The 229,122-nt window shown below is 39.1% G+C and overlaps 2 protein-coding genes and 1 pseudogene across 2 annotated transcripts in view; all 3 read left to right on the forward strand.

Moving 5' to 3' along the window:
- LOC127623999 (rho guanine nucleotide exchange factor TIAM2) overlaps nucleotides 1–16,462 on the forward strand; it is a 137,704-nt gene extending 121,242 nt beyond the window's left edge. Inside the window, exons 17-26 of the mRNA XM_052098567.1 lie at nucleotides 491–559; nucleotides 1,201–1,326; nucleotides 1,447–1,555; nucleotides 1,739–1,918; nucleotides 2,905–3,023; nucleotides 4,237–4,345; nucleotides 4,439–4,494; nucleotides 12,037–12,127; nucleotides 12,328–12,415; nucleotides 13,260–16,462. Of these exons, the coding sequence (XP_051954527.1) occupies nucleotides 491–559; nucleotides 1,201–1,326; nucleotides 1,447–1,555; nucleotides 1,739–1,918; nucleotides 2,905–3,023; nucleotides 4,237–4,345; nucleotides 4,439–4,494; nucleotides 12,037–12,127; nucleotides 12,328–12,415; nucleotides 13,260–13,836 (1,524 nt within the window). The 3' untranslated portion in view covers nucleotides 13,837–16,462. The remainder of the gene's footprint in view (nucleotides 1–490; nucleotides 560–1,200; nucleotides 1,327–1,446; nucleotides 1,556–1,738; nucleotides 1,919–2,904; nucleotides 3,024–4,236; nucleotides 4,346–4,438; nucleotides 4,495–12,036; nucleotides 12,128–12,327; nucleotides 12,416–13,259) is intronic.
- An 18,476-nt stretch (nucleotides 16,463–34,938) lies between these two features.
- On the forward strand, nucleotides 34,939–38,545 carry LOC127624030 (claudin-20-like; annotated as a pseudogene).
- Nucleotides 38,546–76,173: 37,628 nt separating this feature from the next.
- On the forward strand, nucleotides 76,174–223,000 carry arid1b (AT rich interactive domain 1B (SWI1-like)). Its single transcript, XM_052098566.1, is given in 23 exon segments — nucleotides 76,174–77,232; nucleotides 86,772–86,945; nucleotides 108,963–109,103; nucleotides 132,619–132,717; nucleotides 172,725–172,836; nucleotides 172,839–172,967; nucleotides 179,921–180,010; nucleotides 183,224–183,394; nucleotides 197,273–197,615; nucleotides 198,436–198,576; nucleotides 203,486–203,613; nucleotides 204,572–204,678; nucleotides 205,969–206,109; nucleotides 206,397–206,606; nucleotides 208,810–209,023; nucleotides 214,137–214,275; nucleotides 214,678–214,829; nucleotides 216,986–217,118; nucleotides 217,214–217,333; nucleotides 217,427–217,505; nucleotides 218,078–218,837; nucleotides 218,979–219,109; nucleotides 219,671–223,000. Coding segments are annotated over 23 exon segments (6,504 nt in total). The 5' UTR covers nucleotides 76,174–76,200; the 3' UTR covers nucleotides 221,429–223,000.
- The last annotated feature ends 6,122 nt before the right edge of the window (nucleotides 223,001–229,122 follow it).

A 229,122-nucleotide genomic window follows, 5' to 3' on the forward strand; every position in this document is an offset into this window, starting at 1 on the left:
TTTTGTGCCAGGGCCAAAACCAGAGAAATTTGGGTTTTTGTGATAGTTTTTTTTTTGGCCAATGAAGCTTTTCGCAATTATTTAAAATGCATCTGATCACTCTGCACAATAATCTAGAAACAATGTGAATTAACACCACAACAACTGAAGCAGAAGAACTCCAGAAAACTACTTTTGGCCATTGCTGTACTTTTGTGTTCCAAGGAAGAAAGTCATACGAGTTTGGAATGACATGAGGGTGAGTAAATTATGGCAGAATAATATTTTGGGGTGAACTAGCCCTTTAGATACAAGAATTGTTATAAAAAAATAAATAAAGAAATTAGTATCAGAGTAAGTATAGAGAAACCTATGTTATTAATTGTTTTTTTATTTTCATTTTAAAAAAATCCCTTAAATGACCTCACATGTACCATCCTCTGTGTATCTCAGTTTTAAAATTGTCTTCACGGCACTGACACTGTAATATAACGTGTGTCTTGTTGTTTAGGATCTTGGTTCTCTGTTTGAGATCTACTTGAAGCCATTACAAAAAGAAACTTTCCTCAGTCAAGATGAGGTATGGTTTAAACTGGTTTTAAAATCATGTGTAATTTTTTGGTTTTAGATTTTAATTTTGAAGGATGTTTTCTTAAATATAATATATGTTATAGAACACTGCCAGTTAATTGTTTGGACACACTTTTACTGATTTTATGTTACTTTGTGCTTTCTAGACATATTTATATAATATAAATTCTGTCTATGTATGGCATTCTTTACAAGATGAACATTTTAGGACTCATCATGAATGAATGAGTTGGACCAGAAAGTAAAGCAAAAGGAGCCAGTAAATGTACAGCACACTTGGCAACTCCTTTAATACTTTTTAAAAAGCATCTCAGGATGCACCTGAGGAAGCAGGTTGAGAGAATGACCAGAGTGTGCAAAGCTGTAGTCTAGACAAAGAGTGAAAATTTAAAGAACCTAAATTAGATATTAGAGAGATTTGATTTGTTTAAAAATTTTTGGTTTTCAGATCATTCCCATACCATATGTATCATTTCATAGTTTTGATGAATATATTTTTAATCTAAGTGTGGAAAATAGTCATAATAAAGAGTAGGTTTGTCCCTAAACTAGTGTAAACAGAAGCATTGCAAAAAATGAGCTCTTTGTATGCACGTGTCTGTAATTGTAGTTCTCTTCCTGTTCCTGTAGATGGAGTCTCTGTTTGGCAGTTTGCCGGAGATGCTAGACTTCCAGAGGGTTTTCCTGCAAACTCTGGAGGAGAGGACAACCTCCTCACCTGACTACCATACACTGGAAACTTCTGAGAAACTCAAGGTGAGATATGGTGCTGAAATGAATCCAGAAGAGTGAGATTTATTTCATTTGCATTTGAGAAATTATTATCTTTTCAGTTTGAGACCCATTTTGAGTCTTTCATTTCAATATAATTTCCAGAAACTGCTCTTCTCCCTGGGCGGATCATTCTTGTACTATGCTGATCACTTTAAGCTTTACAGTGGCTTCTGTGCCAACCACATAAAAGTGCAGAAAGTTCTAGAACGAGGTAAATCATAACCATAATCAACCTCATGCGATGTAATGTGCTATACTTTTTTAAACAGCATTTTGCTAATTATTTTATAATTATTATTCATACAGCTCATAATAATGAAGAGACTACATGGAATAATGGACCCCTGATTGTGTAAATATATTGAATTATTTGATTTGTCTACTCTGGCGGCAGCTAAAACAGACCGGGCATTCAAAGAGTTCCTGGAGGCGAGGAACCCCAACAAACAGCACTCGTCCACGCTGGAGTCGTACCTCATTAAACCCGTGCAGAGAGTTCTGAAGTACCCACTGCTGCTGAGAGAGCTGGTGTCTCTCACTGATCCTGACAGTGAAGAGCACAACCACCTCAACGGTTTGATACCTTACTCTTGGATATTGGATATTAAAGGGATAGTTCCCTTAAATGAAAATTCTGTCATCATTTACTCACCATGTCATTCCAAACATGTATAACTTCCTTTCTCCCCTGGGACACAAAAGGAGATGTTCACTGTTTTTTGCAACATGCAACGATTGTAGATTGTGACCAGGGGCCATCAAGCTCCAAAAAGCCATAAAAGTACAGAAAGAGTTGTCCTTGTGACTAGTGTACTATTTTTCTGAAGCCATACCGTAGCTTTATCAGAAAAAAAGCTGTTTCTCCCCAATTTGGAATGCCCAATTCCCAATGCACTCCTAAGTCCTCGTGATGGTGTAGTGACTCACCTCAATCTGGGTAGTGGAGGACAAATCTCAGCTGCCTCCACGTCTGAGACCATCAATCCACGCATTTTATCACTTGGCATATTGAGTGCATTACCGTGGAGACATAGCACGTGTGGTGGCTTCACACTATTCTCGTGGCACAACTCACCACGCAGCCCACCGAGAGCGGACCACATTATTGCAATCACGAGGAGGTTACCCCATGTGACTCTACCCTCCCTAGCAACCGGACCAATTTGGTTACTTAGGAGACCTGGCTGGAGTCACTCGGCACACCCTGGATTCAAACTCGTGACTCCAGTGGTGGTAGTAAGTGTCTTTACCCGCTGAGCTACCCAGGCCCCCGAAATGTAGGTTGTTGTCCACCCATCGTAACTCATACTTTCACAATGTGCCATGAGGTGTTACATCTGATGGTGTTTTATGGTGGTTTATTTCCTCAACAACTTGTCACTATCTGCTTTCATTGTATGTAAAATAGCAGCGTCAGCGTTCTTCAAAACATCTCATTTTGTGTTCCAAATGTTGTCACCATTAACCCTTGTGTTTTTGTGACCGCTGATTAAATTATCCTTTGTTGAGTCAGATATTGACCTGATGTAAACTGTCTCTTTTGTGTTGTCTCTGGTACAGAGGCATTAAAGGCTATGGAGAAGGTGGCCAGTCACATTAATGAGATGCAGAAGATCTATGAGGACTTTGGCACAGTGTTCGACCAGCTAGTGGCAGAGCAGAGCGGCGCTGAGAAGGAGGTGCATAAAATTCTAGAAATGCTTAAAAGGAACATGTTCTACATTTTTGTGGCATTTAAATTGTTCATAAAATCTTAGTGAAATGTTCTTGCTCCTAAAATTATAATAATTTAAATTGGCAAATGCTAAAACTTTTACTTTTATATAAATCTGTGTTTTTATCCTAACCAGCCATCTGTGATGAGGGATAGGACATTTAGTCCTTTGCTTGGTTTTAAAAATATGGTATTATACCATATTTTTTTTCCATAAGGGAACTGATTTTCAACGATAACTTATAAACCTTTACAGACACTAAACTACTTTAAACTACTTGTATGTATTTGTATACATCTGAATATTTTGCATTAAAAGTAAAATACATTGTTTCTATACTTATAATCAACAACTTTTAATCAATAGTTTAATATTTTTCCATCATTTTTAAACCAATTAGGCCATTCGCTATGCTTCATTGGTTTATAGTTTATTACCTCAATAAAGATGTGAAGTACACAGAACTTTGTCTTTTTGTCAGATTTTTACATACTTTTTTGCTTCAAATCAAAGTTTGTAATATTTTGATTCACCTTGGAGCTGGTTGGTTCGTTTCACAGCTTAGAACTCTTATGAAGGATTTTAAGAAATCCCTATGGAAAAAAATTTATGGGAAAAATCATTTCCTTACCAAAATGGCTGATAAAGTGGGTGGCCACTTTTGCACTCTATTGCTGAGGGGTTGCGCAGGGTAGTTCCACCCACAATAAAATCTTGTTGGTTCAAAACCTGTTTTTAAATTCACTGTAAAAATATCTTGCTTTGGCTACATCACTCTACTCTCTCCTCCCCACCAATAGCTGGTGTGTGGTGGGCATTCTGGCGCACTATGGCTGCCGTCGCATCATCCCTATGCAATGTAAAGCGCTTTGAGTGCCTAGAAAAGCTTTATATAAATGTAAGGAATTATTATTATTATTATTAAAAATAAAAGGGGGAAAAATCCTGCTACACTTAGTTATTCTGTATATTAAATATCGTATACGTTCTAATTGGCCATCGTTTGTATAGTGTATGTAAAGGTTTTTGGTTTGAAAAAAAAAAAAAAGCAAGGGCAATCCTCGTTTCTATGATATGTCCCCTTGAAATAATGAAATAATGTGAATTTAATATCTCTGCAAGCATGGAATGATTAGGAAGTGAGTGGCAATAAATTAAAGCCTGTGTTCTCTGTCAGGTCAAAGAGATTTCCATGGGAGAGTTCATCATTCACAGCTCAGCACTCTGGCTAAATCCTCTGCCCTCATTAGGCCGCATGAGAAAAGCCCCTGAACTCACCCTCTTCCGTAAGTCAATCTGATTAAACTGTAGAAAAGATTGCCATGTATGCAAAGTGTTTCAAAATAGGCAGTGCTAGTAATGTTTTTCTGTTCCTCCAGTCTTCAAGAGAGCACTCATTTTGGTGTATCGGGAGTTCAAACTAAAGAAAAGGATGGTAAGTTGTCCAATGATATGGTCAGAAGTGCATCATCAAGTACATTCTAAAGCTGAGCGTTTGCGTACAGGACACGTAACGGAAATCTCGTCATCAGCAGAGTGCACAAGAATTGAACGCGCGCCGCTCGATTTTAAACGTGCGTCTTTTAACTGCGCATGCGCCTGGAATTATTTGCACGGATTAGTGGATACACAAGGTGGCAATACTAACATTTAAGCCATTATTGTCAAGAAGAAATGCTAGAAGATGTAATTGCCAGTAAATAACAGAACAACAGGTAAATAACAGAATAACAGGTAAAAACAACAACAGTCATAGCGCCAACCGCTATGTATGCATGCACCGTCAAATGGAGTATACTTTGACAGGCTCGTGTTTGACTGGATGAGCGCGTCAAAATTGAAGTATCCAAATTTGTTTCTGAACCTGGAAGTGTTCCACGATTCAACTGTTTTTCATTTCTGGTCGCATTGCCATATATTCTTAGCATGTAAAGTGATGTTTAAGGTATTACATTTGTAAAAAAAAAAACAAGTGGCGATAGTCCCAGATGACCGTTTTTTATTGACAGTGCCTCATCTGAGTGTGTAGATGTCATGAAGCGATGGTCCGAGCTTAGTAACGTTGATATAATTTACTATTTTGAGTTGTTATGACAGCCATCAACAGCACAAGTTGAGCCTGAAATTAATTTTTTACTCCAAAACAACCTTTGGTTGTCATTCTCCATCTGGATCGCTCGTTTTGGTTGTTTTTACATTGCGTCTCAAGACCAGAAAAAAAAAGCAGGCAATTAGAATCATCGTGGTGCCGCCCAGTGTTTGCTCAGGAAAACTGTGGATAATTTGGGCCAACTCTTGCTACTCTTACTGTGAATAGTGTGAATATTCTGTACAGTATGCACATTTTCTGTACGCACAGAATTACATTTGCCAAAATAAGCAGAACACAAGAGCACACTGAACAGAATATTGTATACACACACATACACACACACAAACAATGCCATACACTCAACTTGGCTCATGTGACATACTTTTTGAAAAACATTTTTATAGAATAATGCCGTCTAGGTTACGTATGTAACCTCCGTTCCCTGATGGAGGGAACGAGACGTTGTGTCAGAGAAGCGACACAAGGGGTCTCTCTTGAGCACCGATATTCACCTCTGAACTATGAAAAAAGGCCAATGAGAGTTGGCAACCAGTATTTGCATGTCCCGCCCCCGGACATACGGGTATTTAAGCGGCGCAAATACGGGAGTTCATTCAGGATTTTTCTGAGGAGCCGGAAATGGTCCGGCCACAACAGTGGCTCGGCTCAGCGACGTGGCAGGGGAGACACAACGTCTCGTTCCCTCCATCAGGGAACGGAGGTTACATACGTAACCTAGACGTTCCCCTTCTGTCGCTCTCTCCACGTTGTGTCAGAGAAGCGACACTAGGGGTCCACTTATAAAAGCGCCCCCTGATTGTGTATGGGGGCTGCTGATACAGGAGCGAGCAGCTATTCTTACGTGCAGGACGACCAACTGTATCAGGCTGCACGTACCCTTCCCCAATGCCCCATTTAAGCCATCAGGATTCCTTATCGTTACCCTGGAGTGGGGAACAAGGTGCTGGCCGCCAACCTGGGAACGGGCCAAGCCTGGCCGTGCCTCTTTTCTCTCTATGTTTCTCGCATAGAGCAACTTAGGCCGGGGCCCTTACACGCATTGAGGGAAGGGGGTCTTAGCCCTTATTCAGGGCGGAGAAGACCCTGCGGAGGCCACGCCTACCTGAGAGGGGAGGCAAGTTTAAGTGTCAAAACCATCAGAGGCCTGACTTAGGGCCTATGTGGAAAAGTCGGTGCGGTGGTGGATCCAGCCTATAGAGGGGGGAACATACAGCACGGCAACCGAGGCAGCCTTGACTGCCTAAGGGAAGTACGGGAGTCCACTCGCCAGAGGGGACAGAACCGTAGCGTTACACACAGGGGGAGTCCGAAGGAGGCCTTACCTGTGGAGCACCTATACCAGTGCAGGGTAGCTTGCGGTACCCGCAGTGGCTTGGGTCGGTGAGTTCCTCCGCTGAACTGCGACCCACGAGGGCTAGGGAGGAATCAACCAGTGTCCCAAACCTGAGATCTCCTGGGAATGAAGGCGCACTGTTTCCGCTGGTTGGGGGAAGGGCGCTAGATGCAAGTGGTTCACCCGGTCAGATCATGGGCATGCCACTGAGTTCTACGGGCTCGGTACCTGAGAGAACACGGGACGATACTGACTCAACTCGGAGATTGTAGAATCTCGCAAAAGTGTTCGGTGTTGCCCAGCCCGCTGCTCTACAAATGTCTGCTAGGGCAGTGCCCCTAGCCAGTGCCCATGAGGACGCAACACTCCTGGTGGAGTGGGCTCGGACCCGCAAAGGGGGGGGCACGGCCTGGGTGTGATAAGCCAGGGAAATGGCGTCGACAACCCAGTGGGCGAGTCTCTGCTTGGAGACAGCATTCCCTTTCTGCTGTCCCCCAAAGCAGACGAAGAGCTGCTCAGAGCGTCTAGTGCTCTGTGTGCGGTCCAGGTAGATACGTAAGGCACGTACTGGACACAGCAGTGAAAGGGCTGGATCTGCCTCCTCCCAGGGCAGCGCTTGCAGGTTCACTACCTGATCCCTGAAGGGTGTGGTAGGAACCTTGGGCACATAGCCCGGTCGCGGTCTTAGGATCACGAACGTGTCTGCCGGACCGAACTCCAGGCAAGCGTCGCTAACAGAGAACGCATGCAGGTCCCCGACCCTCTTGATGGAAGCGAGCGCGATCAGCAGGGCGGTCTTGAGAGAGAGGGCCCTGAGTCCAGCTGAGTCAAGCGGCTCGAAGGGGGGTCTCTGGAGTCCCGTAAGGATGACCGAGAGATCCCAGGAGCGGAACAGGTTAGGCCGGGAGGGAGCTATCCTCCGGGCACCTTTTAGGAACCTGACGATTAAGTCATGCTTACCAAGAGACTTTCCGTCTACCGTGTTGTGGTGGGCCGCGATAGAAGAAGAAACACGATCTTTGACCTAACTGAGCACTTCTGCGGGTCTTCGGCTCGGGAAGAACACCAGTCCGCGAACAGACGCCACTTTAGGGCGTAAAGATGCCTGGTAGAGGGGGCTCTGGCTTGATTGATTATATCTACGACGGCAGATGGTAGACCGGCTAGATCTTCTGCATCCCGTCCAGGGGCCAAACATGGAGGTTCCAGAGGTCTGGGTGCGGGTGCCAGAGCGTGCCCCCTCCCTGAGAAAGAAGGTCCTTCCTCAGGGGAATTCGCCAGGGAGGGGCTGTCGTGAGGAGTGTGAGGTCCGAAAACCAAGTCCAGGTAGGCCAGTAGGGGGCTACCAGAGTGACTTGCTCCTCGTCCTCCCTGACCTTGCATAGCACCTGTGCAAGAAGGCTCACTGGGGGAAATGCGTACTTGCGCAGCCCCGTGGGCCAGCTGTGTGCCAGCGCATCTGCCCAGAGGGGAGCCTCTGTCCGGGCATACCAGAGCGGGCAGTGGGAGGTTTCTTGGGAGGCAAACAGGTCTACCTGGGCCTTGCCGAACCGGTCCCAAATCAGCTGGACCGACTGGGGGTGGAGTCTCCACTCTCCGCCGGGCAAGCTTTGTCTTGACAGCGCGTCCGCCATCACATTGAGGTTACCGGGGATGTGAGTGGCGCGCAGTGACTCCAGTCGCTGCTGACTCCATAGGAGGAGACGACGGGCGAGCTGTGACATGTGGAGGGAGCGTACTCCACCTTGGCGGTTTATGTAGGCTACGACCGTGGTGCTGTCTGTCCTGACTAAGACGTGTTTGTGCCGAATTAATGGAAGAAACTTCTGCAGTGCCAGAAAAACAGCCAGCAGCTCTAGGCAGTTGATGTGCCAGCGCAGCGGGCCTCGGTTCCACCGGCCTGCGGCTGCGCGCCCGTTGCACATGGTGCCCCAACCCAATTTGGAGGTGTCGGTCGTGACCAGAACGCGTCGGGACACCTGCTGCAAGGGTACTCCAGCCCTTAGAAAGCAAAGGTCTGTCCAGGGTTTGAAGGTCTGGCGGCAGGCAGAGGCGGCGCCATGCTCACCTCGGGACTCGAGTCCGGAGCCAGTGCTGAAGTGGTCTCATATGCATCAACCCCAGCGGCGCGGCCACCGCGGAGGATGCCATATGCCCCAGGAGCTGTTGGAAACGTTTTAGCGGGACCACGGCGCCTGGCTTGAAGGAAGCGAGGCATTTCAGCACTGACTGAGCATGCTCGTTGGAGAGACGTGCTGTCATTGAGACTGAGTCTAACTCCAGACCGAGAAAAGAGATGCTCTGGACCGGGAGAGCGTGCTCTTTTCCCAGTTGACCTGAAGCCCCAAATGGCTGAGGTGCCTGAGCACCTGGTCTCTGTGTGCGCATAGTAACTCTCGAGAGTGAGCCAGTATGAGCCAGTCGTCGAGGTAATTGAGTATGCGTATGCTGGCTACTCAGAGCGGGGCAAGAGCTGCCTCTGCGACTTTCGTGAAGACGCGAGGGGACAGAGACAGGCCGAAGGGGAGGACTTTGTACTGATACTTTGTACGCGTCCTTCAGGTCTACCGCTGCGAACCAATCTAGATGCCGGATACCAGATAGAATTTGTTTCTGGGTGAGCATTTTGAACAGGAGTTTGGACAAGGTCCGATTGAAAACTCGCAGGTCCAAGATCGGTCGTAAGCTGCCGCCTTTCTTGGGTACAACAAAGTAAGGGCTGTAGAAACCCTTCTTCGTTTCGGTTGGAGGGACAGGCTCTATCGTGTCCTTTAATAGAAGGGAGGCGATTTCTTCGCGCAGGGAATGGGCATGTTGACCATGTACTGCGGAAAAATGTACGCCCACGAAGGGGGGGCGGAGACCTGGCAAACTGAATTGCATAACCGAGACGAATGGTCCGGTGCAGCCAGCGTGACGGGTTGGGCAGTGAAAGCCATGCCTCTAAACTCTGTGCTAGGGGCACCAAAGGGACGGGTTTTTTGGACGTACCCTGCGGGGCTTCGCAGCGGTGCGGAACAGGTAACGGCTCTGGTGCTGAGAATAAACTCAAAGCACTTACCTTGCTCCGCGCACCCGGCAGGGGGCGGGTTCGTGACTGAGGAGGAGGTCTGATGCTGGCGTCATCTGGACTCTTCTGAACCGGCCGGCCGGGGAACAGTGGTGGGGCTGAAGGCGGGGACACCGCGTCCATGGAGCGGGGACTGTTGAGGCCTGAAAGCAGTGTGCCGTGAGAACGGCATTTGCGGGCCATATGCCACAGAGACAAAGGAAATAGCTCTTTTATTGAGAATTTGGGTACCGCATCCCCCATTAAGGGGTGCGGCAAATGAAAAACAAAGGATTCTCCTCCCGGCCCTCCACCGGGGGACGGAGCGGTCTTACCACCTCCGGAGCTAACTTCTTGGACTCTGGGTGCATTTTCTCAGGACCGCCTGGGAGCCTTCCGGGTCCTCGAGGGGGTCCGTGAGACAGGGGGCGTGCGCTTCCCGCGGTTTGCTCGACGCTGGGGCTGAGAGCTGGGCCCAGGTTGAGGTGGAGCAGGAGCTTGTCTTCTGGCCGCGGGAGGACGCCCTCGGCGAGCAGACGGGGCATGGGCCGTGGCGGCAGGCTTGCGGCGAGGCATGATGTGAGAGATGGCCTCCGTCTGCTTCTTTACCGTGGAGAACTGCTGGGCAATGTCCTCGATGGTGTCGCTGAAGAGGCCGAACTGGGAGACAGGGGCGTTGAGGAAGCGAGTCTTGTCGACTTCACGCATCTCGACCATGTTCAACCACAGTTGACGTTCCTGGACCACTAGCGTGGCCATCGCCTGCCTGAGCACTTGCGCTGTGACCTTCGTCACTCTCAGGGCGAGGTCGGTCGCTGAGCGCAGTTCCTGCAGCGTGTCGGGATCAGGGCCACCCCCGTGCATGTTGCGAAGTGCCTTGGCTTGGTGGACCTGCAGGAGAGCCATGGCATGCAGGGCGGAAGCGGCGCGTCCGGTGGTGCTGTAGGCCTTCGCTGTCAGCGAGGAGGTTGCTCTACAGGTCCGGGAAGGGAGTACGGGCTGACCTCGCCAGGTGGTAGGGGTACCGGGCATAGATGGATCGCAACCGCCCTATCCACCTGGGGAATTGCCGCGTACCGTGGCGCGCTCGCCGCCGAGGGTGGCGAGGGCGGACGAGCCTGTGGCGGTGTGACGAGTGGAGAGGGGTGCTCTCCACGAAGACGCCAGCTCGTCATGCACTTCCGGAAAAACGGAACCGGGGCGAGGCTGTGAGCGGCGCGCAGACCCCAGGAACCAGTCATCCAGCCGTGATGGCTGTGGGGAGGATGGAGGGTTCCAATCCAAGCCCACACTGTTGGCTGCCCGGGAAAGCATGTCGGACATCTGTGCGTCAGCCTCAGCCTGGGCATGCAAGCCCGAAGGCGGCAGCCCAGGGGAGTCCTCTGCATCAGATGCCGCGCCCTCTGATGTCGCGGCGAGCTCATCGGCTTCCATCGCAAGAGGGTCGGCTGACTGGCTGTGAGGCGAGTCGCCGCCTCGAGCACGGACAGGAATCAACGAGCGTGCTGGGGCGCGGGTGGTCCGAGGGGGCATACCCGGCGGAGCTGCACCCGCAGCCATCCCCAAATCGCCTCCATCACCAGCCGCATCGTCCTCAATCCCGTGGGAAGAAGGAGCAATACGGGGGGCGGCTGGAGTGGCTTGCTCACGGTTGTAAGCAAGCTGCGACCGCAACGTTGTCATGGTCATGTTCTCGCAGTGAGAACATGAACCATCCACAAACGCAGTCTCGGTGTGAACGCTACCCAGACACACGAGACAGCGCCTGTGGCCGTCGGAAGCGGAGAGCACTCTACCGCATCCAGAAACAACACAGGGGCGGAAGGGCATCTTTATAAAGACGCGTCCTTAAAAGGACGTTCAACGCCGCTGTGTTTTGCTCTTTTAGAGGAAATTACTCTTTTAAATAAAATCACTCTTTTAGGGAAAAACTCGTGAGTTTTTAAATCTGCACTGTCGATGCGCTCAGGGGCAGGAATGCACAGCCGTGAAAACAGGAGGAAGCCGCTGTTGTCGCCGTGGAATCCAACAGTTATGCAGCAGAGGGATGACAGGAACTCGGTGTGTAGTATGCAGCAGTTGCAGACACGCACCATCGGCTCGAAGAAATTTTCTGAATGAACTCCGTATTTGCGCCGCTTAAATACCCGTATGTCCGGGGCGGACATGCAAATACTGGTTGCCAACTCTCATTGGCCTTTTTTCATAGTTCAGAGGTGAATATCGGCGCTCAAGAGAGACCCCTAGTGTCGCTTCTCTGACACAACGTGGAGAGCGACAGAAGGGAAACTATTGTTTCAGTTCATATTTTTGAAGGCAGTATATATAGAAAGTAGTCAGCTATTATTCAGTTCCATCTAGATTTTAATCACAAACATAGCCATAGAAAATATTCAGCAGATATTGTGTTTTTCTCTGTTTTGCTTGTGTTGATTGCTCATATAGGCATGTATATGTTTATTTATTTATTTTTTAACACTAGACTGCATCACGGCCCACGGATCTGGATCCTTTTAAATTCCGATGGCTCATTCCCGTATCATCCCTACAGGTCCGACCTGGAAATTCAACAGGTTGGTGTGTGAAAACCCCAGTGTAATATTTCAGTGTTAACAATGTGATTTCTCTGTTTAATCCATGTCAACCTAGTATTTAACAGAGGAGTTCTGTTTCTGGCAGACTGCAGATCTGAGAGAAATATGGTATTTATAAATTGCCACATTTTAAATCCTCTCCATAACTTGCCTAAACTCCCTCCTCTTGAATTTTTCAGGGTCAGAAAACCCTTGTGTTTGGGAACTTGTTCACACTAAGTCTGAAGTGGAGGGAAGACCAGAGATGCTTTTTCAGCTCTGCAGCAGGTAACAGATTAAATATGTAAATAAACTTGCATAAAATAGTGAACTGAAGGAAACCTATTTACCATGAGTTTTCTTACAGTTAGTATAATACTACATATTTATAAAAACAATATCTGCAGCTCTAAATTCTGATTGGATGAGCCATGTTTAAGCCACGTAAAGAAGCTAATATTTGCACAAATGAGGCGGTTTACTATGTTGCCTGACAACTGTAAACAGCCTACAGTTAGGATTATATGAACTGTATTAAATGGCTGGAGAATTGTATATTGAGATTATTATTAAATGTAATTGTATTGTCTACCACAAGAGGTGGTGTGTTACAGTGATTTTTACTATAGTTAACAAGTTGAATAAACTGTTAGATTTTTTTTTATTTTCAAAAATTATCATTATTCCCCTTCTAAAAGGATAAAGTCTGAAGTGTGGAAATATTTTAAGACATAGTGACCACTTGATTTTATATTTATTTATTTCATGTGTATTTTTTTAGTTATTGTGCGTGTGTGCGTGTTTAAGTAACTGTTCATTGCGTTTATTAAATGTTTATTAAACTTTTTTGTAATTTATTATTTAAAAATGCTAATTTAGTGTTTAATAAAGCAATTAAAGTTGTCATTAAGAAAAACAATAAAGTATGTATTTCTTTTAACCTGTACTGTAATGCAATACAGTACCATGATAATACCATATACTGTGGACTTCACTGTGGACAAAAGCTTCAGGAATTATAACAGTATGAAAATTAGATACTGTCACATGCCTACTTGTGGCTTATTGCTTTATTATACGTTTTTCAAATGGACTTGTTTCTCATTATGTGTTTGTGTCTTATTGTATGCAGTAATCTGGAGAACAAAGCCAATGCAGTGAGGGCCATCCGCTCTCTCCTGAGAGAGAATGCCAAGGGGACTGTTCCAGTTGACAGACCGTTCAAAGATTTAAGTTCTAACTTCACCTTTCCCAGAAGGAGCCACCCAGGAGCACTAAGAACAAACTCCTGGCAGAGGCTTCCCCCACAATCAAATGGGCCAAAAATGGGTTTATTAGACTCAGATGAGAGCAAACTGTTTGATGGAGATGCTCATTCTGAACCTGCGCTCCCGAGCCACTTGCTCAGACCCTTCAGAGAGGAAAACTCTACTCTAAGCAAGAGATCTATGTTGTGTTCCTTGACCAGCGCCTTGGAGGCCCAACTCCAGAGACTTAACCTTGTAGAAGAACCAAAAGGAAAGAGCATGAGAAGCACCAGCAGCCTTCAGGGCAGTCAGGTGACATTGCTGGATGACACTCCAGGTCTAGACCTCAACATCCTGCTGGCCAGGGACTACAGCATGCAGAGCCTGGGTTCGGTAGTTAACGAAGATTGTTTTTACGGCACAGTAATGGGTATCCAAAAAGCCACCATCCCCACCCTCTAGAGGAACTGGTGGTATAAAAATCAAAATGCACTAAAACATGACTATTGTGCCTAGGATTGGAAAGCTCTCACACTACCTGTTTTATCTCTGTGGCTCTGTCCAAAACCTAGCGAGCTGCCATGCTAGACAGCATTTTAACTTAGGCATACTCCTGATGCAATAGCTGTTCCAAAATGTAAGCAGCAGGATTATGAGCACCACCGAACAACTTTAGCAGCAAACATTGCATGTACTTTTACACCAGCAATATTTCTGCTGCAGAAAATGCTGCACTCTATACAGAAAATAAAATGCTTATCAGGAGTGAGCTATTGATAAGTTATGCAAACTTGATCATCATGAAATATTATTTACATAATGCTGGTGTAATTTAACGTAGTGTTGTAGAATTCTTTCATGTATTGACAGCCAACAAAATAAGCTCTGTTCATTTAGTGGAAGGGGGATGACGAAGAGCCTTTGAATGTTGTTTTGCACAAGAGAAAATGGTTTGATCACTCAGTTTGGCTCAATCACTCTTAATAATACAGCTTAATAATATAGTAAGAAATAAGGAGCCGGCTGTTAGCATTGGCTGTGTATGGGCATTGGTGTTAAGCCAATAGACCTGCTGTCTATATAATAGTATATAATAAGCAGTTTTATTTAGTTTGTGTAAGCCTATGATTTTAAATGATAAAACCGCATATCTGCTTAAGCTATGTAATAATTTCATTTATTTCTTATTTTTTTCCCTATGTGCTCTAATTAAAACAAAAACACACTAGACAACAAATATACTGTATGCTTTTTCTGTGCAATTTCTACTTTTTCGTGTCGACTCCTATTCATGATGTTCATCCGCAGCGCATTGTCACTTGAGCATGAGCAGCACAGCAAAAATAGACTCGCTGCCAAAACTCTCTGCAGCAACACCTCTGCTTCCAATGTGAATGCTTTGACCTGTTAACATGAGTGCCGGAAAAAAATAAGTGCTGCTTCTGCCTCACAACAAGCGTGCGGTTCACATCAAACGTGCTTTTGCCTCCATCTGCGCTTTTTTAAATAGTTTTTCTATATAAACATGTGCTAGACAGACATCTTCGTTCGTTGCGCCGCTTCTCTCTGTTTTTTCAGTATCTCGCTTGGAAGCGTCATGTTTTTATGAGGCAGTGTCAAGATAAAAGAACTTAAACTTTTAAAAATGCATCTAAAGTCACCTGCATTCTGTTCTATTCATTGACCTGCAGTACATATAGCTTTTTTAACATTCCTTTGCAGAGAAGGAAACCTCATAATTCATTGACAATATTCATCCAAAATGGCAGACCATAAATTTGATTAGATACTGAAAAGTATCAGTAAAATAGTTCAGTCCAATTTAAAATGATTATAATTTAGCCAGAATTTATCTTTTTTTTTTTTTTTTTGGTTACTTATTAGAGTATTGCATTGTTAGCTTAGCAGTATGCTAACAACAAACTGTTGGAATCAATTATTAGTCAGGCTTCTCTATTGTCTCATATTGAACTGGTTCTCAGAGTAGTGCTATTTGTGGAGTTGTTGCCTTTTGAAGAATGATCAAAATCAGTCTCTTAAGAGATGTCATTTCAGTTATAATGCTATGTTAGAGGCGGTTCAAACAAGACACATTTCCACAGCTGCCTATAAATATGCTCTGTTTAATTCTGTTGAACTCTATCTTGCTATTTTTAAATGCAAGAACTCGTCCAATGTGAACAGCCTTTTTGAAGATAGTTGCTTTTGCAGTCATTAGGAAGCAAGATAGCTCACTACTAGGGTTTGGAACAGAGCTGCTATATGGATAGAGAAAAACTTGATGATCCTGCCTTAAACTCAACCCAATCTGAAACTGTTTGTCTATCCAGAACATTCCATATGATCTGACACATGTACTCTCTGTACACGAGCAAAGACTGTTTTACTGTATGTGAATACTGTAGCTTTACATTTTGCTTATTTGACAAAGGCTTTTCTCAGCTCAGTATTGAAATGGTTTGATTTCCTTAAACTGAGCAAGTTTTTATAAACCTGAAGTCTGAAATGAATATTTTGCCTAAATTATACTTGTGTATCTCTTTTGTACTTTTATGTGCACATTTATATGTAAAGTGAATATTAGTTATTTTTTATTCAAAGGCATGTTTTACATTCCTTAAATTAAAAACTTGCATTTCTTTTTAGTTTAAGATATTGAAAATACAGTTATTGCTATTGCAGGTTCACCCAAAAATGAAAATTATCCCATAGCGTTTTTATGATGATAATTCCCTGTATAGTGGGAGTGAATGGTGCCTTCTTTTGGGCTTCAAAATCTAAGGTACCATTAACTCCCATTATAAAGCTTGGAAGTGCCAGAATATCTTTTAATATAACTCTGACTGTGTTTGGCTGAAAGATGAAAGACATATACATCTAGGATAGCTTTAGGGTAAGTAAATTATGGGATAATTTTCATTTTTGGGTTAACACTTTAAGATATACTGTAAATGGCTATATGCTCTGCTGCCAGTTTTGGCTGTTGTAATTTATTTGTAAAAAAAAAAAAAAAAATACTAAACATACATTGTGAAAATTACTTTGTTTTAATATTTAATAAAGTCTGTCTTCTATGATACTCCCTGTTAGCAATAAAATATTGAATATCTTGATATCTTTTTGCCTATGTTTTACATCTGATATCATGTCCACCTAACCAGACATGGCCCAACAAGTTTTTTGTCATTTCAAATAGTTTGTATGTTCACACTGGCACAGGAAATTCTACGCAATACAAATACAGCCAATCAGAACATTTCAGCTATGTGGAGCAGAATTTTGGAACAATTAGATTTTATTGTGGGAGGGGCTACCAATTGTGATGCCACACAAATAGATACAATTATTTATTTATTTTATCATGGAACAAATTAGATTTTCACATCTCTTTATCATGCTGTGTCTGGTAAAAACAAAATTTAAGAATATCACTGGAAAGAATTGAGCTTCAAATGTTGATTGAGTACATTGTCCACTGCCATAATTTAAGAGCTGTTTAGAGATACATTCTTCTGGCATATAAGACCCACAGAGTGCTGTGAATTATTAGGGTTCTTTCTCGTTGGCTAACTGAATGTCTCAGCAACCATGAACCTGTTGGAAAGAACCAGAAAGAAAGAAATAGAAAAAAAAAAATCATAATTACAACCCTTTTCTCTCTAGTTCGAGCTTGCTTTGTTCAGGGTGTATGTGGGGGATGTTAATTGTGTACGTGGGTTCTGAGAGCAGATTTCTTTGTCTCTTAGACTGAAGAGAGGGATGGGGGGTGTTCACTCTCCTGCAAAAAGTGAAATGTTTGTTGAGGTTTATTGTCAGAGCATTGCTATACGGTTGCTAGGGTCTGATGGATGGTTGCTATGACGATTAGCAACCTTGACGATATTCTGCCAACTAGATATGGTTTGAGTCCCTCCTTCAATTTAAGTCTAAAGTTTATTTTTTGTTGCCTGGGTGTCATGAGTGAGATTGCTCAGAAAAGTTATAGCACACCTCTCTTCAAAAAGCCCAAGCAAGCACCACTAATTATTGGTGTGGAAATGGCAAAGCAGCCCAAGCTCTCTGTTGCCACAGTAACACCTGTGTGAAGGACCATAAAGACATCCCACCTCCCAGCACATAAACTGTGAATGAGACTCCAGCCTTATAGCTCTCCTTATCAACAGAAGCAGGCAGAAGAAGGAAACAAATGCCTCTCTGGGGACAGATCTTTACAAGCATGAGTGCCATTGATGGAGGAGAGTGGGAAGTAAAGATAGCCATATCTCAGTGTGCACCCACTGGTTTCAAAAGCTGGGCTTCCCCTGCCGTCTCTCTGCTCTCAGCTGATCTGACAGTGTTGAAGTAATAAGAGACCAGACCAGGCATTGTTTAGACCCTCCTCCTTTCTCTCCAAACCTTCAGAGAGCCTGATGTTGGGTTCCTCTGCCTGGCTCCTACCTCACCATTCTCTGAATCAGCTGATTTGGACCTCAAATTCAGTTCTTTGGGCCATCAGCACTTGAAAAACACAGACAGGACAAGAATGGATCCAGAATTGGAGATACCTGAGGGATAGCGTTAGTCCAGATTTTGGCTTTGACACAGTCTTAACAAGGACTGAAACATTGGTGGGAACATGTCTAGCCGGGCATTGTGGGTTTGGACACTGTAGCTTGTGGAATTAGGGTGCCCCTGTTTCTCTACAGTACCTGGACGTCACACACTTTGTGTGGGTTTTTGCTGACCACACATGTGTGCAGTAGGTGTGTGTGCATATGGGCATTTGGTATGCACAATATCAGGATAGGTTCTGGGTTAAGCCATCAAGGATATACAACATACAGGTTAGTGGAGATGACCAGTCTTTCTAATTCTTTTTAAAGTGAACGATAAAGATTGCTGTATATAGAGAGTAATTACTGGAAGCTTTTATAGTACATTATGTACAGTATTTTAGCTGAAGAGGAATCGATTTTATATTGTTGTACATTAGTTTGTGGTCACTTAATATCACTATAACTATTGCTCAAACTTAAAATATAATATGTAATATAATTATATTTAAAATATAATACTAATTTCATTAATGTAAAAGTATATATTATTACATGTAAAATAAAAATTATTATAACAAATACACCTCTACAGCAACACGTTATAAAAAAAAACTCAAAACGCCAAAGTGTTGTGGTGGGAACTTTTGCATGTATCAAGAACAAGAAGATGCAAAAGAAATTAAAATGTAAAAATCTAGTTGACATTATGTTTTATTTTTATTATCACCATCTCAATCAAATACATTTTGAGATCACAGTTTGTTCACCCAAAAATGAAAATTCTGGGTAACATTTTAAAGTTCTGTTTTGTAAACATTAGTAAACACATTTGCTATCATGACCTAACAAGGAGCAATAATTATTTTCTGTATTTATTTATCTTTGTGTTAATTTATAAAAAAATGTAATGTCAAGTTCATTGTTAGTTCATGTTAGGTCATAATGCATTAATCAGGGTTAACTTAACAATAAATGCAGTAAGATATTGTTCATTGTTTGTTCATATTTACTAATGTAATTTAAACTAATGTTAATGAATGCAACCTTATTGTAAAGTGTCACCAAATTCTGTCATCATTTACTGTACTCACCCTCATGTTGTTCCGGACCCATCTGACTTTTTTACTTCCGTGGAACAGGAGATATTAGCCTCAGTGACCATTTACTTTCATTGTATGGAAATAAGATACAATCGAGTAAATGGTCAAGTCATATGGATTTGGAACGACGTGAGAGTGAGAAAATGAATTAACAGAATTTTTATTTTTCGGAGAACTGTCACTTTAATGGTCGGGAAAAACAATGTTGTTTCTCATGCAACAATGGAGTGAGGGCAGCATTTGACATTGAGAGTAAATGAGTTGTTTCTACTAAGATGTGTTTGTGGCTGTAGATAAACAGTGATGGTGCGGGGTAGTGCAAATGTATTTTCCGCCACAGGCTGTAACAAGCAGTGCTCATTGTTTAATGACTGATATACAGACTCTGTCTGTACTGCTGCTCTGTGGACTGCTATTATGTAGACCGTCTTTCATTACTGACCCCAATCACCTTACATTTCATGATGTTTCAAAAGATCTAAAAATCTAGCTTAGGTTTATCTGCAGTATAAAATAAGAATTAGACAATTATAGAGCTCAGTTATTATATTAAAGAGATAGTTTACCAAAAATCGAAAATTCAGTCATCATTTATTCATCCTCATAATGCTCCAAACCTAAATGATTTTTTTTCTTCCAAGAAACAGACAAAATACAATAACTCTTTTCCGTTCAAAAAAGCACTATAAAATGAGTCCATATGACTTATGCTACATTTCAAGTCTTCTGCAGCCAAATGATAGTATTGGGTGAGGAACTGACCAAAAGTTGTTATTCACTGATTATCTTCCCCTAAAGCACACAAATCTCAGTCACGCTAAAGCGCATTCAAACCAGACTTATCTCAGTCTGAATTCGGGACAGTAGATCGAAAGTTTCACAGCTGAAATCGGTCTATGCTTACCAAAATTCTAATCACTGCCCTCAGTGGTCGAAGCTAGAAAGTGTTCCTAAATATATTGGCCACGTAAGAGCTCTAGTTTCCGGGAGAACTTAACACAGAGTGGCACCAAAAGCCAGTAGTATTTTTAGTCAACAGAAATGCATATTTAATTAACTTTAACCCAAACCCCACTGGGGTTCGACAGAAACATGAGTGAGTGTGAAACCAGATCAAAGATGCAGGGGTATCCCCAGGAACAATCACACTCCGATTCGGACTGCAGCAAACGTGCAGAGTATGAAAACCACCTAAATATGCGAATGTGTTTAAGTAAACATGAAACATCTCGTTTCAGGGGTTGCTCGCACTATGCGCTATCAGTAGTGCCACAGGAATAAAAAATAAATAAACAAATTTGAATTGATACATAAATGTCTGATGTGGGATGCCGTTTGTCAGTAATTCAGCATTATGGGGTCAAATGGGTAGGAACATATTGTTCAAACATGGTATCTCAAGACGTGTCATGCCTGGTTGACATCAGTGACATAAAAATCGGCTGTCTTGTTACTGATTAAGACAAAAGACCTTGTTGTGAATGTTTTGAATAAAATCCAAGTTTGAACAATATTTGAATTAGTAAATGATGGAAGAATTTTCATATATGAGGAAACTATTCCTTTAAATGTCAACACTGCAGTATACAAAGTATGGAGTCGCATGGCGCCATGTGTGAACGATGAGCTCTGTGCTCTTTGCTAGTTTTTAATTATTTTTATATCATAACCGGTGAGATTCGATTCACCCTGCTACATAACTGTTCTATGAAGTCAACGTGTCAAAAAATTTAAAATCCTCGGGCTCATTAAAATGGAGACATTAAAAGACACTTACGTGCTCAAGATATACCTTATTAGCTGAGATTAGCTGAGGGAGACAGCCCCCAATCAATTTTGGCCAAATTTATGAGATCATCCAATAAAGATCTAGTGTTGCGATAGGTGAGTGTCATGTTTAGATGTGTTTTTGTTCATGTTATGATTTCTTGTCTTTTATTTTGAAATGTGTTAACTTCCTTGTCTAGTCATTTGATTATCCTGTTCCCGCCATGTTTCATGTGTTTTGTTCTCATTAGTTCCCTCGGGTTTCATTTTGCCACAAACTGTATTTTCGGTGATGGGGTGGTCAGCCACAATCAGAATAGGCACATAAAGAGTTGGGTCCTAACTAGCACCAGACAGGTTCTTTTAAGGGTTTGGAGGTTGTCAGGGATAATGAGGGTGGTCGCCTTTGAAGAATGGAATGATTAGATGGCTAGGAAAATCAAATTAGTTTATAGAGAAATGGGGATAAATTTATTTATTTATTTATTTATTTATTTATTTATTTATTTGGCAGTGGTGGCTCAGTGGTTAAGGCTCTGGGTTACTGATCAGAAGGTCAGGGGTTCAAGCCCCACCACCACCAAGACACCACTGTTGGGCCCTTGAGCAAGGCCCTTGAACCTATCTGCTCCAGGGGTGCCGTATCATGGCTGACCCTGCACTCTGACCCCAGCTTAGCTTAGCTTAGCTGGGATATGTGAAAAATAAATAATTTCACCATATATATATATATATATATATATATATATATATATCTCCATGTATATGCAGAAATGTATGTATAATGTGTGACAATTGATCAATTCAATTCATTCAATATATATGTATATATATGTGAGTGTGTGTTTGTTTGTTTATTTTTATTTATTTTATTTGTTCTTGTATATATATATTTTTAAAAAAAATGTAATACAAAAAACTGAAAAAATATAAAAACACTGCAGTATACGGTATAGAAAGTAGGGGCTCTGACAAATGTAAAACAATATTTCAACTGCATTTTTACATTTATTAAAAAAAAAAAAAGTACAAATAAAGTAAGCAACAAAAACATCAATGAACTCTCTATTTGTACAGTATATGTAACAGGGGCATGCCGTCCATTTAAGCAGGGTAAGCAGTGAAAAGAAAAATTACACTATGAAATATTTAAATACAATTGTAATATAAATTACTGTTTTCATTTAAATTCTTCATCTTTCATCTCAGTTGAGCAGCACATTTACTATGGCATCACCCCCAGGTATAAGCACTTTATGTTATGCTTTCTCTAACTTAGATTCAAAGCATTGTTTACCACCCTTTCATTCAACATTATATATAATGGCCAAGGTAAGCATGCTTACATAACGAGTAACCCAGTCAGAAGCTCCTTCCTTCAGTTATGCTATCTGATAGGCTAGATTTTTGTTTTGCATCAACACATTCAAGTTCACGTAACTAATGTGTTAGTAAGCACTAAAATGTATATAGTGTAAGCATCGACAACCTACACGGATTTGGCAAAGTTAATTTCAACTAAAAATTGAGAAAGAGAGTCTATCGAAATTTAAATAAGTGGGGACAGAGATATTCATATTCAAGGAGAGATGCATGGATTCTGTGCTCAAGTAAAGGCAAGTTAATATGTCTATTAAAAATCTTATTTTAATATTTAAATACCATAGTTATTGATACTAGGTCATAGATACTAGATAATTGTTTCTAGTTAGTCTGAGGCTATAGAGTGGTGATCTGGCAATTATATCCTTGTGTCTGTTTTATAGTTCTAACGTTAAGCCGCAGTGTCTGTTAAGAAAATATATTAAGGGATGACTGCAATGTTTACGTTACATTTGCCTTGTGCATTCAGGTTAAGATTGCTGTCTTTGGTGGTCAGATTAGTTCATTGCTGCTGTCCATTCCAGTGTTTCTGAACTGTGGGTAGAGTTGTAAATTGAAACTTGAAAGTTACTTGCAATATTTTCTTTTTGTTGTATGTCAAAACAAGCTCTTATTGCACTATGGTTCATTGTATGATTTAATGGAAATAAACATGCTCGGCTCAATATATGACAATCTTTTGTTTGTGTTATATGAGCAATATTACTGTACTGAATTTAAAACAATTTGGTCATGATGTTTGCTACTGTAACAAAATTGTTCCCATTGATTGGTGGGTTCTAAATCTAACAATTTACATCGGTACATTTCTGTGACATTACTCTAATCAGAATAATGTGTTTTGGGCACAGCGTTTAATAATGTGTTTTAAAATCTTTGATGTTTGCCCAGTCTCAAAGCCTGTGACACATGCCTCAACTTTAATAAAATATTATTTTATTTCTCCATAAACAATTCCCAACCACCACCACCATCAAACAGCTGTTTCTTTAATAAAGTCTTAAACTTTAGTAAGTGTTATCTTATATTATAGTTTAGAGATTATATAATCTCTAAATATTTCAATATATTGAGTAGCCTACAATTTGTCAATCCATAATGATGTCTAATTTGTCACTGAATCATTCTTTTAAATCAGCTATTTTGAATGCGGAAAAACATGGAAATGTATATGTCAAAAAGGGTGGGAACCCTGACTTTAGCTGTAATAAACCATCTGAAACCGAATGAGATCAAGGATCTAAGGCTTGAATAAAAATAAACTGCACAAATAATTTTAATTGCAGGTCTGCTTCTCTGCCAAACTCAGGTCAAATCAAATCTGTAGTAATACACAGGGATGGATTATGACTTGCAAAGGCCCTGGGGCCAATTATCTCCAAGGGCCCCCCTCCACCCAAAAGTTGTTCATGCCCAAAAAGGTTTTCGAGTGGGGGGTAGGTCACCAAACTAGATAGTGCAACCTTAAAGCCCAGGGCCCCCCGGGCAATCAAGCACCCTCTGGTAGTCAAGGGACCCTGGGCACTGGCCCCATTGGCCTGGTCAGTAATCTGTCCCTGGTAATGCATCATATCTAATTAACTAAGCAGTGATTGAAATAATGGAGAAATGAACTTTTACCTCTAATATTTTCCTTGAAAATATCTCTGTAAAGGGATTCAATGTTAAGGAGGAGGCGAGAACCGGCTTGGCAATATAAATAATATTTTTAATGATAAACTTAAAAAGACAAAACACACACATAACGGACATGTCCGTAAACTATCTCTCTCTCGTCACACCACCGTTTGCCATCGGCCTTTATCCCTCTCGGAGGCTTAATTAGCCTGATAAGGGAACGGGTGTGTATAATCACAACCCGGCCCCGCCCTCCGCCCTGCCACATTCCTCCCTCGTTCTCCCCGGCCTGGCGTACACCCCCTTTCCCTGGGGGAGGGCGTGCTTTAAGCCTGGTCTGCCGGCAGGTCATCCCTGTCTACCTGGACGATGGAAGGGACAAGGGGAGGAAACAGAAATAATTAAAATGGGGGTACTTCCTGTAACAGTGTTGTACCCCCCAAAAAAACACTGTAAAATTTAAAGAGAGGGAAAAGGCCAACGCAGAGCGGCAGTGAGAGAGGAGAGAGAGATGAAAAAAAAAATCGCCGGTTCTCCGATACACCGTCGCATGGTCCTCGATCACTCCTCCACCCTCTCAGGCGGATGACAGCCGCTCCTCCCCGGGCGGACCAGAGTCAGACTCACGACCCCCGGCGGTCAGAAGCCCCTCCGTGTTCTCGGCGACTCGTGGGGACACTCCTCCGCCCCTGGCAGCGGCCCTACCGCTCCAGGCGGTCGGGGAACACTTCCCTCCTCCCCTCGCGGACGGTGGTCTTCCTCCGACCCCTCCGCGTTTCTAGGGGATGGCAGGTCTCTCCTCCACCCCTGGCAGTGGCTCCATCGCTCCAGGCGGTCGGTTAGTCCAGTCCCCACTCGCCTCGCAGACGGCAGCCATTCACCGCGTCCGGGCGGTCGGTCTACTCCCTACACCGGTGGATGGCAGCGGCGCTCCTCTGGGTGGACGGCAGTGTCAAGGACTCCATGAAGGGCATCCCTCCTCCTTCCCGGGTTTCGGCACCAGGGTAAAGGGATTCAATGGGAAGGAGGAGGTGAGAACCGGCTTGGCAATATAAATAATATTTTTAATGATAAACTTAAAAAGACAAAACACACACATAATGGACATGTCTCTCTCTCGTTGCACCACCGTCTGCCATCGGCCTTTATCCCTCTCGGAGGCTTAATTAGCCTGATAAGGGGCCGAGTGTGTATAATCACAACCCGGCCCCGCCCTCCACCCTGCCCCGCCCTCTTTTTGTCATAATTGCCATGAGGGAGGAAAATAACTGGAATGCTCTGTCACTCACCGATCCAGTTTCAGATAAAAGCGTGTATATATGTGCGAATTCGCGAGACAGCAAGTGTGGAATTCCGCCGTCGCGGGGGTAAGTTGACTCTTCCACCAGCCATGTGTTTGACACCACTGATGTAGAGCGCAGCAGGAACAGTAGATGTGGCTGTTTATTAATTGTGCCACAATTAAAGATTTTATTTTGATCATACAAACATTTTCTGTGCACACACAATTATATTTTGAGTGCATTAAAATGTATATTGTATGTGCATGAATAAATTTTTGAGTAAACAAAAATCAATTTTGTGCTTTATTAACATTTCTTTGAGTGTAAATTTGCACAGATTTCTGAAATATATGCAACTCTGCACTCTGCGTTGGCTCATAGCTTTTACTGCTTGCTTGCTCAACAAGTTTGCAGTATTAAAATGTGCCATAATATCAGCCAATCAGAGATGAGGTGGTACATTTTGATTGGCTGGATAGATCACAGATCATACTGCTAATCAAAACAAGAGGAAGAGGAGAACGTAATAGTTTGTTTTCAAGAAAGGAAATGTGTAACAAACTATGACTACACGAAAGCAGTTCTTTTGTTGCTTAACTGTTTTTATTTAACCTTAATGAACTATATTTTTAGTCTTTACACTGCCAATAGGCTTACTAGCTAGATAACTATCTGTCAAGCTCTCTTAGTATATATATTAGTATTTGGTTCTCTTGGCTTGTAATTGGTTATCTAGGTAACCAAGTTACACATACATAGTTACTAACTTGGCCATGTTAGCTACCACTTTTATCTGAAGTTATATTCATATAATCTCTCCCATGTTTAAAACTACATTGTAAAACGTAATAGTGTAGTTTTAGGAAAACTTAATCTGTCTATCCCAAATAATATTCTGTTAACTTTTACAAAGGCTGCCACCCTTCCCATCTCCTCGGAATTGAGGGTGCTCCCACCGACTTCCAACCCCTTAAAACAATCTGCCTGCCTATCGTCGCACTAGTGGGGACCCAATCTTTTATGTTTTTGTCACCTATGTCGATGACCACCCCATCACCCAAAACACAGAGTCTGGGGCAAAACGAAATCCGAATGCCCTACACGTCACCCACAAAACTCTGTACTTTCAACCAAAATTCCTGAATCACAACGCACCACCAAAAAACATGGGCGATGTCCCCATTCTCCGATTGGCAATGCCAGCAGGTGGATGAGTCTTTAAGACCAAGCCTATACAGTCTATAGGGGGTCCAATAGAATCTATGTAGAATCTTGAATTGCTGCACCCTTGCATCTCTAGATACAGATTTGACATTTTTTAGAATTCCAGCCCACTCTAAAACCAAATAAAAATCTTTCTCCCATAATCTCTTGATAGAGATTAAAGCTCTGTCCCCAGACTCTGAACTAGTAGGGAGTAATACACTGATGCCTCATGACTTTTTCCAAAAGCAGTAATCACCACTCCGAGTATCTGCTGCTTTAGGAGGGTGTATGCTTCTCCCAAAAATAGTACAGAGCAGGTTGTGAAACTGTAAATACCTATAAAACTGAGATCTGGGAATCCCAAAATGTTGAGTCAAATTACCAAAGGACCTCAACACTCCACTCTCATGTAGGTCACCAAGTGTAGTAACCCCCCTCACAATCCACTCAGACCAGCAGAAGGGGGACTCATCAATACAAATTTTTGGGTTCAGCCATATTCTCGAGGCAGCATTCTAATAAATGTCTGAATTAAACACTCTGGACACTTTTGTTCATACCGAGAGCAGGTGCGAGATAACTGGGTGACTTAGCTTGTCCATTTAGTTTGATAGAAAGGCCTTGCATTGGCGACATGGGGCAAGAACTTCCTATTCAATAGAAGAAATGGGTGGGGCTCTTTCAGGTGGAAGCGATCAATGAGCTAAATGCCTGAGACCAAACACATAATAATAAAACAAAATCTTGGGTAGGCCTAGCCCACCTTTGTCAATCAGTCTATGTAATTTGTTAAAATGTAGTCTGGTACATTTACATTCCAAATGAAGGACTTCGCTATGCTATCAAATTGCTTGAAATAAGAGAGGAGGACATCTATAGGGAGTGACTGTAGCAGGTAGTTGAATTTTGGAATACATTTAATTTTAATAACATCAACCTTCCCAATCATCAATAAATGTAATGAAGCTCACCTGTTCACATCGCTCGAAACCCTTTTTATTAAAGGGTCAAAATTAACTAAATCAGACAAATTTGCTGAGAATAAAACACCCAAACACTTAATGCCATGTTTGGGCCACTGGAAGGTGCCCGGCTGGAAGGCCCTTTCTGGACAGTACGCTGTCAGAGACAAAGCTTGGAATTTAGACCAATTGACTTTGTATCCTGAGAAGTTGGAAAAGGAATAAATAATTATGTGGAGGCAAGGCATATATCTAGTAGGGTCAGAGACAAATAATAAAATATCATCTGTGTAAAGCAGAAGCTTATGTGCCACACCCCCAGCCATCACCCCTGGAAAATTATCCTCCATTCTTATCACGACTGCTAATGGTTCCAGGGCAAGAAAGAACAATAATGAGGAAAGAGGGCAACCCTGCCGAGTGCCCCTATTCAGAGTAAAATAATCTGAAATTAATACATTTGTTTGTACCGCTGCTACAGGGTGTCTATTAAGTAACTTAATCCAACCAATCTATATCTATATTATCTATACGTATAAGAAATGTAATAACTTTACTTAATCGGTAAGCAAAACTTTTTGACAATTTTTACATCTAGCTGGATCAGGGAAATTGGATGTTAACTTTTACACTCGCTTAGATCTTTGTCCTTTCTAAGAATCAGACTGATCCGTGCTTGTGTCATGATTGGGGGAAGCTTTCCATTCTTTAATTATTCTGTATAAACTTCTAACAAAAGTGTAGCCAATTCTGTATAATAAAATTTAAACAATTCAGCTGCAAAACCATCTGACCTTAATTACCTTCTCAAGCTCCTACAAGGTTATCTCAGAATCAAGAGAATTGTTTTGCTCAGTCGTCAATTTAAGGAGCTCAAATGGTTAAACACATTTTCTAATATCTTCATCAGTAGACGGAGATGTGGAACTATAAAGATCAAGATAAGATTCAAGGCATTATTAATATCAATGGCCGAGGTAGAAATGTAATCACCAGCAGATTTCACTGAGGGAATGGTAGAAAAAGACTCTCTCTGCTTTATATATCTAGCCCAAAGCTTTCCTGCTTTGTTCCCCGACTCAAAGTATGACTGTCTTGCCCTGAATAACCAAAACTCCAAAATAGTATTATATCTGTTTTTCAATCAGGTCATTTCTCTAAGGCCATCAGGTGACATTCGGCACTTCAGCTCTGCCTATGCACTTTTAATATTCCCTTCCAACTCCACGAGTTCTCGTACTTTGGATTTTTTGATGAATTAGTCATACTGTATGATCTGACCCCTAAGAACCGCCTAAATTGCCTCCCAAGCCACACCCACAGAATATACTGAGGACCAGTTGGTCTCCATATAAACATTGATTTCAGTCTTTAACATTTGTTGGAAATCAGGATTTTGCAAAAGGGATACATTAAAGTGCCAACTATATAAAAAAAAAATAATTATTCTAGAATCAATCTTATGGACTGATGAAAAAAATTATAGTCCCTACCAGATGGGTTCAAAAGTCCCCAAATATCTGTAAATCATCAATGTTGCTCTAGGGTGCTTGGACAGTTTTGATTCACTATGATCAAGGACTCCATCAAAACATTAAAGTCTCCTCCCAACATTATATCATGAGGGATGCCAGCGGCTTGCAACTTCCCTTCAAGATAAATAAAAAAGCCCTGATCATCAAAGTTTGGCTCGTAGATATTAGCCAAAACCAACCTTTGCCCCTGAATTTCTGCTAAAACAATCATTATTCTACCTAATTTATCTTTAATCTGTTTGAGAGATTTTAATTGTAGATGTTTACTTATCATTGTAATGACTCCCCTGCTCTTAATTGAGACAGCACTAAAGAAAATATGCTCACCCCATAGCTTCCCAAATGTTTCATCTTCCTGCGAGCAAAGATGTGTTTCTTGAAGAAACACTATATCACATTTCTTATGCTTAAGAAAAGAAATAACCTTCCTTCATTTTTTGGGATGCCCAACCCATTCACATTCCACATGGATAGAGACAATCCACTCATATTAACTTTTGACATATTGATATAATAGAAAATATAAATTGTGTGCCAAAATAAATTAAACAGACCACATTCCAGCATTAGTGCAACACTCAAACCAAACAAACAGAAAAAAGAAAAACGTGCGCATTAACCTTGTGCACGTTCAGGTCATAGTTTAGGGTAAGTTTGGGGTTTCACAGTATATTGAACACCAATTGTTTGAGACTGCAAAAAGTAAGAAAAAAATGTGAAAGAACTCCTTAGCATTGTGTGGCAGGGCGGAGGGCGGGGCCGGGTCGTGATTATACACACCCGGTCCCTTATCAGGCTAATCAAGCCTCTGAGAGGGATAAAGGCCAACTGCGGAGGATTGTGCGGGGAGAGAGAGAGATAGTTTACGGACATGTCCGACATGTGTGTTTGTGTCTTCTTTTTAAGTTTATTATTAAAATATTATTTATATTGAAAAGCTGGTTCTCGCCTCCTCACTTCCATTGAACTTCTTTACACATTGCATGATTCCAGGCTACTATATTTTGAAAAACTTACACTGCAGTAAGTTAAGCCTTACAATATTCCTGGTATGTCTATAATCAAAGGGGTAAATATCTTTTGTAATGATAACTGCAAAGAGCATATAAAGTGTGTACTGAACTTGGAGCATTGTGCCTGTTGGCTCTTCTGCAATATTTACACTGAGATGTTCATGTTCATGCTGTAGCTAGCACAACTGTCCAATCACAGAGCACTTATAAACAGCTCCTAATAGCTAATCCTGATGTAGGAGGCAGGACTTGTCGGAATATAGGTGTAAAAGCAAGCAAGCAGTCTAAAGTTCCAAGCGCACACAGAGCACATATGAGGAGAGAGAACGAGTGAGATCTTGCATACCCAAAAAAATGTATTCATCTTTGCAAGAACATGTAGTTTAATTGTGTGCTAAATAACTTTTTATGCTCTCAAAATATAATCTTGCATCCACATAACTATTTTGTGCACTCAATACATCATCTTGTACAAAATGTTTTTTTTGCACACAAAAAATAAACTCGCACGCTCAAAATATCATCTTGTGCGCACAGAACATTATTGTGCTCTCAAAATATCATTTTGCACGCTCAAAATAACATTTTGCGTATGCAGAATTTTGGCACATATATAACTCCATAGTTTGGCAGCTGCTATTAGTGGTGGATCGCAGTTTATTGTGATCTGGGAGAGCAAGCTTCAGCAAGCCCATAAACGGGACTGTACTCTTGAAACTAACCCCCAAAAAACCGCAACCCCCACTTCCTATATTTATAAGTGACTTCATAAAAAACAAGCCCATGGCAACACTGCCTGTGACTCAGTCTCAAGCCCCTCCTGATGAAAGAGAGTGAAACATTCTGTGCAAGTTTAGACACTTTAAACCGACACTCAAAATGTGCAACATTTCTAAACTGAAAACCATCTATTAACAACAATATTGCAGAAGTTCCCAAACTGGGGTGCCGCCAGGATTGGCTTCTCTGTGGTGTAATCTCTGCTCTGTTTAATATGTTAAAGTACTGGCAGAACCGAGTTCTAAATCAATTCCGTACACGCACGCTTTTTGACTGCAGCCGGCTGCTTCAAACGCACATGCGTACTGTATGTCTGCGCGTGCTCTATTGAGCGCTCGTGGTAAATGTAGCTGTGTGGAGATGGGTTGAGGAGGGTTTGGCTGCAGACATAAAGAATGCAAATACACTCAGAGACGTTCAGTTTCTGACTCACGCATGCGCACTGCAGACATGCAGACGCACTCAGACACATGTGGTCTCAGATTCACGCATGCGCACTGCAGACATGCACGCACAGGTTTAATGCATGCGCACTCCCTACAGACATTCATATGGTCTCAGATGAGGCTCACACATTTGATATCCACGACCGTGCAGGAATCATTGCCATTTACTGAAGAATAACTTAAAGTGTGCTTTTTAAGGAACGATATAATGTTTTCATAGTGTTAGCTAACAATGCTATCTTGATATCTTTGATGGTTAACTAGACTTAACACAAGAAATGAGTAAACAACTAACATAAACCGTCTTAAATTTATCATATCGTTTATGCAGTGAAACAATTGAGTGATTTACTGGCTTAATGTGTTTGGACTATTGATTTGAATAGTAGCAGGGAAGTTTATAGGTAGCTTACTCTTGTCAACTGCATGCGACATCTCTTTATTATTAACAAAGCAGAATGCATTTCATTCATTTAGCGACGTGGATGACGTAGACGTGGTGTTCAATAATTGCAGCAGTTTCTTGACAACCAAAGTATTTCACATAAACATTGAATGTTTCAAATAATCTAGGTCAACATACTTCACAATGGTTCTTGAAAACAAGAGACATGGAATACAACTCTGATAAGAATGATAAGAATCATTAAAAAGAGTAAAAGGCATGGAATATTGTACAAATCAGACAATGGTTTTCATGTATTCTGCTGTCTCTGCAATTCGTTCTTATACATACATTTACATTTATGCATTTGGCAGATGCTTTCATCCAAAGCAACTTACAGAGTCCTTATTACAGGGACAATCCCCCTGGAGCAACCTGGAGTTAAGTGCCTTGCTCAAGGACACAATTGTGGTGGCTGTGGGGATCGAACCAGAGACCTTCTGATTAATAGTTATGTGCTTTAGCCCACTACGCCACCACCACTCCTATATGCATGACACAAAAGAAGATTCAAATCATTGGGAAGGCCATGTAAAAAAAGGTAAGTCAATCCTTTTCAAAGGTAAGTTATTACCTTATTGCAATAGTGTGTGACACACTGGCACAGGCACATTTATTAAAAAATCTTCTTTAGAAAAGATGTAAATAGTACTGTGAAGTCAAATGCAACAGCTATTTAATCTTGATTGTCAACATCTAGGTTTTCACATGTAAATTGACTGTGTAGTAGTTACTCAGAAAAAGTATACTTACTATACTAACATTTCAGTCACCACAAAAAGAAGGTTTTGTTTGAGGGGTAGCAACATCAGGCCAAAGTAATAGTTGATTTGTTGTTCTGCTTTTAACATATATGATATTAACATTTGTGGTTAAATTTATACATTCATAATCATGATTTGCATTGTGTTAATCTTAGGTGTGTGTCAGGATGGACCTGAAGACTGCCAGTCAGTGGTGTGTGGAGCACTGTGAGGACCTTATTGATTCAGATAAAGTTGAAGTTGCTGCTGAGACCCTGGACTGGTTCTTCAGTGCCGAATTCTCAGAGGACAGGCATGATGCTGTTGAGCCATTCATCTTTGTGTTTACATTTATGCAGGACATGCATACATTTCTTTAGCATGTTGTACTGTAGATAAAGTGAATCTAATTATCTACTGCCGAACAGAGGTACAAAGCCACATAGCTGGCAATACTTTTATTAATTATAATACTAAATCACAAAGTAATTGTAATAATAGTTAAAACTGTGTATCATTCATATATATATATATATATATATATATATATATATATATATATATATATATATATATATATATATATATAATTTTTTTTTCCCCATTTTGTGGTAATTTATCATGTGTACTGTATGATATACAGATATTGTTCAACATAAGGACAGATCGAAAGTCTGACGGGTGTAATATCTCTTTAAGAAAGTATGTGCAAATGAAAATCATGCAATACTGACGAAATACACGCATATATTCATGTTTCTGCAATTGTACTTTTTCTTGTATATTTTCACAATCCATAATCCTCAGGCTTTAGAAAAGTTCTTATGTGTGCAATGATGTGTATTTAACTTTTACAAATTATTATAGGCTATATTTATTAAATTGAAACAAAGAGGAGCTGTGTATATTTCTGCACTGTAGACCACATGTACCACTTTATAATAACTTATTTTTAAATAATGTAATAGACCATTAAAACATTGTGTGAAAGAAGAGAAGAAGACTGGAAGTGTGATTACTGCTGAAATACCAGTCATTTTAAAGAGACTAGGAAGAATTTAACAAAAGACAGTTGATTGTTATTAATTTAGTAGATAATAATAACATAATAAATAATTATGAAAAGAAAAGAAACAAAACATGACACGTATGTATCACCACTATGAAACCGTTTGGACTATATAGTTGCTATTGTTAGTCATCGCAGTTGCACTGTAATTACAATCAACCATTTCAACTTCATGGTCTGTGTGATGTCTTATGTGCCAACAGCAGCTGCGGGGTAATCGGATGTTATTAGAGCCGAGATGAACATAATGACCGTCAACTATGATTTTTATAAAATCATGGCCATTAACTGACCCACCACATTACCGTTCTCATGAAAACTATTGGCAATTTTCGGCTCAATTTTAAGTTAGCGCTCATAGGAAACAATAATTTTTGCTGTCACCGAAGAGCGTTTTGTTTGTAAACAATAACTTCGTCTATTTTTGATTTGTCAGCGTATTTCCGGTTTCGACATCGCGAGTGCATATGACATCATAGCAAAGAGCGCATGCGTGAGCCTGTGTTTGTGTGTGTGTGTGTGTGTGTGTGTGTGTGTGTGTGTGTGTGTGTGTGTGTGTGTGTGTGTGTGTGTGTGTGTGTGTGAGCGTGTATTTATCACTTTGTGGGGACCAAATGTCCCCATAAGGATAGTAAAACCCGAAATTTTTGACCTTGTGGGGACAATTTGTCGGTCCCCATGAGGAAAACAGCTTATAAATCATACTAAATTATGTTTTTTGAAAATGTAAAAATGCAGAAAGTTTTCTGTGAAGGTTAGGTTTAGGGGTAGGGTTAGGTTTAGGGGACAGAATATAAAGTTTGTACAGTATAAAAACCATTATGTCTATGGAAAGTCCCCATAAAACATGGAAACCAAACATGTGTGTGTGTGTGTGTGTGTGTGTGTGTGTGTGTGTGTGTGTGTGTGTGTGTGTGTGAGACAGAGAGTGCTTTTGGAATGTGTGTTGCCAAACTTACTGGGCAGTGCGTGAACATTACAATGCGTTTCTTAAATGCCCTCTAAGATGCGATATAAACGTAAACACGACCGTTAATGTATTTTGTGCTGCAGACAGGACAAAAAATGTATATCTCAAAATATCTGATCTGTGCGAGGTGGAAATGCAGTCTAAAAGACCTGCTGCAGCTTTTATAAGCCTTTATAAGAGAAAATAAGAATATGTTTCTGTGAACCAATATCCTTTATGCAATTTCCATAAAACATTTATTCATGTTTTTTAAAAACAAGAATAAAATAAACATTCTGTTTTCACACCCTGCATGGCTGTATGACTGTGCAACCATAGATAATTGACAGCCAAATGTAAGTGCAATTGATTTCCAAATATATATTTAGTTTTTTATACAGACAAAAAATTATAAAATGAACTTAGAATCTTCTTCATCATCTATTTTTGATAAGTTCCTAAACACAGTCCATTTGCTCTGTGTTTTATTACTGAATGACCTTCATGTTAGGAGTCCAGTGTTATTTGGATATGGTGTAGCCCACTGTGGAATATCCAGTCATTCACACTAGGAATATGTGGGGGTTCTTTTAAAGGACACTTAAAAGCTTTGAGAAATGTGCTGTGTTGCCAAGTAAATGTTAATTCAGAGGAAAGTGGCAGTTTTACATTAGTTATGCTTATATCTTTCCCCCCAGTAATTCTCTTTTCTTTTTCTTTTCTTCAGTAGATTGCAGAAACCTTTAAGAATTGCTTGGTGTACCACATTACACATTGTGCACCATTGCAAGGGTAAGTAGAGCTTTTGTTTATTCAGACGACTGAAACATAATGCACTCCAACAATGCACTCGTCTTGATCTATTCAAAAGATTCTTCACCATTTGAAGGACAACAAATGATAGGAGTGATTTTTCGTTGCCTTTTTCATTTCTAAGCTGTCAAGTGGTTTGGACAGATAAGGAAAAAATCAATTAACTCTTAACAAAACAGCCATGCCTGCCCAGATAGCTGGCGAAATTCCTATTTGATAGAGGTTATGTGCCATTTTTATAAAATAGTCTTGTAACTGCATCACCCGTGCCAGAGGGCGACTCTGCAGTCAAAAAATAATTAGCCTTTCAACAACACTACAAAGTAATTTCCCCAAAACCAGAATGTGGTCATAATGCTGACTGGCTGGGGGTGTCCCAAAAAAGGATAGGGTGGAATAAAAAAAAAAAATCACATCTTTCCCTTCCAGTCATCATATCCTGTGCCTCATCTGTCAGACCGTCACGCTTGTTCGCTCAGTTCAATTCTCATTCCGTTTTTATCACAGCCTAGCGGAGCCAGTGCGGAGGAATTATCTGCTGTCAGGTCCTGCACCGGGCTGATAGGGAGACGCAGAGCGCACAGGGCCACCGCAAGGTGAGAGAGACGGCCACGGGAGGAAGGGAACGAAAAGTCCGGGACCGATGATGCCGTCCTCCACCATGCAGATGTTTGCATTCATTCTGGCATTACTGGGGGTCCTGAGTGCCACAGTGGCAACTCTGCTACCCAACTGGAAGGTGAGTGCAGACGTAGGCTCCAATATTATGACGGCAATCTCGCAGATGCAGGGACTGTGGATGGACTGCACCTGGTACAGCACCGGAGTCTTTAGCTGCTCGCTCAAGTACTCCGTCCTGGCGTTGCGCTGCTTACCTGCAGACGGCACGCACCACCATGGTGCTTTCCTGCATGATGGCGACAATGGGACTGTGTCTGGCTGCCCTAGGACTGAAATGCACTCGTTTGGGTGGCAGTTATCGCTCTAAGGGACACACGGCCATTTCCGCAGGGGCATGCTTCGTCATAGCTGGGGTCCTGTGCCTGGTGCCCGCATCCTGGTTCACTAAAGAGGTCATCACTACTTTTATGGACTCCAAAGTGCCCAAAAGCAGCAAGTATGAGCCAGGTGCCGCGGTGTACGTAGCATTTGTGTCTGCAGGATTCCTTTTAGCAGCAGGCATCATCTTCTGTTTATCATGCCCTGGAAAAAGAGGTGGTCCACTGGATTCGGGCTCATCCCACCCTGGTAAGCCAAAAAAGCAGCAGCTGCACCAGGAGCAGCCGAAACACAACCAAAAAAAACAGCAGCACCGAGAACAGCAGAGTCAGACTGAGCCACCAGAGCAAGAGCAAATGCACCAGGAACCGGTTCAAGCAGATGATCGTAAGCAAGATAAGCCTGTGCCGGAGAGGCTGAACCTGGAGCAGGACAAGCAGTACTGCTCTCCGTCCCGAACCCGAACCCGAAATCCAGACGTCAAGGCTGTCTATGTTCTGCACGACTATGTGTAAACAACTGCAATAGTGTTTCAGGGAATTCTTGCTGATCAGACTGCGTTTCTTTGTGAGTGGCAAAAAGAGGAGGAGAAAAGCGGTGGAGCAGCAGGAGAAATAATGACTTTGATGGCATTATCAACCCTTCTCATCTGTTCTTTCGCTTGCAGTGAGTGTAAACAGTCGAGGTATTTTCAAAGCCCCGCAGCAGAAAAACTGAGGATTGTGAATCCTCGGGTAAATGGTTTTAGTGCGACTACACACAAAAAAGGGGGGCGGAATGGCAACATATAATTAAAATGCAACATTTAAGGGGGATTCCTGTGTAGACTGGTGAAGGAAAAGTTTGAAGATAAGATGCTTTTGCTTACCAAAGCTTTGAAAAAAAAAATATATGTTTTATTTGTTGGCTTATAATCATTGCATTATCTTGTCAAAGTAACAAGCAAACTATCTCAAGAAAAACCTTTTGGTAGATGGAACCGTGATCCATGTGTGATTAGCAAATTGTCACAGATTTAATTCCAAAGCTTTTACATTTATCTTTAGGTAGTATGTGAATGCTTTTTTTTAGATAATCCTATTAATAATGCACCAAAATGAAACACTGATGGGATAATCAAGCTTGCTCTTGAAAATGCTTCTCACAACCAGCTGTCCATTAAATGGTGCGTGTTCTTCAGAAAAAGGTGGTGAGACTCTTCACAAAGAGATTTTAAAATGTCCTGTCCATATTTTTCAAAAAATGGGGATGGGGGAGAGGCACAGCAGTACAGATCATCTGAGGTAATGATGCTCTTTGCTTTTCCATTAGGTTTGCTATGGATGGGTGCACACTGCTCATTTATTGCAAGCAGCCACAGATACACCAACACACACACATAAGCTTTCCTTCCCTCCCTCATACTCTTGCTGGAAGGGTAATAGGTTCTTGCACCCAATCATATTGATGCTGTGCGTCCATGTGTCATGCCTGCAGGAAGTGCATTTGGTGCTGTTCTAGGGCAAACAGGACATAGTAACATGCTGTTCTGTCTCTTGTGGAAAAGTGGAACCAAGGTGAGGAATATCTTTGCAGGACTCCCCTGCTGGGTAACAATTGCACCTTTGGTCCACATCTCAATTCAGAAGAACCATTTTGCAGTATTTTCTGATTGCTGTGCTTTTTATGTCTACAGTCAAGCCATTGAATGTATTACTCTGAGTCTGTAGAAGACAGAAAACATACAATGAAATGTACAACATTTGACTCAAGCTAAAACAAGTGCTGTGCTGCTCTCTTTTTGACGTTGGTGCAGGACTGCCATTGTCTCCTGAGATGCCATTTGTGGGACATTTTCTGCCTTTCATTTTGCCTTACATGCAAGCACACATACTGCTCTTCGCCTTTGATATGCATCCACAGAAATGATGTTTCAACAGAAATGAGCATATAGACTGACAGAAAGAATGAAAGTAAACAACAAAACCAAGCATCTATTTGGTTTTCAGAAAAAAATCATAACGTCAGTTTCAATGAAATATACGTTTTCCTTTCGCTTTGTTGTGAATGTATGCTTGATGTGTACATTGAGGTTCAAAAGTCTTAGACCACTAGAGACTAGAATAAAATGGTAAAGTAGAAAATTAAATTGTCTAGGCACAACAAATTGCATTGTTTTATTTATTTATTTCGAATTCCTGTAGTTACGCTAGACTTCAGACACCTCAATGAAAAATGGAAACAGGATATGATGTCACATTTTAGGTCTTGAATTATAAATAACCATTAAAAATACAATCAAAATGCAAAAAGAAATAAATACAATCTATTCCACTTTCCTGCAGTACTGTAAACCATGTAGATTTAAAGTTTGAATAAGTCTAATTTAGCTAAAAGGTCAATCTGGGATGTTTGGATCTCTTATTGCTCAAATGTGTTTTGAAATTCAGGTCAACAAACATGAACTGGTAACACGTTGCAATAAGGTTCTATTTGTTAACATTAGTAAATCTATTCCATATCATGAAATTATTAACAATATTTCCACAGGGTTTTTTAATCTTGGTTAATGTTATTTTTATAAAAATACAATTGCTCTTTGTTTGTTGTTAGTTTAAAATGCATTCACTTGTGTTCACATATGCATTCACATATGCAACTTTACATTTTTATAAATGCATTATTAGGCTACAGTTTATGTTGAAATTAACATTAACCAAGATTAATAATAGGTGCTGTAAAATTGTTTCTTGTATGTTCATGTTAATAAATGTAATTGACAATTTTTAAGAAGTGAAAGACGTAAAGTGTAAAGTCTAGTGTGACCACACTTTTTGAATTCCCTATTTTGACCTGACAAAATAAGGGCTCTGTATAGTCTATTTAGAAACTGCTGACAGACTGACAATGTGTGGACAGTAATCATGAAAAACTATCAAATCCTATTAAAGCACAAGCCTGTACAGCAGAACATGTATTGTTGTTTGTCCATTAACCTTCTATTCTCTGATTTCTGCCCATAATTAGATAATGTTTGCATCAAGGACTTTTTGTCCGACTGGCTTTTCTGTCTCACACCCCTTTTGTTGTGTGTTCGTGATCTGACTGCAAACATCTTATAATGGGAGCGTGTGGTACAAGGTGTCTTGGTTGGCTGCGTGGGCCAGGAGTCAGGCCTGTCCAAATGCAAATCTGCATACTCCCTCTGTGAATGAATCCAAGCATCAAATAAGCTTCATTTACACAGCTGACTGCCCATCGCACAGCGCAGCTACATTTTCAATAAGCATTCATGATTGAGCCAGGCACACTTCACATCCCCCTCTTCAAGTCTTCATTGACCAGACTAAGGTTAAATCAGCCGTCATATTCATCTGCAACTTTACATTTGCTTTGTTTACACAGATGGAGACATTGTTTATTCTTAATCACGACACTGAAATTGATTCTACAATTCAAATGCCAAGATCAAGAGCTCATCAAAAGAACAGAAACTGGGCTGCATTGTATTGATGAGCTCTCGGTATCAACAACAGTGACACATTCATTTTTTCTAATATATGTCGTTTTTTCTAACGTTCTTTCTCTGGATCCACAAGTGTAACAAACTCCACAAATGGATTTATTTTCTTGAAGGATGACTTCACTATTCCTTTACAGTAATAATATTTTGTAATTGAACATTGAACCATTCACGGAACAAAGTAAAGATGAATTAATTTTGTTTTTAACATATGGAAATCACTTAATTAGTGACCTAATGATAAGCAACATAAGCAGTTGTGTACACCCAGAGAGTTCAGTGCCAAACCACTTAAGGCTCAGTTATTTCAAACAAACTACATATGAGAACGGCTCCTGTGAGGCTGAAACAAAGCGTTTTCCAGCTGTCTCACATAATGAGGTAAATGATCTAACACATTTAAAAGGGGTCACTTTGCAGGTGTTCCATTTTGAAGTGGCTCTTTTGGTGTATTTTTAGTGCTCACTGCTCAACTTGACATTTTGACAAATGGAGTTTGAGTTCCCTGCCGGCTATAACAGAACAGAACCAATTCCTGTGTGTATTGTGCCACCAAGTGACAGACTTTCTCTCTCTCTTTCCATATATTGCTGTATTGAAAAGTTTGTGGGTATGACCTATAAATGCTACATCTACAATATATTTAAGGTTATGTAACTTATGTAAATTAATACATATGATATCTTCATCAAGACAAATTGAGGAAGCAATATGAATTGTTCATTGACTGTGTGGACATTTTTTATTAGATGAATCCTGAGCAAATCATCCAGTCATCACAATGAAAGATGTGAGATGAGCAAAGACCTGATAATTATTCATTCAGCACTGAATGCACTGTTTTGCTTTAAGTACATTTTGTTACATTGGTAACACCAACTAAACTTATTTTATGATTTTCATTTTATGGTTAGATAAACTAAATAGCTCCTTAAAGGGATAATTCACACAAAAAGAAAATTCTCTCATGATTTACTCACCCTCATGCCATCCCAGATGTGTATGACATTCTTTCATCTGCTGAACACAAACTAGAAGATTATTTCAACTCTCCATACAATGCAAGTGAATGGGTGCCTGTAAAAGAAAACAAAAGGAAGATCTGCACTCTGGAAATGTCTTACAAAAGTATTGGTTCCTTATCATCTAAAAATGGCAGCAGAGGAATAAAAACAAACGGTTCGGCCCAAGGCCTTCTTCAGTGTGTCAATGGCAAATATTTGAAGCTCCAAAATCCACATAAGGGCAACATAAAAGTTGACTCTGGTGGTTAAATCCTTATCTTCTGAAGCGATATGATAGGTGTGGGTGAAAAACAAATAAATATTTAAGTCCTTTTTCCACTGGAGTCATATTCATTACATTCATGCCCCCTTTATGTGGATTTGGGGGCTACAAAATGTAATCACGCATTTTTTTTTTAATCCTTAAATTATTTTCATTGTGGTTTTTCATTTATATACTGTAAGTTTTCATTAGTGACATGAAACTGATTTTCCCTCAGAAAGTTCTAAATACATTTATGAAGTGTTAACAGAATAGCACTGACATAGTGGATCCTACATGAGTTACAAATGATCTTTAATTTATGATTATTCATTCATAGAGTTAATATCTTTATAGGTAAATATATTTACTGTTATTATCTCTGTGATGAACAATTACATTTATAACATAATAGGAGCCATTTTAGGTAATATTAACAGTATTAATTAGAGAATAGGATTATGATTTCAAGAGAAACTACCACAGAAAATGCATTGATGCTTTGAGGGCAAGTTAAAAGGGTTGTTCACCCAAAATATACAAATTCTCTTATCATTTACTCACTCATGCCATACCAGATGTTTGTCTCTCATTCTTCTGCTGAACACAAAGATTTGTAGAAGAATATCTCAGCTCTGTAGGTCCATAAAATTCAAGTGAATGGTGAGTAAAAATTTGAAGCTCAAAAAAGCTAATAAAGCCAGCATAAAAGTAATCCATAAGACTCCAGTGGTTAAATCCATGCAGTACCACTGCTCCCTATATGCATATTATGCAGTCTACTTAGGGCACCAACTCCCTAGGGAATCTTTATTTATGTACTGCAGAAGAAAAGAAAGGCATACACATCTGGAATGGCATGAGGGTGAGTAAATCAAAACATTTTTGGGTAAAATATTCCTTTAATCTAGTAATAATTATTGTTTTTCCCCCTCCAACATTTTCACTTGAATTAAAAGGTATGAGGAATGCAATATTCCAAAGCTGCCACAGCAGTTGTACTGTATGAACATAAAAATTAAGCAATAATACATGTAATGTTAATTTTGCTGCTAACACAAATTGAGTCTGTTGTATGAAGACACAATTCTTTGACATGGATTTTGTCCCAGTACTGGTAGTGTATCTTAATACACACTTTAGTACACGTGTGCACATACCCATCACCATTGAACTGTCATCTATTCAGTTTAATAGACAAAAGGTGTCTTACCTGGCTACTTTTCAGCATTGCATATCCCATGACTTTGAAATTGTGGAACAAATTGATCACTAAAGGCTAGCTGGATATAACTTGGGAAATGGTTCATGTTTTTAATATTACAATATAATAATAACAGATCTGACTTAAGAAACTAGGTGAAATACAAACAGATGTGTCCAAGGTTGTAGCAGACAGGGGGAACGTGGGGGATATGTCCCCCGCACTCTTTAAAAAAGGTGATTCGATCAACCACACTTTTCCAAGCTAAACCCATAGGAGTCCAAATGGTGGATTTGTATACAGTATTCTTTGTGTTTTGTTTACTTTGGGCTGACTGAGCAACCATCCAGCCAATCACAGGTGAGTTTCATGAACCGAAACAACCCTTACATAATAGGCTGTCATAGTCAACGCGGCTCCATTAATTTCTACAAAGTTGCTTTCAACAATGCTCGTTTATAGTATGTTTTTGGCATTGATGTTGATCTAAATTAATAATGTAGAGACAAGGAACACACAAACATAGTTATTAATGGGCATATTGTTTTTATTGGCAGCATTACGTGAAATGCACTTCAGAAAAAAAACAAAGGACAATTTATTTAAAGCACACATTGTAAGTGGAGTTTATTTCAGCGCCCAAGTCTTCGTTAAGTGATGCTTTTTATGTTTGTGAGGTAATAGTTTGATCAGTTATTTTTGCCAATTTAAGCAGATTACTAGATCTGTGAAATATGTAAAGCAATTTTTAATATCAGCTCCTGAGTTTTTAAAAACTATCTTACAAACTGTAAAATATAAGATCTGCTGTGTTCTTAGAACACATGCATCTTTTGTTAAAATCATGTTCAGCAGCTCACAAACTGTAGGGAAATTATAGATTTGCTTTGTTCGTATAATGCATAAAACCTCTAATAAAGTCTCTTTGTAGGTCTGTAGACATACACATTTTAAAGGATTACATTTTTCTTTTGATCGTAGATTGAGTGACTAACTCGTTTCACACAAAACCAGGTGTCATCGACAGAAATGAAGAGGAGACGAGCGCCGTCTCGTGTCTGAACCCACACACTGCAACTGCGAATCATCAGAACGAAGTGACGCTGACGACACACAAATCGTCAAAAAAAAAACATTAAAAATCTGACCATTTCCACAGAAAATTGTAGTGTGGTTATTTATTGTTTGAAGATGTATAATAAGGCTACTGTTTAAATGTTCATTATCTTATATATAATAATAATAATAATAATAATACCTTTTCTTTTACAAGATTGAATAAACACATAACATACAACAGCAACCACCATAACAACAAATTAAAAAAGACTAACACAAAATTAATAACATACATCAGCAATCACACATAAAACTAATATAACTAATATAAATAAATATTAAAAGACTACCTCAAACAAATTAGTCTTAAGTAACTTCTTAAAACAATCCAAGTTTGGGGCGTTTCTGATAGTAAAAGGAAGAGCATTCCATAGTTTAGAGCCTCTGAAAGAGAAAGATTAAAAAAAAATCTCCATAGATTTAGCAGGAGGGCTGCTGATGTGGAAATTAATTGGCAGAACGAAGAGAATGGGAGGGAGTGTAGGGCACAACAAGACTGCAAAGATACTCTAGTGCAATACCATGAACTGCTTTATACGTTAAAATGAGAGTTTTAAAATCAATACGAGCAGGAATGAGAAGCTAGTGCAACTGCGAGAGCACAGGAGTAATGTGTGAACATGTTGAGGTATGTGTAAGAACACGAACAGCAAGTTCTGAATATACTGAAGCCTATTTATGGTTTTTGCTGGTAGGCCAGAAAAAAGGGCATTGCATTAATCTAGCCTAGAGGTGATAAAGGCATGGATAAACCTTTCTGCATCAGCCAGAGAGAGGAAGGGCCTTACTCGGGCAATATTTCTGGTGATAAAAGGCTATTTTGGAAATATTTTTAATGTGCATCAAAGATGACGCCCAAGTTCCGCATTATAACAGGAAACGATATACGAAACATGCTATGAACTGTTGGCATATGGATTAGGCCTACATTAATTTCAATAAGTACATTTATGTTGATTAGAAAACTTAACTGGAACATTTATGTCTATTTGGCACACACTACCTGGGCAACCTATTCTGTTACAATGGCAGAAGGTTACTTTAAATGTATGAATTGAAAAGGCCACATTTCATATGCCATATTGCATATGACATATGCACACAACATACAGAATATGCGCAGAGAGGCTTTTAATAGAAAATCTAAATTGAAATAAAATATAAGCCACTAAAGAAACTCTGATATACCCTACAATGTTAGACTCTCTGCTACAATGTGAGCCTACACAGTATTTCTGAATATAATATATGAAGATAATTCTTCATATAACCTGTAATTTAAACCTTATGAACGATTTTGGGTCCATATTAAAACAAATGAAAGAAAATGCCATATAAAGTGAACATGGAATGAGAGACCCTTTCAAAGTTATCTGATTAGGCTAATAGATTAACAAATCTTCGTCAAAAATGTAGAGAATTTGATAGCCTACAGTATTTTATGCTAAACGAATAGTTCAACCAAAAATGAAAATAATTTACTCGCCATCATAGCATCCCAGATGTGTATGGCTTGTTCTTCTACTGAACACAAAGACTTTTAGAATATCTCAGCTCTGTTGGTCCATGCAATGCCAGTAGTTTAATCCATGTCTTCTGAAGTGATCAAATCAGTTCTGGCTGAAAACAGACCAAAGTATAACTCTTTTTTCACTGTACGTCTAGGCATGATCTTGATTTCAAGCTAATTTTTAACCCTACTTAGCGCTTGACACTTATGCGGAGTGCTAAGTGGCAGACACCGTGATATGCATATAGGTGAGTAAATGTAGTACCGTCGCTACCTATCCGCACATTACTTAAATGTTTTTATATTTTTTATGTTCCGTTTTTTTTTGTTTGTTAATTAAATGTTCCTCCACCCTCTCAGCATCTTTGAAAATGAATGAACATCATATCTATGGATATCAACATGAAACGATAAAAGTTGTATTTTAAGGTCATTAGCTTTGTTTAGATTTGTGTCTGTTCTAGCGACTATTCAAAGAGAATGAACCTTGTGTAAGAACTCTTTCTCATCTTGCACCTCCTCTATATGCAAGCTGTATCAATGTGAAAATGTTGATTATTTGGCTTATTTGCAATGTCTTTATTGACCTTTTATCCATTATCGATCTGTATCTCAACTTACATTACATATAGGATGAACTGATGCCAACTCCAAACGTAAGACATGGGAACTTTATATGCCACTGTCTGAACCTTGGATTTAGGATTGACCTCACCGAAATGACCTGCCGGTTCAACAGCGGTGCACCTCATTGATCTCTGCCTGCATCACTTTGGTCTAATGATGGACAACACTCTTGAAATGGAATACATAGTCCATCAATGGTAACACTTTAGAATAATTGTCCATCATTAATAGGTAATTATGCAGCAATTAATACAAGATTAATGAGTAGTAATTAGTAACTAATATTTACATATTTGGAAACATGATTAACCAATCATTAAGTAATTAATAAGTAATAAACTTATGACTGTTAGGTAATCACTAATGACTGATTTTGATTTTCCTTATTAAGAACTATCTACTAACTATGGCTAATTTAAAATAACTACTTATTAATTGCTAATAAAAACATTAACGTGTCTAAAATACGAAGGATTATGATTTTATTGTGGACATGATCATGAAATGCGCCCTCAGAGAAACATGCACCTCATGTGTGTTCTTTGTGGGAATTAATTTGTGAATGTAACAGCTCGCTAAATCAAACTGTTGCAGGAAGAGTATTATATTCAGCTTACAGATGTATGTGCCCAACATATGTTTTCCTTGGGATATCTCTGTTCATTTTTAAATTATTATCTTTGGCAGGTTTGATTATTGCTGGAGGTCTTTTTAAAATAAATCTGGTAACCTATAAGTAATGAGTCAAGTGTTACCAAATAAACATGAAGGAATTCCTATTTATTTTAAAAGCGAGGGTCATGGTAACGCATTATAAATTAATGAATACACACTTGAATATACACAAAAAAAAATTTTTTACAAAACATTTGTATTGTATTGAAAATTGTATTCATAGATACTGTAGGTTAATATTACAAGAAGTGTTAAATTTTATGTAAAATGCTATTCTTCAGATTAATTTAATGGTTCCAATGAAGAAAAAAAAAAAGAATGAGAGTCACGTCCATCAAGCTAATCCAATCAGGGTTCACCTTATTAAACGCTCGCGCTAAAACTGAAAAGCTGCATACACACTGCCAGCTACCAGCGACCTGCAGCGACAAAAGGTGCGTACACACTGCCAGTGACTTTGTCGCTGCAGGTTGCCCGTGGCTGGTGGTGAAGTCGCTAGTGGGTGTTCCCACTACTGGTTGCCTAGTAACGTTTATAAATGACATTCACGGATGTCATTCCATTGCTGTTGACAGCGAATCTCTTTTCTTGCCACTAAAAACAAAAATTTTGGAGGGAAAAGACTAAATATAAATGGAATCAGTACATAAAATGCTTTATATCAAAGATGAATGAGAAACAATGCGTGCTGTTTGCCATAGCGGCTGTTTATCTGCGGCGAAAATGCAAATGCCGGTCTGTCTGGGTCCACAAAATCCCCACGATCTCAGATACACCTTTCCACGAAGTATTTTTCTTAAAAATGTCCTTGTACGTGGGGGAAGAGACATATCATAGAGCACTGGAAAATTTCTAACAGCAAGAATTAGCCTTTCATCCATCTTTCCATTACTGCAGGAGCTGAGAGAGAGAGCGAGAAGGATCATGTGAGCTCTCCCGTCTTCTCTCCTATTGGCTGTCGCTTCCGTTAGTCGCTAGTCATTTGAATAAAGTTGAACTTGTCTCAACTTTGTCGCGTCGCTGGACACGCCCACATCTAGTCGCCAACGGTCGCGACAGCTCGTGTCGCCGGAAGTCGCTGTGCTCTCATTGAAAAGGAATGGGATGGAGTCGCTGTCGAGGGCGATGTCACTGGCAGTGTGTACGTGCGTACACACTGCCAGCGACTTTATCGCTGCAGGTCGCTAGTGGCTGGCGGTGAAGTCGCTAGTGGGTGTTCCCACTACTGGTTGCCTAGTAACTTTTATAAATGACATTCACGGATGCCACTCCATTGCTGCTGACAGCGAATCTCTTTTCTTGCCACTAAAAACAAACATTTTGGTGGGAAAAGACTAAATATAAATGGAATCAGTACATAAAATGCTTTATATCAAAGATGAATGAGAAACAAGGCGTGCTGTTTGCCATAGCGGGTGTTTATCTGCGGCGAAAATGCAAATGCCGGTCTGTCTGGGTCCATAAAATCCCGCGATCTCAGATACACCTTTCCACGCAGTATTTTTCTTAAAAATGTCCTTGTACGTGGGAAGAGACATATAAAGCACTGGAAAATTTCTAACAGCAAGAATTAGCCTTTCATCCACCTTTCCGTTACTGCAGGAGCTGAGAGAGAGAGAAAGGATCACGTGAGCTCTCCCGTCTTCTCTCCTATTGGCTGTTGCTTCCGTTAGTCACTCCAAAGTTGAACTTTTCTCAACTTTGTCGCGTCGCTGGACACGCCCACATCTAGCGCCAACGGTCGCGACAGCTCGTGTCGCCGGAAGTCGCTGTGCTCGCATTGAAAATGAATGGTATTGAGTCGCTGTCGTGCGCGATGTCGCTGGCAGTGTGTACGCACCTAAAGTCACTGGCAGTGTGTACGCAGCTAAAGAAGATCGAGTGCGCTTTTGCTACGCCCTCGTGCCGATCGATCCACCTGTACGTGGTAAACTTTAACATATGTTTACGTTCTGTTCTGTTCATACCGAACAAAGGCAAATGAGGAAACCTGTCAAATTAATTTGGTAAAAACTGTACTTATTTACAGAGTGGGCTGTCTAGGGCGGAAGTAAACTTGTGGAATCTGCCTCATGCTTGCAAGCGGTTTTCTCTCCGTTTTCTGTAGAAGTATTGTGGAGATCAACACACTGCTTCTTTAGAAACATAATTTTATTATTTTACTTTATGTTAAGAGATAAGACTTTTTAAACATGTAATAACCGTGAGCACCAGCAATTAAAAGCATTGTCCTGCTAAATGTTTTTAGCCTGTGCAATTATGTGCAAATAATGATTCATAATTCAATGTCAGAAAAAACTTTTGAATGTCTGTGAATGTTTGTTTGATTAAATGAATAAAATGTATTTAATTTTTTTTAGTATTCATTACTAATTGACAAGTAACATCTCAGTTACTATTAATGGTTTATAATGATTTTTTCACTTTAGAATAATGGTCCAGATAACCTTTAACTCCCAAGGAAGGAAACAGTAAGATCTCATTAATTAATCATGCGTTACCATGTCCCTCACTTTAGAATAATGGTCCAGATCATTAGTAATGCCTTCATACTTATGTGGTAACACTTGACTCATTACCTGTGGGTTACCAGAATTATTTAAAAAAGACCTTCAGCAATATCAAACATGCAGTATTTAATAATCTTTGAATGAACAGAAGAGATATCCAAAGGAATATACAGGTTGGGCATATACCTCCCTGTATTTGTGTAAGATAAGCTGATTATGATCATTGCCGTAACACCATAGACATTGAGGGGGACTGATATGGGATTTTTCCATGGTTAATTAGGCTTGTAGAGCGGAGGATGGCGGGAACCATGCACGACCAGTCCCCAATCAGCCTGATGGGGGCACACAAGTGATAAAGGCGGCCGGTGACGATGGTTCGTGAGAGAGAATGACATGCAGCTGCTCTGTGTTTATGTTTGTGTGTTTTTGGTTCAGTTTTTCATTAAACTATTATTTATATTGCCAAGCCGGTTCTCGCCTCCTCCTTTCCCTTAACCCGCTTTACATTGGTGCCGAAACCCTGGAAGGAGGAGGGATGCCCGTCCACCCAGGGGAGCACTGCTGCCATCCGCCAGGAGACGGAGTAGCCCGACCGCCCGGACGTGGGGAACTGCCGACATCCGCGAGGCGAGTGAAGACTGGACTCCCCGACTGCCTGGAGCGATGGAGCTGCTGCCAGGGGTGGAGGAGTGCCCTGCCATCCCCCAGAAACGCGGAGGGGTCAAGAGGACCGCCGTCTGCGAGGGGAGGAGGGAAGCGACTCCCCGACTGCCTGGAACGGTAGGGCCACTGGCAGGGGCGGAGGAGAGTCCTCACGGGTCGACGAGAACACACAGGGTCGTTCTGACCGCTGGGGGTCGGTCTGACACTGGCCTGCCCGGGGAGGAGCGGCTGCGGTCTGCCTGAGAGGGTGGAGGAGTGATCGGGGACCACGGGACGGCGCATCAGAGAACCGGTGAGTATTTTTTGTCCCTTTCTCTGTCTAGTGCTCCATGTTGCCCTTTATCCCTCACCTATTTTGTTTTGTTGTTGCTTTTACCCTCCTGTCTCCTCCCAGTTCGTACAAGGCGGGGATGACCTGCCGGCAGACGGGTAGGGGGGTGATGTATGTCATGCCGGGGGCTCCCCGGCCTGAGGCAATGCTGAGAGGAGTGTAGAGCGAAGGAGGGCTGGGCCTGGCTGGAACATCGCATGCCCGGTCCCCAATCAGCCTGATGGGGGCGTGCAAGGGATAAAGGCGAGAGAGAGAGAGAAAATGACATGCAGCTGCTCTGTGTTTATGTTTGTGTGTTTTTGGTTCAGTTTATTATAAAAATTATTATTTATATTGTCAAGCCGGTTCTCGCCTCCTCCTTCACCTTAAACCGCTTTACATGGCTGTTACATTATTAAATTTGGTCCCCATCAATCTGAATATGTGATTACATCCTTGACTATGATAATCTACCAGACACCGTAGTCTTGATTTAGCGACCTGTTACATTCATAAATTATTTCCAACAAAGAACCCATGCATGATCTTGTTCACAATAAAAAAACATAACCATTCACATTTTAGACACGTTAATGTTTTGCACTTTCAGTGGAAGACAGTTTGTGCTTTGATAAAGTTAAAAGCGCAGTTTTGCGGGTCTATGAGCTAGTGCCTGAAGCATATAGACAGCGGTTCAGGGGTCTCAGTAAAGCTGTTAGCCAGACATACGCAGACTTCGCTAGGGAAAAGTTAACTTTATTTGATCGCTGGTGTGCGGCTTGCAAAGCTGAAGACTTTTCTTCCTTACGTGAGTTGGTATTGTTGGAAGAGTTCAAGAACTGTGTGTCTGAGAGGATCGTTGTTTACTTGAACGAACAGAAAGTGGCTACCCTACAGCAAGCGGCGATGCTAGCTGATGAGTTTGCTTTAACACATAAGGGTGTCTTCAGTAAACCGATCTCTTCCTCTGTCTCTCCACCATATCTTAGTGCTAGCAAGAAGTCTAGTGACAGACAGGTACCTCGAGTTGGTTTAACTAACTCTATTTCAAGTGCTAAAACAGATAGACTATGTTTTTTCTGTCATAAACCTGGTCACCTCATAGCAGATTGTATAACTATGAAACAAAAGCAGCAGGGTTCAGTTACCAAGCAGCCGAAGGGAGTGGGATTAATACAAACTGTCACTTCTGAAAGTGAGCCTACCTCTTTGCAAGAGCCAGATGAATGTTTTAAACCGTTCATCCTTTCGGGTTCTGTATCACTCACAGGGCAGGTTGAAGATCGGCAGCAGGTCAACATACTACGTGACACTGGTGGTTCGCTGTCTTTTATCCTTTCTAGTGTCTTGCCTTTAGATGCTAAGTCAGCCTGTGAGGTCAGTATAGTTGTTCGAGGTATTGGTATGTGTTATGTCCCAGCCCCACTTCATCGTATCCACGTTCAATCTAAGCTTGTTTCTGGTTGGTTCCCTGTAGCTGTAAGATCATGTTTTCCTGTGGAGGGAGTACACTTCATCATGGGTAATGACATTGCGGGAGGTAAAGTATACCCTAATCCTGAAGTTGTGGATGTACCCATTTCTGATAGTGAGTCAGATGAGCTGGTTTCAAAACACTCAGAACTGTGCTCAGTCAGTGTGTTGACTACAGCTCAAGCTCGGAAAAAAGATCAGGAGGTAACTTTGTCTGATTCCTGATTCCCTTCTGTTTTTTCTGAGGATAGGATGTTTGCTGGTGCAGAGTCGACAGAGGTGTGTGAAACAGTGCCAGAGACTGTTGCCACTCCTGAAGTACCACTGCCGCTGACACGTGAAGGACTCATTGGTGCACAGGAAAATGACCCCTCACTGACAAAGTGCTTTGCAGCAGTTGTTGCTGACCCGAGCGAGTGTAGGAAAGGTCAGTGTTTTCTTGTGGAAAACGGAGTACTGATGCGAAAGTGGTCTTCGCATACAGGTGCAGTAACTGATGAGACTGGTGAGGTTTTCAACACAGTGTATCAGATAGTAGTTCCAGTTGGTTGGCGTAAGCTTGTGCTAGGATTAGCACATGAACACCCGTGGTCTGGTCATTTAGACATCACAAAAACCTATGACCGTGTCCTTAAACACTTCTTTTGGCCAGGAATGAAATCTCATGTAACTCGGTTCTGTAACACATGCAGTACATGTCAGATGGTAGGAAAACCCAATCAAGTTGTGCATCCAGCTCCACTGCGACCAATCCCTGCAGTAGGTGAGCCATTTGAACATGTTCTTGTGGACTGTGTGGGTCCATTACCAAGAACAAAAGCTGGTAACCATTTCTTAATGACTGTTATGTGCATGTCCACTCGTTTTCAAGAGACAATCCCTCTGAGGAAAATAACGGCATCAGCCATCACAAAATCATTGATTAAGTTTTTTACTACATTTGGTTTGCCCAAGATTGTTCAAACTGATCAGGGAACCAACTTTATGTCCAGAGCATTCAAACAGTCCCTGCAGTCCTTAGGAGTGTCACATTCTGTATCCAGTGCTTACCATCCAGAGTTACAGAGAGCGCTGGCACCAAACCCTGAAGTCGATGCTAAAAAAGTACTGTTATGACACAGGGAAAGATTGGGACGAAGGTGTGCCGTTTGTAATGTTTGCCATACGGGATGCCAAACAAGAGTCCCTGAAATTCAGTCCTTCTGAGCTTGTGTTTGGCCACAATGTCTGTGGGCCGTTGAAAGTGCTGAAGGAGCAGTTAATGGCTGGCTCCTCCTCTAAGTCTAATGTGTTAGATTTTGTTTCACAGTGTAGAGAATGTTTGCATCGCGCCACTTCCTTGGCTAAGGAAGCTCTCTCCTCTTCTCAGGCCCGCATGAAACAGCAGTACGACAGAAATGCTGTTGAGTGCAAGTTTCAGCCTGGTGACAAAGTGTTGGTATTACTGCCTGTGCTCGGTTCTTCTCTTTCTGCTCGCTTCTCAGGTCCATATGTAGTGGAGGGCAAAGTCTCAGAAACCTACTATGTCATCCACACCCCTGAGCGCAGGAGGAAAAAGCGTGTGTGTCACATTAACATGTTGAAGGCTTATCATTCCAGGGAGAATGATCAAGGGGAGCAGAAACGCAGCGTGGAAGCGGCTGTTCCCGACACCAATTCTGCGTCCATGGTTTATGGTGTGTTCATGGGTGCTGAAAGGGATGATGGTTTGACCGTGGTATCCGAGGGGCAACAGTGTGGTAGGCTATCTAATACAGGGTTCTTGGCTGAAGTGGGGGGCACAGCTTTCCTACCTTACTGACACTCAGCGGGGAGACATACTTACCTTGTTCAACTCATTTCCCATGTTTTTTAGTGATGTACCATCTCGTATAACTGTGATAACTATTATTCTATAATATGGTGAATGATGGTGATTTTGATTAACTAAACCTATGGTTTTGATCTTAAGTGAGGGGGTGTTACGACCCTAAGGGTCATGTGTTTGGTTGGGGTGTGTTTCTTTCTTCTCTCTCTCAGGTGGTGGCTCCTCCCCCTCCATGTCTCGGCTGCATGTGTGAGTGGCAACAGGTGTGCCTGATTAACACTCAGTACCTGGAGGATAAGAAGACTGTTTCATAGTTTGTTGAGTGTGTTGTTGTGAGGTGTGTGCTTGTCCTGTTCATTTCTCTTCCTTCCAGTTGTGACCACATTGCAGACCAACTTTATTCAACCTGTGGGTTGAACACCAACTTGCATCGTGTTGTGAGTTTAGAACAGTGTCTGTTTGTGTGTTACCAACTTGCATTGTGTTGTGAGTTTAGAACAGTGTTTGTTTGTGTGTTAACCTCAGTGGAGAGAGAACTGTTTAGTAGTCCAGTTAATGTTGAACCTTGTTTCTTCAGTTATTTAGTTTGTGTTTATTGTTTGCCTTATCTTGCTTGTTTGCTGTCTCATTGTGAGAGAGTAGTTTTGTATTGGTTTTCTTTTTTGTCCATATTATAATAAATACACGTTTCAACTGCACATGACTCTGACTTCCTGTTCTCTTTTGCCCTGGTTATTTTAAATTATTGTTGCTTCCCCTTCCCCTGGATTTACCGTTTTGGGGGAATGTAACAGTAATTAATTAGTAGTTATTTTAAATTAGCCATAGTTAGTAGGTAGTTCTCAATAAGGCAGATCAAATTCAGTAATTACTGTTTACTTAACAGTGAACTACCTTAGCCATCAGTTCACTATTACTTACCATCAGTTCACTATTACTTACTTCATGTTTCCATATTAGTTAATAGAAGTAACTTACGTGTTAATTTAGTACTAATTAATCCTGTATTAATTCCTGCATAATTACCAATTAATGACAGACCATTATTCTAAAGTCCAACAAAAGCTTTTTTTAAACATTGGTTCTTAACACTTAGTTGACTAATTTTAAACCATGACTTGCATTACACATAAATAACAAATATTGGCATTATATTCATGCTGGTTAGCCAGAGGGGAACTGGCCACCACAGTGAGCCTGGTTTCTCCCAAGGTTATTTTTTTCCATTAACCAACAGCTTATGGAATTTTGTATTCCTTGCCACAGTCGACTTCGGCTTGCTAACTGGTGTTCTAAATACAATTATTATTTAATAATTTATTTTTATACACAATTTAGAATTACACAGTCATTACTCTTGCGACTTTATAGATATTTTAGTTGAATTTTCTGTTACTGCATGATTTTCTGTAAAGCTGAAACACACAATGTGCGTTGGGAAAAGTTATATACAAATATTTGGATGATTTCCAAATGATGTTGATCTTTTCCAATGCAACGAAAATGGATGAAAATTCTTCCCTCTGCCACAGTTCTCAAGTCTCACTCGTATGAATGTAAGTCATACGAGTTTGGAATGGCCTGAGAGTGATTAAACGATGACACAATTTTAATTTTTTACAGAACTTCCTTACTAATATACTGCAAAAGTAGGGATTTCATTTTATTTGTTAATGTTTTGGCTCTAATGGGTGGTAAAACATATTGGTGGTGCATAGATGGTTGGTGCTGTCTTGTATGCTGTATTGGCCTAAATATTTATAGGACTTACTGTAACTGTAAAGGATTTTACTACTGTAATGTGTTATAGTGCTATTCATATTTTAATGAAAGAACAAAATTCCATTTACATGAAATATACTGCATACTGAGTACAGCATGTGTACTCTCGTGGCTGTCAGCAGAGGGCACTACTGTCTACAGTGGCGGTTCTGGCTTTCTTGGCCCCCCCTTCATTTCACATAAAGTCACATAAAGGCAGCATAAAAGTAGTTCATAAGACTGCAGTGGTTAAATCCATTTATGTAAATTTTTTTAATCTAAATCTCCACTTTTACATCTTAAAGCCACATGTGATGCCTGTTTAGTTTCACTTTCAGATCTGAAAGTGGAGATTTAGAGTATAAAGGGATTATCAATCTGTTTCTCACCCACACCTATCATATCACTTCTAAAGACATATATTTGACGACTGGAGTCTTATAGATTACTTGTATGCTACCTTTCTGGCCGACATTCACTTGCATTATATGGACCTACAGAGCTGAAATATTCTTCTAAAAATATTCTTCTAAAAAGAAAGAAAGCCATGTTTCCGGAATGGCATGAGGGTGAGTAAATAATGATAGAATTGTCATTTTTGGGGATAACTAGACAATGAATATAGAAATGAAGTAACTATATATACTGTATATATATATATATATATATATATATATATATATATATATATATATATATATATATATATATATATTGCATATTATATTAACATGTACATTATATATACCATTATATATACAGAATTTAAATTAAATTATAGAGTCAATCAATAAAGAAAATGGCAGAATACTTACAGATTGCTGCTTGTGCTAATACACATAATTCCTAATTTCAAATATAAACCTTCATTCCAAGTTTTCATTGATGCAAAATCATTAATTGATTAAATCATTAATTAAAAATCATGACTTTATCAAATCTGCCCAGCAATCATGTGGTTTATACTTACTTTCTCAAGACCACTGAGTCCATCCTGTTTCACGGTGTACCTTATACCTTTGATTATGGTTATCTTATGTTTGTTCAGAATGTAAGAATGCATTATGAACATCTATAATCCTAACCATTTAGAGCCTTTTAGGCTGAGTAGCCTTTCAGAAACAATTCAAGGCACCCTTCCCACATCACAATCTTACAAGCTCTGTGCAGGGGCGGGGTGGCACGATTTGGGGCACCTTTCACCCATAGCGAACCAGGGGCAGGATGGCACAATTCGGGGCACCTTTCTCCCATCGCGATCTTACAAGCTCTGTGCAGGGGCGATCAATCAGGTACCTTGTCATGCCGCCCCAGAGAGTGTTGCCACCTTAGGCGCCTGCCTATATCGCCTATGCCAGGATCCGCTACTGACTGGCTTAAACTGTGATTTTACAGACTCCCTCAAGTTTGATTTGGAACAAAGTGGTCAAGGAGTTATTTGTGTGCCACAATCCGCCATCATTTATGGTTTGAAGAGAAATTCATGAAACAGAAATCTCTCACAAGATCTCCGTAAGATATGCACCTCCATGAATTTAGAACAAGTTGTAACAACATTGTGCAACCAGGTGTTTTATCTGTCGGCAAGAAAACTGCCCTAATTTCTGACAACACAAGAAGTATTATGGTTCAGATGTCAGAGTCTGGTGTCTAGTGTGTTCCCCGCAGCCAATCCGCTGTTTGTGCTGGAGTTGGTGGAAGTGTTGGAGTCATCCTGTTGAGGGGTGCTCTGACAGACTGCATTTCGTCATTGACAGAAAGACTCTTAGGGGACTCTCCAGGAATTTTTTTTTGTAAAGAATGTCCACACAAGATAGCAGTGGGGAAATAATTGGAGCTAGGGATGTAAGGTATAAACATATTTGGGGAGAGGAATGGATTATGGACTGTTTGGTGCCCATTTTGAAATAAGGGCTAAAGTTTAATCTTAAGATCTTCTGCATCTTTTAGTTAATTTATAGAATATATAGTCTTAAATAATCAATTTAATAGAATGCATTAAGCCCAATTTAATACTACATGACTGTCTTTGGATTTGAAACAAAACATCAAACCAATTGATTTTTGTGGTTTAATTTTAAGTCAATTTCCATAAAGTTCACACAAGTGTCCTAGCAAAGGAACCAAAGGTATAGTCATCACATTACATATGGCGAAATGCATATTTTCCTTTGCTTTGAACAATATATCTATTATTAAAAAACAACAAAAAAACGTTTTATACATGTAAACATTTAGTAAAAGATGTGTCTCGCTTTAGGATATGTAAATATACACCATTTTGTTTGATATTTTGTTAACTACTGCAATTTTAACATGGTCAATAATGTTATTTCACAAAATTAAATTTGTTTCTGGTCTATTTCTTTCTGGTTTATATAAAATGTATTGTTCTTGTTCTTAAATATGTCCAATTCTAAAAAGAAAAAGGTAGAACAGTAGGAAGAATGGGGAAGACGCCTCATGGTAAAATGACCCCCCCACCCACCCACCCTCCTCCTTTAACTTTTTCTCTTGACCAAAGATGGAACTAAATCCCATTTCAACACCTTTAGTTATATTGAATATAAATCTGTATTTGTATTGATTTTTTTAGGCAATGTTTCATCAAACAAGAACAATTTCTCCAACGTTAATAGTTACATTTGCAATAATAACATTCTTGCTGGTTGCTGGTGTTGTTAAACAATACAGTTTTGTTGTGAATACATTGTTGCTTTAGAGCCATGCATAAGTTATTAATGAATCTTTATTAGATAATTTGGGTTCACTACAGTATGTGTTTCCATACTGACATGGTAACAAAAAACAAATTTCAACTGAAAGAGTTGTACCAGTTAGCTTGTCTTGCTCAAATTTGTCCCTTAAAAGGATTCAGGCAATCCACACATGAAGCTTAATCCCTGTTAGAAATATGACCCAGCCAGAGGAAAGACTGAGAGAATGTAAGCCATGACAAACCTTTATAAGTAACCATAAAACACAGATTTATATCCTCGTTTATTAAATAATGTACCAGCTTTTAGGGAGCATGAACCCATTAAGGCTTAGACAGACCAACTTAACCCCAAGACTCAACCTGCTACTCTGCTGGTTAAATGATTAATGGTGACTTAATTAAGTTCATCCAACATGATACCAATATAATATGATATTTCTTTTCTCAGCTAACATGTCTGGTAGTAAACGCAAATGTGTCTTTGTGGCAGGGTGGAGGGCGGGGCCGGGTCGTGATCCTGCGCGCCCGGTCCCGTATTAGGCTAATTATCTGTCCCTGAGGTTTAAAGGCCGACAGCAGAGGGCTGTGCGAGAGAGAGAGATCGTTAGCGGACATGTCCGCCATGTGTGTTTGTTTATGTGTACTGTTAAGTTTTTCATTAAAATATTATTTATGTTGAAAAGCCGGTTCTCGCCTCCTCCTTGCCCCATCCTTGAGCTGTTTTACAGTCTTTTAAATGTAAAGGTGTACTCAGTATATGTTTTATTTGTTAAAATGTTCACAGTGCATTAGTAACTGAAAACTGTTGCACTTGAATGATGCTTCATCCAGCCTATAGGTATCAGTGTAATTCCAAAACGTATAGGCCTTCATTGCAATTTGTGCTAATGAGAAAATTCTGTTTCCCAATCAATAGGACAATAGGAGCTAAATCTACACCACTGAGTATAGATTGTCATTATTGCATGCATATTGATTAATGTAGGATATTAGATACCAACAAAGACAACTGAAACTTAATGGACTGTTATTGAAAAAGTTTATTGTTATCATATTGATATTATTCAAAAACAAATTTCAATTAGCATTTTTTATTGACATAAACATATAATAAAGAAAAAACATAATATTTATAAATTTAGTCAACATTTAACCCCCACTATTACCCTGCCCCCTCCCCAATCACCAACCCCACCCGACCCACAACAAACACCCCTGTGGTCACAAATAGAATACACATACACAAAAAATACCCCCCCACCAAACCTCTCTCACCACAGCCCCTACCCGAGAGTCCCCCCAAAACACCAAATACCTACCCCACTTCCTATCAAACAATTCTTGAACCCCCATCACTCTGCTCGACATCTCCTCAAAAGCCCCCACCCTCCCCATCTCCGCAGACCACTCCGGAAATGAGGGAGCCCCATTTGACTTCCATCCCCTAACAATAATCTGTATGGCAATTATTATACTAGTCAGTACCCATTTTTTTATGTTTGTCCCCCAATAAAAGAGTCTGGGGTAAAATGAACCATAACTCTTGGATCTTAACACACCCCCAAAAAACATGGGTTGTGTCTCCATCTTCTGATTACCAATGCCATCAGGTGGGTGTGTCTTTAATCTAGAGGGGGTCCAATAGAATCTATGTAAAATCTTGAATTGCATAAGGCACACCCTTGCATCTCTAGACGCAGATTTGATGTTTTTTAGAATCCTAGCCCACACTCCCACATCCAATACCAAGTTCCATCCTCCAGACTCTGAATTAGCAGGGAGTAAAACACTGGTGTCTCATGACCTTTTCCAAAAGCAGTAATCACCTCTCCCAGAGAATCTGCCGCTTTAGGGGGGTGTATGCTACTCCCAAAAACAATACTGAGTAGGTGGTGCAGCTGTAAATTCCTATAGAATTGAGATCTGGAAATCCCAAAATGTTGAAACTAAATTTTCAAAAGATCTCAACACTCCACTCTCAAATAGGTCACCGTGTGTAGTAACCCCCCTCACAATCCAGTCTGACCAGCAGAAAGAACACTTATTAATACATCATTTAGGGTTCCGCCATATGCTTGAGGCTACATTTAAATAAATGTCCATACCAAGTGCCAATGTGAGATAACGTGGTGTAACCTCTCTGGTTAGTTTGATAGAAAGGCTTTGCAATGGCGAAATAGGGGTACGAACTTCCTGTTCAATACAAAACTAGGGAGGGGCTCTCTCAGGTGGAAGTGACCAATGAGCCAAGTACCTGAGACTGAATGCATAATAATAAAATAAAATCTTGGGTAGCCCTAGCCCACCTTTTTCAATCTGAAGTGGAATCTGGGACATTTACCATTCCAAATGACTTCACTATGCTATCAAATTGCTTGAAATAAGAGAGGGGGACATCTACAGGGAGAGATTGTAGCAGGTAGTTGAATTTTGGAATACAATTCATTTTAATAACATTAAACTTCCCAGTCATAGATAAATGTAATGAAGCCAATCTGTTCACATCGCTCGAAAATCTTTTTATTAAGGGGTAAATATTAACCCAACACATTTGCTGGGAATAAAATACCCAAATACTTAATGCCCTGTTTTGGCCATTGGAAGGTGCCCAGCTGGAAGCCCGTTACTGGGCAGTATGCTGTCAGAAACAAAGCTTCAGATTTAAACCAATTTACTTTGAATTCTGAGGAATTAATAATTCTGTGGAGGCAAGGCATAGATCTAGTAGGGTCGGAGACAAATAATTAAATATCATCTGAGTAAAGCAAAAGCTTATGCGCCACACCTCCTACCATCACCCCTAGAAAATCATCCTCCTTTCTTATCGCGGCTGCTAATGGTTCCAGGTCCAGACAGAACAATAAGGGGGAAAGAGGGAAACCCTGCCAGGTGCCCCTATCCACAGTAAAATAATCTGAGATTAATCAATGTGTTTGTACTGCCACTACCGGGTGTCTATAAAGTAACTTAATCCATCCAATAAAAGTATTCCCGAACATGTATATTTTCAAAATCTTAAAAGGTTAATCCCATTCTACCACATCAAATGTCTTTTCGGCATCAAGTGAGTCTGATCAATCGCCACTGACCACATGATATTAATGAAACGCCTATGAAATGTCATCAGAAGAGCTAAACCCCACCTGATCTATATGTATAAAGAGATGTCATAACTTAATCGGTTTGCCAGAATTTTTGTCAATATTTACATCCTTAGAATAAAAAAGTTGTTTTTTTTTCTCCCCAATTTGTAATGCGTAATTCCCAATGCGCTCTAAGTCCTCGTGGTAACGTAGTGACTCGCCTCAATCCAGGTGGTGGAGGATGAATCTCAGTTGCGTCCGTGTCTGAGACCGTCAATATGTGCATCTTATCATGTGGCTTGTTTAGCACTTTATCACGGAGATGAAGGCCCACGCTATTCTCCGCGGCATCCACGCACAACTCACCATGCGCAAGAGAGCAAGAACCACACATTATAGTGACCACGAGGACGTTACCCCATGTACAAGTGTGAAACACTACCCCCAATGACCAAAGCAGTAACTGCTGTTGGACATATGGAAACATGTGAGCAGGGCCGGTGCTGGGGTTGGCTTTGACCCCCCAAATGATCCCTATGTCCCCCAAGTGCAAGTGATGCACTTGGCATCGTGGCGCTAACTATAACCCTAATGTGAGTGAGCTCGAGAAACACTGGCATGAATGGAAGACACTCTTATTTGCCATCTCCATTTCTTCATGGTCCAGTGTTGTGGCCACGAGTGGTTGAATTCCATGAGTTGTACAGCATCATACACTATGAGATTTCCTATCTAGTCAGCTCTGAAAATAAAATATTGTTTATCCTTTTCTAAATGGAATAATTTTACTATCTGACCAATTTTAAGAATTTTTTTGTTCTCCAGAGCAACTGAAACATCTCCGTCTTATGTCAACGTGTCTTCTCCTTGTATGTGCTCAAACCGTTAAGCAAGACAAAGTAGATGTAAGTTTATGGAGAAAAATAACCTTGGAAGAAACCAGGCTCAGCTGGGGGAGCCAGTTCCCCTCTGCTATAAAGCATGAATAAAATGCCAATATTAGTTATCTATGTGTAATACAAGTTGTGGAGCGGAGGGGGGCGGGGCCGGGTCGGAATATCGCGCGCCCGGTCCCCAATCGAATGTAACACAGTTAAAGGATGGGCAAGGAGGAGGCGAGAACCGGCTTGTCAACATAAATGATAATTTAATGAAAACTGAACTCAAACCAAAAGACAACATAAACACACACATGACGGAGATGCCCGTAATTCTCTCTCTCTTGAACCATCGTCACCGGCCGCCTTTATCCCTCGCGCGCCTCATCAGGCCGATTGGGGACCGGGCGCGCGATATTCCGACCCGGCCCCGCCCCGTTTGTAAGTAGATGTTGGTGGGCAATGTTTAAAACTAAATGACTGTGTATACATTGTAACAGTAATGATTTAGTGTCTTTTAGTCTGGTAGGAAGGGGGGGTTCACCTGCACCCGAAAGGTATATTTTTTTAACCTAGTTTTTTGTAATCCTTAAGGTGTCTAGAAAAGGAATTTTGATGTTCCCCACGCAAATTATTGTCCCATATGTGATTTTTTGTATCATCTTTTGTGTCCGTGCTTGATTTTTGGCTGCGGAAAATGAAAATTTTAAATCTACATAGAATCTGAAATATACGTCCTACAGACACAATCTACCCAATTTTCTCTTCGTCTTTGCATGAGGAATTGATAGATATGAGGATTGTCATGATTAGATGATGTATAGTGCATACAAACTCAAATAAACACCAAAAGATTTTAAAAAATGGCGACATTGGATCACTGGAACTCCTCCCCTATGGACCCTATTGATATATGTTTTCTAACTTTTGTATTTTTACAGTCTTTAAGATGTCTAAGAAGCAAATGTTGATGATCCCCACCTGAAATATTGTCACATGTATGTCTTTTCTGGCTATATTGGTTGCCACCCTGGATATCCAAAAAACGCAAAAAAGAACATTTACATAGGCAGTCTGTTTTTCTCCTTTAGTTTTCGATTTGATAGATATCCTCCATTTTTCATAACTGGCTATATAAATTGTTGTTGAGCACATTACTGCTTGTTTCCAACGTCAATTGTTGCACATTAAAAATATAACGCAGATAAATAAATAATAAATTTTAAGATACAATGTGTTCAAAAATATACATTAGTTAAAAATCACATCGTGCAATTAGGATTCACTGGTAGTGTGAGGTTTATTTAACATACATTTTTAAACTAACTACACACATACATAGCCTACATGATGCACCAACACACAATTAGAAAGATCTTTCTTGGTGAAGAGCATGTAGCATTATGGAAGCCCACATTAACTGGCAGATATTGGTCTCTCCAGGTTTCTGTTAAGTTAAATGTTGCTATGGCTATTTCAGGTATTAAACTCTCAGCAGTGTTGAGGTTAACCCATTTCTGGGCACACTGAACAAATGATGCCCAACTTGTTTGAGAAAATAAGGTTATTAAGCTTTTTGCCTTAAAAGCAACATGTATACAGCACTTCATATTGTCGCCAACCCACTGTCAATCGCATCCCGCTTTGTTGTTATGCAGTGTATGTAAATAAATTAGGTGACAAAAGAGGTCTTCTGACGGTAAGTGCACAATGTATAGTATAGTTTGTGTAGACAAAAAGTATATAAAGCATATTTTAATAGCAGGATTTCGTTATCAAGAGAGCAACGTTACGGTATCAACTATGTTGGTTGTCAGGGAGATGTGACAGGTTGTCAAGGAGACGGGTGATTTGTTTACGTTTTCTGACTCTACGATTTAGTAGTCCAAATGTGCATGCTAGTCATCCTCAAAAAAGAGAAGGGAGATATCGATGGTGAGTCTGAAAAATATACTCCTCTACCAAGTTTGAAGCTGCCTTGAAGACATTAGGGAAAAAGAAAGTCAACACTGTTATACTATAATAGCTAATTGGCTAGTTGGTGATCATTGCTAATCATGCCCAAGTCAAAGTCTAAGTCAAAAAAACCCAAGGAAGAAAATGACAGTGAGTCTGAAGAGTTCAATCCTGCTACAAAGAAATCCAAGAGAGATGATGGTGTCAAATCAAAAGACCATGGTCCTGAAAATTGTATTTTACATGTACATGGCTTTGAGCATGCAGATTTAACACCACTTAGTAAGATTAAAGGGTCTGCTACTGACAAGCTGGCCCTGCTACATAGCATTCCTGATAGACGTCTCCAAGAAGCTCTTGATTCGCCGTTTCGCATGGATGATGTCTGTAATCTCATTCCAGAGAGTATTGTAGGTGCCAATTTAGAAACAACTGGCTATCATCGAGCCTGCTACCAAAAGTTTACAAAGAACCAGGGACACTTACAGGAAAGACCTACTGTGGCATCTCAGCAAGCTTCAACATCACTCTCACCGCGTAAATGTGGGTCCTCCTCAGCTAAGCAGCTGTTCCCCCCCAGAGTGTATCTTCTGTGGAAAGCTGGAAGTGAAAGTATTGGGAAAGACCGAACGATGTATCAAGTTCCCAGTATATAAGGCTTAGGACGGAGTATTGAAGGAGCCTACATGGAAACAGATTACGCCTCAAGCCTATGAACTTGGACTTCACCGTCTACATCGCATGGTGCAAGGTGAGGACCTTTTTTGCGGGAGAAGCAAATTACCATCAGTCATGTCGCAAGTCATTCAACCTGAAATATGCAAACCATATCACATCCCGAGGTAAAGCCCTTGCTACCAACCCTGTCAGTGAAACAGAGCAGACTACCATGGCTGCTGCACATCAGATGTCATTTAATGCTGTACTTGATGTCATTCAAGATCAAGTGATAAGACAGAACAAGATTGTGCGGCTTGCATCACTGCGTCTTGTCTACACCCAAGAGTTGGAGAGAAATGGCTTCCCCAATCCCGAGTACAGAAGTGAGAAACTGAAGAGAAAACTTGAGAAGCATGAGGGGATTGGCATTTCTATGGTCACAGCAGATTAGAAGGGTTGTATCACCCATAGCTTGATATTCAGTGCTAGCTTATCCATCTCAGATGCAGTGAGAAATGCATATGAGATGGGGAGCACTGGACAAGTATGAAGATGTGGCCCTTCTTCGTGGTACAATCAAGAAGACATACAGAAAGTCAAATTCTCTTCCTTGGCCTCCCACAGCTGATGATCTGGTCATGTCCTTGGATGACCTCCTCCCATCTAATCTCATGAGGTTCCTGACCCTCATGATTTCTGGTGATGCTGACTTGGAGAAGAGTGAGAAGACAAGACGCCTTGTGCTGTCTATAAGTCAGGTATGACAACTCTCCACTTCGGTATATTTTTTGTTTTTCAATATTGCATATGTTTTATTTTGTGTACACTATAGTTGCTTGAACACTTCAATGCTAATTGCTTTCTTTATTATTTCAGGACATCTGCCATGCTGTGACAAAGGGAGTGTGGAAGTTGCCTAAGCATATCCTCCTCTGTACCACTATACGTCACCTTTATTGCAGTAAACTACTGACTACTATTCTTAGTAGGCTAGGTCACTGTGAAACTTACGACTTTGGCTTGGAACTTGAGACCACTCTAACCAAGGCCCTCAATGAGGTTTCCATCTCTCTCGGTCCACAAATTATTACTGGTGAGGGAAACTATGTGTTTCATCTCGAGTGGGACAATCTGAACAAAATAACGACAAAAATTCATGGCTCAAATGTGGTGAACTGGACCGGTGGGATCATGATACAGGAGGTGAAACCTGGATTTGATGCCCCCAACTCTGGAAATTCCACGAATGCTCCCACTCTATGAGCGGAACAAGACACGCTCTCTTAAGGTAGACATACCTGAGATCCTAAACACCGTCCATATCTATAGCCGAGTTGGCCCCAAATTTCCTGAGGGAGCAGTTTTTACTCCGCCCACAGCAAACAACAAAGTCTTACTCAAACTGCATCCAAGAGTATCGTGTCTGGCTAATTGTCCGAGTGGTGGGAAGCAGTGGATCAAAGCAACTTGTTGCAGGGTTTGCTGGCTTTGTATCAGCCACTGGTTACAAGCCCCCTCGAAGATCTACCATCGACTACTTCACCCCAATCAACCAACCTTTTACAGAGTACTCAGTCATAAAGGAGCTGCTAAAACAGTCTGAGGAGGCCACCATGGAGGTGGGTCAGGAGTACGTCCTCAACACCTTTGACCTCGGTGGTTGCATGAAGGCCCTGCCTCTCATTTGGAAATTTCCAGATGAGTATGAAAAGCATGTGGTCACCCCAGGACCCTTCCACACTGGGATGAACTACATGGGCATGGTGACAGCCCACAAATGCAAGGGCTCAGGCTACGCTGAAATCCTCATCGAGGCAGAACTTGTCACTAGTGGCTGTCTCGAAGGTGTCCTGAAGGGGAAGGCATATGCAAAAGCTCTGTTCTGTCTCAAAACAGTCAGTGAAGCCATGGAACGACTTCTACTTCAGAGATTCATTGAAGAATGTGGAGATCACCAATCCCAAAGCCCTCTTTGACCTAGTCCAGACCTGTAGTCGTGATAACCTTGACCTTGCACTGAAGGATCCCTCCACTCTCGACATCCTCAAGAAGTATGAGGCATATGAAAATAAGGTGCGTGCCGGACACCTTGGCAAGACTGCTACATTCTGGATGAGTCTGATTGATCATGCCCGTCTGATCCTGATGTTGCAGTACTCTGTAAAGACAAAAAACTTGGCTGTATTCCACAAATGCAACGGAGACATGGCAGATCTATTCTTTGCGTATGATGGGCCAAACTACTCAAGGTAATTCATATTTCAGACAAAGTGACATGAGACATTCAGTACAGTATGATGAGTAATGTAGTACACAATGTCATTATGTATGTGTAGTGGTGATGAATTAATAATCAGTAATTTTCTACCCCTCTACAGGTACTTGGTGTGGCTGGAGGTATTCCTGACAAATATTGATAGGTCTCATCCCGGTGCAAAAGAGCTGTTGCAGAAAGGTGGCATTGCAGTGGCCCGGTCTCTGATCCCTGGCTCACTCTGTGCAGTGCACAAGGCAATGGAGGAGACATTTATGAGATTTGCAAAGTCAGATGGTAGGCTACTTGAATGTTGAGCTAATACTACAACTGATTCCATGATTAAAACAAAATGTTACTATTGTGGAAAAAGTATGTGTGTTACTAAAAATCTAATTACAATACTATCTTTTCAGGTGGGTTCATAGGTCTCTTCTCCATGTATGGTGCCTACCAGCGATGGTGTCCTACCACGTCAATTCGGGCTCAATACTTTGAGAAGATGCTGGAGATCTGTGACCTCATGGAAGACCCTGACAGCTTGAAGGCCGGAAAACATCAAGAACTGGAGAGAGCTGAAGTCAAGAAATCAGAGGAGGCAGTTCAGCGTACTATCTCTGCTATTCAAAACTTTACCAATCCTTTCTCCTTGGTTGACAAAGTGCACCTCTACAGCCTTGCATCTGGTGCCCCTGCTTCCCCGGAGGTGGAGTTTGATGTCCTACATGCGGAGGCAGCTGGTAAGGAGTCCAAAAAAGCTTTCATCCAAGATCGCTTTGTGAGTGGCTCTTCTGAGGAGCTGTTTTTTGAGCCAATCAAGAAGCTGAAGCTGAAGACTATGGATGCCTCAAACAAAACAGTCAAGCTCACTGGCTCCCAAGGAAAGATATGAGACCCCATACTCCTCATATAGAAAATGAATAATTGTTGTCATATTATATATATGTCAACTATATATATAGTTGACATACATTCAATACAGTATTGTTCACCTGTTCATCTTTGCAGGTATTGCAGTACCGTGAACAAAGTGACCTCGCCTTCATGCTGCTCATCAAGTCACAGAACCTGGATGAACCCCTCAACCTTGACGAGCTGATGCGGTACTCACTCTTCCCAGTTCCTCCCAGCCTAGGCACAGCTGATGGGTTCTTCAATAAGACCAACAAGGCTGCAATCCTTCACTACTTGATGGAAGATGTTTCTGAAGATGTGCCTTATCCGAAGGATGCTTTCTACATCCAGGATGGCAATGCACTCTTCCATGCCTTGATGAACCTCCCACCAACGTTCGAGGGAATTTGTCTCCAGTCCCTTGACCATATGGTGGCTAAGAAGCATTTTGTCTTCTCAACGGACTCCTACCATGATGATTCTGTCAAAGCTCAGGAGAGATTGCGTCGTGGCTGGTCCCAGCGGTACATCATAGGTGGTCCTGCAACAAGGAAGCCGAGTGACTTCAAACTCTTCCTGGCAAATGATGAGAACAAGACAAAACTCTGTAAACTGCTACTTGAGGTGTGGGGCAGCAAAGCATCTGCATCACGGTTGGAGAAATGTGGAACAGCAGTGGTAGTCGTTGAAGGCAAAGCATATCATTTGGAGTCATCTGGTGGCAATGTGAGTATTTTGACAGTCTTTCTCACTATTCTTCTTTATTAGTAACTTTTGGAAAATATTTAGCCAAGCCCAGTTATACACGAGAAACTGATAAAATGGTGTCTTACTATATACTATCACACCTTACTCAATAACTTGTTTCAGGTGACCACATGTGAGATACCTCAGCTGGAGTCAACCCAGGAAGAGACTGACACCCGGGTTGTTCTGTACCTGCTGTATGCCGCTCAACTGGGGCACAAGGTGGCTGTGGTAAGAACTCCAGACACAGACATTTTCTTCATCCTCCTACACCACGCCAAATCCGTCCCGCTGACCATCTACGTCGACATTGGGACCGGAAAGCACAGGCGGATCCTAAATGTCAGTGAACTGGCAGAATGTAAGGGGCCAGACTACTGCACAACAATACTCAGCCTATACGTCTTCACAAGAGAAGACGTTACAAGTACCTTTAGAGGCAAAGGGAAGGTTGGGCCTCTGAAAAAGCTGCAGAGTAATCCAAAGTACCATGCAGCCTTCAAGTGAGTATTTTTTAGTCAGATATTCTGTAGCATGTAATGGCAATTAATGCTGAACATAGGTATTGATACATTGTGACTTTGTAATACTATAATTATTTATGTCCTTGAAAAGAAAACTTGGTGACCAGCGGTCTGTGGAGCCAGATATAGTGGAGGACATCGAGGCATTTACATGTGTAATGTATGGCCAGGCCCGCGAAAAATCTGTGAACAACGTGCGCAGCATCATGCTGAAAAAAATGATTGGAGAGGATAATACGCTTACCACCAGATCCAAGGTGGATCTGTCCCGGCTTCCGCCCTGCAGAGACAACCTGGTCCCACACATCAACCGTGTCAACCACCGTCTGGCCATCTACAAGAGAGCAGCCACACCAATATTCTGGTGTCCCAAGCCCCATGATCCTGGCCAAGGCTGGGAAAAGACTGAAGAGGGTACCCTGGATCCAGTGTGGTCTTGTGGACCTATCCTCCCTACTTCACTCACTGACTTGCTGGAGGAAACAGTCGAGGAGATGGATGGAGATGGTGAAGAAGATGAGGAGCAAGAGATTGATTATGAAGACCTGCTATATGATGAATAGACATCATTGCCCTTGACCTTTTGACCTTTGATTAGAATCACTTTTTTCTATTTCCGTTTATTATAATGGGGATTTGTTATACCCTATATATACTGTACACATATTTGACTATATGAGTGGTTTTCTGTTTTGTTTCAATAAATATAATTCCAATATAACGGTTTGAATAGTAACTCCTTATTATGGGAGATGTTCATTTGGACCAACATGTGACAATATTTCAGCTGGGGATCATCAACATTTGCTTCTTAGACATCTTAAAGACTGTAAAAATACAAAAGTTAGAAAACATATATCAATAGGGTAAATAGGGGAGGAGTTCCAGTGATCCAATGTCGCCATTTTTTTACATTTTTTTGTTTTTATTTGAGTTTGTATGCACTATACATCATCTAATCATGACAATCCTCATATCTATCAGTTCCTCATGCAAAGACGAAGAGAAAATGGGGTAGATTGTGTCTGTAGGATATATTGTTCAGATTCTATGTAGATTTAAAATTTTCATTTTCCGCAGCCAAAAATCAAGCACGGACACAATAGATGATACAAAAAATCACATATGGGACAATAATTTGCGTGGGGAACATCAAAATTCCTTTTCTAGACACCTTAAGGATTACAAAAAACTAGGTTAAAAAAATATACCTTTTGGGTGCAGGTGGAACCCCCCCTTCCTACCCTACTATTTGAAGTCCATCACAATTGACTGCTGAAGTGCACGTAGATGACGTGTCCTTTCTATTTGGCTGATGAAGTCTTTTGTTGGTATTGATTTATTGTCTTTTTTTTGTCTTTGTCAGTGGTACAGTAGGTGGTATTAATAGGAGGGACAGTCTCGTTCTAGAAAGCATTGTATTGGGCAAAAATTTTGAAAATCTACAATTTAAATAGCTAATTTAATAGTAAGTAGTTACATTTAATAGTTAATTTTGTAAACCTTAAGAGGACACTAGCATAGACTGTATATGACCTCAAAACTAACATGCATGGACCCAATTATGATTTCATTGTTTTTTTTACCTAAATGCGGAATAGATATGTTTGTGAGCAGGTTTAAATGTACATATTGGTTTTGTTTATTATAAGAACTGGCAATGCTTAACAAATGAGGCAAGTTTAACTATTTACTCTATTTTAAACATTCAAAAACATTCCCTTGTAGCCTACTTTTCATTTGTATGAATTGACTCTCTTTCAGAAAGTACAAGATTTCAGTTTAGTATTTAAATGAATCAGTATCTTGAATAGTGGCTTTAATGTGGAACATTTGTTGCTAGGCAACCATTCATAGCACAAATTAAGAAAATCAAGTTATTATTTTAAAGCAGTTATTAATAATGATTCACATAGTTCAGTGTCCTCTGCAGCAAGTGAACAATGCATCAAAATTGTACCTCCATAATTTGGCTAAATTGCGTATATAAAACAAACGCTTGTTGCAACATGAATGGTTTTTATAGTCAAAGCATTTCTGTTTTTCAAACATAAATTGCATGCCTTATTTAGAAAGTAGTTTATGTGATCATATCCACCAATACAATTATGTACGATCACTGTAAAATGGGGTCTCCTTGTAAACAAGAAAATTAAGAAGAGCTAAAAGACTAGCCTAAATGCAGATGAAGACCCAGTGGAATATAACCACTGCAGTGTGATTATTAAAATGAGAATCTAATGATTTGCCTCTGCCAAGGTCAGACGAGGCTTAATTAGGAAAAAAGCAATCAGCGACACCGTGCCTTGTTCTAAATGCTGTCTGGACCTGTGCCAGTTTCAGCTGAAGACATGTCTATCTGAGCTTGTTATTATAGGACAGTAGCCATTTTGTGTTGTTGGTTGAAATGGACAGATCATGAGAAACAGATGAAAATGAAATTCAACAACATTGCAAACTCCCATAATACATAATGCACAATGTTACCATAATCATAATTACTGATAGACAATGAGAAATAATAGCTTGAACATGTTTTACTGTATCCAGTCAACTATGTGCAAGACCTTGAAAATAAAAGCCTTTCGGTGGTCTACCAGTTTGTATTCAAATATGTGAATACAAAAAAAGCTCTTTAGGGTACTGCAGGGAGCGTTTCTCTATAGGGAAAGGAGAGCTTGCAGTGTCAGAGCATCGCTGTGAAGCTGAGTCTGATTACGTTTTTTTTTGTTGGTCTGACCCAGTTTCTGTGCTAGAGCTGCCTAGGCTGTTGCCACTGCTGCTGGGGGAGGTCCGTTCACATACCACTCATGCTGAAGAGGCTGAACCATCTCCAGAGTAACTGTCCACCATGGAACATTCAAAGGTGTTATTTTAGGTATATACAGATGTTAAAGAGGTAATAGATGCAATTTGTTGATCGTGATACACAAATATTAATGTAACCGAATCAATTGCTGAATGAAATTGGCTGCTGGTGCCCTATGAATAAGACTTCGTAAAACCTCATTAACAACTGTTTTACACTGTATTGAGAAAGTATATTATACATTTTATTCTCTGACTTGTCTGGAGCATTTGCATATCTCTGTGATGTTTAGGGCTACAGAGAAATGGCTTGAGTCCAATTCTATGGTGCTTCAGAAAATCTGGCCTGGAATTCCCAATGATGAACTCTAGAGAGCATTGGTGATATCAGGGTGATATAATACCAGTGTATGAAACTAATTGCTCCAGTTCTAGATACTTGTTGGTCAACACAGTGTTCCAGCCATGTTCAAATAAACAATGGAACCCTTTTGGATTTACGGCACTGCATAAGACAGAAACACATCAACACACTGTGAAAAGGTTCCATATAGTAACAGCTATGACATGAAACCCAGCTGTTGTGTATATTACGCCACAGCCCCCATAGACTTATGTTGCATTCAAGTCCTCCTGGGAAGTTTGTACTTATTAGATTGTACAGAATGTCCCAAATATGTGCATTCAAGTGATTTTAGTTGTAAAGAATGTATCCATTTTACCATATTTATTTCTCTTTTTTTTCCACTTACTGACAAAGACAAGAAGATATTTAAAGCTCAAGTGCAACAAAATAATATGTGCCCCCACATATTATAATGGGAAATGTAGTTTTGTTGAACACAGCAATCACCTCATGAACCATCTAAAGAAGCTTTATTGTTATTCTCCATTACCAGTTCAAAAGATACATACAACTAAACTGCAGAGTCAAAAATCACAAGTGAATCCGATTTATTTATTTAGAACAATTCAAATTGTACAAACACACAACAATTGTAAAAAAACACTGCTTTAAATAAATACAGGTGAAACTCGAAAAATTAGAATATCGTGCAAAAGTTCATTAATTTCAGTAATTCAACTTAAAAGGTGAAACTAATATATTATATAGACTCATTACAAGCAAAGTAAGATATTTCAAGCCTTTATTTGATATAATTTTGATGATTATGGCTTACAGCTTATGAAAACCGCAAATTCAGAATCTCAGAAAATTAGAATATTACATGAAATCAATAAAAAAGGATTTTAAATACAGAAATGTCGGCCCTCTGAAAAGTATAATCATGCATATGTACTCAGTACTTGGTTTGGGCCCCTTTTGCATTAATTACTGCCTCAATGCGGCGTGGCATGGATGCTATCAGCCTGTGGCACTGCTGAGGTGTTATGGAAGACCAAGATGCTTCAATAGCGGCCTTCAGCTCTTCTGCATTGTTTGATCTCATGTCTCTCATCTTTCTCTTGGCAATGCCCCATAGATTCTCTATGGGGTTCAGGTCAGGCGAATTTGCTGGCCAATCAAGCACAGTAATACCATGGTCATTGAACAGGTTTTGGTACTTTTGGCAGTGTCAAGTGTCAGTGTCAGTGTACTTTTGGTGCCAAGTCCTGCTGGAAAATGAAGTCAGCATCTCCATAAAGCTTGTCTGCTGAAGGAAGCATGAAGTGCTCTAAAATGTCCGGTAGACGGCTGCATTGACTCTGGACTTAATAAAGCACAGTGGACCAACACCAGCCGATGACATGGCTCCCCAAACCAACACAGACTGTGGAAACTTCACACTGGACTTCAAGCATCTTGGATTGTGTGCCTCTCCATTCTTCCTCCAGACTCTGGGACCTTGGTTTCCAAATGAGATGCAAAATTTGCTCTCATCAGAAAAGAGGACTTTGGACCACTGAGCAACAGACCAGTTCTTTTTTTCTTTAGCCCAGGTAAGACGTTTGACATTTGAAGCCCATGTCCAGGACCCGTCTGTGTGTGGTGGCTCTTGATGCAGTAACTCCAGCCTCAGTCCACTCCTTGTGAAGCTCCCCACACATTTGAATGGCCTTTTCCTGACAATCCTCTCCAGGCTACGGTCATCTCTGCTGCTTGTGCACCTTTTTCTTCCACACTTTTCCCTTCCACTTAACTTTCTATTAATGTGCTTTGATACAGCACTTTGAGAACATCCAACTTCTTTTGCAATTACCTTTTGAGGCTTTCCCTCCTTGTGGAGGGTGTCAGTGATGGTTTTCTGCACAACTGTCAGGTCAGCAGTCTTCCCCATGATTGTGAATTCAACTGAACCAGACTGAGAGACCATTTAAAGGCTCAGGAACCCTTTGCAGGTGTTTAGCTGATTAGAGTGTGACACTTTGAGCCTACAATACTGAACTTTTCACAATATTCTAATTTTCTGAGATTCTGAATTTGGGGTTTTCATAAGCTGTAAGCCATAATCATCAAAATTATATCAAATAAAGGCTTGAAATATCTTACTTTGCTTGTAATGAGTCTATATAATATATTAGTTTCACCTTTTAAGTTGAATTACTGAAATTAATGAACTTTTGCACGATATTCTAATTTTTCGAGTTTCACCTGTACATGAGGGATATATGGGGAAAAAATATATGAAAGTGAAGCAGCACAAATTACATTATAGAAAAATATTGTACATGGTAAACAGTTGCATAGTTCATATTGCTTTCAGATTTTTACTTTAAGATATTGTTTATCCAAACATAACCATATGTTTTAGTTTTAATTTTAAAGTTGTTTTAAAGCCCATTTAACAATATGTACAGTATATAATAACAAGCCATAATAATAATTAAATCACATAGAAATACTAAATTATCATTACCATTTGAAATACACTTTACTATTACATCAGCTTCTTCAATTGTAACTCTCTCCAAAAGACTTGTATTTTAGGACACTCACAAAATAAATTATTAATAGTCTTATGGGCATTTTTTTCAAAAAACACAGTTATCTTCAATACCAACTTTAAAACGGTGAACAACAAGTGTCTTAACCAAGTTGGACAATTTATATGAAACCACCTTCACGTTATTCTTAATGCAAAATTTGTGAGGTGTCGTCCATATTTTGATCCAATCAAACTTGATCTTTTTTTAACAGAGAGTTCCAATTAACTGTATCTGTAAGAGCAATAAAATCCTGTTTGCAAAAGGAAATGTAAAAATAAAATGAATTAAAAAATATATCAGACGTCGAGTAAAGACTCTGACTACCAACCTTGGAGTCGCGAGTTTGAATCCAGGGTGTGCTGAGTGACTCCAGCCAGGTCTCCTAAGCAATGAAATTGGCCTGGTTGCTAGGTAGGGTAGAGTCAAATTGTGTAACCTCCTCGTGGTCACTACAATGTGGTTCTCGCTCTCGATGGGGAGTGTGGTGAGTTGTGCGTGGATGCTGCGGAGAATAGCGTGAAGCCTCCACACATGCTATGTCTCCACAGTGGCTCAAAAAGCCACATGATAAGGTGTGCGGATTGACGGTCTCGGACACAACTGAGATTCGTCCTCTGCCACCTGGATTGAGGCTTATGTACAATCACTACCTTTGGAGTCACTACCCCACCACAAGGACTTAGAGCACATTGGGAATTGGGCATTCCAAATTGGGGAGAAAATGTGAGAAAAAATAAAATAATGATAATTAAATTTTCAAACCAATTTTCATCAAATACTTATTTTATTTTTTACCCTTAAATATTTATTGCTCCAAATGGAACATATGGGGGGAGATATTAGGATTGTACATAAGTGTCATGAATCTGAATTATAACCTATTAAATTTGCTTCTACCAAGATTCTTTAATCGACATCCCTCAACTTGGAAAGACAGGGCTCAAAGAAAACCCAGAGTTTCCTAATTACGACTTTGTGGTGGTATTCATATATGTGCCCAACTCATAAATACGGTCATTCTGAGTTGAAAACACACCATAACGTACGGTTATTTTATATAGTTCAAGCCTGGAACTACATCTTCAGGTGGAAGGATGGGACTAAATTAATTTTGTTAATTTAATGAAATTGGCCAGGTTGCTAGGTAGGGTAGAGTCAAATGGTGTAACCTCCTCGGAGTAATGTTAACTTTTTTATTTTTTTTTTGCAAAGCAAGGAGGCACTCGTAACTGTGCTATATATAGTAAATAGTTACTTCACATGTAGTACATCATAATTAACAATGCAATGTAGCCCTTACTACATTATATCCAAAATCTAGCACAGCCTCTTGTACTTTATTGCCTGCTCTGACCCACCTCAGCCCCTAGTATCAAAGGCAATTCAGATGCTGCTTTGTTTCTGTGTAAATTAAATGCAGCATCAGAGCAGCCTTAACATTTTATGTTGAAATTGGCCTATAATTTCATATTTTTGTTCATTTCTTATTTCTATATATGTAATTCTACATTTAAAACTTAATCTCATAGTTTTATTTATACATTTCTGCTGTGTAAATGGATTAATGCCTGCTCTAAGCAGCATTAAATAGTCTCTGTAAATACACCTAAATGCCACTTTAGGTGCAGCTTCTCTGCCACATTTACATTGTAAAGATGGCTTAAGACTTTTGTTAAATGGCCAAGCGAGCACAGTTTAATCTATTGATTTAATTTATTAGTATTTTGTTTAATTTAAATAACATAAATTATACAAATATATATTTTACATATCAATCAAATAAATTTTAATAGTAGCCCATTTAAAATGGAATGTACAAATCCTCAAGCATCCAGACCTTATTTTCCAGCAGACTCAGCGCAGAGCAGTGAGTGCTGGAGGAGATGTTTGCTAATGCCATGCTGGAGCAGAGGGGCTCCAGCAAGGGTGTTTTTATGCATCTGAACACATTCACGCTTGCCTCTGTGGGAAAGAAAACGTTGCCTTTACCAATAAAACTATTTTAATTTATGTAAAAATATTGGAGTGTTTCTTTCGCACAAACATCGATATCCCCAGATACAGTATATACGCCTTTAGTCATCTCCCACTGACTTGTTTCAATGCCTTAATATTGTTTTCAAAACTTGCACTAACAGGACCATCCACTGACATGGTAGCGGTGGCAAATGCTCCATCCATTAAATGAAACGATGATGAGCGTTTCATTTAAAGCGTCTTCAGTATGTGCCTAAGGCGCAAACGCATACGTTGGAAATAAACCTACAGCCAGTTCCTCCTATTTAAGCTCGACTTGGAGCATGGAAACGAATCTGGTTGCGAATCATCAAGTGAAAAATGTTGGAAACGGAGATCCCCCTCCTTCGCCTTATCATAGCTCACCTCCTCAGCAACAGTCGCAACCATTCCATCAGCACCCACAGCACCACCACCAGCGAGCCGCCCACAATAACAACAACAACATCAACAACCCGACACTCGTGCGCGGATATTTGGGCAATCGACAGCATGGAGAAAAAGAAAACGCTTTGGAGAATCAGGTCGAGCTTCATGCGCGTTTGCTGAATAAAAGTGACGAGGACGATCGGTCGCGCAAAACCGGGGGGGATCGGATGGGCAGCAGGTACGAGCACTCCAACTTTGGACCAAGGAGCAGCAGGAGCAGCAGCAGCAGCAGCAACAACAACAACAACAGCAGCGGCGGCGGCAACGCGTCCCAAAGTGGGACCAACCCAGTTTCTGAGTTTAATCATTATTACGGGAATGGAAGAGGAGGGCCTTGCTTTGATCAACATGGCGGACAACAAAGCTCTGAGACGGCTTTAATGCATTCGGCACAGGGCAACATGGATCAAGTGCAAAACTCCCACGAAGGGTACCATAACACTCCATACAACCACTATCCCAACTTCCGGCCGGGGTACGGTGGTGCTGGATACGGTATGATGAGCCCATCACGACAGGGGAACATGATGGGCCCAGGTACCAACTCGCCTACTGCTGCTGCTAGTCATGGAAAGACTGCTATGGCCTCTTCTACCCCAGCCCCCGGAGCCAGTGTTGGTGGCTTTCAGAGGTTTCCAGGACAAAACCAACAGCACCCTTCTGGAGCTACACCTACCCTAAACCAGCTTCTGACATCTCCGAGTCCGATGATGCGCGGATACGGCAGCGGTTATCAAGATTACAGTAACCCACAGCAGCAGTCCAGTATGGGTATGGGCAAAGACATGAGCTCTCTATACAGCCCTGCTGCCGGCCACAGTTGGGGAGCACAACAAAGAAACCACCCTGTTATGAGCCCTGGGAATAACGGCAATAGCAGAGCCCAGGTGAATGTTCGACTATTGTCTTGTGTGTATGTATAAATTTTTTCAAGCAGATCTAGCTGTGGCCTGATGCTGGTCATATTAGCCTTCAGTGGAGTACTTTTTATATTTAGCAAAATCATTGTGATTATGAAATAGCACAAGCAGTTTGGATCTGCACAGTGTAATCTAATAATATTCAGACTTTGGGCTTGTGTATTGTTTGTGTGTGAATTGACAGTCAGCACAACATGTCAAGTTATGTCCAAGGTGACTGTGCTAACGGTGTTAGCATCAGTCAGCCTGCGCCGACACACTTCATCTTAGCCCAAAGCGATTCCTAAAAACGCCCGTTCAGATGTTTTGGGCTGGTTATATTCATCAAGAGTGTAATGTTGAAAAACAAACAGCCAGTGTCATGCTTTAGAATAAATAAGCGCTTATCTAAACATAGCTCGAAACGTTAAAATGATGGAACATTCTAGCATTGCGCTGCTGCTAAATAAAACGAACGAACGAGTTTTCTTCGTAAGATCAAGGGTCGCAGAATAAAGACATCGTGTCGTTGAGTTATTTTTTCAGATAAAATAGTTTTCGTTTTTGAACTGTGTGGAAAGAACTGTTTTGTCAAAAAAAGACAAGACAGTGCTTAGCGCATATGATTAGCATTGTTAGCGCAATTGCGCCCCGTCTGACTGAACATACTTCATTAATTTAACCTGCAGCAATGAATGTAGTCACAATTATTTACTGTAACCTGGCATTTCACAGATTAATTTAATTAATTTAATTTGATCTTTATTATCTTAGTTTTCTTAACATAAGCAATTGAGGGGCGGATTATGACAAGCAATTTTGTTTTGGCGCGGCCACCTTGTACAATAATCTTTTAAAGTTAAGGTCTACGTAATCGATTTTCATAGATTTAAGTCTCCTTTAATACCTGTTCAGTTATTTAAAGTCAGATTAATTCAAACACAGCACAGTTGTGGTAAAAAAAAAAAAACAGTTCTTAAAGTGACAGTACCATTTGAACGTTTGTTGAAACTTTCAGACAATGTTTTGTCAGACCAACATTATAATATGTCTTAACAAACGTTATGTATCTAATTTAATCAATGCTTTTGAGCCACACAGAGTAAAATATCAATATTTTCTTTTTCCCAACCACCTAATAACCAGGTAATTTTATTTGTTTTGTGATGTAGGGCAACCATGCAGTTATAGCAATGAATGGCAATTAATTAATGCTTTTGTTCAACAGCCGTTTTAGGGCTGTCAGTTGGGCAGATTAACTAAATTACATTTTTTACCTTAAATATTTTCAAAATTCCAATTTAATTTGAACTTCATTTCATTTAAAGTCAGACAATTTTCGTTTGTCCACTAGAGGATACATTGTATACATAAACCATACAGTACTGTATTATATTATTGCAAAGAACATTCATTGCTGTTAAAAAAGAGCATTTCATTTTCAACTAATGTGCATAACATAAATACAAAAAAAGTTTTAGTCAGCCCATATTTTTAAATGTTATGTAAAATGTGGGTTTTAAACTCTTCAATAGGCAGTTCACATGCTGTTACACTTGAGCTGATGCCACTGTATACAACCCCATAATCAATATTCAAAATAACAGCGAAATACCACATTTTTATTCAGTACAGTTGGATGTAGGGTAGCAATATTCCCAGATATCAGTGGTTTTTGAATGAACTCATTGGTGAAGCAGCTCAGAATATGAGCACAGGCCAGGGGTTGTTCAAACAGATGGAAAAGAATAGAATGGAATCAAACGTGAGGATCTCTAGACACACATTTCCAAGTTGAACATCTTTCCTGACAAATGTAAAAAACTCACAGCTTAATCTGAGAAATACTTATAAGAGAGCAAGACGCAACGGCCAAGTACCTCCTCCAAATGTAAGGGGCTGTTCACACAAAACACTTTTGCAACCATCAGCTTGTTTTTCTATGTACTGTAAATGTGTGCTAGACTAATGTCTTTGTTTCGCTTTGTTTTTGTTTATTCAGCATCTCATGGAGGAGCGCTGTTTTTAGATGTTGTGTCTAATTAAAAAGAACTTTAAAAAGCGTCTTGAGACACTTGCTTTCTGTTACACCGTATTTGTTGCATTGTGTCTAGATTTTTTTTAGCACAAGAATGTGATCGATCTGAAGTCATCGCCAGTGCTTGAAACACATTCATCATTCAAATGCACAGTTTTAGCATTTTAATTTGTTTCTTATTTTTTATGAATATTAGAAATATTTCAAATTTTATTTGACAGCCCTAAGTCCTTTTATACAAAGAATAAAGCATAACCATATAAAGCTTAACATATGAAATAATAGTTAGAAAATTATATTATTTAAACCTGTTTCACATTTAGTTGACTATATCACATTCCAGTGGGTCAGAAGTGTACATACAAGTTATCTGTGCCTTTAAGCTGCTTGGAAAATTCCAGAAAATGATGCCAAGCCTTTAAGCAATTAGCCAATTAGCTTCTGATAGGCTGATAGGAAAACAGGCGGCCAAAAGTTTGGAATAATGTACAGATTATGCTATTATGGAAAGAAATTGGTACTTTTATTCACTTCACCAAAGTGGCATTCAACTGATCACAATGTATAGTCAGGACATTAATAACTTGAAAAATGACTACTACAATTTAAATGTTTTTTTCAGAACTTCTTAAACTACTTGAACTTTACAGTCTAGCTGATCCCACAAATGCCCAATGGGGTTAAGATCCATAACACTCTTTTTCAATTATCTGTTGTCCAATGTCTGTGTTTCTTTGCCCACTCTAACATTTTCGTTTTGATTTTCTGTTTCAAAAGTGGCATTTTCTTTGCAATTCTTCCCATAATTCCTGTACCCCTGAGTCTTCTCTTTTCTGTTGTACATGACACTGGTGTTTAGTGGGTAGAATTCAATGAAGCTGTCAGCTGAAGACATGTGAGATAAACTCCTCGCGCTTGCGATTAGTGGTTCTCGCTCTCAATGGGGCGCATGGAAAGTTGTGCATGGATCACGGAGAGTAGCATGAGCATTTTTTATATAAAAAATTATAATTTCGTTATTTTACTAACCCAACTAATGACTCGTCGTCGCTTTATCAGTAAGTTGCACGACATGTGAAGCATTTTTTTTTTTTTAGCTTTCACTTAAGAAGAGTTGTGCACTTTTTATTTTAATATATCTCTTTACAGAGATAATTTCGTTATTTTACTCACTGATGAGCAAAAGGTCGAGGCAGAAATGACCATGTACCTGCAGGAAATGGCCATTGATGGGGAAGAGGACCCGCTGACTTGGTGGAAAACGAACGACAAAAGCTTTCCGTTCATGGCAAGATTAGCATGGAAATATCTGTGCATATGTGCTACCAGCACTCCATCAGCGCGGGTCTTCAGCACAGCGGGTAGTGTAGTTACTCCAATCCGCAGCTTATTAAAACCAGATAAAGTGAATATGTTGGTATTTCTGGCCAGAAACATCGAAATTTAAACATGGTCTATGGTGAAAGATATTAGACTTCTTTACGCATTTTTCGCCATCCGTTGCGGAGCTATTCGATTTTGCATATTATTTTTTAAACGTTCATTTGTGTAGTTCATATGACCACTTTACAATATTTCAATAACAATTTATTTTGTAGCCTGTGCTGAAGTTATTTGCGCTGCTAATTATAAGTAAAATGTTAATGCCGAGTTTCGGTCTGAGTGTTGTTCCCGTTTTCTTGTTCTTTATTTGTTGTTCTTCTGTGTTTTAATAAATGTGTGTTATTCATATTCACCTTGTTTCTTTCATTTGATTTGACATTATGGATTTATGGCCAAGGAAATTTTTCTTTAAAAGTATTAACTTTTAATAAAACAAAAGTTATTTGACGTTCGCTGGTCTGGGTTTATCTTAAACTGCCGCTTCAGTGTATACAAGAGCTATGTGACAATGAGCAAGATTTTCTGAGACACTACAACTACTAATAATTAATTAATAAAGGCTATTGTCTTGTAGCCTACAACATAAAATATTTTAATCTAAATGTACAGTGTAAGACATGTAAAAAAAAAGACAAGAAGCTAACAATGTCAAGATCAATATTTGTGTAGCCTGCCTGACACGGTATTTTCACAGACTAACACGTCACGTCTCTGGCATATACTACAGTATTTAAAATAGCATATATGCGTTAGTTATATTCTCAATTTAATTTACAGAGCAATCCCTGCAAAGTTTTTAGGTTAACTATAGAAGAGACTAGGATTAGAGAGTCACACTAGCAAGACTCGCAAAAGGGGGCGTGGCATCACGATGGTGGCTCTACATCGTGATGTTGGTCAGCCATCACGATGGACGATGATATCGTCCATCGGCACAACCCTATTGTATAAGCAACAGGCTTAGCCTTCCTACCATCTCCATTTCAGCATTCCATGTGATCAGATGCTTTTTGGCTGTTTGCCCCTTTCTGTATGGATGAGCAGTCCTGACCTTCTTACATGCAGATTAGCCATGTGCTCACTCTCATTGCCAGCTTTCATTGTGGCACACCAAGAACATTTGTGTTGTAATGCCCAGGGTAATCCTAACGCCTGCTTAGTCAAGACACCTGACACCCCTCATGCCATTCCTCCAGAATGTTTTTTAAAAGACACTGAGAGGGTCTTAGATCTATAGTGCTGTAAAAAAGTATTGCCCCATCCTGATTTATTCTGTTTTTGTGTATATCTCTGTAAAGCAGTTCAATGGAAAGGAGGAGGCGAGAACCGACTTTCAATATAAATAATAGTTTAATTTCAATCTCAAACAAAAGACAAACACACACGATGGACATGTCCGTAAACTATCTCTTTCTCCCACACAATCCTCCGCAGGTGGCCTTTATCCCTCTCGGAGGCTTGATTAGCCTGATAAGGGACCGGGTGTGTATTATCACAACCCGGCCCTGCCCTCCGATACTGAATTTCAAGTAAATTCCTCCAAGGGCAGCGCGTCGACTCATCCAGGAAGTCACAAAAAAGACAAGGACAACATTCAAGTAACTGCATGCTTTTCTTACATCAGTAAAGGTCACTATTTATGGCTCCATTATCAGAAAGACACTGGTTATAATTGGCATCCATGGAAGAGTGGCGAGACGAAAACCACTGCTAACCCAAATGGACATTAAGGCTTGTCTGAATTTGGCAAAACGCACCTTGATGATCCTCAAACCTTTTGAGTCGAAAGTAGAACTGTTGAGAATACATGGGTCCTGTTACATCTTTCGTAAATCAAACACAGAATTCCACAAAAAGAACATCATACATATGGTCAAGCATGGTGGTGTTGGTGTGATGGTGTGGGGATACTTGCAAAAATTCAGAGAAACATGAATTCGGCTCTTTACTAGAAAATCCTAAAGGAGAATCCGGTCATTACTCCGTAATTTGAAGCTCAAGTGAAACTGGATTATGCGGCATTATGGCAATGATCCAAAGCATTTGTTTAAGTCCACCTCTGAATGACTCAAAAGAAGCTAAATTAAATTTTCGGAGTGGCCTAGACAAAGTCCTGACTTGAACCCGATTGAGATGCTGTGGAGGACCTTAAATGGACAGATCATGCTCGAAAACCCTCCAATGTGGCTGAACTAAAGTTGTTCTGCAAAGAAGAAAGGCCAAAAATCCACCACAGTTTTGTGAAAGACTGATGTCCAGTTATCGGAAGCATTTGGTTGCAGTTGTTGTTGCTAAAGTTGGCAACTTATATATATTTGAAAACTGTATTTTGTGTTTATTCAGTTTGCCTTTGTATTAAGTTATCTCGTTTTAAGATCTAAAACAATTTAGTATGAAAAATACACAAAAATAGAAGAAATCAGGAAGGGGGTAAATTCTTTTTCTTAGCACTGTGCCTTGGCAAGAGACATGTTACATCTAGTGCTTACAAACATAAGATCTGGTAAACTAGTTACATTGCACTGGTTGCCAATGTTTGCTTGCATCGAGTTCAAGTCATTGATGCTTGCTTACAGAACAACCACAGGCTCTGCACCCCCCTGTTTATACTCGCTACTTCAAGTCTGTGTGCCCTCCAGAAGCTTACGATCAGCGGGTGAGTGGTGCCATCTCTCAGTGGTACAAAATCACACTCCCGGACGTTCAATTGAACTGTTCTTCACTGGTGGAACGACCTGTTAAATTCCACCCGAGCAGCCGATTTTCTAGCCTCCCTCACAAAACATCTAAAGACTTTCGAATTGTGAAAAATTAATTGCTATGCGCAAGACCACGCCGTAGTCAATAAACAAGGTGCAGATGGTCCATTCGTTAGCGATGAGTGAAACAAAAAGTCCCACAGGAAGTGTCTCAACTGTTGGCTGCACACGGCTACCACTGGACCTACCAACAGTGTAGGAAAAAGTAAAATTTTTTTTAAAAGTGACTACAGAACCATCAAGGAAAAGTGGAAGTGGTTTGACCAAATGGATGCTATTCAAACTGGTAAATTCATACATTGCATTTCATTAGCAGAATGCAGTGTTTTTCACCAGTTTCACAAGTCTCTGCATTGTGAAATTTAACTGTAAAATTATTTGCACAGAAATTGTTACATATTACTGTCATATTTTATAAACCTGTTTTGGATGCTGATTGGTCAATACATTGTTACAGATATGATGTGAAAAACGGCTAAAAACAGACATTTCAGTTATTTATTAAAATATAAAAATTTTGTATTACAAATTTTATTACCAAAACAATGACACTCGATTGTCCTGAATGAGTAACCAAAATCAAGCCCATTTTCTGTTCTTGCGATAACACAATATACCTGTAATCATAGTTTCAGTGACTGAAACAAATATTAACAATGGTGACTTCCGTTACACCAAATTTTGACATTATTTAATAAACTCCAATCATATTAAATCAACATCGGCTCTGAATGCTTTTTATTTTCAATAAAAAAGTGCAGTATTTGGGTCACACCCAGACCACAAAACTGATGAGAGCTGCTCCAGTAAAATACATTGACTGACTGGATATAAAACCTTCTTATGACACATTGGTTAAATGTCCATCTCTGTGAGATACTGGAATCCCACATGAAATGTGCAACACACACAATACAGGATGAAAAGACTAGTTAGTTAAAAGCTAGTTATCCTGTGGGGTTTTTCAAACTTAAGGCTGATTTATACTTTGCGGATTGGAGACTCACCGAGGCTACGCACCTCGGTGAGTCATTGTAACGTTTTCTCCAAGATTACTTTAATGGAAACGATGACCAGTCATTGGCTGTAGTGAAAGTCGTAGGAATTCAGACGAGTGCAGTAGCTCGATATCATACGAATTAGCAAAATTTAGAAAAGTCATACGAATCCTTATGATTTCGGCGTGAGAGTGTGTTGAACATTTAAATAGAGAGTTTCTCGGTTTCTTTATTACATCCATTTCTTTTTACTTTTTGATCAACAACTGATTGTAAAAAACAAATAGGATATAAAAAGATATTATATTAATTAATTATTCAATAAAAGTGGATTCTTTAAATCTTTGATGGACTCCTATTACACCAAATAAATGTCCTGGTTTATTCTCAAGCACTTTTCAAGCAAACAATGCGATTTTCCAGGTATTCCATAACTTACATTTCTAAAAGCTAAATTAAAGCACCTTAATCACTTCAAGGACCCTGTTCGAACCCTATAAACATGGGATGAGCCACCTTTTTGACATGGAGTACCATTTTTTTTTTCCCCTTGTCAATGGCTGTGCCAACGCCGAAAATGTAAGTCATGGCCCAGAAGGTATCTGCAGGCTTTTTTCACATTTTCTGTGCAAATTTTGAAGGAAAATCTGCAGAATTCTGCTGAGGGATTTTAATATAGTAAATTTAGTTAAATGAAGCTGAGACTTCTACACTCTTGTTGGTAGCTGAAAGAATCATCAAATTAGCCAAAATATTTAATTTACAAACATACAAGTGGTGGTTAATGTTGAACTTTTGTAAATATCAGATGTTGCAATTCAGCAAAGTTTTCTCTAGAGTTCTGCACGCATAGATTCTGTCTGGGCCTGTCATCTCAATAGAGAACATATGAATATCTGAAGGCAAACATGGCTGGTTTGTTTCCTAATATCTAATATCATTTTAACAGAGTTTTATTGAAGGTGATAATGTTTAGTTTAAAAACCCTTTATTTTGGCACAAAACAGTGTTGTAGCTGTTTTCCTCGTCGGTGGTTGGACTGTTTGGCTGTCTTGCTGTTTTCTTTGCCAGGAGTGATCCCACTCTGCACTCTCCTGTCTCTGGAGCACAACTATCACAAAGGCTGCTGCACTCTTGCACTTTTGCATGCTCCAGAGATTTAAGAGTGCAACACTCACATAAAACAAAGATGTGCGTGTCAGATGAGAAGCTAATTTAGTGCTTATGATGCACTGGATGCAAGATGAATGTCACTGAATTTTCTGAATTTCATTGAAATTTTCAATGCCTGAAAAACCTAGTCCACGTCTCTCCATTTCTTACGTGAAGCCCTGCCTGCTGATAGATATGCATACACCACGCACATGGATATTTACATATCACGATATATATGATATACTGTAGCAAAGTCTCTATCAATTGACTCTTTATATCGTTGCCACGATATATACTGGCATATGTTTAGTATTGAGTTTTGCCTTGATGTGGTTAGTCATTTGTTTTGGTTTGCGATATTCCGAAATCTATTCTATTCTACTACTTAACCAATTTGGTTTTAGGCTTTTGAACCCCACTGTAAATATTTTACATATACCGCTGCATTTTGTGCCTTAGAACACCCAATAGCCTTGACTAGATTATTTAAAATATAGCACAACCTCTTGTAACTAATTACTTAAATGGACTTGCAAATAGTGCATTGATGAAATCTGTTACAAATAAATTAGTGGAGGAATGGCCTTAAGGCTATAATCGTTGGCTCATCACTACTAAGAATGACCTGAAAACTCCAAGGTCATAGCCAATTTTTAATTTTTTTCTCAATTTTATTCCATTACAAATTCTTTATGTTTTGCCTAATGGTACACAAACTAATTTTACTCTAAACTAGAGCATGTCTGCTCATAAAATAATTTTAATTTGACAATATAGTTGTCTAGGCAGAGAAAATGTGTGCGTTCGCGACTGCAAAGAACTCTGGCATGACTGCTGACGCTTAAACTGTTCATTTATAGTGCCCTCCCAGGCTTTCTCAAATTGCTCACATTTTCTGTAAGTGCCGCTTCAGTTGGCCTGAATTTGGCAGTGACATGAGAAGATTAGCTTGGATGGCTCTCAGTCTTTCTGGCACAAATGGGACACTTGAGAGAAAACCTAACCCCGTCCTCCCCCCATCAGTCAGTGGCACGTTGCCCCGAATCTCTCCATTTACTAAACCACTCAACCTTATGATTGCTATTTGTATTCCAGTCTGGCGAGGCATAAGAGTTATATGAATGTGTTCACACAGACTGCTGTACATTGCAAATTACTATTGCTAGTTTGTCATGTAAGTGTCATGCTCAATAGGTTTCACCTATGGACCTGATGGCCCTGAAGCGGTCTCAGATGTATGCAATGAGCAGCAGTCCCTACTCTTATCCAGGCCAGCCGTATGGATCCCCCGCTCCTCACCGATACCCAATGGGAATGCAGGGGCGAGGCCAAGTTGGCATGGGAGGGATGCAGCATCCTCAGCAACAGGTAACTAACGAAGTCTAAATTTTTACAAAGTCTCAAGTCCTTTTCCAGGGCTTCAAAACAAGCGCCACATGCACCGCTGTGAGCACCACATATAAAACTTTGCAGATAGTGTCACGGAAAGGCAAATTTACAAGGTTGCAAGGTACCAGGAAAGCGGCAAGCAATATGCCTTGAACAATGCTCATCCATTAATAGAGTTGGGAACCGAGAACCAGTTCTGGAACTGAATGATGTTCATGTCTTTTGGTTCAGTTAACGATTAGAGCACGAAACATACAGCACAGCCGGTGTAATATGATGCCTGAAAGACAGACTCTTATTTCTTTTAAATCTACAGTGCAAAACACAGCGTGACCAGATTAGTGTGATTCTTGGATGAATTAATTTAATGAGGTGTTCTTTAGAATTTACAGCATGAAACAGTCGACCAGTGTAGACCGATTCCTATACAAACTTGTTTGAGCCGTTTCTTTTCAATTTAGAACGAGAAACACACAGCGAGACTAGTGTAGTTTAATTCCCGAATGAATTACTCTCAAGTTCTTTTGAATCTACACTGCAAAACATACATCACGACCAGTGTAGTCAGATTCCCGAATGATTGACTCTAATGAGCCGATTCTTTTAAATCTACAGAATGAAACTTACAACATGACCAGAGTTGTCTGATTCCCAAACTAATTAGTCTTATGAGCTGGTTCTTTTTAATCTACAGCACAACACATAAAATGTTATCTTCCGAATGAACAAATCTTTTCAGCCACGTCTTTTGTGAAATTATCCAGAATGCAGCAGCATAACTGGTCTTTAATGAACCAAAGAGAGCGCATGTTACACCACTCCTTGTCTCTCTCCACTGGCTACTGGTTGATGCACGTATCAAATTCAAGGCTCTGATGCTGGCATACAGAACAGTCACTTGGTCTGCTCCAACATACCTAAAAAAGGCCTGCGGTTGGCTAAGGAACATCGCCTTGTTGTACCAACACAGAGGCACCTAAACACTTTCTCAGACTTTCAGATTCATCATACCACGTTGGTAGAATGACCTTCCCAACTCCATCCGTGAAGCAGACTCACTCTCTGTCTTCAAAAAACAACTTAAAACGCATCTTCCAAGAGCACTTAACTTGTCAAAAATAAATAAATAAATAAAATAAAGAAATTGCACTTGTATATGTTTTGAAAACTATTCTGATGCTAGTGAAACTTTGTAATATAGCACTTTTGTACCACTGTCTCCTTAAGATGATTCGCTTATGTTTTCCTCTTTTGTAAGTCGCTTTGGATAAAAGCATCTGCCAAATGAGTAAATGTAATTGTAGAATTCGAAAAAACTTTCCTCAGATTTTTGCGGAAATTCGAATGTTCATTATTTATAAACTTCTACAACCCCTCCATGCTCCTTGTCCTTTTGTATATTTTAGCTTATTTTAATATGGTTTTAGCTACTGTGCTGTGAACACATGTCACCATATTTTATTTTCAATCTGCAAAATTCTGCATATTTCCCTATTTAGGCAGAAAATACTGTACAACCTTGTTATGTTACATGTCTAATGGCAATACTTTTTACCCTGCTAGAACTTTTTAATCCACCACTGTTGGATTCCACACGGGTGTCTGGCCTTCTATGATATGTATTTTCAACATTCAGCTATCAGGATTAGCAGAACTGACTGATTGTAATGGTTTCAGACAGTGGTTAGCATAGGGGCTCTTGACACTATTGGAGTCCACAGGAAACTGAATGTCCCACAGGCTGGTGTTCTGAACAGTGACAGCCCACAGGGAAAAGCTGAGTATGTTCCAGACAAAACAGCTCTGTAGTCCCTGTCAGCATGAAGCGACAGTTCTCCCAGTTTATCAGAGATGTTGACAGTCTAATGCGTCACGTGTCTGTCAGAGGAGGTTGACAGGCAGTCTGGTTTTCTGCTGGGCCATCCTATTCTGGTTACAGTCCACGATACTAAATATAGACATGACTGCTGGAGTGAGTTCAGCTCCACAGACTGGCTGTTATTCACTATAGCAAAGACAACTGACAGATTGTGTGTTTTTTTTCCAAAACCATGTGATATTTTTTGACAATGTGAACCACTAAAAAAGTATTTTTTTAAAGTATTTAATTCAGGCATTACTACATGGTTATGTAATTAATATATATATATATATATATAAATAAATAAATAAACTGGGTTTCCAGCCCAACAAAATGTCCAGCAAAAAGTATTCTGTTTCAGTGATATTATATTTTAGTAAAGCTGCCCATCCCTAGTAAAACATACTTCAATAGTTTTCAGACCTTTAAATAAACATCAAATGCTATCTCAGCGATCAGCGTCTTTTCATTACCTCCAGATACCATTACACTGATATTTGGTTAGCTATGCTGACACAACATCACCAGGACAGCATTGCTATGCAGTTTCCTCCTGTGATTGCCCCTGGGTACAGTTGTGACCTTTTTATAACTTGAGATCAGAATCAGCAATCTACTCTCGGCATGCTGGAATGTAGGAAAAGCACTAATCAAGGAAGACATCAGCGAACACGGCCAGCACATAATGAGATTGTTACAGGAGAGAGTTCTGGGGTAATCTCAAACCTGAGGGGTGTGCTATGCATAGGCGCAGCTGTAAGTTTCTGCCTTACTGGACAGGGAGGGTCCCTGTAATGATTTTTATCTACTGGGGCCTCTAGATGGCTAGAGGACAGTGTTTTTTTTTTTTTTTTACAACCCTATCTAAATTTGAATGTTTAATCTGGTTTATACCAGGGGAACCATGCTGTCTTATTTATATAATTTTTTTGTTATTAACTATTTTTATTGTTTCCATTCATAAGACAAACAAACACAACATAAAATACGGAATCAATTATAGACATTAAACCCCTCACCCTGAACATTTTTTCAAAAAACAAGAATGCACATACACATCAAACTAGAAATCCCTCTTCACTGCCCCTCCCTGAGAAGCCTCCAAAAAAAGTCAAATATCCACCCCACTTCCTATCAAACAAATCCCATTTTCCCAGCCTTCTAAAATCACCTACTTGAATGCTGCCACCCCGCCCATCTCCCCACACCACTCCCGAAACGGCCGACTTCCACCTCCTGAGGATGATTTGTCTGCCAGTCGTAACTCCGGGTATGACCCAACTTTTTAAATGAATATCCCCAATATTATTAACCACTCCATCTCAAAGATACACAGTCTGGGGCAAAATTAAAATTGAGTGTTCAATAGGTCACACATAAAGCTCTGAACCCTCAACCAAAATTCTTGGATCTTAACACATCCCCAAAAAACATGGGTTGTGTCCCCGTCTTATAAGTGGCATCACCAGCAGGTGGGTGTGTCTTCAAGACCAAGCCTATACAATCTAGAGGGGGTCCAGTAGACTCTAAAATCTTAAACTGCATCAGGAGCACCCTCCTGACAACCTCTTTCCAACCTCTTTCTCCCATAATCTCGAGAGAACTTGAAGCTCTGTACCCCAGACTCTGAATTAACAGGGAATAATACACTGATGCCTCATGACCTTTTCCAAAAAAGTAATCAACACTTCCATAGTATCTACTCCCAAATATAGTACAGAGCAGGTGGCATAGCTGTAAATACCTGAGAAAGAACTGAGATCTGGGAGTACTAAAATGTTGAACCATATTTTGAATGGATCTCTACACTCCACTCTCATATAGGTCACTTAGCGAATTAACCACCCTCATAATCCACTCTGACTAGCAGAAAGGGGACATATTAATATATAATTTAGGGTTCAGCCATAGGCTTGAGGCAACATTTAAATAAATGTCCGAATTAAACACTCTGGACACTGTTGTACGTACCGAGTGCAGATAGAGATAACTGGGTGTAACTTCTCCGATTAGTGTGATAGGCTTTGCAAGGGCGAAATAGGGGCAAGAACTTCCTGTTCAATACAAAACCAGGGAGGGGGCATTCTCAGGTGGAAGCGACCAATGAGCCAAATGTCTGAGACCAAATGCATAATAATAAAACAAAATCTTGGGTAGGCCTAGCCCACCTTTGTCAGTCTGCTTATGTAACTTATTGAAATGTAATCTGGGACACCTTACCATTCCAAATTAAGAACCTTGCTATGCTGTCAAATTGCTTGAAATAAGAGAGGGGGACATCTACAGGGAGAGATTGTAGCAGGTAGTTGAAGTTTGGAATACAATTCATTTTAATAACATTAACCTTCCTAATCATAGATAAATGTAATGAAGCCCACCTGCCCACATAGCTCGAAAGCCTTTTTATTAAGGGGTCAAATTAACTCTTAACTAATTCACACAAATTTGGTGGGAATAAAATGGCCAAATACTTAATGCCCTGTTTGGGCCACTGGAAGGCACCCAGCTGAAAAGCCATTACTTGGCAGTACGCTGTCAACACCAAAGCTTCAGATTTAGACCAATTGACTCCTGAGAATTTAGAAAAGGAATTAATAATTCTGTGGAGGCAAGGCATAGATCTAGTGTGGTCGGAGATGAAGAATAAAATATCATCCGCGTAAAGCAAAAGCTTATGCACCATACCTCCCTCCACCACCCCTGGGAAATCATCTTTCTTTCTTATCGCAGCTGCTAATGGTTCTAGGGCAAGACAGAACAATAATGGGGAAAGAGGGAAACCCTGCCGGGTGCCCCTATCCAGAGTAAAATAATCTGAAATGGCCTCAAGTCCTTAATTACCTCACCAAGCTCTCCTCCAAGGTTATCTCAGAATCAAGAGAATTTTTTTGCTTAGTTGTCAGTTTAGGGAGTTCTAATTGTTCCACAAAATGTATAATATCTTCATCAGTAGTCGAAGGCGTGGAGCTATAGAGATCAAGATAGAATTCTTTAAAAGCATTATTAATATCAATGGACGAGGTAAAAATGTAATCACTGGCAGATTTCAATGAGGGAATGGTAGAAAAAAACTCTCCGCTTCAAATATCTAGCCAAAGTTTCCCTGCCTTGTCCTCCAACTCAAAGTATGACTGTCTTGCCCTGAATAGCCAAAACTCCACCTTACGTGTCAAGATAGTATTATATCTGTATTTCAGTCGGGTCAGTTCTCTGAGGCCATCAGATGAAATTCGGTGCTTCAGCTGGCCTCTGCACTTTTACACTCCACGAGTTCTCATGCTTTCAATTTGTTTTGATGAATGAGGCATACTGTATGATCCGACCCCTAAGAACCTCCTCCAAAGCCATGCCCACAGAGGATACTGAGTACCAGTTGGTCTTCATATAAACATTAATTTCAGCCTTTAATATTTGTTGGAATTCAGGATTTTGTAAAAGGGATACATTAAAGCCCAACAATATGATTTTCTTTTTCTCCGTATGTGGCAACACCTCTAAACTCACCAGGGTGTGATCTGAGACTAAATTTCCAATTGAGCAATCAACAACAGGTGAAATGAGGGACTTAATAAATATATATAAATCTATTCTAGAAGAAATCTTATGGACTGATAACAAACCCTACCAGATGGGTTCAAAAGTCTCCAAATATCTGTAAGGCCAAGATTTTTACACAGCCTGTCAGTGTTGCTCTAGGGGCTTACACACTTTTATGATCAAGGACTGAGTCCATCAATAGATTAATGTCTCCTTACAATATTATATCATGAGGGGTGCCAGCGGCTTGCAACATCCCTTCAAGATCTATAAAAAAAAAGCCCTGATCATGAGCGATAGGTGCGTAAATATTAGCCAATATCAGACTTTGCCCCTGAATTTCTGCTAAAACAATAACGACTCTTCCTAATTTATCTTTAATCTGTTTGAGACATTTTAATTGTAGATGCTTACTTATCGTTGTACTCAAGATGGGATATTGGACTCAAGATGACGCTGAGTATGGCTGCTGCGTTGCGAGCTCCGACACAACACTGCAGTTTATTGTTTGTTTTGTTTACAGTTTTTAGTTTTTTTGTCTTGGATGTTGTCTGCCTTATTGAATATGACAGATAAATACATTTGGACATTGGTTCTGCAATTACAGACCGAAAACCGGACTTCAAATTCCTTAATGCTGACCCGCTGTTTACAAACATGCCAGTGGAGCCCTCTGTCTGGGCTGCCCGGCCGCGGAAACGCAGAAGGAAAAGGGTATAAAGAGCCGGCGTTCTTATCAGTGTAAGGGGGCTTTCACACTTGGTTCGATTGCCTGTTCCGAACCCAAGTTCGATTGCTCCCCCCTCCCCCCTGCCCCCGATGGACTGTGTTCACATTATATATTTGTATCCGAACCGCGGTACGCTTGCGTCATCAAGCTGCAGCTGGTGCGTAATCGTGTTGCTTGATAACCGCGAAATGAAAAGGCGTCAAAATTCAATGAATAGACTTGCTCGGTTCACATTTGTTCTTCTTTTTTTTAACCTTTGGTTTTGTTTTCAACATCAAGATACAGAAACACACTGCGTCTGTCTGCCGCAAAAATACTGAAATCGTTCAAAAGACAGCGGGCTGTCTGCCGAAGACAATTTTTGCAAAGGCAAGCAGAAATCATCTCTCTGCTTGCAGTGCGTGCGTCAATCCCGCTTTTCGTCAAGGTAAGTGTATACACACACACGCACGCACGCACAAAAGTAAACTCTTTCCGTTCATTTTAAAAGTGACGCGTGTGAGACTGACGACCACATTATACGTCATCAATAGTGGTTCACTTCCGCGGTTTGGTTCGATTGCGTTCATATCAGCAGCGAACCGTACTGGAGTTCACATGAACCGTACCCCAGACCACCTTTTTAAGCGGACCCGAGTACGGTTCGCGGGTGCGCACCCGAGTTCGGAAGACAGCGTTCACATCATCCAAACGAACCGAACTCTGACGTCATTCGAACCGGGGTGCGCACCAAAAGTGCTAGTGTGAAAGCCCCCTAAGACATCGTGCAAATCGACCCCCGTATACTACTGGCAAATGTTCAGTCTCTGGACAACAAGCTCTGTGAGCTGAGAGTGCGGATCTCTTTCCAACAAGAGACGAGGGACTGCTGCGTTATCTGCCTTACGGAAACCTGGATGTCTGCAGAGATTCCAGACTCGGCCATCGAACCCGCGGGTTTCTTCGTGCACCGAGCGGACAGATCGAAAGACCTCTCAGGTAAAAGCAGAGGTGGTGGTGTATGTTTTATGATCAACAAATCATGGTAAGATCAGAGGAACGTACATTTTATCAAGTCTTTTTGCTCTCATGATCTGGAATTTCTAATGCTTCTGTGTCGACCATTCTGGCTACCGAGGGAATTCACAGTTGTCATTATCACAGCTGTGTACATCCCCCCCACAAGCCGACACAGACCGGGCACTCAAGGAACTGTATGGGAGTATAATTGAGCAGGAAACTGCACACCCTGAGGTTTGTGTTCATTGTTACCGGGGACTTTAACAAAGCCAATTTTAAAACAATCGCACCAAAATACCACCAACACATCAGCTTCAATACACGAGGGGACCGGGTTTTGGATCATTGCTATTCTCCTTTCCGGGATGGCTACAAATCCCTCCCCTGCCCACCATTTTGCAAATCAGACAACTCTTCCGTTCTGCTTCTGCCCTCTTACAGGCAGAAACTGAAACAGGAAGCACCCACCCTCAGAACGATCCAGTGCTTGTCTGACCAATCAGACTCTATGCTACAAGACTGTTTTGATCACGCGGACTGGGAGATGTTCCGCCTCTGATGACGACATCGAGGTTTACGCTGATAGCGTAATGTGTTTCATCTGGAAGTGCGTAGACGACGTTGTTCCGACCAAAAAAATACGGATCTACCCCAACCAGAAACCATGGGTTAACGGCGATGTTCGCGTGGCACTTAATGCGCGGACCTTCGCTTCTAATTCCGGGAATGCGGAGGAGCATGAACAAGCCAGTTATGCCCTCCGTAACACTATCAGAGCAGCCAAATGCCAGTACAGGCACAAGATTGACAGTTCAACACCACCAACTCTAGAAGTATGTGGCAGAGAATTAACATCATCACGGACTACAAAGGGAATAAAAACTCTGCCATGAACCAGAGTTCTCTCCCGGATGAGCTTAATACATTTTATGCTCTTTTCGAGGACAATAACACCGCCCTTGCAGAGAGAGCACTCGTGGCCGACGCTACAGAGTATGGTTCACTCTCCGTCTCTGTTGCGGATGTAACCCGATCCTTCCGTCGGGTGAACATCCGTAAAGCCGCGGGTCCAGACGGCATTCCGGGCCGCGTCATCAGAGCGTGCGCGAAACAACTGGCTGGTGTTTTTACGGACATTTTCAACCTGTCCCTCTCCCTGTCTGTAGTACCCACATGCTTCAAAATGTCCACCATTGTGCCTGTACACAAGAAATCAAAAATCACTTGTTTAAATGACTGGTGTCCTTTTGCTGTGACTCCCATCATCAGCAAATGCTTTGAGAGGCTAATCAGAGATTACATCTGCTCTGTGCTGCACACTTCTTTGGACCCATTGTAGTTTGCCTACTGCAACAACCGCTCCACTGATGATGCCATTGCATCTACAATACACACTGCTCTCTCCCACCTGGAAAAAAGGAACACATATGTGAGAATGCTGTTTGTAGGCTACAGCTCCGCATTCAACACCATAGTGCCCTGCTGTTTGTAGACTACAGCTCAGCATTCAACACCATAGTGCCCTCCAAGCGTGATGTGAAACTCCGGGCTCTGGGCTTAAACAGCTCGCTGTGCAGCTGGATCCTGGACTTCCTGTCATGCAGACGTCAGGTGATTAGAATGGGCAGCAACATCTCCTCATCACTGACCCTCAACACTGGAGCCCCGCAGGGATGTGTTCTCAGCCCACTCCTGTATTCCCTATACACACTGACTGTGTAGCAAACACACAGCTCCAATGCCATCATTAAGTTTGCTGACGATACGACGGTGCTAGGTCTGATCACTGACAATGATGGAACAGCCTACAGAGAGGAGGTGCACACTCTGACACGCTGGTGTCAGGAGCACAACCTCTCCCTCAACGTCAGTAAGACCAAGGAGCTTGTAGTGGGCTTCAGGAGGAACGACAGAGAACACAGCCCCATCACCATTAATGGAGCACCGGTGGAGAGAGTCAGCAGCTTCAAGTTCCTCTGTGTCCACATTACTGAGGAACTCACATGGTCCGTCCACACTTAAGCTGTTGTGAAGAAGGCTCACCAGTGCCTCTTCTTCCTGAGACGGCTGAGGAAGTTTGGAATGAACCACCACATCCTCACTCGGTTCTACACCAGAACTGTAGAGAGTATCCTAACTGGCTGCATCACCGCCTGGTACAGCAATAGCTCCGCCCACAACCGCAAAGACCTGCAAAGGGTGGTGCGAACTGCCAGAAACCTCATCGGAGGTAAGCTTCCCTCCCTCCAGGACATATATAACAGGCGGTGTGTGAAAAAAAAGCTCTGAGAATCATCAGAGACTCCAGCCACCGAGTCATGGGCTGCTCTCACTGCTACCATCATTCAGGCGGTATCGCAGCATCAGGACCCACACCAGCCGACTACATGACAGCTTCTTCCCCCAAGCAATTAGACTTTTGAACACTTGATCTCTCATGATCAATATACACCAACACTTTACTTTATTAATCTTATTATCTCACACTGGACTGTCATAATTATATTCTCCACAATACAACTACTAATATATATATATATATATATATATATATATATATATATATATATATATATATATATATATATATATATATACAGTCAGGTCCATAAATATTGGGACATTGACACAATTCTAATCTTTTTGGCTCTATACACCACCACAATGAGTTTGAAATGAAATGAACAAGATGTGCTTTAACTGCAGACTTTCAGCTTTAATTTGAGGGTATTTACATTAGGGTTGTGCCGATGGACGATGATATCGTCCATCGTGATGGCTGACCAACATCACGATGTAGAGCCACCATAGTGATGCCACGCCCCCTTTTGCGAGTCTTGCTAGTGTGACTCACTAATCCTAGTCTCTTCTATAGTTAACCTAAAAACTTTGCAGGGATTGCTCTGTAAATTAAATTGAGAATATAGCTAATGCATATATGCTATTTTAAATACTGTATTATATGCCAGAGACGTGACGTGTTAGTCTGTGAAAATACCGTGTCAGGCAGGCTACACAAATATTGATCTTGACATTGTTAGCTTCTTGTCTTTTTTTTACATGTCTTACACTGTACATTTAGATTAAAATATTTTATGTTGTAGGCTACAAGAAAATAGCCTTTATTAATTAATTATTAGTAGTTGTAGTGTCTCAGAAAATCTTGCTCATTGTCACATAGCTCTTGTATACACTGAAGCGGCAGTTTAAGATAAACCCAGACCAGCGAACGTCAAATAACTTTTGTTTTATTAAAAGTTAATACTTTTAAAGAAAAATTTCCTTGGCCATAAATCCATAATGTCAAATCAAATGAAAGAAACAAGGGGAATATGAATAACACACATTTATTAAAACATAGAAGAACAACAAATAAAGAACAAGAAAACGGGAACAACACTCAGACCGAAACTCGGCATTAACATTTTACTTATAATTAGCAGCGCAAATAACTTCAGCACAGGCTACAAAATAAATTATGTTATTGAAATATTGTAAAGTGGTCATATGAACTACACAAATGAACGTTTAAAAAATAATATGCAAAATCGAATAGCTCCGCAACGGATGGCGAAAAATGCGTAAAGAAGTCTACAATCTTTCACCATAGACCATGTTTAAATTTCGATGTTTCTGGCCAGAAATACCAACATATTCACTTTATCTGGTTTTAATAAGCTGTGCTGAAGACCCGCTCTGATGGAGTACTGGTAGCACATATGCACAGATATTTCCGTGCTAATCTTGCCATGAACGGAAACCTTTTGTCGTTCGTTTTCCACCAAGTCAGCGGGTCCTCTTCCCCATCAATGGCCATTTCCTGCAGGTACATGGTCATTTCTGCCTCGACCTTTTGCTCATCAGTGAGCGTGGCTGTGGCTGCTCTCTTCGCAAGAAGGCTGCCCAAAGACGACTTTTTTTTCTTAGGCGCAATATATTAAAAAGCCCGGATGAGTAGGCTACTAATTAGTTGGGCTTGTAAAATAACGAAATTATAGTTTTTCAGTAGAAAAACAATATCTATGTAAAGAGATATATTAAAATAAAAAGTGCTTAAAAGTGCACAACTCTTCTTAAGTGGAAGAAATATTTTTCCCCCTTACGTGCAACCTATTGGAAAGCGCAGATGAGTCAGTTGGGATAGTAAAATAACGAAATTATAGTTTTTAAGTGGAAAATAGTATTTATGTAAAGAGATATATTAAAATAAAAAGTGCACAACTCTTCTTAAGTGAAAGCTAAAAGAAAATGCTTCACGTGTCGTGCATCCTACTGATAAAGCGCCGACGAGTCATTAGTTGGGTTAGTAAAATAACGAAATTATAATTGTCATATAATTTTTGAAAATTATATGAAATTATATAACCCCCCCCCCACCGACGATATCATCGTCCATCGCGATGTTTTACTGTCAACATCGTCAACTGCCAATTTAGGGGACATCGCCCAACCCTAATTTACATCCAAATCAGGTGAACTGTGTAGGAATTACAACAGTTTGTATATGTGCCTCCCACTTTTTAAGGGACCAAAAGTAATGGGACAATTGGCTGCTCAGCTGTTCCATGGCCAGGTGTGTGTTATTCCCTCATTATCCCATTTACAAGGAGCAGATAAAAGGTCCAGAGTTCATTTCAAGTGTGCTATTTGGAATCTGTTGCGGTCAACTCTCAATATGAGATCCAAAGAGCTGTCACTATCAGTGAAGCAAGCCATCATTAGGCTGAAAAATAAAAAAAAAACCTTCAGAGAGATAGCAAAAACATTAGGTGTGGCCAAATTCCAACTATTTGGAACATTCTTAAAAGGAAAGAACGCACTGGTGAGCTCAGCAACACCAAAAGACCCAGAAGACCACGGAAAAAACAACTGTGGTGGATGACCGAAGAATTCTTTCCCTGGTGAAGAAAACACCCTTCACAACAGTTGGCCAGATCAAGAACACTCTCGAGGAGGTAGGTGTATGTGTGTCAAAGTCAACAATCAAGAGAAGACTTCACCAGAGTGAATACAGAGGGTTCACCACAAGATGTAAACCATTGGTGAGCCTCAAAAACAGGAAGGCCAGATTAGAGTTTGCCAAACAACATCTAAAAAAGCCTTGGACAGATGAGACAAAGATCAACTTGTACCAGAGTGATGGGAAGAGAAGAGTATGGAGAAGGAAAGGAACTGCTCATGATCCAAAGCATACCACCTCATCAGTGAAGCATGGTGGTGGTAGTGTCATGGCGTGGGCATATATGGCTGCCAATGGAACTGTTTCTGTTGTATTTATTGATGATGTAACTGCTGACAAAAGCAGCAGGATGAATTCTGAAGTGTTTCGGGCAATATTATCTGCTCCTATTCAGCCAAATGCTTCAGAACTCATTGGACGGCGCTTCACAGTACAGATGGACAATGACCCGAAGCATACTGCGAAAGCAACCAAAGAGTTTTTAAGGGAAAGGAGTGGAATGTTATGCAATGGCCAAGTCAATCACATGACCTGAATCCGATTGAGCATGCATTTCACTTGCTGAAGACAAAACTGAAGGGAAAATGCCCCAAGAACTAGCAGGAACTGAAGACAGTTGCAGTAGAGGCCTGGCAGAGCATCACCAGGGATGAAACCCAGCGTTTGGTGATGTCTATGCGTTCCAGACTTCAGGCTGTAATTGACTGCAAAGGATTTGCACCCAAGTATTAAAAAGTGAAAGTTTGATTTGATCAGTCCCATTACTTTTGGTCCCTTAAAAAGTGGGAGGCACATATACAAACTGTTGTAATTCCTACACCGTTCACCTGATTTGGATGTAAATACCCTCAAATTAAAGCTAAAAAAAAGTTGGGTATCATTGCCATTACAGTGAAAACGAATTCCACAGTTCCTAAGAATGTCACCCACGGGAAGCATGTATAAAGAGAAAAGTAGAGGCCCTAAATCTGATCCCTGTGGCACTACATACTTTAGCTTGATTTAGAGCTGCATGATTAATTGTTAAAAGATTGCGATCTCTATTCAGACTCCCACGCAATCTAATTTCTGAATGACAATGATTTTGCAATGTATATTAGCATTCCTGTGGCATGCCTTTGGAAGGTGGTCAAATAAAAATTTGAAATTCACCTAAAAAAAATATATATTTTAAACTTTTATATGGCATCTACAAAACACAATGCTCCTGCATGAGATGTTGTATAAACTAAAACGGAATATCAAAGACGTATGTCCAGCATAGTGGTTTACAAGCTGAAGGGTACAGCCAAGATTAACTAGGTGTGTGACGGAATCTCTGCTCAGTTCAATATTTTAATAGCTACCAGTGAATATAGTACCCATTAATAGGTCCCTCAGCCAATGGAATTGCTGTGACATCAGAGAGAGACCCAATTTTCAGGGGGAACTCGATTTCTCACGACACCGACATTACCAAGATCTGACTAAATTCGCTACATGTGCGCTGTTTAATTACAGCCGGTAATTCAGATTTGTGCAATGACTAAAATGTGCTTAAGCCTCATGCTGTCGGTAATTGGCATTCGTACTGCATCAAATCCTGAAGTGATATTAGGTAGGCCAGCTGGGGGTGCTGCGGTCCGTGTATTTCCTAATGACGGGGACACTATACTGTAAAAAAGCACTGTCGTTCGGATTAGACGTGAAACCTCTGGGTTCATTAAAAACCCCAGGGCATTTCTTGAAAGGAGTAGGGGTGTCCCAGTGTCCTGGCAAAATTCCCCCATTGGCCCTTATATATCATGGCCTCCTAATAATCTCCATCCCTGAAGCTACATAACTCTCCTCTCCTCTCCGCTCCACCAATAGCTAGTGTGTGGAGGGTGTTCTGGCACACTATGGCTGACATCGCTTCATCCAGGTAGATGCTGCACACTAGTTGTGGTTGAGGAGATTTCCCTATCCTATATAAATTGCTTTAATTGCCTAGAAAAGCACTATATAAATTTAAGGAAGTAGTATTATTATTATTATTATTATGTGAAAATCAGGCTAAATTGTGTTATTACATTTTTTATGCACTTTTATTTGTTTTCTTTTTCAGAATAGTAATAAGGTGCCTTTTTGGTTTATTATGTGTTAGTTAATATATTTGATTTACAACTTTATCGCATTTTTGCATAGTTTGAAGCAAATAACTTTTTGTCAGAACCTCTGGTAAATTACATGTTACTTTATTTAGTACCCTTATGTCCAGGTTTTGTAAATCACTGAAATAAGCATTTATTTCTTCAGAATTGTGAGAGAATTGGGATCTTTATTCTAAGCAAAAAAGTGTGATTCTCAATTTAACCAGAATCGTGCAGCTCTAGCTTGATCTGACAATAATGTTTTTTACACAGACAAAGTGGTAGGTGTCGGATAAATATGACCTAAACAGAGCTAAAGCCTGTCCTCAAATGCCAACATGGTTCTCAAGCTTATCTTAGAGAATGTCGTGATCTATGGTGTCAAAGGTTGCACTAAGATCTAGAAAAGAAATGCAGCTGGGATCAGATGAAAAGAGCAAGTCATTTGTAACTCTGATAAGTGCAGTCTCGGGTACTCTGCTGATGACAACATTTTTGTCACGTGTCCTGAATGTAGGCAGCTAGCATTCATGTAATCAAAATACTTGGGCTTTACATTGAAGGACCTATAGCTATAGACCAAATTATTATAGAGACTTGGGGGTGGGCTTGGGCTAACAAGTAACCACCAAAGCAATGAGCAAATAAAAATCACTCAGAACTCATTTTGTATAAAATGAAAATGGGAATATGTATTTAAAAAATACTTTGGGCCAATTTGGTTTTCACAATGTCTTTTAAATACACTGTGGCTTGTTCACCCATGTTTTCCTGGACTCTTTTGCATTATCAGACTTACATTGATTGCAGTGGATATTTAATGAGTGAGAGCTCAGGTGGGTGAGGATCTGGTGCGTGTCTGCGTGACACTGTGTCCTATCACAAAATTCAGCACAAGTCATCAACCCCACTGAAGCAGAGCCACTGACCATCTGACTGCCCTTTCACCTGCCCCCAGCCTCTTCATGTCTGACAAGCTCTGTACATTGCAACAAAACAGATTAACTCTGCTGTTTGGGATTGAACAAAATCTCATAGTTGGATTTTGCGACAATTGTGCGGCGTCCTGATAAATCCTTGTTTGTTTTTTTTAAATAGAGTGATGGAACAAGTAGAAAATACAGGACAATTGACTGCAGCAGTGACTGTCCACTTTTTATAATGGTTTTAGTTTCTGAAGTTTTTCCTATTCATTTTCTCAAAAGTGATAAAAAAAAAAAGAGGCATGAACCAAACTACCAGCTCTAAAACGAATCACATCAATGCAAACCTTGATTCACAATAAGTCCCAATTTTTCAGTGGTCCTCCCTCCATAGGGATTTAAAGATATATATTTATTTAATTTATTTTGTAGAGTTTTGAGATGAAGCACTACACTAAAAATACTACTCAATCTGAAGCATTCTTAAATCTGAAAAAAGACTAAGGTACTGTGTACAGTACTTAAATCCTTTTACAAAAAATTAACTAATTTGATGAAGCATTGAGAAAGAAGTATTCGAATCAAATATTATGGTACAATTTAAAACTTTGATAGTCATTGACTATGAGTAGAAAAACTGTAGGCCTATACTGCAAATTATTCAAATATTTACAAATATATGTGTAGTTTGGAAGTGTATAGAGATCAGCTTGAGGACGTGACATTCGATTTGGAATGCTTTTTTGAGTGAACGGTTGCTGCTGAGCCCTTTTCCTGTTATTTTTGCTTTATTGGTAATAGCAAATTATATGATTGGTGGATCTCACTTTAGGATTATGGGTAGTGTAGTTCTTCTCTGGATATTTGGATATACACTGGTGGCCAAAAGTTTGGAATAATGTACAGATTTTGCTGTTTTGGAAGGAAATTGGTACTTTAATTCACCAAATTGTCATTCAGCTGATCATAAATTATTGTCAGGACATTACTGATGTAAAAAACAGCACCATCACTATTTGAAAAATGTAATTTTTTATTAAATGTAGACATGCCCCATTTCCAGCAGCCATCACTCCAATACCTTATCCTTGAGTAATCATGCTATATTGCTAATTTGGTTCTAGAAAATCGACCAAACTTTGTCTTTGTGTGTTTTTTTTTGTTTTGTTGCCACAGTATGCAAAGTCTGGCATGTCTTAATATTAGGTAAAAAAAAATGGCAAAAAAGAAGCTTCCTCTAGAAACTCATCAGTAAACAATTGTTTTGAGAAATGAAGGCTATACAATGCTTGAAATTGCCAAAAAACTGAAGATTTCATACAATCTGTACACAACAGTCTTCAAAGACAAAGGACAACTGGCTCTAACAAGGACAGAAAGAGATGTGGAAGGCTAGATGTACAACTAAACAAGAGTATAATTACATCAGAATCTCTAGTTTGAGAAATGCCTCGCATGTTCTCAGATGACATCTTCATTGAGTTCTACCCGCTCAACACCTTTTCATGTACCCAACAGTAAAGAGAAGACGCATGGGAAGAATTGCAAAGAAAAAGCCACTTTTGAAACAGAAAACAAAAAGAAAAGGTTAGATTGGGCAAAGAAACACAGACATTAGACATCAGGTAACTGGAATAGAGTGTTACGGATCCTAACCCCATTGAGCTTTTGTGGGATCTGCTAGAATGACCGGTGCATAAGAAGTGCCCGATAAGACAGTCACATATATGGCAAGTGCTACAGGAAGCGTGGGGTGAAATGTTACTTGAGAATCTGGACAAACTGCCAGCTAGAATGCCAAGGATCTGCAAAGATGTCATTGGTGCACACGGAGGAATTTTTGATGAGAAGTTTAAGAAGTTCTGAAGATTTATTGCAAATTGTAATAGTAATTTTTCACATTATTCATGTCCTGACTATACATTGTGATCAGTTGAATGCCACTTTGGTGACTAAAAGTACCAATTTCTTTCCATAAGAGAAAAATCTGTACATTATTCCAAACTTTTGGCTGCCTGTGTGTGTGTGTGTGTGTGTGTGTGTGTGTGAGCGTGTATTTATCACTTTGTGGGGACCAAATGTCCCCATAAGGATAGTAAAACCCGAAATTTTTGACCTTGTGGGGACATTTTGTCGGTCCCCATGAGGAAAACAGCTTATAAATCATACTAAATTAAGTTTTTTGAAAATGTAAAAATGCAGAAAGTTTTCTGTGAGGGTTAGGTTTAGGGGTAGGGTTAGGTTTAGGGGATAGAATATAAAGTTTGTACAGTATAAAAACCATTATGTCTATGGAAAGTCCCCATAAAACATGGAATCACAACATGTGTGTGTGTGTGTGTGTGTGTGTGTGTGTGTGTGTGTGTGTGTGTGTGTGTGTCATAAACAGTGTGTACAGTTTAAGTCAGAAGTTTACATAGGCTTAGGTTGAAGTCATTAAAACCAATTTTTTAACCACTCCACAGATTTCATATTAGCAAACTGTAGTTTTGGCAAGTCATTTAGGACATCTACTTTGTGCATGACACAAGTAATTTTTCCAACAATTGTTTACAGACAGATTGTTTCACTTTTAATTGACTATATCACAATTCTAGTGGGTCAGAAGTTTACATTCACTAAGTTAACTTTGCCTTTTAAGCAGCTTGGAAAATTCCAGAAAATTATGTCAAGCCTTTAGACAATTAGCCAATTAGCTTGTGATAGGCTAATTGTCTAATTAGAGTCAATAGGAGGTGTACCTGTGGATGCATTTAAAGGCCTATCTTCAAACTTGGTCTCTTTGCTTGACATCATGGGAAAATCAAAAGAAATCAACCAAGACCTCAGAAAAAAATTCTTGGTTCATTCTTGGGAGCAATTTCCAAATGCCTGAATGTACCTCATTCATCTGTAAAAACAATAGTATGCAAGTATAAACACCATGCGACCACATAGCCATCCAACCGCTCAGGAAGGAGACACATTCTGTCTCCTAGAGATGAACGTAGTTTGGTGCGAAAAGTGCAAATCAATCCCAGAACAACAGCAAAGGACCTTGTGAAGATGCTGGAGGAACGGGTAGACATGTATCTATAACCACAGTAAAACGAGTCCTATATCGACATAACATGAAAGGCTGCTCAGCAAGAAAGAATCCATTGCTCCAAAACCTCCATTACTACAGTTTGCAAGTGAACATGGGGACAAAGATCTTACATTTTGAAGAAATGTACTCTGGTCTGATGAAACATAAATGGAACTTTTTGGCCATAATGACCTTCGGAGGAAAAAGGGTGAGGCTTGCAAGCCAAAGAACACCATCCCAACCGTGAAGCAGGGGGTGGCAGCATCATGTTATGGGGTTACTTTGCTGCAGGAGGGACTGGTGCACTTCAAAAAATAGATGGCATCATGAGGAAGGAAAATGATGTGGACATATTGAAGCAAAATCTCAAAGACATCAGCCATGAAGTTAAAGCTTGGTCGCAAATGGGTCTTCCAAATGAACAATGACCCTAAGCATACCTCCAAAGTTGTGGCAAAATGTACATTTCCAGCAACTTAATCTGAGAAGCTTGTGGAAGGCTACCCAAAACATTTGAGCCAAGATAAACAATTTAAAGACTATGCTACCAAATACTAACTAAGAACTAAAAGCTGAAATAAATAATTCTCTCTATTATTATTCTTACATGATTTTGTCTGATGGGCTGGTTTGAGTATTTCTGGAACTGCTGATCTCCTGGGATTTTCACACACAACAGTCTCTAAAATTTACCCAGAATGGTGCCAAAAACAAAAACATCCAGTGAGCGGCAGTTCTGTGGACAGAAACGGCTTGTTTGTGAGAGAGGTCAACAGAAAATGTTCAGTTTTTCCCAAAAAAATTTATGTATTAATTGAACAGCTGTATACAAGCAATATCACACTTGCAGTCGTGCTATATAGCCTTAAATCAGCACTGCTGTGATTACCTATGGCACTCGGCCTGGAGCATATATATTTTAATGCAAGTTGAAATCACATTGACATGTGGCTTCTACAGAAGAATATATAATCAGTAACAACCTTGGAGCTCATAAAAACTTTATTTGTATAAAATATGTATAAAAAAAATATATTTCTCTATGGATTAATTTAATGGGATTTTGACTTCCGGAACAGTACTGTTCCGCTATATTATCCTTTTGCATTCCCTTCAAATTACACATGGAGTGTTACAAAAATCTTAAAGCAAAGGCTCAAAATATTTGTGTATTTTGTAGTTTTGGGTTTGTCCTTGCTTGACTTAAGTTTGCTTGTAAAGAAGCTTTGAAAAACACATCTCAACTTTCATCTGGGCCCTGTGTGTGCATATGTTTGCTCACACTCTCCGGCATATATTAAAGCATTGAGGAAGGAAAAACGCAACATCATGCTTCGTGAATTTGTTTTCTTTTAGATATGAATAACAAATGAGAACTACAACGGATGAATGGGGGAGCTGGTGGACGCTGTGCCAGTGGCAGCTGTTGCCTTGAAAATCTCTTACATAACACTGTCATAACAGCTTGTCGTGAATTAAAGGAAGGGGAACCGTTGTGGATTACTAAGGCACTGCCATAACTACTGGGACCCTTGGTGTTCATATATCTTCTCACTGTGTCTTTGGTGTTTCAGTACTGTGAGAATATTTTATTACTGACTCTTAAGACGTCACACCCCATCAATGGAACGTAGGCCGTTAACATTTTTGGGCGGATCTCCATTTAACATACTTCCTAGATTAATAATAATTGTCCTCCCTGCATTGACATGCTGTGTGAAACCTTTGAGAAGTGAACTCTTGAATGTTTTGCTGTCAGTGTATGAGTCCATATTTACAGTCCTCCCTCAAACATTTTAATTTTATCATCATTTACTCAACCTCATTTAATTTCAAACCCATATGACTTTCTTTTTTCAGGGAAACACATGCAGAGATGTTTGGCACAATGTGACAAGCCATTTTCATTGGATTATTTTTTCATACAATGAAAGTGAATTGTGACTAAAGTAACGTAACGTTAACTAAGGTTAATAAATGCTGGTCATTGTTAGCTCATGATACAGTACATAATGTTAACAAATAGATAAATATACAGTAAATGTATTTATATTTACAATAAATTGTAAAGTGTTACCATTTTGTTTTTCGTGCTTGTTGGGTGTTCAGACACTCTTGATTTTGTGATGTATAAAACAGCAATAAAGTAATTCAGGAATATAGATCTCAGCTCATTTTGGATGTGTAGCCTAAATTAAGAATGTGGCGTGCTGTTGCCCTACACAAAAGTGGTGTTTTAAATCTAAATTCTATTCTAGCCAAATGCACACACTACAAGACACATCACCTTTGACCCACCCCGCTGTCATCAGTTTATTTTTGTATCCCCTTTTTCTCCCAATTTGGAATGTCCAATTCCCACTACTTTGTAGGTCCTCGTGGTGGCACGGTTACTCACCTCAATCCGGGTGGTGGAGGACAAGTCTCAGTTGCCTCCGCTTCTGAGACTGTCGCATCTTATCACATGGCTCGTTGTGCATGACACCGTGGAGACTCATGCTACTCTCTGTGATCCGCGCACAACTTACCATGCACCCCATTGAGAGCTAGAACCACCCTAGCAACCAGGCCAATTTTGGTTGCTTGGGAGAACTGTCTGGAGTCACTCAGCACACCCGGGATTCGAACTTGTGACTCCAGGGGTGGTAATCAGTGTCAATACTCGCTGAGCTACCCAGGCCCACAAACTCTTTATTTCTACCTTTTATCCCCTTCCTCCTTGTTGTGTTTTTTAAATGTCAAGAATAAACTCCATTGCTCTATGTATGAGTTTGTGTGAAAAAACTAATTTCGACAGAAAACAAGAGACTAAGTCTTTAAATGTGAACAGGCAGTGACCTTAAGACCAGAAACACACTTTACGCTAGTACTGTAAGCATATGCAAATGCGCACGCATTGCCAATGTATTGCCAGTGCTCGTTTAGGTTGAACATGCTTAACTTGCATTCTTGCATTACTGTGGTGGTAATAAACCTCAGTTTTTGAGGTTAAGGAGATGATAATTATCTTTAAAAGTATGTGCCGTTAACTAGAGGTAGACCGATATATCGGTTATACCGATTTAATCTGTGCTGATTTTTGGAACTATTGGTTATCTGAAAATCTATGCCAATAATTTTATTTTACTTTATTCCTTGTTCCTCTGGTTGGCACTGGAGGATTCAGTTTGTACAACTTCTACAGTATAAGAGCAGCCTTTAGTGGTGAAATAAAAACAATTTAGTAAGGATTTGCTTTATCTAAATCTGTCATCAGTGACTATATTTATCCTCATTTTTATCCTCATGAATATTTTGTTATTATGAGCAGATTATCTCTAAATGTTTTCATAATTGAACTGATTTATCGGTCATTGGCCTTTTTGTCACCACCTTTGTTATCGGTATTGGAAAAATCCACTATCATTCAACCCCTGCCATTAAACTTGATGTTTTATTAGTCAGGTAAAGTGGTATAAATATTTTAACTTACTTGCTCAGCAATATACTTGCTCAGCAATATTCTCTTCAAACTGTTGCTCTGCCATGACTAGTTGGCTTGAAAGAGAAAACGTTAGTAGAAGCGGACAGTTCACACTAATATCGGTAATAGTGCTCCTTGTGGCAATTTGCGCAATTATTTGTGCTCCGACACATTTTGGAACATAACAATGCAGGAAATGTACATGTACTTTTGTAAAGTATGTTTCACCTTAAGTCTTGTAGTGTGCACTTGGCATATTCAAAATGAATAATCGCATAATTGCATTTACAATTTCAAGGGAAATTATAACAAATATAGTCTCATTAATCTCCGTGTCTCTTTCAGCAGATGACAGCGCAGTATGGTTCACAGGGAATGGGGGGGTACTGCCAGCAGGGGCAGACCCCATATTTCAGTCCCCCACAGCAGCAGCCTGCGGCCCCTTCTCAACCCCCCTACATGCAGCAGCGGGGTCCAGCACAGCAGGTGAGCACTCAGGCTGCTTTATGGGTCCGTGTATTGTGTTTCTCATCATCATTCTTTCTGGGGCTAGATTTAGAATTTTTGGTGCATATTATAAAGAATATTTAAAATTGAAATTCACTCTTTGGGAGAAAATTTGCACTGCGATGATCTGACTTCTTGTAGCGTAGGTTGGTTTATGTTGGTGGTGTTGTATTATTGGTTGCAAAAACTTGCTAGCAAAAACAACAACAACAAAAAACTCTGTGACCAATGGATATCAGCTTTTGGGTCATGTGTCCAGAACCAATAATCCAGATAGATGTTGAGCTGCTGATACTGTTCGGTGAATCTCCCGAAATATCCAGATATTATTTCAACCCAAAAACTAAATAGAAAAAGAGATTATTTAGGACCAATTAATTTTTGCATTGTGACATTTACATGACAATTAAGCACACCCCCCCAAACCTCTAATTACAGTAATAATTTTTTATTTTTTATACAGTAATGAAAACAATGTGTTTTACTAAAAATCAACAAAGGCAGTACAACAAATACTATATGTACTTTAAGTAATATATGATATATGATATATGATAAACACATGCGTACAGAACATGGTGTGAATAGTTTTGGTGCAAAAAGCTCTTGTGATTTTCATCTGTGATTCACATTTTGTCGGCTTGGTTGCGTACAGGCCTATAGTATGAAAGAGAGATTATTATTTATATATATCAGTTATTCTTAGCAGAACTGTTAACTCCACCCATTTTTCTCTCTCGCACACGTCATTGAGTATCTACAGAAATAATACCGACAGCTTTTCTGTCTCGTTTTGTAGGACACACAGCTTGCATGTAACAGCCTGCAACACACACACACACACACACACACACACACACACACACACACACACACACACACACACACACACACATACATGTTGGCCTACCTATCATTATGAGGACTTTCCATAGACATAATGATTTTTATACAGTACAAACTATAGATTCTATCCCCTAAAGCTAACACAACCCCTAAACCTAACCCTCACAAAAAACTTTCTGCATTTTTACATTTTCAATAAAACATTGTTTAATATGTTTTTTAAGGTATTTAAATTATGGGACACTAGAAATGTCCTCATAAACCACATTTATAGCATAATACCCTTGTAATAACCAGTTTGTAACCTAAAATATTGTCCTCGTAAACCACATAAACATGCCCACACACACACTCACACACACAAAGTATAAAGATGGCAGTAATAAGAAAGTGGATCTCTCATGGGTTTGTTTATAATATCAGTGAGGATGTCTCATATTGCTCTCAGACTCCTATTATTCCCTGGACCTTAAAGGCAATATTTGTATTTTCTCTTATATGACACTGAGGCTAATAGAGAAAAACGGTTTCATTTTCTTGCTCTGTGCCATGGCTTCCAGTGTCTCTGACAGGAGAGATTGTGGAGTGGAGGAACACAGCATGAAGCTGCTTTGAAACGATGTGTGCTGTGAAAAGCGCTACACAAATAAAAATGACTTGACTTGGAGTTATAGACAGGTCCTTTTCTTCAGGCAGAACGATGGACTCCTAAATGTTGGTGGGAATATTACTACACTGCGTTAGATATGTAGTAGGGATGTCTCGTTACTGGTATCGGGTCTAATGCTTCACACATGTATTTTTACTTGTACTGGTAAAAATGCTCTGATACCAAAAAAATTATATAATCTGATGTACAAATTTAATTGCATAAACATTCAGCGAACAAATGTAAATAGTGATATGTCCTAGTGTGATTATTAAACCACAAAGGAATTGATTTCATGAAATAAATAATTAGTCTGCATGTTGTTCTTCAAAGTAAATGTGTGAAGCCGGCTGCTTATACACTGAGAGTGTGTTCACACTTGTAGTTCATTTCTCTTGGTCCGGACCAAAAATGAAAATGATACATTTAGTCCTGGTTCGTTTGGCATTTACACTGGCATTTTGAACACCGAACCTAACGATACAAAACCAAAGGCTTCAGGGAGAAGTCACGACCTGATTGGACAGATTTTATGACGTATATTTTTTGACGTAACTTACCAAACATCCAAAACAATGCTGGGGAAATGCCCTCGTTGGATGTATACCAGCTGAGAACAAACGAAGAGTTAATAAAATGTGCAAAGGAGTCAAAACCATGGCAGGAATTCCTCCGTTGCACACACAAACGAAGATATGCTGCAAGGATGGCTGACGGCTGTTCCGATGCCTGTAACGAACTGTAATGTGCAACATAGCTCCTATGATGAGAAGAACCAGGTATGCTTGAGGTCAGTATTGGCAAATTACTTCCTGTTTTTGGTCCGTTTAGTTCCCATCTTTGGTTCATGTTGCATTCATATATCAATCGAACCTTACCAGAGTTCGTTTGGAAGTGGACCGTGACCCACTATTTAGGCGGTCTCGGTCCGCTTGTTTGGTGCGCACCAAGGTTCGGGTGACAGCGTTCACACTTGTTCAAATGAACCGCACTAACGGAGCATATGAGTATTGATATTTTCCTCTTAATATATTTTCAGTTCAGTGTATTTGTAATATATTCACGCTGTGCTTTAATTCATTTACATTAATTAACTGTTAATGTATTACTGTTAAATGTATAGTTTACCCCAAAATTTTAAATGTACTCTCCCTCTTGCCATCCCATATGTGTATGACTTTCTTTAGCAGAACACAAATGAACATTTTTAGAAGAATATTTCAGCTCTGTAGGTGAATGGTGATCAGACCTTTGTAGCTCCAAAAATCTCTTAATACAAACTGTAAAACAGTTAAAGGATGGGAAAGGAGGAGGCGAGAACCGGCTTGACGATATAAATCATAGTTTAATGGAAAACTTAAAAGACAACACAAACACACATGACGGACATGTCCGCTAACGATCTCTCTCTGCCGCACAGCCCTCTGCAGTCGACCTTTAAACCTCACGGAGGCATAATTAGCCTAATACGGGACCGGGTGTGTAGGATCACGACCCGGCCCCGCCCTCCGCCCTGCCACACAAACATAAAAGTTATCCATAAGCAGAGGCGTTTCCAGCATTGAAGGACATCCGGGGCTTAGCCCAGACAATTTTATTTTCACACTAGCAACCACTTCTCTGTAGTTCAAAGCTGGTGAGAGGGTATTCTTTGAGTTTTGTTCTGGCTGGGCCTGTTTCTACAGTTCCTAAATCTTCCACTCTAGTACTATCCTCGACTAACTCATCCTCTCTCCTCCCTGAATCATCTGTGATGCAAAAGAACAGATACAGCACATAAATTATTGCAAATCAGCTTCAAACAACTAATTCATCAAGTGCTAATATTTCAAAGTGTAGACCAATACCATTGAAGAAAATGTATTGGGAAGAGCAGATCAGTGGGATTGCCCTAAAATCTATCATGATTCTTGAATTGTCATGTACATTACCATAAAGTCATCACAAAAGAGTTATATTATAGTGAGTAAAGTGAGGTAAAAAAAATACTGAATATAAATAATTTATATTTTTTGACATAAATAGTCAAAATGATGTATAAGATCCTAAGTTAAAACAATACATGAATGACTTTAGTCTAAGTTCATTGACACACCATGGCATCGAACTGTATATAATTCTCCATGTTCATCTGTCAAAATCCTTTCATTAGGATCATTGGGATAAAAATGTTTTCACTTTTAACTTTCTCTAAAGTAAAGTGACTGATTAATTGTTACCAGTTTCCATGCCTGATTCTGGCACATCTTTGCTACCCTCAAAGTGTATATTTACTACAAACTAATATCACAAAACAAGTCACACATACATTTTATGCTAATGCTTGTTGGTTATCCTTAGAGAAAATAACACCTGATAAACAAGAAAATTATGCTCCAAACTGGACTCGAACCGTGGTCTCCAGCGTGAGAGGCAGATGCGCTAACCACGAGGCTAGAGGTTACAACATGTGATATCAGACGTCTTGAGGTTTAGCCTACTGTGGTTGAAAGCCAGCCAGATGATGATCTTTAAACTTTAAGGACAAAAACAAATGCGAATTCTTACCCACTGACTTCTTTCGGAAATTTTAGAAGCCTCATTTGCTTAATTTTTGCTGTCTTTCCTGCTAACTGCTGTTAACTCGCCACTAAGTAACGTAAGTTGATGTCAGCTCCTCCCCTACCTGTTGCATATTCAACAGAGAGGAAGAAACGGAGTCGCCCATAGGCTACCGACAGCAAAGGAACTTATTCTATAGGCTAGATTATGCCTATGTCTATTTTTACAGGCTGTATGCAGTATGTGCAAAGCCAAAGCACAATGAAATAAGGCAACTTATGATTTCGGAGGTTTACATAGGCTATTGTCCGGTTTCATACTTGTCAGTCAACTTTTCAAAATACATTCGGGGCTACACTCAAAACATTCGGGGCTGAAGCCCCGGCAAAATCGGCTGCCGCCGCCTCTGTCCATAAGACTCCAGTGTTTAAATCCATATATTCAGAAACATTATAATAGGTGTGGGTGAGAAACAGATACAAATGTAAGTCTTTTTTTCTTTTTTTTTTTTTACTCTAAATATCTTCTTTCACTTTTACATCTGAAAGTGAAGATTTAGAGTAAAAGAGGACTTAAATATTGTTCTGTTTTGCATCCACACCACCATTCACTTGCATTGTATGGACCTACAAAGCTGAGATTTTCTTCTAAAAATCTTTTTGTTCTGCTGAAGAAAGAAAGTCATACACATCTGGGATGGCATAAGGGTGAGTAAATGATGAGAGAATTTTCTTTCTTGGGTGAACTATCCCTTTAACTTGCATCAAGACAGTCATAGGCTTATTTTCTGTTGATTCATATAAAAGCCTTTATTGCAAGAGATTATTTTGATTAATGAGTTTATGGTGACTTGATGAGAAAATTTTCATTTTTTGGCGAACTGACCCTTTAATATTAACTTGTATAGAAGATACAAGATTGTGGAATTTCAGAAGGATTGTGTAGATTGTGGTATATTTCAGACCGTTTTATTTTAAATTAATTCAGATAAAAACACGCTATGTGAATACGGTTAATGATGTACTTGAACACACTACTAAGGTTAATGCAGTAAATGTAATTTTCATCTATTGAGAAACATTGATCCCAGCTTCATCTTTACAAGCAAGGAGGTGAAGGATGTGCTGTTTTTTATTTGCTGTTGATGACTTGTATATCGCTAATGACCAAAAATATAAAAAATTATATTACATACTTCAGTGTCATAAAATTGTGTTTCGACACCAAAGACCAACCGTATGTTGTTTGCATTTACATATAGGTAATTACTTTACTTTTAAAATGTATGTAAATGTGGGACAATGTAACATTGTGGGACAATTTAAAAGTGGAGACTTTATTGTACCAAAAAAAGAGAAAAAAACAAACTATCAATATTTGTGTTATTTGCTTAATCTGCTCAATGCAGCTCAATGCTCCCCTTTTTCTCCCCAATTTGGAATGCCCAATTACCAATGCACTCTAAGTCCTCGTGGTGGCGTAGTGACTCACCTCAATCCAGGTGGCGGAGGACAAATATCAGTTTCCTCTGCGTCCGAGATTGTCAGTCTGTGCAATTTATCACATGGCTTGTTGAGCGTGTTACTGCAGAGACATAGTGCATGTTGAGGCTTCAAGCTATTTTCCATGGCGTCCATGCACAACTCGCCACGCGCCCCACCGAAAGCGAACCACATTATTGCGACCACGAGGAGGTTACCCCATGTGAATCTACCCTCCCTAGCAACCGAACAAATTTGGTTGCTTAGGAGACCTGGCTAGAGTCACTCAGCACCCTGGATTTGAACTCGTGACTCCAGGGGTGGTAGTCAGCATCTTTACTAGCTACCCAGTCCCCCCCGAAACATTGCTGTTTAATAGATCCCGGAGCGCAAATGATCCCACGCACTACGCTCTCCTGTCGCTGGACACTCACGTGACACACAGTTGCGAGTGTCAGATGAGAAGCATATTTAGTGCTTATAAAGCACTGAACGCGATATAAATGTCATTGGATTTGCTTTGGCTGCCCGAAATTTAGCTTGGGTGGCCACCGGAAAATGTTCAATTCCGGAAAAACCCTGGGTAGAATTGAAGCGATTACACATGAAAGTTTATGCTACACAGAATGCTGCAAATCCATTGATTTCAATGGGTATTGTATGTCGCTAGAATGTAGAAGAAAAACTGCAAGGTTTGTAAAAGTGACGCTGTCATGGGACTAAAAGTTGAGAAAATGTTTACTTTAGCTGCAGTGCACTCTGATGTAAGCCTCCCATGACCAATATGAATTTTTGACCAGTTGGTCCAGTTTCTGAAATCCAGTTTGAGTATTACTACCTGCTCTTTCCACACCCTCAAATTGCATCTTACACTTTCCTATCTGTCATAGGCTCTCTCAGAGCTTTCACTTGTGAATAAGTAATTTTGGTACACACAATTCAAATCAGCACACTTTTTAGCAAGGATAGAGTGCAAATCGGGATGCAGCCCTTGTCCTCTGCTGGTGGTGATTAATCGCTAATATGCCTGAGGCCTGTTTGATGTTTGCCACTAAATAAGCTCTCCTCAATATCGAAGGAGACAGCATCCCTTGTCTGGTTAAAGTCAACCTCTTAATCAAAGCCTTCGCTTCCATTAAATATTTTCTAGTGGGGCTCCAGCCAATGTTCTCCGCAGTTGCCTGTAAATTAGCACTGTGTGCTGGTCATGAATGTCTGACCCAGTCTCAGAGCATCTGCTGGCCATACCATATCTGAAAAGCCAAGTTGGTCACAGGTTATTTGTGTTAAAGCTGAACGGTTTAATTTCCATGGCAGTAGCACCACTGAACAGAATTGCAAAAACAAACATTGGTTTTAAACAGCCTAACAAATATGCCTCATCTCCTGTTGATCAAACAAACAGATAGTCCTGCCCTAAAACCAACTATAGAGTGGATTTGCCGATATAATGCTGCAATATTTACAGTATGTGATATAGGCTACATACAACTTAATTACAGAAATTGAGGTGTGCATACAGAATATGCAGAATTATTTATTTTTTTAAACAATCTTGAAATTTACACAAATATTTCAAAACAAAAATCATGCATTATTGACTAGGTTGTTGGTAGATTTTGGAACAACCTAGACTTTGAATTGCCACAGACCCCTGATTTGATATTACAATGATTTTTACTTGCCAATTTGATATGTATTGCGATTCTGTAAGTATTGTGATTTGATGTTTTGATACTGTATATTTAGTTGAGTTTACTCCTTTTCTCAGAAAGAAATGTCTATTGAAGAATAGTTGTGTCCGAAATGACAGTTGTTTCACTCTGTAATACAGATTTTTCAGATAAAAGGTAGGGATGTGCAAAACTATAATTAAAACTAATTAATCAACTAATAGCTCAGACAACGCACAGACTGTTCGATAAGTAGTTTTATTTTAAACGGGCCCCACCGAGAGCAAGAACACATTTTATAGCAACCACAAGGAGGTTACCCCATGTGACTCTACCCATCCTATCAACTGGGCCAATTTGGTTGCTTAGAAGACCTGGCTGGAGTCACTCAGCACATCCTGGATTCAAACTCGTGACTGCAGATATGGTATACGTATATATATGGTATAATCAGCATCAATACTCACTGAGCTACCCAGGCCCCCTGAAGTGGGTATTCTGAAGGAAACATGGCATTACTGTATGAATGTACCCTTTGCTAACAGTCTTGTGGAAGGGCCCTCAGAGAAAAGCTTAAATTTTCTCACTTTCACTTGAACTTTTGAGTGGTTTCCCCTCCCGCAGCAGTGCAATATTTGTATTTTTTTTGTTCAAGGAAGCAAAAACTGCAGTTTTGAATTCGAAGTGCCATTACCTCAGACGAGTAACAGGTCAGATAAAAAGTCCACTCCATGTACTGTGTTGCAATTGTATTTGCCAATTTGCTGTCACAAATTTGGTATGCTACTTGATTTTAATCCAAAGTAAAGATACCGGCAAACAATACAGGTCTGGAAAGCAGATATCTTGAAGGCTTGTGTGATTGCGATTACAGATGAACAAACGGAGCGGATTTACAGATGCTGACAGAATAGAAAAGAGGCTTCTGAAATATGTAGTTGTTCAGTGGCAGAGGATATAACAGTGAACAAATGGTGGATTGAAGACTGTAGCAGCATTGCATGCATAAAAGGACTAAATGTAAAGAATTGACGAGACAAAACTTCTCAGAGAGAAAACCTGATCATGTGGAACTCTGCTCAAATATAGCTTAAAATATATTTCCCTCAATGTATTAGCATTAAAGCTTAACGTGTACTTTTTTAAAAGTAGTTTCTTCATCAGAGAGACAATTTAAAAGTTTCTCAATTATTGCGGTTTGTAACAGTTTTAAAAAATTTGTTGTGTTTAATGAGTCTGTGTTTTCAGCATACGGCTGCACACATTCACATGTATGCAAAAAGCTCGGAGCACATGCTGTCAGGCATCAAAGCAGAGAGGACCCAAATACAGGTTTTAAACAACTGAGAAACTTTATTAAGGCAACAAAACAAGCAGAACTCAAAATAAGTCCCAGAGGGGACAAACAAGATACATCCAAGTGCTAATTGGCTGCAGGCAGGCAAACCAGACTGACAGGGTAGAGAAGGGGCAGTCTGGTTCCGTGATTGGGGACAGGCAAGGATCAGAACCAGTAGACAGGAGAACAGACAGCTGGTGTTCAAGGGACAGGCAGAGGGCGATACTATGTGGGACCAGGGGCTAAATCTAAAAGCACCTGACTGGGAACGGGCTAAGGCAGGGTCAGAGATGGGTATGGGCATTTTGTCAACTGGACTAATTACTCGATGGGCAATTACATGTTCATAATGTTATATATATATATCTCATGTCTGACAAATGTCTATGGTTGCTGCATTGGGTCTTGTTGTTCCAGTGTATCTTTTCATTATTAGAGGCTGTTATAAAATAATCTGTTACAAAATGTACAAAAGATTGCATAATCGCGCATCTGTCTGTTCTTCCTTCAGGTTACCGTAGTAATCTTTGTAAGCACGCACCCGTTTTCTTTAGTGACTGTCTGAACAGTCTATTTTCAAATGACAGGAGATGCCATAACCATTGCGTATTTAATATACATGTTAAGTTGAAGTTCAGTTTTAAAGATGCTGCATTGTGTTCCATTTAGCTGCACTCTGTTTAGCGGTTTGGAACCCTCATCTGCTGTATATGCGCTAGAGCCCGACCGATATGGGATTTGAGACCGCTACATATGCCGATTTTAGAGGTGGAAAATTCCCAGTTTACCGCTATGGTGGCCGATATAGTTGATTTGAGCTGGAATGAAAACAGAACTTTTCAATCTGGACTGTGCACCAAAATGACCATAAAAAAGGTACTCAGAAGGCTACTTTTTTCAAATGATTTTTATCAAAGAATATTTAACATAATTATACATTGTCAACATTGGAAAGTACAATATTTCCCTCTGAAATGTGGAGTGGAATTATAAAGTAATAGAAAATGCCATGGTAATACTCAAGTAAAGTACAAGTACCTCTAAATTGTACTGAAGTACAGTTTTCTTGCTTATCAAAAATATCAGCAATATTTTGCAGTTAATGTATAATAAAACGGTCACAAACAATAACTCATGGTTCGCTGCTGCCGAGTCAAGAGATAAACAGCAGTGTTACACCTTATTCCAGTGGAAAACCAGACTTTTACATATTAATTTTTGTAAATGCAATGACCGGAAATGTTCAGTTAAAGGGGGTACCAAACCCAAGAGAATAAAAGATGGACTTTATTTACTTTCCAGAACTGCATCTCACCAACTAGATAACGTACAAACATTTGCATCAACGCATCACTCGGACACAATCCACCACCACACCGTTGTCTGCTGAGCTGCAAAAAGATGCAGCTGATGTATATCTTTCAATCTGCTACGTTACTGACTTCACTGACAAATTATAGCTGGCTAACAACAAACAGATGTGATAAAGATGAGTGACATGGTTGTCAGGGACATAGTTAACGTTACATTAGTTATATTGAAAAGGGAATATGTAGTTATTGTTTATTAACTTTCCAGTATGTATTTTACAAACTAGTTAGCAACTTTCCGAGAAGACACTGCTTAACTCTGCACCACTTAAATCTGTCTTGTCTACAGAACTACGGTCAGCTCTGTAAACAATGGAGTCCGAGTGTGCTCTGCTGAACAAACTACACTATATCACCAAGTCTAAATCACACAAGCATTGTTATCTGCATTATATGTTCTGAAAAAAGTTTTAATATCTGCCCATATCGGAGAACATACGCGATACGATATCTGTGAAAGGCTAATATCGGCCGACCGATAAATCATCCAGGCACTAATATGCGCTGCTTCAGTGCGTTGAGTCTACTGCCACGTGCCTGGTGTGTGTCTACCCAGATGTTCACTCTTGTGAGGAAAGCCGTGATGCTCTGTATTGTTGTTGCTGTTATTCATGAAGTGTTCCATTTAACTCAGAGAGTCTGAATCTCCACATTTCAACTGGGGAAAGTCCAACGGAATGACACTTTATCAGACATCTAACTTGGAAACTCATGCAGAAATCTTCATTTCGTTGAGATGCAGGTGTGTTACGTCATGCGGGGCAGGTAGGTTTACAGTCAGCGACAAACATTCACTTTTATTAAATAGTATTCATTAACGAATCAAAGTTCTTACATTAGATTATGAAACTTGTTTAGCAAATGTTTTGCAAAGATAGGGGTTCAAAACACGGTTAATTACACTATTTTGATTATCGTAACTATAGCATTGCAGCGTCGTACATCAGTTGGGTTGCTATGAGACATCTCTGACAATAAGTGTACCCCTCAAAACCACAATGTAATCAATTTCAAAATTATAAATAAGCTCCCTGTTTGACAAGTGTTTAGTTGTCAGGTAATTGTCAATGGATTTCGAATTATGTGAAAAGTCACATCATGTGTGATCACTATTGATCATCATTTTCATGATCAATCATTGCTGCCACGTCCGATTACCAGAGTACTCAAGCCCATCCCTAGTCAGAGACTTGCAGAAATCTTAACTGGGGCGAAGAGGGAAAGGCAACCACAACCAGACAGGGAGCAGACTTACTTGGGGTCAGAGACAGGCTAAGGGCAGATACCAGGAGGGCTGAAGATGGGCAAGAAGAACCAGGTGGGGCAGGCAGAGAGGGTAGTCAAATGGGCAGAGAATTCAGGAAGCCAACAAAGAACCAGAATTGGACAAACCAACAGGAACAGCCAGTTAACCAACTGCAAACAACAATCTGGTACAGAATAGCACACACAAGGGGATTAAATAGGGAGCAAATTAATCAAGGGGAGTGGAAACAGGTGTGATTCATTGTTCTGATGAGCAACCACAGAGATTGTCTCTGCGAGGAAACCCCATGGCCACAGTCAGCACATGGCACAGTCAACAAACACAAAAAACGTTTCTAGTTTTATCTGCTGCTCAAAGTACAGACGTTAATCACTACGTTGAAACTCTGGTGACACAAAGGACTCAAAAAGCCACAAAGAGGATTTTATCATTTCACAGAGATGTTTATGAGTCTCACATGTTTGTCTGCTTATGATTCAGATGAGTTCTGCTAGACACACCCTTCACAAACACGTCTCACTCAACATGGCCCCTCAGTTTAGAGAAAACATGAATTATGTGAAGGAATAAAGCAGAACACTCTGACTACAATTAAATCACATTGACCTCATCTATCCTAAGGCAATCTGAGCTGCTCTATTGATGGATTAAATCTTTTTTAATTATTTGTTGAGCTAATCAAACATCGTTATAAACAGCAAAAAAGAGAGACAATCTCCACCACCTAAAAAAAAAAGCTAGGGGAAAACCCCCCACTAATTACTGCATTGCAATGCAGAAAAACTTTCAGATTAACAATTTTTTATTGATTCACATAAATGAACACAAAACATATATACACAGAATCAATCTTAACCCCCACTATTACCCTTCCCAATCCCCAACCTGACCCAAACAACATCACAGTGGTCTCAAATGATATAGACACACACATACAAAAAATTAAAATCAATTAATAAATAAAAGAAATAGTTAAATAAACAAATATAATAATAATAATCACATATCCATAAATGATATATACACACCCCATTTCTCCACGAAGATGTTGTACCTCCCCATTCTTCTAAATGCCCCTTCCTCAACACTTTCCATCTCCGAGCACCACTCCTGACAAGAGGGTGCTCCAGCCAACCTCCATCCCCTTAAAATGATCTGCCTGGTGATCATGATACTGGTTAAGACCCAACTCTTTATGTGTCTACTTTCTATGTCAATGACCACCCCATTGCCCAAGATACAGAGTCTGGGGCAAAATGATAACCGAGTGCCTAATACATCGCCCACCAGACTCTGAACCTTTAACCAAAACTTCTGTATCTCAACACCCCCCCCAGAAGACATGGGTTATGTCTTCTTCCTCTGATTGGCATTGCCAGCAGGTGGGTGTGTCTTTAAGAACATGCCCATATAATTTAGAGGGGGTCCAATAGAACCGATGTAAAATCTTGGAATTATATAAAGTGCACCCTTGTGTCTCTAGGTGCAGTTTTGAGGTTTTTTTAGAATCCTAGCCCACTCTCCCTCCTCCAATATGAAGTTTAAATCTTTCTCCCATAATCTCTTGAGAGTGGTTGAGGCTCTGTCCCCCGGAGTCTGAATTAACAAGGAGTAATACACTGATGCCTCATGACCTTTTCCAAAAGCAGCAATACTCTTATAATATATGCTGCTTTGGGGGGGGGGTATGCTATTACCAATAGCATACACCTCTCATATAGGTCCCTCTCATATAGGTCCCTGATTGTATTAACCCCCCTCACAATCCACTCTGACCAGCAGAAAGGGGACTTATTAATGCATAGTTTGGGTTTTAGCCTTAAGCTCGAGGCAACATTAAGATAAATATCCAAATTAAATACTCTGGACACTTTTGTCCATACTGAGTGCAAATGCAAAATAACGAGGTGTGATTTAGCTTCTATTGTTAGATTGATAGAAAGGCTTTACAATGGCAAAATAGGGGCAAGAACTTCCTGTTCAATACAAAACCAGGGAGGGGCTCTTTACAGTGGAAGCGACCAATGAGCCAAATATTTGAGACCGAACGCATAATAATAAAACAAAATCTTGGGTAGGCCTGGCCCACCTTTGTCAATCGGCCTATGCAGATTACTAAAATGTAATTTGGGGCACTTACGATTCCAAATGAAAGACTTCGCTATGCTCTCAAATTGCTTGAAATAAGAGAGGGGGACATCTGTAGGGAGTGACTGTAGCAGGTAGTTTAATTTTGGAATACAGTTCATATTAATAACATTAACCTTCCCAATCATCAATAAATGTAATAAAGCCCACGTCCACATCGCTCGAAAGCCTTTTTATTAAAGGGTAAAAATTAACTCAGCTAAATGAGACAAATTTGCTGAGAATAAAATGCACAAATACTTAATGCCCTGTTTGGGCCAATGGAAGGTGCCCAGCTAGAAGGCCATTACTGGACAGTATGCTGTCAAAGCCAAAGCTTCGGATTTAGACCAATTGACTTTGTATCCTGAGAACTTGGAAAAGGGATTAATAATTATCTGGAGGCAAGGCATAGATCTAAAAGGGTCAGAGACGAATAATAAAATATCATCTGCGCAAAGCATGGTTCCAGGGCAAGACAGAACCGCTGCTACAGGTTGTCTATAAAGTTTAGAAAACTTAATCCAACCAATAAACATTCTCCCGAACCCATACATATCCAAAATCATAAAACGATAATCGCATTCTACCATATCAAAGGCCTTTTTGGGCATCAAGTGAGATGTTATCGACAGGAGTCTGATCATTTGCCACTGGCCACATGATATTGATGAAACGCCTAATGTTATCAGAAGAGGTGGGGTCCTGAATAAACCCCACCTGATCTATATGTATAAAGAGATGTCATAAATTACTTAATTGGTTAGCAAGAATTTTTGACAATATTTATATCCTTAGAAGAAAAAAAAAAAATTATTCTCCCCTTTTCTCCTCAATTTGTATTGCCTAATTCCCAATGCGCTCCATGTCCTCATGGTGGTGTAGTGACTCACCTCAATCCAAGTGACAAAATGTTTACATCTAGCTGGATCAGGGAAATTAGACGGTAACTCTTACACTCGCTTGGATCTTTGTCCTTTTTAAGGATCAGACTGATCCGGGCTTGTGTCATTTTTGGCAGAAGCTTTCCATACTTGAATGATTCTGTATACATTTCGAACAAAAGTGGAGCCAGTTCCGTAACATAAGATCTAAAAAATTCAGTGGCAAAACCATCTGGCCCCAGAGACTTGCCTGTAGGTAGGGCCTTAATTACCTCATCAAGTTCCTCCTAGGTTATCTCAGAATCAGAATGAGAATTTTTGCTCATTCATAAATTCAGGGAGTTCTAGGCCAAAGTAAAAATTTCACCACCAGCAGATTTCACTGAGGGAATGGTAGAAAAAGACTCTCTGCATTAAATATCTTGCCAAAAGCTTCCCTGCTTTGTCCACCAACTCAAAATAGGACTGTCTTGCCCTGAATAAAAGCTTCACTTTCCACAACAAAATAGTTTTATATCTGTATTTCAATCGGGCCAATTCTCTGAGGCCATCAGACAACATTCAGCTTCAGCTCTGCACTTTTAATATTCCCTTCCAACTCTACAAGTTCTCGTGCTTTGGATTTTTTGATGAATGAGGCATTCTGTATAATCTGACCCCTAAGAACCGCCTTAAGTGCCTCCTAAGCCACACACTGAGGACCAGTTGGTCTCCATATAAACATTGATTTCAGTCAATTTGTTGGAATTCATTATTTTGCAAAATGGATACATCAATGTGGCAACACTTCTAAACTCACCAGGGTGTGATCTGAGACTAAGATGTTTCCAACTGAGCAATCCACAACAGATGAAATGAGGGTCTTGGATATATAAAAAAAATCTATCCTAGAATAAATATTATGGACAGATGAAAAGAATGTATAGTCCCTACCAGATGGGTTCAAAAGTCACCATATCTTCAAGACCAAGATTTTTACATATCCTATGAAGCGTCAGTGTTGCTCTAGAGGGCTTACACTTTTTATTTCACTATGATCCATGGACTGAGTCCATCAAAAGTTTAAAGTTTCCTCCCAATATTATATCATGAGGAGTGCCTGCGGCATGCAGCATCCTTCAAGATCTATAAAAAAAAGCCCTGATTATCAGCATTAGGTGCGTAAATTTTGCCCCTGAACTTCTGCTAAAGCAATAATGACTCTTCCTAATTTATCTTTAATCTGTTTGAAAGATTTGAATTGTAGATGCTTACTTATCAATGTTATGACCCCCCTTTTTTTTGAGCCAACCCTAAAGAAAACATGTCCACCCCATATCTTATCAAATTTTCTTCCTGCGAAGAAAGATGAGTTTCTTGAAGAAACACTATTTCATATTTCTTACACATAAGAACAGAAATAACCTTCCTTCTTTTTATGGGGTGCCCCAACCCAAAGATAACCCACTCATATTAACATTTTGTTATAATAGAAAAAAATAATTGTGTCAAAAACAAATTATAAAGACCACATTCCAACATTAGTGTAACAATCAAACCCCGAAATTCCCCCCGAACCAAACAAACAGAAAAATGTGTGCATTGACTCCGCATGACAGCGCCAACTGTCAATTTCTGTCAATTTCTCTAAACTCAAAAAGTCCATGTACACCTACGAGAGCCCTCGCGACAACTGTGACATCAGATTGCTCAAGTCTGGTGTTTTATACATTTTTCAATACAGTGTTTCCCCACTGGATTTTGTGAGACTGTGGTGGGTTGACCTCTGGTCCCCTATAAGAAAATTTGGTACATTTTAAAGTTAAATGCATCAATCTGGTGCACATTTAGTGCAAAAGTAAGAGGCTAGATCTATGAAGAACTTTGTGCTCTTGTAAACAATTTTGCTCTCTAGTACTAATTTAATCATAAACACATTGGTTGCAGGGCTGAAAATTAAGCATTGTCATGTGCTTGTCCTCTGGACAAGTAAATTGGCCATTCACAGTCTGAGTAAAAAAGTTACATACTCTAGTAACATGTAAAAGTTTTTTTTTTTTTTTTTATTATGACCAATGCCTAACCTAATAGTGTACCTATGCAATCAACTAAATTCTCTGTGACAGAAATGTAAACTGCATTGGGTTGGAGAGGAGGCTGTTCATTATTTTATGTTACGTATGGTAGTCAAATAAAGAAAAGCCTCCATTGCCATCATTTACAGCAGGGTTGCTCACACTTTTATAGAATGAGATCTACTATTTCATCATGTTATTGCAGCAAGCTCTACCATGTAAAATAAAGGCTATGCATTATAACAGTACCAAAATTCAGAAGTCTTTAGTGAAATTTGACATTTCTCAATACCAGCTTCAAAACCACACAAATAGTAACACCTAATTAATTTGTTAATTATGGAAGAATGGTTTCAATTTATTAATTATTTAAGACTAGTAAACAGTCAGTAATAAAATAACAATCAAAAACAGCAATGAATAGAAATAGATAAAAAATAAAAATTAAGAACATTCTGTGCTTTTAACAACTTTAAAAGTTTTTAACTGTAGTAGGATATCAAGCATTCATGTAAACATTCAGAATGAACTATAACATAAAACTACTACTGGTCTTTACTGTATGATTATATTGCATTAATATTTAGGCTACTAAAGTTACCCAATCAAGAGCAGTGAGTGCCTCATTTTCTTTCTCTGGTTGTTTGATTATTATAATGACACACTAGACAGCAACAGGTGTACTTACAAATCCGCTTTTTTTTCTCTGCTGGTTATGTTAACTTTAGACTCTCTGTGTTTAAAAGAATACCTCACCAAGACAGACAGTTTTGTGGAATGTATTTGACCGTTCAGATGCACATTAGCGCAAACATTTTCACACACACACACACACACACACACACACACACACACACACACACACACACACACACACACACACACACACACACATTGGCATGTTCAGCACACACACACACACACATACACCACCTGTCAATCAAACAGGGCACAGCTGTTACTAAATCACTAGCGAATTATAAAATGATGTGCTCTGGATTACTTTCAACAGCAGAAAAAAATATTAACTTTCTAATAAGTGACAAATAACACAGGCCTAGGCTATCACAAATATTGCCGGTTATTTTTTTGTTATTGATGTTAATCTTGTCTGTTTGGGCAAGTAAAATGCTTTAACTTGCCCCTTCAAGAATCCACTTTTTCTGAAATTTGGTTAACTTGACACAATAACCCAACTAAACGTATAACCATGAATAGCTGAAATAGCTAAATAAATAGGCTTAATAACTTCTGAAAGTAAGAAAACACGTCCCATATTTTTGTTGTTGATGTCTATTCAAATGTACGTTTTATTTTGATGCTCAATTAATTTCACTTGGTAATATTGCTATTACTAATACAATGTTTGACTCTGTGTTTGTTGCATGTTTTACACAGGAAGATAACACTTCTGGTGTTCACTAAGCATATACAATGTTGTCAATATTTCTTTTCAGTATATATCATGTTAAATTTGCAGACTTAACCTGACTTGAAGGACATTTGTATTTACTTTTGTACATTGTTGGTACTGTGTTTGGTTGCCATTTGATGCCATTTAAAATCTGGGTACCAGTTGAGAACCTCTGGTAAAAGTCATAGCGAAAGTGCATCTTGAGTATTTTAGTGGGAAGAAACATGTTTCACACTCAGTGAGTGATGAGCAATCACATAGTTTTCCTATGACGCTGTGAATCTTGGAGGTATGGCCATTATCAGAGCCAAGCAGCTGTTATGAATCTGAATCAGCTGGTGCTAGAGCGCTGATGTAATGACCCAACTGTACACAGCTGTCTGTGTTTGTGTGTGTGTCCTGGCCATGACCCAAAGTCAATACACACACACACACACACACACACACACACACACACACACACACACAGAGCTCACAGCTTGGGAATGCCCCTCTTCTTTTTTTCACTGTTGAAAGTGAGCGGTGCGGGGTGATATTTATATACATGAGTGTATTGCAGGCAGGGCAACCTTAGCTGAAAGACTTCCAAAATTCTTTTCTGAAGTACACTTGCTGAGGGAAGTCAAGTATCCATGTTTAGGGATAAGATATGCTAAAATAAATGTCTGACCAAATGATTGCCTTTTCTGGATTGCATTGTAATACGGTTGGTATGAGTGCACAGTCTAGGTTTAAGGCATCAGACATGTCTCGGCATTTCAGCGTGAACAGCTGTTTTGCTCGTGTGAATCACAGAGCCTGTGGATGAGGCAAAATAATGGGATGGTATCAAAATCACACTGTCTGCTACTGTCTAATTGCTTTATTCCCATGTGAGTCAAGGCCTGTTTGTTTACAGTACCAGGGCTCAACATTAAGCATTGCCCATGTGCTTGTCCTTCACTTAAATTGGTAATTTGCTTGTCCAAGTAAAAAGTTACTCATCCAAAGTTCCTCTTCTCCATTTAGAGGGACTGTTTCAGCTCTTACTCCATGGCACTTACTTTCTGTGGGTTAAGGAACTGTGGGAGGTGCTGCAGCTTGTTATTCTTTAAACATAGATGACACATAAACCAATTAGAAAGACGACGAGTCAGCAGACTGCTGTTAGTTAGCAAATTTGTAGCTGCTATTCAGAAAATTGCTCTTCCAATTCCCTTAACAGAAATAACATAACAGTTTCACATATACTGCATACACATTTGAGGCTTGAGCAGCACTGCTGCGTGACTTCAATGGCAGTTCAACTGAGTTTTTATTGCATCTCTGCTGTGTGACAGTTGCAGCACTATACAGGAAATGATGTGATTTCTGGATTACTACATTACGTTTTCCCTGTGGTAATGGACATATATTATATAATGATTATCGAGAGTGGGTAATTGAGAATAATTATAATAAAATTAAGCATCATGAAATGTATTTAACTTGAGGTTTATGTTAGTGTGCCTGTTACTGCATGTTTAAAGGGATAGTTCACCCAAAAATTTTAATTCTCTCATCATATACACACTCTCGTCATCCCAGATTGTGTGACTTACTTTCTTCAGCAGAATGCAAATTATGATTTTTAGAAGAATTTCTCAGCTCTTTTGGTCCATACAATACAAGTGAATGGGTGCCAAAATTTTGAAGCTCCAAAAATCACACAAGTCAGCATAAAAGTAATCCATAAGACTCCAGCGGTTAAATCACTGTTTTCAGAAGCTATATGATTGGTGTGGGTGAGAAGCAGATCAATATTTAAGTCAATTTTTGCTATAAATTCTCCTCCCTACTCAGTCAGTCTCCACTTAACTTTCACTTTCATATTCTTTTTCTTCTCTTTTTGGTGATTCGCATTCTTCATGCATACACCCCCTACTGGCAGGGGGAGAATTTTAATCCAAAATATTGATCTGTTTCTCACCTATGCCTATAATATCACTTCAGAAGATATGGATTTAACCACTGGAGTCATATGGATTACTTTTATGCTGCCTTTATGTAATTTGTGGAGTGTCAACATTTTTACACACATTCACTTGCATTGTATGGACATATAGAGCTGAAATATTCTTCTAAAAATCATAATTTGTGTTCTGCAGAAGAAAGAAAGTCATACACATCTGAGATGGCATGAGGGTGAGTAAATGATGAGATAATTTCCATTCTTGGGTGAACTATCCCTTTAACTTGCATTCTGTTGATTCATATAAAAGTCTTCATTGCAAAAGATTATTTTGATTAAGGAGTTTATTGTTATTTATTTTCATGTTTTTTCATGTTCATTTTAATGAACTTTATTTTCATGAATTCAGCATGTGCTGCACAGTTACAATAGGCTGAGCTCCTTATCACTCTGTGGCTTCAGAGCACCGAGCGGCTCACTCTCGCAGTATAAAGACCATTACCTACAGATGCAGTTGTGTAAAACGGTTATAAAAAGCATGGCTACGATCCTGGCGTCCTCTATCGTTTGGGATGCACCGATCAATCAGCCAACAAACTAGATTGGTAGATCTTTAATCGGTGATCATGCCTAGATCTTTTTTTAAATCCAGCATTTAAATGCAGTTTAAATACGCTGCTACCCTAATGAATGAGCCATTTAGAGGTACTTTTAAAAGCTGATTTTGTCCTTTTTATTGTAAGTACATTTAATACAACATTTTAAGTCAAGGCACAAGCCGAATAGTCAATTAAGAGCTAATGATTAATCGTTGCAATAATCGCCTGATTACTTCAATAATCGTTAGATTAGTCGATTATCAAAAGAATCTTTAGTTGAAGCCATATTTGTTGTCAAGTCTAATCATTCCCGATTTTACACTTTCAGACATTGTGTAATTCAGTTGAGTTTGCTAGATGGTTTTTAAAATGTTAATGAATTACCTATGCATGGAAATTAAGGTGCCAGTTTTCAAAAGAGTTTCGGCAGACAGTGTGTGGACAATTTGGGACAATTTGATCAATGATGCGCACACTCAGTTTCACTCCTTCCAATAAACACGCTCTTGGTATCAAATAAACATACACACTCTCAATCTCTTGTCAGTCACTCATCCCAGTGCTGTTTTGTGGGAACCCTGATTTAAATCAGATCTAGGGTGCTTCTAAATTGGAAGGCTGCTGTCTAGTTAGGCTATGCCCTTCCTATGCCAGTCCATCTATGCTCTAGGCTAGGCTCCTCTTCAGCATTCAGCGCGAGAATGAGATTGTCTAGTTAGTGTGCATGGCTACGTCATTGTAAAACCCTCACGGGAAGGATGACAGGAAACGAGGCTATAAACTAAAAGGTAAGGCTTTAATTGCCGTCTTTCTTACAATAATGTACAACGATCTCATACAACACAACATAATCTAACATAGTATAGTACAAGCACACTGGGTTCGCTTGTCGGGTCTCCCTGACTGGAGGCTCTGTGTCTGCTTTTATGCCGCTCTCCTCATGCTCACTGGAATTAGAGACAGGTATTAGGCATAATTTAGCTCAGGTGTAAGTGCCCTTACCGCTTTCCTCTCCCGGACGGGCGCTTGACCACGCCCCCCGCTGCCACAGTCATAAAGGTTTCCGCTTCCCGGTCACAGCACAAAAACGAACAAGTGGCATCGAAGATGACAGATGTGGAAATTGTGCTTATCCTCTACAAGTTCTTTGTAGATATGGAGGAAGAAACTAGGACAGTGCACAGTTGTGCAAAAGCACGCAGGAAGACTTGTTTTCCCATTTTTTTTAGTAATAGGGATATCTGTAAGGGATTGTGTGTGATTGAAGGCCAAGAAGGGTGCACATGATGCATCCTCCAAAATATGCATAATGAAGGCTGTGAAATGAGGCTGCATTCCAAGGGGCCTCAAAATTGAGACATCCTTCAATGGTGCTTGATGACCTAGCAGCCGAGATATCCAGCCTAACTAGGCTGCAGCCTTCCAATTAGAAGTACAGTAATCATAATGGGTCATGTAGTGACCTGCTCTTCTGGAGGTCTGAAGCTGTCGTCACATAACTGCTTTACTAGGTTTTGCGGCTAAATAAAAGCTAAATTTAAATGTACAAAAATACAACAGAAATATATTACTACGGTATAGTTATGTAATATTCACCTTATTAATAATAATAATAAGATGATTATTGTATTATATTTTTAGCAATACCTCACATCTGTGACATTGCACTTTATTTGACACAAATAACTTATAAGGATCTGTATAAAAGCACTTCAAATGATTAAAAACCATTAAATGCCATGTTGAAACTTTCTGTTTTCACTTGATTAAAGTTTTATTAAATTAATTTATTTAAACACCCTTTTATGATAAAATTGAATACAAAAAATAAAAAATACTTTTCCATCACAGAGATGCTTCTGTTCATGGAACAATCTTCCCTTTAAAATTGCAAAAGAATCCTTATTGATAGACAGCCTTGAATCTTGGTTTTAATTTGAGTTACAGTTGTTGAAACCAATAAACTCTGCAGGTGATAATTTTTAGAAATATTCTTTTGTCTGTGGAATTTTATACAGTATTGTATTTTTGTATTGTATTGTAAAAAAAATACAGATTAATCGTTGCAATAATCACGTTAGATTAGTTGATTATAAAAATTGATCGTTATTTGCAGCCCTGTAGGTACTGACTCAATTTGGTATCTGTGCACTGTTTGACTGACAACTGCTTTTAAATACTCACATTGAAATGGACAATTAACCAAATAAAAATTGTGATATGTCCTAATGTGATTAGTAAACTGTAAAAGTCTGCAATTTAATTAAATGGATATACAGTCAGGCTGTGCTGTGCGTGCAACGTTATCATTCACTGATGAATTTCTATTCTAATACTTAAGAACACAAGTACCAAGAACGCATACATTTACCCAGAGGTGTTCTGGATCAGACAGAATATCGAGGATGCATCAAATTGTTAATTGTGCGCAAGAATCTATTTGAAGTCCCAGAAGTTATTGCGGCACTATATGTTTCCCCTCAAGAGTTTCCTGCTGTAAGCTCTCATAAGTCTGATGGCTAGTAAGAGTCGTCATACTCCTTTAACATTCGTTGTTTTGTTGGGGATCATTTAAATATAGTAATAAACACATGGCGGAAATGAGTATTAACAGACTTTATTCTTACAACGGATGACTAGTCCTGCAAAAACTCTCTAGTCTGGTGTGATGCTAATAATGCTGTCATTGGTGTGTTATAATGCCTGTAGAACTCACACTGGCTACACTACGTGCTGGGATGGTCAATTGCGCAACAGGAAGATCGCAGCACATATCAAAACTTGCAAAGATGTGTCCTATGTCCTCCTGTCCTTTCTTAGTTTTTTCTTTCAACCTAGCTAGGCAAGACTGGTCTTTATGAGAACGCAAGTCAATTCACAGCGTTCTTAGCACTGATAAACATCCTCTGTTATTGAGTGCCTGTGTTTGAGGCGACACGTCAGTAACATCAAGCCAAAAAGTTATTTAGTGAATTCCGTATTTTATTTAATGAGTTTATTTAAGTTTTAGTTGCATTCCAGTTATATTGTGTTGCATTGGAAATGGTGTTATGAGGCGGTTGGTGATACCATTCCCAAGTGCAACCTACTATTCAGATGTTTAAGTAATTGTACTGTTATATGTTACTCTACTGTAAAAATCACTTTCTTTAAAATCACCATCTGGGATGATATGACCAAACTAATTAATTTATGAAGTAAATGTTGTGCTTTGCACCATAATTCCTGCTTGCAGCTGTATTTTGGTTTGTCTGTTTTTTTTTCCATCAATCTTTCCATCTTTCTCAGTTTCTGTGTTTTTTTTTTTTTTTTCTCCATAGGATGCTCTGCAGGAGGACTACAGCAATAGGGGTCAGCCTGGGAAACCAAACCACGATGACTTGGGTCTCACTCAACAGGACCGCCCATCCAGCCTTCCGGTGAGACATTTCAAGACAGCTCTGGGTGATTGATAATGGTTTACGGTAGGAATGTAACAATACACAGATTTCTTGATGCAATACAAAACAATAGCCTCACAAATGATCCGATTAAAAAAAAAAGAGCGCACACAAATGTTTCACTTAACCTCATTGAAGGATTCAACATATAAGAAAAGTATTTTAAATCTTAAATGACACAAGTGTCTAACAATAACCTGGTTTCCATCCACGTTTTGTGCTGTTTTGTTATTGCCAAAGTGAAAATGCGGAATTTTTTGGGGGGGTATTTGCCGTCTTCTGGCCTTTTATCCATAAAAATAGTGTGCCTGATAACGTTATGCTTAATATCACTTTGTCGCATAAGTTTTGATTTAAAAGATATCTGATCTTAAGCCGTTTCCATACAGAAATATGTGTATATCGCTAATTATGTACCTTTCACCTCCCAGATGTCCCTAATCCCACCCTCCCCTAAAATTGGGAGAGCATTGAGACAATTCATCGAAATTAGCCAGCTTACTCTCATTTTAATTTCACAAATAAATGCAACAGAAGACGAGGAATTGCAATCAAAAGGGAGCAGTTGCCCTTTTGATGGGACTGTAATATTGGTCCTGATGTTGCGTATTGCAGGTTGTCATTGGTTCTGACCAGAAAGCGAATGGTCATGGCCCTGTTCAAGCTGGAAACCTAGACCAAGTAGTGGGGGAATCTTTTGGTCTTAGTATATGAGGACCATCCATCGATGCGTATATGCTGTGTGCACAGCTATTAAAGAAAAAGTATGTGGTGTAATATCAGGGTTTACACATGATGCTTTTCCTGATATTCAATAGGCTATTTTGAACAATCATCTAATCTAAAGCATTGCCATCACAACTGCCTTAATGTCTTTTAAAGGAATAGTTCACCCATCCCAAATATATATGACTTTTTCTTCTGGAGAACAAAAAGATTTTTGAAGAATAATTTAGGCAGCATAATAGTAATCTATAAGACTCCAGTGGATGAATATATGTATATTCATAAGTGATATAATATGTATGGATGAGAAACAGACCATTATTTAAGACCCTTTTTACATAAATCTCCACTTTGACCACCCCCAACCAGTAGATGGCTGTGTGTGAAAGTCTCTTCCACACCAGAATATGGAAGTGAAAGGGTAGATCTACAGTAAAAAAGGACTTAAATATTGATCTATTTCTCACCCACACCTATTATATCACTTCTGAAAATATGGATTTAACCACTGTGGATCTTTTTGGACCAACTGAGCTCTGGTCACCATTCACTTGCGTTTTAATTTTTAGCTGAATTATCGCTTTAAGCCCCCAGTGAGCAAGCCAAAGGTAACTGTGACAAGGGAAAAAAACGGCATGTTAGTTAGTGGACAGAAAAACCTTTAGAGGAACCAGATTCAGCTGTGGGGCACTGATCCTTATTTGGGTTTATTTTAAATGTACATATGCCAAATATTATTTAGAAGTTTAAGCAAAAAACAATCAACACGGTTTTTGGCCATTATTAGGATTTTGTGTGGCACATGAACACGTTTACTGGCATTTTTACCTACTTATCCAATGTGCGCAGGTATTGTCTTTTTTCTATAAGCTGTTTTTTGATAGTTATCAGCGTTTGCTGTGCATGTAAACACACTATATCAACAGGGAAAGGCTGTCTGTTAAATGCAGCAGTTATGCTAACTTGCTGACTAACTGCTTTTTTGTCTTTGCATCTGTTTTTTTGCAAGTTCCACTGATTTGCACGATGTCTGCAAAAATTGAATTACATGTACAATTGAAAGCACTTTTCTAGAGCCGTGCCTTACGCTCGGTTTCAGTTGCACTGGATCAACCTAAACCACAGTATGTCTCCCAAATATTCATATGACTTAAAGGGTGTGTGTATAATGTTTTTTTTATGTTAAAAAAACGTTCCCATATTCCATCTTATATTACAGAGACAGTTAGAAGTAAACCATTTTTAGGTTGGTTCCCCCCATAAAGTGTTTTAATAGTGTTAGCTATCAAAACATATGGCCCGTTTAGGCTTTTATTTAACTTTTGTTTTCTATGGAACAAAGACAATACAATGTGAGAGTGAATAAATTAAGATTTTTTAAATTTTGGTCAAACTGTTACTTTTAATGTGATATTGTCCTTCCCTCAAAGATCTTCTCAATGCTTAGCTTAATGATTTTGAGGAATTCCCAGTTACGATTCTTTTCCTAAAATTATACTCCAATTCTAGTGACCTTGTAAAGCTCTTAAGGTGTTTTCATCAAACAGATAGTCAGGGGATTCTGGGGATTCAAACGAGTGGAGCTGCAGTCTCTGGTGCTGTCATAATGGCTTTCCCTCAGGGGTTTGATAACTGAGGTAACCTGGTTTAAAAGCCTTAGGCGGCCGTTGGTATTGTGCTGGCAGAGCTATTTTTAAACGTCTCTGACACAATGACCCAGTGAACTTTGCCAAGGACAAAGAGAATAGCAGCTAAATTAATGGATGGTGTGTGTTTGTGTGTGTGTGGATAATTATCTGAAAGTGTGACACATGCAGTGTGAACAAAGTACTGCAACAGGTCAGTGGGACAAAAAAAAAGGATATTTTTATGATGTTCAAGTTGTACAAGCCTTCCTGGTTGGGGTGCACAATAAATTGGTGATAATATTGGCCCATATTATATATATTTTTCCTTTATTTGCATTTGTCTATATTAAATATTTAATAGAACTAAGGCTTTTTACACTACACCTAAATTTGGTTTGTTCATTTTTTCCCTCTCAGGGACATATTTTTGTGCAAGGAAAATATATATTTGTGTGAAAGTGTACTTTTTAAAAAAAAAATTTATATATAAGTTTGTCATCATTATTATTATCCCTTTTTTATTTTTTATTTCACATTCCATCAATTAATTTACAAATTTCTACATTCAGTTTTCATTCGTTTGAATAACAAGCACTAAAACGGTACCGTCTCGGCAGTTTAACAAACATCATAGAAGTCAAGTCAATTTTATTTGTATAGCGCCTTTCACAACATACATCGTTTCAAAGCAGCTTTACAGAATATCAGCATTAACAGACGATAAAACTGTAATGTCTATAAAGTCGATTAATCATCATTGTGTAATTTAGATAAACTACGACTTTTAATAGTGTTTAAAAATAATTAAATGATAATTGTATTAATAACCCCAGTGAGCAAGCTGTAGGCGACTGTGGCAAGGAACACAAAACTCCATAAGATGTAGCTTAATGGAGAAAAATAACCTTGGGAGAAACCAGACTCACTGTGGGGGCCAGTTCCCCTCTGGCTAACATTATGAATGTAATGTAAATATTAATTATGTATAGGTAAAATCACGGTTTAAAATGATTAAACTAAGTGTTAAGGGTCAGTGATTAAACATTGATTGTGTTTGAACTGTAAGATTAATGACCAAAGTCTTTGAAGTCCATCTTGATTAATTGCAGAAGTTCACATAGATGCAATTGTCCTTGTTAATTGGCTGATGAAGGCTTTTGTTGGCAATAGTTAGTCTAAGCATTTCATTTCAAGATCGTAATCCATAAATAGACCGAGGTGATGCAGGTTGGAGTTGGCATCATTTCATCCTCTGAAGTCCGTCATAATAGATTGAAGTGATGTTTGGCTGGCACCGGCTGCATTTAGTTATCATCATTCTGCGACATGTAGCAGTGGAGTCCAACATGAAGCAGGAATGGTGCTGGATCCAGCCGGTTCTGGTGACCTCAGGATAGGAGTCCCGAGGTTGAGACAGAGAAACAAATAAAAAGATGTAAGCGTAGATGCCATTTAATTTATTGCAGAGTTAGAGATCATGCTCAATGTTTCTGGTTTCTGGATCCGGCAGACCCAACTAAAGCAGCCTAATTGTGGGTTGGAGGATAAATTAGGTGTATGCCTGGCTAAATAGATGAGTCTTTAGTCTAGACTTAAACTGAGAGAGTGTTTCTGCATCTCGAACAGTGTTTGGGAGACTATTCCATAGTTTAGGAGCCAAATATGAAAAGGATCTTCCTCCTCTAGTGGATTTTGATATTCTAGGAACTATTAATTGGCCAGAATTTTGCGATCTTCATGAACGTGTTGGAATATAGCGTGGTAGAAGATCACTTAAGTACTGCGGAGCTAGACCATTCAAAGCTTTGTACGTAGTTAACAGAATTTTAAAATCAATAAGGAATTTAACAGGTAGCCAATGTAACGATGATAAAATGGGGCTAATATGATCATATTTCTTGGTTCTCATCAGCACTCTGGCTGCTGCATTTTGAACCAATTGAAGTTTATTTATTGATCTTGCTGGACATCCTCCCAGTAATGCATTACAATAATCTAGTCTTGAGGTCATGAACGCATGAATTAGTTTTTCGGCATCAGCAACCGAGAGCATATTCCTTAATTTAGCAATATTTCTTAGGTGGAAGAATGCTGTTCTACAAACATTTGTAATTTGATTTTCAAAGGACAGCCTAGTATCAAATATAACACCTAAGTTCTTCGCTGTTGAAGATGATGTAACAGTACATCCATCTAGAGTCAAATTATATTTTAGTGGCTTATTTTTAGAGTTTTTTGGTCCAATAATTAGAACCTCTGTTTTGTCAGAATTGAGTAGAAGGAAATTTCTGGCCATCCAATCTTTTATTTCATTGATACACTCTGCTAATTTTGAGAATTGTGGAATCTCATAAAGTTGTGTATCGTCGGCATAGCAGTGGAAACTTATTCCACGATTCCTGATAATATCTCCCAGGGGAAGCATATACATGGAGAAAAGCAGAGGCCCTAAAACTGATCCCTGTGGCACTCCATATTTTACTTATGTTTGGTTTGACAATTCCTCATTTACATAGACAAAGTGGTAGCGGTCTGCTAAATATGACCTAAACCATGCTAATGCCACTCCACAAATTCCAACATAATTCTCTAGCATATTCAAGAGAATGTCGTGATCTATCGTGTCGAATGCAGCACTAAGATCTAAAAGCACTAGAAGAGAAATGCAGCTGCGATCAGATGATAAGAGCAAGTCATTGTAACTCTGATAAGTGCGGTCTCTGTACTGTGATGAGGCCTAAATCCTGATTGAAATTCTTCATATATATTATTTCTCTGTATAAATGAACATATTTGGGAGGATACTACCTTTTCTAGTATTTTTGACATAAACGGGAGATTTGAAATCGGTCTATAATTAGCAAGTTCTCCAAGATTAAGTTGTGGCTTCTTAATTAGCGGTTTGATAATTGCAATTTTAAAGTTTCTTGGGACATGTCCTAAGCATAGGAGTTAATGATATTAAGAAGAGGTTCTGATATTACAGGAGATACCTCTTTTAAGAGCTTAGTTGGTATAGGATCTAACAAACAAGTTGTGGCTTTTGATGTTTCGATAAGTTTTGTTAGCTCTTCATGACCTATGATAGCGAAGGATTGAAGTTGCACATGAGGGAAATTATTCAACACTGTTTTCTGAGGTGCTATGACATATGATTGCATAATTCCAATTTTATTTCTGATTATTGCAATTTTATCTGTAAAGAAGTGTTTTGGTTCAAGGTACATTAACGAGAGAATGTTTACTGTTTGATCAACAACTGGCTATAGAACAGGATATTAATTCACACATGATTCAATAAAAGTGGAGTGTGTGGAACTTATCTTTGAAGGACATACATTACATTAAATGTTCTGTTTTAATTTCAAGCACATTTTAGCATTTTTTTGTTTGTTTTTTGTACAAAATAGGGTGATTTTTCCAGTTACATTTCTAAAAGCTAAATTCAAGCTCTTTAAGCCCTTCAAGGATCTTGTGCGAACCCTACAGGGGTGAGAGGAGTCCCGCAATGCTTGACCAAAAGAAACCATTAAATTTACTGCGGGGGGTGATGAAAAATGACCAAGGCCCACCAAGGAGGGGGCCCAACAGTTTCTTTGCATTGGAGCCCGCAGCATCTAAGTTACGTCACTGGAACTCCGTAAATAGTGTGTAGACAAAAGCCACAGAGAGATCTTGATGTTTGATGGGTCATTTAATTTATAATGACATGGACAGAAACAATGTTTGAAATATAATATTTTGCCTCGACATGGTTCATCTTTTATTTTCGTTCACAATATTTCGAAATTAGACATATTGTCCAGTTTCTATAAATGGTAGGATTGCAATAGTGGGATAGGTCATAGATTTAGTTGACTGACTATTTAATAAATGGCTGCAAGCAACAACAAACATCACACAGCTGAACCTGTGTTGTCTGATTCACAAATGAATGACTGTTATGAGCTGGTTCTTTTAATAAATCTATCAAAAAGACTAACAAAACAGAATGTTGGTAACACTGCTCCAGTTCTCCACTTTTCTTTGAAGACCAAGTGCTGTTAAGTTATTTGCTATATTAAACTGTGATATATCTGCATTTTATCTGCCACCCTGCTCTCTGGATATTGTCATCGGCCATTAAAAACCCATATCGATCGACCACCAGTGCTAATGGTGAAGTTGTCATGGTAAAACAGCCCACATATGTACACCAATATCTCATCAAATACTTCCTACGATATCATTTATAATTAATATTTTTCCTTCTGTTATTAATTGACCACTGAAAGTAGGATCAATGTAACAGCAATCAGAAAACATTAAATCATTGCTTTCTGAAAAAGAGAATGTATGTTTTGTTGAGAATTCTGGAGCTGCATGCGTTTGCCCTTTGGTCTTCTCCATCTGGTTGTGCTCTTAATTGCAGGATTCCCATGGAATCTGATGTGATTTTTAAACGTATTTGGCTTATTGTCTTATTATTTACAAAAGCGCAATGTAATCCACCTTGCTGGCACCAAAGCAATGTGAGCTTTGCACAGCGTAATCCACTGTCATGCTTCCTGACTGTGGAAAGTTCTTGAAATTTGTTTTTGAAAAATGTTTAAAGTAAGGAATGATACGGTAAGCTGATGTGGCCTCCAGCATGGTTCTGTTTGCCCTTGGAGATATGGAGCTCCTTACAATTCATGTAAAGATTTGAGATGGGAAATGGCCTAGCCTTTGTGTTAAAGCTAGAACTCTAAAGTGTGACGTTGTGCAGATAGCTGTGAGATTGTGCTGCTTTGAGATTTCAGCTGTAAACTGATTTCGTACTGTACAACTGTGTTGCAGCGTGGTTGTTTATGGTCTTCTCTTCTATCCGGAATACCTGTATTGGTATAGTAATTCTCTTATATCTACTTAATCTGCTATTGTTCTTTAATATTGGGTCTGCAATGGCTGTCACGATTATTACATTTAACTGATGATTAATTTTTGAATAAATAGTTGTGATTATGACGATTAATTGTTTTAGGTCTTTCACGATTAGTTGTCACACAAATTGTTATACTTCTTAAGGTATATGTATTTTTTATGCTCCATAAGTCATTTATTCATATTTAACTTGGAATCATATAATAAAATAGGGATATATGATTTCCTTTATGGCTTAAATATCTGTCACTTTTTTTTGACAACTTTAGTCTTGGTCTGTTTTACATTTACACTATTGTTTTTGAAAAACAGCCAACCTGAATAGCTATTATATTATTGTATTTAACAAATATTATATTATATTGTATTGTATTGTATTATACTATACTGCAGGTATCTAAAGTATCAATACAATATTGTGACAAAAACAATCACAATAAATTGTTGTATGTGATTGTATCTATGGTTGTAAACTGAGAACTGGTACTTATTAGGAACCTGTTCAATTAAAACTTTTTTTTATAATAAATAAATAAATACGGGAATCGTATGATTTGCTTGACTTTTGGTTTCTTTGAATGAGCATTTTTCTGCTGATGTGGTCAGAACAGTGTACTAAATATCTCTTCAGAATCTACAGCATGAAACTCAATATCAAACTCTTATCAGCCAATTATTTTTAGTGAATCAAAAACTGCTCATAATGAACCAAGAGCAGTGACGTGTTGTTTTAATATCAGTAAGTGACTGGTTGTTCATATTACAATGTGTAGATAAAGATTACAAGTAATCTTGTAATCAGTGGAATTTTATTTAAAAAAAAATATAGAATTAAATAAGTTAGCAATTTGTTTGTGTTTATATTTAATATATAGTTATAGTAAAACCAATTACAAATTATTTCCACAAAAAATGTTCTCAAAAGTAAGATTTGTTAATGGAACTGTTAAGGTTACTTAAGAGGAATCGGAATCGTTACATTTCTTACAATTGCCTAATAATTATGTATTTATTATTTTGTCAAAAGCAGAAATAAAACAAATAAAACATTGAAAAATAAGTTGTGTATATCAGTTATTGGAAAATGAAATATGTAAACAATCGTATAAAACCCTCAATATTTGTCTGTATTATACCGTTTAAGTCAGAAGTTTACACACACCTTAGTCAAATACATTTAAACTCTAAAAAAAAAAAAAGAAAAGAAAAGAAATACAGTTAAAAACTGCATAATAAATAAAAACAATTATTTAACCTGTTTCTCACAGGCTAAGTAAAAAGCAAAGCGAGCAGAAAAAAGCTTCATTAACAGTTCTATGTTAACTTGGTATTGCACTTGTAAGCAAATATGCATTACAACACTGTTTTACACAATACATATATTTTACTTATTTTACAAAATACATATATTTTTTTAAATAAATATTAACAATTTAAATTAAAACAATGAGGCCTTCAGTGTTTCTCTTGTAAAACGTACTTCTTGTAAAGGAATTATTCAAGAGCCAGTAATTAAATAGAGAACAGAGTAAACAGTATCTATAGCAATTAAACATAAAAAATATATAATATAAAACATTAAAAAAAAGTTTTAATGCTTAAATATTTAACACTCTTGACTGTGTGACCATTAGATCTATTTTAATACTGATTTTCTTTGTAAGAATGACTGAATGCCTATAGCAGACATCATGCAGCTTATATATATTTAGAAATCGCACAAATTTAACATTTTGAAGAATTTGTCCCATCTGTTTATACAGTATATAAACGGCTGTGTTTGCTTTAATCTCTCATCAAGACAGTGCAGATTTAATCCTGTCTGTTTACACTGATAATTAATTAACAGCTGCGTTTACATTAATTCCACCTAAAGAGGGGTATTTTGATTAAAAACTGTACACAGTCTTGTACAAGAGCGCTGCATTCATCACAAGACACAAGTGTAGACACCCCATCAAATTTGAAAACAAATGTTGGTCACACTTCTATTAGGTGGCCTAAACTACTATGTAATAACATTTAATACATACAAGACTATACATTTACTGTATAACTACATGTGGCCCCCACAGCTGTCAGCTTATACAAGGCCCCCTTAATTGGGGCCTGTGACTATGTGGGCCCCCAGCCTGCTTATAGGACCCTTTTGCCTTCCTGTTTAATTTTTTATTTTTTTACATTTATCCACTCTTTAAAAATGGTAATTTTCTGACTATTATTTCATACTTTAGGCTTTACAGGGTTAAGCTTTATGCTTAATGTATGAAAAGTGCTGTTGAACAAAAACATTTATTAAATTATTCATTGCTATAACTGCATTTCCCCCCAATATTACAAAAAATAATTGGGCTTAGGTGGTTGGGAAAAGAAGATATTGATATTTTATTTTGTGTGGTACAAAAGTACTGACCTAGAAACGTAAAGTTTGTCGAGACAAACTATAATGCTGGTTTGACAAAACATTGTCTGAAAGTTTAAAGTAGTTTTAAATGTTTAAAAGTTGGACATTTGTAGAGGTCTTACAGTAAGAGATAGAATGAATTTCTTAGATCATTTAAAAATTCTGTTAATATAATCTGCTCTAAGGGATTTTGACATGATGCCTTCTCAGGGCTTTTTGATGGGAGAATAATAATGGTAGCCAAGCTGTAGGGTCATTGCAAACAGAATTTACAATAAAATGACCAAATTACCACTATTTTTAAGGCCCACACATTTCAGCCCTTCAAAGCTCTCATGGAGGGTAAAGTATTTAATGGAAATGGGGTTTAGGGATGATCAGTTCTGAATGGAACGCGCCCCATCATTCAGATGAGTTAGAAAAGATATAGCAGCATTAGCCAGAACTGCTTGAACTCTTTGCCAAGTTTCACCAAACCCATATGAACATGCTGTTGGAGTATATTTGTTAAATTCTTTATATTTAAAGTGTGTGATGAAGTTAAAATATGTCATAATGTATTATTGCCCCTTTAAACAGAAGCATGTTTACACATTTATTACACATTTTGTTGCATTCTTGTTTTTTGTAAAATGAAAATTGACTGCGTTTGGATATTGCTCTCAAGGATGAACCAGACTTGTGGAGGTCCACAATTTTTTTTTTCTGAGGTGTTGGCTATATTCTTTTGATTTTCCCATGATCTCAAGCAAAGAGGCACTGAGTTTGAAGGTAGTCCTTAAAATACATCCACTGGTACAGCTCCAATTCAGTACACCTCCTATCAGAAGCTAATCGTCTAAAGGCTGGACAACATTTTCTGGAATTTTCCAAGCTGCTTATCGGCACAGTTAACTTAGTGAATGTAAACTTCGGACCAACTGGAACTGTGATATAGTCAATTAAAAGTGAAACAATCTGTCTGTAAACAATTGTTGGAAAAATTAGTAGATGTCCTAAACAACTTGCCAAAACTGTAGTTTGCTAATATGAAATCTGTGGAGTTTTAATGACTTCAACCTAAGTGTATGTAAACCGTGTGTGTCTATATAGTTTTTAACATTTATCTAAGTATTTTCCTCCACACTCATAAGTGCTCAGCACACTGCCATCTTTGTCATTGGATGACACTGCGTGAGCTGAAAATATAAAGTGTCTATGAGAGAGGGATTACATGTAAGAGCGCATCTCACAGCTGGTTTATCTGTCATGTTGGAGCCAGATGGAGGGTATAAGGAAATGCTGTGCTGTTGTTTATCAGTGTATCAAAGCTACTGTCACCTGCAGTGGTTGCTCGCCTCTGTGAAGGGTAAAACACTGTTACTGTGGCAGCACTTTTTTCTGTAACCATAAATGGGTTTGTCTCAGTATATATATTCATATTTTCATCTGTCTCATCTTTCTTTCTGAACAAATCTCTTGGTGTTCTGATTTTTAACCCTCCCTCTGTGTGACTGGGATATTAAGCGCTGGTGAGAATCGCTGCTCAGTGTATTTTCTCTCTGTATTTGCTTGCATTTAGATCATCAATTCATTGCAGTTGGGGAAAACATTAAGATGTGTAGTGTGTATGAGTGAGAGAGATTAATGTCCTGCATTTCTCTCGTGGTTTGCAGTTCTGCCTGGAGCAATGAGCTTTTTCATCATTCGCCATTAAAGAGAATTCTAAATGCTGCCCTCTATTTATTTAATCAAGAGCTTCCTTTAAAAGAAGAATCAAATAAACATGTGCTGGACCTGACAGATGTAATTGGCCCCCCCTTTGGTGTTTCTTAGTCAATTCTTCTTCTTTTTGGCTTTCTTCTATTGGAAAGACAAGATTGAACAAAAACTCTATGATATGGTAGACGATCCTCTGCTGTAGAGTGTTGGATTCACATGAGAGTTTGTTCTCTGTTCACCATAACAGCTGATGGCCTGCAGGTCATGGAGAAGGTGGGTGGCTTTGGACTTTAATGTAAATTGGTAAGTGTGACCAGGAGGAGGGCGGGGCAGGGCCGTGACTATGCACGCCCGGCCCCCCAATCGGGCTAATCAGCCATGGAGAGGGATAAGTGCAGTGGGACACAGCATTTAGAAAGAGAGAGAGAGAGCCACACGTAGCTGCTGTTTATGTATTTGTGTGTGTGTCTTTGTTTAAATTAAATATTATTTTGACTGTTCAGCCGGTTCCCGCCGCCTCCTTTCCTGTTTTAACTTTGTTACTTTGGTTCCGAAGCCCGGAAAGGAGGTGTGATGTGCTGTCGTGGAGTCTTTGCCCCCTGCCACCCACTCAAAGGAGAAGCCACGGAGGAGTCGCTGCTGCCCCCCTGGACGTGGAGGAACATCTGCCGTCCGCGAGGGGTTCGCTGCCGGCCACATGGAGTTGAGGAGCCACTGCCAGGGGCGGAGGAGCTCCCTACCAGCCGCCAAAACACGGAGAAGCATTCCATCTTCCAGGGGTCGGAGGACTTGCTCCGGTCCGCCCGGGGAGGAGCGGCTGTCGTCCACCAGAGAGTGGAGGAGTGATCAAAGACCAATGTGTCTGGGAACCGGCGAGCAAGTTTTTTTTCTCTCTCTCACTGTCGCTCTGCCTTGCAATTTCCCTCTTTTTTTTGTTTGTTTTTGTTTTCCCCTCCCCTCGTCCCCCTCCCAAATTGGAATGCCTAATTCCCACTACTTAGTAGGTCCTCGTGGTGGCACAGTTACTCAACTCAATCCGGGTGGTGGAGGTCAAGTCTCGGTTGCCTCCGTTTCCGAGACATTCAATCTTATGCATGACACCGCAGAGACTCACACCATGTGGAGGCTCATGCTACTCGCCACGATCCACGCACAACTTACCACAAGCCCCATTGAGAGTGAGAACCACTTAAACATGACCACGAGGAGTTTACCCCATGTGACTCTATCCTCCTTAGCAACTGGGCCAATTTGGTTGCTTAGGAGACCTGGCACACCTGTCACTCAGCACACCCTGGATTCGAACCCGCGACTCCAAGGGTGGTAATCAGCATCAATACTCACTGAGCTACCCAGACCCCTGCTCAATAAGATGCTTTTAAATAAATTGCCTGCATTTGCTGTACTTAACTAAATGAGCCCTGCTATGTTGTCACTTAAACATAGCATGCACAGGGCTGCAAGTGGTTCATCATATTTGGGGTCTTTGGCATTCTTTGACACTAAATAATATTGTCTTTGTGTAATTGTATTAATAAAACAACACCTGGTATAGAACGCAACAGTGCCCACCCTTTTTTTCATCAGTTGGTTCTGGAAGTATTTCCGCTTTCATTTCTTTCATAGGCTTTTCATAAAATCCTTCATATAAGCGTTCTGAGCCAGGAACCAAACCAACCAGCTCCGAGGTTAATAACAACAGTATAACCTTTGATTGGATTATTTGGATTTGAAAATTTTCAAATCTTTTTGCACTTTATTGTACCATTAGATGTGATTAAGGTGTTGTTGCACTCCCGTAGCAAAAGAATAGAACTTGTGCCGGTTTAGACATTTATCGCAGTCTGCATAACATTACATCTGACTCTGAATGTTAATCAGACCTCCGCCCATAGTTCTGTCTTTGGACAATCAGCAGTTTTTAAATATAAATATAAATATTAAATAAAAATGAATTTAACTTGGATGCACTTGACAGTTAACATCAACCATTTAAAATTGACTTTTTTCTTTATTAGAATTTTTTTTAAATGGATCTTATACCTGGAGATTATGTGAAAAAGTAAGAACATTTAAGCAATGTTCATCACCATTATTCGTACTTACAGTCTTTACTTGTTATGTAAGTTTTTTGTGATGTACTGTTTAACCCTGTCTTGTTCTAAAGCCTTTTAATGTGTTTATGTACTCTTGTTTGTATGATATTTCTGCATTTCTCTAATAGAAACTGTACTTATGCTCAATGAAATGCTGCCTACTCACATAAATAGTCTCCTTTAAAATCACAAAATGCATCAAATAACATGACAAGAAAATGTTCTGTTCCATCATCCCTGAGTAATAATTGGAAAGTGAGGTACGTGTGTTTAGATGAAGTATTTGAGATGATTTGTACATTAAATAGACTATAACAATTCCGTGCTGGGCACTGCCATTGACAGAAGTTGTTTTATGCTACAAAGTGAAGCTTCTGCTGTGTGAACGTGGAAGTGTGATAAAGGCCTTTTGAACTGTTCTGCTCATGGTTCTGTGGCTTTGTGGAGTTCATTCATCATGACAACAGAAACAATCACTTCTTATGTTGAGTTTGTAGTAAATACATGTTACTGCCTCTGTGTGGTTGTCAGATTTATTCAAATACCTAGTCTGCTTTAATATCACTAGGTACAACTTGAGGGTGTTTTAATGATTGTGTTTGTTTTTTGTTGTGGATTCAGCTGTCCAGATGATGACTTTCATCCTGTGTTGCCGAATCCATTACCAGCCATAGTGCAATATAGAGTTTTTCAAACAAAGGATGCTAGCTGGTGTCATGTTCCTTAAAGCGAGTGAGAAATAGCATCGGTGTTTTCTCTCTTCTCATAAAAAGTGCTTATTTCAACTACTGAAATTTTCTTTTCATCTTAAGGAAGAGAGCCAGTGGTGTTTGTGTGGCCTTCAGAATTAATGGCATTGAAGGGCTTCCTCGCAAAAATCACAGATCCGAGAAGAAGTGGTCAGTTGAGACAGTTCGCCGTTTAGTCACGGTATAAATTATAGCTCAAATGTGTCTATAGTGACCACTTGTGATCAAAGGTCTCTGATTTCGTTACTACATACATCATTGAACTTGTCAGTGTGTTATGCATAGCAAAGATATTCCAGAAATGGATGCATGTATATGTATGACCTCTTCTGATATTTTTTTTTTTTTTTATCAATGTTTTCTAGTCTGCAAAGTTTAAAACTGTTATTTTTGTGCAATAGTTACATTATGTGCTCCTTTTCATTTCTTCAATGTAAAAATAATTATAAATGTTTAAGTATATTTATTATAGTTTTTGTTGTACTACCTTTAATTCATACTGATTTAAATCTAAATCATTGTATTATGTTTTTACTGTGATATAGTAAAGAATTGTTGTATTACATGTAATGAGTATTCATTGAAAATAGTTGGATCATTCATAAACTAGAACAATTAAAATAAATTACAGTGAACAGAATGTAATGGAAAATGTGATTAATTTTCTTAAAAATGATATTACAAAAAAACATATTTAGGGATGGGCGCTATGGTGATATATATCGTGGCCATGATATAAAGTCTCAACCTGGAGAGATTTTTCTATTGTGTATAATATACCTGTGTGTGGGACACTCCATCTGGCTGCTCATACGACTGAAGCTGCCTTTTCACTGCATTTGACAAATAACAGATAATACCCTGGAAGTCATTCATCTCCAATGGAGAGTCGCATGGAAGCTATGTGGAGTTCCAACCATCTGCAGATGCGGAATTGTCAGCTCGTGCTTGAGCTTCGGATGCATTGAAATATTTTTACCGTCCTACATGACTTGACTATGAGTGCAAAGTGACTATTTTTGTCCTAAACTTGCTACTTTGGCCGATTGGCCAGTTATAAATGCAGATGTCAGAAAAGAGTATTGCAGATAGCACACAAAGGGCATTTGTATTCATATATGTGATTAAATGTGTACATGAACCATTGGATTTCTGCACATGCAAAACCTACATACATCATGGGCCCTATTTGCCATAAGTCATACATGCAAAGTCAGTGGGCATGGCCATGAAGCTTTGATATTTTCATGCAAGAATGAGTCAAGTCTAGGTGCAAGTGGGTTTGGCGAAATTTCATGCGCAAAGTGCTAATAGGATGGGACAAGTGTGTAAAATTACATCTGGCTCTGAATGGTAATCAAACCTCTACCCATAGTTCTGTATTTGGACAATCGGCAGTTTTTCTAAATAAATTTAACTTTGATGCACTTGACAGTGAACATCAACCATTTCAAATGTTTTTGTGGCTTAACACAGCACTTTACTTAGTGTCTTATCTACCACTTTAATGTATAATGTCAGAGCAAGGTGGTTATCAGTGCAAAGTTTTCCCAATTCATGAGGAGCTGTGTGGTGATCAGGTTTCTCAACTCAAGTCTGAAGAGACCTCTTTTAATGACATCGTTTTCACTTTTGCGGCATGTCCTGTTTGTATTTTTAATATAATACTGTTGTGGACACAGTGACATTTTCATCTCCATTTTTTACATATTTATTTATATTGCATTATAAAGGCAGTAAAAATGTCCTCAATCATCGCACTCCAACCTCAAAGATATAACTCCAAGTTTACAATGATTAAACCAGTGGATCTTATACCTGGAGATTATCTGAAAAATTAAGAACATTAAAGCAATGTGCATCATCATTACGCGTACTTACAATCTTCACTTGTTATGTACGTTTTTTGTGATGTACTGTATACATACCCGTCTTGTTCTAAAGCCATTTCATGTTTTTATGTACTCTTGTTTGTATGATATTCTTGCATTTCTCTAATAAATTTTTTTACTTATACTCAATGAAGTATAAGACTAGCAAGTGCCCCGGGGCCAATTTTATTTTAGGGCCTCCCGGTCCAATTAAATACAAATTTCAAGTTGAGATCCACGCAATCGAAAAGAGTTGCTTCCGCAACACTACGTGCTGATCTGTTGCGCAGAGGCACTGCTTCCGGATATCACATTGCGTAGTCCACCAGAACCAAAACATAGCGTTGCCCATGTGCCGTCTGCTCTAATGGCCCGACGAGGTCCATACCAGTTTGTTCAAAGGGGACCTCAATCAAGGGAAGGGGGCGCAATGGCACTCTTAGTGTGGCCGGTGACCAGCTGACATTCACAGCATGCTGCACACCATCTGCGAAAATCCAAGTGAATGCCCAGTCAATAGAAACGGGCCATTAGATGGTTCAGTGTTTTTTCCCTGCCCTAAGTGACCCTCCATCGGATTATAATGAGACGTCTGGAATAATGTTTTCCGATGGCTCTTCGGTACTAACAACTGGGTTGTATTTTCCTTTGTCTGAGAGACCTGTGTCACTCGATGCAACCGATCCTTGATAATTGAAAAATACAGATATGCGTGGGCAGTGTCTGGCTAGAAACATTGACCATCAATCACTTTTACTTGATCAAAGGCCTAAGGATTTTGCCTGCATCTGTCTCCTCTCCTTAAATACTCCCACCACCCCTCACTGGAACACGAGACCAGTGTGGCACACAGGTGGAACTCATTCACCACTTATTTTTCCGGCCTTGTTCGGCCCACCCTGCTCGCCACACAGACTTTGTTCTGAAACTCCATAGGACAATGACCTATTTCTTTGGAAAATGGCAAATTGCACTTTGTGCCACTTCATTAACATACAGTACACTTACGGTTTGCACACGTACACCCACAGAAGCGCAAACAATCCTGCTCACTTGCGTTTTGTGCTGGCACGAAAATTGGATAAGAAGTAGCTTAGCTTTGCATTCTCATGAAAAAAGAGCCCCAAATCGATTTATTTGTATCACCTATTTGATGAATTAGAATAATAATAATAATAATAAATATTATTATTAATGATATTATATTATTGTAAAACGATGTTAACATTAATACTACTAATATTATTAATAATAATAATAATAATAACAATAATAATAAAAACACTGAGTGCTTTTTAATAATTAAATGGAATGAATTAATTTGCGCAACAAAATCACTCTTTTAGTAGCAAACCTCAGAATAATATTACTGTGTTTAATGGAAGGCTAATTGCAAACAAAACTGTTATGGAAGGGCTTGCTTTAGACTCAAAGTATCATGTTCAACTAAAAAAGAAAAGCCTAATTCTAGCTTGGATTTAAACGTAATGCTGAAACAGTAACAAAACAAAAACACTTAAACAGATGCTTAAAATGATGTAGCTAAAACAGATAAATTAGCATTTGTAATTATTAGTTTTTTTTAATTGCATTGAATTTACTAGAACTACAGAATCTGCTAGATGTTTATAAAAGTAATATTGAAAACAAAAATAACATTTTGTTTTTTATTTAGTACTGCCTTGATGAAGCTATTTGACATAACAGATATGTACATATATTCCATGAGTAAAAATAACAATATCATTTACAAAAATAAACAATAAAATTTTTTATTAATTGTATTTATCGCAAATTTGTTCTATTTAATGCTGTCACCCTAATTAAATCACAACGTATTCTTGAATTGCCTTCTCCATGAATGAGACATGCGTTACAGCCTTAGAATTTGGCTAAAAGAAGGTTGGTCTTAGAAGTTAGCATAATCATGTTGCCTTTTGGAAAAGCCTTAGCTTTAGGAGCATGTCTATGATGCCTTAAAATGCTGCCTATGTAGGCAGCTCACTTGGCTTTGTACAAAGCAGAGGATTCACAAGCAATTTTGCTGTGTCACTGTGCTGCTCCACTGATCTCTCCCGAATGAGCAGCCCTCTCTTGCATATCACTTTCTTTCCATCTTGCCAAATGTCTCTCCTTCACTCATTTTTGCTCTGTCTGTTTTTGCCTGTCCCATCCTCTCGTCACAGACTGGCTGGAAGGAGGAGGATTGTGTCTACTACAAGAACACATCTGCAATGAGACAGACACAGTCGACTTGCTCTTGATCTAATTTACTGCAAGCTCGAAAGAAGCATTGTTTATACCCGAGCCCTGCAGGCAGATCTGTATCATGTCAATGCAGCCTTCTCCCCATTGGATAGCAAATGTTGTTGGCTAATAACTGTTCCCTATAAAAAATAAAGGCGTCTTCCTCAATTGGGCGTTTACTTGCCTGAAATGCTGAATCTTCCATTGAAGATTCCAAAAAGACTTTAGTGCTTGAAAAGTTTGTTTTTATGACTTGCACTGAGAAATTGTAATAGCTCTGTGGTAAAGATGCTGACTACCACCCCTTGAGTTCGCTAGTTCGAATCCCAGGGTGTGCTGAGTGAATCCAGCCGGGTCTTCTAAGGAACCAAATTGGCCCGGTTGCTAGGGAGGGTAGAGTCACACGGGTAACCTTCTCGTGATCGCTATAATGTGGTTCGCTCTCGGTGGGGCGTGTGGTGAGCTGTGCGTGGATGCCGTGAAGCCTCCACATGCGCTATGTCTCCATGGTAACGCGCTCAACAAGCCCTGTGATAAGATGTGAGGTTGACTGTCTCAGACACGGAGGCAGCTGAGATTCATCCTCCACCACCAGGATTGAGGCGAGTCACTACACCACCATGAGGACATAGAGCACATTTGGAATTGGGCATTCCAAATTGGGAGAAAAATGGGGAAAACAATTTTTTAACAATTTGTAGTGTATAGTTAACAATATTATAAAACACATACTCTTTCTAGTTATTGACAATCACAGAAAAGAAAGTGTCCTCATAACAGACAGACTCACAACAGTCTCTCCCCCACCATTCCAACATTCCACTGCACTCTGTCTTCCAGTGCTTCTTTGATGCCACTCCCTCTCTCCGTGCTCTGTGACTTGTTCCACATAATTAGAACAAGCACGTAGGGGATGGAAAATGGAGGAGAGAGAGTTGCCAGAGCTGTGCTGATGAACCAGATGAGAGGTTCTTCTGATTGGCTAAGCCGTTGGCAGGGGACATAAGGGAAATGAGAATCTGTGACGTGATTGGTTGGAGCTGCTCTTTGGGGAGGAAGTGAAGGATAGATCGAGGCCTGTGCATGTGTGTGTGTGTGTGTGTGTCTCACTCTCATTTTCTCTCTGAAGTCTCTCTCTCTCTGCAGGAAACCAGGCTGCTCTCATCAACAGCTCATCAAATCAAGCGCAGCCTGACTCCCTCCACAGACGTGTGCATTAGTCACTGCTTGCGTGAGAGACGAAAGCAGCAGCTCTTATACATTTCACTGAAATCTTTTATCTATCTCTTCATTTCCCTTCACTGACATCTCGCCACATAAATAACGAGCTGTCTCTTGAAAGCTTGTCAATAAGTAAGTGATAATGTACAGTCAGCCAGTCATCATTGCAAAGTAAAACCCGATTCAAAGAGGGGTCTTGTATCATCCTGAAAGTATTTATTTTGCGATAGTAACAAAAAGACTGTACACTGTAAAAATGTAATTAAAAAAAAAAGATTATCGAGACACCATTTGGGGTTCCTCTGATGCCATACTTGCAGAACCCTCTGGAGAACCTTTAGGCAACATTTTAATTTGTCTCAATTATCCTATATTCAAGTAACTTCAGTGACACTTCCTGTATGATAGAGTTACCGAAGGAACCGTTAACATTCTTTGGAGTTCTTGCAAGAAGAGAATCTTTTAATTTTTATTGACAAAATATGTGAATCAGTTGTACTTGCCAAGTAAAAAAAGGACACGAAATATCGGTTAAACATAAAATAGTCATTTTGTGACAGGAAAGCAAGTGTAGAGTACAATAGAACAATTTAGAACATTATTTTCCAGGGACAGTAACTATACTGTCCCTGGAAAATAATGTTCTAAATTGATCTATTGTACTCAAAAAAAATTGACTGCAGAATGGTACAATTGACTAATCAGAATCAAGTATTCCAGAGAGCAGTGTTACAAGGAAAGATAATAACTGAGCTGTTTTGTGCCTCCAGGCAGTCTCATTGCCATCATTAACAACACTGTTTTTTATTTGGGTTATTGGCTTATTGATAGATAATATGGGTATTAAGGGAGTCGGGGTCCAGTATTGATGGATGGCTCTTTTTCAAAGAGAACGCAGTTGAAGTGAAAGTGTCCCTGGAAGTGGTCTCCAGTTGTGTCCTTCTTCAAGCTGTCTTAGGAGATGTAAACCACCCGTCCAATGCTCCTCATATGGGTGCTTGAACCCCCAAACACTAGTCACTTTTTAACTCACAGCCTACTGGATCCTACACCAAGACCTTGACAAGGAAGTCATTCAGCCAGCGAAATGTTGGAGCTTTGTCTTGCCGTAGCTTTACCCCATGGACTTCTTGGCTTTTGACAGGAAATTACAAATTCATGTCTTCTTTTAACAAAGATCAGATTAAAGGGTTACCGAGGGGAAGCCCTTATGTTAGTGTGCATGCAGAAGCCCCTCTCAGTCAAAGAGTGTCAAAGTCTCAGAGCAGCTGGGAACTGGAGTATGCAGTGCACTTGAGGTGAAGTGTGCTTGCTGCCTTGCTGAGTTACCTTTCATACATTTATCTCTGTCTTGCTCTGGGACAGAATTAAATGTACCCTCTCAGGAATATGCATGTGCTCTGAATGACTCCCTTCCTCTTTCCCCTCTGGTCTGCTTTTGCACTGTTTTTCTAATTAACAGGTTTGACTATTCAAGAGAAATCTTAATGCTATGGCAAATAATGACATTCCAGAGATTCCTGTACTTTCTGGCAACAGTTTGGGAAGGCTCTTTTCTGTTCCAGCATGACAATGCTGCTGTGCTCAAAGTGAGATCCATAAGGAAATGGTTTACTAAGTCTGATGTGGAAGAACTTGATTAGCCTGCACAAAGCCCAGACCTGAACCCTGTTGAGCACCTTCTGGGAGTATCGGAACCCTGACTACAAGCTAGGCCCCACCACTAGAGATGTCCCGATCGATCTACCGGCGATCAAAATCGGCCAATATTCGTCTTAAATCCGTGATTGGCCGATCGTGCCTAGATTTAGGGCCGATCTTTTTTGCAGCATGCAGGGAATCACACATACACTGCTCTAATGAGTGAGTGCTTTCTCAGCCCTTGAAGCATGACAGAATGGCCTCTGGAGGATGGCAATTCTAAGCATTCACGAATATAAACATTCAGACACGATGTAATTGAGATGAAAATGCCGGTTTGAATACACATATAAATATTAATTTGCCCATTTTCTAGAGTCGTTATAGTAGTTATTCGGACTCATTGCACAGTCAACAGGAAGAGGATATAGAGGCCGCTAACAGGTTTAAAAACAAATTAAATCATGAGCTATTTTAGCTTTACTCTCTTTAACATGAGTGCTCTCTGTGTCAATCAAAGACGTGCACTCTTCAGGTGCTCTCAATATCTCATCATCATCCCAATTTAATTCAGATTAATGTTGGTCACAATACCACTAATAATAAATATAACTGTTTAACCTTCAATAACGGCACCGCGTCTTCATGCATTTGCTTAATAATTAGTGATTTGTGTTACAGTAAATCTCAAAGACAGTAAACAGACCATAGATATTAATGATTTCTCACTGGAGCAGTTTTAGAGCTTGTTATGAATATATTTTTCATATTTTTGAATGTATCTCTGTGGTGTGTGATGCTTTCATGTTTTTTTGTGGTTGACAGTATGTCACAATGGCATTTTGATATTGACAACAGAACTATTAATAACAGTTTCATTATTGAAACTGTTCAAGTGTAACGGTTTACGCCAATTTTAAGTGGAATTGCGAAATTTTGAATTCCTTTTTATAGAATATATTTTTTGTGACTATTCAAGTCAAGCTGTTTACACCATTTATAAGTGTATGTAAGATTTCTATTCATCCATACAGAACTCAGTGGATTTGTGATTTATTTTTGTACCTGAATATTAAAGTTAAAATAAGCTATTACACCATTCTAAGTAGAAGTTGATTTTATATGCGAGTTTTATAAAAATGCTTTAAAAAAGTTAAATGCATTAAGTTGAAGACACCTTTTAGTTACTTTGTTTACTTAGTTATTTTTGTAAACAAACAAAAAAACAGTCTGCAGCTCTGTTGTCTAGGCAAATACAAGTATCGGATCGGGACTCGGTATCGGCAGATATTTAATATTTAAATATTGGATCGGAGGCCAAAAAAGCTGATCAGGACATCCCTACCCAGCACCTAAATATATGCATGACCTCAGTGATGCTAATTGTTGAATTTTATTCTGTTTTAGAGCTGTTAACTTTGTGGAAAGCAGAATATAGTCATCATGTGCCTTGAAGACAAATGGAAAACCTTTAATTTGTGCGAAGAACACATTGGCACGGAGTGTTTTTTCAGTGAATATACCTTTTTCTGCAATTCGCTTGGCTTGTTAGTTTTGGTATTGGTGTGAATATGCCATTACAGTACACTAGTCCAAGGGCAGCACCCACTAAGCAGCCTGTTGCTGATCGCCATTCTCAAGTGTAGTAAATTAATCTTTGAATTGTTTGTCACCATATGACAAGGGCCAGAAGAATTTGTTTCTGCAACTTTCACAATGTCACCATTGAATGTCACCATGAACCATTTACTGGCTTTTTCCCCTTGAGCCAGCAGAGTTTAAGTGCTCAAGGGCAGGATGGTCATGGCACCGGCTCACTCATTGCAGAGGTCAAACCAACAACCTTCTGGTTACCATGAGCTGTAACAACTTCTCCACCCTATGCACAAATGGGTGAATCATAGAGATTTTTTTTATTATTATTTATATATTTGTTTGTTATTTCCCTTTCTCCCCAATTTTGGAATCCTCATGGTGGCACGATTACTCACCTCAATCCAGGTGGCAGAGGACAAGTCTCAGTTGCCTCTGCTTCTAAGACAGTCAATCCGCACATCTTATCACGTGCATGACACAGGGGAGACTCACAGCATGTGGAGGCTCATTCTACTCTCTACAACTTACCACTTGCCCCATTGAGAGCGAGAAGCACTTAATCACGAGCACGAGGAGGTTACACCATGTGACTCTACCCTCCCTAGCAACCGGGCCAATTTGGTTGCTTAGGAGACCTGGCTGAATCATACAGATTCTTATAGTTATTGGATCCTGGATTAGAACCTGCAAGTTGTGTATTAAAAGAGGACTGTGATTTTGCTGATGGGTGTCTGCCTTCCTCGTTCCTCCTTTACTTACTTTGCTTGCTTCCTTCCTTCCTTTCTGTCCTCCCATCCTTCCTCCTGTCCTTCCCCAGATATCTTTTGTTTGTCCTGGAACAACATTACTGACATATAAACATAATCATAACATAACCCAACACAAGCCCTAATCCTATTCCTGAACATAAAGTCTGATGTTTGATAGAAATGTTGCTTCAGGAATACCAAAAGATGTTGATCTAAGAACAAAATCATAGCATGTCGAAAGCTCCTATCCTTATCCACTGAACTCAGTTGTATCAGTTGAAGCCATGTGTGTGAGTGTGGGGGCTCTCAAATGTTCTGGGTGAGATATGATGCTTGGGATGGCTTTGACAGGCCACCTGCTGAGCTAGTCTGATCCTCCATAGACATCTGCTATCTACGCTGTCAACTGAAGAAATGACATCAGACAAAACAGAAAGCTGCTGTCACACTTTAGTGTTTAATGGGCTGTGAATAGGAGTTGTGCATGCTGATATGTGTATGTATAATGATGGTAGCAATTCTACATGCTCTATTGGACAGCACTTTGATGCTACCACTGACAAGATGAAATGATAGGAGACTTGACATGCTCTCTCTCTCTCTCTCTCTCTCTCTCTCTCTCTCATACACACAAACTCTCTTATCAGTTCTGTACATTTTTACTCTGTCTTAAAAAGGAGACATCTTTATTCACTTTTCTGTATAAATACACAGACAAACAGTAAAGCTATAATGATCTGATTATCTGTCTTTACTCTGACTGCAATGGTACATGTATCCACACCGAACCGAATGGATGCAGGGCCTTTAATACGGTACACGCAGTGACACGAATGATTACTTATCTTAGCATGCGTGAAACCAATATTAAAATAACATATAACGAACAACACAAACCGCGTAAAACTAAAATGAAAAAAGATTGCGGAGCAACATGGGACTGCACGGAATCAAAACTTAACAGAAAAGTGCGCCACACAGTACACTAGAACACACAGTACACTCCAGATTGCGGATCAGATAAATGCATGTGAAGTTGATGCGAACAGTTTTTTATCAATGTCCGTGCTGCCCCGGCAGATTTAACTTTCATGCACTTTCTCCGTGTTTATACCTGTGTCTCCTGCTTAACACACATGGATGCGATTTGTTGAATATGAAAGGTTTGGAAGCATGAAAATTAAGCATTGAGAAAATCAAATCAGTCTGGGTTTGTTTGTCTTTTTAATGTGCCATATCTTTATATTATAAAACACCATTTACATTTACAGTCATTAAGCAGATGCTTTTATCCAAAATGACTAACAAACTTGGAACATAAGCAATTCATCAGACAGAAGCCTACAATATCTTCAGAATCGCACTGCCAAATTCCTAGAGAAGCTAGATTAGACATAATGTATCAATTTAAGCAGTCTAAGTCTAAGACTGTCTAAGTGGCCAGAATAATCCTGAAAAAGGACTCTACTTGATGCCAATAGTGTAACTGTTTCTGTTTAGCATTATGTTCACACCCATTGTGATTGAAGTCTTTGGCATTCACACTTACATTTTCATTCAAGTTTAATCAAACTCGTCTTTTATGCACATAGATAAACTGCATAGTTCATCTTCCTCCTCACCTGTTGTATGAAATATAGACCTTTTTATTCCACAAATACAGTCTATCTGTGTCACAGTGTTTTTTAGTATGAAGACTTATTATTGTTGCCTTCTCCTGTCAGAAGGATGTATTTTGTTCCTCTGTGTCTCTTGTGGTTGCCTAATCCATCTCCTCTCCTGACTCCATCACACGCTCTGTATCTGGGGAGCACTCTTGTCAAACATATGTCATGCTCTTCTCAGATTGTCAGGCATCACAACAGAGAGAGAATTTCTCCGTCAACACTGTGTCCGTGTCCCTCCCCCACACTGATGTGCAATTATCTATTGTCTCTTCTAATGACTGGCTGGGTTGCAAAGCCCCAAATTGCTCCAGCATCATGTTTGGGGTTCTTTATCTATGGTTTCATAGTGTCAACCTTGAAACATCACTGGTGCCATATAACTTAATGTCTAGGGGTTGGGGGAAAATTGTTTCAGCTATGCACTGCAATACTTTCTCAAATGATACTGTATTGATTCTCAGAAGAATCAGAATTGATTTTGAGATCAGTTTAAACTGCAGCTGCGCAGTGGTGCACGCCAAAGACAGATATACACTCACCTAAAGGATTATTAGGAACACCATACTAATACTGTGTTTGACCTCCTTTCGCCTTCAGAACTGCCTTAATTCTACGTAGCATTGATTCAACAAGGTGCTGAAAGCATTCTTTAGAAATGTTGGCCCATATTGATAGGATAGCATCTTGCAGTTGATGGAGATTTGTGGGATGCACATCCAGGGCACAAAGCTCCCGTTCCACCACATCCCAAAGATGCTCTATTGGGTTGAGATCTGGTGACTGTGGGGGCCATTTTAGTACAGTGAACTCATTGTCATGTTCAAGAAACCAATTTGAAATGGTTCGAGCTTTGTGACATGGTGCATTATACTGCTGGAAGTAGCCATCAGAGGATGGGTACATGGTGGCCATAAAGGGATGGACATGGTCAGACACAATGCTCAGGTAGGCCGTGGCATTTAAACGATGCCCAATTGGCACTAAGGGGCCTAATGTGTGCCAAGAAAACATCCCCCACACCATTACACCACCACCACCAGCCTGCACAGTGGTAACAAGGCATGATGGATCCATGTTCTCATTCTGTTTACGCCAAATTCTGACTCTACCATCTGAATGTCTCAACAGAAATCGAGACTCATCAGACCAGGCAACATTTTTCCAGTCTTCAACTGTCCAATTTTGGTGAGGTCTTGAAAATTGTAGCCTCTTTTTCCTATTTGTAGTGGAGATGAGTGGTACCCGGTGGGGTCTTCTGCTGTTGTAGCCCATCCGCCTCAAGGTTGTGCGTGTTGTGGCTTCACAAATGCTTTGCTGCATACCTCGGTTGTAAGGAGTGGTTATTTCAGGCAAAGTTGCTCTTCTATCAGCTTGAATCAGTCGGCCCATTCTCCTCTGACCTCTAGCATCAACAAGGCATTTTCGCCCACAGGACTGCCGCATACTGGATGTTTTTCCTTTTCACACCATTCTTTGTAAACCCTAGAAATGGTTGTGCGTGAAAATCCCAGTAACTGAGCAGATTGTTAAATACTCAGACCGGCCCGTCTGGCACCAACAACCATGCCACGCTCAAAATTGCTTAAATCACCTTTCTTTCCCATTCTGACATTCAGTTTGGAGTTCAGGAGATTGTCTTGACCAGGACCACACCCCTAAATGCATTGAAGCAACTGCCATGTGATTGGTTGATTAGATAATTGCATTAATGAGAAATTGAACAGGTGTTCCTAATAATCCTTTAGGTGAGTGTAGATGCACGTTAAGCGCATACACTTAAGTCGGAGCACAAACACGACTGTTTGCTGACCAGGTGTATCAAACACATGACCATTTGTGCCCAAATAAATCTACTATCCCCAAATACTTTCACAAACCCATGCACATAACAATAGGAGAGTTTATTCGTGATAACATGCAAACAAACAACATGAAAGACGAGCTTACATCTGTTATTGCTCTGATTTGCACACAACGGGGGAAAACATAGTAAAAAATAATGAGGCAGCAGTTTGTGAGACGTGGGTGATGCTTTCATTTAATTAATTAATTTTTCCTGATGCCTTTCTCTACTCTTGCGTGCTCTCCATTTCTTTGGCTTTTTGCGCACACCTGATGATAAGGGTTTGAAATTACATTTATTTGAGTAACTTTTTGTGAAAGAAATTACTTATAGTGTAGGTTTAAAAGTGGGTATTTTTATATATACATTAGGGCTGTCGATTTAACGCGTAATTTTACAAAAAAATAACACGTTAAAAAAATTTACGCAATTAATTGCAATGCCCCCACCGTAATAAGGAAGATTCCTGAGAAATGCAGGCTTGTAGTACCACCTGTTTACTCCAGAGGGCAGTCATTAAAATTTCAGCTGCATGAGCACAGTTTATACAGTGAAGAAAACAACACACAGCACAGACATGCGTTACGTTCTTGCATTCAAAACACTTGAAGGAGCACAAATGCGAACTAAGGGATCTCAATTTGTTTTTAAAGATTAAGTATTAAACTATATTTAACTTATACAATGACCTAAACATTTTATGTTTATGATGCCACGCACCCGAGACGCTACACAAGCATGTATGACGCAGGTGTAAATTGACGGGTCCTTAAACAAGCCCTCATAATAAATGTCCAACTGATTGACAAATTCACTTGTGAAATGGATTGCTGTGAACTGTATGCCAAGGATTGACTTATGATCAATAATATGGTAGTAAACAATACATTGTATTCTAAAGCTGCTTTTTATATTATCTTATCAATGATTAACTCTTCTGCCTCAAGAATGTAATGCATTTTAATTATCTGAATTTTTTTATTATATATATATTTTACATATATATATATAATTGTTAAATACTTAAAGATAACTATGTATAATTATTTCATCATTATATATTGAATTATTGTTATATGAGGGGCTATCTCAGCAAATATTTGTATATGCAATTAAATCACGATTAATTAATCAGGACACCATGTAATTAATTCGATGTTATATATATATATAATGTACTTTTACTTTGTTACAATGGGCGGCGTTCCTGCCGTTACATTACTGGGTGTGCAATGTAAAATAAAATGTGCAATTTATTGAGAGATTATTGAATGGGACATTTTCGACAGCTGCGTGCTGTCACAGACTGTCACTCAAGCCGACTGTCATCAAGCCGACAATCACTGCTGCATCATCAAACTCTTCAATCTAAGTGAAACACTTTCTTTGTTCCGCACAGTGAAAAAAAATCGTTTTGTCAAACAATGCCTTCATTTAACACCAAGACAAGGGGATATTTCAAGATTAAAATTTCAGCTCCAATTTAAAGCAGCATGCTAAGGTAAGTTGTGGCTCTAATGATAACGCAGGCTTTTCTGTGACATGGTGATAGTCACTTCAGGGTGATTCTGTAAATATGGGCTTTTGTGACATCAGTTTTTAAGTGTACATTTTTAAATCTGTGCAGAAATACTGTATATCAGTTAGGGCTGGACGATTAATCAAAGTAATTGAAACCGAAATTCAGAAGCTCTAACCGACGTAATTTTCCCATGTTGGTTATTTCGTTTTTTTAATCCTGTTTCTACTTTCCCCTTAAAAACATACTACCGCGTGTGTAGTCACTTGACTCCACCCCGCCCAGTCAGCGGCATTGGAGAAACATGGAGGCGAATTCAAACACAGAGTCAACTAAGCAACAGGAGCAGCTTATACCAAAGAAAAACGCAGTGTCCGTCGTTTGGACACATTTTGGCTTCAGTAAAGAAGACACCGAACAAAATGAAGTCAAATGTAAACACTGCAGAAAAACCATTTCTATAGAATCAATTCCATGCCACATATATTTGCAAAAATATAAAGTATTGCAAAATAAAATAAAGTTTTGCAAAACAAAAAAAGTATTGAGCAAACAAAAAAAAAAATTTTAAAACAAAAATTAAGTATATCAAACGTAAAATAAAGTATCGAGAGAAAAAAGGAAAGTTTTGCAAACAAAAATAAAGAATTGCAAAATATAAATAAAATATAGCAAAAACCAAGATGTAATTAATTGCAAAAATCAATGACTGTTGTAAAATAATCTAAAGATCTTTTATCCTTTTTTATCTCTGCAACAGATTTTTAGGCAGCAATGATTTTGCCACACATCTTTTTCTTTGCAACGCTCCTTTTAATCTGCATTTCCATCACGTGTGAGCTCGTGATACCGTTTTGCCTTTGCGCTTCACTTTTCTCTGCGTTTCACTTTATGGCACTGTTTTGACGTGGGGGTGGAGTCAGGGGATTGGGGCGTGTACAACGGGCTCAGTGACGCCTCTCTGGAAGTTACGTCATTAGCTTGAGACACGGATCAAACATCATGGCTGAGCACAGGCATGCAGGTGGATCTCAGGTATATAAAGTTGATTGTTTAAGCGTTTGCTTCAGATAAAGAAGTTAGAGATCAGTTAAAGCGGTGGATTTATTAGCCATACTCGCTAACATAGCCAGCATCTGCAGTTTATTCTCTCTCAATTGATTGGACTATTGATTGACTCTTATGTTTATTTTATAGATTATAATTGTCTATACCATAGTATGTTGTCTTCTAAAAAAAATGTAAACTCCATATTTAGATGTAACATTATCACTGTTAAAGGAGATAATAAATAGATTACAAATAAAAAGTTAAACGATCGTAAGAAATAAGCATCCCAGGAAACGATCTACAAACAATAAAAGAACATCACTTATAATGTTAATTGTGCAAAAGCAAAACAAATTTAACAGATTGATTCTTAAGAGTAGGTGCTGATAACCTGGTTATATCCTGCTGAGTATACTCGAGGCAGAGAAACAGCAGGAGAAAGCTGTTGTTGTTGACCCTGAGCTGCCTGAATATGACCGAAGCTTTGAGTTAGAACACTAATAAGATTCGTCACGACATCTGGATATTCTCTCTGCTAAATGTGACATGGCAAATCATTACATGAGATGACCTTGATACACGTACATTTACTGTTAGCATTGTAAGAACTTAAGTAGCTTGTGAACAGGTTCGTTGAGCAATGGAGGAGTCAGGAGACAGCGAAGCAGGTTTGAAATCAGCACTTTTAATTTCTTTCACGAACATACGACGGTCACCGCCGTAGAAATGTAAACATAAACAAAACAATATCACACTCTGTGGAGCTTTCTAGATCCACTTTCTCTCTCCCTCTCGACACTTGGCGTCCCTTTAAATGTCTTTCTCCGTATCACTACAACAAGACACAGGTGTTAGAGATAATTACAAACCAGGTGACAAGCCTTACCGCTCTCTCTCTCTCCCGCAGACTGACACACGACCACGCCCCCCATGCCACATAGCTGTATAACGCAGGGTTAAGAATATAGGGGATGTGAACATTTTATTTCAAAACTTTATTTTTAAAGACAGAACACATGCACGTTTGTTACGATCGTTTAACTTTTTATTTGTAATCTATTTATTGTCTCCTTTCACAGTGATAATGTTACATCTAAATATGGAGTTTACATTTTTTTAGAAGACAACATACTATGGTATAGACAATTATAATCTATAAAATAAACATAAGAGTCAATCAATAGTCCAATCAATTGAGAGAGAATAAACTGCAGATGCTGGCTATGTTAGCGAGTATGGCTAATAAATCCACCGCTTTAACTGATCTCTAACTTCTTTATCTGAAGAAAACGCTTAAACAATCAACTTTATATACCTGAGTTCCACCTGCATGCCTGTGCTCAGCCATGATGTTTGATCCGTGTCTCAAGCTAATGACGTAACTTCCAGAGAGGCATCACTGAGCCCGTTGTACACGCCCCAATCCCCTGACTCCACCCCCACGTCAAAACAGTGCCATAAAGTGAAACGCAGAGAAAAGTGAAGCGCAAAGGCAAAACGGTATCACGAGCTCACACGTGATGGAAATGCAGATTAAAAGGAGCATTGCAAAATAATTAGTAGGCATTGCAAAGAAAAAGATGTGTGGCAAAATCATTGCTGCCTAAAAATCTGTTGCAGAGATAAAAAAGGATAAAAGATCTTTAGATTATTTTACAACAGTCATTGATTTTTGCAATTAATTACATCTTGATTTTTGCTATATTTTATTTATATTTTGGAATTCTTTATTTTTGTTTGCAAAACTTTCTTTTTTTTCTCTCGATACTTTATTTTACATTTGTGATACTTAATTTTTGTTTTAAAATTTTTTTTTTTGTTTGCTCAATACTTTTTTTGTTTTGCAAAACTTTATATTTTTGCAAATATATGTGGCATGGAATTGATCCCATACATTTCAACGACCAAAGGTAATACCACCAATCTGTTTCAACACATGGAGCACAATCACATTACCGAATACGAGCAGTGCATGGCTCTAAAAAAGTGGGTTTAAACACCTCGTTAAAACTCTCGACAGAAGATACACTGTGCCATCGCGACCATATTTTTCCCAAACTGCGCTGCCCAACATGTACAAAATATGTCGCAAAAAGGTAGCTGTTGAACTGAAGTCTGTCAGTTATTTTCTACTTTTGACATGGCAATACTTTGTCCCTGCAAATAACATTCCTGGCTGTTTTTTTTTATTCATTACAGTGTATGTAGGGTAGCAATATTCACAGATGGCAATGGTATTCGGCTGAACTCGGTGGTAATCCGGCTCAGACTATGAGCCCAGGCAAGGGGCTGTTCAAACAGACCGAACACAACAGAATGGAACTGAACGCAAGGATCTCGAGACAGACACACATTTCCAAGTTGAACTCCTTTCTTGACAAAGCGTTTAAAAAACTCATTGCTTAATCTGGTAAATGCTTTTAAGAAGGCAGGACACAATGGCCAAGTACCTCCACCAACTGTAAGGGGCTGTTCACAACACTTTTGCAACCATCCATTTGTTCTTCTATGTAAACGCATGATAGGCGAACGTCTTTGTTTCGCTTTGTTTGGTTTATTCAGCATCTCGTGCAGGAGTGCTGTTTTTTTTAAATGCTGAGTCTAAATTTTAAAAGCATCTTGAGATTTCTGCTTTCTGTTAAACTGTATTTGTTGCACTGTGTCTAGCATTTTTTAGTGCAAGAATGCGATCAATCTGAAGTCATCGTCAGTGCTTGGCACAAATCCGAAATTCGAATATTCTAAAACACAGTTTTAGCATTCGAATGTGCAATTCGAACGTGTTTAATCAACAGCCTTAATATACATGTTTATCTACATACAGTATATATTGCACAGTGCATCCGGAAATTTTTCACAGCGCTTCACTTTTTCCACATTTTGTTATGTTACAGCCTTATTCCAAAATGTATTAAATTCATTATTTTCCTCACAATTCTACAAACAATACCCCATAATGACAATGTGAAAGAAGTTTGTTAATTTATAAAAATAAAAAAAAAATCACATGTACATAAGTATTCACAGCCTTTGCCATGACACTCCAAATTGAACAGGTGCATCCTGTTTCCACTGATCATCCTTGAGATGTTTCTACAACTTGATTGGAGTCCATCTGTGGTAAATTCAGTTGATTGGTGTGGTAGATTCAGTTGCTCAATTTTGAGTGTCATTGCAAATATATATATAATATATATATATATACGCACACATAATGTATGTAGATATACATGTATGTAAGGGCTGTTGATTAAACACGTTATTTTAGAATTTAATTATATAAATTATTTATATAAAAATAGCAATAAAAAGAAATACAGTTAATCATGCCCCCAGATTGTAATAAAGAATATTCCTAACTCCTGTTTTCCTCTGGGGGTAGTAAATGAAACTCCAGCTGGTTTGGCAATGCATAGCTGGACAGACAAAAAAACCATTTAGGCTTGCTTGACACTAGCAACAACACATTTGCGTTCTTGCGTTCAAGCATAGCTGGATGGAGCGCAGTTCTGAATGCAGGGATCTCGAGACGGGGATATTATTGTTATTTGAGGGCCTTTCTCAGCAAATTTTTAAATATGCAATTAATTTGCCATTACTTCAATTCATTAAGTGTCATATCATGTAATTAATTTGATTAATCAGATGCACAGGTAGCTGTTTATACCTGCTGGATATTATTTCCTGCTGCACCTCTACCAGTGCCCTTCAGTTGTCCAGTTATGGGGTCATCAGCAAGGAGCCACCCATCACAGATGTTTCACCCCATTAATCCCGGAACATCTCCTGGTGATGGGGTAGTGGTCAGGGACGTCTCTGTGTCATCCCTCATAGCTGGAAACCAGATCCTTTCCATCCCCCCCCCCTCCAAGGTCCTCTTCTTTGTTGGAAAAGACTAGCTATCAGACTACACCTACCGCCCTCCAATGACAGGATGACAAACAGTGAGACTGGGTCAACCGGCTACCTAGCTTGGCATGGTTTTGCTCCCTTTACTCAATCCTTCTTCAGAAACCTCTGGATAAGGACAGAGTGGGTCAGTTGAAATAATTCATTTCGGACCGGTGACCGGTCGGTCAGCCTCACATCTTTCCGATTCCAAGCCGGTCCGTTTTGTTGCCAGCGGTGCAGGCAATAACGTCACAGCCGCACGTAAACATGTCATTGGCGTGGAAGATCATCACTGTGAAGAATACATAAAGTTCAACATTTTTAATAATTGTAAGGCCAAAGTAAACCGTGGGGGAACCACCACAATAACTTTCGGATCAACAAACCTAATTAGACATTTAAAACACAATCACCCAGCTGAACATGCCCATTTTAAAAAAGAAGCTAAAAAGTGACAAGCCAGAGCTCAGAGCCAGCCACAAGTCAGCAGCCTCTCCTAACATTCCTTGGTATGAGCAGCGAAAAGACCAAAGCAATTACAAGGAAAATTATGGAACTCATGGCCCTGGATGACCAGCTGTTCTCCATAGTTGAGGACAAAGGGTTCAGAAATCTGATAAATTTCCTCAATATAGAGTAGGAGGTACTTTCCGACATCGTGATGCCCGAGTTGTTTAATCTCGTATCATGTCACACACGCAGCCTGTTACCTGTCAACATTTGGGTACACAAATCTGGGAGAGGGGAAGTGGGGTGCTGGATTGCAGAGGCAGGCTAAATACATAGAAATTGTGCCGTTGTGATTTAATGTGCTGAGTAACGTAATTTTTCCCACCGTGTCCGATGTTAAAATCAGTGCGACACACATTGCAAAAGGCGTGGGCATTGTTGATATGGCTTCGGGATATCAAATAAAATTCTTCCATCCAGCTGTTGTTAAAATTACATGTATCTTTTGTTTTTTTTTACCGGAGCACCAGCTGAGTCTTCCTCTCCCATCTACCAGTAATGCATGATTTAACATCCCGCGTCTACTGCCTGCACAGATATCAACAGCGCAAATGGGTTGTAGGTTGCCCGGTTGAGGTTACAAATGATTTGTAATTTGTTTGATGTTCCGATTGTTTGAGTAGGATGCGTTTCATTCAAGATCTGGCAACTATACATATATAGTATATATATAACCTTGGAATAATATATTGATGTGATTATTCATATAACGTGGTTTGGGCCATACAAATTACGGGAGCTTTTTTTGGGAGAAATAACAAAACAGGAGACTCCCGGGAAAAACGGGAGTGTTGACAGGTATGGTTACAAGCCGTTCCCGAAGTAGTGCTCAGTTTTACAACTGATATTTGGACAACTAATGTAAGTTGAGCGTTTTGGACACTTCAGTTTTTCAGATCTTTAGAATTGTTTTGTTAGACGAGTAATAAAGAGAAAAAGGTCAATTTATAAAAATAGTGGAAAATTACATTTGTTATATAAAGCAACTCATTTGCAGTTGTTATTTGTACCTCTTTCCAGTCACAGAGCACTTTATTTTGAGAGTTGTTTAAGTGAGAGAAGATCCTGTAACTTAGTGCAGTTTGGGGGAAATTGTAATGTTTAATAATTTATTTTATTATGAAAATAAAATTTAGCATTGAAGAAAGGTAGATTTTGTTTGTATATGCAGTCAATAATGGTTCTTAGTAAGAAAATCGAAACCGGAAAAATCGGTATCGGCAGGTCACACCGGTAATCGGTGCATCTCTACACTTACTACCTCACCACATATCACAAATGTTCCATTTCTCAGCTTCCTCTGCCATTTCCTTCAAAGACTTCTTCAATGCTGATCCAATGATGGAAAATTTTTATTCATTGAGAGCTTTATATTTAAAATATTCTTAATAATGCTTTACAATTCCACACTTGATCCACATTGACTCCTGCTGTTAATGTAAATTTCTATTTCACTTCTATATAATGTTCTGCAAAGCTTGTATGTATGCTAAGTAACAGTAATCAAAGGTGCGGAGCTTAGTGAAGTTTTTTCTCTTCTTCAACAAAGCACCTCAGTCCATGTTTTGAATTCTTTCCAAGCTCCTTCAAAAACTGCAGAGCATCATATGGCCATGCCTGTCTGCCCAATTATCCTTGCATAATTCTTCCTGGTTTTAATTTACTTGAACGGGGGCTGTCATGTGGAATGATGAGCAATAGAACATTACTCAATCTCACCAATCAGAAGAGAGACCCACTACATTCATTATTTGTCTTCCTCTTTGCCGAGATGTGGAGGTTGAGAGATGGAAAGAGAGGGATTTTGAATGACCAATGAGCCTGAATAATTGCATTCATCAATTAAAGAAGCCAGAAACTTAACGAATATTAATAATTATGGACATAAATCAAGCCTCAGCTTTGTGCAAGGTTGAAGATGTAGGAGGTTTGGAAGATAAGCTTGCTGAAATGAATTGAACATGATGCCATTTTAAAACAAAATGTTTTACTTAAGTTAAAAGGAGAAATAGATATCGACCAGAGATCGAATATTGGCTCTCTGTGTCATACTGCAATTGTGTTCCACTGTATACCTTTATGTTGCTAGAATGACAATAAACTTAAACTTGAATTGAGCTTGACAACATATTTTAACCTTCTTTAATTTATTACAAAACCATTTATTAAAAAGCTCTGCTGTAATTATTTCATTCAGCTAGGTCTACAAATGTAATTTGAACAAAAACTGGCTCATATGGGAATTTTGTTAGTGAATTAGACAGCAGAGCTTGACAACAGACTGCAAGCTCACAACTTTTCATTTGATTTCTTTTGCCATGGCACTTTTGCCTTGTATTCAGAGGTGGCACTGCTTGCAGATTTCCGAAACATGCGACAGCAAGGGAAGACTCATTCATGAGTAAAGTGCTTACTCATTTTAGGTTTAGGGTTTGATTATAGTTTATTCGACCAATCAGGTAGCGTTTTCTGAAAAAAATTACCAAATTGTCCTATCAGGTATCACTTTCTTCATGAATAAAAATGACTTGAGCTGAGACTTTCCAGTGAAGAAATTTGCAAGTAGTTGGCCAGTAGTCTTCATGACACTTTGCCATTGAGGTCGATATGCAATATTGCATAAAACTTAGCAGGTGTTCCTCTTCATTCTTAACTAGGTTATCATAATTAAGTCTGCAATGTGAAGACTGAGTTTCCATCACAGTCATTCATTGAGCTCATGTGTAGTGGATTTAAGGGCTGATGGGAAGTTTTGTTCCTCAGCCTTTCAGCACCTGTTACAGGATAAGTCTAAAATTTTGAGACTGTTACAAGTAAAACATTTTGTTTTATTTCGCCTTGGGGCTTTTTAGTTCCAAAAGATTGTTTGTACTTTTGATGCCATACTATCAAAATCATCAATGATGCATTTTTGACCACGGGGAACAACACTGGGTGGTTCAACAACCACTCAAGCAAAGTTACTCTGCAGTAATCCAGGCAAGTAGCTGTTATCACCTCAACGTTTGGGAACTAATAATAGTTGTGCAGTTAATTAAGGCTATTTGCAGACATAACCTCAGTGCCTGTTGGTCTATGGCCTTGGCTACAAGCCAGACCACCCGTGGGGTAAAGACCTTGAGCTGGGGCCCCTAGTGAGAAGTGGATTTTTTTCACAGGTTTCAGATTGGTGCAGGTTCTAATTTTAGCAGCAGGCACTTGACATTTCTACAATATCTTCAGATTGACCTACATTTCTTTAAGCAGTTTTGAGTCTCTACAGGTTCAGAACTGCTGTTCTGCACTCTAAGATAGAAATCCTACATAAATAAGGACTGTTCAAATAATGCCTCCTTTCATGTGATACATAGGAATAAGAATCATAAGTAATTTAACAATTTCAGTTCCTTTTAATGATTCTTGTTACTTAATGGCACCATTAACTATTATATTAATACTTTTGAGGAAGAATTATTTGGAAACAAGAAATGCAATTCTTTGTGCATTTACTACCCTCAGCCTGTTGCCAAATTATGAGATTATTTCAGATTTCGACAAAACTCATTTATAGAGGTAAATTTAGTACAATTCTTGTAAAATATTTTTAGACTTTCTAGAGGCATAAATTAATAAATGTGACAAAATATTTAATTCATTAATTTATTATTTTATAAAATTCACAAATTATAAAAAAAATTATGTATAGTCTGGTGGACGTTCAACAGGGTTTCCGCGGGTCTTAAAGGGGTCATGACATGAGAAACCAAATTTGCCTTGATCTTTTGGTATATAAGAGGTCTTTGTATCATTAAAACGTCCTGCAAGTTTAATATTTTAAGACGTCCTCCCCATTCTAAACGAATCATTTATTTAATCAAGCTCAAAATACAGCTCGTTCTGGATTCATGGTTAGAAGTGACGTGACAGTTAGAAGTGACGTACCAGCGTTTGCATATGACCGCCTCCAGCACAAGATAACTACGCTTTAAGCGCAAGACAACTACGCTCATTTCGTATCGCCGTGCGCCTCACAAGTGTTCAGTCGATGGACAGCGAGCTCTGACAGAGACTACTTATGCACAGGAAAATTACGATGCCACACAGATGTGCTGTTCCTGGCTGTGGTCAAACAAAACCTCTGAATAAGCTGCCGAAAGATCCAGACGTCTGGGAAAAATGGATGCAGTTTATTTGCAGTTTATGGATGCAGTGACGTCCCAGTCACGGCAGTGTTAACTTAAGCGTTTGTTCTGTACATTTTAAGGATGACTGTTTTGAGAACAAATCTCAATATGATGCTGGCTTTGCCAGAAAACTGTTGCTCAAAGATAAGTCCGTGCCGAATATTCTGGGAACAACGACGACGCAAACTGTAAGTAATCTATTTTAAACTTTAAACTACTTTTTAAAGCGCAATTTCATTCATTATGAATAATCACAGTGTTTTTACTTAGTTTACTTGCATATTGTTCTGGCTGGGTGGTCAATAATTGATACATAGGCACTGGCGTTACCCAATCATAACAGTGAGCGTTAACACTGAAGTCTTAAATGGAAAACGCCTCCAAAACAGACTGTTTGAATCAGAGGATGAGAAACAGGGTGGGAAAAGGTCATAAATCACTAGATTTTAAAAGTTTTTCTTAAAAAAAAATATATTAATACTATAATTGCACCTAAGGGAACATAATAATACAATAAAAAAAACCCATGTCATGACCCCTTTAAAAAGTCTCATTTCGCCCCTTCGCAAGATAAGGCCTTAAAAAGGTCTTAAATCGGAGCAACAAGTCTTAAATTCATAATGTCATGGCATTACATGTTGTATGAGAGATTGTTTTCTCGTTGCGTTTAAGTAGGGTGACCAGACGTCCCATTTTGAAGAGGTGTGTCCCGACAATTCTCTAAACATTGTAATTATGTACTGGTTTCAGCTTGTAGGTTCTCTGATTTTTTTTTTTTTACTTACACTTGATGTACTCATTTTTCTTCTCGCTATTGTCTTTGGTATCGTTGGCAGATAAGAGAAGAAATTTTGAAGCGTTGCACGCTGATTTGATGATACTTTCATTCTAGTCTTTCTGCAAATCTGCTGAAATGTATCTGGATACCATGGCAATGACGTCATCCTGTCTTTCAGCACAAGTAGAAATGCACTAATAAAAAAATTATTTTCAACAACGAGCTGAAAGAAGCCGATCTATTTCTTCGTGCAGCACGTGAATATGTAAGCAAGTATTTTTCAGTAATGTTCCCCATGAGTAAATCAGACAATGTCACATTTTGACAGCTACACTGCATGTTTTACGTAGTACAAGCACTTATATGTTCAGATGTGTGGGTTGTATTTTGAATTTTTAATAGTTTTAATATCGATTACAATGTTGTGATCCATTTCATAATTACACATGCAATATGACATCATATGGATAGTTTAGGCTACATGGAATTTGTACATTTAAAAAAGCAAAAATGTTGTTAAATCGTGAATTTTTTTTTCACAAACTATATAGCCTATTATACAGTTAAGTGGAGAAGTTTGCATAACCCTTTTGTTTTTATAAGTTTCCACACCCTTTTCAGAATGTATACAAATTTAGATTATAATTTGTATGTAGTACTGCCCTTCAAAAACTACATAAATCAAAATGTACTCTTATTTACACAAATCGTGCTGTTCAAAGTTTGCGCCCCTTGGTTCTTCTTATGTTGCCTTCTTGAGCATCAATAATTGTTTACACCTTTTGTAATAGTTGTGTATTAGTCTCTCAATTGTCAAAATCTGGACCTCACACACACACACACATTCCTTACATTTTCTTTAGTTGGTCTTAAAAAGGTCCTAAATTTAGCTTCATAATACCTGCAGAAACCCTGTTCAAGAACATTGGCACAGCACCTTTTCATTTTTGTATTACCTATTTCTAAAATACATATTTTGATAAATATGAACTAATGATCTTAAATATCAGCTTCTTCTTGTGCATCTGTTTCAGGATCTCTCTGGCTCTATAGATGACCTCCCCACAGGAACCGAGGCGGGTCTCAGTTCAGCCGTCAGTGCTTCAGGTTCCACCAGTAGTCAGGGCGAGCAGAGTAACCCCGCCCAGTCCCCTTCTCGCCCCACGCCTCGCCCCGTGTCCCCAGCATGCGCAGTGGACCCTCACCCTCACCGGTCGGCTCACCAGTTGGCTCCAGTCAATCACGCTCTGGGCCTATATCACCTGTCAGTGGGCCAGGTAAACACCTGACCCGATAAAACATCCTGTGTGAAAGAGAATGTTTTTGTTTGTTTCATTAATATTGCAAGTAGATATAGAATATTCTAGATGATAATAAAATTATTTTGTTTGTGACTAGAAATTTTATTTATAAAATATTTGGTCATTCTATAGTATAAAATTTACAAAAGACTCTGTGTGAGAAATAAATGTTTTCTTGTGATTTGAATAATGTAGAGAAGTAAAAAAAAAAAAAAACATTTTATACTACAAAAAAAAATCTACAGGAACATTTTCTTATTAAATATTCTTCACTGCAAAATTCTTTGGGAACACCATGTTCTTGTACTTGGTACAGACAGTCAGACTTCCATTGTAGCACACAGCATCTTTAGAGCATTCTCAAATCATATGCAGAAATAACATGATCATCAGGTTTTGGTCATGCCAGCTTAAGAGCATGCTGTAGTTATAAGCAAAAGTGCAGATCTCAAATACTAAGAAACTCAGACATTTTTCAATTAAACATTTACACAAATCGTTTCTCTGATAATTTGTCATTAAAAATAAAAATATAAGGACTTTCACTTGTTGACTCAACTGTATATCAGTACATTAGTAGACTATACATTTATTTATTACACTGCTTTCTGGGATACTTGAAGAATATTCCGGGTTCGGGGGCCTGGTTAGCTCAGTGGTAAAGACGCTGGCTACCACCCCTGGTTTGCGAGTTCGAATCCCAGGGCGAGCTGAGTGACTCCAGCCAGGTCTCCAAAACAATCAAATTGGCTCGGTTGCTAGGGAGGGAAGAGTCACTTGGGGTAACCTCCTTGTGATCACTATAATGTGGTTTGCTCCCAGTGGGGCATGTGGCGAGTTGTGCGTATATGCCGCTGTGGATGGCGTGGGCCTCCACACGTGCTATGTCTCCACGGTAACGTGCTCAACGAGCCACGTGATAAGATGCATAGATTTATGGTCTCAGATGCGGAGGCAGCTTAAAGCAAAATTGGGAATTGGGCATTCCAAATTGGGAGAATAAAAATAAATGAATATTCCATGTTCAATGCAAGTTAAACTTGAAGGACAGCATTTTTGACATAATGTTGATTACCATAAAAATGTATTTTGACTGGTTCTTCCTTTTCTTAAAAAAAAAATTATAATCTGGGTTACAGTGAGGCATTTAAAATGAAAGTGAAGGAGGTCAATCCATAAACATTTGTATACTCAAGGTTTCAAAAGTAGAACAACGCGCATGTTAACATGATTTTTGTGTGACAAAATCGCTTACCAACCTTTTATGTTTAAAGTTATATCCAATTTTACAACTGTTGCCATGACAACGTAACATTGTAAACCCTAAAATGACCAATTTAAAGGGGTCATGACATGAGGAATTTTACTACAAGAGGTCATTGTACAATAAAAACATATTGTAAGTTTTAAAACTCAAAGCTTCCTCTCCAGTCCAAAAAGAAAATGTATTGTTTTATTGTATTTTATTGTATTATTGTTATTAATTGTGATGTCACAGTGATGTGTCATTTGCATTGTCCACACCTCCACAACATACGTAATTGTCGCTTCTGGTGAGAGAGAAAAAGCAGCTAGGATACTGTAGCACAGTATGCGTGTGTGTGACGAGTGTGACGAGGAGGAGGGTGTGGCCAGGCCGTGAGGTGCATGTTGTTTTAAGTTGAGTTTTACCATTAAACTTTGTTTACTGTTCAGACGATTCCCACCTCCTCCATGCCCATCCTTTAACTGTTACTGTCTCGTACCCTTCATCTCAGGGAACCGAGTTCCCTATCGATTCAGTTTACTCGACATTGCCTTAAGCACTATGGGGAATGGTATCCCATCACGCCGCACTATGTGACATTACACTCCCAGAGTGATAATATTACATATAGTCATAAGAAGTCACAGACCGATGACTTATAAGTCATATTAAAGTGTATATGAATTGCCCACATGGCGACTGCCAGATGGAAACTAATGTAGTCTGGGATCTGTATGTAGTAATGGATTATGCACAATATGGATTATTAACTCTTTCAACACAAGGTTGGGAAAGTAGGTTTAATTTCTTATGGGAGTGTTTATGACTTTAAATGAAGCTGTTCAACAGCATATAATTAGGTGGCTATGTTGACTATTGTTGGTAGCCCACCCATTATAAGGTCTTTGGCTCACCCGCTTTAAAGTCAGAAGCGCTCTATACAGAGAGGACTTTATAAAACCATGCAAACGTGTTTTGTGAGGACCATCCTACTGCCAAACATATGTCTTGTAAGGACACACTATTTGTCCACACCCATGAAGAAGCCATGCCTCTGGTTGAATGTGCTTTGACACCAATATGGAAATTCACGCCCTGTGATTAATAAACGAGGGAGATTGCGTCAACGATCCATTGAGAGAGCCTTTGTTTGGAGATGGACATTCCTTTTGTGCATCTTTCATAACAAATAAAGAGCTGATCCGACAGCATATACTGACAGGTGCGCTCAATATATGTATGCAATGCTCCCACCGGGCATAACATATGCATAGATTGCTCTTCATCTGAATTAAATGGTGGGTGGAAGAAGGCTTGTAAATGAACCACCTGAGCCCTGAAGGACTTTGATAAAACCTTAGGCATGTAGCCTTTTCTTGGTTTAATGGTGGCTTTTGACAGATCAGGACCACTATCGAGAGCTAGTCTCCAGGGCGTGGTATGCTGAAATAGTCGCTACATAAACCTTGAGCATTGATGGGGTAAGATCAGACCGCTCTTGAAGGAATGTCAAAATCTCAGCTATGGGGTCATTCACCAGGTTTTTACAACGTGAAGAGCATCAGTTTGCAAACACGTGCCATTTAAGTGCAAAGAGGCATCTCGTGGACAGTGCTCTAGCCTGTAAAATGGTATCCATCAACGACTGAGCCAATTCTGGCTTGTCCAATGTGCTCCATTCAGAGGCCACATATGTAGGTTTCACAGCTCTGGATGGGGATGCCAAATCATGCCTTGTGCTTGAGAGAAAAGGTCTTTCCTCAGCGTTATTTCCCACAGAGGGCCATCTAGTATTTCTGTCATCTCCAGAATATAAAACTGATTGGGGCATTTCGGCACAATTAATAGAACTGTTTCCCTGTCCTCTCAGACATTGCTGATAACAGAATGAAAGAGGCGCACCGGGGGAAAATGCATACTTGTGTTTCACCGGCCATTTGTGAGCCAATGCGTCCAGGCCCAGCAGAGCTTGGGACATGGAGTACCAGAGGGGACAGTGGCCGTTCTCCATGGAGGCGAATAAGTGGACTTTTGTTTTGCAGAATATTTCCCAAATCCTCATCACTGTTTGAGGATGAAATCTCCATTCCCTTGGTAATACTCCCTAGCATGACAACAGATCCACTCTGAAATTCAGACGGCCAGGAACATGTGTTGCACACAGCGAGAAGAGGTGACGGCCACTCCATTGGAGGAGACGTTGTGTCATGCTCATTAATTGTGGTGATCAGAGTCCACCCTGGTGATTTATGGACACCACTAGTGTTGTGTTGTCTGAACAAGTCGGAATGAATGAAATGACTTCAGTGGCAAGGTTTCCCCCAGTTTGAACTGAGGCAGGCTCCGAAGAATAGTCTGTATGCGGTTGTTCGTGAGGTGCACATGCAAACTCACAGAGCCGAGACAAACCCCTAAAAAGGAGATTTGCTGGCTGGGGAAAAGTGACCTTTTCACCCAGTTGACATTCAGACCCAGAATTTTCAGATGGCAAAGCACCAAGTCTCTGTGTTCTTTCAATAGTGACTGTGATTGGGCTAGTAATATCGTTGAGGTATTTCACATTTCACATTTACATTTACATTTACATTTATGCATTTGGCAGATGCTTTTATCCAAAGCGACTTACAGTGCACTTATTACAGGAACAATCCCCCCGGAGCAACCTGGAGTTAAGTGACTTGCTCAAGGACACAATGATGGTGGCCGTGGGGTTAGAACCTGTGACTGATTAACAGCCCTGTGCTTTAGCCACTACGCCACCACCACTCAAATCACACACACACAGTTTTCAAAACACACACACAGTTAATTTTCTATAGGGTGAGCGCCACATTGAAACACTTCGTGAACGTGCAGGGAGCCAGAGACAGACCGAAAAGAAGGACTTTGAATTGATATGCAGTCCCTTCAAACGTGAGTCTCAAAAACCGCCTGTCACACTGTGCAACTGGAACATGAAAGTATGCGTCCTTCAGGTCTATTGATGCAAACCAGTCAATAAGATCTGTTCCCGAGTTATCATTTTGAATGGGCGCTTTGCGAGCATATAATGAGAAAATTACGGCTGTAAACCTCGCTATGCATGTTGCAGTCTGGGACAGTCTCTATCGCGTTTTATGTGCAACACCGGTGCATCCTGTGGTCAAACCTCAGATTTTAAAACACAGGTGAAGCAAGGTGTCAGTGTACAAACTGAATAGTATAACCATGCTCGATTGTCTGATCAAACGTCGACAGGCAAGGACGTTTGATCAGATGTTCAGGAGGCTCGCAGGGCTTGCGCCGACACGATATCCTCCTCTTTTTCTTCCAGCTCAACCTTACTGCCCCACTGTGCCTCCTCATGTAGTTCCTCGGGACTTAGCACTGAAGAGGCGGTTGGGCAGGTACGAGAGACTGGATCTTTCCTCAGAACGAGGTCAATCCTAGAGGGCAACTTTCTGAGATTCGTGCCCTCACAGTGAGGGCAGTCTGTCTCCATGAGAGCTGCTTTTGCTTGGCCACAGCCCAGGCAGTGAACACAGCTCTTGTGCTCATCAGATAGTGGGATGTGCAGTTCACATAGGAAACACTTGCAGAACAACATCTTTAAAAAGACACATATCATGCAAGTGGCTCTTCAGTAAATATTGTATATTTATAAAAAGGATACAGTAACTCCAGCCAGACCGCTGTGGGAAGCAGGTAGAATTTCACGTCTGAATTGAAGAACCCGTTCACCAAGAGCGTCTTCTATGGTGATGTGGAGAACTCTTCACCGGAACACACAGGGGAGCGGAAAGCCTCTCAGTGCAGACGCTGAGCACAGACAACGAGTCGCCTTGTTCGTCTTTTGCTGAGCAGTTCCATCTGCTGTAAGTGTATATCGACGGCAAAGTAGAAGGGTTCCAAGACTAAGTTCTGTAGTCTTGAAGGAAGAAAGTTCTGACGAAATGGTGGCTGAGTGCCTGTTTATATAGGCCAACTGCGTGCCTAAATGCAGGGCTCAGACACCATTGCCAATCAGAAGATTGGTGTGGTTTAATAAGGGTTAACAAGGTCATCTAGAAGGACTTCCCCCTTTGTGCTTGTGACAATATCGAGTGAACTGAATTGATAGGGAACAATGAAGTATATGGCAGTAAGGCTGCCTGCTTCCTCTCTGCTTTTGTCTCTTTATAGCCACGATGTCCTGCATTTTGGCTGAAATGAATGCATTGGGATGCCAGTTTTCCCTTATTTAAGTGGCAAATTTATCAAGGGATACTATAATAACACTCTCCCTACAGCTGGATACACATTTATTAACAGTCACTTTTGCACGTTGTGTTTGACTGTTTAAATAGCATTATTTTATCAACAAATTATGAACAACTGTTGTTGTATGATTTTTTGCATTACATAATTGGGACATACGTTAATTTGTTTATATCAATGATTATCTGGCCTGTGCGCTTTTTGGGGATTTCGTATGTTGCTTGCAAGATTTCATTATTTTATTCTTGGAAAAAACTGTTAAAATCTTGACAATCTTTTGGAACTGTCTAAAGGCCAAATGACTAAAGGGCTTTTCATTTTTTAACCTTGTTAGCCAATCATAACAGTTGGTGTGTCTTGATGGTGACATACACAGAAGCCATGGTAGAAAAAAACACTTTACTAACATTAAAAATGAATGTCAAGGATGAAAATAAAATAAGGCATTCATGTCATGACCCCTAGAAACAACTTTCAGCTCAAATATTACTCAAGTCTTAACTGAGGAATAATTTAAGTGATCTTATAAAATTACAAGCTTCGTGTAATTCGCAGAAGCCTTCAAACACTCCAAAAATCGTCCCCATTCACATCCATTGTACGTGTCTCACTGTAACCATGATTTTTGCTTTTTTTTTTTTAAGAAAAGGAGATTTTTGTTGTTGTTGCTGCTGTGGTAATTAACATTATGCCACAAATGCTTTTGATTGAGCTTATCTTGTATTAAACCCAGAATATTCCTTTAATTCTTACTGGTGTTTTGCATCATTTAGTGCTGAAATATTTTGAAAATGTACTGTTGTTTTGGAAACACTGTATAACTGACAACTCATCTGAGAAAAGACTGCTGCAGACAGCAGTGGCTCACTGGCAGGATTCAAGCTAACTTTAAAACAAGTCACCCAGTCATTAAAATAGTTTTGAAAGTCTGTTAGCAGTTTAGAGTCACTTTGATACAATTACTGTCCTGCTGTGTGCTGCATTGTTAGTCGGGCTTGTTTGATAGCCAGGCAGCTGCAAGCTTCATGCAGCTGAAGCTGCTGTTTTTCCTTTCCATTCTGGATGTCACTAACAAGGTCTACGGAAGAGCGTTTACCCTGTTGCACACTAAACTGCCTCATCCCTACTGGGAGAACTGACAACCATTAGCTGCACACAGGACTGGCCCTGACATGTGATCTCTGGGCCATTACTGGAGAGGAAATATCTCAACTTTCACATACATACACAGTTGCTCCTGGGAGGCTTGTTTAATAAAATCTAGCTTTAAACACCTCTCATGGGACATGAGGTTAGATATTCTGCACTCTAAGTTAATTCATCTGCCGTTTATCCTGAAAAGTAGCTCTTGTATTACACCTTTAACTGTGTTTGTGGTTTCATGCATGTGTTTGTGTGAAACACTGTGGGATTTACGCACATATGTGTGTTTTTCCCACACAAAAAGGTACACAGATGGCCCCACAGACCCCAGGGAATGTTCCAGACGTGGGCTCTCATTCTACCCACAGTCAGTCGCCCATGTCTCAGGAGAGAGGTGAGTCACAGTCACAGACTCTATTAGCAGTCAGCAGGAATGCAGACCTAGTTAATAATTTTGGTGCCTGTTGGCACGCAAGATTTAATCCCCCTACAGAATCATGTCCCCCTTGGACCCCAAAAGGTAGCTGTTTGCAGTGCTTGGTCAAAAACGCATTGATATCTTGTTTTAGATAATCAAATAGCATATTTGGTTATCGTTTTGTAGCAGTAGAAGCTGTGAATAATAAATAGTACAAATAAATAATGTAGTAACTTGCGTAGCTTATATGCTAAGCTAGCAGGCTAAGTAGTTAACAGTATGCTAAACCAGTAGGCTAACTGGTTAATGTGCTATGGCATCAAAATCCCACCAAATGTATTGCGGTTACAGATCCAAAAATAAGTGCGAATCAAATAATAATAAGCGCAAAAGTAAATAAAAAGAACAGATAAAATAAACGAGCATGAATCAAAAATATATAAACATTTAAATTATGCTGCAAAAAAAATTTTTTAAAAATAAAGCAAAGTCATCAGAATTGCAAACAAAATCATGTTTTCCTGGGTTATATTACAGTTTTTTGTGCTCTGACAATTTTGCTCATATTTTCATTTTTTTGTACGCTTACACAGTATTTTTCTTTGCTTTTGTGTCCAAGTTCTGCGCTTGATTTTCCAAAACTTGTGAGTAGAGTTTAATGTAAATCAGGGGGCATTTTGCATTCCTATTGGTTCACTAGTTCTTGATCGACAACTCCTCTAGCCAATTATTCGAACAGGGGAGGTGGGAGTTTAAGCATTATTTAAGACTTACTTTTTTGTAGGTTATTGGCTGCAAAACAACAACAATCAAGGCTGGGTTGGTGTAGATGTTTGATGCATGTTTTTTGACTTTGCATGTTTTTGGTTTTTTTTAAGGATATTTTAAATGTCTTTATATATTTTTGATTCATGCTTGTTATTTTTTGATCTATACTTATTATTTTGATTTGCACTTTTGATTTATTTTTGCGCATATTTTCTTTTATCTGCGCCTATTTTATTTTGATTCAAGCTTATTATTTTTTGATCCGTGACCGCATAATACATTTAGTGGGATTTTGATCCCATATTGTTCAAGCTAACTGAAAAAACAAAATGAGTAATGTTTAATTTGACCATTTGTAAGCTTGGTTATAAAGTATGAAATGTGACATTTTATTCAAAACACATTAATTGTACATAGTTACATAGTTGACATAATATAATGACATATGCATATATTATAAAGCAATTTTGTAGGATTGATCCTCAGAAATAAAATTTTCAAATAACCAAGAAATGTATTGTCAATTAACTTTAACTAGGCTGCATTAGAATATTTTCAGCAGGGACATCACAGGCTTCTCTCCATTTTTAGTAAATAAACAAAAACTATTTGATTACACTTAAAAATCTGGTCAATTAGATGTCAAATCATTCTAAAGTCAAATATTAAATCAAATCACTTTATTGTCACACGACCATGTGGGTGAAAGTCTTGTCTGCAGTTCCGAGCAACATAGCAGTCATGACAGTGACGAGACATATACCAATTACAATAAACATCAGATTTACACAACACAATTTACATATCTAAATGTACACATAATTACACAACACGATAATATACAATGTATAAACAATACACACAATATAGAATCCAAAATATGTATTTAATCTCACACTTATGTGTAATTATTCAGTAAAGAAACGGTAAACAAATGTTTGTCAGTGAGATATAGACCTTATTCACGCTAGCACCATCAATGGGCTGTACTGCAGTTCAAAGTGTTTTTGGATCGTTCTGTGGACAAAACATTGATAAAATATCTGTCCAAGAACATTCAGTATACAAAGAACTTTAGAAAATATGAGTTGTGGAAAATCAGATGTGATCTAGTAGCTTCATACAGCTTTATACTATCCTTGCCATTGAAGAGATGGTAAGTCTATCCCTCACAGCCTCGTTTTCATTCCAATTAAAAATCAAATATGGTGCTAATGTTAATAAGGTCTTGTTGTCTATTATACATAGTTTCTTAGAAGCAGTAGATTATTTAGAAAAATAGATAAAAGATGGTAAAAATAACCAATACAACAACCATATACTGTAATTTCTTATTAGGCTGTTAAACAAAAATGCAGAATTCTAGGAATGGTAGTTTATTGGAAACACATATAAAACCTAAAAAGAACGTTCAAGTCAAGTAATTTTTATTGTATAGCGCTTTTCACAACACGCATCATTTCAAAGCAGAAAATCATGCATTAACAGAAAATGAAACTGTAATATCTATAAAGTCTTAAGAGTCATCATTGTGTAGTTTGATTAAATATGATTGTAAATTGTGTATATAAAGTAAAGAATTAAAGAACAATTGTATTTAGAATGCCAGTGATCAAGCCTAAGGAGACTGTAGCAAAGAACACAAAACTCCATAATATGTTGATTAATGGAGAAAAAAAATAGCCTTGGGAGAAACCAGGCCCAATGTGGGGGCCAGTTCCCCTCTGGCTAAACAACATGAATATAATGCCAATATTAGTTATTTGTGTTCAGTGCACTCCTAGAATGCGTTCCTAGAATGTTAGGAATTAGTTAACCCCCAATTAAAACACATCCTTAAGGCTGTAGGTTTGAATAACAGCTGATCAGCATTGAGTTTTTTGCCCTCATCACTTAATGTTTTGCAGTGACAGTGAAAAACCGCATCATAAACAGAAAACTCAACATTTACAAAAGGAATCTTTTTTTTTTTTTATGATTTTCTTTCATAAAGGGAAAGTTCTCCCAATAATGAAAATTCTGAAATCATTTACTCTGTTTCGAATGATATTTTAAACCTCTGTGGATTTCTTTCTTCAGTGGAACACAAAAGGAGATAATAGGCAGATTGTTAGCCTCTGTCACAAATAACTTTCATTCTATGGAAGAAAAAAAGATGCAATGAAAGTGAATAGTGACTGAGACTGTCAGTCAGAAACATTCTGCCTAACATCTCATGTATTACATGGAAGGAAGTGTGTCATGCATTTGGAACAACATCAGTGTAAGTAAATGATGATAGAATTGACAATTTTAGGCCAAAATATCCCTGTAATGTTTTTGAACAGTTTAACGTGATGATTTAAATGTCCTTTTGTTGTTAGTTTGAGTAGTCATTGTCTTTAAGCGCTCATCTCTCCCTTCTGTTTTTTTGCTTTTTAGGATATACTCCTAACATGCAGCGCAATGCACCTGGTCCCCAGTTTGGACCCCAGCAGCCCGGACCCTCTATGTCCCCACACTCCTGTCCTCCTGGCTCTATGCACCACAGTGTGGGCTCCTATCAGCTAGGCCCCTCTTATGGGCAGCAGAGTGGCCAGTATGGCCCTTCAGGTAACAGTCGCATCACCAGCTCTTCTGAAAACAATACAAGGTTTGCCAAAATCTTAAGTTTGTTGTTAATGTAAGGATTTGTTTCTTGGGATTTTCCAACATTAAAGGCCGTTACCATGTCTAGATTCGCCCCACGATCATTTACTTTAATGTTGTTCCAAACCTGAAATGACTTGCTTTCTTCCAGGAAACACAAAAGGAGACATTTTGATGAATGTATACACTGCTCTTTTTCATATTTAATAAAGCAAAAGCATAAAGTGACCAGGGGCTGTTAAGCTCCCAAAAAACAACATCAAACAGACAAACATTAAAATAGTCCACGATAAATGCACTATTTTCCAAGGTTATAGTCAATGATAGCTTTGTGTGTGGAAAAGACAGAAATTTAAGTCATTACTTACTAAAAGTTTCACTATAGAAAGATGGCTTGGAATGAGGGTGAATAAATGATGACGGAATTTTTATTTTTTGGGTGAACTATCCCTTTAAGTGTCTGTTCTTATTCCAGCTGTGTGAGTTTGATAGAGGTCTCAGCAGTAATTCATCATGAATGTTATTGCATTCTGGTGTAATAAATGAATGGGGGCCAAGCATGCATTTATAATGTCATTTCCTCCACTTTGCCTGATTTATTGTCTCTGTTGTCCTGTATCACTCCAATGACTGACAGCTGGATCAAGACAACAGAAATGGAGTGTGCTGCCGCAGTTGCAGTCCTGACACTGAATGAGCTATACTGCCAGTCGAGCACAAAAGAGCTTACATAGTTTGATTTAAATATTTATTTAGCCATGGGAACCTGCCTCCATATGGTTCATTTTATCCTGAAGTCTCCTGATAATGTTAGTAAAGATTTCTTGCAACAAAAACACCCCTTTCCACCCTCTCTCTGACCCTTAACCCCTTACACTCTGAAGGCATATTTAAGAATGCTGTGCTTAAATGGCATACCCATTGTAAGAGCTTACAACTCTTATTCCATCACTTATAAAATGTGCGCGTTGAGCGCTCTTGTGTGCAGTCTATGTATGTGCGCTCTGGGTGTTCTCACCTACATGGGACCCACGCACCTTTCCAAATATGGAATCTAATACACTCTAGACATCCAATGAGGATGATCTAACACATCTATGACAAGAAGCTGCTGCATACGCAGCTGCTGTGTGTCTTTATGCTTGTCTTTTAAGATTACATTAAACATTATTTTGACTGTTCAGCCAGTTCCCGCTGCCTCCTTGAACATTTTAACCTTTTTAATTTGGTTCCTGGAAACCTGGGAAGGAGGAGGGATGCAGATCGTGGAGTCCTTGCCAGCTGCCTGGATGCGGAGGAATAGCCGCTGTCTGCGAGGGAAGGAGGGGCTCACTGCCAGCCGCCTGGAGTGGTGGAGCCACAGCCAAGGGCAGAGGAGCTCGCTACCGGCCGCCAGAATGCAGAGGGATCGGAGGAATGGCCTCTGTCCGCAAAGGGAGGAGGGGCTCACTGCGAGGAGAGGGATAAGTTCGAGCCAGATGCGACTCCAGTAGACGGCCACGGCTGCTCCTTTCTGCGGACAGCAGCAGTGAGGACTCCACGACAGCGCATCCCTCCTCCTTCCCGAGTTTCGGAACAATGTAACCGTTCAAAAGAGGCGGGAACCACCTGACCAGACAAAATAATGTTTAATGAAATCTTAAAAAGACACAAACATAAACACACACGGCAGCTGTGTGTGTCTCTCTCTCTCTCTCACTCGAACAGCCTTATCCGGCTCGGCCTTATCCCTCTCCTTGGCTGATTAGCTCGATTGAGGGCCGGCTGTGCGCACTCACAGGCCAGTCCCGCCCTCCTCCTCATCACAAATATATATGTATGCTTGACATCATGTGAAAATCAAAAGAAACCAGCCAAGACCTCAGAAAAAAAATTGTGGCCCTCCACAATTCTGGTTCATTCTTGGGAGCAATTTCCAAATGCCTGAAGGTACCACGTTCATCTGTATAAACAATAGTACAGTTTGGTTAATTTGCTGCGAAAAGTGCAAATCAATCCCAGAACAACAGCAAAATTCCTTGTGAAGATGCTGAAGGAAACAGGTAGACAAGTATCTATATCCACAGTAAAACTACTCCTATATCGACATAACCTGAAAGGCTGCTCAGCAAGGAAGAATCCACTGCTCCACAACTGCCATAAAAAAACCCAGACTACCGTTTGCATGTGCACATGAGGACAAAGATCTTACTTTTTGATGATACAAAAATGTAACTGTTCAGCCATAATGACCATCTGTTTGGAGGAAAAAATGTGAGGCTTGCAAGCTGAAGGAAACCATCCCAACCTTGAAGCATGGGGTGGCAGCATCATGTTGTGGGGGTGCTTTGCTGCAGGAGGGACTGGTGCACTTCACAAAACTAGATGGCATCATGAGGAAGGAAAATGATGTGGAAGTCCCCTGGTCCCCATAATATGGCCAGGAAGTTAAAAAGGACATATTATGGGGACCTGGGTATCTCAGCAATTAAAGACGCTGACTACCACACCTGGAGTCACAAGTTCGAATTTAGGACATGCTGAGTGACTCCAGTCATATAACTATATACTATAACTAACTCCTCATGGTCACTGTAATGTGGTTCTCGCACTCGGTGGGGTGCATGGTGAGTTGTGCGTGGATGCTGTGTAGAATAGCGTGAGCATCCGCATACACTAGGTCTCTGCTGTAACGTGCTCAACAAGCCACCTGATAAGATGCATGGATTGACTGTCTCAGACGTGGAGGTAACTGAGATTCGTCCTCCGCCACCCGGATTGAGGCGATGCCACCACGAAGACGTATGTGCATTGGGAATTGGGCATGCCAAATTGGGGAGAAAATGGGAGAAAAAAAAAGAGAGGCCCTATTATGCTTTTTGGGATTTTACATTTCCTTTAGTGTACATGTAAAAGGTCTGCAAAGTTACAAAGCACAAAGTCCACACAAAAGGTATTTATTCTCTACCACAGACAACACTGCTCAAGAACTACAAGAAATGGCTGGATTGTAGTCCAGCCATTTCTTCCGTAAAGTATATACATCACTATGTAACACATTTTCATAATGCCCACCTAAGGGCTACTTTGGCCCACCCTCAAACAAACATAGTTATAGCCGAGGCCAGGATAAGTTCAGTTATTGTTGTCGCCATGACGAGAAGATTCTGTTTTCTTCACTGCGAAAGCAAAACCTCTTTGTTTGGACTTCCAAAGGCATACAAATTGAAGAATCAGTGGTTAATATTTAGTTTTACCACTATTCCTCAGCAGTACAACCACAAACAATGCCGTATTTTTAAGTTTGTTACCCCTGATTTTTCAGTTTCCACATTGTTGGGACAATGTGGCACTTCAGGATCACAGCCTGTATGTATGCTTTATTATTTGTGGATTTATCGGTTACTGAGAGTTAAAATGCAGAGTTTTGTGTTGTAGCTATGGTGTACACCCAGTGCACGGCTGTAGGCCTCTGCTAACCTGCTAGTTTTGCTAATCAGCTGCGGGTCCACTTTTACCTACAATTGTGTAGAATTATGCAGATTTTTTGTCATTCTTACTATCATGAATAGTGATCAAGTGTGATGGATTTATTTTTACAAACGGTAATTTTACATCTGCAATCCATGGCAGTGCTCGGCTAACTTCAATGTAATGTTATGTTATTGTTTTGGTAAGGGTTTATCATTCAGCTGTGGGCCGGCCGGCAGGCATAAAACTGAGTAACAAAATGGTCAATTTCAAGAGTCTTATATATTTATAACAAGCTGTAATGTTACGGCCACTATCCATGGTAGTCCACGGTTAATTTGCTCACTAACTCTCTAATACACCCGGTAATGTCCAGCCTAGAGTAAGCCTCTGTTCTCCGTTTATATCTCGGGCGAATAAAACTTCGGCTACACAAAAGATTACAAACTTAGATGCACTACATCTTTTACTTTAAGCTTTGTTAGATTCACAATAATCAACATTTACTTGTAAGAAAGCTACTAAATTAAAACTTACAACTGTGAAACGTCCTGCTCAAGTCGTGCTTGCGAAGGTGGTTCGGGACGATCAGCTTATTCTTCCAAACTTTCATTATTTCATTAATTATTGGACTCGGGCTAGAGCTGGTATGGCAAAAACCGATGCTACTGTTACCATAGAGTTTACACCTGCTCAGGAAGACTTGGGAGCTGAAGCTCAGTTATGGTAAGGACCGTTACATTTTCAACCCTCTCTACGCGGTTGACCAATCACAACTGACTCGAAAATGCACCTGTCCAGAGTGGTGAGGAGAGTGGAGAAGGCCATCAGTACTTTCCATCAGGGTAGTGGTACCGGATCCTGAGGGCCAACACAGAGACTCAGGAGGAGTTTTTAATCCTCAGGCAATCCGGCTACTGAACGAGGACACTTGAGAGAGTCGTATATTGCTGCTTCGCACAGACACAAAACAGTTATATACAATAAACTGTATATTTTGCATATTTTCTACTATATTTTATTTATTCACCTTAATTTATTTTTAGAGTCTACTATATTTTATAAAAAATTGTATCATGTGGACGTATGTCCTTAGTTTGTTGTTGGTTCTGTTTGTTGTTGCGCTGTGGGATGAGGAACTATGGAAAATCATTTTACTATATTACATCACATGTAAGTAATATATATATGTATGTCACAAATAATAAAACCTGAACACATAGGAATCTCAAAACTGCAGCAATGTTGTATAATACTCAGAAGTCATTAATTTGAGTAGACATTTTGCAGTAACTTACAGTAACCCGAAAACGTAACCTGTTAAAATTTGCAATCGGCTGATTTATTAAAGCATGACAACTAGTATTAGTTTCAACAACCTTACCAGAAATCACAGCCAAGCATTATAGCACGTAAACAACTTGCCCAAACTATTAAAAATTTATCCAGATACTAATGTCCTGTGGCTGCTGTCCTGAACTGTGACTGACTGAACCGCTGTAGTAGCTTACCCAGCTGACACTCATGTGACACCAAGTTGCTGGTCCTTATTTTCTGAGCTTATGGACATGACATAAACACGCAAGGACGAATGATGTAAGCCTGTGATTACATGCAGAATCTGACTTGACCGCATAAAATACACATTACTATTGTAGGCCTACCCTAGAAAATCAGGGATAGACAAGGACTGTGTTTTGAAAGGGGATGTTTTTTATATACTCAATAACAGACTTGTTCATTGTAACCAAAGAAATATAGTGCAGCTTTAAAACCAATTTATTTATTTTTTTTTTTTCATTTTCTCTAGGGACACCGTCAAAATCTATTCCAAAATATGCATAGATATGGATAAATATGAATATAAATATGGATGAATATGGTCAATAAGGACAAAAAGATTTAGACACAGCAGGGTCATTATACGAAAACGTGCCATTTCCCACTTTTAATGTTTGATTTTCAAAGTACTGTTTTGAAAATCTTTAAGCCCCTTTTTGGATGAAGTAGATCCTTACCTCTCAGGAAAATGTGCCGTGCCATCTCAGGCTCTCTTATTTTTTTAACTTATTTCATATAACCAACATAAATGTGTGTGTTTGGTCAACCCTGTTACCGACATATTATTTACTTTTTGAAAAGGTTTTAAATACATGTATAGTTTTGCAAATGACACTCTCCCAGCATCTTCTGTTTTAAGAAAAATGTATGGAAACAAAAATAAAACACCTAAATTCAACTTTGAGTGGATTATTAGCCTCTCTTACTAAACATATACAATTAGTTGATTACTTTTTTATTTTCATTTTTTAAATGATATTAGAATATTATACAATATTATACAAGTAACAGGGTTGACACATCAGTAACAGGGTTGACAACAGTTACCGTATTGGTTATACTGCTTGTTTGAATAACAGTTATGGGTGTAATGGAGTCTTAATTGGACATTCATAAACCTTTAATTCAACATGACAAATCAATATATTTTGGAGACAGCTCTTTTGAGATATTTTAGCATAAAAATTATGAAAAATTATGATGATTCTGCGGATGTAAATGTAAACCAATTGTTTTATTAAAACAATTACATTGCAATTAAATGATCAATTGAACATGTTTGGCCTTAACAGAATAAGCAAAAACCACTAACGATCATTACTAAAGGCCACTATAAAAAAGTATAAAAAACAAAATGCAGATCATATAATGATTATGTAGGCATTTGGTGAGTGTGTTGTAACATGGAGGAAGTAAACTGTTGAAAAATCTTATGTCTAGAGAAATTGGGTTTAAAGATTAGACACATATCGACATTTCAGAGTGGCCATTTCCTGCTTCTATCCTGAAGGTGAATGGTGATGCAGCGATTAGTCGTTAGTCCTCAACTACGTCCACAACAACGTTTTAAGTACTGGCGCTCAGAACCGGAGCAAAAGGACTCGGTAAAGGAAAAGCTAACTGTTGAACATGTTTGGCCTTAACAGAATAAACAAAAGCCACTAATGATCACTTAATGTAACATTCCTGTCTGCCTACCCAACAAGTTTTGACCAGATGTCTTTCCGTATTTCTACGTGCCGTGCTGTTACATTAAGAGGAGCAGGAATTATTCTTAAAATGTCATCAAGTATGTACCAGATGCTGTCCTCACGGGCTGGCCAGAAATATCTATTCGGGCCAACACAGTGCATGCACTTCACTTGGGCATATCCTTCATCTTTTGCCACGATGATTCCTGGGTAGATCTCCTTGTCATATGTCAGGACACACCATTTTCATAATCTGGTCGTCATTCCAGTCGATCTCCTGGGGACCCTTTGCTTGGATTGTGAGATGGTGCAGAAGCAGAGAGGGCTAGCATTGTCACCAACATATAACACACCTGTGTGCATTGTTGCCTGTTGGTGTGAGGCACCGAAATGTACAGCCTGGATCTCAGCACTGTATTTGCATGAGTAGTTTTCTGAGAAGTCCACATGTATAATATAACATTCATGTGAGGACAGACTTCTCTTTAGTTTTCTGGAGAATGAGAACTGCTGCTTGATGTTGAACACATGCTTCTTGAACTTATGCAGCAGGCACGTGAAATGCTCAATGAGCTCCTCTAAAGAGCTATCGATTTGTTTTTTTGCTGTCACTTTGAATGACACAGCCTCATTTTCTTGTGGCATTATGTTCTTCTCTTTCTCCTCCAGTACCCACTGTGTGTATGTTATATGCATTGGTAACAGTATCCAGTGGGAAGCTTTTCAGTTTGCATTTGGGACAGTCTCCATACATGCACTCCTTACTGCTGGTGCTGCAAGATACCTCCTCTATTAGCTTCTCAAGATTTGAGTTGGGAAGCAAATTTAGTTGCTTCAACTTGTCAACCACAAAGCCGAGGTTCTCATGGATTTTGCACATGCAAGTATCTCTGTCTTGAATGGTTGGATGTACAACCCAGAAGGGACGAAGTCTGCAAAAGAGAGTGTAGAACAAAGCTCTGTTTGCATTTTCAGACTGAAACTTTCTGTGAAGGTTTAACATTGAATCAACAAGAAATCTCTTCTGTTTTTTTACTTTGTTTCACGTTATTGTCTGTTTTCTCCCAGTGGTGACCCGACTGACATCATCCCGGTCATAGAAGGCTCTGATACTTGATTTTATATGTGCTGGAATGCGGAACTAATTAATACATTTTCAAATGAGAGATAAATCTTGCATTTTAACAAATGATTTTTCTTATAAACTATGTCAATATCTATGAAAAAAACCTAGACTTAGATTTTGGTGGGCTTAATAGGTACACTTGGCAGAACTGAAGAAATCTCTTGGATGAGAGGCAAAACATCTTCAAATATGGAAGTACCAAGTTCAGTTGCCCTTGATTTAACCCTTCTTGGGTATACAACATGGGTAAGACACACAAAATCATACTTTCGTCAACCCTGTTACCCTGGAATGGTAACAGGGTTGACGAAAAATGTTATTGGCGGCCATTACTAGCCATGAGGTATAGGTAATGACACCACATTATGTGCCTTAATGAGAGGCTTAAATGTTGTTATATATGTACATTTTTAAATATGTACAAATAACTTTTTAACATATGCTTTTCTGGTAACAGGGCTGACACAATGAGCGTGTCCCCGTCTTTCAGACATTACATAAACTCAAATAAAATTCATAAAAAGAAGAGAACACTTACTTGTCTTCTACCATCAACTTCATGAAAGGCAGATGATGTCACTTCCTGGAACTGATGCAACTTTTGGAACAGTCCATTATCTTTAAAGAGGTGTTTTCATAAAAAGTAACAGGGTTGACGAGAACCTAGGGACCCGACTAAATTGTGTTTTTTTTTTTCACAATTTGACATGTTAAGAATAAAATCCATTCATGACTAATGACCTGACACTTAAGGCTTTATACAAGTATAGGTTTTTTTTTATGATAGTTTGACTTTTTTGGCCTCGATAGCAAGTAGAATTAGAAAAATCATACTGAGGGACAGGCCATTTTCAACATTTCTGCAAGATGCTTTGCACAAAAATGTGATTAAAATCCTTTAAAAACAAAAGATACAGAAATTAATTTATTCTTATATTATGAGACATATTATGGAAACTAAATTATAAAATATTTTATTTGTTTTATGGTTTATTAAGATTTACAGAGCTTTTTTTTCTGAGGGACACAAAATGGCACGTTTTCGTATAATGACCCAGTAAATACCCAAGAGGTGTTAGGGATGTTTAATATTTCTCCTTCAGAGGGTGTGGTCGTAATTCTGAACATTCTGGTGCTGCCCAAGAGGGGTTGATAGATAGAACTAATAGTTCCAAAAGTAGCAAATCCAAAAAGATTAAAAAAAAAACTATTAAATAATTGACCCAGACTACATAAGTGCTTCAATAAAAGTTAAGTTCAATCGACAGCATTTGTGGCATTAAATTGACTACCAAAAAAAGAAATCATTACGACACTCCTCGTTTATTTAAAAAGCAAAAATCGTGGTGACAGTAAGGCAAAACTTCCATAACGGTGAAAGGAACTATAAGGGTGTATAAATGCTAAAATTCACTTTGTTTAAAAAGTGCTGCAACATGATGTAAACATTAAAGATCTTCACATTACTTTAGTGTGATAAAATTGCTTGCTAATCTTTTCTGTGTAAAGTTAAATATCCAATATTACAACTTTGTTGCCATGACAGCACAACCATTATAAGATATGTTATCACACTAAAATTAACACACTATAGTCATACCTTTTAAACAGTGTCTCATTCACTTCCATTATAAATACCTTACTGTAACTGGATTTTTAAATAAACAAGTCAAAAATATTTGATTAACATTATGCTACATAGGCTGTTGATTGAGCTTAACTTGTATTAAACCCAGAACATGCCTTTAAATACATGCTCACTTGCAGTGAGTAAAAACATGTTTTGAGATGACTATGTGTTTTGTGCAAAGAATTATTGGCTAACAAGAGTATAAAACCATTGAAATTCAATAGACATTCAGAAAACGTCAAATTGTGATTTTTGCCAATTAATCCCCCCTTTCGGCCAATATCATTTTATTAATTTAGCATGTTGCTGAGTCTATTTAGTTGATGGTAAAAATAATACATTTTAGTTTTTTATTATATGGACATTTTTGTTAACTTTTTTATGATAAACAATTTCGGTATTGTGGTGGGTTGCTACTTGATGCCCTATGCAAATTGTGGGTGCTGAAGCAAAACCAGTTGAGAACTGCTGGCCCACTCATGGCTCTGGGCATTGTCAGAAGGGCAGCTGCCAGGATCCTTCAGATTGACAGCACACTGCCCTCTTTTTCACCTGAGGGAATGTTGGGATTAACAGGGCTAGAGAAAAGTCACCATACAGCGCCTGACAGCAGTATGGCATTTCTGTGTAATTGGCATTGCTCCAGGTCCATGTTGACAGTCAGACAGCTGGCAGCACTTGTCCTCCCCACCGTGAAGGAGCTTGTTTAAGGTATTTACTTAGTGTAACTACAAAGCAGGGGTAAAAAAAGGGTTAGTCTTTTAGATATGTCTCTGCTGCGTTTTCTATTTTATCAATTGCTACCAATTAGTTTGTTTAAACTAGGCTGTGGCTTTCATGTATAAGTTTGTTAGCGTTTTTTTAACGATTTTGTTGGTACTTAAGTATAAGTTGCTTATAACATAAGGCACTGTAAGGTATGATGTTTATACCGTGTCCAATTCATTGCGAAACTGTGTTTTTTAATGGGATATGAATAATATGAATTAAAGGTCTAGACTTAAAATGCACAGGCCACATTGGATTTTATAAAAATAAATTAGCCCTTTTTTATACTGAGTAAGAGGAAACATGCCAAAACCCATTGATTTCCACAGGGAACTTTAGGAAACTGAAAGAGCTGAAGATCTCTACATTTTGACAGCTTGAGGAGTGGGATTCCCAGTTCTAATTGAGTCTGAAACGCTACTTGGCAAAAACCTCCTGCCAACCAGCCATTTGGGCACGATTAAATTTCTGCCTATTATGCACATCAGCACGTTAGACAGAACTCCACGTGGTGAATATTATGTCTCATCTGTTGAGAAACCTGCAGTCCAGTGGGCGTCAATCTGAATGTTTTCAAGCTGATAGTCTTGAAACATATACCTCATCAAGACTTCATCTTGGGCTCTCTGATGACCTGTGGAGGATTAGTCCCACACTAATAAGGAATGTCAGTTTGCCAGAAATGTCTCCAGCATGCTGCCAGTTGGCTGGCTCCCAATGCACTTCCACAAATGTCTAATAGATCAGATATTACTTTTCAGTCAGTTTTAATCAGTGTTATTTTTGTAAATGAAAACTAAATATAAATATTTTTGTTAACTGAAAAAATAAATTATGTACGGAATTGAAAAAAAAAACAACAACCTGAAACTAAACTACATTTCCTGACTTTAAAACCACCTAATACTGTGTAAGCCCCCCCGTGCCGCCAAAACAAGGCGTTTCCATCTGCAGAACTGCCGCTCACTGGATGTTTTTTGTACCATTCTGAGTCAATTCTAGAGAAAATCTCAGGAGATCAGCAGTTACAGCCAATCATGTGGCTGCAGTGCATAAAATCATCCAGATACGGGTCAGGAGCTTCATTTAATGTTCACATCAACCATCTGAATTGGGAAGAAATGTGATCTCAGTGATTTGGAACGTGGCATGATTGTTGGTGTCAGATGGGTTGGTTTGAGTATTTCTGTAACTGCTGATCTCCTGGGATTTTCATGCACAACAGTCTCTAGGGTTTACTCCAAATGGTGCCAAAAACAAAAAAACTTCCAGTGAGCGGCAGTTCTGTGGACAGAAATGCCTTGTTGATGAGAGAAGTCAACAGAGAATGGCCAGACTTGTTAGAACTGACAAAGTCTACGGTAACTCAGATAGACACTCTGTACAATTGATGTGAGAAGAATATAATCTCAGAATGCTATTCTGAGATGCGGGTTGGTCCTCTTTGGTGGCACGAGGGGGACCTCCACAATATTAGGCAGGTGGTTTTAATGTTGTTGTTTTTAGTTTTTTTTCTGAGAAGTGACGTTTGCGAAATGTGCTGCCACTTGCTGCCCTTGATGCTAGAATGCTATAGGTTGTTACCAGAGCATTTATTTGTGGTTGCTAGGTTTTCAGGGTAGTTTCTAGAGTACTCTACACTGGCGGCCAAAATTTTGGAATAATGCACAGATTTTGCTGTTTCAGAAGGAAATTGGTTCTTTAATTCACCAAAGTGGCATTCAGCTGATCACAAAGTATAGTCAGGAGGACATTAATGATGTAAAAAAACAGCACCATCACTATTTGAAAAAAATACTTTATCAAATCTAGACAGGCCACATTTTCAGCAGCCATCATTCCTACACCTTATCCTTGACTAATAATGCTAAATTGCTAATTTGGTACTAGAAAATCACTTGCAATTAAATCAAGCACAGCTGAAAGCTATTTGGTTCATTAAATGAAACTTAACATTGTCTTTGTGTTTGTTTTTGAGTTGCCACAGTATGCAATATTCTGGCATGTCTTAAGGTCAATATTAGGTCAAAAATGGCAACAAAACACTCACAATCAATCATTGTTATGAGGAATGAAGTCTATACAATGCTTGAAATTGCCAAAAAAACTGAAGATTTCTTACAAAAGGAGTACACTAGTCTTCAAAGACAAAGTATAACTGGCTCTAACAAGGATAGAAAGAGATGTGGAAGGACAGATGTACAAATAAACAAGAGGATAAGTATCAGAGTCGCTAGTTTGAGAAAATAGATGCCTCACATGTCCTCAGCTGACAGCTTCATTGAATTCTACCCTCTCAACACCAGTTTCATGAGCAACAGTAAAGAGAAGACTCAGGGGTGCAGGCCTTATGGGAAGAATTGTAAAGAAAAAGCCACTTTTGAAACAGAAAAACAAAAAGATAATGTTAGAGTGGGCAAATAAACACAGACATTGGCCAACAGATAATTGGAAAAGAGTGTTATGGATCTTAACCCCATTGAGATTTTGTGGGATCAGCTAGACTGTAAGGTGCGTGAGAAGTGCCTGACAAGACAGCCACATCTATGGCAAGTGCTACAGGAAGCGTGGGGTGACACGTCACCCGAATACCTGGACAAACAGAGCTAGAAAAAGTGCAAAAACGTACTTGACTTTTGTTTTCATGGTGACTGGATTTAGCACATCGACGATTCCTTTGTGATTCCTGTGCCTTGTTCCAGCTTGGCCAGGCACTTCTTGTCCGGTTTGAAACTGGCTTCAGTTATTGTTATTGCACCCCCTTTTGGCCTCCCAAATCTATTACGCCAGACTACATTAAACAGAAGGTTAACTGACAGTAAATTGGACAGAATGCAAATCAGGCCTCTAATTTAAATATCAGCTAATATTAATATATATTTGCCTCAAAAAGGCTAATCAATAATCAATGTATCGCTATTTTATGATACTCCAATTGAAAATCCAATCAAATTGGTCCAATTTCAAATTACTTAATAATAAGGTGGAACATTTGTTGTGTTTGTATCAAAATGTTGAGGATTTAAGGTGTTTGTTGCACAAATGATGCAGGGCGAGTTACACAACAAAATTGAATACTTTGGGTTAGGGGTTCCTTCAAATAATTAAAGGGATAGTTCACCCTCATGCCATCCCAGATTTGTATGGCATTCTTTCTTCAGCAAAACACCAATTATTTTTAGAAGAATATTTCAGCTCTGTAGGTCTATAAGTGAATGGTGGCCAGAACTTTGAAGGTCCAAAAAGCAAATAAAGGCAGCATAAATTAATCCATATGACTCCACTGATTAAATTGATGTCTTCAGAAGTTATTTGATAGGTGTGGGTGAGAAACAGACAATATTTAATAAAAAAAAAATTCCTTAGGAGAAGGCTGAGCACTTAGGAGAATTTGTAGCCAGAAAAAGGACTTAAATATCGATGTGTTTCTCACCAACATCTATTATATCGCCTCTAAGACATTGATTTAACCACTGGAGTCTTATATCTTAATTTTATGCTACTTTTATGTGCTTTTTGGAGCTTCAAAGTTCTAGACACTTTTCGCTTGCATTAAAATGGACCAACAGAGCTAAGATATACTTCTAAAAATCTTTGTTTGTGCACAGAAAGGAAGCCATACACATCGGGGATGGCAGGAGGGTGAGTAAATGGTGGGAGAAATTTCATTTTTGGGAGAGCTGTCTATCCCTTTAACCCTAAGTAAGAGCAATAGTAGTAATGATGCCGGCCATAGCAAAGTAATAGTAATAATAATAATAATAATAATACGGATTCACATTTTCTTTTAACATTGCTTTTATTGTGCTGATATTTACATTTTTGTCTGTCTCTAGGTAACTACCTGCGGCCTCCTAACTATGGCGGAGCACCAGGCGCCAACTACAGTGGCCCCGGTCCAGGCATGGGCAACAGTCTTGGCATTAATGCCAGCAGTCCCATGCATGGCCAGGGACCTGGGCAGCCCTGTGGCTCCATGACCACAGCTCGGGGACCAGGACATGCAGCTGGGTCCAAGCCGTATCCAGCAGGATCCAGCAACATGGCTCCGACATCTCCCAACATGCCCCAGTCTGCTGGCCCAGGGATGGGTCCACCTCCATCCAACCTTAGCCGCAAATCCCTCGAAAGTAGCCCTGTATCTGTCCAGCAGAACCCAGTGCCCTCGGGCCAGGCCAGGTAAATCAGAGCCTTGATTATGTTTTTTTGATTACCCAGACCAAGGTTGTGCCTTAAATGGAAGGCAGGTGCCTTGCGGCGTCATTGCTCATTTTGCATCGTTTTGTGTATGAACGCACCCCCCTCAGGACACACTTTTAGACAGACTTATAAGGCAGCATAAAGTCATGTCTACTTTGGAAAGTATGAAATAATCTTTAACATTTCTTTCAAGCACACCTATAGATGCCATTTTTATTTTTCCCAACAGCCGAAGGGCATACACATGAATGTGAGTGTTCATAGGCAGCGAAGGACAAATCTATGCTGCCTTAAAAAATACAAGAGATAATGAAATTGCAGGAGACAAGTTATTATGCACAAAATGGATCCTGATATGATTTGATGCCTTCCTATGTCCCTATACTACATGCAAAGGCAAAATTTTTCAGGTTTCTGACAGAGCCCATGATGTCAGGTTTGGTCTAGATAGCATCAATGGTTTAATTTAACTTGTGATTAACTGTGTTTACACAGTTGAAAAGATATTAAATATATTTTTGTGTAGTTTTAAGGGATGGTTCACTCCAAAATGGAAATGTTGTCATCATTTACTCACACTTATATTGTTCCAAACACTAATGACTTCCTTTCTTCTATGCCACATAATGGGAGATGTTAGGCAGAATGTTAGCCTCAGTCATCATTCACTTTCATGGCATCTTTTTTCCATACAATTAAAGTGAATGATGACTGGTCTCCTCCTGTGTTATGGAAATACTCAATGCACCTTTGACTGAACAGGTACCAAGGAGACTCTTATGCTCTTCCTCCACTTCAGGCCTCCATTTGCTAGATCCCCTGTGTACCCTGGCTTGTCCGGGCCCGGGGGTCGGCCAGCTTCCTTCCCCACCCCTCACCTCAATCACCCCCACTACAGTTGTGGACAGGGCCAGGTTCAGCCTCTCACTGAGCTGTATGGGTAGGTTTAAGCTCTGAGCCCGCAGTCTCCACTAATTGGCTGGATGGCTTTCCTCCGCTTGAGCCTGCAAGCATCTGCTAGAAATGACAAAAACATAACACTCGTACGGCATCTGCCTCTCTTCTCTCCACCGCCTTGTTTATGTTTTACTCTTAGCATTTTAAAAGGTTAATCATATAGCTTTGATAAGGACAGGAGATGCATCCTCAAGAGAAAACGGCAGAACATTTTAAAGATTAAAGGGATTAAAAACTCCGGTGATAGAAGTGGAGTGGAAGCAAACATTCCGGGCCCTATTTTAAGAGCATTAAGTGCAGCACTATGCCACAAGACATAAGTGCAAATTCAGTGGTCATGGCCATGAATTTTTGGTATTTTCATGTTAGAATGTGCTAAGTAGGTTTGGCGAATTCGCTGCGCAATGCGTAGATGGGCTGGATCAAGTCCAATTGAATTCTGAGTTTCTTCTCAGGGATTTCCACCATCTGCATCCAATTATATAGTCCATACCTTGTTAAACACCAGCGATATGAACAGAGACAGCGCATTCAAGAAGTTGTAAATGGACTGTATGCAATGATTTAGAAGAATAGACAATGTACTTCAACTTCGTCTTTGTTAAAAAAAAAATTATATCGATACCGATATCTTGACTTCGAAACCGGTACCTAAACTACACTTTTTCCGATACTAATTTTATGAAATCCATTTTAACAATAAAAAAAAAAAAACAAAGTGGTACAAAAATCATATCAAATCCAACATTTTAGTCTCTCCTTCCACCGGCCCCTTTTGCAGTGACTATATATAAAATAATAATAATACAAATAATTGAAAAAAATAAATTGACCTCTAGAAAGTTTAATAAAATTCTAAAGCATTTACCCCTGAAAAATTGCGATCGTCAGGGACATTATTTGATGTTCTGTACTTTCAGTATTTGGACATGAACTTTATTACCACCTGCTGGTGGCATCTCCAAACTGCAAATGCATGATCTGAATTGGAACTTTGTGCTGAGTTAAGAGGTGATATTGAAATGTCTTAGCGCAATAACCTATTTCTCAGGAAAAAAGCAAATTGCGCTTTGTGCCACTTCATTTACATACAGTGCTGTGAAAAAGTGTTTTCCCCCATTTTGATTTCTTCTGTTTTTTTTTTTTTTGTAATTATTTCATATAAAATTGTTTCAAAAATTCAAACAAAATCAAACATAAACCAAAGGCAAGGTAAGTAAACACAAAATATTTTTTTTTAAAATAATAATGTTATTTATTGAAGCAATTAAGTTATCCAGTACCAGTTGGGCCTGTGTGAAAAGTTTTTATCTATAAATATTCTAGAAGTAACCAAAAGTTAGTAATTTTTCATTGAAAATCTCAACATCGGTTGCGCATTCATGAGCGCTATGAGAGAAGCTTGTTCACAGTGGCTTGCATGTTTACACGAGAACTTGCATTGTTTAACACTCAAAACAATTAAAGTTTGCAAATGAGTTATTCCTGAGTTATAATACTGTAGTTGAAAAATATTGTGCTCAAATACTTGATACATTTTTCACCCATATAGTTCATTGTATAAGCAACAGGCTTAGCCTTCCTACCATCTCCATTTCAGCATTCCATGTGATCTGATGATTTTTGGCTACAGGCCCTTTTCTGTATGGATGAGCAGTCCTGACCTTCACACATGCAGATTAGCCATGTGCTCACTCTCATTGCCAGCTTTCATTGTGGCATACGAAGAACATTTGTGTTGTAATGCCCAGGCTAATCCTAAGGCCTGCTTTGTCAAGACATCTGACACCCCTCATGCCTTACCTTCATCCTCCAGAATTTTTTTAAAAGAGACTGAGTGGGTCTTGAATCTACAGTGCAGTGAAAAAGTATTTGCCCCATCCTGATTTCTTCTGTTTTTGTGTATATCTAATACTAAATTGTTTCAAAAATTCAAACAATATCTAACATGAAACAAAGGCAATCTGAGTAAACACAAATTACACTTTTAAAATGAATGTTATTTATTGAATCAAAAAAGTTATCCAATACCAACTGCCTGTGTGAAAAAGTATTTGCCCTTTAGTTACTAAATCCCAAAATCTATGAAACTGCATTCATAATATGGTTCAGCAGGACTAGACACACCCAAACCTGAATACTACCAGCCTTGTTCAATCAAATCAACACTTGAGTAGAACTTTTTCAGCAGCATGATTTTGGCTAAAAGGTCTCACCCAGTAGCACATTATGCCAAGGTTGAAAGAAATTCCAGAAATTATGAGGAAAAAGGTGATTGAAATACATCAGTCTGGGAAGGGTTGTGGGAAGCTATTTCAAAGGGGCTGGGACTCCAAAGAACCATAGCGTGTGCCATTATCTCCAAATGGAGAAATCTTGGAACAGTAGTGAACCTTCCCAGAAGTGGCCGACCTTCCGAAATTCCTCCAAGAGCACAACTCATCCAGGAAATAACAAAAAAGCCTGGAACAACGGTCCAAGGAACTGCAGGCCTTTCTCGAATCAATAAAGGTCACTGTTCATGACTCCACTGGCACTGGCCACAAATGCCATCCATGGAAGAGTGGCAAGACACCACTGCTAACCCGAAAGAACATTAAGGGTCATCTGAATTTTGCCAAAACACACCTTGATGATCCTCAAACTTTTTGGGAGAATGTTCTGTGGACGAAAGTGTCGAAAGTGGAACTGTTTGGAAAACGTTAGTCCCATTACATCTGGCATGGTGGTGGTAGTGAGATGCTGTGGGGATGATTTGCTGCTTCAAGGCCAGCTGGATTACAATAATTTAGGGAAACATGAATTCTGCTCTCTACCAGAAAATCCTAAAGGAAAACATCCGGTCATCAGTCCGTGAGTTGAAGCTCAAGTGCAACTGGATTATGCAGCAAGACAATGATCCAAAGTACTGGAGTAAGTCCACCTCTCAATGGCTCAAATGCAGCTAAATTAAAGTTTCAGCGTGGCCTAGTCAAAGTCCTGACTTGAACCCGATTGAAATGCTGTGGCAGGACCTTAACTGTGCAGTTCATGCTCTAAAAACCCTCCAATGTGGCTGAACTAAAGTTGTTCTGCAAAGAAAAGTGGGCCAAAATTCCACCACAGAGTTTTGAAAGACAGATCTACAGTTATCTGAAGCATTTGGTTGCAGTTGTTGCTACTAAAGTTGGCACAACCAGCTATTAAGTTTAAGGGGGCAGTTCGTTTTTCACATGGGTGATATAGTTGTTGGATAACTTTTTTGCTTCAATAAAAAATATATATATTTGAAAACTGTATTTTGTGTTTACTTGGGTCGCCTTTGTTTTATATCATTTGAAGATCAATTTACTATGAAAAATACACAAAAATAAAAGAAATCAGGAAGGGACAAATACTTTTTCACAGTACACCCATTGTATGCACGCATACACCCACAAAAGTGCAAACAATCGCACCCACGCCCATTTGCGCTGGCATGAAATTACACTTAGAATTAACTCTCTCACAAAAATTGGTTTAAGATGTAGGGCATGGTCGTAGTGCTGTGCTTTGCGCGCTCACGAAAATAGAGCCCTTCCGGTTTAAAGGAATAGTTCATTAATTGTTTTTAGTTTTTTTGTTTTTTACTTACCCTCATGTTGTTATAATAAAACTGTATGACTTATTTTCTTCTGTGGAATACAAACGGTAAAGAATAATTTTCTTGTTTTAAGCATAAAATTCACAAAATCTAGTTAGATTTCTCTGAAAACAATACAAAATATCTTATACCATTTTGCTCGTCAAGTAAATTTATCTTGTTTTAAGAATGTTTGACTGGAAAACAAGACAAAAATACCAATGAAGGAAATAATTTATTTGCAGTGAAGATTTTCAGTCAATAATGACTTACATTCGGTAAGCAAGTGCCGTGTCATGTGTTTTTCAAATCGTCTTCCATGTAAATGTTAGCAAGATCGATGTCTTTTGACAACTGTGTTTAGCATCTCTCACAGGAGTACTGCATTTTTAGATGCCATGTCAAGTTAAAAAAAATTCTTCAACTGATATAAACGCGTCTCGAGACTCCTGCGTTCTGCTCTATTCATTGTGGTGCGTTTTGTTTTTTTAGCGCGAAAACGCGTCTGCCTGAACAGTTACTGGAAGAAATGCTTTATCCAATAGTTACATGAATGTTACTCAAACTCGAGAAAATAAATAAATGCTTTTCTCAAAGTCACCAGAATTGAACGCTTTGGTGTTGGTATTATAGTACCACCTGTTGGATCTTCTCCAAATATGCAGCTGGGTAGGCAACTGTTGTCCAAGTCGACCGCAAATAACCAACGCATATAAACAGATAAACATCAGCCACTGCCATCGTGAATGACATCGTATTTGCCGATAGGCCGATGGCAGTCAACAAGGCGAATATCGTCCGATACAGATGTTTGGCCGATAAATCAGTGCATCCATAATTTCGGTCTGTTCCTCACACAAAGCTATCACATGATTTAATTCAATTAATTAAACCACTAGAGGCACCAAACGGAATTGCAAAATTAATCCCACTGTCTGACATTGGTCCGGCAAACAAATAGTCCCACCCTAAACTCACTCTATTGGTTGCGCTAAATGTTGTCTGGCTGGTTGGGATGTTCAAACAAACAAACAAAGTAAACATTCTACAAACAACTAGATATACAGGAAGCACTTCCCCTTTGTGCTTTAATCCTAAAAGCTTCAGTCTTAACCCTCTCTTCTGTCCCTGAGTATTTCGTGCTTGCCAACTACAAGAAAAAAGCAGAAATTAAATAAATGAAGTTTACTAACAACCTACCAGTGAACTATTCACATCTTAGACAGGCCTTTAAGAGAGTTATGAATAAAGTAAAAATGTTGTCCTTATGGTGGTGTGCTGTTGTTCACAGACCTGGGGGGTATCAGGGTGGGTCCCATATGCTTGGAATAGGACCTGGAGCCCCCTACAACCATCCACTGTCCAACAGCTCAGCCAGGATGACGCCTCAAGGGCCCTCCTACAACACAATGCCTGCAGGTAAGTCATCAGAGCTTCCACTCATATCTCGGTGTTTTAATGCGACAAGCGATGCACAACAAGACATTTTATTTTCTATTTCTGTTCTGTCACCATAGTCCAAAATGCAATTTGCCTGAAACTTTTTAGAAGCTGCAGCATATGACATGGTTCAAATCAAATTGTAAAAATTATAAATAGTCTGACCCTCCCTTGTGTAAAGGCTAGGTTTGACTTGTTTTTTCCCTGTGCCGATACATCTTGGGCACAGTTGAACTTTTTAGCCTTTCAAAGTATAATATTTTGACCATGAGCCCGTTTGGACGTGATTCCACGTCACTTGTGCCTCAACAGTAGGCATATGTGCCGACAACGTGCAAAGATGCAAACTGTTCGCATGTCTAGGAAAACTTCACACAGACAACCCACGTATACTGTGTTGATGATGCAATATGCATCACATACTGTGATCAAGAAAATGCAGAAAACCAAAGGTTACATAGGCCTTAAGTGACTTGCGCAATTCAAATCAAATACATATAAATTGTCTACTAAATAAAACATCTGCAACAGCATTGTCATAATGGCAAAAATATATTTCTAATAAAAAAATTATAAACAAATTCACTTTCAGATCCGGTATTTTGTCAGTCCACTCGCCATTGGCAGGTGTGGCAAAAGGTTAATTTTGGACCTTGTGTATCACACTGGGAAGCCCCGCCCAGTGAAACCTCATTGGTCCAAAAGCCTACTCCTCATAGTTGTATAAAATATATTTGATTGGCTGTCACTATGTAAAACATCTCACTTTTTGTGACGACCGAACAATTGCTTAATGCAGGAAACTTGGGTCTCGCCTAGTTAGGATGTGGTATAACAATTGCTCACTCTTTGCACTTATGCCTCTGTTTAGAGGGGGTATGATCAGATGTTGTGTAGATGTCTGGATGTTGCAATCTAAGGTGTGAATCCCCCGCAGGGCCAATGATGGGCTCAAGGGATGCCATGATGCCCACTGTTCCCAAACAGAGAGCTGAGCACAAGGAGGAGTGCAGCACACCCACCACAGAGCCCCCCAAGCCAAAGGTATTAACAGATATCTCTCTCTCTCTCTCTCTCTCTCTCACTCTCTCTCTCTCTCTCTCACACCCCTTTATGTTTATGTATACTCACACCCTGTCTACAGCGGGCATGGCCATTGACGTGGCGCGACACTACGGCTTGAAGGGCTGTCTACTCTGGACGCGTCATCACAAACGTTCAAACTCCTTTAATTTGTGTAGTTGCACTAGCGCATGCATCGCGAAATGGAACATGACACCTGTTTATTGTCGGTAAGATGGACATGCTGCAACAGATGCTTCCAGTGTAGACCACGACATTGATTATAATGGGGTTCTACTGCTTTTGACGTGACACTCACATCCAGTGTAGACAGGGTGTAAAGCAGTAAAAACACTTATATTACTCCTAAATATTCTGTTTATGTCTGTTGCTGCACTGTATGACTTGACCTTTGCATAATAGCTCCTTCTGCTTCAACCTAAACGAAGATCATATCTGCTCAGAAGAGGTGAAAAACTCCTAGAGAGAGAGCTGTCAGTGCATCGATGCATCATGATGCATTGGTCTGACACCGTGTCCTAACCAGCGGTGTAAAGATAAAAGTGACAAGTGATAAAAGCTAATTTATTTTAGCTGACTTTGAGATGGTTGCTTATTAGTTTCTGTTTCTGCTGCATTTTTAGCACCGCCCACAGAGATATCTCCCACTCCACATAATGTACAGTATTTGGGGGATTTTAATTAAAACAAACAGATTTCAACTTTTTTTTGTGATATGAAGGTCTCATTAAAATTGATTAAAACAGTTAAAACATTAATCAGGCATTCATCATTTATTTTTGGTACTTTTCTATACTTTTTATGTGTATATTTGACTGTTTTAACCTTGTGCCAGACCCAGACATTCATAATGAAACTATGAAAATCCATTATAAAAATAAACTAATTATTACATGTTTAAAACTATGATAATCTGAACAGAGAGTGAAATAATCATAAACCAGGCATTTTAATATTTATTGTGGGAAGTTACTTCTTAACCAAGATGACAAAAGCATCAATGAGGAGCATGCTTGAGATCAAATATGAGACAAGAGTTGTTTAAAGAAAACAAAGAAAATTCAAGGTACAAATCACTTGTGAGCAGAATGTTGGCATTATTTCCAGTCAAGCCAATTTCAAATGTGAAAAATGTTTATTGGCTGAATAAAATCTTGCACAACACTGGCACCAGAAAAAGGGGTAAAGTGGACTTTTTAGCTGTCTCTCACCATGAACTGTGTGTCTGTTTCTCTGTGTTCTCCGCAACAGGACAACTACGGTTCTCAGTGTGTGACCCAGCCTCCCACCCCATCCCCTCTCTCCCCCAGCCCAGCTAGTCTGTCCTCTTATCAGGGGGACGACAGCGACAGCATTAGCAGCCCTGTCTGGCCAAAGACCCCCAGCAGTCCTGTAAGTGCCTTACGCACATCTTTTTATTTTCCCCACCTTTCTTTCTTCCTCCGTTGTAGTTTAGGTCTCCTATTTTATACTCTGAACAGTTTTGACTGCTGACATGGTAATGTGAGACTTCCTCACTTTGGCCCTATTTACACAGGGTGTTAAAATCCATCTGTCCACTTGATAAGAACACTTGAGATGAATAAAATACAAGGTTTAAAATGGGTCTCAAGACACAAATCAAATTCTCAATATCTATATCTCCTTCCCTCCTGTATTCATCTACCCATGCACCCCAGAAGCACAGCTCAGGGAACATGACAAACGAGAAGATAACGCGACTGTACGACATGGGCTGTGAACCTGAGAGGAGAGCTTGGGTGGATTGTTACATCACCTTCATGGAGGAGAGGGGCATGCCTGTCCTGACCCTACCCTTAGTGGGAAAGAAGCCATTGGATCTGTGCCGTCTCTACCTCTGCGTTCGAGAGATTGGAGGCCTGGCAATGGTGAGTGATGGGGTGACAATTTGTGCAAGAGCTCTTTATAAAAAAATAATAATTATTATTATAATATTATGCAAGAATACTGCTGTGTGTTCGCTAGGGATGAGCATTGTTGAGTAATTTTGTAGTTGAGTTCTCAACCTGGGGGCCGGGGCCATCTAGGGGTCTCCGCAAACTTCCAACTGAGCTTCGATATTTATTTTTTAAATTTTAAATCAAGTTATATTAAAATGATCAAGCTGAATTTAAATTATGGATGTGCATAAGTAATCGACAAGTTGAGTTGTACTGTAGTTCTGCACCAATTAAATTAACATTTTTAGCGCATTTGCCTGTGGTGAACAATGCTGAAATATACAGTACTTTCCCTCTGAATCTCTCACTAAATATTGCAGTTACAATTGAGTCCTCTGATGTGTTGGATGAGAGAAGGAATTGTGATGGCGTCTTTGGCCAAGTGTGAAGTCAAGTTTGGAAATACTTGTAATATTTTGATAATATTTGGAGTCATGCCTACCAACGGACAAGAATCTGCATTTATGTTTGAAAGAAAATGGGAAGCGGTACAAGAAACTCGGAAGCTTATGACACCAGCATGTGTGTATGTGCCTTAAATCTCTGAACAAGGGTAGAGCGCATTTAATAAAAGGCAACTGGAGATCGGTGAAATTACATCAGGAGTACAGAATGAATAAACAATGGTAACAGACTGAATTTGGATGCAATTCATAAATACACAATTTGTTTGATTATGTATTAATCCCCTCGTAGAAAGAGCCATGTATGTCCATACACGGATTCATTGAAACAATTATTTATGTTAAATAAACAGACTGTTCTAATTTCTGATTATATTGTCATTTATAAGCATTTTATTGTATGAATAACATTTAAATTTACGGCTAATCAATTACTTGTTTTTGTGGGTTAGAGTACTCAAATACAAAAATACTTGAAAATGCCATCCCTAATTAAAATGCAAAAAAAAAAAAAACAATCAAGATGTAGGCTTACTTACAAAGTGTTCCTAGTACTTCTATTAATCATAATGAAGAACTTTAATCTATTGAAACTTCTAGTTTCTGGAGGATGGGGGCCTTAGGATATTGTCTTGGACAATGGGGGACTTGGATTCAAAACGTTTTTGAACTACTACTCTAATACATAAAAACAAGATTGACAATAGGTATGACACATTTGTGGTTACCAATAGCGGTAACAATAACTTTAAAAACCTATGTGATTCTTTTGGGGAAAAAACAATTAACATGCAGTAATAAAAAAAAAAACAATAACAGGATTTTAAAAAATGAAAAAACATTTGCAGTCACCCGGTGATTATGTAGAAACTCATTTAAAAATATTTACTGCCACTATAAACTCCCTGTCTATATAAAGGCTTTCGTGCCAGATTTGAAACAGATGATGTCAAACATCATTCGTTTTCACTTGTCTTGTGACCAGCCAATTTGCATTTCATGGAAGAAAGTTCAAAAATTTTTTAAATATATTTACTCTCGGTGGGGTGTGTGGTGAGTTGTGCGTGCATACTGCAGAGAATAGTGTGAAGCCTCCACACGCAGTAACGTGCTCAACAAGCCACATGATGAGATGCGCGGATTGACGGTTTCAGACGCGGAGGCAACTGAGATTCGTCCTCCGCCACCTGGATTGAGGCAAGTCACTATGCCATCACAAGGACTTAGAGTGGATTGTGAATGGGACATTCCAAATTGGGTAGAAAAAAAAAAAGTAAGGCAAAACCTCTATGTCCATCCCTCATATCTAAATAACCATTACTCAAAGGCTTCAAATGAAACTAGGGGGTGGGGAGAGAGGACTATTTTAGCACTTTATTCACTGAAGGAAAATCGGGTAATTGCATTAACGAATGCAATTTGCATGGCACAATTCCCCTCCTTGTTTGTTTGGTGTTTATTTATAAGCTTTAAATTTTGCACTTCTAAAGTTGTTAGGCCTGTTGATAGTTTTGCATTTTTAATGCTTTATACTTCTGAATAAATGTACTTGTTTATTTCCGGTTTAAGATTGCTTGGTTATTGATGTTGGCTGTGTCTGGTTAGGTACCTGTAGGTAGGAAGGCCCCATTTTTAAATTCTGCTTAGGACCCCAGAATGTCAGGGGCTGCTATATTGTACCTTGTTTTCTCTTCAAGGGTTTTGACTGAAACTCTCGCCTTGAACAGGTAAATAAGAACAAGAAATGGAGAGAGCTGTCCACTCACCTAAACGTGGGATTGTCCAGTAGTTCGGCTAGTTCCCTGAAGAAGCATTACATCCAATACCTGTTTGCCTACGAGTGCAAGGTAGAGCGTGGAGAAGAACCTCCGCCCGACTCTTTTGCCATGGGAGACGGCAAGAAGCAAAAACAGCAGGCCAAGATCCAGCCACCCTCACCTGGTAAAGCAGCTTACTGCATTACTATAGAGAGAGCAATGTGTTAGACATAAGAAAGGTGTATATCCATTAAATCACTGTTAACTTGGTCCTATGTTTTATGGATTGTGCAGTTTATTGTCTTATTGAACTGATATAGTTAGGAGTATTTAAGGCAAGCATCGCTATTACTATTGCCAAGGCATACTTATTTTTTTGCATGTTTGTGATTATAATCTACTGACCGCGAGCGATACGAACGCATTTGATGCATGCCCACTGCAACTTCTTTGTGATACTCTTTTAGTACAGTCAATTGCAGGCGCATGCATCAGTGAAGCGCGCAGCAGAGGACCGCGTGCGCAGGTCAAGAAAATCTATGCACACGGTCAAGCCTCGTGGCTGTGCTGATGATGCAGTTTGCGTCACAATGCAGACACCCGAAGTATACTTTGGCCTTAAGCATTCAATTGTGATTCGTAACTTCAATGAATGAACCCCAATGAGTGAATACATCTTGTGGAAAATAGATTTGCATTGACGAGGGACCTGAACCATATCTAGAGACCAGAATATCATAGAGACTCTTGTCTTAGGACAATAAGCAACCACTCAAGACACCCTAGCTACGCCCTAGCAACCACAAAGAAACATTAACAACACCCTAATAACATGGCAGCAACTTTTTCGCAGGGAAGCACCACACACATTTTCTCTGTACTTTTTATAACAAAGACGATTTGTTGTGCTATTGGAGTAAAATATCATAATATTCCTCTCCTTAGATTTGTCTGCATCACTCACATGATGCTTTGGTCGAGTTGCCTTATAATCAGTTCAGAGCTGCTCCAGACAGAACTATAAATATCTGACAGGTGACTTGAGTCACTGAAGAAAAAAAAAATCAGACAGGGGGATGGATGAGTGAGAGAAAGAGCTGTCAAGCAGCCAGCTGAATGATCCCCTTAAAACCCTGACACACTAATGGCTGATGATGTCACACAGGAAGAGAGAGAGCTGTCAAAAAGTAGACGAGAGGGTTTCCCTCCGAGAAGATTAATGAGGGGAGGAGTGTGGGATAAAAACAAAAGTGACCTCAGTCCGACCCTACGCTCAATGCAGACCAGTGAGCCAGCTCTTAATTTCCCTCTCTCTCTCTCTCTCTCTCTCTCTCTCTCTCAATATGTGTGAGGTCATTGGCAGTCACACTGTCTGGAAGTGTTGTAGCATAGCACCATGCATTGTTTATTTTTAGTTCTGAACGTTTTTATGGCAGCAGATCGAGAACTTGAAAATTAGACACTCTTTCGTTCCCTCGTTCTTTCACTCTAACCTGATTCTTTTTGTTTCCTGCTCTGACATATTTTGATGTAGCTTTTACTGCTCTGAGCTGAGCCGTGAAAATTTCAGATGTCATTAGGATAGTGTCCTTTTTATACCATTACATTTCTTTGGAAATTAATTACTGGGGTATTCAAATGTTATTGGATTATGGAAATGCAATCTGGGGATTGAAAGATTTGGGTTACTTTCCCTGGAGCTTGGAAGAACTGATTAGGACATTGTAATTTGCTTGTAGATTTTTTAAATAGAGATATGTAGTCCATTAATAGTCCATTAACCAGAATCAGATTCTGATATAATACACAAATGTTTAATAAATAATTTAATGTATTAATAAAAATTGGAATAAAAAATATTCTGCCATGTGATATACAGGTGAAACTCGAAAAATTAGAATATCGTGCAAAAGTTCATTAATTTCAGTAATTCAACTTAAAAGGTGAAACTAATATATTATATAGACTCATTACAAGCAAAGTAAGATATTTCAAGCCTTTATTTGATATAATTTTGATGATTATGGCTTACAGCTTATGAAAACCCCAAATTCAGAATCTCAGAAAATTAGAATATTACATGAAATCAATAAAAAAAAAAGGATTTTAAATACAGAAATATCAGCCCTCTGAAAAGTATAATCATGCATATGTACTCAGGACTTGGTTTGGGCCCCTTTTGCATTAATTACTGCCTCAATGCGGCGTGGCATGGATGCTATCAGCTTGTGGCACTGCTGAGGTGTTATGGAAGACCAAGATGCTTCAATAGCGGCCTTCAGCTCTTCTGCATTGTTTGGTCTCATGTCTCTCATCTTTCTCTTGGCAATGCCCCATAGATTCTCTATGGGGTTCAGGTCAGGCGAGTTTGCTGGCCAATCAAGCACAGTAATACCATGGTCATTGAACAGGTTTTGGTACTTTTGGCAGTGTCAAGTGTCAGTGTCAGTGTACTTTTGGTGCCAAGTCCTGCTGGAAAATGAAGTCAGCATCTCCATAAAGCTTGTCTGCTGAAGGAAGCATGAAGTGCTCTAAAATGTCCCGGTAGACGGCTGCATTGACTCTGGACTTAATAAAGCACAGTGGACCAACACCAGCCGATGACATGGCTCCCCAAACCAACACAGACTGTGGAAACTTCACACTGGACTTCAAGCATCTTGGATTGTGTGCCTCTCCATTCTTCCTCCAGACTCTGGGACCTTGGTTTCCAAATGAGATGCAAAATTTGCTCTCATCAGAAAAGAGGACTTTGGACCACTGAGCAACAGACCAGTTCTTTTTTTCTTTAGCCCAGGTAAGACGTTTGACATTTGAAGCCCATGTCCAGGACCCGTCTGTGTGTGGTGGCTCTTGATGCAGTAACTCCAGCCTCAGTCCACTCCTTGTGAAGCCCCCCACACATTTGAATGGCCTTTTCCTGACAATCCTCTCCAGGCTACGGTCATCCCTGCTGCTTGTGCATCTTTTTCTTCCACACTTTTCCCTTCCACTTAACTTTCTATTAATGTGCTTTGATACAGCACTTTGAGAACATCCAACTTCTTTTGCAATTACCTTTTGAGGCTTTCCCTCCTTGTGGAGGGTGTCAGTGATGGTTTTCTGCACAACTGTCAGGTCAGCAGTCTTCCCCATGATTGTGAATTCAACTGAACCAGACTGAGAGACCATTTAAAGGCTCAGGAACCCTTTGCAGGTGTTTAGCTGATTAGAGTGTGACACTTTGAGCCTACAATACTGAACTTTTCACAATATTCTAATTTTCTGAGATTCTGAATTTGGGGTTTTCATAAGCTGTAAGCCATAATCATCAAAATTATATCAAATAAAGGCTTGAAATATCTTACTTTGCTTGTAATGAGTCTATATAATATATTAGTTTCACCTTTTAAGTTGAATTACTGAAATTAATGAACTTTTGCACAATATTCTAATTTTTCGAGTTTCACCTGTAGTTCATTAGACTACCTATAGGACTTTTGCTAAGCAACTAGACACGTTCATATAAAATGTTTGATGACAGGCGTGAGGTTATTGACATTTTACTGCGACTTTGACTCTGGCTTATCCAGTCAGAATTAGAATTAATCAGTTTAATATTTGTATTATTATTATTTGTTAATGCATATTCCTCCTTTTCTCTAGCAGTGGGATTCTTATTCTGTTACAGTGATAAAGTGACGAGACATGTTATTATATTTATCACTTTGTTTCTATTTATGCAGCGTCAAGCTTTGGGCAGCCACACCCAATCTGAAATTTCATTGGTACAAATTCCAGCTCCAAATAGCTATACAGTATATTAGACATCAAATATTTTCTGGCTGACTGTGATTGCTTTACATCACAAAGCATTTTTGTGCCCAGGACTAATTGTTCGGCACATCAATATATAACGTGACACTACGATCACAAATTTTGCGATAAATCTCAATTTTTGTCGACATTTCAATTTAGTGTGTCCGATTTTGGTCACCAAATGGCTGTATTATTTTGCTGCATTTAAGTGCACCTGGGAAGCTGTCGTGCATTCGTTATTAGGACTGATGACACGGGTCTCTGGAAAACTCTATTCTGATTGGTCAATGTCTCTATCTTGCGATCTGATATTTCTGAGCGATAACTGCACATACCTATGGGGATTAATACAAATCAGACCGGACATCTGGCTATTGCAAGTCACCTTTCCTACTTCTTGTATCACAGTGTAAACTGTACTAATAAGCTAACTAAATAATTTCAGCTCAAACCAATGTTTCATGTCCATTTATTTATTTGGCAAGTAGTCTTGTAATAAGCTGGATAATGAGAAGTCAGATGGTCATTAATTACTAAATAAACATAGACAGAACTCCGACATAAACCAGAGGTGGAATTCAGCTGTTCAGTGAATTCTTTCTTCTCACTTAATTACACAATTTCAACACATATCAATATTTTATGGACATTTATAATCTTTTTTTTTTGTTAGTTTTTTTTGTAGGCATGTAGGAAGCAGGATAATGTACAGTCAGCCAGTTGTTATCACAAAATATATCCTTACAGGTTGATCAGGACCCAGATACGAAGCGGACCACATGCATTTTTTTTCTTACATGTCATGTATTAATGTTGGAAACAAAATACAGAAGACAAACTGAAGCAAATACACAATAAATGGCGGCAAAGGCTATTTTCCTGTTGAACCATTGAATCAGCATAAGCAAATGCACATGCTTCACTTTTACATGACCAATATGGTTTATTAATGCATGGTTTCTAACAAATTATCAATCGATTGGCTTAAAATGTAGTGTAAGTCCTTAGCTTTACATGAGCTGACTGTCATGTATAACAAATCAATACTGTGAAAATAAAGCACTGAAATTGAAATCATTTTGTAAAATCATTGCTTGTCATCATATTTTATATTGGCACACAGCAGTGCTACTACTCGGCAACTCGTGAATTATCTAGAATTCCAGAGTTTCACACTTGTAAATACGACTTCTCTTGGTCATAAACGTGTTTGGAACTCGTAATTACAATATTTCTGACTACACTTACAGGCTGCATTTATCTGTAATGTTTTGGCCCACACATCCTTTTTTAGTAATACAAAAAAAAATCTCTTCTGATTATTAAAAGACGTTTCTGATTATTTTTTTACATTCTGATTTATATATTTTTGTGCATTGTAAAAGTTGATTAATAAAGTGTTGGAATGCTTCTGTGAATCTCAACCCCCTGTTTTATTGTCTTTGACTACAACAATACTTGTTCTCTTGTCTAATATACTACTTTCCACTGTTCAACAGCAAACTCCAGCTCTCTTCAGGGGCCGCAGACTCCTCAATCAACAGGGAGTAGCACCATGACAGAGATGCCAGGGGACCTAAAGCCCCCAACACCATCTACCACACCTCACGGACAAGTGACTCCTCAGCCAGGCGGCAGGTGGGCTAAACACATGTGCAGTGTTACATACAGAATTCTGATTTTGCTGCGGGAGGACTTCCCCTTTGCTCCTGTTTGTTTTACTTAACAAACAAAACAATGTTTGTAACTTATTTATTTAAAGATACCTCAGGTAATTAAATTAATTATTAGCCTTCCAACACCAACTTTAAACTCATAACATTCCATTCAGACAGTAAACTCAACATTTTATTTATTTTAGGAAACACTATGTATGTGTAATGTTGTAGTCTGTTACTCTTGTGTGTGTGTGTGTGTGTGTGTGTGTGTGTGTGTGTGTGTGTGTGTGTGTGTGTGTGTGTGTGTGTGTGTGTGTGTGTGTGTGTGTGTGTGTTTGTTAATGTATTGACTGGCTGTTCTTATTTTACCCCTCTTCTTTAGAAATAGTGGTGTTAGTGTACAAGATCCCTTCTTTGAAGGCAGTGACCCAGTCTTCCAGAAGCGAGGCATCATGCATGCAGGAGGCAGTGGAGATGCCAGCTCTAGAATGCAGTTTGACAACAGTAAAGATCCCTATGGAGCAGCCAGGAAAGGTGTATTGTTGTTATTATTACAATAAGTGCATTGGGCTGGTTTGACATTTCTCCAGTTTGCTCACTGCTGCCACTCAGTGCACTGTTTATTCGAGGCTCAAAATCAACGATTGCTTGGACACTGCTGCCCTCTAGTGTCTGTAGGTTAAACTCAGCATGAAATCATAATTGACCTGGTTTACTTTCTTAATACATGTTCCTGGTATTATTGTGCATGAAAAATAAATAAAATGTCTTCAGTCTTTCATCAATCTGTAATAACCTGTGAAACGATTTGCCTTTTCAGCTGACATCACAAATGCCAATCTATTTGTCAATTTTAACGAGTGTTGGGGAAGCTACTTCCCAAGCTGCAAGCTTCTCATAATTTAAGTATTTCAACTGCAGTCAAGGTACCTATTTGTAAAAGTAGTTAGTTATAATTTAATTTACTTAGTAAATTAAATTAACTACATTAAAAGCAATTTAAAGGGATATTTCACCCAAAAATGAAAATCCTCTCATTTACTCACCCTCATAGGATCCAAGATGTGTGACTTACTTTCTTCTGCAGAACACAAAGAAAGATTTTTAGAAGAATATCTCAGCTCTGTAGGCCTATACAATACAATATATGATGGCCAGAACTCTGAAGGTCCAAACGACTCCAGTGGTTTAATTAATGTCTTCCGAAGTGATCCAATTGGTTTCGGGTGAGAACAGACCAAAATATAATAAATTTTTCTCTACAAATCTAGGCAGCGGTCTGCTTGGCGATCGTGATTTCAAGCACGATTATACTTCCTATAGCACCATCTAGTACACACAATGCACCAAGCACTAGGAAGCATAATCCAGTTTGAAATCATGATCATGCTTATTTATTTGATATGGGTTTGTTCTCACCCAAAACCTATTGCATCGCTTCAGAAGATAATTTTTATGATGCCTGTATGTGATATTTGGACATTCAGAGTTCTGGCCACCATTCACTTGCATTGTGAGGACCAACAGAGCTGAGATATTCTTCTAAAAATCTTAATTTCTGTTCTGCAAAAGGAAAAAGTCAAACACATCTGGGATGGCAAGAAGGTCAGTAAATAATAAGAGAATTTTCATTTTTGTGTGAACTGTTCCTTCAAGTTGTCATTATCTTTTAAATTCTACAATTATCTGGCACAAAAATGACAATTACAATAGACATTTACAGAAAATATAACCAATATAATTAGAAAACATCCTCATTTAAATGACTAAGTTGAAAACAATGATAAACAGCAGCATTTAAAATACAGAAATACATCTAAAAAATTATGTTGCATTTTGATACAAAATATTTTTTTTAAACGTTGTACAGGGACTTGTGGAAGTTTTTGTTAGTTCATTGAGATGAAAATGCTAGAAGTTCATTGAGATGAAACATCTGAAACAAAGAGATTCTGCTTGCATTTCTTTGCTCAGCCATAAATCTGTGTACACAAATAGATATAAAGCTAGTAAAGTAGCATTTTGATGCACCTCTGCTTGTTGGAAAAATTTGCTCGTCACTGGCAAAGTGGCAAAGTTATTTTCACAAGACTGAAAAAAGTAGTTAGTTAGTTGCATCTCTACTTTTAGTTAGTTACTCCACATTGCTTATGTTAACCAAAGGTTAAATAACTTAATTAGGTATTGCTTCAGTCTACTGTTATAGATAATGTAGCCTTTCTAAAAATCTTGCCAATAGTTAATACAATAATTTATTGCAGGTTAACATTTATTGTATTAACGTTTTGTCAATTACAACAAACAATAAAAGATTTGTAAGACTAGTGTTACTATTGTGATACATCGTGATGCTTTTGAGGTTAAACTTGACTTTCATTCGCCATGTCCTGTAACCATCTAGGTTTCCAAATACAGTAAGACTTTAAATATGATTCCTGGGACAAATTGGAACCTTTTCACTATCGACTGCAAACTTACATTGAAATCTGTCTCCATTCTGGTATTGGAAACCTTTCGCACTCCAATCAATTCCCAATAAAATAAAGTCCTGCTTTTTTTCTTGTTGAATATTCTGTTCAAATCACATTATGAAAGTAAAATGGGTTGTGAATGCCATTTTATGAATCCCTGGCATAAATCAAACATATTAATTATTTTTCTCAGAGGTAATGTTGTACATTTGTTTTCAGGAGGCTCTGAGCCCTTCACACCTGGACAGATGCCAGGCAGTGGTATGCAGGATATGTACCCACGTGGACCACCCTCAGGGATGGGCATGGGTCCACGATCGCAGTACTCCTACAACCCTGGTTTTGAGAGGAGGTAGGTCAGGACACCTTAGTTAATTTACTGGTTAAAAACAATACAAAACTCAAAGGCAGCATGTCAATCATTATAAAAAACAAAATTGTCCACAGGCCAGAACATGTCATGGGTCCAGATGGGGGAATTCCTCCCCCAGGAAATCATAACAACATGGTGCCTTCCAACAGTGATCAAAGCATGTTCTCAGGCAGTAGATACCCCTCTCAACAGAGGTAAGAAATGAAAGCTTTTGAATATTTTATATGAATGCATTTTGGTTTGTAGATCTCTTAAAGCATATTTTGTGTGTTTTTGTTTTACCATAGACATGGACATGATAGTTATGGGCAGCAGTACCCTCATGGCATGCCATATGGTGCACATGGGATGTATCAGCAACAGCAGGTCAGCCATCAAATGTGATCCAATTTCATCCTCCAGACTTTGTGCACTAGAAAATAATTGTGATATTAAAGAGGACATACAGTATCATGAGGGATTAATTTTTACTTTTATCTTTTGAGATAAGAGTTCATCCCAATGCTGAAGTTTCTGAAGGTCCCTGATCATTTCAGTTAAATTTTTAGCAGTTTTAGCTGTGGATTTCTGAATGGATTTTTTATGAATCACAATGGCATTGCAAAGAGGCTGTTATTAAAGGAAGGGCCAGTTAAAAAGTATTTTGGACTCAACAGTAAACACACATCCCATGCAACAGAGCAGGTCACTGCTGTTGCTTATTTCACATGCAAAGGGGGCATTTCATACAGGCGCACCAGCAAAAAGAAAATATTTAAATTCCATGACTCAGAGAAAGGATTGAAAAAATATTTATTTATTTATTTATTTTTGCACAAAAAGCTTATTACACTATAAGTGGACTGCAGAATTTTTTTTATTACAAAAACCCCCCTGTGCAATATGCCACCTTAAGGCTATTTTAAGTTTTTGGACAATTTATTTACTTTTCTTTGCAGGGTTATAAGCGGTCTTGGGAGGGGATGTATGGCCCTCCAGCTAAACGGCATGAGAATGAAGCCTATGGTATGCAGTACGTTGGCCAGCAGCCTGATATGTATGCCCAATATGGCTACACAGAGCGTAGGCCCATGCAGGGCCCATTCTCCTATCCTTATGGACAAAATCGCTTGCAGCATGGTGGTCAGGGACCTGCCCAGCATAGCATGATGAGTAGTGGACCACCTCCATCGTCCAACTCGAGTGGTGGGTCTCAGGGGAACATGTGGCACCCCAGACCCGACATGACTTACCCTTACTCCAGCCGGCAGGGTCATGGACCCCCCTACCCCTCCATGAGCCGTACGGATGGTCTAGAAGCCAGGGCTAATCAAGACAACCAGTGGCCTGGTCAGTGCCAGTCCCCCTACCCACAACACTCCTCTTCCAGCTCCATTCCCCCCATGGCCAACCGGCCACCATCATCTTCCTACCAGTCTCCTCCAGCTATTCCAAATCATATCTCTCGAGTCCCAAGCCCTGCACCTTTCCCTCGGCCTGTGGGTGGCTCTATGTCACCCAGTAAGGCTCATATGATGACCTCCATGAAGCAGATGCAAAAGCCGTGTGGCCCAGGGTCCATGACAAGCTCTCAGAGTGGTGGTCTTCCTGGCCAAGGCTTCCCAACAATCCATCGGGAGGTCAGTTTCCCGCAGGACTCTGTGGAGGCTACGCAGCCCCAGCTTAAACACCGCCGAAGGTTAACAGCCAAAGACATTGGTAAGTGTTTCACACAGTCTATATAAACTTGCTTGGGTCAAACAGACCCCCAAGAGAGCTTTATAAGAACTACTTTTGGGAAGGTTAAACCTGAATGGTCCATTTGTGAAAAGGCTCTCATGTAGCTATTTTATATTATAGGTACACCAGAAGCTTGGCGTGTGATGATGTCTCTGAAGTCAGGTTTGCTTGCAGAGAGCACATGGGCCATAGATACTATAAACATCTTGTTGTATGATGATAGCACAGTGTCTTCCTTTGCCCTAAACCAGGTAAGTTCTCAAAGCAACACACCCTGGTAACACTGTCTAGAAAGCTGTGTCAGTTGACAAATATAGGGTCAAGGGGCATTCAAACTTGCAGCAGCAAAGCGTCTGTAAGTCTTAATTTTCAATGAGAGTTGCAGATTTGGGGTGACAAGCACAGAGGCTGTTAGCATTGGTACAAATTTTTGCTGATTTATGGTAGTGTGGACATCGATGCTATCACATGCACAGTTAAATACTGCAGTTGAGTAGGAACGCCTACTAGAATCAAACAGTACAGCAACTTGGTGACCTCTAGCGATTTAATCGTTGTCAGTGTGAACGCCTTTCATTTAGCATATCGGTATTTGTAAAAAGCAGGATATATTTATATATATCATAATCTTGGTCTCTTGAGGGCAAACCTAATTTTGGGGTCATCATTTAGTCATTTAGCATCTTTTAATATAGTCATGACCAGAAATGACTCCATAAGTCTTTTATTGCCTTTACAATTTTGCTGCAATTTTCATAGCAGTTTCAGAGAAATTATAGAAAATTAAGCAATTTTATCTTTCACTTTTTTAGTTGCCTGGTTTCTTGGAGCTCATTGTGGAGTATCTCAGAAGGTGTCTAATAGAGATCTTTGGGATCCTTAAGGAATATGAAGTTGGCACTGAGGGTCAGAAAGCGCTTCTTGGTTCATGTTCAGAGCCCACAGAGAAAGAGGAACCTTCCAATCAAGATCTAAACAGCCAATCAGATACAGAACAGGTGGAGAAGAAATTAGATGTGGAGCCCGAAAAAACTCAGGCCAGCAGTTCAGCAGAAGCAGTCATTATGGAGAAGAGGGAGGAGTTCACAGAAAATAAGACAGAGCATAAAGAGGAGAACATGGGTCAAGAACAGTTTCCTTCATTGGAGCCCAGACCCAAGCAAGCCAGCAAGTATGACAAGCTGCCAGTTAAGGTAGAGGAGAGGGAGGCTGTGGCTGACCTTGTGGAGGATCGTTCAGAGCTGTTAGGCCTGGTTGGGGAGTTCACTAGCAGCCTGCTGCACTGGAAGGCTGGTGGAGGGGACTCCACCACCCACATCCAGACCCACTTTGATAGACGTGGAGAAGAGGAAGAACTCAAATCCTCAGAGAATCAGGAAGGTGTGGAGGCACATGGAAAAGAACTGGTGGAGCCAAGGAGGGAAGGGGAATTAAAAAGAGAAATTCCAGGGCCCTCAGAGGAAAGATTGACAGCCAATGTTGATGACATGATAATTTCTCGTCTAGGGTCCTTATCAGAAGGTGAAACTCAATCATACCCCTTCTGCAATAGAGAGAACCAGAGCAGCATCACCTTGCTGGAAGACGAGCCCCGATGCTGGGATGAAGCCCCTTTATCCAAAGCAGAGGGCTGGCAAGACGAGTTGGCAAAGCGCTGCATCTGTGTGTCCAATATTATTCGAGGACTCTCCTTCGTCCCGGGCAATGACAGTGACTTGGCACGGCACGCAGGTTTGGTGCTTATTCTTGGTAAGCTGGTGCTTTTGCACCATGAGCATCCAAAAAGAAAAAGGATGCCTCCAACCTACCAATGTGAGGAAGAGAGAGGTCTGGCATGCAGCAAGGATGAGTGGTGGTGGGACTGCCTCGGGGCCTTGCGTGAGAACACCTTGGTCACCCTAGCCAACATTTCAGGACAGCTAGACCTGTCGATTTATCCAGAAAGCATCTGCCTTCCGATCCTGGATGGGTTGCTCCACTGGATGGTGTGCCCTTCGGCGGAGGCACAGGACCCTTTTTGCACAGCAAATGACTTCTCCTCGCTCACACCACAGAGACTGGTTCTGGAGTGTCTGTGCAAACTGAGCATCCAAGACTCTAATGTAGACCTTCTCCTGGCTACACCTCCTTTTAGCAGACAGGAGCGCCTCTTTGCCACATTAGTGCGGCATGTGGGTGAACGAAAGAGTCCGGTGTGCCGTGAGATGGCCGTAGCCGTCCTCTCCAATCTTGCACAGGGTGACTCTGCAGCCGCCCGAGCTGTTGCCTTGCAGAAGGGCAGTGTGGGAGCCTTGATAAGCTTTCTGGAGGACAGCGTAGCTATGGCACAATATCAGCAAAGCCCTCACAATCTCTTGCACATGGGACAACCCACCCACCCTGAGCCACCCAGCATCAACATGATGTGTCGGGCTGCCAAAGCCCTGCTGGCCATGGCACAGGTGGAGGAGAATAGGCCTGAGTTTGTGCTCTACGAGAGCAAGCTGCTGGATATTTCTTTGTCCTCAGTGCTGAACTCTGGCGTGGCGGCCATCTTGTGTGAGGTACTGTTTAAGCTTGGCCGCTCATGACACGTACAAAGGAATCTAGAGTGCCATCATGGGAGCAGGTGGAGGAGCTGAGCCACAGAGATCACACAGAATTGTTGGTGTTATATTTTTCATTTAAGGCAAAGGACACACAAAAAAAAATGTTTTTACATACAAATGAATATATAGAGAATATATATATATCTCCTCTGCCCCATTTCCCAGTTTTAATTTTGGATTTTTAAATGATTTTAATACAGATATTTAATACTTGGTCTTTTAATTTTTTCTATTCTTTTTTTTTTATTTTTGTTTCGTTTTGGTTTATCTGTGTATTTTCTTTTATTCGTTTTAACCAAAAGTTGGCATCTGATACCATTCATTTTTAGAGTATTTAGCTCTCAAGATGTTTTCTTGTTGGTTTGATTCAGTGTTTTGTTTAGTTTTTTGTGGGACTTTATTTGGGGAATGCAGAATTATTTAAATTGTGAGACATGTTGTAGATAGAACTTCTCTTGCAATGTGTTGCGATAAAAGAAAAAAAAAACGATGAAAAAAAAAACCACTGATTTTAAGACATACATGTATACAGCTCTGAAAATAAAAAAGCATTGTGCAATAGTTTTAGCTGGGTCAGAGGGGAGATGATGAAATGTGAATGACCAAAAGTAACGTTCAGATCTGACCACCAGTGTTGCACTTGCACTGTTTAACCACACCAGTATCTGAGGGTAAAGCGAGTGCTGCTTCCCTATTAGAGCAGCCGCCGAGGGTTGTCTCTATGCCGGTAAACTTAAAGTGCTTCAGTTACCCCTCCTCTCTATTCTATACACATGGGTCAATTTGTATATAGGAACTGTACATTATCTGGGCGCCTTTTCAAGTTTTCCTTTTCCTCCAAGAGATGTGGTATTATACAAAGTGAGTAGTTAATGCTACATGCTATTGACATTTTGCAAATTAATATTACATCATTGTTCAGGCGAGGGTAGTCTTCTGTGCACGAGGCAGTTCACACAGTTCTTGCATTAAGTCTGACATTTTTTAATTATATTGCATTACATGTCTGACTGGCATCTTTGGTTGGTTGCTTATCATGCCATGAGAGCCATGTTATAAAAAGTGTAGCAAATCAGTGTCAATTTGAAAACAAAAGGACCAATCAATTGAATGGGGGGGGGGGGGGGATCATTTCAGGTTTATTGTGTACATGAGCAACGGTTTATGGAAGAAAATGCTCGTTAAACGAATCTTTTCCATTCAGTTGTCTGTCTATCTGTTTTTAATGCAAGAAAGTGTCCATTGTGAATGATATCAAGACTTTCCTGTGTCATATAGGGCCTAATGGAGTTCTGTGTGATCGAGATAGCAATGGCTCCCTCTAGTGGCCTTAGATTTCGCAAATTGCAGGCTAACGGAAAAAACGCTCTGATGGCATAAATGTAATTAAATGCGAAATTGAAAGTTACCCTAAAATGACTTGATTTTAAAGAAAAATATGTACAACTCATTATGTAAGCTCTTTTTGCTCCATATGATTTGATGACCATTGTTTGTTCAGTATAAAGTCTTTATACATGTTCCACATGTTAAAAGTAAATGTACATGAAATTTGGTCGAGCACTGTGAACGTTGTTCTTGAGTGTTGTCTTTATTTTTGAGCATCAGAACATTCAAACATGCCCAAAAATGTTCTGCACTAATACATACTTTAAAACAGATACTTTACCGAAAATGGAAAATTCTGTTATTTACTCAACGTCATGTTGTCTATTGTACAAAGGTGACTCTGTTTGTCTATTGTACAAACCGTACTCTAATCCTAACCATATGGAGCCTTTAAGGCTGAGTATCCTGACAGGAACAACCTGAGGCACCTTTCTCCCATAGCGGTATGGTGTTACTTCTTAAGTGGACAGGATGTGTTAGGCAGAATGTTCACGATTGACATACTCAAAAGGGGTAAAGAGCGACAGAATTCTAATTTCAGTGGCTTATAAGCCCTTTATGCTCATATATGAAGGGTTACTAAATTCTGAGGCCAGTCTTGTCAAAACGCTTTTATTTATATATAATGTAAAATATATTATATATTTATAAATATTAATGTGCGCACAATATCAGTTTAACCATATTTTAAATGTGCAGAAAACATCACAAACACACTCGCGTTGGTGAACTCTGGAGAGGACTGGTTTGTATTAGACGCTGCAGGGCTTTTTTGCCGTTTATCCCTCTTTTCTAGGAAATTGTGCTTTTTAAGGACTGAAAGGATTGAAAACATCTTTCCCGATTTTTTTTTAATCACATAATGCTTTTATTGTTACTTCCAAGACACATGATGCCAGTTTAGCACAATAATATCACTTTAGTTGGATACATAAAGTACAAGCATCACCAGTCAGAGTGCAGTACTATTTGTAAGGCCCACAAACATGTTCCTAAAACAAGGCAGGGTTCGTACAAGGTGCTTGAAGTACCTGAATTTGGCTTTTTCACATTTAAGTCCTGGAAAACCCTTGAAAATATCTATTTTTAACAAGAGGTGCTTAAAAAGTTGTTGAATTATAGAAAATCTTAAAATACGTTGCGTAAACAATTTCATAAATTAAATGTACTTATTTATTTTCGGGAAAACACAACAGACCACTAAAACTACTGCAGAAGCCGGCAGCGCATAGGCGGCGCTGTCACATAGCACCTGTTACATTTTACAGCGCTGTTCAGAATGGGCCAATCACAATCAAGTGTTACTGGAGGATTTTTATATATATATATATATATATATATATATATATATATATATATATATATATATATTATAGATACTGCTGTAGCGGATTTAAATCCTTGCAACTATCAGTTTTAATTACAATTAACTCACCAGAGTGAAAAAATTATATGAGATGTAATACGTTTTGAATGCAGATCAATGGAGGATTCAGTTTTGTGAGCCGTTTAGTGCCCCCTTCTGTAAAGAAAGCTAATAGGTTATTTGGGTCAATATCAAAATATGTTTGTTTTTTTTAAATTCTTATTATTAATTTATATTTCAACCTTTAATGATATGAAATGCTTTACTGTTTTGCAAATTTGTTTTAGAAAATATATTTTAAAATTGTTAATTGCCTGAAAAAATCCTTGTTCCCTTCAGCTGGTACACCACTTCAATGACATGTAAAGTTATTTTTGTATTTATATTTAATAAAAGCATTAGTGCAAGGCCGAACAAGTGTGCAAAAAAAGCAAAAAAAAAAAATTATTATTAATAATTGTAATAATTTAAAAAGTATGTTTGTTCCTTAATTTCATGTTATTGGTTTTATCAATGTTAAAACCTTTATATATATATATATATATATATATATATATATATATATATGTAAAAAAGTTACTCTCATTTTAACTGATATTTTCACACAAAAATATTTGGTGTTGTAACCCATTTAACCATCGTTAGTGTTAACTTGCCTCGTTCATGAAACAAAATTAAATAATAAAAGAACAACAGACAAGTTGTCCTTTATGAATATACATTTATGTCAACATGTTACAAAATGTTTACCCTCAGCTTTATAGGCAAAAACTGGAAAATTTCAATATTTTGTAAGTTGGAAAGTCAATTTTTTTATTTAATTTTTTTTGAGAATGACCCATTTGCAATTTCGGTCAGTTCCTCACATAAATCTGTTGTGTGACTTTAGAAAACATGGATCACAGCACGAGTCATATGGACTTCTGTTTACGGACCCAGTTATTCACTTTTGTCAGAAAGCAAAGTGTATTTTAAAGGAGCACACTGTCATTGCACAGCAATTTCATCATGAATGAACCAAGAATTGTTACTGTGAGAATATGTAAAGATGCTCATTGTTGTACTTGTAATAAGTGGTGTTTTATAAAAAAAAATTGTTTTATTTAAAATGAACAAAAATAATTTGTTTTAATGACATCTCGAGCATAGTCCTTGAAAACAAATAAAAATGTGCTTGAAAAGTCCTTGAATTTAACTTTGAAGCATCTGTACGAACCCTGATAAGGTCACCAAAATGTACAAAGACAATGTCTTCTGGGCTGCACTAGATAATCCTGTCTAAATGCAGTTTGAAATGGATAGTGTGACTTAAATAAAACTTACAATTGAGATACACCGTATGGCCAAATGTATACCTATACCCCCTACCAGGTTTGGCTATTCCAGTAATTTTGTGAAGGCCAATCTTAATGCTACACCATACAATGACATTCAAGAGAATTGTTTGCTTTACATTTTGGGATGGGCTGTTAACCAGGATCTATAAATAAATTATTAAGTTGATGCTGGGGTCTGGCTCTCTGTTGCCATTCAAATTAATCCCAAAAATGTTCAGTGGTTTCAGGTCTGGGCTTTGTGAAGGCCACACTAGGTAAACCATTCTCCCTTTGATGGCACAGAATAGGGGCCTCCACAAACTGTTGCAACAAAGTTGGAAGCAAACAATTCTCTAGATTGTCACTGTATGCCGTAGTTTTAGGATTTGTATTCACTGGAATTGCTGGATTAGCCCAACCTGTTAAGTAGAAGGTGTCTGCATTCTTTTGAAAAAGTATATAAAAGGTAGACATACGTGCACTGCTACACTTGTGACTGAAATAGGCTTCAGGTGAAAAGTCTCATGGTTCAGGTCTAGTGTGTCACACCTTACAAATAAAAGCATACACAATCACGTTAAAATACCCAGGCCTTCCATGAGGCATTCTCCAGCATCATGACCTCACACTGGATATTCAATCCAATTTGCTGGGTCAAAAATAGCTGATTTAACTGTCCTGTTGCCTCAAACTTAACATGGACTGAAAATCTGATATCTATTATTGCCCAATAGTCCGTTAAGACTAATCTTTTGTTTCAGCTCAGTTTGACTTGAAGACCAAACCAAAGTTTCAGATTACAGTAAAGCTGCTTTAAATCATGTCAGAATGACCGTACTTACGAGAGGAGCGCATATGAACACCGCCACAATTTTATAATTACCACCAACATTTCATGTTGAAGGGGTTGAAAAGAGGGTTTACATTTACATTTTGATGAAAAATTGCCAAGACAAACATTTTTTATTTGGTACCCTCTACGGATATATTGGAGAAAGAATTGGCAAGTAAATGTTTTGTTTTTACTCGCCAGTCATTTGTCGACATGCAAGCGTAATGCAACTGAAAAAAATATTAAGCGAAACGAGAAGGGGGCATCTTCAAATATATACAGCATTCATATGTATGATTCACGCAATATAGTATGCAAAATTGTACATTTTATTTTATATTTCGGTTTTCATCATTTTTAATTATATTTTTGCTTTCTAAATATTTTTAATTTTCACATTCTATCAATTTATATGATGTCATAAAATAGTATTTTGAATAATGATACAAGCTGTTGTTACTGAAATTTCACACACATTTTTAACAAAATAGTCACAAGGTTGGAACCCAATAATGAAAATATAATTACAATTAGATTGTAATTATAAATTGTAACAATTAGATTATACAAATAATAATAAAAAGCTAATATATATATATAAATAATCAAATCCCAGCATAGATTGTTTTTATTTAGAAGTTTTATTTATTACGTTTGTACAGCTCATTTTTGGACACACAATTCACAGTACGAACTAAAAGGAAACTTTACATGCATGAAGTGTATTGACATGCTTTTACAAATATATACTGTACAAGTTCTCAAATTAAAATCTACAAGCTCTCAAGTTTTGCAACACTTTTACCGATAACAGGCATCCAACCTAACCCTATACAGTAGTTTGCAGCCATGCTGTAAAAGGGAGAATTTTGTGTAACTTTTTGTGTAACGGTAAATGTTAAACTTTTACAGTCTGCGTAAAAGTTTAACTTACTTTGTTAAATGCAATGTCAATGACACTTCATGGCTCAACTAAAGCTGTGATGACACCATGTTACACAACATCTCCAGAGTCACTGCAACCAGGTCAATTTCCTTCAGAGTGTGTGCTCACGAGACACGTTTATGCATTTGGCAGACGCTTTTTTCAGACACAACAGGCTATAAAGACGAGACTGAATCCAGCTTCATAATCGCCAGCATTTTATTCATTAAAAGGATCGTGGTGCTCTCCTGATGGTCAGTCCGCCCATGATCGGCCCCAAAGTGCACCGGTAAAATGCCGGTATGCCAGATTACCAGTCCAGCCCTGTATGCTAGTGATTTACTCATAATGTAGAAGGCTGTATAGCAAACGCAATAGCCACATTTTGTTGCAAAATCTCTTGTTGCAAAATCTTTCCGTTCTGTGCCGATCTAGGCCAGTTGGCACAGTTACACAGTTTCTTTTTCCACTGTGGTGCTGCGAATTTCAAATGAGAATATACATAATAGGGATGTAAATGATTAATCGATAATCTATTAATCGTCGTTAATATGAATTATAATTATCGATAAAAATAAAACAACACAGCCGCCACTAATATTGATACCTGGTTTAGTGCAATTTCATCTCTTTAGTGCTCTACATATTTGATTAGTTCTTATTAAGGAGACGTTCACACTGATGGCAATTACATCACTGGAAGTCTCTGTGTTGTTAGTTTTTAGTAGGCGTTCCTACACAACTGTCATAACCAACTGTAGCAGGTGGCAAATGACTATGGGTAAGCATGTTTACATGCACAGTTGTGTAATCAAGCTAAAGCCTTTTTTGTGTGTAGTTGAGCTACGGTCTGTCCAAGTATACAGGACACAATGCATAATTTGAAGGAAGGATGTCAGCTGTAAATGGAAAACTCAGGCTTACATTATGCCTAACATCATCTTTTTTGTTGTTTGTCTGTTTTATCATTCATAAGATGAAAATGAATGAATGAAAAATTATGAAAAGTCTTAAAAGTAACAAAAGGATTTGAGGTATCATTCATGCACCAAATGTAACACAACAAATTGTTATACTTAGTGTTAAAGGTTTTGACAAATTTCACTTTCCAAATACGGGCAATTGTAATATTTGTGCTTGTACTATTAGTTATTACTACAAATAATTTAATAATCAGGGAATAAAAACTTTAAAACATGGAATCATAGCACTACTTTGTTTTAATCACTTTAATGACAGGTCTAGTCATATAATATGTCATAAATAGAATTGGGCAAAACATATCATCTGTCTCTTTACTGACTCTCACTGTAAAAATTACTAAGACACTTACTGACGTTAATGGTTTAAAAATAGGAATGCCAAAACAGACAGAAAACAAAGAAGCCAGTGTTCACCTCTGGGTTTATGTTCAAAACAAGTCGTAATCCAAAATCAATGTAAGCATTTATGCAATTTCTAATTGCATTCAGTGAGGTTAACAGACATGAGTCTGGCATGCTCTGCTGATTAGATGAATAACCAGAGCGGCATCCAAAAATGTAGAAAGCAGAGAAAGACAATATAGTGTCATATTCTAAAGATATTTTAGGACTAGGATTAAACAGATTACTTAATATGCTATGGTAGTACTTAAGATATAAATGAATGGTTCACCCAAAAATGAAAATTCTTAAATAAATAATTTACTCACACTAATGTTGTTTTAAGCCTCTTGGAGCACAAAGTAGGTTATTTGCGGACTGTCCAAGTTTATGTTTTCCACACAATAAAGGTAACTGTTGACATTGGCTGTCAATTAAGTTTACCAAGTCAAGCTTTTAATTCAACAATGCCTTACATATTTGT

This window comes from Xyrauchen texanus, chromosome 30 (genome assembly GCF_025860055.1).
Source record: "Xyrauchen texanus isolate HMW12.3.18 chromosome 30, RBS_HiC_50CHRs, whole genome shotgun sequence".
Lineage (NCBI taxonomy): Eukaryota > Metazoa > Chordata > Actinopteri > Cypriniformes > Catostomidae > Xyrauchen > Xyrauchen texanus.